This window comes from Myxine glutinosa, chromosome 8, assembly GCF_964187855.1.
Source record: "Myxine glutinosa chromosome 8, kmMyxGlut1.1, whole genome shotgun sequence".
Classification (NCBI taxonomy): Eukaryota; Metazoa; Chordata; class Myxini; order Myxiniformes; family Myxinidae; genus Myxine; species Myxine glutinosa.
The window spans coordinates 19,374,333-19,650,566 of NC_136268.1; the positions used below are offsets into that span (position 1 = coordinate 19,374,333).

At 45.8% G+C, this 276,234-nt stretch overlaps 1 protein-coding gene across 1 annotated transcript; it reads right to left on the reverse strand.

Moving 5' to 3' along the window:
* Positions 1-35,389: 35,389 nt before the first annotated feature.
* On the reverse strand, positions 35,390-172,266 carry LOC137415068 (uncharacterized). The gene is made up of 16 exons (XM_078783932.1): positions 172,057-172,266; positions 129,781-129,847; positions 129,390-129,482; positions 124,795-124,886; positions 111,390-111,658; positions 90,581-90,700; positions 82,751-82,754; positions 80,579-80,645; positions 80,188-80,280; positions 76,640-76,731; positions 58,854-58,937; positions 42,249-42,341; positions 40,240-40,323; positions 39,199-39,291; positions 38,848-38,886; positions 35,390-35,721 (listed from the first exon to the last, which is right to left on the reverse strand). Exons 1-16 carry the CDS (start codon positions 172,264-172,266, stop codon positions 35,536-35,538), a joined length of 1,686 nt encoding a protein of 561 aa, XP_078640058.1. The 3' UTR covers positions 35,390-35,535.
* Positions 172,267-276,234: the final 103,968 nt, after the last annotated feature.

The window sequence follows — 276,234 nt, forward strand, 5'->3', positions numbered from 1 at the left end:
CCCACCTTTCACTTCATGCCACGGAGGAAAACTGCAACAAAATTAGCTCACCTGGACTTCAGTCCTGAGTATGAGCAGTATTGCATTGTATTGTATTGAAGTATTGCATCCTTCAGTCCTGAGAAGAATACCTGCCCTTACCTGCAGAGGGCATTGCAGCCGCAGCAAAACTTGACGTCATTGACAGTTGCTGCTGATGTATGTGAGTTTCAGGACCCGTGGTCCTATTTTTAATGAGTGTTGTCCATAATCTCACAATAAAGGCTTTATGAAAATTTGATGACAAAAGCTCAACTTATGGTTTCAAAAAAGTCATAATCAGGAGGCACAAGCAAACCTGCACATACACGCAAAACCCATCTCCCGCTACCTGGAGGACGGGATAATTATGGCAGAGTCGTTCGGATGGACATCTCACCTCGTTTTCCTGACGCCGCCACTGGTACCATTTCATCGCTTTGGGATAGGTTGGAGGAAAAGATCAGGAAGTTAACTTTTGAACCACATTGTTTGCAATATCTTTGATGTACATCAGAACATCTAAGAGCCACGCTGTAAATATAAACGCCATGCTGAGCAAATATCCCACGGTGTCTTACAATGAAGAGTAGGTTTGCGTTATCATCGGCACCCTGAACAAATTACAAATGCCTGTCCCAACCTACAGGAATGATGTCACCCGCAGCAACGTGCTGCATATCAGAGAAGATACCCTTCTCCTCCACACTCTCCCCTACCTTATGTTCCCTTATGAACAGTGCATCTCCTATTTATTGTAACCTTATAATTCTCGCCCCACTCCACACGGATGTGGAAAATAGATGGCCTCAGCTGCTCTGCAAAAATTGCTCGTTCATGGATTGGTGGACGGTATACCAAAACTGCATGGTCTTAGCTGACTGAAGCTATAAACAGGATCTGCACGTATTATCGGAGAGGATAAAACAATGAAAACCAACAGTCTTTAAACTCAGATGTGACAGAAACTTTAAACATCAACGATTGTAATTGCATCGCAGTCTGCAAGTCGAACAGCGGCGAAGCCGGGCTTGTAAAATATTACAAACCACAAACACACATGATTAGCTTTCTAAACAGTCGCTTATGCTGTTTACAACATTAAACAAAGAAATTTGGAGGAATCCAGACATCCATAAGTAAAGTTTTACTTCCAGAACTGAGCGAAGATCTACTGTAATCTATAGACCCCACAAGAGTTGGAGGTGTGCTCCTTTACCAAGCAGCTCGCTAGCGCTTGCGTAGCCAGCCGTTCCTTAACGGTTTTGAATGGAGTGCATGCTCAAATGCTTAAACCTCTTCGCGATCTCTCCACAATAAACTTGGTAAATGAACACACACCCAATGTTCTTGAGGCCTGACCATTGATCTACTGTAATCGATGTACCCCAGAGAGGAATGACCTTTGCCTTTGACATGACTCAAGGTGAAAGAGAAAATTGTATTCAGAGCAGGAGCACATTTACCGTTATTTGCAGGTTTCTTGCCCAGGAGGGATGGATGACTCAGGGTTCCCTGAAACAAGAACGTTGAGGGCTGGAATCAGGATAATTCAAGGTTAAAGGCTCAAGATTCATTCCGATTCCGACAGAGCACTCCATAGTGGCAGCAATTGCAGTGTAATAAACCAGTATTAGGCGTCCACGACCATCCTTGACTATGTTGTGGATTGCCGGCTTTGGCCCTCACTTTTTGACCTTTTTTCCTCTGGATGTTATGGGAGGGAGATTATGTTTTCATCCATGTCTGTCTGTGAATAGTGTACCTCAAAAAGTTATGGACTGATTCACATGAAATTTGTTGGACAGGTTGTGTGTGTGACAAGTACGAAATTATTAGATTTTGGTGAAGATTTGAATCCGGATTCGGATCCGACAAGATTTTTAAGCGATTCTTCACCATTGAGAGATCGGGCCAAAAATGATATATATCACGTTATTTCAAAAAGTTATGGACAGAATCAAACGAAATTTGTCGGAGAGGTTTGCTGTGCGACAAGGACGAAATGATTTTCTGGTTCTTGTCTTGTACGTTCGTTGTCTCCGTAACCGCTTGAGCAATCGACACGAAAGCTTCAACGTAGGAGCGCCTACTCAGGGAGAATTATTGAACGTTCCCATGGTTCTTTTGAATTATTGAAGGCTTCAGGGAGCAAGCACTCTCCCTCCCACAGATCTCCCAATGTCCCTGCTCTCCGCTGTTGTACTTGCGTGCTTCCCTCTCTCTACCCATCTTGTCTCCCGCTCCCTTTTTATTGTATGTTTTGTGTGTCCGTTTTTTTTTGTGATTGATGTTAGCTCTTACACGAGCCTCGATCTTGTATGCAAAAAAAAGAAAAGAAAAAAGAAGGAAGTTACATGATTGGATGTAAAATGCGACCGGTGTTCCACAAAGTCTGTTTTCTGTTGGCATGGGTCGCAGGTGTTTCACGGAGCTGGAATAAACAGCCTCGCTCGGTCGAATAAATAAAGCTGAGGGTGTTCTTGTGGAACATACTTCGGAAGAGATGCACTGAGTGCTTTGCAATGAATGCCGAACGTGTTCTGTGTGAAGAGACCCGGACACGCATGCGCAGGGCGCGCACACAGGGCTGCGAATGCGTCACACGTCCCCACAGGGTGATTGGCGGTCTCCACGGTCTCCAGGCGGTCTCCACGAAAACATAAATAAATGGGGAGGGCCTGCACGAATGTTCCGCCGTCCCTTAAGTATCCCGTTTGCTCGTCCTCGTTGGTGGATGTTAAAGAGTCCATTGTGAAGGTGAGGAGACCTATCCCTGAGATCCAGATCAATTTCCAAATTTCTCCCAGCTTAAGTCGAACATCAGTGATGACCACCTCGTTCGTGAAAGACTTGGGACACAAACTGGTCCCAGGACCCAGGGTGATCAGAATTACCAGGTAAAGTTGTGAAATGTTTATCTTGCACATCGTGAAATTTAAATAAGGTGATTTTAACGTGCGTAATCTATCTATAATTCCAGTAATCTCTGTGTGTCTGTGTGTCTGTGTGTCTGTGTGTTTGTCTGTGACCGCTGTTTCTCGACAACCACGGGTCCGATATACTTTAAACTTGCCAGGTATATTGCTGGGGACCCGAGGATGTGCCTTTTCAAGGTTTCATATTAATCGGACAAGTACTTACCGAGCTATGTCCAAAAAACGATTCAACCAATCAGAGAGCAGCGAGCTATCACGTGTGCCGAACGTGGCGAACACACTCTGCCTCGGACGGCACGTTTGAGAGCGTATTCATTTATTTCACGTTTGCAAACTATGTTGGCGCTATGTTGGCGTTAAACTATGTTTTAAAACTAATAAAACTAATAAAAACTAATTTGCGATTCATCGTAATTCCGGAGCTCCTGTGAGAGCGTGCGCCATTACGGAAAGTAATTCAATTAAAAACATAAAAACATTGTCCCAATTCAGTCAGAGCGAAGGGCGTTGTTTTAAGCGAAGCGCGTTTTATTTTTCCCCTAAAATTCAGTCGCCGGACGGTGACAGCTTTTTTTGGGGGGCAGCTACAGGCCGCCACGTACGGCCAATCACAGGACACGTTGTTGTGTCGACGTGCCGTGTTGTTTTCCCTCGCGGTTTGGAACGTTTTTCCTTTTCATTTTTTTCCCTCTTCTCTTTCTACTTTTCCTTGCGATTAAATTGCAAAAAGCCAAAATACGTTGGCGATAATTGAATAATTGGGCATTAATAGATAGATAGATAGATATGCGATATGCGAACTTCCGGACAGTGAAGACTTCACTTCCGGCCTTACGAAAGTGCTCTATACTTACCGGCTATATACTTCCTGTCTATCTTATAGCTTCCGGACAGTGAAGACTTCACTTCCGGCCTTACGAAAGTGCTCTATACTTACCGGCTATATACTTACTATCTTATAGATAGATTGTAGATAAAGACAATGCCCCAATCGAGTCGTCGTTTACGGGCGGGGTAGAGCGTACGGGTAGCGTTTTTTTTTTTTTTGGCAAGGAACGGGCACCCACGTACGGGCAATGCCCTAGTCTATCTATAATTCCAGCAATCTCTGTGTGTATGTGTGTATGTCTGTATGTCTGTGTGTTTGTCTGTGACCGCTGTTTCTCGACAACTACCGGTCCGATATACTTGAAACTTGCCAGGTATATTGCTGGGGACCCGAGGATGTGCCTTTTCAAGGTTTGAAATTAATCGGACAAGTAGTTACCGAGCTATGGCGATTTCTTTACCAAACACCGCAAGCCGTTCGCTTTGGACCAAACCATTTCATGTAAATAGAGGGGGGGGTTCTGTGGTCGTTGCGAATGGACCAAACCATTCATGTAAATAGAGGGGGGGGGGTTCTGTGGTCGTTACTGCCACGTGGTTTCAAAGTTTTTTTTGTTGTTGTTGTTTGCACGCATGTTTTTTTGCACCCACTTACGGGCACGCCCTAGGATGTTTACACACACACACCCCTACACAAATTATTATTTTATTTTTTTTGGCAAGGAACGGGCACCCACGTACGGGCACGTCCTAGCTTATATATAGTACGGGCATGCCCTAGTCTATCTATAATTCCAGTAATCTCTGTGTGTATGTATGTATGTATGTATGTATGTATGTATGTATGTTTGTATGTTTGTCTGTGACCGCTGTTTCTCGACAACCACGGGTCCGATATACTTGAAACTTGCCAGGTATATTGCTGGGGACCCGAGGATGTGCCTTTTCAAGGTTTTAAATTAATCGCAGAAGTAGTTACCGAGCTATGTCCAAAAAACGATTCAACCAATCAGAGAGCAGCGAGCTATCACGTGTGCCGAACGTGGCGAACAGACTCTGCCTCGGACGGCACATTTGAGAGCGTATTCATTTATTTCCCGTCGGCAAACTATGTTGGCGCTATGTTGGCGTTAAACTATGTTTTAAAACTAATTAAAACTAATTTGCGATTCTTTCGCTTTGCGATGCGATTTGCGATTGCGTTAAACTCGCTCGGGCGTTAAACTATGTTTTAAAACTAATTAAAACTAATTTGCGATTCTTTCGCTTTCCTGCGCGTTTGTGCACGATATGGCGATTTCTTTACCAAACTCCGCAAGCCGTTCGCTTTGGACCAAACCATTTCATGTAAATAGAGGGGGGGGATTGTCACCGTACTCGCAAGCCGTTCGCTTTGGCTTTGCGAATGGACCAAACCATTTCATGGACCAAACCATTTCATGTAAATAGAGGGGGGGGGGGGATTGTCACCGTACTCGCACCCACGTACCCACGTACCCACGTACGGGCATTGCACCCACGTACGGGCATGCCCTAGTAATAATTAATGTTCGCAGAACATCGATTTGGATTGAGGTAAACAGGAGCGGATTCCCGCCTGGGGATTCTGCTCTGCTTTTAATATCCCATTCAGTGAAAATACTTGTCGCAGCAGAACCTGTCTGTCTGTGACGAATCCTTTATTTTCAATAAACTTTCATTAAACATAGAGTGCAAATAGACAGTAAACTGTTCATTTAAACTCAACGCTTTCTCAGAGCACATGACGCCATCTTCTTCTTCTTCGTTAGTAACTCGTCCAACATCCTCAGCCGGTCCTCGGTCCCTCGGGAGATCGGGATGTGCCCCCCTCAAGTCCCCGTTTCACCCCTCACTTGGCCACAAGCTTCATTTCTGATGCCTCATGAAAGTGTATTGACCGCATAAAAATCTGCGCTCATCAAGGGAAACTACAGGGGTGTTTTTGCCCACCCCAAGATAGGTATTTGCTCTCTTCTCCGAAACTATACAAACAATTCCAATGAAACTTGATCACAACCTTCATCGCCCATGATGTACCAAAGTGTGTTCACGGCATTAAAACATCAGGGTGTAAGGAGCTCTGTGGGGGGTTTGAGTGACTGTTGCTCCTGATCCAGCTGAGCTTCAGGACTTGCGGTCCAATTTTTTTTGGTGGGGTGGGGTTATATTTCTGTTTATTCTGGGCCCTTTTCCTTCGTAAATTACACATACTGCAGTTACCTTGCAATCCACAACAGACTGTAAATAATGGCAGTTTCCCAGTCTGCACATGCATGAATGGCATGCATCAGCGATGCAAATAACTGCTGATTTCCAAACATGTTTGATTTATTTGAAAAGGCTATGGTCTGAGTCAATGTTGTTGTTATTTCGTATGCAGCTTGTGGCTGCTGGTTGCATCATTTTTCTGGAAGCGCGTCAGTGCCACTGATGCAGTGCCCCAATTACCAGAGCTGGTACTCAATTTGCCGACCTCGGAAGGATGACAGGCTGAGTCAACCCCCCTGGCATTAATTGAACGATCGACCGGGATTCAAACTCAGGATCCTGGGATCCCAAGCCGGCACCCGAAACGCTAAGCCAACACCAGGCTTGTCTGAGTCAATGGCGGATTATAACGGGGGCAAATAGGGCATTTTTTTGCAATTGTTTTTATGTTTTGCTCTGCATTATGTTTTGCACTCTGTCAAAGCGTCTTTGGGTTTCCTGAAAAGCGCTATATAAAATAAATGCATTATTATTATTATTATTATTTGTTCCGACCCCAGATCTTGACCGGCCCAAAAATTGAGTGAATAAAATGTTTTTATGCAGTTTCTCATTTACAAATGAAAATAGCTGTCTGGACGTGGTCCAAATTTGGTGATCTATTCTGTTCTTACCAAAATATCGTGGTACGAGGGAGTGAGCAGGGAAAACTGTGGAGTGAATTGTGCGAGTGAGTGGTGTGTGAGCAATGTGATTTTCCGTGTGCGTTAACAGTATAAAGAAGGCTGTGAGATGTTCCGAGTGAGTGAACGGTGTAAGGAGGGCCGTGAGTTGTTCCGAGTGAGTGAGCGGCATGGACCATGGGGGGGGGGGGGTGGGGAGGGGACGAGGAGGGGAGGGGCGTGAGTTGTTCCGAGTGAGTGAGCAGCATGGAGCATGGGGGTGGGGGGGGGGGACGAGGAGGGGAGGGGCGTGAGTTCCCTGTATATATGTGTGTGGGTAATCAATTAAATGAGGGAAATAAAAAACGTATTTTATGAATATAATTCCTTCAACTCAGACTTAAACCACCTGAGGGGTTTCAGACTATTTAATGCTTCACCAAGTCTCTCTGCTCATTTATTTTTTGTTATTTTTTAAAATTGTGTTTCTGTGTAAATATGAAACACATCTCATAGGAAAAGATATGATGGTGAAGGAGCTGTGCTCCCACGTAGTCGGAAGAATGGACACGACAAAAAGCTGGAATTCGTCCGAGTTTCTTTATTGTCACAAAACAACTCGGGTACTCTGAAAAGCCCGTTTATCGGGCAGCAATATATATACACACATTATCCCGGAGCGTTTGCCTGGGAAAGGCGAGAGGGGGTGTGGCCGGGCGTCCCGGACGCGGCCTGGCAAGTCGAGCGGGCGTGGCCGGGCATGCCCGGGCATGCCCGGGCGTCCCGGCCGAGGCCTGGCAAGTTGAGCGCGGGCCTGCCCGGGCGTCCTGGACGAGCCCGGCATGGTGATCGCTCCGCGTCCTTGGTAGGTGCAAGGCGATTGTGTAAACCCAGCGGTAGCCGCTACAACTCATTCTATTATGCTTGTTGGTGTGTCTTGGACGACTGTGGGATTTCGTTTGTCGACTGTGGATATATCATTCGTTGATCTTTTATATTTTAGAACGTCCCACGTACTGCCCAAGTGCGCTGCAAATGCAGGTGAAATGAACGAAACAGCTTTGAATGCGAACCTGCATTGGAACAGCAAAACAGTGTTTCTCCAATTTGAGGATCTTACTAATCTGCTTAATGGTTTGTTTACTGTAAATGCTAATTACTGTCCTTTATTCACAATGTACCTTACTTGTTCTGTGGCATTTAATCGTGCTGTGTATGTTATCTTCACTGGGCTAGAGTTTGATGTGCATGACTGTCTTGGCCAGACTTTACCACGTTGCTGGTTCAGTTCACTCGCTCATCATTTCCCCAGAATATCTTTCTCGACATTATTTTTACTCTGCGCACGAAGCGAATAGCGAGGTTAAGCAATTGGTTCATACTGTCTACAGACGTCAGTCTATGATCTATTATGATCCTTAATTTCAATTGAATGTTAAATTTTGAACACTATAGAACATGAATCGGAACACGAACCTGCAGTTTAGCAGTAATTTCGCTCTGAATTTGGCAAAGTGTATGGAATCTTGTCCCAATCACACATGCGCAGTAAGGTAAAAAAAAAATTAAGTCTGCCTGTCTCTCTGGCAATCAAAAAAATCGAAAATCATTCCAAATGGGAGGAGGTGCCCCCATGTTGAAAATTTTGTGTCCATTAGATCAATAGTTGCAGAGAAAAACTACATGGTATTCATCGAACACTTACCCTGCGCAGTCAACTTGTTGCGAGGCAACTCTTCTGTTTTTGAACATTTTTTTATTTGATCCAATATGGCTGCCAGACCACATGAGCGATGACATCATAAATTTATATTTAGTGGGGCAGATATGTGAAAAAGATGTTCATTTCCGGCAGAAAGTGTGAAATTTCGCATACAGGGGTATTTTGGGGCGCTGATTTCAAAAATTGGCGGATCCAAGAGATCTAACCAATGGACCGGCCGCCATCTTGAATTCCAATATGGCCGCCAAGACGAAATGTTGAAATTCCCTATCTTGGGTTCTAAATGACCTGTGGCGCTGAAATTTGGTACACAAGGGTATGTTGACATGCTGAGTTCAATAATGCAATAATTTGAAATGTCTGACAAACGGTATGGCCGCCATTTTAAATTCCAATATGGCCGCCAAGACAAACATCGATGTTTTCATTGCTTTAATAGCACAGTGTACGGTAATGTCATAATGTTAAATCATTTGAGCATTATTATGATAACTGGAAAATTGTTGCATCTCAAATCTACTGATGGGTTTGTAATTTTGTCGAAGGCAGTAGAAATTTGGGAAATTCAGCGCCCCAAAATACCCCTGTATGTGAAATTTAACACTTTCTGCCGGAACTGAACATTCACATGACATTCCAATAATTTATTTTGTTAATGTTTTTTCTCTTTCAGATCCAATGTCGAAATCAAAGAAAACATCGTCAACAATTCCAATGCCAACAGACTGGAACATTTGCGCTCTTTGCCAGAAACGTTCTGAAAATGAACCACTAAGAGATGCACGTAAGGGCAGCAATCAGTCGTGTCTAGACGTCTACGAGAATCTTGCTCAAAATCTCAAGGCATTGAATGATTTAGGTGCCTTGCCTTGCGGGATAAACATTTCCCGACTAGATGATGGTTGCGGTATTGCAGAAACCCTAGCTGCGCATGCTGCCAAATGGCACAAAAACTGTTATGTGCAGTGCAGCAGCTCTCGTGTGGCCAGGGCTGAATCAAGGGAAAGAAAGCAAAGTTCAGACCTTAAACTTGGTGAAGAAACTTACTCGCCTGTTAAGAAAAGACTCAGAACAAGTTTCAAATCTCCATCCGTTGAACAGAGTACTGCTAGCACATGTTTCTTTTGTGATAGCATTATCAGTAACTAGGGCATGCCCGTACTATATATATATCTAAAATTATATCCCCCCCCCCCTCTATTTACATGAAATGGTTTGGTCCATTCGCAAAGCCAAAGCGAACGGCTTGCGAGTACGGTGACAATCCCCCCCTCTATTTACATGAAATGGTTTGGTCCAAAGCGAACGGCTTGCAAGTACGGTGACAATCCCCCCCCTCTATTTACATGAAATGGTTTGGTCCAAAGCGAACGGCTTGCGAGTACGGTGACAATCCCCCCCCCCCCCCCTCTATTTACATGAAATGGTTTGGTCCAAAGCGAACGGCTTGCGGAGTTTGGTAAAGAAATCGCCATAGCGTGCACAAATGCGCAGGAAAGCGAAAGAATCGCAAATTAGTTTTAATTAGTTTTAAAACATAGTTTAACGCCAACATAGCGGCAACATAGTTTGCCAACGTGAAATAAATGAATACGCTCTCAAATGTGCCGTCCGAGGCAGAGTCTGTTCGCCACGTTCGGCACACGTGATAGCTCGCTGCTCTCTGATTGGTTGAATCGTTTTTTGGACATAGCTCGGTAACTACTTCTCCGATTAATATGAAACCTTGAAAAGGCACATCCTCGGGTCCCCAGCAATATACCTGGCAAGTTTAAAGTATATCGGACCCGTGGTTGTCGAGAAACACAGACATACAGACATACATACACACAGAGATTACTGGAATTATAGATAGATGAAGAAATAGTCCACAGAGCGGCAACAAAAAATGTAGATTCCAATGTTCGATTGATGGCAACAGAATTGAGGGATACAAAACTCCTGGCTAGATTGTCTGTAGGTGATATGACAGCATCAGATGCTGTTTATCACAAGAAGTGCATGACTGTTCTCCACACTCGATACAGATCATTTGTAAGAAAGAATGAGGAAGCCAGTTCAAGTGAAAATATGCCACCAGAATCAGTAGCTTTGGCCGAATTGATAGCCTATTTGGAAGAAATGAAGTGTGTTACATATTTATGTGAAGGTATGTGGATTACCATTCAGGTTGCTTATCCGTGTGTAGTATATTAAGGGTTGTTGTGATTGAAGGGTCAGGAGCCCTTCTGAACAAGTGGCCGGAAACGGAAGTGGCCGGAAACGGAAGAAAAAAGACACGAGGAAAAGAAGGAGGTTTCTTCTTCCTCGCCCCGCTCCGACAACCGGTGGAATCGACCTTGCGCTGCGTGGAAAACGCGGGGTTTCGAAACCCGTCTGGCGAGAGGAGTTACCTGGACGTGTAACTACCTTTTGACACGTCAAGTCACTGTGAGTTCGTGCACGGAACCAAGCGTCCGGCACAGTTTGCCCCGTCTACAAGGACGCGTACGGGTCGCACGTGGGGCCTCGCGCGCGTTGCAAATCGCGCTTGGTTTTGCCCCGTCTACAAGGACGCGTACGGGTCGCACGTCGGGCCGCGTGCGTTGCAAACCGCGCTTGGTTTTGCCCCGTCTACAAGGACGCGTACGGGTCGCACTTGGGGCCTCGCGCACGTTGGAAGCCGCGCTGGGTTTTTGCCCCGTTGCTTGGCAAGGAGGTGTGCGCTGCAGCAGCTGTCCCCGGTACGAGACGGCACGTTTGGAGCACGTCCGCCCGGGGTTCGTTCAACCGCCCGAGTGCGGCGAGGGCGACCATCATCTTGGTCAGTAGGGGCCCAGAGACATTGTGCGGGACCGAGACCAAAAGGGTGTCGTGAGTACTCACCGGGACACACATGTATAAGATGGCCATCTTAATCATAGGGAATTAATTGTGAATTGGGAATTGGTGAGGGTTGTGTATTGTTGATTGCTCGGGGAAAATCTCCGTGGTTGTGTCTTTGAAATTGTTTGGTATCATTACCATTGGAAATATATCCTTGAACATCAGTTGTCTCCTGGGTGAAATTCCTATGGATTGCGTGGCGAACGCGCCTATATAATACAGCTTGCTGGCGGAGTTCCTCTCACGGTCCGGGGGTCACCGAGACCAGGTAGTCACCGAGGGGACCACGTAACAAGTGTACAGATGACAGTTACACTTTCAAGTTAGCCGATCTCACAAAGCTTTATACAGAACGTCTGGCACAACTGGGAGGTGATATCTCAAAGAGGATTAATTCAACTCACCTTAAGGACAAGCTGCTCAGACACCTTCCGCAACTTGAGGCACATAAGAGCAACCATGAAGTGGCACTGTCATTCAAAGAGGACATTGGTGAAGCTTTATTGCATGCTTGTAGACAAAGCTCTGACAACGACGCGGTCATTCTCATGAGAGCTGCCCAGATTGTGCGCAAAGATATTTTGCAAAAGCAATACCAATTCAATGGATCCCTAGTTAACGAATCATATAACAACTCACCACCATCATTGGCAGCGTTGATGGAAATGATTCTTGCTGGTACAAACATACAAAAACAAAACGCAAACAACAAGGGAGGCGTCTCTGTGCAATCCTTAACTCAACTTGTAACATTCAACACTATGAAACGAGGAAGGTTGGAAACTACAGCAGTACGTCACAATTTGAAACGTGAAACATCACTGCCACTTTACCTGGGTCTTCTCATTCATAGCAAAACAAGGAAACGGGATCTCGTTGACGTTCTTTTTCAACATGGTTTGTGTGTTTCCTATGATCGCATACTGGAGGTATCCACAGATGAGGCCAACAGAGTCATAGAAATATACAAACATGACGGCGTTGTGTGTCCAACAAAATTGTGAAGTGGAATATTCACAACAGGCAACCTAGACAACATAGATCACAACCCATCATCAGCATCAGCACAAAGTTCATTTCATGGAACCGCGTTATCACTGACACAACATGTTTCACATGACAAAAGTGGCAGCATTCGAAATCATGAGAATGTCACTGAGAATGAGAACAAACAGCGCTCCAAAACCATAGCCGCCCTTCCTGCATCTTACAGTGATGTGCCTCCTGAAACATTTCCAACTAATAATCCCATTCCAAGAAAACCAAAAGGTCCATCCACTCCAAGTGTGTCCTCCGGAATACAGGACAAAGAAAGTCAGTGGCTTTCGTTTGTACAAAGCCTGCAGGAGAAGGAAGGTCTTGAGAGTGAAGATAATATCTCCTGGTCAGCATACATGGCAAATCTGCAGGTTGAAGTTCCTCGGCCTCCTGCAATTACAGGACTGCTACCTCTGTTCCGCGAGAGTGCTCACACATTGGCAATGGTGAAGCATGGAATGAATTTAATCAAGCAGGCGACAGAACTAGTAAACCCCGGACAAGTTCCAGTTCTGACCGTTGATCAACCACTCTATGCAATTGCAAAGAAGATTCAATGGACTTGGCCAGGTATATATGGTGAAGACAAGTTTGTTGTGATGATGGGAGGACTTCATGTAGAGATGGCCTTGTTGAAAGCGATCGGCAGCTTCCTGGAGGGGAGTGGCTGGGCAAGTGTAATGACCAGTGCTGGTGTAACAACAGAGGGAAGAGCAGATAGTCTTCACAAAGGTTTGCAAATATCGAGGTCACAATGGGCACACCAAGTCACAGTAGCGGCGTTGTACGCTCTGCAGCGAAAGGCATACGATGACTACCGGAAAACATGTGAAACTGAAGATTTACAATCATTTGATCTTTGGAGCAAGAAGATGGCTACAAAGTACCCCCAGTTTTGCTACTGGAATAAAGTCCTGCAGTTGGAGTGTCTTCTCTTGGCATTCATAAGATCACAACGGGAAGCCAACTACACGCTCTATGTGGAGACTCTCACGGCGATCATTCCGTGGATGTTTGCCATGGACCATTACCATTACGCCAGATGGTTGACAGTGCATGTAACAGACCTTCAGGAACTTTCAAACGATTCCATGGATATCCATCGTGAATTTGTCAAGGGGAACTTTGTCACTCAGAAGTCATCACACAAGTTCTCTGCTATGGCACACGATCAGATACACGAACAGCAGAACGCTTATGTGAAAGGTGATGGTGGAGTCATTGGAATTACTGAGAATGAAGGGGCTCTTCGCCGGTGGATGGTAGCTGGTGCAGAAATAGCCAGAATCCTGAATGAGTTTGAGGACCAGTTTCAAAGACAGAGGCAAACTGATGTCCGCCACCACGAACAATTGCCTAGTGTCCAGAAATCCTTTGCATCAGATCTCAATAATGCAATCAGTTCCTTTGAAAAACTTGGAAACCCGTTTGCGGAAGACAGTAATGACTTGTATGTGCTTGACACAAAGGTCATCATGCCTGATGAAGTGATAGCCGCAGTGCGATCCATGGAGGACACTGGCAAAACACAATTTGACGGATTTGTGGGGCAGCGAATCAAGGATCCTTCTGACAATTTCTATGATAGCATTTCAAAGAACAATCTGCCACTGTTGAAATCGAAGCCCAAGAAAACACCTGGAAAGTCTGAGGCGAAGATTACACGTATGAAAAGTAATGTGGAGCTCTTCTCACGAATGTACATTTCTTGCCAAACTAGAGATGGTGATCTTAACACATTTTATGAATATGAGTGTCATGGGTGGCCACCTGCATTGGCTGAAGGTATCAATACAATGCGGCCACCAACCGGCAAGGCTGATCTTTTGCCCTGTTTGGAAGCTTTAGCACAACGTCCTCGTGATGCGCCCAAAGGAGAAGTTCGTATTTTCGATGGGGCTGCCTTAGTCCATCATTTGGAGCCTAAGAAGTGCAACAGTGTGATCAGGACATTTGGTGACTATGCACAGAAACAGGTCCTTCCGTACATTGCCCGAAAGTTAAATGAGGGGACTGTGATGCGTGTTGATGTGGTGTGGGACACCTACAGAACGTACAGTCTCAAAGAAGGCACCAGGCCTGGTCGTGGCACTGGCATACCACTCCATGTGACTGAACAGACATCCGTGCCACGAAACTGGAGCAGCTTCCTTCGTGTAGATTCCAACAAAAAGACATTATTCAGTTTCCTTGCTGATTCCCTGCAAACGATGCCTATTCCAGAGGGAAAAACACTTCTTACAACCTTAGAAGAAGAGGTTAAATCAAAGCCCCCTTCTGATGTTTCTCAAATTCAACCATGTACGCATGAAGAGGCTGATTCACGAATGATGCTACATGCTTGGCATGCATATCAGCAGGGGTACAGAAGTATCGTCATTCATGCAACAGACACGGATGTGGTTGTGTTGGCTATCGCAATGGCAAGGATTATGGACGGTTGTGCAATGTGGTTGGCATTTGGACATGGAAACTATTTCAGGCACATTGCTGCTCACACTATTGCGACTCACATTGGCCCTGAACGCTCATGGGGGCTTCTATTCCTGCATACTGTTTCCGGATGCGATACTGTTTCTGCCATATGTGGGATTGGCAAAAAGACTGTGTGGAGCATATGGAATTCCATGCCAAACTTGGGGGAGGTCTTCAATCATCTCTCACATGCACCAGCGGAAGTAACAGATGATGACATGGACAACATAGAGAGGTTCTTCGTTGTTCTGTACAGTAGAACTTCCCCTCTGAAGAAAGTGAACGAAGCACACAAGCAGCTGTTTGCTCAGGGAAATCGGAAAATATTCCACCGACAAAAGAGGCACTGCGTCAACATGTGAAGAGGGCAGTCTTTCAGGCCGGTCACATCTGGGGACAGTCCCAAATTGCTAACCCAGAGCTGCCTTCACCTGCAGATTGGGGATGGGCTAAAAATGCAGATGATGTCTGGCATCCATTTTGGACAGTAATGCCAGAGGCGTCAAAAGGGTGCCGAGAGCTGATCAAGTGCAAGTGTAAAAAACGGTGTGCTGGAAATTGCAAATGTCCTGCTGCTAATCTACCATGCACAGAACTATGTTTCTGCTCTGGACAATGCTTCCGAGATGAGCAGTAGTAGGAGAAGTAAAATGGATGGAAAAAAGCTTGCAGCATGTTACGGCTGCCAACTGGTACGAAATATACTTTGAAATGAGCTCTTTGACTTGTTATATGATTTGTCAACTAGGATCCATTGAATTGGTATTGCTTTTGCAAAGAACCCCGGATTTTCAACATTTCGTCTTGGCGGCCATATTAGAATTCAAAATGGCGGCCATACCATTTGTCAGACATTTCAAATTATTGCCTTATTGAACTCAGCATGTCAACATACCCTTGTGTACAAAATTTGAGCACCACAGGTCATTTAGAACCCAAGATAGGGATTATCAACATTTCGTCTTGGCAGCCATATTGGAATTCAAGATGGCGGCCTGTCCATTGGTCAGACCTCTTGGATCCGCCAATTTTTGAACTCAGCATGTCAAAATACCCCTGTATGCAAAATTTCAAACTTTCTGCCGGATGTGAACATCTCGTGCAATTTTTGTTACATATCTGCCCCACTAATTCTCTAATATAATTGTTGCAGACATCACGCTCAATACATTTTAAACTGATCAGACTAAGTGTTGTCCCTGTCGAATTATGACGTCACAATTATGGCACCAATGACGTCATCATTAACATATGTTATTCTCCATGGAGAGTTCTTTACAATGAGCTGTGTCTCAATTTTTTCCATTCATCGGTTTTGGAGATATAGAGGTGCAAAGGTTTTCGGTTTTTTCCAAGATGGCGCCTGTACCAAATGACATGACGTCATGATTATCATTAAAATATTCTAAAGGAAGAGCACTCCCATGGTGAAAATTTCATGTCAATCGGACCAACGGTTGCCGAGAAAATGAATTTTTAAAATGCAGACACATATGGCACACAGCACACGTACGTACCTGAATGCTTCACCCCGTTTTTCGCTTTGCGAGCGCAGGGTAATGAGATGTGGGGACCAACTACAGGCTAAATGTCGGACGAAGTTGAATGAAGAAATTGCCACAACTGAAACAAAGGGACCTCTTACACCGCATGAGTTACAAACGCTTGGGAGTTTCTGGATCAAAGAAGCCCAGAAGACCCTTCGACATAGCCTTGATAGAGGTGAATTCAAGACCCTGAGCCCCTTTTTGGATGACGAGGGAGCCATCAGAGTTGGCAGTAGGGCAGATGAATCTATGATGTCCTGTGAGTCAAAGCATCCAGCACTACTTCCACATCGCAATCGGATATCTTTCTTGTTTACACATCAGATGCACCAGTATGGGTACAATGGAGTGGCAACCATGGCAGCAAAGACCAGACGAACAGCTCACCAAGTCTATCAGGTTAAGATGTGTATTTTGCCGAGAAATGGAGCATCGAGAAGAATATCAGGTGATGGCCAACTTACCAAGGCATCACACGGCACCATTTACTCCACCTTCCCACTACACATCCTGTGATGACTTTGGTCCATACCTTGTGAAGGTTGGACATAATAAGATGACCAAACACGACGGGGTCATCTTCACCTGTAAATACGGGAGCAGTTAATGTCGAGCTAGCAGTGGACTGTTCAACCATGGAGTTCGTGCAAGTATTACACCAATTTTTTGTATTGGAGGACAACCAGCATACCTGCTGAGTGATAACGGGATACAAATGTTAGGTGCAGAGAGAGAACTACGAGATTTTTTTGGTAGATGACTAGCAGAAGTAGTGTTGGGGGGACAGGGGGGAAAGGGGTGATGGAAGGGGGGGGTAGGGGGGAGGGGGTGGAGGCAGGAGAGGAAGGGGAGGAAGGGGGTTCATCACCTTTTCGTTTAATATGTGCTGGTGAATGTCGCGTTCATCCCGTTTCTGCGTTAAGTGTGATGCTGTGGTGCTGTGCACACACGACTCGAGTCGAGTCGTGTGTGCACAGCCTCCGCCATCCGGGCATAGTCGATCGCGAGGTGGACCGCGTGCGCGACGGACCGGGAAAGGCAATCCGCCACCGGGTTGTCTTTACCCGCCACGTGACGGATGTCCGTCGTATACTCCGACACGGCAGAGAGGTGACGCTGCTGCTGTGCCGACCATGGCTCGGCGACCTTGGCCATCGCGAACACAAGGGGCTTGTGGTCGACGAAAGCCGTGAACGGGTTGCCCTCCAGCAGATGGCGGAAGTGTCGGACCACCAGGTGGAGCCCGAGCAGCTCACGGTCGAAGGTGCTGTAGCGGCGTTCGTGCGGGCAAAGCTGCCGGCTAAAAAACGCCAGCGGCTGCCAAGCACCACGCACCCACTGCTCGTGCACCCGCCCACCACGTAGTCCGACGCGTCGGTGGTGAGGGCGATCGGTGCATCGGGCGCTGGGTGCGCCAGCATGGTGGCGTTGGCCAGGGCCAGCTTCGCGCCCGCAAACGCCGCGGCCATCGGCTCCGATCAGGCGATGTCACCTTTGCCCGGCTTGCCCCGGAGGGCCTCGTGCAGGGGGCGGAGGAGCTGGGCGACATGGGGCACGAATCGGTGGCAAAAATTTACCATGCCCAGGAACTCCTGGAGCCCCTTGATCGTGCGGGGTCGCGGGAAATCCCTGACCCCCTCCACCTTGGCCGGTAAAGGGACGGCCCCGTGCCTGGTGATGCGGTGCCCCAAGTAGTCGATGGTGGCGACGCCAAAACGGCACTTTGCGGGGTTGATGATTAGGCCATGCTGGCCCAGGCGTTCGAAAAGCGTGCGGAGGTGGAGCAGGTGCTCCTCCCGGGACGCGCTCGCGACTAGGATGTCGTCCAGGTAGACATAGATGAAAGGTAAGTCGCGCAAGACGCTGTCCATAAGCCGTTGGAACGCCTGGGCCGCATTCTTCAACCCGAAAGGCATTCGCAGGAACTCGAAGAGGCCGAAATGGGTGATGACGGCCGTCTTCGGGACATCACCCGGTTGTACGGGGACGTGGTGGTAGCCTCGGATGAGGTCCACCTTGGAAAACACGGTCGTGTTCGCCAACCGGGCGGAAAAGTCCTGGATATGCGGGACCGGGTAGCGGTCTGGGGTGGTGGCATCATTGAGCCGGCGGTAGTCACCGCACGGCCGCCATCCTCCGCCGGGCTTCGGCACAATGTGCAGCGGAGAGGCCCAAGCGCTGTTTGAGCGCCGCACGATACCCAGCCGTTCCAGCGTGGCGAACTCCGCCTTCGCCACGGCGAGCTTCGTGGGTTCGAGTCGGCGTGCCCGGGCGTAGACCGGCGGCCCGACCGTGGGTATGTAGTGCTCCACCCCATGTTCAAACGGCCACCGCTGAGAAGGTGGGCCGCGTGAGGGCCGGGAAACTGGCTAGGAGGTGGGTAAAGTCGTCCGCTGCCGGAAGCGTGCAAACTAAACTCGCCGGGACGGAACCTTTCAGCAAGCCGCTTGGCAAGCCGCTCGGTGAGCCGCTCGGTGAGCCGCTCGGTGAGCCGCTCAACGGGCCGCTCAGCGAACAAGCGAGCGAGCTGAAGGTTTCGGCCTTGGCGAGACGTCTGCGCTTAACGTCGACCAACAAGCGCTGAATGCGCACATAGGAAGTCCGCACCGAGCAGGGCCATTGGCACGCTGGCGGTGACGAACGACCATTGAAAGCGCTGCCCTCCGAACCGCAGTGAGAGGCAACGCTTCCTGAATGTACGGATGGGTGTACCGTTGGCGGCAAGCAAAGCGGGGCCCCGGCCCGCGGCTTGCTTGTCGGACGCGTAAGCGGGGAGGACGCTTACCTGCGCTCCTGTGTCGCAAAGGAAACGGCGCCTGGACAAGGTGTCCGTGATGAACAGGAGGCTGCCGGAATGGCCAATGCTCATGGCCGCAAGTGAGCGCCGGTCGTTTCCCGACCCATCAAAAGAACACGGCGGGCGGCACGTTTTAGCCTGGCGGCCGAACCTGGCATGGTAGTAGCACCAGGTTTGCGGCGGTGGCCCCCGCGGCGGCCGTGCCGGCGGCGGTGGTGGTGGCCGCGGCGGTAGTGGATGGGGCGTAGCAGCGGCCACGAGGGAAGCGGGGGCGCTGGAGCCGCCGTGCCGGGATCCACTACGGCAGCACCGTACGCCGACCGCGTGCCGCAGGCCGCGAAATACTTGTCGGCCTCTCCAGCCAGGGCGCGGGGTTCCTTTATTTTGGAACCGGCCAGCGCGAGGCGTACCTGTACAGGTAGCTGGCGTAGGAAAAGCGCCCGGGATAAGAAATCCGGGGGCTGGTCTCCAAGCAGGGACAGCATGAAATCCATCCGGACAGATGGTCGTGTGTCGCCGAGGGCGGGAAGGTCCAGGAGGCGGTCGGCACGTTCGATCTCTGTGAGCCTGAATGTGGCGAGGAGGAGACGTTTGAGCGCCTCGTACTTGTGGTCGCCGAAGGATGGACACGACTCGGGCGGCAGTGCCGGGCCCGAGGGCAGCGACCACGTGGTAGTACCTGGTCTCGTCCGCCGTGATGCCCCGGAGTTCAAATTGAGCTTCGGCTTGCAAAAACCAAACGTCGGCTTGCGCTTCCCAAAGCTCCGGGAGTTTGAATGCGACGGCGTTGGTAGCCATGGCGCGTTCGGGGGTCAGCAACGGCTGAACCAATCGGCGTCACCAGTGTGGTGCTGTGCACACACGACTCGATTGCCAGAGAGGTAGGCCACAACGCGTTGGTACAAACAAAGAGTCTTTATTAAGAGCTCGCACTTCAGCACTGGGCGGGCTCGAGCTTAGAGCCCGCATATATGTCCCGAGGCCACGCCTTGCCCCCGGGCGTGGCCGGTCGGCCGATAGGCGGGGCATGCATTACAGTTCCCCGCCTGGACGCTCGCGCCACCTGCTGGTGTGCGGAATTCTTGTCCCTTGTGCCCGCCACAATGCCAGACAGGAAGAAGAAGAAGCCGTACTCCCAACTTCGTACACTTCCGGAATTCTTTGATTTATTTGTATTCAAATGTCTGGTGATTGTTTTGTATTTATTTATGCGAATGTGTACTTGTATATAACTGTCATTAAAGGGAGGGGAGGGGGAGTAGGAGGGGGGGACGAGGAGGGGGGGACGAGGCGGGGAGAGGGGGTAGGGGGAGGGGGAAAGGGAGGGGGAGGGAGGGGAGGAGGAGGAGGGGGAGGGGGGAAGGGGGAGAGGGGGGATGAGGATGGCTGGGGGGGAAGGAGGGGAGAAGGGAGAGGGGGGATGGGGACGGGAGGGTGGAAGGGGAGGGGAGGGGGGGAGGCAGGAGAGGAAGGGGGGTCATATATATGCTGGTGGGTGAATTAAGTGTGATGATTAATCTGAGTTAAGTGTGATGCCGATCAGGAAGACGAAGCCATACTACCAAATTCGTACACTTCCGGAATTGTTTGATTTATTTGTGTTCAAATGCCTGGTGATTGTTTTTTTTTGTTTTTTCGAATGTGTACTTGTATATAACTGACATTAATTTTAAAAAGCTTAGGCACTATCGAGCAAATTTTTTTTCTGACTCCAAAAAAAACGACCTTGTTATTGCTCAATGTTTTTTTTTTTGGTTTTTTTTTTTGGCCTAAACACTCCCAGTCACTCACTGATGAACCTCTGAAAGTTTGACCAAGATCCGTTCAGCCATCTCTGAGAAAAATGGCGACACAGACAGACAGACAGACAGACAGACAGACAGACAGACAGACAGACAACTCTCTTATATAGTAGACTAGCTGAAAGCACCCGGCGTTGCCCGGGTTATTTTTGAATGAATTTACTACTATAATTCAGCTTTTACTCGCGGCCATAGAAGATTGACCGCTATAATTCAGCTCAGCTTTTAATTGCAAAATGGGCCCAGCCCAGCCAATGCGGCCTTGACCGGCCTCGCCACCTAGCCAATAACCTTCCCGGAGCCTGTCCCGACATTTTGGTTCTTTTTGAATGAATTTACTGCCATAATTCAGCTTTTACTCGTGACCATAGAAGATTGACTACTACAATTCAGCTCAGCTTTTCATTGCGAAATGGGCCCAGCCCGGTCGAGGCCCAGCCACCGAGCCAATAACCTTCCCGGGGCCTGTCCCGACATTCTCAAACTTTTTTGGACGACCGCCCCCTTCTGCCCTCTTGGACCAGCCCAATGCCCCCCTTGTCCTATCGTTCATGGTCGGACACCCAGAATTTATGCAGATAGGAAGCAAAAATAACAGAAGCCAAATATTTTCTGAATAATATTTTACTTTATTTTACTTTACTTTTTATTTTATTTTGCACGACCGACAATGTTTCAGCAGAACAGGTCCAGGTGAGGCAAACTGGGACTCTGTTATCACAGGCCCAAATACCGTTAGTGTGAAGGGTGGGCCTGTTGACTCGCTGCGAGATTACGAACGTCTGGCTCCATCTCGGTGAGGAAGAGACGCAGATCGCCCCTGTTGGTAATGTCAAGGCGGTTTCGATACTTGGTCAGCAGCACCATCACGGCGCTGAACCCTCTTTCAACGAGGTATGATGTGGGGAACGCCATCAGCAGCAGTTCTGCCTCTGTCCACATTGCAGGTTATTCGCCCCGCTCCAGAATCCAGAATTTGCCGTATTCATGCTGCGAGAATCTTGCCTTCGCCTCATCATCATTGTGGAGGTTGATAATTTTGTCCTGTAATTCGCGCTTCACATCTTGAATGTCGCATTTGAATGGGTTGATCACCCATGCTGGCACCGACAGTTCTAGCATGTCTCGAAATGCTGCTCCATATCTCCACGAATCTTCTCACGGTGATTGCAATAAACGAGCAGCTCTTCATCAGAAACAGCAGGTTCCTTTGCCAACTGGGGAAAGTGGGACATATCTCTGCGGCCGAGGGTTTCCCTGTGCAGAGTCGCCTTGTAGTATAGGCATATTTGGAATTTCGTGTATTTTTTTTGTTAAAAGCAAAAACTCAATTGATTTTGTAAGAAGGTATCATAAGCTTTAAAAAAAATTAGGGTGGCATTTTTTCTGAACATTCTAAGACTATGAAATCCAAGATGGCGTCCAAAATGGCCGCCGAACACTAATAATGCGATATCTTCGCGAGTACATGTGATACAATTACAAATAAAGTGTCTAAATATATGTTTTCTGAGACCAGGAATCGAATGGAATCATCAAATTTATGTTATATGTATGATCTACATGCCAAATTCCAAAATGGCCACCGCGCACCCACAATGTAAACTATACCTTCTCCCTTCGCATGTAATTACAAACAAAGTATCTATTTAAAGACATGTATTTTTCACAAAGAATACATAATTAATCAAGCCAACAAACAGATCTAAATAAAATGAAATACTTGATTTACTGTTCAATCTCTTAAATCGTTTAAACAGGAAGATGCAAAAAGTCATACTGATTAAATGCCTGGCTTTCATTTAGTATTTTTAACAATGGATATCAAGTGAATTATAATTTTGTGAATGTCATCGAAAGTAACACCTCAATCTTCACAATCTTCATTTATCCCTGGTTGGACAGTTTTGTTGTTGCAGCTGAAAACCCAGCATCCACAAACTTCCGTACATGGGATATTGTTCTTGCGACAGCTGCACCTTCCTTCGCATCCACGTTTGCACCCGCACTTTATGAGGTGCAATACTGCTTCAGGAGCTGGTGGATTCAAACAGCGAACTGGAGAGAAGTGACTTGAAACTGCATCAAATGTCCAACCAAATGCAGGTGGTGCTGGGAGGCACGGGTGAGTTTCACAAGCTTTTCTCCAAATCATGGATATGTAATGTGCCCGACGAATGTGTAAGTCCAGTGAACCAGAAGTTGGTGGTAGGTTTTCTCCTTCGGCTGCACGATTTGAGTAGAGGAACCAACGGAGCTCATTCACTTTTGTGTAGATTTTGGATCGATACAAAATACAGACAAAGCGTTCCAACTGAGAGCATACATCAGCGGGCAGATCAATGTCATCATTCCCGAGCATTGCTAGTGCATCCAGGATCTCATCATCACAAGACATAAATGCCTTGAAGCACGAGTCTTTGGTTCTGCCAGCAAATATACCAGACATATCGGAACCTGTCAGAGCATGAAAACCTAACAGTGCAGAAGCGCGCTTTGGTCCTAAGTTGTTGTATATGCTCCGCACAGAAATGTTCCTCTTCAGCCTGCCCTTTCCCGTAAGGAAGGTTGTAGACGTTGGTAAGTTTGGATACATGTAGACAAGCAACAAAAAGACGTCTGTGTCTGGGGAACTGACAACAAGTTCTGCTTCATTGAGAACAGTTAGAGCATGCAGTACAAGCAAAGTGTCTGCCTCTTCTTGGCTGTGAGTGAGGAGCGAGTCTGGGATATCAACATTGCCCTTGGTTTGTGTTCCTGAGGTCACCATAAGTTGTTTCAGTCTGTTGTTGGAGCTCTTGCTGTGACATACAACTTTGTCAGCCAAATAGTCGGTCAGTTGTCCTTTGGCGCGGATATCTGATAAGAAGTCCTTCAGGGAAATATGTTGGATTAAAGTGTTGTCCTTCACGTGGTAATATGTTGACTTTCCCTTGGTCCTCTTTGTCCTCATCTGTTCCTTGAGCGATGTTTTGATGTACCGGTCGAACACCAATCTGACCTCATCATATTGTGCTGCCATGTTACAGATTATCTGGAGAAAGGCATCTGCAAAGTCTTGGCACGTTTTCATTTGTTACGTTTTGATAACTGAATTTACCACAGCCATCCCATCAATAATGATCACTCGGTGTGCTGACGATTCATCTGTTGGGTCAACATTTGTATGTTCCACTGCTGTGGCTGCCACCTGCAAGGGTACTTGGATTGCTTGGATTGCCTCATTTCTGTCAGCTTGAACATGTTGTGTGTTACTGTCCAGCTTCTCAAGATGATGAAGTATTGATGCCTTATCGTATGCCAGCAGGAGGGATCCATCTGAAGCAAATAGTGATCGAGGCACCACACCAAACTCATAAGTTCCGATGCATTCCTTGAGATTCAGCTCTGGTCGACTTCTTGAAATAACAATGAACCGTTGCAACAGTCCTCGCTCTTCTTTGATTTTGACCACCTTGTCTCCCATTCGGATTTCTGCCATTGCATTGGCACTTTTGAAGGTACCCAGTTTCTTTTTGGTCATTTTGTCCCACACAGAAAGTTTTCCTTCCGTTAGGCGTTCAGTGACGAAACCTTCAAACATCTGTTGCCCAATCTCATCACGCCGAAGGATGTCGTTGGTAGCAGTTTCATTCATAACTGCTTTGGTGAGCAGGTTGTCGATCTCATCCTCATCAGTGGATTCAAATGGGTTTCCATGCTCGTGAAATACTGCACTGAGTTTGACAAACCTTTTATGCGATTCTTTAATGTAGAGAATTCTGTTTCCCCATATAAACATCGAACATCAGTTGTTGTAATTACTTTCTCTACTGAAGGCAAAGAAGGACGAAGCACATAGTTTGTATAATCTGTTTGCTTGCTGCTCAACTGGCAAATAAAGCATAGTTCAAAATCCACCGTTTTTGACTTCTTGTTAGATGAAGACTCTGCCATTTTGGTTAATCTAAGGTCTCTAAGCTATGTTATCCTGGGTGATGGTTGCTGTGGGTACTTGCAACCTGCAAAAGAAGAAAAGAATATGTTAGTACACCATAAAATGGACAAGTGGAACCTTAACACTATAAAGCGAACAAACTGCTGCCGGTGACTGGATTCGAACGTCAATTTTCCGGCCGCCATGTTGAAATAAAAAAGGCAGCCTCTGTCTGAAATTGTGCAAAATAAAAAGATTAGTAGTCAAGTGGAAGTTATTGTTATTATAGTCACCTCTATATACAAGTTCCAAGCAGTTCATGCTGAAAACAAAAATATTTAAACCACATTAAGTTAATTTTAGCGTCAAATTTAGGGCGTTTTGCTACGGTGGCGGCCATCTTGGATTTCAGGCCATTAGAATGTTCAGAAAAAATGCCACCCTAAATTTTTTTTAAAGCTTATGATACCTTCTTACAAAATCAAGTGACTTTTTGCTTTTAACAAAAAAAACACACGAATTTTTTTTTCATGACAAATATGCCTACAGTATTGGTTAAGAACGTGCCGAATCACTTTCTTTGCTTTAATCAGCGTCATATGGTCACCCTGGAGTTGTTTGTTGACATCATTCAGGCTCCTGAATATGTCAGTAAGCCACATCATGCTCAATCGCATTCACTTTCTCCGATAGCTCCGTATCAATTTCCGACAGAAACTCGACCACTGTTGAGAAGAGGGCATGGAAACGGGTTTATCTTCCAGTCCTTTATCCACGAGCTTTTGGCTGGCTTCGAACATCGGCTTTACCGTGGATCGCTTCTCAAATTTCTCTTTCAGCGATTGGAAATAGCTGACCTCTGCGCGAGCCTTATCACTGTGCTTTTTACTCAGGTGCTCGCTCAGTCGAGATGGTTTCATTGCTTCATTGGACAGCTTGATACCACACAACAAACACATCGGTAACTGTTTGTACGTCGGAGATGGAATGAATCCATACTTGATGTATTCACCGGAATACTGACGACACTTTTTCTTTGAGGCCGACATCTTGAAGCCGACCGGACGTGAAGCTTTTTTGAATAACGACATCAACACGCCAAAATGTCGAAAGACTGACACCAGCGCTAACACTGACTGTTCATACCTTGCCCAATGTCTGTGCTGGCAAGGCCAGGCTGTAAAGTTGACCCAGGCACGTTGAATAGTCCAGCACGAATCGAGTGTATTGTTACGGATCTCAGACGTCGGCTCTCCCTTTAACAAGGGGGGGTTAATCCCCTTGTCTTTCTATCTGGCCGACCCGAGTCCTGGATGTTATACGCTCCTTCCGGTCGGTATTAGGTAGGGTTATTGGTCAATTTAGTCCCAAATACCTAATTACGAACACAGACCGCGAAGCAGGGAAATAACTCCCACTCGAACCATGGATATGATGGAAAATGCCGAGCGGATAGCAATCCGTGATCCGAGCCGTTAACAATGGGACTAAACCCGATTATAAGCGGTTCCTATCGTGCCACGTTTACCCAATGATAGAAAAGACGGATGCGATCGGATAAGAGGAAACCAAGAAAGAACAGGGCAATTTATTCACAATGTACAAGAAGGAGAACAACAACACACACAACAACATGCATTTTAAGGCCATTTTCCCTGCTAGAGCGGGGGTTAGCCTTGCGGTCCCCATGACAATCTTCTCCATTTTGCCCTATTTTCTGCATCTCTCCTTGTTAACCCCCTTGCCCGCATTTCTTCTTCCACCATCTTCAGCCAAGTCTTTCTCGGACTTCCCCGTCCTCTACTTCCTTCTACATTCATTTCCATCACTCTTCTCAACCAGTCATTTTCATCCTTCCTCAACACATGACCAAACCATCTCAACCTGTTCCTCTTCACAGCATCAATCACAGGCTCTATTCCCATCATCTTTCACAATTCATCATTTGTCTTCCTCTCTCTCAAAGATACTCCGCACATCCACCGAACCATTCGCATTTCCACCCTACCATTCGCATTTCCACCCTTTCCAGCCTTCGTTGCTGCTCTACGTTCATGACCCATGTCTCGCTCCCATAAATCATAACACTTCTCACACATGCAGCATACACCTTTCTGTTCAGCTTCAACGACACTCCCCTCCTCATCAGCACGCCACTCAGTTCCCAAAACTTCTTCCATGCACATCTCACTCTTGCAACCGTTGCCGAGTCTGTTCCACCTTCTACATTCAGCATATCTCCGAGGTGGTAAAATGTTTTCACACCTTCCAGCTTCACGCCGTCTCCAAGATCCAACTCAACATTTCCTCCATCTGCAGCTCCCTCTGTGCACACCTTACATTTGAATGTAGCTGCCACACTGGTGAATGACCCTCTCAGACCACTACATTTTTGATGACCCCACTCAGCGCACATTGTACATTGAATGGAGTTCACTCCGACACCCTTCCTGCACACAGCACATTGCCACTTCCCAGTTCTTTCCACCTCACCACATGCTTTACCACTTGCCATCACCTTCGTCTTTCCTATATTCACCTTCAGACCTTTTGTCTCCATACATTCCTTCCACTTGTTCATCTTTTCCTTCAGTCCATCCATACTTTCCGCAATCAACACCAGATCATCAGCATACAACAACTCCCACGGTAAACCCTCCTTTACGTTCTGAGCCAGCACCTCCATCACAGCTACAAATAGTAGTGGACCTAGTACCGACCCCTGATACACTCCCATCTTCACCTCAAACTCACCACTGTTCCTGTCCTTCGTCCTTACAGCTGTGCGTGCTCTTTTATACATTGCCATCACTACTCTGATCAACCATTCCTCCACTCCTAACTTCCTCAATGCCCATGTCAATACTTTGCGTGGAACCCTGTCGAATGCTTTCTCCAAATCAACAAACCCAAGAAACAACTTCTTCCTCTTCTCCATGTACTTCTCCTGCACATGGAGAAGAGGAAGAAGTTGTTTCTTGGGTTTGTTGATCAAGAAGAAGACAAGAAGGAGAAGAGGAAACGAAAGAATGTACAGGATAGGAAGAGGAAGAAGCAGTTACACAGGGCAGTCTTAAAACAGTCTTATTCTTAGTACCCAGGACAAACATACGCACTCACATGGGGATTGTAGATGGTTGGGTGGAAGGTCCGGCGATGCGGTCCAGGCTCCGGTCGGTTCCAGTCCAGGCTTCGGTCCAGTGGCGAAACCTGGCAGGCAGCCCGCGTATAGTGGAACGCGTCTGGACAGTTTATATAACGGGGGGAAGCTGGCACGCTGCGTACGTAATATGTGCACTCTCGTGCCAAACGCCCCCTCTCCAAAGTCCTCTTATTCAGCGCGCCGTATATCTCATCAAGTAAGCCAAAGGTGCGCTCTCTCGGTCAAGTCGCTTCGCAAAGCAATCAAGCGCATTCCGCCAGAAAGAGTCCTGTTACAACGTGCGCGCCTCCAACCAGTCCTTGAAAGGGCTTTGCGCTCGCTTATATATCTCGACCAGCAAAACGCTCAACGAGCCCAAAAGCCACGCCTGTCGGCGAAGTTCCTTCGGCCCTGGTTGGCTGGTGAGGGCTTACCGGCTCCGCCTTTGACGGCTGGATGATGTGGCCACACCCTCTTCTTGGCGTTGTGCCCCCTTTCTCGGGCCTCACCGCGTGTCTTATGGCAGCATTGAGTGAGCGCACGGGCAGCGAAGGCTGCCGCTGCTGGCAGAGGCGCCTATCAAATTGGGAGAGCCATAGGGCAGACTGGAGGGCGCGTAATGGCGTCGCTTGGAGAGGTGGGTTGCAAAATGAATGGATTGGGGACCTACTCTTATTTAATTGGCACAACGCAGATTCAACTATTGGAAACACGGCCTTATCTAAACACATACTAATTAAATAATTGAAGTCCTATGGTGGCCTACGTGTTGCTTGTGGCCTAAATATGGGGTGCAACCTTTAACCTTTTAATGAAGGGATATTTACAAGAAAGTGTGGGTTCTAAAACCGCAACATGGCACCCCCCCCTTTTTCCAGGCTCGTACCGAGCTGAAACAAAAGGGCTATCTTTTAAATTAATGTGACACTTACGTGTGATCACCCTCTACTTTTAACCTCACCCTGAGTGCGACAGTTTTAACACTAGATATGTCCCACCTGCTGCGTTGCGTCCTACCTAACTGACTCATGCCCACAATTAACCGAATTACGGATTGGTCTTCAAACTACACATCGAGCCGGTGGGGAGCATTATTTACATTACACTACGAATTATTTACACTGTAACCCAGGACCTTTCTTTTGTGGGAAAAGGGAAGATGTTTTTGAAAAGAGGAAAATGCCATTGCAATGCACTGCACCGATACACCATACCCATATGCACCAATATGCACCATAATAAAAAAATGCACCAAAAAGCACCATCATGAAAATGCACCAAAACATTTCAAAGTTATGAATGATGCCTTGTCTTGTGCTTATCTGCTGGGCCGATGTATCTTGGCTTGAACTTCTTGCTTGATGTTATTTAATAAAAGGGCACAAACCGCGTTCGCTTTTTTATTTGTGGCCAGCAGGGCCAACTCAGGTGGTCCACTGCTGGGCATAGATGCCACTTTAAACCGTGGTCCACAAGCCAGACACCGCTGGCAACAATGGTCGGTCCCAGCAGAGGTGCCAGGCCACAGAACGTGTGGTCCATAAGTGGTGCCAGACCACAGAACGTGTGGTCCATATGGTGCATCAGTGCAGGCAGTGCACTGACTTCCTCTACTCATAACCAATATGTAGCTCTCAACAGAATCCTTTCATCTTCTCTCCCTGTCAAGGCTGGAGTGCCCCAGGGGAGTGTTCTGGGCACAGTCTTATTACAAATCTTCATTAATGATCTCTCTCACTTTATGGAAAATCCCTTTTATCTATTTGTCGATAACTCCACCATCTGCCACTCCACATCCTTCAAATAGGCAGGCAGCAGCCATGACAAATTCACAAGCTGATCACACATGGAATATGTCTTTCAATCCAGACAAATGCCACTCTCATTCTCTCGCTCTAAAAGGACCGTGAGTGAAACCCTCCTATCTACTTTCTTAACAATCCTCTTGAGGAAGTTCAGTCATTCAACCTCCTTTGTTCTCACTATCAGCCACAATTTTTCTTAGGCAAACCACATTTAAAAGTTGGCCTCTAAAGCTCGTCGCCGGACTGGGCATCCTCCGTCGTACAAAGTCCTTCTTTGGTACACCTGAATTCCTATCCACCAACAAGGCCTTCATCCACAGCTTGATGGAGTACTGCTCTTCGCTATGGGCTGGTCCCTTGCCTCACACTTTGTTCAGCTTGACACAGTGGAAACTAATACCTTCAAGATCAATGGAACGGATGGAACAATGGATCAATGGAACACGATGAAGCTGAGTCGAAGAGATGAGCGTTTCACCTTCACAGACAGATCTGTGGTCTCTCTGTCTTCTACCATCTTCTTTCTGGTCTTGCACCCTCTGCTCTTTCTGTGCTTTGTCCTTCCCCCTCAGGTTTCTGCAGGGCACACACGGTCCACCATCAACCCCTTTCTGGTGAAACTCCCTAAATCCAGGATCATTTCTCACCTAAATTGGCGTTCTCACTGTCTTCTACCGACCTTGCTCCTCTCTGGCTTTGCTCCCCCAGCTCTCTCTGTGCTCTGTCCCCCAAATATTCCTGCAGGACACACAAGATCTGCCAGCAACCCTCTTCTGTTGAAACGACCAAAATCTAGGCTCTCTGCTCACCTTCACTCTTTCATTCCTCTTTTCTCCCGTCTCTGGAACAAACTCCCAAACTTTTTTCTATCCCACTCCTCCCTCCAGGTCTTCAAAACAGCTGTTCACCAATGTCTGATCATCCCCAATCCAAAACCATGATCTTTTCTATCCTCATTAACTCCTCTATCCTCTCCCCTCACCCCCAAGCCTTCTTTCTTACAAACTTACAGTTTCTGTATTCATTTTGTCCACCCCATGCATCCTTTCCTGTCCCCCATTCCTTCCCACACCGATTGTTTGTCCAAGTCTCCCTCTATCTTGTCCTTCAACTCCGCAGTTGGTGTCGTCCCCCGCTTTCCCCCTCTCTCTACTGTACTTTCGTCCGGTTACGTCCTGGTCTGTTCAGTGCATTATCTTTTCTATGAGCCTTGACTTTGTATACAAAACAATATTCCTTCATCAAGGCTGCGCAATGGTTTTTTTATGCTTGTCCAGGCTCTGCCCTTTTTTAAATGCTGACTGTTAGCAAATGATGGAAGGATTCAGTTGTGTTAAAGATCACATCAAGCACTGAACGCCATTTGCATCACGTGATCATTGTATTGAACCCCCATTTTGTACAGTGGTCCATATATCCTGTGTAGATAATCCAGTCTATGAAGCTGCTGCTGGTGATACAAATGTGTCCTTTTTATCCCAATGCCACCTCATCCATATATACACCTGGTCATACATTTCCCTTTTTAAAACCTCTTTGCGGCATGACATGTAGTAGTCTTTTTAGATTTGTGTCCCTACTCTTTTGTCTATTCTTCGTTTTAGTACTTGTGGTCATCAAGGGTATTGGTCCAATCAAGTAATACGTGCATGATGCAGTTGATGACCTTTTCCTTATACAGGGTGTGGTAAAAAAAATATGGGACAGATTTCAGGGTGGAATAATTCCATGATAATGCAAGGTAATTATTGTTTTCTTTCAGGTTGTATCAGATGAACTGCAGATTAAAAACAAACAACCAATGAATCCACAGGAATGGCAAATTGGACATTTGTGGTTGAGCAGTATTTCTCCTTAGATATTCTACGATCATGACACAAAGATAATTCAGAAGACATTTCCAAGTTTGTGATGCACCATCAAGAAAAGTAATAACTAGAACGGCACTCAGTAGAGAGCATTCCTCCGCCAGGTACGTTTTGTATCCCACTGAAAGGCCGGATTTGGATTCGGACCTGAACCAAAATCGAATCGGCTTTTTTGTCACCGAATCAACTCATCCCAAGTTTAGTCATAACTCGTCCATAACTTTTTCAAATATCACGTTGTTTGTCGCTTTTCACCCGATCTCTCAATGGTGAAGAATCACTTACAATCTATATAATAATAGCGTAAGGACTCGACTTTGTAATCCCTTTTACGCCGCACCCAGTGACCCGATGCCCACGGCACTAATGGATTTACGATCTACGAACCGCGCTCTTTGTTTATCACGTACAGCCATACTCGAAAAATCTGAATTAGCCGACGTTGGGGCCCAAAAGCATCCGATTAACTGCCGATACGACGCCATCTTATTGGCGTCTGCTGGGTAAAGGCGAAGCAAGCCGTCCGCTGATTGCACAGTCGAAGGCGACAGCAAGCCGTCCACTGAGTGGACAATCCTGAGCATGCATTTGTGCCGGTGTCATCGATCGTGGTGTACGCTAACCTCATCAGGTGGGTTTACCATAATTTCTTCCAACCGCGCTCTTTGTTTATCACGTACAGCCATACTCGAAAAATCTGTTCCAGTCGATTTACTAATCCGTTCATTTTTTTAAAGTCTATGGTTCTACTGCTGTTCCTTTCCATTGACACATACCACTGCGCCAGTGCTATGCGGATTCCTATTATGAATCCATTCATTTTTCAAAAGTATATCGTAGCGTTGTCATTTAAGTAGATTGCAATAAATACGTTGTTCATATACGCACTCTTCATTCTCATCTTTCTTCCTAACTCTTACTCGGACAAGCAAATCCCCTATGCCATCCATAGTGGTACACTCTATCCATACACCACATCCTCCCTTCCGTGGATGTTCCACGGGTTTCGGCTAGTTTTAAATAATTCTCGTATCCGAATCTAAATTCAGATCCTTTGAATTCTCCATTTGAATTTGAATTTGATTCAGATCCTTTTGATTTCTCCTTCGGTCTTTGTCACACACCCAACCTGTTAACCACGTTTCGTCCAAATCCGTCCATAACTTTTTGAGATATCCTGCTATGTATCGTTTTTGGCCCTATCTCCCATAAAGATCCGAATCCGGCCACAAGAGCTTTTTCATTTTTATTTGATTATTCACCATTGAGAGATGGGGCCAAAAACGATATACAGCATGATTTTTCAAAAATATATGGACAGATTATGATAACTTATTGGATGAGTTGGTTAGGTGACAAGAAAAAGGTGATTGGATTTTGGTTCAGATCGGGATCCAGATGCGGCCTGTCAATGGCATACAAAGTATAAACTGTTCCGCCTGGTAGAGGTATGTGCTCTTCCAAGTGCCGTTGTAGTTTATATAAAGTCAGGCCCCGACATTAGTGGTGGATACGTTCCTGGAAAATGCTGCAAATGTCGAATTCACAAATGTGGGGGCATTGTTTCAGTGGGAAAAGGGGGGTGGGTCACAGGTTCTCTGCAGATCCTGATTCGCGGAAAATCCCATGAATGTCGACACCGCAAATGTCGGGGCATTGTTTTAATGGGGGGAACGAGGGATAGGTAACTGCGGTTCCCGATTCATAGGGGAAAATCCCACGAATGTCGACACTGCAAATGTCAGGGCATTGTTTCAATGAGGAAGAGAGGGATTTGTTCCCGGCATTTCCTGATTCATAGGGGAAAATCCCACGAATGTCGACACCGCAAATGTCAGGGAATTGTTTCATTGAGGAAGAGAGGGATTTGTTCCCGGCATTTCCTGATGCATAGGGGAAAATTTTTAAAGTTAAAAAAAATGTCTGCGACCATGAATGCACATGGTTACAGTTTCATAAAATATGCTTAAATAATATTAAAAAACGATGACACCAGGTACTGTTTACAATGTTTATTGAAGGACAGTGATTACAGTTTATTAAAAGTCCTTAAACATACAGGGTTATTTACAATAGATTACAATTTCAATGATTGTGGATTACGATTGTGGAGGATTACAATGATTAAAGCAACGACAGGACGAGTGAACTCCAAGTGCTCATCTTCGAATGCCTGATCTTCACAAGTCCGAATTACTTGTCACTTGCGAAGCCAGCTGTTCCTTATCAACCGTTCCATTGGAGCACTTAAAATACCCTTCGGACAATCCCCGGGTCATACTTGGTATGTGGGCCAAATTTAATGACTGTGACATTTGTATGTACTAGGGCATGCCCGTACTATATCTATATCTAAAATTATATCCCCCCCCTCTATTTACATGAAATGGTTTGGTCCAAAGCGAACGGCTTGCGAGTGGTGACAATCCCCCCCCTCTATTTACATGCAATGGTTTGGTCCAAAGCGAACGGCTTCCGGAGTTTGGTAAAGAAATCGCCATCGCGTGCACAAACGCGCAGGAAAGCGAATGAATCGCAAATTCGTTTTTATTAGTTGTAAAACATAGTTTAACGCCAACATAGTTTGCAAACGTGAAATAAATGAATACGCTCTCAAATGTGCCATCCGAGGCAGAGTGTGCCCGCCACGTTCGGCACACGCGATCGTTCGCTGCTCTCTGATTGGTTGAATCGTTTTTTGGACATAGCTCGGTAAGTAATTGTCCGATTAATATGAAACCTTGAAAAGGCACATCCTCGGGTCCCCAGCAATATACCTGGCAAGTTAAAAGTATATCGGACCCGTGGTTGTCGAGAAACAGCGGTCACAGACAAACGTACAAACGTACAGACAGAGATTACTGGAATTATAGATAGATTACAGTTACATTTGTATGTATTACTGTTACATTTGTATGTATTAATGTCATAATAACCACACAAATTACTGCGATGATATTTATATATTACTGTTACATTTGTGTGTATTAGTTACATTTGTATGTATTCATCACATTTGTATGTATTAGTTACATTTGTATGTATTAGTTACATTTGTATGTATTAGTTACATTTGTATTATTACATTTGCGGATTGGCTACCATGGCTGCCTGGAACATTGCCGCAAGTTTCTGTGCAGCTCGTTGTAGGGAAGCATCACGTCATCCAACCCCTCTCAAGATTGAGGTAAAGCACCATGACTGGGTCAGCTCGTTGTAGGGGAGCATCATGTCATTGTTGTAGGGTGTGGGTGTCGTTGTCGTTGTAGGATTGCTCGTTGTAGGGGAGCATCATGGTAACGCTCCATGATTGGGTCAGCTTCTTGCCCACATATCCTGCAGCACCTTACCCCAGGAACTTGGCCATAGGGTTGGTCCTTTGCTTTCAAGCTTGCAAGTGCATCGCCTCTTCCTCTTTTTGTGGTGCATTTTATTGGTGTACATCTTTTTCAGCCTCTTTATCCACTTTGTAAAACAGAAAAGAATCCAGCGAATTGCCAAAGAATTGTACACAACTTGAAAGATGATTTCGTAGATGTTCATCTCCACCATCTCTTCTTCCTGATCTTCCCTTGAAATGAAGTCCAGACATTCTGAAGGGTTTGGGTTTGCAATGAGCAAAAGAAAGAGAAAATTTTACTTGGATGACTTTGAAATCAAATTAAGCAAAACAAACGCAGATCAGCCGTTCCTAATCAATAAATCATAATCAATTATGATTCCAACATTTCAGTGTGAAAATAAAACGAGGCCAAATATCATTTAAAATCACAAAAATCACAGTTATACAAGTAATTCTCAACCTGTTGTTATATCTGCAATGAAGAAATTATTACAAAAGGTAATGCAATGAAACAGTCCACCCAACTTACGAATCACTACTATTTTCTTGTTCTCTCAACATATTTTACATTCAGCATCAAAATCAACTTACGGTGAACATCCATATCATCCAGACATGTGGTTTCATTTCCAGGGATCTCAGTTGCTGGGGTCAACCAATGTGTTGGAGCGCACTTTGGGGAGCTCCATATGGAGGGCTCCCATGGGCAGGTGTCAGGTTCGATCTAAAAAAAAAAGTCAGAAAACTGAGTTTAGGAAAAATGTTTTAGTCCCACAACGCATTTAGACAAAGCATTATTAAATCCTTCATACATTTATAGCTATGGATCCCACTTACCCTTATACATGATACAAATACATGCACATTTACACACATCTATATATCTATATATCTATATATATCTGTATATATCTATATATATATCTATATATATATATCTGTATATATCTATATATATATCTGTGTATATCTATATATATATCTATATATATATCTGTATATATATATATATATATATATATATAAAAATGTAAGCAGTTTTTTTGTAAAGGTTATACTGGGTGGTTTGCCATTACCTTCCCAGCAATAGTTGTATAAGAAATTTGTAATTTGTTCATGGTGCCAGTGATAGGTTGCCAACTCTTCGCGAATGACACCATGGGATATTTAATGTCCATTAACTAATGCCGACAAACGGGATGACCAGGTTTACCGACATCCGAAGGACGACACATACATTGATGAAACAACCTGCCTGTGAAACACCAGAATGACAGTTTCAATTAACACAATGACAGAACACTGGAACCTAATTGTTTTTGTTAAGTTTATTAATATTTTTTATTCTCCCGTTTTTGCACGTTTATTTTCTTTTAAATTCATTTTCTCTGCAACCCGCTTGAGCGATTGCCACGGAATTTTCACCAAAGGAGCACCTAATGCAGTAGATTTTTTTTAAATGATAAGAATGATATAATAGGTCACGAGGTGCGGGTGCCATTTTGGAAAAAAATAAAATAAAAATAACTTTGCACCTCTGTATCTCTGAAAACGCTCCATGAAAAAAATTGAAAATTGACACATCGTCAAGAACTCCCCATGAGGAGTAAAATATATGTTGATCATGACATCGGTGCCTTCATATACAACACTTAATCCGGTCATAAGTACAATGCTTAATCCAATCAGTTTGAAATGTATTGAGCGTAATCTAGGCAAAAATTGTATGGGAGAATTATTACCCCCGCCACCAAAGGTGGATGGAGGTTATGTTTTCACCCCTGTCTGTTTGTCTGTCCTTTTGTCTGTGAACAAAATATCTCGAAAAGTTGTGGACGGATTCGGACGAAATATGTCAGAGATGTAGCGTATGTGACAAGGACGAAATGATTAGATTTTGGTGAAGATCCGGATTTGGATCCGGCTATTAGAATTTTTAAGTGATTATTCACCTTTGGGAGATAGGGCCCTAAACAATTCCTTAGTTGGATATCTCAAAAAGTTATGGACGGATTTGGACGAAACTTTGTGGATTGGTTGGGTGTCTGACAAGATCGATTCAATTGGATTTTGGTGAAGATCTGAATATGGATTCGGATATGATAATTATTTATTTTTTTCAAGTGATTCTTCACCATTGGGAGATAGGGCCAAAAACGATGCATAGCAGGATATCTCAAAAGTTTATGGATGGATTTGGACGAAACTTGTTGAACAGGTTGTTTGTGTGAGACAAAGAAGAATCGATTCAATTTTGGTGAAGATCCAGATCCGATCCAGCTTGCAGAATTTTTTAAGGGATTCTTCACCATTGATTGATATGGCCAACCAGGCGGAGGTATGCCCTCCACTGAGTGCCGTTCTCGTATTGATGATGTCATTGGTCGCATGATTCGGCAGCCATATTGGCTTGAAAATACAAACTTTCTCCAAAACGGCTCACTAGATCGATGTGAAACGCCACACATATGATCTAACAGCCTTGGGAAATATATGTTGAAAACGATCAAGTCATAGGTCACATTGTTTGTCAGCCATATTGGATAAAAAAAACGAACCTTATCCGATCAACACAAAACATCACACACATGAACTCCTTCCCAATGCTAGGCGGCGGACATTTTTTTTTATCTCAAAGGCCATGTGGTTGGGCAGCCATATTGGATCAAAGTAAAATAAATAAATAACTTTCCATGAAACGGCTTATGCTGTTGAAGTCAAACTTTACAAAATTTAAATGTGATAGATCACATGGTCTGGCAGCCAGAATATTATATATATGTGAAGAAGAAGAAACCTTTATGATGAAGAATAATAATTATTTTCACACTCCAGTACGGCTTAAAAGAATGATGTGAAACTTCACACACATTAGTAACGAGTATTTTGGAATACAGTTTGGTAATTTAAACATCGGCGGTTGCATTTCTGGCAGCCATTATTAAAAATTATTTTGAATCTGAGTATTGTTTGAATTCCTTTAAATTTCATTTTTTAAATCAAATTCTGAATCGAGTTTTTTTTTTTTTAAGAGGATTTCATTGGTCACGTGTCTGATCAAAGTGGGACGTCTTTGCACCGGACCATCACTGCCAACAGTTACAAAGTGGCAGTTCTAGTTATTATAATTAATAACACCTGTCAAAGTGATTTTAACCCAAACTAACCAATACTCGTAATCGTCATTTCAACCCAAACTAACCCATACTCGTCAAAGCGATTGACACAAACTGTCCATTTCCGTTCACACGACTTCAACCCAAACGAAGCAACACTGGTAACACCGGGAAAACATTTATTTTTCTACATTCGCTCAAGCTCTTTTTGAGCGGTGATACTTTTCCGAATTTGCCTTTTGATGTCCATTAGCCATCTTCATCACATCACCTGTATCTTTTACATTGTCCTCTGCACTCACAACCTCTGCTGCTTTACTTCTGTTTCGTTATAAGAGGTTGAGAATGCAGGTTTGACTCTAAATGGTACAAGTGATGATGAGGGACCACCCCGGTGACGAGTCTGGTCTTGGATCTAATAATCATCACCAAGATCTCCATAAATTTCGGGCAGATCAGATTGCTAAATTTAACCTCTGGGGGAACATTTTAATTTTAATTTACTTCAGAAATGAACAACTCATCCACTGAAATAAGTAAACCTGTTCTAGACATCACACAATCTCGCAAAACCCACACATGTAATTTCGGCCCATGAGTTGCTTGGTGGTTCTACTGCAGGAAACTAACCGTGCGTTCAACCCTCTTGAGCTAGGACGCCATGTTTGAGTGTGTTAAGTCAGGTCCCCTCTGGGATTAAAGCGTGTGTTTGAGTGATGTGTTTGCGATCATACCTTCAGAAAGGAGGTCGGAAGGATGTTAACTTCGGACTTCTGAGAGACATGAAAAGGGACATGAAAAAATGTGTGATGGACAGAAGAAAACAATAATTGAGAATTAATGAAATATTTCAACAAAGTGGCCACAGATGATCAGTTATCTCTCAACAGTCAGGGATATATTCTGCATGGTGTGTGTGGTTACAGATGTGGTTTTGCGAGTGGCTATGTCACTGCGTATGTGGTTGTCCTGGCCTGTTATGAAGTGTGTACATGTTCAGTTGGCTCTGCATGTATGTCATGGTGGTATTTATATCCTCTGGGATTAAAGTGTGTGTGTTTCTGGAATGATGTGTGTGACCATACCTTCAGAAAGGAGGTCGGAACGATGTTATGAATTCCATTGTACAAATACTTGAAAACCCCTATAATCTTCCGAGGAACAGATGGAACAGTTTCCTGTGTGATGGACACAAGAGAAGAATTGAGAATTAATCAGATATTTCACTGAAATCGTGATCAGTGTTGAGGGTGAGGGGGCACTCAGAGGAGCATTTTGTCGATATTCGTTTGGTATGAGATTAGTGGTGTTCTGGGTCGGATTGGACGAGTGATATGCTTATTGGAATCATCCACACGTGAGCACTGACAGGATGTATCAACAACACCAGGAAAGGTAAATTCATAATCCCTTCTGTGATGCATTTGTCAGGTTGAGAATGCAGGTCCGACCCAAAAGGCTACAAGTGCTGATAAGTCTGGTTCAGGGAGTGGGGTTTTGGATCGAAAAATCATCACCAAAATCTCAATTCGTGAAAATTAAGTTCCTGGCAGATCGGATCACTAAATGTAACCTTTATTTGAACATTTTATTGTAAATTTACTTCATAAATGAACAACTCATCCTCTGAGATATATAAATATGTTCTTAGCCGAGTAACGTCTTCACAACACCCAAACTCGGGATGGAGATGGAGTCCTCGCAACACCCAAATCGCAGGAGATTAATTATTGACTATTGAACCACCTTGAGATAAATAGAATGCCAAATTTAAGTGTGTTACATCAAAACGCCGTGATGTCCACAGGTAACAAATGCGCACAGTGAAAACTTTTAGGAAGTGTGCAATGAACACTGCACAAGATCGAAGTGGCCATTGGTGGCGCAGTCAAGAAGTAACGGATCAAACGGCCCCTCCGATTCCTTTAAACTGAAAAGCCTGAAAGTGTTTCATTTCCTCAACAGTCATAGATTTGTGCGGGTGGAAGCGTGGTTACATATGTGGCTGCCCTCGTCTTTTGGAAAGCGTGGAAACACTTTGTTGGACGAGCATGTCTGCCCTGGTATAAGTTATATTCCCCGGCATTAAAACGTGTGTTTCTGGAGTGACATATATGCGAACATACCTTCAGAAAGGAGGACGGAACGATGTTACAGATTGTTTCACACAAAGACCTGGAAATGTCTTGGGGCTCCACAGACACAACCTTCTGTGTGATGGACAGAAGAAAACAATAATTGAGAATTAACGAAAGATATTTCACCAAAGTGGCCACAAATGATCAGTGATCCCTCAACAGTCAGGGATAGGTTCTGGATGGTGTGAGGTTACAGCCGAAGCCAAAAATATTGGCACCCTTGCACTTTTTTTCAAAGAACTCACAATTTTCTCGAAAACTAAGTTCAAATGGACAAAAGTATTTGGCCTCCACAATTCTCTATTTCACTGTTAATTTTACAAAACCATTGTTTTTCATTCAGAACTTAATATATCCTTTGAAATCATAAAATAAAAAGAAATGCTGTTGATAAAATTATTGACACCCTCTACTTAATATTTGGTAGCACAGCCTTTGGACAAAATAACTGCAGTCAAGCACTTCCTATATCCATGAATGAGCTTCCTACACCTCTCTACTGGTAGTTTGGCCCACTCTTCTTGTGCAAACTGCTCCTGTTTTGCCAGATTTGAAAGGTGCCTTCTCCCAACTGCTGTTTTCAGATCTCCCCACAAGTGTTCAATGGGATTTAGATCTGGACTCATTGCTGGCCACTTCAGAACAGTCCAGCATTTTGTCTTGAACGATTCCAGGGTGCTTTTTGAAGTGTGTTTGGGGTCATTGTCCTGCTGGAAGACCAATGACCTTCGACGGAGACCCAGATTTCTGACACTGGGTTGAACATTGCGCTCCAAAATGCCTTGGTAATCTCTTGATTTCATGATGCCATGCACACATTCAAGTCACCCAGTGCCAGAGGCAGCACAGCAACCCCAAAACATCACTGAACCTCCTCCATGTTTGACTGTAGGGAAGGTGTTCCTTTATTTGAATGCTTCATTTTGTTTTCTGTAAACATAGAGATGACGTGCTTTACCAAAAAGCTCTTATTTGGTCTCATCTGTCCATAGGACATTCACCCAGAAGGATTTTGGCTTGTTCAGGTGTGTTTTGCCAAACTCCAGTCATGCTTTCTTCTGTCTCTCTCTCAGCAGTGAAGTCCTCAAGGGTCTTCGACCATAGAACCCCATTTCATTAAGTTGGCGACGGATGGTGCGAGTTGAAATTGTCATACTGTGTTGTGATTTAATTGACTCACTGTGTTGAAATTTATATCCTCTGTGTCTGAAGGTCAGCTTGAATCTGTTTGGCAGTTGATTGAGATGCTTTCTCCATAATTCGATCAATCGTTCGCTGTAATCTTCGATCAAGTTTTCTCTTGTGGCCACATCCAGAGAGGTTGGCTGCAGTGCCATGGGCCTCAAACTTCCTGATAACATTGCGTACGGTGGACACAGGAACATCAAGGTCTCTGGAGATGGACTTGTAGCCTTGAGATTGTCCATGCTTGGCTACAATATTGTGTCTGACCTCCTCAGACAATTCTCTGGTTTTCTTTCTTTTCTCCATTCAAACTGGTTGAATGCGTGATTCTTACATTGCAGGCACCTGCAACTCACCAAAGGTGAGTTCAATTCCAAAGTAAAGGAGAATCACCTGCTTGAAATCCAATTATTTCTAACAACTTCTAAAACGTGCCAAAAATATTGTCCAGGCCATTTTCGGATTTTTGTGTGGAATAAGCTAAGATTTCCGAATATCTTCAGCTTTTTTTTGTTTTGTTCCACTGCAAACCAAAGACATACATTTGTGGAAACCAATTTTTTTTTTAATTTCAACAATTTTCTGAAAGAAATGGTGCATTGTTTGAAAGCAGTGCAAGGGTGCCAATTATTTTTGGCCACAACAGTACATATGTGATTCTGCGAGTTGCTATGTTGTTGCGTATGTGGTTGTCCTGGCCTTTTATGAAGTGTCTACATGCTCAGGTGGGTGTGCATGTCTGTCCTGGTATAAATTATATCCTGTGGCATTAAAGTGTGCATGTTTCTGGAATGATGTGTGTGTGATCATACCTTCAGAAAGGAGGTTGGAACGATGTTATGAATTCCATTGTACAAATACCTGAAAACCCCTATAATCTTCTGAGGAACAGATGGAACAGTTTCCTGTGTGATGGACACAAGAGAAGAAGAAATGAGAATTAACGAAAGATATTTCACCAAAGTGGCCACAAATGATCAGTGATCCCTCAACAATCAGGGATATGTTCTGGATGGTGTGAGGTTACAGCCGAAGCCAAAAATTTTGGCACCCTCGCACCTTTTTCAAATAACTCACAATTTTCTCAAAAACTAAGTTCAAATGGACAAAAGTATTTGGCCTCCACAATTCTCTATTTCACTGTTAATTTTACAGAACCATTGTTTTTCATTCAGAACTTAATATATCCTTTGAAGTCATAAAATAAAAAGAAATGCTGTTGATAAAATTATTGACACCCTATCCTTAATATTTGGTAGCACAGCCTTTGGACAAAATAACTGCAGTCAAGCGCTTCCTATAGCCATTAATGAGTTTCTACACCTCGCTACTGGCAGTTTGACCCACTCTTCTTGTGCAAACTGCTCCGGTTTTGCCAGATTTGAAAGGTGCCTTCTCCCAACTGCTGTTTTCAGATCTCCCCACAGGTGTTCAATGGGATTTAGATCTGGACTCATTGCTGGCCACTTCAGAACTGTTCAGCATTTTGTCTTGAACCATTCCAGGGTGCTTTTTGAAGTGTGTTTGGGGTCATTGTCCTGCTGGAAGACCAATGACCTTCGACGGAGACCCAGATTTCTGACACTGGGTTGAACATTGCGCTCCAAAATGCCTTGGTAATCTCTTGATTTCATGATGCCATGCACACATTCAAGTCACCCAGTGCCAGAGGCAGCACAGCAACCCCAAAACATCACTGAACCTCCTCCATGTTTGACTGTAGGGAAGGTGTTCCTTTATTTGAATGCTTCATTTTGTTTTCTGTAAACATAGAGATGACGTGCTTTACCAAAAAGCTCTTATTTGGTCTCATCTGTCCAGAGGACATTCACCCAGAAGGATTTTGGCTTGTTCAGGTGTGTTTTGCCAAACTCCAGTCATGCTTTCTTCTGTCTCTCTCTCAGCAGTGAAGTCCTCAAGGGTCTCCGACCATAGAACCCCATTTCATTAAGTTGGCGACGGATGGTGCGAGTTGAAATTGTCATACTGTGTTGTGATTTAATTGACTCACTGTGTTGAAATTTATATCCTCTGTGTCTGAAGGTCAGCTTGAATCTGTTTGGCAGTTGATTGATATGCTTTCTCCATAATTCGATCAATCGTTCGCTGTAATCTTCGATCAAGTTTTCTCTTGTGGCCACGTCCAGAGAGGTTGGCTGCAGTGCCATGGGCCTCAAACTTCCTGATAACATTGCGTACGGTGGACACAGGAACATCAAGATCTCTGGAGATGGACTTGTAGCCTTGAGATTGTCCATGCTTGGCTACAATATTGTGTCTGACCTCCTCAGACAATTCTCTGGTTTTCTTTCTTTTCTCCATTCAAACTGGTTGAATGCGTGATTCTTACATTGCAGGCACCTGCAACTCACCAAAGGTGAGTTCAATTCCAAAGTAAAGGAGAATCACCTGCTTGAAATCCAATTATTTCTAACAACTTCTAAAACGTGCCAAAAATATTGTCCAGGCCATTTTAGGATTTTTGTGTGGAATAAGCTAAGATTTAGGAATATCTTTAGCTTTTTTTTGTTTTGTTCCATTGCAAACCAAAGACATACATTTGTGGAAACCAATTTTTTTTTAATTTCAACAATTTTCTGAAAGAAATGGTGCATTGTTTGAAAGCAGTGCAAGGGTGCCAATATTTTTGGCCACAACAGTACATATGTGATTCTGCGAGTTGCTATGTTGTTGCGTATGTGGTTGTCCTGGCCTTTTACGAAGTGTCTACATGCTCAGGTGGGTGTGCATGTCTGTCCTGGTATAAATTATATCCTGTGGCATTAAAGTGTGCATGTTTCTGGAATGATGTGTGTGTGATCATACCTTCAGAAAGGAGGTTGGAACGATGTTATGAATTCCATTGTACAAATACCTGAAAACCCCTATAATCTTCTGAGGAACAGATGGAACAGTTTCCTGTGTGATGGACACAAGAGAAGAAGAAATGAGAATTAACGAAAGATATTTCACCAAAGTGGCCACAAATGATCAGTGATCCCTCAACAATCAGGGATATGTTCTGGATGGTGTGAGGTTACAGCCGAAGCCAAAAATTTTGGCACCCTCGCACCTTTTTCAAATAACTCACAATTTTCTCAAAAACTAAGTTCAAATGGACAAAAGTATTTGGCCTCCACAATTCTCTATTTCACTGTTAATTTTACAGAACCATTGTTTTTCATTCAGAACTTAATATATCCTTTGAAGTCATAAAATAAAAAGAAATGCTGTTGATAAAATTATTGACACCCTATCCTTAATATTTGGTAGCACAGCCTTTGGACAAAATAACTGCAGTCAAGCGCTTCCTATAGCCATTAATGAGTTTCTACACCTCGCTACTGGCAGTTTGACCCACTCTTCTTGTGCAAACTGCTCCGGTTTTGCCAGATTTGAAAGGTGCCTTCTCCCAACTGCTGTTTTCAGATCTCCCCACAGGTGTTCAATGGGATTTAGATCTGGACTCATTGCTGGCCACTTCAGAACTGTTCAGCATTTTGTCTTGAACCATTCCAGGGTGCTTTTTGAAGTGTGTTTGGGGTCATTGTCCTGCTGGAAGACCAATGACCTTCGACGGAGACCCAGATTTCTGACACTGGGTTGAACATTGCGCTCCAAAATGCCTTGGTAATCTCTTGATTTCATGATGCCATGCACACATTCAAGTCACCCAGTGCCAGAGGCAGCACAGCAACCCCAAAACATCACTGAACCTCCTCCATGTTTGACTGTAGGGAAGGTGTTCCTTTATTTGAATGCTTCATTTTGTTTTCTGTAAACATAGAGATGACGTGCTTTACCAAAAAGCTCTTATTTGGTCTCATCTGTCCAGAGGACATTCACCCAGAAGGATTTTGGCTTGTTCAGGTGTGTTTTGCCAAACTCCAGTCATGCTTTCTTCTGTCTCTCTCTCAGCAGTGAAGTCCTCAAGGGTCTCCGACCATAGAACCCCATTTCATTAAGTTGGCGACGGATGGTGCGAGTTGAAATTGTCATACTGTGTTGTGATTTAATTGACTCACTGTGTTGAAATTTATATCCTCTGTGTCTGAAGGTCAGCTTGAATCTGTTTGGCAGTTGATTGATATGCTTTCTCCATAATTCGATCAATCGTTCGCTGTAATCTTCGATCAAGTTTTCTCTTGTGGCCACGTCCAGAGAGGTTGGCTGCAGTGCCATGGGCCTCAAACTTCCTGATAACATTGCGTACGGTGGACACAGGAACATCAAGATCTCTGGAGATGGACTTGTAGCCTTGAGATTGTCCATGCTTGGCTACAATATTGTGTCTGACCTCCTCAGACAATTCTCTGGTTTTCTTTCTTTTCTCCATTCAAACTGGTTGAATGCGTGATTCTTACATTGCAGGCACCTGCAACTCACCAAAGGTGAGTTCAATTCCAAAGTAAAGGAGAATCACCTGCTTGAAATCCAATTATTTCTAACAACTTCTAAAACGTGCCAAAAATATTGTCCAGGCCATTTTAGGATTTTTGTGTGGAATAAGCTAAGATTTAGGAATATCTTTAGCTTTTTTTTGTTTTGTTCCATTGCAAACCAAAGACATACATTTGTGGAAACCAATTTTTTTTTAATTTCAACAATTTTCTGAAAGAAATGGTGCATTGTTTGAAAGCAGTGCAAGGGTGCCAATATTTTTGGCCACAACAGTACATATGTGATTCTGCGAGTTGCTATGTTGTTGCGTATGTGGTTGTCCTGGCCTTTTACGAAGTGTCTACATGCTCAGGTGGGTGTGCATGTCTGTCCTGGTATAAATTATATCCTGTGGCATTAAAGTGTGCATGTTTCTGGAATGATGTGTGTGTGATCATACCTTCAGAAAGGAGGTTGGAACGATGTTATGAATTCCATTGTACAAATACCTGAAAACCCCTATAATCTTCTGAGGAACAGATGGAACAGTTTCCTGTGTGATGGACACAAGAGAAGAAGAAATGAGAATTAACGAAAGATATTTCACCAAAGTGGCCACAAATGATCAGTGATCCCTCAACAATCAGGGATATGTTCTGGATGGTGTGAGGTTACAGCCGAAGCCAAAAATTTTGGCACCCTCGCACCTTTTTCAAATAACTCACAATTTTCTCAAAAACTAAGTTCAAATGGACAAAAGTATTTGGCCTCCACAATTCTCTATTTCACTGTTAATTTTACAGAACCATTGTTTTTCATTCAGAACTTAATATATCCTTTGAAGTCATAAAATAAAAAGAAATGCTGTTGATAAAATTATTGACACCCTATCCTTAATATTTGGTAGCACAGCCTTTGGACAAAATAACTGCAGTCAAGCGCTTCCTATAGCCATTAATGAGTTTCTACACCTCGCTACTGGCAGTTTGACCCACTCTTCTTGTGCAAACTGCTCCGGTTTTGCCAGATTTGAAAGGTGCCTTCTCCCAACTGCTGTTTTCAGATCTCCCCACAGGTGTTCAATGGGATTTAGATCTGGACTCATTGCTGGCCACTTCAGAACTGTCCAGCATTTTGTCTTGAACCATTCCAGGGTGCTTTTTGAAGTGTGTTTGGGGTCATTGTCCGGCTGGAAGACCAATGACCTTCGACGGAGACCCAGATTTCTGACACTGGGTTGAACATTGCGCTCCAAAATGCCTTGGTAATCTCTTGATTTCATGATGCCATGCACACATTCAAGTCACCCAGTGCCAGAGGCAGCACAGCAACCCCAAAACATCACTGAACCTCCTCCATGTTTGACTGTAGGGAAGGTGTTCCTTTATTTGAATGCTTCATTTTGTTTTCTGTAAACATAGAGATGACGTGCTTTACCAAAAAGCTCTTATTTGGTCTCATCTGTCCATAGGACATTCACCCAGAAGGATTTTGGCTTGTTCAGGTGTGTTTTGCCAAACTCCAGTCATGCTTTCTTCTGTCTCTCTCTCAGCAGTGAAGTCCTCAAGGGTCTCCGACCATAGAACCCCATTTCATTAAGTTGGCGACGGATGGTGCGAGTTGAAATTGTCATACTGTGTTGTGATTTAATTGACTCACTGTGTTGAAATTTATATCCTCTGTGTCTGAAGGTCAGCTTGAATCTGTTTGGCAGTTGATTGAGATGCTTTCTCCATAATTCGATCAATCGTTCGCTGTAATCTTCGATCAAGTTTTCTCTTGTGGCCACGTCCAGAGAGGTTGGCTGCAGTGCCATGGGCCTCAAACTTCCTGATAACATTGCGTACGGTGGACACAGGAACATCAAGGTCTCTGGAGATGGACTTGTAGCCTTGAGATTGTCCATGCTTGGCTACAATATTGTGTCTGACCTCCTCAGACAATTCTCTGGTTTTCTTTCTTTTCTCCATTCAAACTGGTTGAATGCATGATTCTTACATTGCAGGCACCTGCAACTCACCAAAGGTGAGTTCAATTCCAAAGTAAAGGAGAATCACCTGCTCGAAATCCAAATATTTCTAACAACTTCTAAAACGTGCCAATAATATTGTCCAGGCCATTTTAGGATTTTTGTGTGGAATAAGCTAAGATTTAGGAATATCTTCAGCTTTTTATCTTGCCAAAACGAAGTTTTTGCAAGATGTATTAGTCAGCTTGTATGTTTGTTTTTTTGTTTGTTTTTTTGTTTTTTTGTTTTTTTGTTTTTTTGTTTGTGGTTAATCATTTTTTTTCCACGTTTAGATCACTCTGTAGACCACAGTTATTATTGGAAACTCCTGTAACTTCGCATATCAGAGTCCTATAGAGATACCCTTCAGCACACAAAATTTTGAAGGTCAAGGTCAAAGGTCAAGGTCACTTTGTGGTCAATCATGGAGGTCGACGAAACCCTTATTTTTTGAGTAACTTTGATCGGATCGTCTCCAAACTTCATGGGAATCTAGTATATGGTCCGGCGCTCAGCTGATTAGTTTTTGGTGGCGATCGGCCTTGACCTTCATGGTTAGCGCTGGAGGTCGAAAATTATTGACCCCAAGGTCAAATTACGAAACCCTTATTTTTTGAGTAACTTTGATCTTATGATCTCCAAACTTGGTGGGTATATAGGGTGTGGTATGGCGCTCAGTTGATTAGTTTTTGGTGTCGATCGGCCTTGACCTTCAAGGTCATTTTGAAGGTCATTCAATTTTGACCAAAAGGTAAAATTTTCAAGTTTCAGTTACCATATCGAGTAGTACCTCAAATTGAAGCCCTTGTTGAGTGCTTTCCAAACATATAATTGGCAAGATACGGTTCACCCTGTGGGTGACATATGTTTATTTTTGTTTTGTTCCATTGCAAACCAAAGACGTACATTTGTAGAAACCTTTTTTTTTTGAATTTCAACAATTTTCTGAAAGAAATGGTGCATTGTTTGAAAGAAGTGCACGGGTGCCAATATTTTTGGCCACAACAGTACATATGTGATTCTGCGAGTTGCTATGTTGTTGCATATGTGGTTGTCCTGGCCTTTTATGAAGTGTCTACATGCTCAGGTGGGTGTGCGTGTCTGTCCTGGTATAAATTATATCCTGTGGCATTAAAGTGTGCATGTTTCTGGAATGATGTGTGTGTGATGTGTGTGTGATCATACCTTCAGAAAGGAGGTTGGAACGATGTGATGAATTCCATTGTACAAATACCTGAAATCCCATATAATCTTCTGAGGAACAGCTGGAACAGTTTCCTGTGTGATGGACACAAGAGAACAAGAATTGAGAATTAATGAAAGATATTTTACTGAAATGGTGATAAATGTTGTTGAGGGTGAGGGGGCACTCAGAGGAGCATTTTATCAATAACCGTTTGGTATGAGATTCCTGGTGTTCTGGGTAGGATCGGACGAGTGGTATTCAAGTGGAATCATCCACACATGAGGACTGGCAGGATGTATCAACTACACCAGGAAAGGTGAACTCATAATCCCTTCTGTGATGCATTTGTCAGGTTGAGAATGCAGGTGTGACGCAAAAGGGTGCAAGTGCTGATCACAGTCTGATTCAGGGAGGAGTAGGGTGTTGGATCGAAAGAATATCACCAAGATGTCCATTGATGAACTTTAACTTTCTGGCAGATCAGTTCGCTAAATTTATCCTTTCCTGGAACACTTTATTTTAAATTTACTTCACAAATGAACAACTCATCCTCTGAAATAAATAATCCTGTTCTTAGCCTAAAAACGTCCTCATAACACCCATACGCGGAATGTCAGACATTGAGCTGCTCAAAGGTTCTACTGCAGGAGATTAATTGTTTGTTGCACCACCATGAGATCGGGCGCCAAGTTTGGGTGTGTTACGTCATAACGCAGTGACATCCACAGGTCGCAAATGCGCACAATGAAAACTTTCAGCAAGTATGCAACGACCACCGCACAGGATCTAAGTGGCCATTGGTGGTGCAACAAGGAAGTAACGGATCAAATGCACCCCACCGGTTCCTTTAAACTGGAGAGCCTGAAAAGTGTTTCGTTTCCTCAACAGTCATAGATTTGTGCGGGTGGAAGCATGGTTACATATGTGGTTGCCCTCGTCTGTTGAAAAGTGTGGACCCCTTTGTTGGTCGTGCATGTCTGCCCTGGTATCATGGACAGACATGCATGACCAACTGGTCGTGGTATCATTTATGTCCTCCAGGATTATCGTGTGTGTGTTTGTGGAGTGATGTGCGTGTGCGATCATACCTTCAGAAAGGAGGTTGAAACGATGTTCTGAATTCCTTTGTACAAATAGCTGAAAACTCCTTCATTCTTCTGCGGAACAGATGGAACAGCTTCCTGTGTGATGGATGCAAGAGAAGAAGAAGTGACGATTCGTGAAAGATATTTCACTGAAATGGTGATAAATTTGAGGGTAAGGGTCACTCAGAGGAACATTTTATCGATAATCGTTTGGTATGAGATTCCTGGTGTTGTTGGTAGGATTGGACGAGTGGTTGGATTCTTTTGGAATCGTCCACACGTGAGCACTGGCAGGATGTATCAACAACACCAGGAAAGGTAAACTCATAATCCCTTCTGTGATGTATTTGTCAGGTTGAGAATGCAGGTCCGACCCAAAAGAGTACAAGTGCTGATCACAGTCCGGTTCAGGGAGGAGTAGGGTCTCGGATCGAAAGATTATCACCAAGATCTCCAGTGATGAACTTCAACTTTCTGGCAGAACAGTTCGTGAAATTTATCCTTTCGTGGAATACTTCATGATACATTTACTTCACAAATGAACAACTCATCCTTTGAAATAAATAATTCTGTTATTATTATTATTATTACTATTATTTTTTTTTATTTTTTTATTTTTATTTTTTTTGTATACAAGATCGAGACTCGTGAAAGAGCGAACATTAATCACACAGAAAGACAAACAGACACACAAAACAAGTAACATCGGGAGCGGTAGACAAGATGGGGAGAGAGGGGGAAGGACACAAACACAACATTTGAGAGCAGGGACTGAGAGACATGGAGACCGAGAGAACTGTGGGAGGGAGAGGGCTTTGGGGGGAAGGCATGGGAAGGGGGGGGGGTGGGAGAGGTATAAAACATATGGACCCTGCCAAGACTTCCAGGAAAGAAGTTGGAATTTCAAACAAGGTGGATCTGGGGTGAATTAGTGGGGGTAGAAAAGATCAAGGTTTTGGATGGGGGAAGATAGGAGATGGTGGTGAACAGCTGTTTTGAAGACCTGGAGGGAGGAGTGTGATTGAAGTGAGTGTGGGAGTTTGTTCCAGAGGCGGGAGAAAAGAGGAATGAAAGAGTGAAGGTGAGCAGAGAGCCGAGATTTCGGCAGTTTAACCATCAGAGGGTGGCTGGCAGATCTTGTGCGACCTGTAGGAATATTTGGGGGACAGAGCACAGAGAGAGCTGGGGGAGCAAGGCCGGAGAGGAGTCGGTAGAAGACAGAAAGACCACCTACCTGCCTGCGGTGAGTGAGTGAAAGGCCCTCAGAGATAGCTTCATCGCGGGAGATTCCAATGATTCTGAAAGCTTTGGATTCAACAGCGTGAAGCCGAGCCAGGTGTGAGGCAGGAGCACCGGCCCATAGGGGAGAACAGTATTCCATTGAGCTGCGGATGAAAGCCTTGTGTGTGGTGAGGAGCTCAGGTGTGCCTAGGAAGGACTTCGCACGACGGAGGATGCCCAGTCGGCGACTGGCTTTGGAGGCCAGCTTGGAAATGTGGTTTTCCCAAGAAAGATCATGGCAGATGGTGAGACCCAAAAGCTTGAGCGACAGAACTTCTTGGAGAGGATTGTTGAGAAAGTAGATGGGAGGGTTGTCCAGTCGATCTTTTCGGAGAGACATAGTAAGAGTGTGAGATTTATCAGGATTGAAAGACATGTTCCACATGTTTGACCAGTCTGTGATTTTGTCCAGGTCTTCAGAGAGTGAGGAGGCTGCAGACTGCCGATCTGAGGGAAGAGGAATGGAGCGGCAGAGAGTGGAGTCATCAGCAAAGAGATACAGAGGATTTTCCAGAGAGTCGGAGAGATCATTGACAAAGACCAGAAAAAGCACAGGGCCCAGCACACTGCCTTGGGGAACTCCAGCCTGAACGGGAAGGGGAGATGAGAGAAATCCATTCAGGGCCACACGTTGACTACGACCAGAGAGGAAGTCCGCAAGCCATGCATGGAGATTTCCATGGATACCATAGGAGGAGAGTTTGGTGAGCAGAGCTGGGTGCCAGACCGTATCGAAGGCACGTGATATGTCAAGGGAGACAGCTCTGATTTCCTGTTTGGCATTGAGGACCTCCATCCATTGTTGAGACAGCAGAAGCAGCATGTCCAGAGTAGAGTGACCTGGTCTGAAACCAAATTGATGATCAGAGATCAAGCCATTGGAGAAGAGGAAAGATTTCATATCCGAAGCAATGATGGATTCCATGACTTTGCTGATAATTGGGAGCAGGCTGATTGGTCTGTAGTTGCAAGGATCTGTTTTTGCACCTTTTTTGTGTAAAGCGGTAATGTTTGCTGATTTCCAGGATGCTGGCAGATGACCTTGAGCAAAAGATAGGGTGAAAAGAACAGAGAGAGGGTGAGATAGAGTGGCAGAGCAGGATTTTAGGACCCGTGGGCTGATGCCATCTGGTCCAGTTGCAGAATCAGAGTCGAGGTTTGACAAAAACTCCTCCACCTTGTCAGGAGAGAAGGTCACAGAGTCCAGGAGCAGTTTGGTTCGACTGGGAAAGGTGGGAACAGAGAGAGTTGGGTTTGGGACTAAGGATTTTGAGGCAAACACAGAGTTGAGGCATTCGGCTTTGTCACGTGCGATGTCAACTGTGTGGCCATTTGAGGTAAGGGAGGGGATGGAGGGGGAACAAACACCAGAAACGGATTTGACCAGACGCCACCAGGATTTGGAGGAAGGAGACAGGTTTGAGAGTTCATTCTTGAGTGAGGAGAGATAGTGCTTCCTGGCACTCCTGAGGGTAGACACACACTTGTTCCGAGCTTGGTGGAAGGAACTGAGATTTCCTTCAGTTGGATTAGCCTTCCAAGAGGCAAAGGCAAGTTGTTTCAGGGCAACTGCCTCACCACAAGATTCAGTGTACCATGGACGGGAGGAAGGGTAAGACAACTGAAGGCGAGATGGGATAAATCTGTGCATGAGAGAGATCAGTTTGCCCTGGAAGAATTCCCAGGAAGAATTGATGTCAGAGGCAGTGGAGATGGGAGACCAATCCAGACGATTGATGGCTGCTTGAAGACCGTCCCAGTTGGCCTGAGTGAAATGCCAGACTCGTCGACGCTGAGGAGGCTCTCTGAGAATGGCCAGAGAGATGTCCACTTTGACAAGCACATGATCAGAAGAACCGATTGGAGCAGAAGAAGAGCAGCAGACATTAGCAGGGAAGTTAGTCATAACCAAGTCTAGAAGAGAAGATACTCCATTGGCTGAGATCCGGGTCGGGAAATTGACAGATTGTGTCAATCCCAGTGAGTCACAGAAGTCCTTTGCTGAGGGGCCTAGACTGGTGAGAGAGGAACCCACACCCAACCAGGTGGCATGATGACAATTGAAGTCACCACATATGAGGAAGAGAGAGTTGGGATGAGTGGATAGAAGTTGGTCCATGTTGTCAGACAGTGAAATGTAGATGGAGTCATCACTGTTTGGGGGACGGTACAGAACACATATGAACAAAAGGTGGGAGCGGAGAGGAAGCCGTAGCCAGAGGTACTCCTGGGGGTGAGGAGGAGAGAGGGCAGTGCAAGGAGAGTGAGGAAGAGAGTTTTTGATAAAGATAGCCACCCCACCACCAGGCCGAGGCTCAGGTCTATCATACCGGAGGAGGGAGTAACCAGGAAGAGATATTAAGGAATCAGAGACATCTTGAAGGAGGAAAGTCTCTGTTAAGCAGATCAAGTCTGGATTGTCAGAAGCAACCTGTATGGAGAGATCAGTCAGGTTTGAGCGAAGGCCCCGGATGTTTGAGGTCCATACCGTTAATGAAGAGAGAGGGGGAGCATCGGGTACAGGACAGGGGAGGGGAGGAGTAGGGTAAGATGAAGGATGAGAGGGGGAGGTAGGGAGAGCAGTTGTTAGTGTGTCAGCGATTGCAGAAGAGTTCCAAGAAAGGGAAGGATGAGGAGGATGAAAGGTTTGAAGGTGAAGGGATGAGGCACAGTGAGGTGTTGTTTGAGGGGGGGCAGAGGAAAGAAGAAGGTTGGGGGGGTGGAGGTATGAGATAGAAGGGAGACGAAGTGGGGAGGAGGCAGCTTTGAGGAGGAGGGAGAATTGGAGAGGAATGGTATGGGGGGAGATTTGAATGGGAGGGGTTGGGGGGGAGTTTTGAAGGGGAGGAGTGAGGGGGGAGTTTAGGAGGGGAAGGGCAAGGGGGGAGTTCAGGAGTGGAAGGGCAAGGGGGGAGTTCAGGAGTGGAGGGGTAGGGGGGGAGTTTAAGAGTGGCGGGGCAAGGGGGGAGTTTAGGAGTGTAGGTGCAAGCAAGGGGAGGGATTTGGATGGGAGGGGCAAGAGGGGAGTTTAGAAAGTGGATGATTAATGAAAGACGAACATTGAAAACAAATTGGGTTTGTTGTGATTTTCAAGTTAGCAATCCGGTTCAGAATGATGGAGGAGGGATGGAATTAATGTGAATTTAGACCATGTAGTGAGGGAGACGTATAAGATATTGAATTTCTTTTTTTTGAGGTGGAATGAGTTGGAGAGGAAATTGAGAAAAGCCTTTTAAATAGGAAGAAAAACAGCGTGTTGTAAAATACCACTGAGTAAAACACTGAAGGGGAAAGGTTATACATATTTAAATAATATTTAAACAGAACCGTGAACAACCTTATGTGCACAAAAATACCAACGGGGGGAGAGCCGAGAGGGACCACCACGAGTCACGTGAAGGGCAAACGGTGGATGGCAAGGAGTTAATGGGGGCGGGGCGAACAGCACACCTGGACAGAAAATACAGGATGAGTCAACAGTACACGTGGAGAAAGGAAAATAAATGTTTTTTTTTGTTTGTTTGTTTGTTTGGTTTTTGGGGGGGGAGGTGGGGATTTAGAACGTTAGACAGAGTATTATGTTCGGGGTAGAAGGGAAAAAAACTAAGAGCCAAGCAAAACACGATTAAGATAACAAACACCGACAGGGGTACAACTACAAGGCCACACACGAGGAGCAGAACACGATTAAATAATTACAAGTTACAGGAAATTCAAACCAAAAGTAACTATAATCAAAACAATAACGCATGGACGATAAAATAACGAGTTGAAATTTGACAATCTATCTGGGGAAAATGACAATCTATCTGTTCTTTGCCGAAAAACATCCTCACAACATCCAAACGCGGGATGTCAGACTGTGTACAAATGTCAAGGGGACCTTGAGTCAGACCTTGAGCTGCTCGAAGGTTCTACTGCAGGAGTTGAATTGTCTGTTGAAACACCGTGACATAGCACACCAAGTTTGAGTGTGTTACGTCATATCACCGTGACATCCACAGGTCACAAAAGCGCACAATGAAAACTTCCAGAAAGCGTGCAACGACCACTGTACAGGCCAAATGTGGCCGTTGTTGGTGCAGTCAAGAAGAAACAGATCAAACGGACCCCTCCGATTCCTTTAAACTGGAGACCCTGGAAAGTGTTTGTTTCCTCAACAGTCATATATTTGTTCTGGTGGGAGTGTGGTTGCATATGAGGTTTTCTGGATTGCTATGTTGATGCGTATGTGGTTGTCCTAGCCTGGTATGAAGTGTGTACATGTTCAGGTGGCTGTGGGTGTCTGCCCTGGTATCATTTTTATCCTCTGGGATTAAAGTGTGTGTGTTTCTGGAGTGATGTGTGTGCGATCATACCTTCAGAAAGGAGGTCGGAACGATGTTATAAATGCCATTGTACAAATAGCTGAAAACTCCTTTATTCTTCTGAGGAACAGATGGAACAGTTTCCTGTGTGATGGACACAAGAGAACAAGAATTGATTCATGAAAGATATTTCACTGAAATGGTGATAAATGTTTAGGGTAAGGAGGCACTCAGAGGAGCATTTTGTCAATAATCGTTTGGTTTGAGATTCCCGGTGTTCTGGGTAGGATTGGACGAGTGGTATTCTTTTGGAATAACCCACACGCGAGCACTGCAGGATGTATCAACAACACCAGGAAAGGTAAACTCATCATCCCTTCTGTGATGCATTTGTCAGGTTGAGAATGCAGGTCCGACCCAAAAGAGTACAAGTGCTGATCACAATTCGGTTCAGGGAGGAGTAGGGTCTTGGATCAAAAGAATTTCACCAAGATCTCCATTGATGAACTCTTACTTTCTGGCACAACAGTTCGCGAAATTTATCCTTTTGTGGGACACTTTATTATAAATTTACTTCACAAATTAACAACTCATCCTCTGAAATAAACTAGATGGTATTCATAGAATACTTACCCTGCGCAGTCAACTTGTTGCGAGCCAACTCTTCTGTTTTTGAACATTTTTTTTTGTTAGATCCAATAGGGCTGCCAGACCATGTGAGCGATTAAATCATAAGTTTATATTCTCCAATATAATTGTTGCATAGATCACGCTCAATACATTTCAAACTGATCAGACTAAGCGTTGTCCCTGTCGAATTATGATGTCATAATTATGGTACCAATGACGTCATCGTTAACACCTATTTCCCATATGGAGTTCTTTACAATGAGCCATGTTTCCATTTTTTCCATGCAGTGGTTTTGGAGATATAGAGGTGCAACATTTTTCGGTTTTTCCAAGATGGCGCCTGTACCACATGACCTATGATGTCATGATTATCATTATAATATTCTACAGGAGGAGGTGCTGCTGCGGTGAAAATTTGGTGCCCATCAGACCAACAGTTGCTGAGAAAAAAAATTCACAATGATTGGATAAGTGTTGTACTTGTCGAATTATGACATCATATCGAAGGCACTGATGACATCATCATTAACACATCTTATTCCCCAAGGGCAGTGCTTGACAATGAGCCATGTTTCAATTTTTCCCATGGAGCGGTTTCGGAGATAGAGGTGTAACTTTTTTCGATTTTTCCCAAGATGGCGTCTGTACCACGTGACCTATGACGTTACAATTATCATTTAAAAAATTCTACAGGAGCCGCCGCACATATTCTGAAAATTTCGTGTCCATCGGACTAACAGTTGCAGAGGAATTTTTGTTTTATTCATCTTGATCAGATCAAGCGTTGTACTTGTCGAATTACGACGTCATAATTAAGGCACCGATGACATCACCATCAACATATCTTATTCCCCATGGTGAGTACTTGACAATGAGCCATGTTTAAATTTTTTCCATTGAGCGGTTTGGGAGATTTCGAAGTGTAACCTTTTTCGAAGATGGCGTCCGTACCACGTGACCTATGACGTCATAATCATGAATAAAAAAATTATACAGGCGGGGGAGCTTCTGTGATAAAATTTCGTGTCAATCGGAACAGTTGCCGAGAAAATGAATTTTTTTTAATGCAGACACGTACGGCACACACATACGGCACACGGCACACACACGTATGGAAAACGGCACACACACACGTACAGCACACGGCACACGACACACGTACGCGTATGAATGCTTAACCCCGCATTTTGCTTCACGAGCGCAGGGTAATAATCCTGTTCTTAGCCTAAAAACGTCCTCACAACTACCAAACGCGGGATGTCAGATCTTGAGCTGCTCGAAGGTTCTACCGCAGGAGATGAATTGACTGTTGAACCACCATGACATAGGGTGCCAAGTTTGAGTGTATTACGTCATATCACAATGACATCCACAGGTCACAAAAGCACACAATGAAAACTTCCAGAAAGCGTGCAACGACCACTGTACAGGCCAAATGTGGCCGTTGTTGGTGCAGTCAAGAAGTGACAGATCAAACGGACCCCTCCGATTCCTTTAAACTGGAGACCCTGGAAAGTGTTTGTTTCCTCAACAGTCATAGATTTGTTCTGGTGGGAGTGTGGTTGCATATGAGGTTTTGTGGATTGCTATGTTGATGCGTATGTGGTTGTCCTAGCCTGGTATGAAGTGTGTACACGTTCAGGTGGCTGTGGGTGTCTGCCCTGGTATCATTTTTATCCTCTGGGATTAAAGTGTGTGTGTTTCTGGAGTGATGTGTGTGTGATCATACCTTCAGAAAGGAGGTCGGAACGATGTTATAAATGCCATTGTACAAATAGCTGAAAACTCCTTTATTCTTCTGAGGAACAGATGGAACAGTTTCCTGTGTGATGGACACAAGAGAACAAGAATTGATTCATGAAAGATATTTCACTGAAATGGTGATAAATGTTTAGGGTAAGGAGGCACTCAGAGGAGCATTTTGTCAATAATCGTTTGGTTTGAGATTCCCGGTGTTCTGGGTAGGATTGGACGAGTGGTATTCTTTTGGAATAATCCACATGTGAGGACTGGCAGGATGTAAATTTACTTCATCAATGAACAACTCATCCTGTGAGATATATAAATATGTTCTTAGCCTAAATAACGTCCTCACAACACCCAAACTTGGGATGGAGATTGAGTCCTCACAACACGCAAAGCGCAGGAGATGAATTGACTGTTGAACCACCATGAGATTTATAGAATGCCAAGTTTGAGTGCGTTACATCATAACGCCGTGACGTCCACAGGTCACAAATGCGCACACTGAAAACTTTTAGGAAGCGTGCAATGAACCCAAGTGGCCATTGGTGGTGCAGTCAAGAAGTAATGGTTCAAACGGACCCCTCCGATTCCTTTGAATTGGAGAGCCTGAAAGCGTTTCATTTCCTCAACAGTCATAGATTTATGCAGGTGGAAGTGTGGTCACATATGTGGTTGCTCTTGTCTGTTGAAAGTGTGGACACACTTTGTTGCTCGTGCATGTCTGCCTTTGTATCATTTACGTCCTCCAGGATTATCATGTGTGTGTTTCTGGAGTGATGTGTGTGCGATCATACCTTCAGAAAAGAGGGTAGAAGGATGTTACGGATGGTTTTACACAAAGACCAGGGAATGTCTTGGGGCTCCACAGACACAACCTTCTGTGTGATGGACACAGGAAAACAAAAATTGAGAATTAACGAAAGATATTTTACCAAAGTGGCCACAAATGATCAGCGTTTCCTCAACAGTCATAGATTTGTTCTGGTGGGAGTGTGGTTACATATGAGGTTTTGTGGATTGCTATGTTGTTGTGTAGGTGGTTGATCTGGCTTGTTATGAAGTATGTATATGTTCAGGTGGGTGTGCATGTCTGTCCTGGTATCATTTATATCCTCTGCGATCAAAGTGTGTGTGTTTGTGGAGTGATGTGTGTGCGATCATACCTTCAGACAGCAGGTCGGAACGATATTTCAGTTATTAAGAAAATAATAATTGATTATTAATGAAAGATATTTCACTGAATATGGTGGTGGAGAACTGAGCAACTCCTCATCCATAAAATATCCCATATTGTCTGCGTCTCAAATAGCCTCTCCTGATCAAACTCCTACCGCATGGCTTCTCGTGCCGACCCCTGTTTTAACTAAATGTGGAGGTGTGAAAGGCGGGTGTTTGGCATCTTAAAACCAAGCTTGCTCCGGGTAGGTGGAACTCGTTAGCCTTGGCCGGCAATCTGCCTAGAAGAAGGACAACTCTGATCCCAAACCCGGGTGGGTTGAGCTCGTTAGCCTTGGTTGGCAGTCTTCCAAAAATGGGGGTAGAGGCACTGTTGTCTCAAAGAAGACTAGTTTACCCGTCCCAGCCCTTTTTGTTCTGTGCATAGACAACAACAACAACATGCATTTTAAGGCAATTTTCCCTGCTAGAGCGGGGGTTAGCCTTGCGGTCCCCATGACAATCTTCTCCATTTTGCCCTATTTTCTGCATCTCTCCTTGTTAACCCCCTTGCCCGCATTTCTTCTTCCACCATCTTTAGCCAAGTCTTTCTCGGTCTTCCACGTCCTCTACTTCCTTCTACATTAACTCCCATCACTCTTCTCAACCAGTCACTTTCATCCTTCCTCAACACATGACCAAACCATCTCAACCTGTTCCTCTTCACAGCATCAATCACAGGCAATATTCCCATCATCTTTCGCAATTCATCATTTGTCCTCCTCTCTCTCAACGATACTCCGCACATCCATCGAACCATTCGCATTTCCACCCTTTCCAGCCTTCGTTGCTGCTCTACGTTCATTACCCATGTCTCGCTCCCATAAATCATAACACTTCTCACACATGTAGCATACACATTTTCCCTTCAGCTTCAGCGACACTCTCCTCCTCATCAGCACGCCACTCAGTTCCCGAAACTTCTTCCATGCACATCTCACTCGAGCAACCGTTGCCGAGTCTGATCCACCTTCTCCATTGAGCATGTCTCCGAGGTAGCAAAATGTTTTCACACCTTCCAGCTTCACGCCATCTCCAAGATCCAACTCAACATTTCCTCCATCTGCAGCTCCCTCTGCGCACACCTTACATTTGAATGTAGCTGCCACACTGGTTAATGACCCTCTCAGACCACTACATTTTTGATGAACCCACTCAGCGCACATTGTACACTGAATGGAGTTCACTCCGACACCCTTCCTGCACACAGCACACGGCCACTTCCCAGTTCTTTCCACCTCACCACATGCTTTACCACTTGCCATCACCTTTGTCTTTCCGATATTCACCTTCAGACCTTTTGTCTCCATACATTCCTTCCACTTGTTCATCTTTTCCTTCAGTCCATCCATACTTTCCGCAATCAACACCAGATCATCTGCATACAACAACTCCCACGGTAAACCCTCCTTTACGTTCTGAGCCAGCACCTCCATCACAGCTACAAATAGTAGTGGACTTAGTACCGACCCCTGATGCACTCCCACCTTCACCTCAAACTCACCACTGTTTCCGTCCTTCGTCCTTACAGCTGTGCGTGCTCTTTTGTACATTGCCATCACTACTCTGATCAACCATTCCTCCACTCCTAACTTCCTCAATGCCCATGTCAATACTTTGCGTGGAACCCTATCGAATGCTTTCTCCAGATCAACAAACCCAAAAAACAACTTCTTCCTCTTATCCATGTACTTCTCCTGCAACTGCCTCACAATGAAAAGCGCATCTGTCGTTCCTCTTCCTGGCATAAATCCAAACTGCATTTCGTCGATCTTCACTTTCTTCCTTATCCTCCTTTCCAACACCCTTTCCAATACCTTCATTCCATGCTCCAATAACTTTATCGCTCGGTACGAGCCACACTCCAGAGGGTCACCTTTCCCCTTGTATAGAGGGACGAGGGTACTCAGTTCCCAATCCACTGGAATGCGGCCTTCTTTCACCACCAGATTACAGATCTCTGTCATTCTCTTCACACCCCAACTTCCTGCTGCCTTCAACATATCTCCCACAACTCCCGTCGGCCCTCCCGCTTTTCCACTCTTCATTGCTTTTATCGCTTCCTCAACTTCCTTCTCAGTTATCTTCTCTGCCGGTCCTAAAACTGGGTTACTCTCTATGTTGTCATCCCATTCATTCTCTGTATTCAACAGCATTTCCATATATCTTTTCCATCTTCCTTTAATTCCATCTGGGTCGACAACGATTTGTCCCACTTCATCCTTCAAGCAACTCACCCCCATCACATCACACCTCTCTTTCGCTATGTGCTTTGCAATCCTGAATACTGCTTTCTGACCCTCTTCCGAATCCAAGCGTTCTCCGAACATTTTCCTACATGCCTCCTGCGCCTTTGCTACCTCTTTCTTTGCAGCCTTCCTGGCTGCCTTATAACTTTCATGCTCTGCTGTTTCTGCTCCCGTACCCTTCGCCTTCTGCCACTCTTTGAACTTCTTCCTCTTCTCGTCAATCCTCTTTCCAACTTCAACATCCCACCACCATGTTTCCGAGTGCCTCGGTGATCCTTTTGTCCATCCACATACCTCACCAACGGCTCCCAACAGACTAGCTTTCATTGACATCCAACCACTTTCAAGCTCAACCACATCATCCTCTACCCTACTCAGCCTCTCTTTTAATGCCTCCCTTACTGTCACCTCTTTCAACCTCCACACCTTCATTCTCGGTTGGTACTTCACCCGCCGAGCTCTCCTCGCACCTTTCACCCTTATGTCGCAGACAACCAAGTGGTGCTGTGAAACAGCCTCCTCCCCCGGGATCACCTTTGTGTCCCGGAGGTGCCCCCTATCTCGCCTACGCACCATCAGGTAGTCAACGGTTGTCGTCGACCCACCTGACGTGTATGTAACAAGCTTATTGTCCTCTTTCTGGAACTGAGTATTACAAATCAACAAATCAGCTCCATCAGCAAACTCCAAAATCCTTTCACCTTCTCCATTTCTCACACCATATCCGTAACCCCCATGAACTCCCTCAAAACCGTCCATACTCCTTCCCACATGTCCATTTAGGTCTCCTCCCACCACAACAACGTCCTCATCTTTCACGTTTTCCATCAGCTTCTCTATCGCACACCAGAACTTGTCCTTATCTTCATCGCTTCGACCAACCTGCGGAGCATATCCCGAGATGACGTTCACCAAGAGCTTTCCAATCATCATTTTCACCATCATCAACCTATCACTCACTCTAGTCACACTCACCACACTGTCTACAAACTCCTCAGAAAACAGGACACCAACACCATTCACGCCCTCCGGGCACCCTTGCCACACAAACTTGTATTTCTGTGCCTGCCTACCCTTCACCATTCTCACACCACTTCCCTTCCATCTCGTCTCTTGCACACAACATATGTCCACTCTTCTTCTGACCAATACTTCCACCACTTCTCCTGATCTCCCTGTCATTGTCCCTACATTCCATGTCCCAAACCTCAGAAACCGATCTCCACTTCGGGCTGTACCCTGCCCATATGTACTTGTGATTGTCATGGTTCTCTTTTTGAGGCAATGTTTTTATGGCCGGATGCCCTTCCTGACGCCAACCCTCTTAGTCGTCTCTTACGACACGCAGGGATACGGTGTACCTATTCTGACCAGGGTACACACTGGGAAACGTTTAAAACATGTTAATTCTGGGGGGGGGGGGGGGGCGTCAGCATCACGGCTGCGGTTTAAACATATTCCAACAATATCCAAACAGAACCATGAAAAAAAAAAAAAAAAAAATCTGGGAAAAGTCTCCAAGCAAGAACGTGGATTTGAGAAGGAAGGAGCAGAGGCGGAAGAAAACGAGATACAGGGGGCGGGGCACAAGCCGAGATGAGGAGGAGAGCGAACAAGCACGTGTCCGGGAGGAGAGAAAGAATCAATATATAATTCTTTGTCTCGGGAGGTGAGGTGAGGGGGAGAAAACAAAATAAAAGAAACAAGCAATACAGCGAAGGAAATAACCCAAACCGACAACCAATTCTTTTGGTTGCAACCAAAAAAAGCAACCAATTTTGGTTTAATAAAACCAAAAAGTTTCGACAGACAACTTTCTTCATTTGTCTTGTTTCAATCCAAGGGGCTGGTTGTTCTGCTTTTGTTTTCTTTGTGTAGCCCCCACCTCGAGTGGCCCTATAGGCTTTGTGGTGGGCCATATCCCATAAAAAAAACTCGAAGAATGCGACTGTCGCCAATAGTCCCACAAGGGGTAGATGCCCTGGTTCACTGTCCAAAAAATAGAGGTTTGATTTCAATCCCTTCAGCTGTTCTCAAGTATCACATGACAGGTTTCACATTGATCGGTGAAGCAGTTTCAGAGAAGGGATTTTGTTTAAATATCGGCTTTAAAGCTAATATGGCTGCCACACCATCACGTTTGTGAGGATTCGTGTTGATCGGATAAGGTTCGTTTTTCTATCCAAGATGGCTGCCCAAGCACGTGACCTACAACATCATCATTTTCAAACTATATGCAACAGTGCTGTTATGTGATATTTGTAAAATCCCGCATTGATAGGGTGAGCGGTTTCGGAGATATAATTATTTAATATTTTCCTTCAATCCAATATGGCTGTCAAACCATGTGACGTATGATGTCATAAATTTAATATTTCAATACAAATGGGTCATAGATCATAGGCATGCAATTTCAGATTTTTAGGACAAGGAATTCGATTGAAACATTTTTGGCTGGTATACCACTTCACCGATGATGTCATCATTGTCATGCTTTTGTTCTCCATTGGGAGTACGTGACAATGTGCCGTTTCAAATTTTTCCATTCAGCAGTTTCCGATAAATAATTTTTAAATTATTTGCTTTTAATCCAAGATGGTTGCCATACAACGTAACCTATGACGTCACAATTATCATGAAGACATTGTGCATGGGTGTCACTCCCACCCTGAAAGTTGTCTCAATCGGACATATGGTTGCTGAGAAAAACGCGGTTTATCCCGAATGGACGGACAACCCGAACACGTAATGCCTCCGGAGACTTTGTCGGCGGAAACATTAAAAACATAATCACCAAGGGATTTAAATTTACGTCAGATCGGATCACTAAATTTAACCTTTCAAAGAACATTTTATTATAAGTTTACTCCGTCAGTGAACAACTGATCCACTGAAATAAATAAACCTGTTCTTCACCTCACGACGTCCCCACAACACGAAAACGCGGGATGTCCGACTGCGAGCTGCTCGAAGGTTCCACAACAGGAGACGAACCGTCCGTTCAAACCTCTGCAGAAGGGCGCCAAGTACGGCATGACGTCGATACGTCGCAAACGCGGACAGAGAAAACATCCCGGAAACGCACAACGCCCACGCCCACCGCACGGGGTCGACATTATTGTGGAAAAGGGGCACGAACGTGTCGAACGAGCGAACCTTCTCGGTACTTGAACACATGAAGGACACGACAGGAACTTTGACGCAGGAGGAGGAGGAAGTCATTCGGCCCAGCAAGCCGCCGTTACATCAACACTATATTAATCTAATCTACAACATTGGACAGAGAACTCGGTCGATAAATGTCGGGAGAATTCCATAAAGAAACTCAGTTGAAAACTTACCTCTTTGATGACGTCACCGCGTCCATGGTGGAAAATGGGGTGAGAGATGGTAATGGTCGACAGTACAAACAAAAATATCACGATGATCAGAGATACACACTTCATGCTTCTCTTCTCACGAACAATGAGTGGAACAGCGTTTGTGGGTCAATTATACAACACCGAGAACCATTGTGACGGCGACAATGACGTCATTGGATGACGAAATCGGAACAGTTTAATGATAAATAACTAAACATTAAGAGAAGATAATTCAAAATTAAAACAATTAACATTTACTAGATGAACACTTTTAATAATAAACGGTCATTTAAATATTTTAATTTTCAAAGTATATCCTTCAATTGAACGAATGGAGCTAATTATTCATTCCGTCGTCCGTTCATCCCCATGGCAACAGATGTGCATTGATTCGAATTGCATTCCTGATGTTTTTCAACCATTAAATCTGTAAATAACCCCAGAACAAAAACAAATAAACAGGAGTGTGTTCCATTACCAAGCGGCTTGCTATCGCTTTCCAATGTTTGTACATCTCGACATCGTAATCTGTATATATCTACATATAGTAATCAACATACATCAACAACAACAACAACAACATGCATTTTAAGGCCATTTTCCCTGCTAGAGCGGGGGTTAGCCTTGCGGTCCCCATGACAATCTTCTCCATTTTGCCCTATTTTCTGCATCTCTCCTTGTTAACCCCCTTGCCCGCATTTCTTCTTCCACCATCTTTAGCCAAGTCTTTCTCGGTCTTCCCCGTCCTCTACTTCCTTCTACATTCATTTCCATCACTCTTCTCAACCAGTCACTTTCATCCTTCCTCAACACATGACCAAACCATCTCAACCTGTTCCTCTTCACAGCATCAGTCACAGGCTCTATTCCCATCATCTTTCGCAATTCATCATTTGTCTTCCTCTCTCTCAACGATACTCCTCACATCCATCGAACCATTCGCATTTCCACCCTTTCCAGCCTTCGTTGCTGCTCTACGTTCATTACCCATGTCTCGCTCCCATAAATCATAACACTTCTCACACATGCAGCATACACCTTTCCCTTCAGCTTCAATCAACATACATCAATCAATACATTTGTTCAATACATCAATACACCAATACATCAAAACATTTTGTTCTTCAATCAACATACATCAAATACAGTAATCTACCTACATCTACATATAGTAATCTACAAACATCTACATAGAGTAATCTTCAAACATCTAAATATAGCAATCTACATATATCTACATATCGTCATCTACATACATTTACATATAGTAATCTGTATGTAAGTACATACAGTAATCTAGATACAACTACATACAGTAATCTACATACAGCTACATATAGTAATCTACATACAGCTACATATAGTAATCTACATACATCTACATATAGCAATCTACATATATCTACATATCGTCATCTACATACATTTACATATAGTAATCTGTATATAAGTACATACAGTAATCTACATACAGCTACATACAGTAATCTACATACATCTACATATAGCAATCTACATACATCTACATATAGTAATCTATATACATGTACATATAGTAATATATATATATATATATATATATATATATATATATATATATATATATATATATATATATATTGTTACAGACACGACTCTGATGTTATGGTGGGCCGAGCGGAATGGCCGCCGTGTCCGCACAAGTTACCCGATTATACTCGAACGTTGACGAAGTCGCGCTACGCTAGCTCAATGAAGGAAAAGGACACAACGGCTGGGATTAAAATGACACGACACCAGGGGTTCAGTTCTCAAGACCTCCGGAGGAGGTTATATTAGGGCGGAAGGTTAGACTACAGAGACGAGAGGTACAGCATAGTAAGATAGGCACTTAGACACACTCTTATATTAACCCCGACAGACGACAGATAAACGGGACAAAGGCTGACTCACACGGGGATTGATGGCAAGGAAAGCGGGTATCGATGGCTCAAGGTGCACTCTTGGCTCAAGGACAGAATCGACCCGGTCCGGTCCAGAGATGCGGGAGGTCTCTCTCTCAGCGCTGGAAGGTGACGTTCTTTCTCCAAGCTGGGGGCGCATCTGACGTCACATCCGGTCAGTCGCTGCGTATATCCGGCGGGGAGTGACACGCCCTCGGCTCGTTAGCTCCGCCCCAGATGGAATCGGTCCGCCCTTCTTATTGGGTGCGGGGGGGTTACCAGGCTCCGCCCTTGACGAGGAGCTGACAGCCAGCCCCTTCGTGGTAACCCCGTGGAGCGCATGGGTAATGGCGGCTAACCGAGCCGGAGTGAGGACGCACACTCCCCGCGCGCGCCGTTGTTGTAGTTGTTGTAGTTGTTGTTGTAGTTGTTGTTGTAGTTGTTGTTTGGGAAAGAAGATGGGAGGAGGTATGGGAAGGTCCTAAACTCACTACTGGTGCCATATAATCACATTCTGGTGCAACGAAGAGTCAGAATTAATGGAAACGAGTCCTTAACTGACATAGACTAAGAATAACTAGCAAGATGTCCGAAAGTTGTCTACGTGAGATGCGGTGGACCTGGGCACGACATTTAATGGGGAAAAAGGGGAAGGTCGGTTCTACAGAGTGTTGTTTACAGGCAATGGGACTAGGGAATGGGGGATTGGGGATAGTTGGGGAGTATTGGGGAAATAGGGGAGTATTTACAAGCGGATATTGAAGCCAAGTCCCATATCCGCAACATTGCACCCTTCTCTACCCTCGGGGCGTCCCGACCCGATAAATTTTTACCTATTTTAGTGTGGCACTCAGATGTAGTTCCCTCTACTATTAACTCTACCCTGAGTGCGACAGTTTTACAGATATTCACAAATGAGTAAATATGTCCCCCTGCGACGTTGCACCCTTCTCCTCACAGAAACACACCCACAGGATAACCGAATTGCGGAAAGAATTCGCAAACTAAACATACAGCCGGTGGGGAGCATTATTTACAAGACTACGCTGCTATTTACACTACGATCCAGGACCTGTTTTTGGAGGAACACATGCAGATGTTATGCATAGAGAGAGCACGCATGCCAGCATCGATACACCAACCCACGAGTGCTCTGTGGCCTACGGCCTTTAATAATGTGCAGAGCACCCCTTCCCAGCACCAAAAGCACCACCCCAGCACCAATCGGTGCAGTCACCATTGTTCAATGAATAAAAATAAATTCAACAACCCCTAACCCTGCAGGTGTCTCTTGCTCTTCATGTGGTGCACTTGGCCTTCTGGCTTCTTTCAAAAATAAAGAAAGGCGCCAACCGCGTCCATTTCTTTATTGTGGCCTTCAGTGGTGTCAACTAAAAGTGGTTCACCTTGTATGGCATAGGTGCCACGTTGACCCATAGGTCCATTCACGGGTGGTGCTTGGCCGCAAAAGAACTGCGGTCCATTGTGGGTGGCCACAAAAATTGCGGTCCATATGGTGTATCGATCCCGGCAGCAAGCAGCGAAAGTGCAGGCCCACAACTGCGGAGCCAGCACCTCTCTCTCCTCTCTCTCTGCCCCAAAGCCAGATCCTCGGAGGTGGGAGACAAAAGAAGCAGACAAGTGAGTAAGTTGGTAAGGGCGCAAAAGTGCACGCAACATTAGGTAATGCACACTAGGGGCACATGGGAACCAGGTGAGACAGGTACGTTCCTACCGTACGCGCCCCCCCCCCCACCAGGTAACCTACATGGCCCCTCCCTTACCCCTTACTGTATCCACAAAACACAACACTACCCATAAACATCTACTTTACAAATCAACAAACATCCCTACTGTCTTCCCCGTTCCTCCCATATACCAAATTCGTCTTCTCTCCCTCCTAACCAATCAAATTTGCCATTTTCAACTCTCATCAAAATTTGCCATCTCCAACTGAACATCAAAATTTGCCATTACCAATTCATCATCAGTCCCTCCTAAGGAGGGAGAGATGGAATCACCCCAATGTCTCATCCACGTCGTGATGCGTCTCACAAATCCTCACAGCAATTCTCATTTCCTGCACACAGAACAAAGAAAACACAGGTGTGGAGTCATCATCATCACCACAGGTAAGTGGCTGCGTATGGTGCGACAGGTTCATCAATCCTAACTATTTCCTAAATGACTAACAACTTTACACTACCCGGGGTCTTTCTCCGGCCAAACCATTGGCCCTCTTGCACTATGGGTTCTAAAAACCAATTCCCATTGGCCAAACTGTGGTGCTTTTCAATTTGGGGTCTCACTCCCCCGATTCATCTCCCGGTGCCCTCGCACAATTTCTGGGCTGTGGCGTGTACCTCTCCCAGTGGGTCTACCCACCTGCACACCTCCACCACTGCAGTTGCCTCCGAGCTTACCTGCTCCCTGCCCTAACCTAACTACCTGGGGAAGGCCCTCTGGCACTCTCCCCACTCGGTGCCCTCTCTGGCACTGGGCTGCCCGATCCACACCCGGGATCCTCAGGCACCCACTCACAACTACCGGCTCCCAGAGCCCACCTGCGGCCTCACCTGGCCAACATCCTCACAGTGGCGGAGTGCTCAACCAACCATATGCACTAACAGGCCACACGCCCAGCCATTACACACACTAATGCACCCATCCAAGCAGTACTCTGCTACTTTCCGCACCACAGATATCAATATCCAACCAATTTTTCGTACTCCGTCTACCTAACGTTAAACTACCCTCCACCGGGTATTCGTGAAGGGGGTCCATCCTTCCCCCATCCACTCCTTCACACCATACACTCCATGCCACGTAACCCACACTACTCATTCCACACTCCACTCACTCCACACCATTTATTCCACCCACCTCTTTTCTGGCACACCTTTTGTGCTCACACACCTCAACCACAATTCCACTTGTCTCAACACTATTTCTCACACACACAGCATCATCTAGCTAACTGGTTTCCCCCTAAAACTCATGCTTCCCCGTCATCCCTTATACTACGCACATCCCTCATCATTATCAACCATCTAATCTACCTACGTCCCCACTACTCGTACAATGTCACGACTTAACTCTTGGTCACCTATAGTCATTTCTAGATCCTAAACATTATCATAACCCTCCCTGGCTAGTTCATACCGCCAAACCCCATAAAACTACAGCTCCTTTGCCCCAAGGATGTGAGGGATGGTAGAGCTACCCTCCCTCTACATCAACTATCGCCATTACTACTCGTCCACTACTCTGAGCCTCTTGGTGCGGGAGTACAATCTTACTGCTCGGCTTCGATAAACCGAGCAATGCGTGCGGATGCTCTGTCTCCTGTAGGTTGGGTCCGTCCGGCATTTTCGACTCTGGGGAGGAGGCATACTCGGGCCAAGGTTCCAAGGTCCATCCTGGCGCGGACCCTTTCGGTCTCCGGCCCGATGACCCAACCTCCCCCGGTCGGAACACCGCGCCCGCCAGGGGGCGAAGGTCCGACCTGGCCTTTCTCCCCCGGAATCGTGTCGGTCGCCGCTACGACGCGGCACCGACCATACAGGGCGCGACCCGGCCCGAATCGTGCACGGCGCTCCTTGCAGAAGCGCCGCGGCAACGATGCCCGCCGGCCCCCGCAGCACACAAAGAACACCATGCCCCGAGAGCTCGCGTCGGCTATACGTCGGCCTAAGCGCTGCCCCGGTCAGCGTCGATGCCTGACTCACATGCTCACACCACGCGTTCCTTTTCGCTCTCGCAAAACTCTGCGCTCTAACGCCTCTCGTACATCCCATACACTCCGTCATTGCACTCGCTCATGCATTCTCTTTCGCTCCACACTCAGGTGCACACCACCGAGGCACACTCATTCTATTCGCACACTCTGTTACACACCTCGCTCGCACACATCCTGGCGCACCCATACCACTTGCACACTCTCTGGTTACATCCTCTGTAACACCCCTGTGTGTGCACTCTTTTGCTGCACACCCACTCAGTGCACACCTACCCACGGGTGGGCAATCTCCTGTCACACACCTAATCACGTGCTCTGATGTGCATCCCCACACACTCTCCACAACCAACTCAGGTGTGCTTCCTCGCACACGCTCATCCATCCCAGGTGTGCATTCTCACACACTCTCTCCATCCATCTCACTCTCTGTATCACACTCACTCTCACACATACACTCCCTTGTGCATTCTCCCTCGCTCTCGGTTTCATACTCGCGCTCCGGCGCCATTCGCACACGCGTGCCATTTCCATTCCCACAGCGCACCACAGACCTTCTACGAGCGCCCGGGTTATGCCGGGATCCCAAGCGCGCGAAAAATCCTCTCGCGCCAAACCTCTTCGCGCCATACACCACCCTACTCACCTTGGCGCTTCCTCTTCTTCGCTCCTCCACCACCTGCAAACTTTCCATTTGGTTAAGAAGTACGGCATCATGATGCGAATCCAAACTTTGCGCGCATTCCATCTCCATCTCCGATAATGCCCCTATGCCTGCCGTCTCTCCAATCCCAATTTCAGTTATTTCTTTTTCAATTTGAATTAATTCTTTTTCTTTATTAAGCTCGACGACCGCTGGCGCTTATAAAATCAAATTTTCTAATTCTGCGGTCATCGGCTTCTCTATCCCCCGAGTCGTGATTTCTACCCCGGTCCACGTAACCATGCCTTGCTCAGCCTCGCTTTCCCCGCGCTTCTCAAGCCGCGCTACCCCGTCGCATACCCCCGCAACCTTTCCGCTTGATCTGCTGTCTCTGTCCTTCCCCCATCTGTTTTATCTCATATCTGGCTTTCTCCCTCGCTAACCCCTCATTTATTTCCTGGGCTTGGCCACCCACGACCTTCAAATGGCCCCCTAATTTGTTCTCGAATCCCCCCAATTTGCTTTCTAATCCCGCCAATTTGACTTCCCAATTGCTCCCCGATTCTGTTTTCCAAATTACTTAACCCCTCTTTCAATCCCCCAATTTGATTTCCCAATTGCTTACTATCGGCCCTCATTTCTCCCATCTCCTTACTCAATCCCCCAATTTGTTCCTGCGTCCTGTCCCCCGCCATTTGTATGGCTGCCTGAATCTGCGCTATGAGAGCTTGCATATCCGTCCATCCCACTTGCGCAGAGGGCGCGGCCCTCGTCGCCACGTGTGAGGCGCCGCCATTTTGTGCGCCTGCAACCCCCACTACCGCACCTTCTTCATTTTCCTCCTCCATCTCTCCCAATTGTTCTTCCCTGGGGTCCTGGGTTAATTCTAACCCTTCCTCTACCCCCTCATTTCCCCCCACATCCGATCGCCATGGTTATCCATGGCATGATTCAAAATTTAGATGTTATATAAAATTTCGGCCGCTCGTAATTGACCAAATTTTTTCAAAATATAAAAAATTTGGTTCGGGTCCAAATCCCACTCCCCGACACCAATTGTTGCGGCCAATAGCACAATTGGTGTCCAAAATTTTGTCAAACAAATTTAGTCCCAGGTTCAAAATCCCAACTCCTGACTACCAATTGTTACGGATCTCGGACATCAGCGCTCTCCCCTTATGAGGGGTGGGGGGGGGGGGGAGGGGGGGGAGTTAATCCCCTTGTCTTTCTATCTGGCCGACCCGAGTCCTGCCGACCCGAGTCCTGGAAGTTATACGCTCCTTCCGGTCGGTATTAGGTAGGGTTATTGGTCAAAGTAGTCACAAATACCTACTTACTAACCCGACCGTAAAGCAGGGAAATAACTCCCGCTCGAACCACGGATATGATGGAAAATGCCGAGCAGATAGCAATCCGCGATCCGAGCCGTTAACAATGGGACTAAACCCGATTATAAGCGGTAACTATCATGCCACATTTACCCAATGATAGAAAAGAAGGATGCGATCGGATAAGAGGAAACCAAGAAAGAACAGGGCAATTTATTCACAATGTACAAGAAGGAGAAGAGGAAACGAAAGAATGTACAGGATAGGAAGAGGAAGAAGCAGTTACACAGGGCAGTCTTAAAACAGTCTTATTCTTAGTACCCAGGACAAACATACACACTCACACGGGGATTGTAGATGGTTGGGTGGAAGGTCCGGCGATGGGGTCCAGGCTCCGGTCGGCTCCAGTCCAGGCTTTGGTCCAGCGGCGAAACCTGGCAGGCAGCTCCGCGTATAGTGGAACGCGTCCGGACAATGTATATAACGGGGGGAAGCTGGTACGCTGCATACGTAATATGTGCTCTCTCGTGCCAAACGCCCCCTCTCCAAAGTCCTCTTAATCAGCGCGCCGTATATCTCATGAAGTAAGCCAAAGGTGCGCTCTCCCGGTAAAGTCCCTTCGCAAAGCAATTAAAACGCATTCGTCCAGAAAGAGTCCTGTTACAACGCGCACGCCTCCAACCAGTCCTTGAAAGGGCTTTGCGCTCGCTTATATATCTCGACCAGCAAAACGCTCCACGAGCCCAAAAGCCAAGCCTGTCGGAGAAGTTCCTTCAGCCCTGGTTGGCTGGTGAGGGCTTACCGGCTCCGCCTTTGACGGCTGGATGATGTGGCCACACCCTCTTCTTGGCGTTCCGCTCCCTTTCTCGGGCCTCACCGCGTGTCTTATGGCGGCGTTGAGCGAGCGCACGGGCAGCGAAGGCTGCCGCTGCTGGCAGAGGCGCGTATCAAATTGGGCGAGCCATAGGGCAGACTGGAGGGCGTGTAATGGCGTCGCTTGGAGAGGGAGATTGCAAAATGAATGGATTGGGGACCTACTCTTATTTAATTGGCACAACGCAGATTCAACTATTGGAAACACGGCCTTATCTAAACACATACTAATGAAATAACTGAAGTCCTATGGTGGCCTATGTGTTGCTTGTGGCCTAACTCTGGGGTGCAACCTTTAACCTTTTAATGATGGGATATTTAAAAGAAAGTGTGGGTTCTAAAACTGCAACAGTATTATATCCTGCATAAAAAGATTCTTGCAAGCCGATTGGTTGAAATGGCACCACGTGATAAAAATTAGTGTTGTGGCAAGCAATAGTATTTCACTGGTGTCACACACTATCATGTTTGTTGCATGAGCATGTATGGACAAGAAAATACCGACACGACATCAGCGAATATGGGATCATAAAAACCATGCGAAGGGGGAAAGAATGTGGTCGTTGATTGGATGGCCAATTTGCCGAATGGCGCTGGGTAACCTGTTCAGACTGCAGGAAGCCCAATGAGTGCTCCAAATCACCGCTGCTCCTCTAAATCGCCAGTGCCCCCCAAATCATTGCCAGTGCCCCCCTACCACCCGTGGACTCTCGAGCGCCCCCCTGAAAGTTCCCAGTGCCCACTGGGGGGTAATAATGGTGGAAATAATGATGGATGGAGATCAGAGTTTGGATCACGTGTAGGGACCACTTTGAGAACCTATATATGAGAGGTTTCCTTCTATCTTTCACCGTTCAGGAGATTAGCTTGCGCAGACAAACAAACAAAAACTTTCTTTTATTAATGTAGAGAGATAAAGGGATGGAGTGATGATCAACTTTGAGAGTTTTGTGCAGAACGAGGTATGGATTGGAGGTTTATCACCCCAGCAGCGTCACACCAGAATGGCTCTGCGGAATCCCTGGTGAAAGGCTGTAAGTTTGCACTGAGAAAGGCCATCGGAGATCAGGTTTTAACGCCCTTTGAGCTATACACATGCCTGAATGTAGCAAACCTAGCCAACCAATGTGCCATTGGCCATGTTCCCAATTACCCAGATGGTGGAGTGTATCTGTGCCCAAACGATATGCTGCTCAGATGAGCATCGAGTGAAGTCCCTCAAGGACCCTTCAGAGAGACACGCAATCCGAGGCATCGAGTCGAGTGTGTGTAAAAGGTAGTCGATTCGCTTTGGAGACGCTGGACCAGAAACATGTTCCCATTGTTGGTGCCACAAAAATGTGGAATGTGGAGAGACTAAATGTTCATGAAGACGATGTGGTCATGGTTTTTGACGCAAATGCTGTCAGTAGAAAGTGGAATATGTGGAGTGTTGTCCAGGTGCATCCTGGTTCTGACGGAAAAAAATCAGGAATGTCAAAGTAAGGCACAGAATGGTCAACTGAGTATCGGCGACCAATCACGAAGATAGCTGTTATATATCCAGCAGAAGGTAACTAGCTGACTAGATGAGGTGTATTCCCCATCGGGGGGAAGATGTTTCATGGAGGAAATCAAAATGGATGATATTTGGGAATAATGTTTTTTTGTGACACACTGTTGTGAGGTCGATGCAAACAACGTCATGTGACCACGTGTACACGAGTGTGGAACAATCTCAAAGTCGTGATGTCTCTAACTCGGTGGGTAGACCAGAAAAATATGTCATCTGTGGAGACGGTGCTTGCAGAGTTTGAAGGAAATTGGACCATGTAGTTTAGAGAGTGTTCATCTTAAACTGCTTTTGTTTGCTAAACCGAGAGATAGGCCTACCAGCATCCTTCCAAAGAAGTGAGTTTATGAATGGAAAAGTGATGCTTTTATGGACAAATGGTGGACATTGTGCATCAATGTTGTTTCTTATAATGAACGTTGTACTGTGTTGGACATTGTATTATGAATACTAGTGGGGTCACACGTGGGAATCCCACGGGCATGGAGGTGTATCGTTGCGATCGGTTCAGCCGTTTTTGCGGTACCTGGGAGCGGACGGACAGACAGACAGACGGACGGACATTTGGTGAATTATAGTAAGATGGATGATCGATTTGTGCAATTAATGATTTGTCGAAGTCATGATGATCGTCAAGATATATGTTTCATGACCCAACGTCAAAAGAAGTTTCATCACCTAATGTTTCATGACCTAATGTAAAATGCCTTTTTTGTTTGGTATTTTTCAGATCGAATGAACGTGATGTATACAGTTTGAAGCAGGATTGCTTGTGTCATTATGTTTATGGTTTCAATCAGTTTCACCACAATGGCTGCCACAGGACAAATGTGCAATGGCCCAATAGCCAACAATATTCCCTCGGGATAAATTTAATATTCCTTACATCATGCCAAGTGGCTTGGTTTTATCATCAAAGGCACAATTTTGTCATCTATCTGCTGTACTCTTTATTGAAGTAATCCATGTACTGTATGCACATGCAAGAAGAGGCTTGCCATTGGAATTGTTGTTTGCAGATAACCTTATGATTACAGCTGCCAGTGCAGAGGAACTGTATGCCAGTTTGGTGAGGTATCAAAACAGTGTAGAGTCTACATTCCTCCAGAAATCATAGCAGTGATTATAATCTTTGAGTAATCCCAACCATCAATCATATCATCTTTCCCTATTTTACAATGAATGATAGAAGGGATGAGGAAAAGGTTGAGGTGATGTGGCCGTGTGGGCATGTGTGATGATGAAGGAGGAGAACCTAGTAAGTGTCACAGACCAAATAATGCAAGGAAAGTGGAGTAGAAGTCGGCGAAAGACATGATGTGATGTAGTTCTGCGGTCGGACGTCACAGTTGGTACAGAAACAGCCACGTTGGCAGCATCACTTGCTGTCGTGAGCGTTGGATCAGTGAATACCATGGGCTTCTAGGAAAGGTCAAAGATGATACGCGCAGCATGTAGATGGAGGATGGATGTGCCTTTAGAGGTTGTGGGGATCATGGTGGAAATAATGATGGATGGAGATCAGAGTTTGGATTAGTAAAAAAAAATCACCATCATGTACATCATAAATATAAGAATGCAGTGTATGTACGTAGAGCGGTCTGGTTTGCACAGTAATCGGTTTGCTTGGTTCCTTTGAGTCAGGCAGGTATGTAATGAGTGAAGGCAAAGTGGATGGCAAAGATGATGTAAGTACGTACAAAGTAATCCACCAACTTTAGTGGCACAGGCATGATGGACCCAGAGTCATCTTGCTGGATGTTTTTATTTGCTCTCATCGGATGACGACCACCTGTTTGCAGGGGTGAGTTGAGGTAAAATAACCACTTAAAAGAAGAGCAACAGCCAGCTATATCTTGTCTAGCAGACGGGCATGCACCGCATGACTAAACAACACATTTGTAATGCAAAAATCAGACAATGTTTTGCTTTAAGAAAAAAAACATTTATCTGCATTCCAGTGTTTTAAAGGTGAAATATTCTGTAAAGAATTGTGCAAATGTCCCTTATGAGGTCATCTACACACAGTCATGTGATCTAATTATGTATGTATGAGTGGAACAACTCAAAAAGCAGACAACCCTTTCAGCACACATTGTGACTTGCCGAATAGCATAATGTTCAAAATAATCCAGATAAACCGATGTGTGTGGTGTTCCCATCCAAGAACATCGCTCGTGATCCTTTGAGCGGGGGGCCAAATCCCAAATGCATTTTTTATTTTTCACACTCACCCCTGTAATGTCATCCAAGGCAAAAACACCGATCTCTCCATCCTCCCAGTGATCTTCGTTTGTATGCAACCCAAGGCTGCAGGGCAGCATCATTGCCTGAGGGTGCAATAGCTCGCCTACTCTTCGCGAAGGACACTGCGGGATCTTCAATGTCAACCAATAAATGGTGGCAGATGTGATGCCAGTTCAATGTCCATCCAAGGGCCGGCACACACATTGATGTATCGTCCTGCCCATGAAACGCCAAAATGCCATTTCATAGCTGGGTCGAAATTGGTGGTCTTTCTGTCTTCTACCGACTCCTATCTGGCCGAGCCCCCCCCCCCCACCCCAGCCCTGTCTGTGCTCTGTCCCCCAAAATACTCCTCCAGGTCGCACAAGATCTGCCAGCAACCCTCTTCTGGTGAAACTGCCAAAATCAAGACTCTCTGCTCAACTTCACTCTTTCATTGCTCTTTTCTCCCACCTCTGGAACAAACTCTCTCACTCTCTTCAATCCCACTCCTCCCTCCAGGTCTTCAAAACAGCTGTTCACCACCATCTCTTATCTTCCCCCATCCAAAACCTTGATCTTTTCTACCCCAGTTAATTCACCCCAGATCCACTTTAATGAAATACAAACTTCTTTCCTGCAAGTCCGAGCTCTGTCCATGTGTGTTTCACACTCCACCCCCTTCCCATGCCTCCTCTCTCCAAGCCCTCTCCCTCCCACAGATCTCCCGATGTCCCTGCTCTCAAATGTTGTACTTGTGTGCTTCCCCGTCTTTCCCCATCTTGTCTCCCACTCCCTTTATTTCGTCTTACAGTCACATAAAAAAGTAAGTAGACCCCATGTAAAGTTTTGACTTTTTCAACACATTTCAACATACAGCTATTTGATCTTCATTTCTACAATATTGATAGATAAAGGTGATATAATATAACAAATATCATGAAACATTTACATTTTGTAGTCCATTGTATGATTTAAATAAACATGAATGCAAATTTCGCATGTGGAAAAAGTAAGTACACCCCTACATTTATCACGACTTCAAATACCTAAAATTAGAATCAGGTGCACCAGCTCAGGTGCAAATGATTAGAACATCGTTAGAGAGGATCTTGGAGGAACCTGTCTTATTTAAACCTCAGACATTTAGTTTGGTTTGCTCTCTGTTGTTGAAGTGTGCGGCATCACCATGCCTAGATCAAAAGAGCTCTCTGAGGCCTTCAGAAAGAAGGTTATATATTCCTACGAGTCTGGGAAGGGATTTAAAAAGATCTCCAAACAATTTGAAATCAATCGTTCGACTGTCCGGAAGATCATCGACAAGTGGAGAAGATTCCAAACAACTGCCAACTTGTTCAGGCCAGGCCGCCCCAGCAAATTCAGCCCGAGAGCAGACCGCAAGATGCTGAAAGAAGTCTCTAAGAACCCCCAGAATGTCATCACGGGACCTACAGGTAGCTCTTGCCACTGTTGATGTCAAAGTGCACGAGTCTACCATTAGAAAGAGGCTGCACAAATTTGATCTACATGGGAGGTGTGCCAGGAGGAAACCTTTGCTGTCCAGAAAGAACATCAGGGCAAGACTAAAGTTTGCCAATGAACACCAAGGCAAAGACCAGCACTTCTGGAACAATGTGCTCTGGACAGATGAGTCAAAGGTAGAGCTATTTGGCCACAGTACCAGAAGACATGTTTGGCGAAAACCAAAGACAGCATTTGACCACAAGAACCTGATACCAACTGTAAAGCATGGTGGTGGAAATATTATGGTTTGGAGCAGCTTTGCTGCATCAGGGCCTGGGCAGCTCACCATAATAGAATCCACTATGAATTCTTCATTGTACCAGAGGGTGCCTGAGGATAATGTGAGGCCATCTGTTGGAGAGTTGAAGCTCAACCAAAGGTGGACCTTGCAACATGACAATGACCCTAAGCATACCAGTAAATCCACCAAGGAATGGCTGAAAAGAAAGAAATGGAGGGTTCTGGAATGGCCAAGTCAAAGCCCGGATCTAAATCCCATCGATATGTTGTGGGGGGATTTGAAACGAGCTGTGCATGCAAGAAACCCCTCAAACATCGCACAGCTGAAAGAATTGTGCATGGAGGAGTGGGCAAAAATTTATCCGAGTCGATGTCAGAGACTGGTAGACAGTTATAAGAAACGCCTACTTGAGGTTGTTTCTGCCAAAGGGGGCAATACCACCTATTAGAGCCAAGGGTGTACTTACTTTTTCCACATGCGAAATTTGCATTTATGTTTATTTAAATTATACAATGGACGACAAAATGGAAATGTTTCATGATATTTGTTATATTATATCACCTTTATCTATCAATATTGTTGAAATGAAGATCAAATAGCAGTGTGTTGAAATATGTTGAAAAAGCCAAAACTGTACATGGGGTGTACTTAATTTTTCAAGTGACTGTATGTGTCCGTTTGTTTTTTTTGTCATTAATGTTAGCTCTTACACGAGCCTCAATCTTGTATACCAAGAAAAAAAAAAATTCAAACCCAGGCTAGACAGCTTAAAATGAGTGTGCACACCAGTGAAATATGTGTAATACGAACTCCTCCATGTAAGCCTTAGATAAATTAACAATAAAAATTGTGATAACGTCATTCACGAAAGAAAGAATAGAAACCAATAGAGAGTGTACAAGTGGGTGTAAGAAATGAACGGTACCTCCAGAGGAACAGTTGTGGATCAGGGCTGCCGGTTTGAGTGTAAAGTTGGATTTTGCCGGAGTGGAGTGGTTTATAACACCGATGTTGCAGTCTTTGGGACGGGGTTGAACAAAAATGGAGAAAACTATGTCATCGACGGGAAATTGCACAGCGACCAGAGACACATTCTCTTAAAAAATGTGTTCGCCTTTGGAGCCAATGTTTCCTCATCCATCAACATATTTTCAATACAATCTTGTAAACAAAAAAAAGAAGAAAAAAAGTAATGCACGTAACAAAGAATAAAAACCAATAGAGAGTGTACGAGTGGGTGTCAGAAATGAACAGTACCTCCAGCTGAACTGTCGTGAATCAGGGCTGCTGCTTTGAGTTTCAAGTTGGATTTTGCCAGATTGGAGTGGTTCATGTCACCGATGTTGCAGTCTTTGGGACGGGGTTGAACAAAAATGGAGAAAACTATGTCATCGACGGGAAATTGCACAGCGACCAGAGACACATTCTCTTAAAAAATGTATTCGTCTTTGGATCCAATGTTTCCTCATCAACATATTTTCAATACGATCTTGAGAAAGCGTTGAAATGAGAAAACAGAGAAATTTTAGGCCTGCAAAAGAAAACTTCAAAAGAGTTTGAGATTATTTTTAAGGAATAAATGACACAAAGTGCAACCTGATGCCTGTTTTTTCCTTTTTTTCTGAATGCAAATAACTCGATACCATACCTGGTTGAGCTGAGATACTCAGCAGACAGGATGCATCCGTTTCCAAAGGTGGTGGGCTGTGCACCAACTGCAGAGACACGCACACAAATTACGACATTGCACACCCTTCTTGGCAACAGCTTTAAAAACAACTAGAGAGTTCATAGAATACTTTCGCCATGCTTTCTTGAGAAAAAAGGACATGGACATGGGCTGTAAGCGGCAAATTGGATTGGTCAAGATGATGTAAAATGCTGTAATATTTTGTCCAATTACTGCCAAAGGAAAGGTTTTTGAAAGTGGCAAAAAGGACGATTTGTATTCTCCAGTGTTCAAATATATATTTTCAATTGAAACAAAGTAAAAGTTTTCAAAAATGATGAAAAATATTTTAAAAGTTGAAGAATTTTTTGGGAAGTTTACCACCGTTGATGCAGCGTCTTTCACACCACATTAGTTAACACGTTAGTTATTTGTTATTAGTTATATGAGTTATTATATTATATATTATTATGAGTAATATTATTGTTATTAGTTATTATATTATATATTAATTATTATATTATATTAGTTATGTTCTTCCTTAATTAGTTATTTGTGCTTGTTTGTGTCCTTTCTGACATCCTCAAAAACAGTAAGTTTGATGATTCAATTCTTTTCAATTCTATTTGACTGCCAGACAGGCAGAGTGACAATATGATCTCACTCCACTCAGCACGTGAGCGATCAAGACAAATTCGGAGCCAAAGTCCTGTTAAATTACATGTTCAGTTTCTGATTCATGTTGCAACTCGTGTTCAAAATATAACGTTCGATTGGGATTAACTTGTTCCTCGATCATAAACTGACGTTGTGGACAGACAGACAAACTGAACAAATTGCTTAAGCCCACTTTTCACTTCATGCCACGGAATAAAAATGTAACATAATTAGCTCACCTGGACTTCAATCCAGTGAGCTTATGTGATTGAGCAGAGTCCATTGGTAAGTCAGTCAGCCAGAGAGTGAGTGAAAGCCAAAGTCAAAAGCCAAAGTCAGAGTCTGTAAACACTTCAGTCATTTTCGGTTGAACCAAACATATGATTTTGATGAAACTTGACCTCATCCTTCATATCTGATGCTTAACGAAGGTGCATTGACAGCATCAACATCTGCGCTCATTAACTGGTTGAAATCAGGCCGAAAACGCAAAAAAATACCTGCCCTTACCGACAGAGGGCATTGCATCAGCAGCAAAACTTGATGACGTCATTGGCGATTGCTGCTGACGTATGTGAGTTTCGGGACCCGTGCTCCTATTTTTAATGAGTGTTGTCCATAATCTCACAATAAAGGCTTTTTGAAAATTTGATGACAAATGCTCAATTTATGGTTTCAAAAAAGTTATAACCAGGAGGCACAAGCAAACCTGCACACACACGCAAAACCCATCTCCCGCTACCTGGAGGACGGGATAATTATGGCAGAGTCGTTCGGATGGATATCTCACCTCGTTTTCCTGACGACGCCACTGGTACCATTTCATCGCTTTGGGATAGGTTGGAGGAGAAGATCAGGAAGTTAACTTTTGAACCCCATTGTTTGCAATATCTTTGATGTACATCAGAACATCTAAGAGCCACGCTGTAAATATAAAAGCCATGCTGAGCAAATATCCCACAGTGTCTTACAATGAAGAGTAGGTTTGCGTTATCATCGGCATCCTGAACAAAATACAAATCCCTGTCCCAACCTACAGGAATGATGTAACCCGCAGCAACGTGCTGCATATCAGAGAAGATACCCTTCTCCTCTACCCTCTACCCTACCTTATGTTCCCTTATGAACAGTACATCTCCTATTTATTGCAACCTTATAATTCTAGCCCCACTCCATACATTCTCGCCCCAATCCATACGTATGTGTAAAATAGATGGCCTCAGTTGCTCTGCAAAAATTGCTCGTCAATGGATTGGTGGACGGTATACCAAAACTGCATGGTGTTAGCTGACTGAAGCTATAAACAAGATATGCACGTATTATCGGAGAGGATAAAACAATGAAAACCAACAGTCTTTAAACTCAGGATGATGCAAATGGGGAAATAAATGTTTTCCACTCCAAATATGAATCAATGATGTATTTTTTAAAAACTCGATAATCACACATCTGACACATCTGACCACATCTGACATCTGTCCATGTGTGGCTCACACATCTGACCATAAGATGTAACAGAAACTTTAAACATCAACGTATGTAATTGCATCGCAGTCTGCAGTTACTGTAAAACGAGACAAACTCTAACAGCAGCGTAGCCAGGCTTGTAAAATATTATAAACCACAAACACATGATTAGCTTTTTATCGTGTGAAGTTCTTCCTTGGCACACCTGAGCTCCTCACCACATACAAGGCTTTCATCCGCAGCTCAATGAAAAACTGTTCTCCCCTCTAGGCCGGTGCTCCTGCCTCACACCTAGCTCGGCTTCACGCTGTTGAAACCAAAGCTTTCAGAATCATTGGAATCTCCCGCGATGAAGCTGACTCCGAGGACCTTTCAGTCACTCACCGCAGGCAGGTTGGTGGTCTTTCTGTCTTCTGCCGACTCCTATCTGGCCTTGCTCCCCCAGCTCTCTCTGTGCTCTGTCCCCCAAATATTCCTGCAGGTCGCACAAGATCTGCCAGCAACCCTCTTATGGTTAAACTGCCAAAATCTAGACTCTCTTCTCACCTTCACTCCTTTATTCCTCGTTACTCCCATCCCTGGAACAAACTCCCTCACTCTCTTCAATCCCACTCCTCCCTCCAGGTCTTTAAAACAGCTGTTCACCACCCTCTCTTATCTTGCCCCATCCAAAACCTTGATCTCTTCTACCCCCGTCTATTCACCCCAGATCCACTTTTTTTTTGAAATACCGACTTCTTTCTTTCCTGGAAGTTCTAGCAGTGTCCATGTGTTTTATACCTTTACCACCCCCCCCCCCACCTTTCTATGCTTCCTCCCCCCCAAGCCCCCACCGTCCGACGGAGTTGATCTTCCGTTGTCCCTATTCTCTGCTGTTGTACTTCTGTGCTTCCCTCTTTCTGCCAATTTTGTCTCCCGCTCCCTTTATTGTATGTTTCTGTGTCAGTTTTTTTTTGTGATTTTTGTTGGATTCTTACCCGAGCCTCGATCTTGTATCCAAAAAAAAAACAAAGAAGGTTATTCACGTAACAAAGAATAAAAACCAATAGAGAGTGTACGAGTGGGTGTAAGAAATGAACGGTACCTTCAAATGAACAGTCGTGAATCAGGGCTGCCGGTTTTAGTTCAAAGTTGCGTTTTGCCAGAGTGGAGTGGTTCTTATCACCGATGCTGCAGTCTTTGGGACGGGGTTGAACAAAAATGGAGAAAACTATCTCATCGACGGGAAAATGCACAATGACCGGAGACACATTCTCTTAAAAAATGTATTCGTCTTTGGAGCCAATGTTTCCTCATCAACATATTTTCAACACGATCTTGAGAAAGCGCTGAAATAATAAAACAAAAAGAAATTTTATGCCTGCAAAAGAAAACGTCAAAAGGGTTTGAGATTATTTTTAAGGAATAAATGATAAAAAGTGCAACCTGATGGCTGTTTTTTCCTTTTTTTCTGAATGCAAATAACTCGATACGATACCTGGTTGAGCTGCGGTACTCAGCAGACAGGATGCATCCGTTTCCAAAGGTGGTGGGCTGTGCACCAACTGCAAAGACACGCACACAAATCACGACACTGCACACCTTTCTTGGCATGTTTTTTTTATAGCTCATCTGGAACGTAGTTCCGGTCAGCCTATGCGATGGCGCGTCGTCCATCCGTCAGTCCGTAAACACTTGCAACTTCTTCTCCAAAACTGCTGTTGTGATTGTGACGAAACTTGGCACAAATGATATTTCGGATGCTGCAACTCAAGTTTGTCGAGGTCTTCGGGGGACTACCGTGATCAAAGTGGATCCAAGTTTGACCCCTCCATCCCCTAAAATAGGAATTTGCTTTTTCCTCTGAAACTACACATACTATTTCGATGAAACTTGATCACAACCTTCATCACCCGTGATGTATCAAAGCTTGTTCACGGAATTAAAAAAAAAAATCAGGCCCTAAGGTAGTCATGGAGGGAAGGAGGGGAGGGAGGGTTAACCCCCTAAAATAGGTATTTTTTTTGTTTGCTTGTTTAAAGTCTTATGATTACTTTAGTATATGATTGTACATGCTGCCCTGTCTCCAAGCAACCATTGAAATTGGCTTAAAATACTGTGATACTGTTTAAAATACCTTTAGTCAGTGTAGAATACTGTCTTATTCTACCAGGTGAGTGCCATGGGGGTATTGCCCCTATTTTTAAAAAATCTACATTGATTATATTGTATATTGGTCCACAGACCATCATGCACTTGCAGAAAAGTATGTACAATTTTGTAGACAAACTGAATGTAACACAGCTAGAATGGGAAGGGGAAAAGCGGGGACTAAACAGGAAAGGAACAAACTAACCGGCAACTAACAGACAAAAAGAGGTGAGGGAGACGGGGAAATATTATTACCTCCGCGACCAAAGGTTGATGGAGGTTATGTTTTCACCTCTGTCTGTCTGTCTGTTTGTGAACAAGTATCTCAAAAAACGTTGTGGCCGGATTCGGACGAAACCTGGCAGAGAGGTAGCGTATGTGACAAGGATGAAATGATTAGATTTTGGTGAAGATCCAGATTCGGAAGATCCAGGCATTCCGTACTTTGAACAACGAGTCCACATAATATATCACACAAGGTTTTTATTCGGACAATTGCCCCCTCCCACCTCCAATCCCTCCAAACCACCCCTCTCCCACACCCCCCCCCCCATCCACTTCCAACCCCCTCTGGTTCCCCCCCCCATTTTATCCCCCCTAAAACCAACCTCCTTCCCGCATTCACCTTTACCGCATAGGGCCACATGTGATGATCTTGATAATGTGACAATTTTATTTTGTCTTAAAAATTTTTGGCTTTAATATATTTACAGTTTTAATTTAATTTACAATTTAATTGTTTGCAAGTTTAACTTTTGATTAAATGTAATGATTGTTCCGGATTTTCTCAACACTTGCGTTATAATCCAGCATTGCTTACAGGATTATTTTGAACTGTTAATATGCGGTTGATTTTTGAATTTGGTCGGTAACGTCTCTGTTCACGAGAGCGGTGTGATACGGTTTCATTGGCTGTCCAGCATTGCCCACCCCACTTTGCATATACCACGCCCACTGTGCATGTAAGGGGATGTTGAGATGATTTTATCACTCTTGAGGAAGATTAACGGAGGCGTGTGGCTTCACATGTTGTTAATCGAAACGTTGAGTCATTGTTTGTTCAATTAAAGGTTGGAGATCTTATCATGGAGTCATTTGGATATACTCCCAACCGCAAATCTTTGCTTATATATATATATATATATATATATATATACTGAAACGCAAAAGAAACTTACCACCTTTGAAACCTTTAAATATCAACAATAACACTGCGTGTAGTAAATGTGTGAACTTATTTGTGGACAATAGTGTCCTCACTGTCAGACAAAACGGTCATGGATGGTCACTTGAACCTTCAATGGTCACTTCATAGCACAGCTGTTGAACAGCCGTTTTGACTGTCAGTGATTAGCCACGGGGTACGGGATGATTTTAATGAGCTGCACGTGATGTCTTGATATTGGCTTTAAAAAGGCCAGTGCAAAATGGGCATTTTGACCAAAAAATTTGACCATTTTGACCAACTTCAAAAAGACCGAAAACGCAAAAGAAACATCACTTGTTTGAAATGTAATAAAATTGTAACAGTTCAAAATAAAACAAACCAACAATTGATAATTGAAACATTGGCATTTTATTGATGACATGTCAAGTTTTTGACCAAGATACACCATCTCATCAGTTTGTTCTACAGTACAGAACAGCACAGGGTGCAATGTCAGTCCCCTTTCAATAGCGTGTGTGGCCACCATTGTTTTGGATACAGGCAGTGCATCGTCGGCGTATACTGCCTACCAGTCTTTGGATGGATTGCTGCTGGATTCTGTCCCACTCAGTCCTCAATGTCTGAAGCAGCTCTGCCCATGTCCTGGCCCTGCCAACTACGCGTCTCCCAAGCTCATCCCACAGGTGCTCTATGGGATTCAGGTCAGGGGAGAACGCAGGCCACTGCATGGTGTTGATGTTCTCGCCTTGGAGAAATGCAGTGGTAAAGCGAGCAGCATGGGGACGAGCGTTGTCATGCTGAAGGGTTCTCAGTTCTGGGTGGTCTAGCAGGAATGGCAGCAGATGAGGTCGCAGGATGTTATCCACATACCGCTGGGTGTTGAGATTCCCATCCACAACCACCAGTGGCGTCCTGTACCGGCCTGATATGGCGGCCCACACCATCACACTTGGGCCACCCCACCTGTTGGCTTGAAGCACGCAACAATCGGCATATCGCTCGCCAGTTCTTCTCCAGACACGCTCACGCCCATCAGGACTGTCCACACAGAACCTTGACTCATCGCTGAAAGCGACCTCGTTCCACTGCGCCAAGGTCCACGGCTGATGCTGCTGGCACCATCTCTGTCGGTTGCGGCGATGGGCAGCCATCATCACGGGGCCTCTGTATGGTCTTCTGGCAGTCAGACCATAGTCATGCAGTCGTCTTTGTGCAGTATCATTGGAGATCCATGGTTTGCATGCCCCGGAGTTTCTGCCGCAGTGCGGAATGCTGGACGGAATCGATCCCGCAGGTGACTTCGGACCATCTGCCTGTCCTGCCTTGCAGTGGTGACTCTTGGCCTCCCTGATCGAGGTCTGTCATCTGCAGAGTTGTGGAGGGTGTCTCTGTCCACCAGGGCCGATATCGTCTGGTGTGAACAGCCAAGGCGACGTGCCACCTCACGGTAGCTCAGTTCGCAGGATGTTATCCACATACCGCTGGGTGTTGAGATTCCCATCCACAACCACCAGTGGCGTCCTGTACCGGCCTGATATGGCGGCCTCAGCTCAGTCCGCCTTGCAGCATGCCCAGGGCACGCTGCCGTTTATCCCTCGACAATCGTGGCATGTTGATTGAAATGCCCATTTTGCACTGGCCTTTTTAAAGCCAATATCAAGACATCACGTGCAGCTCATTAAAATCATCCCGTACCCCTTGGCTAATCACTGACAGTCAAAACGGCTGTTCAACAGCTGTGCTATGAAGTGACCATTGAAGGTTCAAGTGACCATCCGTGACCGTTTTGTCTGACAGTGAGGACACTATTGTCCACAAATAAGTTCACACATTTACTACACGCAGTGTTATTGTTGATATTTAAAGGTTTCAAAGGTGGTAAGTTTCTTTTGCGTTTCAGTATATATGTTGGAACCCATCTGTGGATCGGTCCCATCGGCCGATGGGTCTGCGCCATCTGCGGATGTGTTGTTCACCTTGAAGGTGAACCCATCTGTGTTTCCTATGCATCAATGGTGGATGAGTATGTTTATTTGAACCTAAAAATAAGCAATTGATGTCATAAATGTTTATAAAGCAGTCCCTGACATGTGGTTTAATCTGTTAAACATTTAAAAATCATCTCTGTTAAATTCCTACCACATGTAATTCCAATGACTGTGTACCTGATTGAAGAGCACCATTCTGTCAACACATTCCTTCAAGGTGAACAACACATCCGCAGATGGCGCAGACCCATCGGCCGATGGGTCTGCATTGTCATTTCTCGTGCATCCACAGATGGGTCAGACCCATCGGCCGATGGGACCGATCCACAGATGGGTTCCAACATATATATATATATATATATATATATATATATATATATATATATATATATATATATTGTTGCGGATATGGGATTTGGCCTCCATATCCGCTTGTAAATATTCCCCTATTTCCCCAATACTCCCCAACTATCCCCAATCCCCCATTCCCTAGTCCCATTGTCTGTAAACAACACTCTGTAGAACCGACCTTCCCCTTCTTCCCCCATTAAATGTCGTGCCCAGGTCCACCGCATCCCACGTAGACAACTTTCGGACATCTTGCGAGTTATTCTTAGTCTATGTCAGTTAAGGACTCGTTTCCATTAATTCTGACTCTTCGTTGCACCAGAATGTGATTGTATGGCACCAGTAGTGAGTTTAGGACCTCCCAATACCTCCCCCCAACCTCATCTCCGCATCCTCCCATCATCTCAAGGAACAACAACAACCTCAACCACAGCGGGGGCGGCGCGGCCGCGGTGCGGGGAGTGGGCGTCCTCACTCCGGCTCGGTTAGCCGCCATGGCCCATGTGCTCCAGGTTACGGGGTTACCACGAAGGGGCTGGCTGTCAGCTCCTCGTCAAGGGCGGAGCCCGGTAACCCCCCGCAGCCAATAAGAAGCGGCGGGCCGATTCCATCTGGGGCGGAGCTAACGAGCCGAGGGCGTGTCACTCCCCGCCGGATATACGCAGCGACTGACCGGACGTGACGTCAGATGCGCCCCCAGCTTGGAAAGACAAGTCGCGACCTCCGAGCGCTGAGCGACCTCCCCGCATCTTTGGACCGGACCGGGTCGATTTGCCCCTGAGCCAAGGTGCACCTTGAGCCATCGAATACCTGCCCCTCCTTGCCATCAATCCCCGTGTGAGTCAGTTTTGTCCCGTTTATCTGTGGTCTGTCGGGAATAAGATAAGTGTGTCTAAGTGCCTATCTTTCTATGCTGTCTCTCTCATCCTTGTAATCTAACCTTCCGCAATATTATAACCTCCTCCGGAGGTCTTGAGAACCGTACCCCTGGTGTCGTGTCATTTTAACCCAGCCGCTGTGTCCTTTCCTCAATTGATCTAGCGTAGCGCGACTCGGCCAACGTTCGAGTATAATCGGGTAACTTGTGCGAACACGGCGGCCATTCCGCTCGGCCCATCATAACATCTAAGTCGTGTCCGTAACAATATATATATATTTATATATACATATATATATATATATATATATATATATATATATATATATATATATATATATATACATATATATATATACATATATATATATATACATATATATATATACATATATATATATATACATATATATATATATACATATATATATATATACATATATATATATATACATATATATATATATATATATATATATATATATATATATATATATACATATATATATATACATATATATATACATATATATATATATATATATACATATATATATATATACATATATATATACATATATATATACATATATATATATATATATACATATATATATACATATATATATACATATATATATACATATATATATACATATATATATATATATATATATATATATATATATATATATATATATATACATATATATATATATATACATATATATATACATATATATATACATATATATATACATATATATATATATATATACATATATATATACATATATATATACATATATATATACATATATATATACATATATATATATATATATATATATATACATATATATATACATATATATATACATATATATATACATATATATATACATATATATATATATATATATATATATATATATATATATATATATATAAAATATCGTTTTTAGCCCTAAAGCTGAATCACTTTTAAAATTTATGTATCTGGATCCACATTCGGATCTTCACCAAAATCTAATCATTTTGTCCTCATCACCCACCCAACCGGCCCACCATATTTCATCCGAATCCATCTACAACTTTTTGAGATATCCTGCACACAAAGAGACAGACAGGGGTGAAAACATAATGTCCGTACATCAGATGGTGAAGGTAACAAGTGCTACACATGATTGTTGTTATTTATTTATTTATTTATTTCCCTCCATAAATAAAATACAAGTGACTAAATTAATTTTGGGTAAAAAATAATAATAAAGAAAGCATCTTTTTTTAGAATCAAGAAAGTATTTTTGGAATGTTGTGCTAATTTATCCTTTGTAGTTATTTACCGCCCTTCAAACCACTTATCTTCCTGCAATCGCAATGCAACATCAGCAGCTTTAAAAATTCCCTTTGCTCTCAATTCCTCTTGCACACGCTTCAGGTAATCTGGATCTGGATATCCGTAACTGCAAAACAGAGCCAATTCACATTGTAAGTTAAATACAGAATGAATTATATGCAATACAAGCAATTCTGTCAATCGGTTTAATCACACCACAAAGGTGTACTGTACATAAGAATGCCTACCTCCTTCCCCACCCTTCTACACTAGAGATCGTAGAATTGCTAGCAATCATCTTCAAAAGTGCAGGTAGTGGTGTCTGAAATACCAGTATGACATCTGCAATCTATTTCACTGACATCAGTAATAAGATGTCACCTTTTATCATTTCTGAACAAGTGAAACAGTAAGTTTTGGTACTTTGTTGGGAGGGTGTCCACAATCAACATCTATACCAGCTGTAAGAGTACAGGTAGTCTTGTGGCGAGATGCAAACTATTTTATGTAATCCAAAGAAAGGCCCAGCAATAGAAAGTAAACTCACCCAGATTATTATCACATCCTTCAAAGAAAAATGTCAAGAGCTGTTTTCCGGGAGTGAGATATCATCCTGTGACACTAAACTTTCTTCAGTGTCTGATAATCGTAAGAACCAATCAAACTTGGTGGCCCACACTCTCCACCATGCGCTGCCTTCATTAAGAAACTTCAAGCGTACAAGTCTTAAAGTAACATCATTCTACAACATCACCCTGTCGCTCTGCAGGAAATATTCAATTCTCACTTTGTTCCCCCACAAGGACTGGCATGCATATCTCCAAATTTATTTCTGTGTGTATAATCTCTGGAGCTACCGTGCCTCACTACCAGCTATAATCTATCTAATACAGGTCATATATTTAGGCATCGTTAAAAAAATAAAACTCGACAATGCATTCCAAAGATGCTGATTTGGAATCTTACAGCATTGGTCCACCGTGAATGCTGGTTTTGTGATGAACTAGGGCATTGCCCGTACGTGGGTGCCCGTTCCTTGCCAAAAAAAAAAAAAACGCTACCCGTACGCTCTACCCCGCCCGTACGCCCGTACGCCCGTAAACAAAAAAAACAACGCTCTTCGCTTCCGCCCTTCGCTCTGACTGAATTGGGAGAAATAATGCGCATAAGAAATCGAGAAATTATTATTTTCTCCGGAAGAAATCGAATTACGAACCGTAATGGCGCACGCGCTCGGCTCCGCTCGCTCACATCGGCCACGCCTACGCAACAAAGCGTTCTGTGATTGGCTGCCGGAAGTGAAGTCTTCACTGTCCGGAAGGTCGCAAATCGCAGTTACGATGAATCGCAAATTAGTTTTAATTAGTTTTAAAACATAGTTTAACGGCAACATAGTTTTCCAACGTGAAATAAATGAATACGCTCTCAAATGTGCCGTCCGAGGCAGAGTCTGTTCGCCACGTTCGGCACACGTGATAGCTCGCTGCTCTCTGATTGGTTGAATCGTTTTTTGGACATAGCTCGGTAACTACTTAACGGTAACATATGAAACCTTGAAAAGGCACATCCTCGGGTCCCCAGCAATATACCTGGCAAGTTTCAAGTATATCGGACCGGTAGTTGTCGAGAAACAGCGGTCACAGACAAACACACAGACATACACACATACACACACACACACACACACAGTCACACACACACACACACAGAGATTGCTGGAATTATAGATAGATGTCATTCCAAGTGACGACGTCGTCCATGCCGGTTGTACGGGAAGTACCAATGGTGAAAACGAGCCGCTGTTTAAAAGCCCTCTGAAGCAACCCCAGGACATGGCCTCCCTCAGGGTTGTCTGGTAGGAATGCTGTGCGGAATGTTCCATGATAAGGGTGCCCTGGATGGGGATGTTCTGCCTGTGGATGTGGAACATTGCCAACGAATCATACCAAAATACTCAATTTGGTGTCTAAGACTGCGATACATTCGATCGTTACTTATCCAATCGCAACCAAACTTGACAGGAGAACTAAAGGTCGCACGATGGAGGTTGTAGTGACTTCATTTCCCCTCCCTCCTCTCAAAGAGGATTTCCCACCTTCGGCGAAATCCGTGTTAAGTTGCCAAATTTTGGCATTTTTCCAAGGCCGCTTCTCATAACAAAGGTAATTTCTGTGTGTATAATGATAAGAACTCATTATAAGAACACAATATTAATGTTGTTGCAAACCAATATTAATACTAACAAAAGGGAGAAATGCTTTGCAATACATGTCCCCTACCGAGTAATCATGCCTTAATTTGGCCAGTGTATAATGCCGCTTTCTGTGCTGGCAATAATAAAAAATAACCTGATGGACATACGCATACCTGAAGCACAAACATGCATACAGCTTATGAGAATATATAAATACATCGTGGTTAAATACCTGGAATCATTCCAATTACACTGGGCCATGGACTGTCACCCAGGACTAAAGCCTAAGGCCTGCCAATCTGTGCTGCTTCATGGAATGGTGGCACATGATTTTAATTGGGGTGGAGTCAGACCAGCTGTCCAGCCAATGGGTGTAAAGCAGTGGGGTGGAGTCAGGGCAGCTGAAAACGAAAACTGACCCATGTATAATATGTGATGTTCTCTATGTCCATAAAGTACATAACTGTGGAAAATTGGGGAAACGTGCCAAAACCAAACTTGTTCTGTAACTTGTCAAAATAAAGCCATGCACCAAGTTTCAGTTGAATATGTTAAAGTTGAATATGTTCAATATGTTTCAGTTCAATATGGAAGGGTGGCAGGTCTGCAAAACCACAGCTGGGATGGACAGACAGACAGATGGAGAGCAAACCTATAACCCCTTCTGGTGAAACTGGTAGGGGACTCATAATATCCCCTCTCCATAAGGAGTTTTTCTTCTTTGGCCAACTGTTATGTTAACGTGTATAAAGAGATTATCTTGGCCTATCGTAGGTAAAGCCTAGCAGAAGTAAAAAATATTATAAACCACACACATGTATGATAACCTTTTTAAACCGTCGCTGCTGCTGTTTAACACAAAACTGAAAAATTTGGAGGAATCCCGACATCCTTGAGGAATTCTATGCTTATCACGTCCACCACAGACCAATGGACCAGAGCCTATAGATCTACTGTAATCTATATACCCCAGAGAGGATAATAACATGACCTTGCCTGTCGCTCCCATAGTAGTGGAGTGGCTTATGGAAATGATCGTGACACGCTGGCCCAAAGCACTAAATTTGGCACAGTTATACTTTAGGACCATACAAAACTTTTGAGAGGGGGCTGCCCGATTTTCGAGGCCCAGGTCAAGGTCAGGTCAAGGTCAAAGGTCAAATTATGTGTTTGTCATGTTTTTGCCATATCCAGCTCATAGCTGTCATAGAAACATTATCTCAGTGTCTAAACTCTAAATAATCATTTTTAAGGACAAGGAATCCATTTGTATTATGGAAAATATCCTCAGGTGCTGCCATATTGTATTTCAAGGTCAGGTGAAGGTCAAAGGTCAAATTATGTGTTGGTCATTTTTGCATCGGTGTTTTTGACGTACATCGATACGCTGAGGGAGGATACTGGATTGGCCAGTACAGAGGAGGTCGCGGCCTGCATGACTTATGCTTCACAATTTCCGCGACAGAGACACAGTCCTGTGCATGGCAGTCCTGCGTTCCTGCACATGCAATTCTTTGAACAAGTGGGTGTCGCCTTACATCCGCACTTGAGTAGTTCTCTACAACTAAGAGCAGCAGCTGACAGGGTTGTCCAGGTTGGACGCCACCCGGTATCTGCTTTGGTCCACCCAAAGCCATCTGGATTTGGTGCAGCTAGGATGGGCTTCAGACTCTCTCTCCAAATGCTGGCTTGGTACAGGCATCGATTTACATGCTGGAGCAGTGCGTTCTGAGTTGGAGGAAGCTTCTCCATCATCTTCACTCTCCTTGGGAATAGCTCCTGTCGAAGGTCATTCACATTGACATGTGGGGTTGTGTTGTCGTACATGATACAGGTAAACCGCTCGATCACATTGAATGCTGGAGATGTAATCACATGTGGAACAAACGCAGTCAGGGACGTAATGGTGAATCCTTCTGTGGCTGTCGGGTAAGCTTTCCATGCCTTCCAAGCTGACTTTTTGCCTTTACCACTGAATTGGGATGTTACATCAGAGCCAGAGAATGCATGGAAAAACGTCAGAGCACGAGCTTTGTCTTCCCCAAGTTCCTGGCAGATTGAGTTGACATGGTAATAGCGGAAGTGTTGACCAGTACCAAAGCCAACCCATAGTTGCATACCTGGATGGTGCTGCACAAGATCATGAAACACTCCCACCAGAATCACAATCACGTCTGTGTCTATGGTTCTGATGAGAACAGTAGTCGCCCCTTCCCTTAGGGCATCGTTTACATGAAGACATATTCTACTGTCTGTTTCTTCGTGATCACTCTCTCCCATTGTGATGTTAGCCTGATTCGATTGGACTCGTGGACCAGATGTAATGTAAACCTGTTTGGTAAGCGGATAGTCGCGTTTGACTACGTCCTCCGTCAGCAGTGCGAAAAGCTCCTCCTTGTTGGTAGGACCCTGTAGAAAGCCAGCGAAGTTACTTGGTAACTTCGTATTGCGGGATACCTTTCTACGTAATCCTTTCCCTCGTTTCTCTCGAGTTGTGGCTTTGAGCCTATATGGCCGTCACCTGGTGGAACTTCCCATAATAGTAATGGATTCATTGACTAAATATGTTGGTTATGTGACTAAGACCAAGTTTTTTAGGTTATCTATAAGCTGGATATTGCAAAAACATGACAGACACATAATTTGACATTTGACCCTGACCTGACCTTGACCTGGGGCTCGAAAATCGGGCAGCCCCCTCTCAAAAGTTTTGTATGGTCCTAAAGTAGAACTGTGCCAAATTTGGTCCTTTGGGCCAGTGTGTCACGATATCACTTAAATTTGGACTTTAGCCACCCCACTATAGGGAGTGGGTCTATTGTACATCAAATACATCATTTCATCCCAAAATATAATCAATAGCCGAAGCCAAACTCCTTACAAAGTTCCAGTTTTTCCTTTCTGAGAGCTTGCTTCTATATCGTGTCAAATTCCATGCAACCCCTCATTCCTCCCCACACCCATTATTTGTCCTTCCATGAGGCTTGACTTTGAATATAATATATATAATTATATATATATATACATGCACCCACGGACATACTTGGTATTTGGTTAATTACCCCATTTCACCTGTGGGAAGGGATCTCAAATTAATATCATTAGTATTGTCATGCGGCCGCCTCTGATGAAAATCAGGCGGTCACGGAAGCCGATTGCGAAGGCCTTAGCTCTCGAGGCGAAAACTCAATGGTGGACTCAAAGACAGAAAGCTATACAAAATTGCGCAGGGTGGAGTGGCGGCGCAAGACCCCTGCAGTCTTACCTGTTCTCGGGGCGTCTCCAATGCCGCTGCAAATTAAATAAACCACACGGAAAACTGCATTCAGGTATATACAGAAAATAATACAAGGATTTATTTACAAAGATAGCGGGACAGGAAAATACGCGCCGGTAATAAATGTCCAAATCGGGACGTCCCCACACACTGATTTCGGATACGAGACAAGGGAAAATGAATTAAGGAAAATAAAACGTTCGTTATGTATTTGTGAAATGTGGGGTGCGGCCCTATCTGTCAGTAGTGGTGCGTCCGTCGTCCAACGCGGCCCCCTCAGTCCGCCTCGCTCATGCGCTACGCCAGGCCTCGATGCGACTCGCTCTGCGGCACGCCACGAGGTCCCTCGCTCCAGTATCAATGCACCACCAGGAACCAAAAGCACCACGCGGAATCAAAAGCACCACGCGTCCAACGCAGGGCCAGCGATCCCCACACAAAGCCAATCTCCAACCCGAAGGGGCCGATCTCCAACACGAGGTCCAGCGCGAAGAGAGACAAAAAGACAAAGAGCAAAGAGAGACCGTGCAGCGCCAAGTGAGCCAATGTCAGCCAGCGCGTCCTTTTATAACTTTGCCTGTTCTTTTGTAGCCTCGCATGTGACGTCAGCCTTGGTGCGCCACCAACCGGAGCTTCGTAGCTTCCCGACCTCTCAAATCTTCTCCAATGTTCTCTTTCGCTGGTGCCCTGTCATTGGCCGAGTGCCTCCCGCACTGTGGTGTTGCTCGCCCCTCCCCCTGGCCAATCAACAGTCCTCCTGTGCGTGGCCTCCCAGCCTTGCTCGATGTCTGACGCCCATGCCGGTGTTGTACGTGGCCCTTGCCTGCTTGTCTTCCACAGTCTTTGTAAGGGAAGGGAATTTAATTACTGTTGCACTAAGGGCCTATATAAGTGTTTATATGAGTATGCATTGCCATAAGGGACAAAGGTTTGGTGACAGGGGACGACGACGAACAAAGGAATCTCATCCAATGGTCATCCATAATCCCTGCACAATTTAGCACGCCCTGCTCCCTCGTAGCTGGGACACCAATACAGCTTATCCCGACAAACCGGACTAACATATAACTTATTACGGGGTAGATTCCCTATCGCGACAGTCGAAGCATGTTACCCATACAGATCTACCTGGCTCGAGATATTCCTTTTCTCCCCCCGACATAACAGTATTTTCTGTTTAAGGAAAAAAGACTGGTTCACAGAGACAATCGCAAACTCTCCGCACAGGGAGGAAAGGAAGAGGGAAAAAGATTATAGATGGGATATGACGTGTGGAGTGGGGTTGCTTGATTTTTTACATAATTATTTTATCATTCATTTTTGATCAGGAACCGTCAGTGATTATTTCATGATATAATCTATTCTTTAGTTTTAAGTCTCGTGATTCCTTCAGTCTGCACATGATTAATGTCTAACTCTTTCCCCCTATGTAATATGGTATAAGTCTTGCACCGATCAGCAAAGCTGGTTCATGGAGCAGAAGTAAAAATGAACTTTTATTTTGAATCTAAATTAAAATTAAATATATATATACATTGTCGAGTGACTCCCCTCGGTTAATCCCGGGGAAATCACACACAGCGAAAGCCAGCTTTAACTCCAAAGGCGTTCAGTTCAAATAGCAGATTTTATGTATATGCACGGAGAAAGAAAGAGGAGGGGAGTAGGCTGAAGAGTTTACCTTCACGATCGCCGGCAGTTCCAAAGCCTGCAAAGAAAATAACTCACACAAACACAGATTTAGAAATATACAGAGAAAATAATGAGAAGATTTATTACAATGGAGGTCAGGACAAGAAGAGCGCGATGATAAAAAAATATTGTTCCCACATGGAGCGCTCCCATACCAGACTGATAACACAGACGAAGGGAAGATACATAAAAAAATAACCATGTGTTTGTGTGCACTTAGCTCTGAATAGCTCGAGGGCTTCGTCAGTGTCTCAACAGGGTCTGTGAATGGGTCCGGCCGGGGTGACCGCGCGAAACGCGCGCGTTGGCGGGAACTAGGCCTTGTTGCGCCCGTTCGCGCCGCAGCGCTCGCATCAGGCCTCGTCATGCTGCAGCAAGCCGCGCCCGTCCACACGTCGTACGCTCAGAGAACTGCAGTTCCCATTACCTCTCCTGGTTTCCCGGTGGCGTACTCGACATGGTCGGTCCAAGCACGAGAGCGCAAGGAAGGACAAAGGAACAAGAGAGAGGAAGGCGAAAGCAAAGGCAATAGATGAGGGCAAGCGAGCAAGGGCGGAGGGCAAGAAGAAGAGAGAAAATGTCAGTGCTTGAGTGCTTTTATCGGCCGTCTAGGGACGTCACCGGCGCTTCTCTTCCACTCAGCGCAGTCCAACACGACCATGTCCAGTTATCCACCTATCAGCATGCAGTCTGCCTCTGACATCAGCGGTGGTCTTCACCAATCGGCGCACTCCTTACTTCTCGGCCTTCCTTCCACCAATCCGCGGGAAGCTTCTTGCCCCGCCCTTGGCCAATCGTGAGTCCTTCCTTACTCAATCCTTCCCATTGGTCAACTCCCACCCAATAGCGAGTCGCTTCTTGCTCCGCCCCAGCCAATCACGAGTCTCAGGGGCGTGTCTTCGGCCTGCTTAACTGTGTGTGCTTGCCATGCCTGACTTCCGGTTGGGTTTTATTGTTTATTTGGTTTAATTAATGGGCATTTAAATGTGGGATTCTAACTAGTGTCTATGGTGTGGTGCCAAAAGGGACAACGGATAAATCACATAGGGTAAGACGAACAGGGATAATCTACCCTTATGCCTGAGGCTCGTTAACATGCCCCGCCTCCTCGTGGCAGGGACAAATATAACAACTTAATCCGAACACTGTTTACACAGGTCCTCTACTTATTGTACATCTAAATCAGGGGCGGGCCACCCCCGGCCCGCGGGCCACATCCGGCCCGCGAAGGCTTAGCGTCCGGCCCGCCACCCTGCTAGGCTTTATTATTGCAATCCGGCCCGCGGACCTCCCAGTAAAACTCATATCATTTGTAAATGTAAGAGTTTATATTTAGCCGGTCTGAATTCAAGAAAGGGACATTTTGTCTTCAGCACCGTCCTCTTCCGGAAGACATGCGCACGGGGAACTGTCTTGCCTAGACACCGCCTGCTTGCTGATAGGCGGTCTTTTCAAATCAGCCGGCATGTGATACGGACGTCCTTCCGATTCAGTCAGCTTGCGACAAACGTTGGTGTCTGGGACAAATAACTTGCAACAAAGAGGTAAGCGACACAGAGTTCTCTAAACCTATTTCAATTTTCACTTTCTTTCAATTTGCTTTGTTTTGTTTGTTAGAACATGTTATTATCTTTCATTTGCTGCGTTTAAATAATTTTATTCTCCCTTTTTATTTGTAAAAATAAAAATATAACGAACTTTCTATTTGTAAAGAAAAAAAATATATAACGAACTTTCTGTTTGTAAAAGAAAAAAGAAATTGACGAACTTTTGTTTAAAAGGAAAACGAAATTGACGAACTTTTGTTTAAAAGGAAAACGAACTCTTTAAAAAAAAAAGTATGCAGACTGATTCATTTCCTGTATTTCAGTTTTACGGTGAAACTGTGTCATATTCAGCGTTGGCCACGTGCGCGCAAAATAAATACATTCATCTGTACAATTCGTCTCCCGAGATTTTTTGTGCCCCAGATTGCTTGCTGTTACATCATTTATTCATTGCTGATATACCTAATTTTCTTCCTTTTCAGCTCATCATGTCTGCGACCCAGCGTGTTAAGAAGAGGAAAGTGGACCTCGAGCGTCGGATCTTCAACCCTGAGTGGGAGAAGTACTTCTTCATCGAGCGCTTTGGACAGGCCCAGTGCCTCATATGCTTGAAGACTTTGGCTGTCCTAAAAGAGTACAACGTGCGCCGCCACTGGGAGACAGAGCACCGCTCGTCAAACTTCGCGTCGGTGTCTGCCACCGAAAGGAAGGACGCCATGGTTAGACTATCAGGCAACTTGGAGAAACAAACTTCACTCTTCCGCAAGCAGAATACTGAGGCCGAAAAGGTGACGCGCGCCAGTTATGAAGTCTCCCGCATCCTTGCTCGCCGAATGAAGCCATTCGCGGATGGGGACTTCATCAAGGAATGCCTCCTCGCTGTAGTGGACTCCGTCTGTCCAGAGCAGCGTTCCGCCTTTGAGAACGTGAGCCTTTCGTCCCGCACCGTTCGTCGCCGCATCGAGGATATGTCGGAAAACGTGCACGACTCACTCAAAACACGCAGCTCAAATTTCGTCGCCTTTTCCCTCGCTCTGGATGAGAGCACCGACACAAAGGACACGGCCCAGCTGTCCGTTTTCATCCGTGGCGTCACCGCTGACTTTCAAGTGTGTGAGGAATTCCTCCAGCTTGTCCCGCTGCGCGACACCACCACTGGGAAAGACATCTGCGACGCCGTGCTTCTGTGTGTTGATCAGCACTCCCTGGACCTCTCCCGTCTTGTGTGTGTGACGACCGACGGTGCCCCGGCGATGGTTGGTGAGAAGAAGGGCGCCGCTTCGCTGCGTCACTGTGCAGCCGCCGGATACACTCAGCCCATTAACAAGATGCACTGCATCATCCACCAAGAGTCCCTGTGCGCTAAGTCTGCCAACCTCGTTGGTGTCATGTCTGTCGTGGTGAAGGTCGTCAACTCCATCCTCTCCCGCAGCCTTAACCATCGTCAGTTCCAGGCACTGATGGACGAGGTGAACGTGCACTACAACGACCTGCTCTACTTCTGTGAGGTACGCTGGCTGAGTCGTGGGGCCATGCTGTCTCGGGTGTGCGACCTACAGCAGGAGATTGCCACCTTTCTACGTCAGAAGAACCTTCCCCACGCTGATCAATTCTCTGATCCGCGGTGGCTAGCTCGCCTGGCCCTGCTCACGGACATCACGGCGCACCTGAACACCCTCAACATAAAGCTGCAAGGCAAAGACATTCTCGTGACAGACATGTACGCGCACATCACTGCCTTCGAGGTTAAACTGCGCTTGTGGGAGGCTCAATTGGCTTCTGGTCAGTTTGTGCATTTTCCTCGCCTTGCTGCATGTGCCCCTGACGATGTGGACCTGGGCACTTGCGTTAGTGTCGTCAACTCTCTACGTGAGGAATTTGCTTCCCGTTTTGCAGGAGTCAGGGTGCTGGCTGCGGATTTCAAGCTTTTCACTGCTCCCTTTGACTTCCCCGTGGAAGACGCCCCTGCCTCCTTACAGATGGAGTTGGTGGAGCTGCAGTGCAACGATGAAATGAAGGCGAAGTTCCGCACCTCTTCTCCATTGTCCTTCTTCCGCGACACCGTTCTCCCTTCTAACAATTTTCAAAAATACATTGCCCATGTCCAACGCATTGTGGCCATGTTCGGCAGCACCTACTGCTGTGAACAGCTCTTCTCGAAAATGAAGTACACGAAGTCTCACCTTCGCTCCCAACTCTCGGACCGCCACCTCAATGTCATTCTTCTGTTGTCTACCTCAACCATCGAGCCAGACATGGAAATACTTCTTCATGGCAAACAGCACCAGCAGTCTCATTGATTTGTAGAGTGTTCAATGCAATTTTTGTACAATCTATTCATGTAAACAAAATATAGTAATTCTGAGATTTCGTTTTTCACTCCGGCCCACGATCTCCTTCCAAAAGTCTCATCTGGCCCTCACTCTGAAAAGGTTGCCCGCCCCTGATCTAAATGGTTCTTCTACACAACAATCGGAGCATGATATCTACACAAAGCTACCTGACTCTACATATCACTACCCCCACAAACATAACACAGGCTCCCCTTCCCCTCCCCCAGCCCCCCCACCCCCCTGCAGGATAGGAAGAACGTATTTCACCCCACTGCAGGATCATGGCATAGATGTCATACACATGTGTGTGCGTTTTTACTAGGTAGCGGGGAGGTACCATACAAGCAAGATGGTGGGGGCGCTTCAGGCTGTGGTGCCGGCAGTCCTACAAACAAGTCGCCCGACTTACGACTTCCCCCCCCCCCCCACCTCCCCCCCCCCCCCCGTACACCTCTTGGCCTCGTGACAGCCAAACAGCTCCTTATGCTGTCGTCCCGCCGGAGGGGGTCTCCACACACCAGGTTCTGTCGCTTCAGGCTTCCATACAGCCTCACTGGTCGCCGGAAGTCCCATACCCCAGGGCGCCCAAACAGACCCCCACCACCGACGAGCTCCAATTTCCAGACACCACTGGCTGCCAGGGGTAATTACCGCAGAGGGGACCGCGGTCATCGCTCCTCCAGAGCTTGATCCATACCTGCGGACACGCACGCCCTCCCCACCCACAAAATCCACAAAAACATTTCCTCCCCACTGCCATTGAATTCTCAACCACATATTTCCAGAGAAGAAGTCACAAAAATGTTTCCAAACGTTGCTGCCATGGCCTGCCATTATGTGAAATCCCCGTTCACATTTTAAAACCACTTTTCTAAACACATTAATCACTCATTCTCAATTTCCAACCTCACGACCACATGAAAACACAAAACCTCGGCACATAAACAAATGCCACACACTAGACTCTGTGGCACACATTCGATCCCTCCCTCCCTCCCCCCCCACCACCCCCACCCCACCGGCCATGCAATCACTCTCACCCGCCTCCTATACCAAATTCCATGTCCTAATTTACATAAGCAAGTCCTGAAGCCTGGGACAGTACACATCAAGGCCTTACCTCTACCTTGATGTGCAGGTATTTGCCTTTTTTTTGCAACACCACACCTGCACACCACCAACAATGAACATCACGTGGCCTCATAACATTAACAGCAAAAGGGCGTCGGTGTTCTGTAGACTTTAAGAAAAAGGAAAAATAAACAAAAGAAAGGTCCTATTTGGTATTTGGCAAATCACAGCCGAACTGACATTGACATTGTCAATATTGTCATTGTCATTGATAGTCAGGCAGATAGGTGTATCCATCATAAGAATTGTGGGTTTAGACGTACAAGCATGAAATTTGGCACAGTCATAGATAATAATCTAATGAATAATTCCAGATATGGACCCACCGCGAAAACGTCCTATGGTAGCCATGGCGGCCATTTTACAAAATGGCCGTTTTTACCGCGATTATTTTTTACCGGACGACACAAATGCTTCTTTATGTTCTAATGAAATGACTCTAGATACACATATATGCCATAATTGTATTCTCCAAATGACCACAATTTGCATTTGTGTTGCCAGCAATGTCAATTAACCCACCAAGCACTGTAACGGTAACTTATATTACTAGATAGTTCCAGTTTGATCTTGTTTATACGTCACAATTTTCTCCACCACACTGGCACAAAGCGGTACATTTCAAACTAGCTTGTTTGCACTTGCATCGTCCCTTGCAACCCTTTTTGCATTTACAACAAATCAGCTCCCTTGATGAAATGCTGGCTTCAGGAAGCATGGACCACAGGGGTTTCCAGTTGTGGGGATCGATCCATCCCCAATCCCCAGGTGAGGGCAGATCCATAACAACCGTGAGCATGTTTCCCCAGCAGTGGCCACCCGTGTACACAGCCCTCTTGATTTGTTGTACCAGGGCTCCTCTGGTAGGGGGAATAGCTTGCATGGCTCGTCCTTTCTTCGTGAAGAGTGCCTGTCGAGCTTCGTCTATGTTGACGAGATTGCTGGTGCGATCGTAGAGAAGAATGGTGAACCGCTCGAGCACTGCCACAACGTCATCAGAGATGTCTGCTGTCCCCGTGGAGAGATGAACTAACGCTGGCGTCAATTCGTCAAATACTTTCCAGTTATCCCAGGCTGTATTCTTGCCCCGTGTATTAAATGACGAGACTGTGTCACACCCTGTGTATGCATGGAACATCGGGAGGGCCTGTGACTTATCTGGTCCGAGGAATGCTGCAATTTCATGTGCTGGAATATACCTGAAGTGCTGGCCTGTCCCAAAGGCCACCCAAAGCTCCTGGAATTTGAGTTTGGTTGTTGCTGCCACAGCCAATACCACTATATCTGTATCCACCGTACACAGAAGAATTTTCTGAAATCCATCACGGACTGCATCCGCGAGATGTATCATCATTCGTGTATCAGCCTGCCATTCCCGTCATCAAGGCGTCCTAATTCTAGTGGCATCGGTAATTCGTGAAGTTCATTGAAACGTCTGATGTTGAAGGCAATGGTAGAATAACCAACTCCAACATCGTGCCGTTTTGATTCTGCTGGGCATTGCAAACTTTCTCGTGTGATTTTTTGGCACAAAACGCACTTGTTCCAATCCGTCTGTACCTGCGCCTTTGATTGTCCAGGTTGCAGTGGATCCACTAGCTGATAACTCTTAGACATTTCGCTGTTCGAAACACCAACTGAAAAAAAAGATAAGATACGATAACAAGTTGCAATAAATAAATAAAAACTTTATTTCATTTGCACTTTATTTAATTTGCTAATTTGCACTAATTTGCATAAAAATGATACGTGGGACATTTTTTCAACTATTTAACATAGCAAATCATTTTCTACACATTTTTTCCTATCTATAGACACCAATGAGAAGTATATTTTGGGGGGTGCACGAGACCCGTATCTAGCCACTAGACTAAAAGCGGCCATTTTGTAAAATGGCCGCCACAGCTACCATAGGACGTTTTCGCGGTGGATCCATATCTGGAATTATTCATTAGACTATTATCTATGACTGTGCCAAATTTCATGCTTGTACGTATAAACCCACAATTGTTACACCTATCTGCCTGACTATGAGTATGACATTGACGAGGCGATGCAACACATTTCCCGAAATGACCGACTTTCGTTTGCCCACAAACGTGACATGTTCGACATCTTTTTTGCAATTCAGTGTATACTATACGAATCGTGGTAAGAAAGCAGATACTCTATTGTGCAATTGTACATTTATGTGACTGTGAGCTTCGACCCACTTACAGTTACAGTGTGCCCGAGGAGCCGGAGGGTGTTGCTTTATATTCTTCTTCTTCCTCGTAATCGTCGTCGTCGTCTTCGTCTGCTTCTTCTTCTTCTTCTTCTTGGCGTCAAGTTCCTGGAAAGGGAAGTTATATTTTCTTTTATTCTTTCATGATGTTACCCCGCGTCATGTCCATCGATTTTATATATATAATTATAAATCGAAAAGTTTTATATAAATATCCTTTAAAAAAAAGACAACATTTAGATTTACGATCGGTTGAATGTGACGTCACGACAACGAACGGTGGACGATTTCAAATGCATTAATTAGCTTTTCAGTGATTAGTTATTGATTAATTGGTTTAGATTCAGGGGGGTGGAGGCCCGGGTGGACCGGGGCGTCTGTCTAGACGTCTTTAGCTTGGGGCTCATTTTCCGCAGCGCAACACTTGCGGGGGCCCAGGCTCGAGGATTCGAGCCTTTGCAGTTTGCAGCTCTCGAGTCTCATCGTTGATACGTCATCGTGGCCCGCCTTAGCCCGGTGTATCACGACGCCTCCACCGATTGGAGCTCACTTGTAACATGCATTTAACCCCCATGTGATTGATCTAGTTAGGCAGCTTAGCAATAATTTCTGGGGGAACGACTTTACAAAAGTACCATTTTTATTTTCGTGCTTCATTGGACCATATGCAATAGTATTACTATTAGGACCGGAGCCAAGACATATACAGCGTTTGACTTTTGCACAAACACGACTCGCACAGCATAATATTAATATTGAAGGAGCCCGTGCTCCTGCATGAGACGGACGAAGTGACGTCCGTCTGTCTGTCCGTCCATCTGTCCGTCCGTTCGAAGGTACCGCATAAATGGCTGAACCGATCGCAACAATATTTTGGGTGGGTAATCCTGGGATCTCCTGGAGTAAAATAGGCTATTGAAGGAGCTCGGGCTCCCACGTCGATCGGAAGAATGGACGCGACAAAAGCTGGAATTCGTCCGAGTTGCTTTATTCAAACAAAACACTCAGGTACTCTGAAAAGCCCGTTTATCGGGCAGCAATATATATACACACATTATCCCGGAGCGTTTGCCCAGGAAATGCGAGAGGGGGCGTGGCCGAGCGTCCTGGCTGCGGCCTGGCAAGTTGAGGGCGAGCCTGCCCGGGCATGCTCGGGCGTCCCGACCGAGGCCTGGCAAGTTGAGCGCGGGCCTGCCCGGGCGTCCTGGACGAGCCCGGCATGGTGATCGCTCCACGTCCTTGATAGGTGCAAGGCGATTGTGAAAACCCAGCGGTAGCTGCTACACACGTCCCCCCAGAATCGACTTGCACCGGCAGGGTCAATTTGAGGGGGGTCCTGATGACCCGGCCGAAGCGACCCCTGGCGGGTCGTGGGGGGGGGGGGGTCCAGTGTGGTGGTGGGCCGTCGAGTGGGGGGCACCGTGGACGGGGGGCGGCCTCGCCGCGGCGGAAGGGCCACCCGTGGTGGTTGGTCGACGTCCACGTGCGTCGGCTTGAGGCGGTCCACCGCAATCCGGTCCGACCTGCCGCCGATGTCGATGACGAACGACTTGTCGTCCCGTCGCAGGACCCGGAAGGGCCCGTCGTACGGCGGCCGGAGTGGCCCCCGATGTGCGTCGTGACACACAAAAACATACTCCGCTGTGCGAAGTGCTGGGGGGATGTAGGACTGGGGGTCACCGTGGTGGGATGTTGGCACGGGGGCAAACCGTCGGGCGGCCTCCTGGAGGTCCGAGCGCTGGTGAGCTGCGGACCAGGGACTGGTAGCGTCGGGCACGAATTCGCCCGGGACGCGTAGCGCCTGGCCGTAGACAAGCTCGGCGGTGGATGCCTGGAGGTCCTCCTTGAGGGCCGTTCGGAGGCCCAAAAGGACCCACGGCAGCCGGTCGGCCCAACCGCTGTCTTGAAGGCCGGCCATGAGCGCGGCCTTCATGGAGCGGAGGAATCGCTCGCACAACCCGTTTGCTTGGGGGTGGTAGTACGGTGGAGCTTGACCCCCAGGTTGCGGGCGACTGCGCCCCACAGCTCGGAGGTGAACTGTGGTCCGCGGTCTGACGAGATGTCCGCCGGTGCGCCGAAGCGGGCGACCCAGGTGGCGATGAAAGCCTGCGCCATGTCGGCGGTGGTGATGGAGACGAGGGGAACGGCCTCCGGCCACCTGGTGGTCCTGTCCACCATGGTGAGCAGGTGTGTGAACCCCCGTGACGGGGGGAGGGGGCCCACCAGATCCACGTTGACGTGGTCGAAACGTCGTTCGGGCACGGTGAAAGGTGCCAGCGGAGCCTGGGTGTGTCGTTGGAGGTACTGACTTCTATAGGGAGGCCCCATCACCCTCCCCCATCACCCTCCCCCATCACCCTGCCATCACCTTGCCATCACCCTCCCATCACCCTCCCATCACCCTCCCATCACCCTTTATTGGACCATTTGACTTCTATAGGGTTGGTTTTCTAAGGATTATATCAAGATATTAACTTATATCAAATAAGTCTTTTAAGGTGAAAGCGCGATGACGTCACCACGTCACGCGGCACGAATGCGCGCCTGTATCGTTGGAGGTATTGACTTATTTAGGGTTGGTTTTCTAAGGCTGTAGGCCGCACCTCATTTTGTCAAATAAAGTGGTATTCGGGTGGTTCCGGTATTTGGGACCGCAGGGACGGAAAGTGCAGGTACGGGGTGCTTGGCACTCCCCAGCTGGCCCGCTCTGAAGGTTCGGATCGGGACACCGGGATTCATTCCGGTCACCCGGTCGGCCCGGAGGTGGGGGTGCGGGGCCTGTCACGGAACGTCAAAACAAACGGCCTGCCGGGGCCGCCCAAAAGTCGGGCGTGAGGGGCGCGTCCACTAATGGAACGCCTCTCGCTTCCCAGATCGAGGGCCACGTGGTCAGGAGAACCTCGTCCCTTCTGGTTGCCCTGCCGTCCCACCGGGAGCGCTGGCAGGGTGTACTTCAAACTAAGCTTAAGTGTCAAGTGTTAAGTTCCTCCTTGCCCTCGCAAGGGAAAGGCTAGGGTCAAGCTCTTCCAAATTTCCAAACACTAGAAATCGGACGTCTCAAATTAATTAACTAATTTGTTAATACATCTCAGTCGCCCGCGACCTCTCTAGCGCGGGCGTCGAACCAGTTCATTTCCGGGCGACCGGGCCGAGTATCGGCTCGGCCGTGGCCGAAGCCGTTGATTCCGCCGTAGCACGCTAACGCGTAGGCTCGCGCGTCCCCGGTCCGCCGGGGCTCCGCGGGTGTCCTACCGTGCCCACGTCGCCATGCTCCCTGAATAAGAGAGTCAGACGTGGTGCCCGGGGACGGAGGTCGCTGTCTAAACATGGTAGCGCTAGGCCAGTGGGACCGCCGGGACCCACGTGCACTCACAAGTTGTTATGCGCGTGGGCGGCAGTATCAGACCGGGGCGCCCAAACGCTCCCCGGCTAAAGTTCATCCTGAAAGCGCCCACATTGTGCGGACAAACCAAGTCAAGGGCCACGTGGTCAGGAGAACCTCGTCCCTTCCGGTCACACCGTGCCTATCGGCCGGCCTCGAAGACCGAAATTGTGACGGTGTCACCCGAAAAAAATTTTGACATTTTTTTGTTTTGTGCTAATGGGTCAGGAATAGCATCCTCTAAAGCAGGGGCGGGCAACCCCCGGCCCGCGGGCCACATCCGGCCCGCGAAGGCTTAGCGTCCGGCCCGCCACCCTGCTAGGCTTTATTATTGCAATCCGGCCCGCGGACCTCCCAGTAAAGCTCATATCATTTGTAAATGTAAGAGTTTATATTTAGCCGGTCTGAATTCAAGAAAGGGACATTTTGTCTTCAGCACCGTCCTCTTCCGGAAGACATGCGCACGGGGAACTGTCTTGCCTAGACACCGCCTGCTTGCTGATAGGCGGTCTTTTCAAATCAGCCGGCATGTGATACGGACGTCCTTCCGATTCAGTCAGCTTGCGACAAACGTTGGTGTCTGGGACAAATAACTTGCAACAAAGAGGTAAGCGACGCAGAGTTCTCTAAACCTATTTCAATTTTCACTTTCTTCAGTGCTGCAGTGCTGCAGCTGCAGTGCAACGATGAAATGAAGGCGAAGTTCCGCACCTCTTCTCCATTGTCCTTCTTCCGCGACACCGTTCTCCCTTCTAACAATTTTCAAAAATACATTGCCCATGTCCAACGCATTGTGGCCATGTTCGGCAGCACCTACTGCTCTGAACAGCTCTTCTCGAAAATGAAGTACACGAAGTCTCACCTTCGCTCCCAACTCTCGGACCGCCACCTCAATGACATTCTTCTGTTGTCTACCTCAACCATCGAGCCAGACATGGAAATACTTCTTCATGGCAAACAGCACCAGCAGTCTCATTGATTTGTAGTGTTCAATGCAATTTTTGTACAATCTATTCATGTAAACAAAATATAGTAATTCTGTGATTTCGTTTTTCACTCCGGCCCGCGATCTCCTTCCAAAAGTCTCATCTGGCCCTCACTCTGAAAAGGTTGCCCGCCCCTGCTCTAAAGCATATATCTTCAAAAAAAGTTCATGATCGTGTCCCTTTAAGCTTAAGGGCAATTCCCCTTTCTAAACAAAGTTCATTTTCAGTAATCCCCCTCGAAGTTTTTCTTGGTCTCTTCCTCCTCCTTTCCCCCATTGGTGTCCAAAACATGGCTTCTTTAGTCAAATGTCCCTCTTGCTTTCTAATATGTCTTACCCATCACCATCTTTGTTTTTTGCCCTTGCCACAATATCTTTCTCTTGGCCTCCTCCACATGTACTAATTTCTTACCTTCTTTGGCCAGAAAAATCTTTAAAATCCTTCTAAAACATCCATCGTGAAAAAAAAAAAAATAGCCTAACTTTAATTTGATGGAAGCGTTGATGCCGGTGTGATATTTTTCTTATTCATGACTGGCAAAACAAACATCTTTATGCAGCAACAACAACAAAATTGGAAACGAGCAATATGTAAACCACATTATGTCGCAGACCCACTTAATGTTGGCACGGAGCAGGTGCGACGGCACGCCGACCATATGGATACACTCCTGCACATTGTCATAATAAGTGCGATATACAGGCTCTTGATGGTCAGCAAGTCGATTTCCACTATGTGCTTATGGGCATATTATTCATGTCGTTTGCTGCAGGATAGTAATGTTGTAAAAGCTGTGGTAAATTTGTCCAGATGTATTGATGTGCATCAAATTTAGTGACCTTGCATAGGTTCATTCAAAATTCATCGACTTCCACCAGCAAAGAAAAGTGAAAAGGAAGGGCTCCATTTTTCTCGTCTTCATTGGTGAAATTAATGGAGGAAAAAGTTTTATTTATGGTCTCATGGATGATGCCCACCTCATCAGAATGACAGATGACAAATGTGTCATCCACGTGCCGGAACCAAACACGTGGTTGCACTAACAGGGCTGGAATGGTGCGTTCCTCCAAATCCTCCATCACCATGTTGGCAATCACAGCCGATACCGGGGAACCCATGGCTGTGCCATAAACCTGCTTGTAATATACCTCATTAAATACAAAGTAGGTGGAAGAGAGGCAGGTAGAAAGCATGTCACAGACGTCCATCGGGCTTAAAGCTCCCGCAGTCTCTTTCCATCGATCATCCTCCATCAAACGCCGGTCTGCCACCTCAATCGCCAGGGCTATGGGCACGTTGGTAAATAAAGACACAACATCAAACGAAACCATGGTCTCGTGTGCCTCGATGGTGAGCTGCTTCACTCTTTCAGCAAATGCTGTGTGTGCTATTGTGTACGGTTCGCTCTGTCGTCCCCACCAAATGCTTCAAAATGTTTGCCAAAAACTTGGATAGCGCATATGATGGACCATTAATACAGGAAACGATTAACCGCAGCGGAAATCCCTCTTTGTGCACTTTCGGTAGCCCGTAGGCCCTGGGAGCCACGCCCTTACTGCTGTACAGACGTTTGTATGCCGCAGCTGATAATCTCCCAGTCGCTTTTAATCTGGCAAGCATTGAGTTTAACCTTCGTTCCTCCTTCTTCGTTGGATCTGCGGTTAACCGTTCATAAGTACTTTGGTCCGCCAACATATCCTGCATTTTGTTCGTGTATACAAGACGATCCATGAGCACCGTTGCCCGTCCTTTGTCCGCTGGTAAGAACACCACATCGTCCATGTTGCGTAACTCTCGTAAAGCTTGTTGTTCTTTCGGGTCCAAATTGAAATTGTTGCGTGAAAATTGCGGAGGGCGAAGTAAAACAGCAGCCACACGTGATCTGATTTCGTTCTTGGTGGTGTTATCAAGATTCATCATCGCAGATTCCACCCGTGATACAATGGTGTCTTTCGGAACAAATCGGGGAGTGATGGCAAAATTAAGGCCCTTCTGCAATAAGCTGGTTTGTGCCTCCGAGAGCTGCGTACTCGACCGGTTAACCACCCACCGGTTCCGAAGAATGTTCACGTCAACGACGGGAGTCATGCGATGTGTGGTTTCATCAACCAATGCTGTGAACTTTCGTTGATGTCGTTTCCCCATCGATGTCCGAGTGTGCTCCGCGAAAGTGTGAGCTCTCCGTTGTATTCGGTCCCATAACTCGACAGGTAGTCTTGGCGCAATAGTACGAGCCAACCGTTGCACCTGGTCATACCGTTTAGCGAGGCGATGGTGGCAGTTTGAAATGCGCAAACGAAGAAACCTCCGTCCTGTTGCCTGCGGACAAAGGACGGGCAACGGTGCTCATGGATCGTCTTGTATACACGAACAAAATGCAGGATATGTTGGCGGACCAAAGTACTTATGAACGGTTAACCGCAGATCCAACGAAGAAGGAGGAACGAAGGTTAAACTCAATGCTTGCCAGATTAAAAGCGACTGGGAGATTATCAGCTGCGGCATACAAACGTCTGTACAGCAGTAAGGGCGTGGCTCCCAGGGCCTACGGGCTACCGAAAGTGCACAAAGAGGGATTTCCGCTCCGGTTAATCGTTTCCTGTATTAATGGTCCATCATATGCGCTATCCAAGTTTTTGGCAAACATTTTGAAGCATTTGGTGGGGACGACAGAGCGAACCGTACACAATAGCACAGCATTTGCTGAAAGAGTGAAGCAGCTCACCATCGAGGCACACGAGACCATGGTTTCGTTTGATGTTGTGTCTTTATTTACCAACGTGCCCATAGCCCTGGCGATTGAGGTGGCAGACCGGCGTTTGATGGAGGATGATCGATGGAAAGAGACTGCGGGAGCTTTAAGCCCGATGGACGTCTGTGACATGCTTTCTACCTGCCTCTCTTCCACCTACTTTGTATTTAATGAGGTATATTACAAGCAGGTTTATGGCACAGCCATGGGTTCCCCGGTATCGGCTGTGATTGCCAACATGGTGATGGAGGATTTGGAGGAACGCACCATTCCAGCCCTGTTAGTGCAACCACGTGTTTGGTTCCGGTACGTGGATGACACATTTGTCATCTGTCATTCTGATGAGGTGGGCATCATCCATGAGACCATAAATAAAACTTTTTCCTCCATTAATTTCACCATTGAAGAGGAGAAAAATGGAGCCCTTCCCTTCCTGGATACACTCGTAGCAAGGGATCCCAAAGGAGCCTTAAAGGTAACGGTGTACAGAAAACCTACACACACTGATCGCTACCTTGATTTCAAGTCTTGCCATCCAATGGAACACAAAAGATCGGTGGTGCACACCCTCTCAAAAAGAGCACGTGATTTACCATCTACCTTTGAAGACAAGATGAGTGAGGTGGACCATCTTCAAAATGTGTTAAGGGCAAATGGCTATCCTGACAGCTTGCTACCCAACAGGAAAACGATAAGGGCTTCCCCACACAACAGGTTGAGACCGCGAGAACAACCAAAGGGTTGGTGTGTTCTCCCTTTTGTACCGGGGGTTTCACAGAGGGTCGGCAGAATTTTGAAATCGGCAGGAGTGAGGGTGAGTTTCACACCGGTTTTCACCCTTCGCCAAGCCCTTATGAGGGTCAAGGACAAGCTTCCGAGGAAGGATAGGTCAGGGGTGGTATACGTGGTGCCCTGTGGTTGTGGAGCTGAGTATGTGGGTGAAACCGGGAGGACCTTAGGTCAATGTATTACTGAACACCAAAAAGCATTTGAATGTAATTATCCTAGCAGATCTGCTATTGCCAAACATGGCCTTAAGGAAGGCCACACACCTTTATGGGACAGGGTTGATATTTTGGGCTCCACACCCAACAGAAACAGAAGACTTGTTTTGGAGGCTTGGCACACAGAAGAAACTGTTACCTCGATCACACAAGAGGTCGTTGACTTACCGGGAGCTTTTGACCCACTCTTGTGTAAACGAAGCAGGCATTCCGTACTTTGAACAACGAGTCCACATAATATATCACACAAGGTTTTTATTCGGACAATTGCCCCCTCCCACCTCCAATCCCTCCAAACCACCCCTCTCCCACACCCCCCCCATCCACTTCCAACCCCCTCTGGTTCCCCCCCCCCCCATTTTATCCCCCCTAAAACCAACCTCCTTCCCGCATTCACCTTTACCGCATAGGGCCACATGTGATGATCTTGATAATGTGACAATTTTATTTTGTCTTAAAAATTTTTGGCTTTAATATATTTACAGTTTTAATTTAATTTACAATTTAATTGTTTGCAAGTTTAACTTTTGATTAAATGTAATGATTGTTCCGGATTTTCTCAACACTTGCGTTATAATCCAGCATTGCTTACAGGATTATTTTGAACTGTTAATATGCGGTTGATTTTTGAATTTGGTCGGTAACGTCTCTGTTCACGAGAGCGGTGTGATACGGTTTCATTGGCTGTCCAGCATTGCCCACCCCACTTTGCATATACCACGCCCACTGTGCATGTAAGGGGATGTTGAGATGATTTTATCACTCTTGAGGAAGATTAACGGAGGCGTGTGGCTTCACATGTTGTTAATCGAAACGTTGAGTCATTGTTTGTTCAATTAAAGGTTGGAGATCTTACCATGGAGTCATTTGGATATACTCCCAACCGCAAATCTTTGCTTATATATATATATATATATATAAATATATATATATATATATATATATATATATATATTTATATATATATATATATATATATATATATATGTATATATATATATATATATATATATATATATATATATATATATATATATATATATATATATATATATATATATATATATATATACTGAAACGCAAAAGAAACTTACCACCTTTGAAACCTTTAAATATCAACAATAACACTGCGTGTAGTAAATGTGTGAACTTATTTGTGGACAATAGTGTCCTCACTGTCAGACAAAACGGTCATGGATGGTCACTTGAACCTTCAATGGTCACTTCATAGCACAGCTGTTGAACAGCCGTTTTGACTGTCAGTGATTAGCCAAGGGGTACGGGATGATTTTAATGAGCTGCACGTGATGTCTTGATATTGGCTTTAAAAAGGCCAGTGCAAAATGGGCATTTTGACCAAAAAATTTGACCATTTTGACCAACTTCAAAAAGACCGAAAACGCAAAAGAAACATCACTTGTTTGAAATGTAATAAAATTGTAACAGTTCAAAATAAAACAAACCAACAATTGATAATTGAAACATTGGCATTTTATTGATGACATGTCAAGTTTTTGACCAAGATACACCATCTCATCAGTTTGTTCTACAGTACAGAACAGCACAGGGTGCAATGTCAGTCCCCTTTCAATAGCGTGTGTGGCCACCATTGTTTTGGATACAGGCAGTGCATCGTCGGCGTATACTGCCTACCAGTCTTTGGATGGATTGCTGCTGGATTCTGTCCCACTCAGTCCTCAATGTCTGAAGCAGCTCTGCCCATGTCCTGGCCCTGCCAACTACGCGTCTCCCAAGCTCATCCCACAGGTGCTCTATGGGATTCAGGTCAGGGGAGAACGCAGGCCACTGCATGGTGTTGATGTTCTCGCCTTGGAGAAATGCAGTGGTAAAGCGAGCAGCATGGGGACGAGCGTTGTCATGCTGAAGGGTTCTCAGTTCTGGGTGGTCTAGCAGGAATGGCAGCAGATGAGGTCGCAGGATGTTATCCACATACCGCTGGGTGTTGAGATTCCCATCCACAACCACCAGTGGCGTCCTGTACCGGCCTGATATGGCGGCCCACACCATCACACTTGGGCCACCCCACCTGTTGGCTTGAAGCACGCAACAATCGGCATATCGCTCGCCAGTTCTTCTCCAGACACGCTCACGCCCATCAGGACTGTCCACACAGAACCTTGACTCATCGCTGAAAGCGACCTCGTTCCACTGCGCCAAGGTCCACGGCTGATGCTGCTGGCACCATCTCTGTCGGTTGCGGCGATGGGCAGCCATCATCACGGGGCCTCTGTATGGTCTTCTGGCAGTCAGACCATAGTCATGCAGTCGTCTTCGTGCAGTATCATTGGAGATCCATGGTTTGCATGCCCCGGAGTTTCTGCCGCAGTGCGGGATGCTGGACGGAATCGATCCCGCAGGTGACTTCGGACCATCTGCCTGTCCTGCCTTGCAGTGGTGACTCTTGGCCTCCCTGATCGAGGTCTGTCATCTGCAGAGTTGTGGAGGGTGTCTCTGTCCACCAGGGCCGATATCGTCTGGTGTGAACAGCCAAGGCGACGTGCCACCTCACGGTAGCTCAGTCCGCCTTGCAGCATGCCCAGGGCACGCTGCCGTTTATCCCTTGACAATCGTGGCATGTTGATTGAAATGCCCATTTTGCACTGGCCTTTTTAAAGCCAATATCAAGACATCACGTGCAGCTCATTAAAATCATCCCGTACCCCTTGGCTAATCACTGACAGTCAAAACGGCTGTTCAACAGCTGTGCTATGAAGTGACCATTGAAGGTTCAAGTGACCATCCGTGACCGTTTTGTCTGACAGTGAGGACACTATTGTCCACAAATAAGTTCACACATTTACTACACGCAGTGTTATTGTTGATATTTAAAGGTTTCAAAGGTGGTAAGTTTCTTTTGCGTTTCAGTATATATGTTGGAACCCATCTGTGGATCGGTCCCATCGGCCGATGGGTCTGACCCATCTGTGGATGCACGAGAAATGACAATGCAGACCCATCGGCCGATGGGTCTGCGCCATCTGCGGATGTGTTGTTCACCTTGAAGGTGAACCCATCTGTGTTTCCTATGCATCAATGGTGGATGAGTATGTTTATTTGAACCTAAAAATAAGCAATTGATGTCATAAATGTTTATAAAGCAGTCCCTGACATGTGGTTTAATCTGTTAAACATTTAAAAATCATCTCTGTTAAATTCCTACCACATGTAATTCCAATGACTGTGTACCTGATTGAAGAGCACCATTCTGTCAACACATTCCTTCAAGGTGAACAACACATCCGCAGATGGCGCAGACCCATCGGCCGATGGGTCTGCATTGTCATTTCTCGTGCATCCACAGATGGGTCAGACCCATCGGCCGATGGGACCGATCCACAGATGGGTTCCAACATATATATATATATATATATTGTTGCGGATATGGGATTTGGCCTCCATATCCACTTGTAAATATTCCCCTATTTCCCCAATACTCCCCAACTATCCCCAATCCCCCATTCCCTAGTCCCATTGTCTGTAAACAACACTCTGTAGAACCGACCTTCCCCTTCTTCCCCCATTAAATGTCGTGCCCAGGTCCACCGCATCCCACGTAGACAACTTTCGGACATCTTGCTAGTTATTCTTAGTCTATGTCAGTTAACGACGACTCGTTTCCATTAATTCTGACTCTTCGTTGCACCAGAATGTGATTGTATGGCACCAGTAGTGAGTTTAGGACCTCCCAATACCTCCCCCCAACCTCATCTCCGCATCCTCCCATCATCTCAAGGAACAACAACAACTACAACCACAGCGGGGGCGGCGCGGCCGCGGTGCGGGGAGTGGGCGTCCTCACTCCGGCTCGGTTAGCCGCCATGGCCCATGTGCTCCAGGTTACGGGGTTACCACGAAGGGGCTGGCTGTCAGCTCCTCGTCAAGGGCGGAGCCCGGTAACCCCCCGCAGCCAATAAGAAGCGGCGGGCCGATTCCATCTGGGGCGGAGCTAACGAGCCGAGGGCGTGTCACTCCCCGCCGGATATACGCAGCGACTGACCGGACGTGAAGTCAGATGCGCCCCCAGCTTGGAAAGACAAGTCGCGACCTCCGAGCGCTGAGCGACCTCCCCGCATCTTTGGACTGGACCGGGTCGATTTGCCCCTGAGCCAAGGTGCACCTTGAGCCATCGAATACCTGCCCCTCCTTGCCATCAATCCCCGTGTGAGTCAGTTTTGTCCCGTTTATCTGTGGTCTGTCGAGAATAAGATAAGTGTGTCTAAGTGCCTATCTTTCTATGCTGTCTCTCTCATCCTTGTAATCTAACCTTCCGCAATATTATAACCTCCTCCGGAGGTCTTGAGAACCGTACCCCTGGTGTCGTGTCATTTTAACCCAGCCGCTGTGTCCTTTCCTCAATTGATCTAGCGTAGCGCGACTCGGCCAACGTTCGAGTATAATCGGGTAACTTGTGCGAACACGGCGGCCATTCCGCTCGGCCCATCATAACATCTAAGTCGTGTCCGTAACAATTGGTGTCAGGAGTGTCGGATTCGGACCTGGGACTAAATTCATTTAGCCCAAATTTTGGAACACCAATTGTACCATTAGGGTAACAATTGGTGTCGAGGAGTGAGATTCGATCCGGAGCGCGTTTTACGCGCTCGAAATTATAACGGCGAAATTTGATTGTGTTTTACAAAATATAAAAACCCGAATTTTGAAAGTCGCGCTATGGCAGACCAAGTCGGCTGGGGTCCGGTAGAGGAGAGTGAGGCAGGGTCGATCCAGGACCAAAATGAGGGACAAGAGGAGAGCGAAGCAGTGAGGGTAGCAGACGCACAAAATAGCGTCGTTGCGCCCGACGTTGCGGGCGCGCAAAATGGCGCCTCGCAAGAGCGCGCGGTAGCCGAGCCCGCTGTATCAACGGGCTTTAACATGCAGCCGATTGACATGCAGGCCCTCATTGCGCAGCTACAGGCAGCTGTACAGATGAGTATGGGGAGCCAAATTGAGCGATTGAGTGAGCGATTGGAGGGCCAAATGGGGGTAATGGGAAACCAAATGGGGGTAATGGGGAACCGGATGGATGCTCAGGGTGAGCGATTGGAGGGCCAAATGGGGGCAATGAGGGACGAAGCGAGGGGTACCGGTGAGGGGTTAGACAACGGAATAAAAGAGGTGAAAAATGGGTTAATGGGGGTAGAAAACAGAATGGCCGCTCAAGAGAATCAAATGGAAGGGATGCAAAAGGGGTTAGAGGGGTTAGAAAACAGGATGGAAGGCAAATTGAGGGACATGAGGGACCAAGCGGAAAGGGAAGTTAAACAAATGGGGCAGCAGATAGAGGGGGTCAGAATGGGGGTAGAAACCAAACTGGATGCTCACAGGGAGGAAATGGAGCAGATGAGGGTGGCATCTGGGCAGGAGATGCAAGTGATGGGAGAGGAGATCAGAAGAGGTGTGAGTGAGGAGGTCGGAGGAGTGCGCGAGGAGGTGAGGCACTGTAAGGAGCGCATGGAGAAGGAGGTGAGAAAGGGGACTGTAAAATTGCAAGGGGGTATAGAGGAGTTGACGCTGGGAGTAGAACAACTGACAGTGGGACAAAAGGAGTTGGGGGACCAGGTAAAGAAGAACACAGCGGTAATAGAGGGTTTAAAATCGACACAGAAGGAGATGAAAAAGGACGTAGGGGTAATTAAAAAAGAGTGTCAGACGGTACATGAGGACCTGACGAGGAAAATGGACAAGGTGGTAGAGGTGATGGAGGTTAAAGAGCGGGAGGTGCGGGAGCACATCGAAAAAAATAAAAATGGAGTTAGAGGAAGAACTTAAAGGGGCGCACGAGGAGATGAAGGAGGTGAAGCAGAAATTAGAAGAAGTGGAAGAAGGGGTGAGCGAAATTAAAAAGCGACGGAGAGAGGATAAGAAAGAGATAAAGGAGGAAGTAAAAGAATTGGTCCAAAGTCTGTGTTCGGATCGTGATGATGTGCTCATTAACCGGATGAGGGATTCGCAGGTGATGGAGGAGAAGCGAAGAGAAAGAGGACCCGGTGTAAGTGGTGACCAATATGGTCGTGCGTATGATGCGCCAGGTGATTTAATAAGCTTGGGGGTCGAGATAGACCCGGATGTTCGTGAGAGGCCAAGAGTGAGGTGTATGGCTGGTCCGGAGGGTATGGAACGAGAGGTGCGAGGTGTGGGTGAGCAAGGTTGTGGTGGTATGGAATGGGTAGCGGGTTGCGGAGGTGTGACCCATGCATCGACACCAACAGGGGTAGTTGTTGGAGGGACCGGGGAGGCATGAGAGCCCCTTGGGGGTAATGTACTGTGGGGGCCCGGCCGGTTCGGCCCCGCGCTGACCCCGCAAGGTCGCTCCCCGCGCTCCAAACTTTGCGCGCATTCCATCTCCATCTCCGATAATGCCCCTATGCCTGCCGTCTCTCCAATCCCAATTTCGGTTATTTCTTTTTCAATTTGAATTAATTCTTTTTCTTTATTAAGCTCGACGACCGCTGGCGCTTATAAAATCAAATTTTCTAATTCTGCGGTCATCGGCTTCTCTATCCCCCGAGTCGTGATTTCTACCCCGGTCCACGTAACCATGCCTTGCTCAGCCTCGCTTTCCCCGCGCTTCTCAAGCCGCGCTACCCCATCGCATACCCCCGCAACCTTTCCGCTTGATCTGCTGTCTCTGTCCTTCCCCATCTGTTTTATCTCATATCTGGCTTTCTCCCTCGCTAACCCCTCATTTATTTCCTGGGCTTGGCCACCCACGACCTTCAAATGGCCCCCTAATTTGTTCTCGAATCCCCCCAATTTGCTTTCTAATCCCGCCAATTTGACTTCCCAATTGCTCCCCCATTCTGTTTTCCAAATTACTTAACCCCTCTTTCAATCCCCCAATTTGATTTCCCAATTGCTTACTATCGGCCCTCATTTCTCCCATCTCCTTACTCAATCCCCCAATTTGTTCCTGCGTCCTGTCCCCCGCCATTTGTATGGCTGCCTGAATCTGCGCCATGAGAGCTTGCATATCCGTCCATCCCACTTGCGCAGAGGGCACGGCCCTCGTCGCCACGTGCGAGGCGCCGCCATTTTGTGCGCCTGCAACCCCCACTACCGCACCTTCTTCATTTTCCTCCTCCATCTCTCCCAATTGTTCTTCCCTGGGGTCCTGGGTTAATTCTAACCCTTCCTCTACCCCCTCATTTCCCCCCACATCCGATCGCAATGGTTATCCATGGCATGATTCAAAATTTAGATGTTATATAAAATTTCGGCCGCTCGTAATTGACCAAATTTTTTCAAAATATAAAAAATTTGGTTCGGGTCCAAATCCCACTCCCCGACACCAATTGTTGCGGCCAATAGCACAATTGGTGTCCAAAATTTTGTCAAGCAAATTTAGTCCCAGGTTCAAAATCCCAACTCCTGACTACCAATTGTTACGGATCTCGGACATCAGCGCTCTCCCCTTATGAGGGGTGGGGGGGGGGGGGGGAGTTAATCCCCTTGTCTTTCTATCTGGCCGACCCGAGTCCTGCCGACCCGAGTCCTGGAAGTTATACGCTCCTTCCGGTCGGTATTAGGTAGGGTTATTGGTCAAAGTAGTCACAAATACCTACTTACTAACCCGACCGTAAAGCAGGGAAATAACTCCCGCTCGAACCACGGATATGATGGAAAATGCCGAGCAGATAGCAATCCGCGATCCGAGCCGTTAACAATGGGACTAAACCCGATTATAAGCGGTTACTATCATGCCACATTTACCCAATGATAGAAAAGAAGGATGCGATCGGATAAGAGGAAACCAAGAAAGAACAGGGCAATTTATTCACAATGTACAAGAAGGAGAAGAGGAAACGAAAGAATGTACAGGATAGGAAGAGGAAGAAGCAGTTACACAGGGCAGTCTTAAAACAGTCTTATTCTTAGTACCCAGGACAAACATACACACTCACACGGGGATTGTAGATGGTTGGGTGGAAGGTCCGGCGATTGGGTCCAGGCTCCGGTCGGCCCCAGTCCAGGCTTTGGTCCAGCGGCGAAACCTGGCAGGCAGCTCCGCGTATAGTGGAACGCGTCCGGACAATGTATATAACGGGGGGAAGCTGGTACGCTGCATACGTAATATGTGCTCTCGTGCCAAACGCCCCCTCTCCAAAGTCCTCTTAATCAGCGCGCCGTATATCTCATGAAGTAAGCCAAAGGTGCGCTCTCCCGGTAAAGTCCCTTCGCAAAGCAATTAAAACGCATTCGTCCAGAAAGAGTCCTGTTACAACGCGCACGCCTCCAACCAGTCCTTGAAAGGGCTTTGCGCTCGCTTATATATCTCGACCAGCAAAACGCTCCACGAGCCCAAAAGCCAAGCCTGTCGGAGAAGTTCCTTCAGCCCTGGTTGGCTGGTGAGGGCTTACCGGCTCCGCCTTTGACGGCTGGATGATGTGGCCACACCCTCTTCTTGGCGTTCCGCTCCCTTTCTCGGGCCTCACCGCGTGTCTTATGGCGGCGTTGAGCGAGCGCACAGGCAGCGAAGGCTGCCGCTGCTGGCAGAGGCGCGTATCAAATTGGGCGAACCATAGGGCAGACTGGAGGGCGTGTAATGGCGTCGCTTGGAGAGGGAGATTGCAAAATGAATGGATTGGGGACCTACTCTTATTTAATTGGCACAACGCAGATTCAACTATTGGAAACACGGCCTTATCTAAACACATACTAATGAAATAACTGAAGTCCTATGGTGGCCTATGTGTTGCTTGTGGCCTAACTCTGGGGTGCAACCTTTAACCTTTTAATGATGGGATATTTAAAAGAAAGTGTGGGTTCTAAAACTGCAACAGTATTATATCCTGCATAAAAAGATTCTTGCAAGCCGATTGGTTGAAATGGCACCACGTGACAAAAATTAGTGTTGTGGCAAGCAATAGTATTTCGCTGGTGTCACACACTATCATGTTTGTTGCATGAGCATGTATGGACAAGAAAATACCGACACGACATCAGCGAATATGGGATCATAAAAACCATGCGAAGGGGGAAAGAATGTGGTCGTTGATTGGATGGCCAATTTGCCGAATGGCGCTGGGTAACCTGTTCAGACTGCAGGAAGCCCAATGAGTGCTCCAAATCACCGCTGCTCCTCTAAATCGCCAGTGCCCCCCAAATCATTGCCAGTGCCCCCCTACCACCCGTGGACTCTCGAGCGCCCCCCTGAAAGTTCCCAGTGCCCACTGGGGGGTAATAATGGTGGAAATAATGATGGATGGAGATCAGAGTTTGGATCACGTGTAGGGACCACTTTGAGAACCTATATATGAGAGGTTTCCTTCCATCTTTCACCGTTCAGGAGATTAGCTTGCGCAGACAAACAAACAAAAACTTTCTTTTATAATGTAGAGAGATAAAGGGATGGAGTGATGATCAACTTTGAGAGTTTTGTGCAGAACGAGGTATGGATTGGAGGTTTATCACCCCAGCAGCGTCACACCAGAATGGCTCTGCGGAATCCCTGGTGAAAGGCTGTAAGTTTGCACTGAGAAAGGCCATCGGAGATCAGGTTTTAACGCCCTTTGAGCTATACACATGCCTGAATGTAGCAAACCTAGCCAACCAATGTGCCATTGGCCATGTTCCCAATTACCCAGATGGTGGAGTGTATCTGTGCCCAAACGATATGCTGCTCAGATGAGCATCGAGTGAAGTCCCTCAAGGACCCTTCAGAGAGACACGCAATCCGAGGCATCGAGTCGAGTGTGTGTAAAAGGTAGTCGATTCGCTTTGGAGACGCTGGACCAGAAACATGTTCCCATTGTTGGTGCCACAAAAATGAGGAATGTGGAGAGACTAAATGTTCATGAAGAGGATGTGGTCATGCTTTTTGACGCAAATGCTGTCAGAAGAAAGTGGAATATGTGGAGTGTTGTCCAGGTGTATCCTGGTTCTGACGGAAAAAAATCAGGAATGTCAAAGTAAGGCACAGAATGGTCAACTGAGTATCGGCGACCAATCACGAAGATTGCTGTTATATATCCAGCAGAAAGTAACTAGCTGACTAGATGAGGTGTATTCCCCATCGGGGGGAAGATGTTTCATGGAGGAAATCAAAATGGATGATATTTGGGAATAATGTTTTTTTGTGACACACTTTGTGAGGTCGATGCAAACAACGTCATGTGACCACGTGTACACGAGTGTGGAACAATCTCAAAGTCGTGATGTCTCTAACTCGGTGGGTAGACCAGAAAAATATGTCATCTGTGGAGACAGTGCTTGCAGAGTTTGAAGGAAATTGGACCATGTAGTTTAGAGAGTGTTCATCTTAAACTGCTTTTGTTTGCTAAACCGAGAGATAGGCCTACCAGCATCCTTCCAAAGAAGTGAGTTTATGAATGGAAAAGTGATGCTTTTATGGACAAATGGTGGACATTGTGCATCAATGTTGTTTCTTATAATGAACGTTGTACTGTGTTGGACATTGTATTATGAATACTAGTGGGGTCACACGTGGGAATCCCACGGGCATGGAGGTGTATCGTTGCGATCGGTTCAGCCGTTTTTGCGGTACCTGGGAGCGGACGGACAGACAGACAGACGGACGGACATTTGGTGAATTATAGTAAGATGGATGATCGATTTGTGCAATTAATGATTTGTCGAAGTCATGATGATCGTCAAGATATATGTTTCATGACCCAACGTCAATAGAAGTTTCATCACCTAATGTTTCATGACCTAATGTAAAATGCCTTTTTTGTTTGGTATTTTTCAGATCGAATGAACGTGATGTATACAGTTTGAAGCAGGATTGCTTGTGTCATTATGTTTATGGTTTCAATCAGTTTCACCGCAATGGCTGCCACAGGACAAATGTGCAATGGCCCAATAGCCAACAATATTCCCTCGGGATATATTTAATATTCCTTACATCATGCCAAGTGGCTTGGTTTTATCATCAAAGGCACAATTTTGTCATCTATCTGCTGTACTCTTTATTGAAGTAATCCATGTACTGTATGCACATGCAAGAAGAGGCTTGCCATTGGAATTGTTGTTTGCAGATAACCTTATGATTACAGCTGCCAGTGCAGAGGAACTGTATGCCAGTTTGGTGAGGTATCAAAAAAGTGTAGAGTCTACATTCCTCCAGAAATCATAGCAGTGATTATCTTTGAGTAATCCCAACCATCAATCATATCATCTTTCCCTATTTTACAATGAATGATAGAAGGGATGAGGAAAAGGTTGAGGTGATGTGGCCGTGTGGGCATGTGTGATGATGAAGGAGGAGAACCTAGTAAGTGTCACAGACCAAATAATGCAAGGAAAGTGGAGTAGAAGTCGGCGAAAGACATGATGTGATGTAGTTCTGCGGTCGGACGTCACAGTTGGTACAGAAACAGCCACGTTGGCAGCATCACTTGCTGTCGTGAGCGTTGGATCAGTGAATACCATGGGCTTCTAGGAAAGGTCAAAGATGATACGCGCAGCATGTAGATGGAGGATGGATGTGCCTTTAGAGGTTGTGGGGATCATGGTGGAAATAATGATGGATGGAGATCAGAGTTTGGATTAGTAAAAAAAAATCACCATCATGTACATCATAAATATAAGAATGCAGTGTATGTACGTAGAGCGGTCTGGTTTGCACAGTAATCGGTTTGCTTGGTTCCTTTGAGTCAGGCAGGTATGTAATGAGTGAAGGCAAAGTGGATGGCAAAGATGATGTAAGTACGTACAAAGTAATCCACCAACTTTAGTGGCACAGGCATGATGTACCCAGAGTCATCTTGCTGGATGTTTTTATTTGCTCTCATCGGATGACGACCACCTGTTTGCAGGGGTGAGTTGAGGTAAAATAACCACTTAAAAGAAGAGCAACAGCCAGCTATATCTTGTCTAGCAGACGGGCATGCACCGCATGACTAAACAACACATTTGTAATGCAAAAATCAGACAATGTTTTGCTTTAAGAAAAAAAACATTTATCTGCATTCCAGTGTTTTAAAGGTGAAATATTCTGTAAAGAATTGTGCAAATGTCCCTTATGAGGTCATCTACACACAGTCATGTGATCTAATTATGTATGTATGAGTGGAACAACTCAAAAAGCAGACAACCCTTTCAGCACACATTGTGACTTGCCGAATAGCATAATGTTCAAAATAATCCAGATAAACCGATGTGTGTGGTGTTCCCATCCAAGAACATCGCTCGTGATCCTTTGAGCGGGGGGCCAAATCCCAAATGCATTTTTTATTTTTCACACTCACCCCTGTAATGTCATCCAAGGCAAAAACACCGATCTCTCCATCCTCCCAGTGATCTTCGTTTGTATGCAACCCAAGGCTGCAGGGCAGCATCATTGCCTGAGGGTGCAATAGCTCGCCTACTCTTCGCGAAGGACACTGCGGGATCTTCAATGTCAACCAATAAATGGTGGCAGATGTGATGCCAGTTCAATGTCCATCCAAGGGCCGGCACACACATTGATGTATCGTCCTGCCCATGAAACGCCAAAATGCCATTTCATAGCTGGGTCGAAATTGGTGGTCTTTCTGTCTTCTACCGACTTCTATCTGGCCGAGCCCCCCCCCCCCCCACCCCAGCCCTGTCTGTGCTCTGTCCCCCAAAATACTCCTCCAGGTCGCACAAGATCTGCCAGCAACCCTCTTCTGGTGAAACTGCCAAAATCAAGACTCTCTGCTCAACTTCACTCTTTCATTGCTCTTTTCTCCCACCTCTGGAACAAACTCTCTCACTCTCTTCAATCCCACTCCTCCCTCCAGGTCTTCAAAACAGCTGTTCACCACCATCTCTTATCTTCCCCCATCCAAAACCTTGATCTTTTCTACCCCAGTTAATTCACCCCAGATCCACTTTAATGAAATACAAACTTCTTTCCTGCAAGTCCGAGCTCTGTCCATGTGTGTTTCACACTCCACCCCCTTCCCATGCCTCCTCTCTCCAAGCCCTCTCCCTCCCACAGATCTCCCGATGTCCCTGCTCTCAAATGTTGTACTTGTGTGCTTCCCCGTCTTTCCCCATCTTGTCTCCCACTCCCTTTATTTCGTCTTACAGTCACATAAAAAAGTAAGTAGACCCCATGTAAAGTTTTGACTTTTTCAACACATTTCAACATACAGCTATTTGATCTTCATCTATCTTTCATTCCAGTAATCTCTGTCTGTACGTTTGTACGTTTGTACGTTTGTCTGTGACCGCTGTTTCTCGACAACCACGGGTCCGATATACTTTTAACTTGCCAGGTATATTGCTGGGGACCCGAGGATGTGCCTTTTCAAGGTTTCATATTAATCGGACAATTACTTACCGAGCTATGTCCAAAAAACGATTCAACCAATCAGAGAGCAGCGAACGATCGCGTGTGCCGAACGTGGCGGGCACACTCTGCCTCGGATGGCACATTTGAGAGCGTATTCATTTATTTCACGTTTGCAAACTATGTTGGCGTTAAACTATGTTTTACAACTAATAAAAACGAATTTGCGATTCATTCGCTTTCCTGCGCGTTTGTGCACGCGATGGCGATTTCTTTACCAAACTCCGGAAGCCGTTCGCTTTGGACCAAACCATTGCATGTAAATAGAGGGGGGGGATTGTCACCACTCGCAAGCCGTTCGCTTTGGACCAAACCATTTCATGTAAATAGAGGGGGGGGATATAATTTTAGATATAGATATAGTACGGGCATGCCCTAGTCTATCTATAATTCCAGTAATCTCTGTCTGTACGTTTGTCTGTGACCGCTGTTTCTCGACAACCACGGGTCCGATATACTTTTAACTTGCCAGGTATATTGCTGGGGACCCGAGGATGTGCCTTTTCAAGGTTTCATATTAATCGGACAATTACTTACCGAGCTATGTCCAAAAAACGATTCAACCAATCAGAGAGCAGCGAACGATCGCGTGTGCCGAACGTGGCGGGCACACTCTGCCTCGGATGGCACATTTGAGAGCGTATTCATTTATTTCACGTTTGCAAACTATGTTGGCGTTAAACTATGTTTTACAACTAATAAAAACGAATTTGCGATTCATTCGCTTTCCTGCGCGTTTGTGCACGCGATGGCGATTTCTTTACCAAACTCCGGAAGCCGTTCGCTTTGGACCAAACCATTTCATGTAAATAGAGGGGGGGGATATAATTTTAGATATAGATATAGTACGGGCATGCCCTAGTTTCTACAATATTGATAGATAAAGGTGATATAATATAACAAATATCATGAAACATTTACATTTTGTAGTCCATTGTATGATTTAAATAAACATGAATGCAAATTTCGCATGTGGAAAAAGTAAGTACACCCCTACATTTATCACGACTTCAAATACCTAAAATTAGAATCAGGTGCACCAGCTCAGGTGCAAATGATTAGAACATCGTTAGAGAGGATCTTGGAGGAACCTGTCTTATTTAAACCTCAGACATTTAGTTTGGTTTGCTCTTTGTTGTTGAAGTGTGCGGCATCACCATGCCTAGATCAAAAGAGCTCTCTGAGGCCTTCAGAAAGAAGGTTATATATTCCTACGAGTCTGGGAAGGGATTTAAAAAGATCTCCAAACAATTTGAAATCAATCGTTCGACTGTCCGGAAGATCATCGACAAGTGGAGAAGATTCCAAACAACTGCCAACTTGTTCAGGCCAGGCCGCCCCAGCAAATTCAGCCCGAGAGCAGACCGCAAGATGCTGAAAGAAGTCTCTAAGAACCCCCAGAATGTCATCACGGGACCTACAGGTAGCTCTAGCCACTGTTGATGTCAAAGTGCACGAGTCTACCATTAGAAAGAGGCTGCACAAATTTGATCTACATGGGAGGTGTGCCAGGAGGAAACCTTTGCTGTCCAGAAAGAACATCAGGGCAAGACTAAAGTTTGCCAATGAACACCTAGGCAAAGACCAGCACTTCTGGAACAATGTGCTCTGGACAGATGAGTCAAAGGTAGAGCTATTTGGCCACAGTACCAGAAGACATGTTTGGCGAAAACCAAAGACAGCATTTGACCACAAGAACCTGATACCAACTGTAAAGCATGGTGGTGGAAATATTATGGTTTGGAGCAGCTTTGCTGCATCAGGGCCTGGGCAGCTCACCATAATAGAATCCACTATGAATTCTTCATTGTACCAGAGGGTGCCTGAGGATAATGTGAGGCCATCTGTTGGAGAGTTGAAGCTCAACCAAAGGTGGACCTTGCAACATGACAATGACCCTAAGCATACCAGTAAATCCACCAAGGAATGGCTGAAAAGAAAGAAATGGAGGGTTCTGGAATGGCCAAGTCAAAGCCCGGATCTAAATCCCATCGATATGTTGTGGGGGGATTTGAAACGAGCTGTGCATGCAAGAAACCCCTCAAACATCGCACAGCTGAAAGAATTGTGCATGGAGGAGTGGGCAAAAATTTATCCGAGTCGATGTCAGAGACTGGTAGACAGTTATAAGAAACGCCTACTTGAGGTTGTTTCTGCCAAAGGGGGCAATACCACCTATTAGAGCCAAGGGTGTACTTACTTTTTCCACATGCGAAATTTGCATTTATGTTTATTTAAATTATACAATGGACGACAAAATGGAAATGTTTCATGATATTTGTTATATTATATCACCTTTATCTATCAATATTGTTGAAATGAAGATCAAATAGCAGTGTGTTGAAATATGTTGAAAAAGCCAAAACTGTACATGGGGTGTACTTAATTTTTCAAGTGACTGTATGTGTCCGTTTGTTTTTTTTGTCATTAATGTTAGCTCTTACACGAGCCTCAATCTTGTATACCAAGAAAGAAAAAAATTCAAACCCAGGCTAGACAGCTTAAAATGAGTGTGCACACCAGTGAAATATGTGTAATACGAACTCCTCCATGTAAGCCTTAGATAAATTAACAATAAAAATTGTGATAATGTCATTCACGAAAGAAAGAATAGAAACCAATAGAGAGTGTACAAGTGGGTGTAAGAAATGAACGGTACCTCCAGAGGAACAGTTGTGGATCAGGGCTGCCGGTTTGAGTGTAAAGTTGGATTTTGCCGGAGTGGAGTGGTTTATAACACCGATGTTGCAGTCTTTGGGACGGGGTTGAACAAAAATGGAGAAAACTATGTCATCGACGGGAAATTGCACAGTGACCAGAGACACATTCTCTTAAAAAATGTGTTCGTCTTTGGAGCCAATGTTTCCTCATCCATCAACATATTTTCAATACAATCTTGTAAACAAAAAAAAGAAGAAAAAAAGTAATGCACGTAACAAAGAATAAAAACCAATAGAGAGTGTACGAGTGGGTGTCAGAAATGAACAGTACCTCCAGCTGAACTGTCGTGAATCAGGGCTGCTGCTTTGAGTTTCAAGTTGGATTTTGCCAGATTGGAGTGGTTCATGTCACCGATGTTGCAGTCTTTGGGACGGGGTTGAACAAAAATGGAGAAAACTATGTCATCGACGGGAAATTGCACAGCGACCAGAGACACATTCTCTTAAAAAATGTATTCGTCTTTGGAGCCAATGTTTCCTCATCAACATATTTTCAATACGATCTTGAGAAAGCGTTGAAATGAGAAAACAGAGAAATTTTAGGCCTGCAAAAGAAAACTTCAAAAGAGTTTGAGATTATTTTTAAGGAATAAATGACACAAAGTGCAACCTGATGCCTGTTTTTTCCTTTTTTTCTGAATGCAAATAACTCGATACCATACCTGGTTGAGCTGGGGTACTCAGCAGACAGGATGCATCCGTTTCCAAAGGTGGTGGGCTGTGCACCAACTGCAGAGACACGCACACAAATTACGACATTGCACACCCTTCTTGGCAACAGCTTTAAAAACAACTAGAGAGTTCATAGAATACTTTCGCCATGCTTTCTTGAGAAAAAAGGACATGGACATGGGCTGTAAGCGGCAAATTGGATTGGTCAAGATGATGTAAAATGCTGTAATATTTTGTCCAATTACTGCCAAAGGAAAGGTTTTTGAAAGTGGCAAAAAGGACGATTTGTATTCTCCAGTGTTCAAATATATATTTTCAATTGAAACAAAGTAAAAGTTTTCAAAAATGATGAAAAATATTTTAAAAGTTGAAGAATTTTTTGGGAAGTTTACCACCGTTGATGCAGCGTCTTTCACACCACATTAGTTAACACGTTAGTTATTTGTTATTAGTTATATGAGTTATTATATTATATATTATTATGAGTAATATTATTGTTATTAGTTATTATATTATATATTAATTATTATATTATATTAGTTATGTTCTTCCTTAATTAGTTATTTGTGCTTGTTTGTGTCCTTTCTGACATCCTCAAAAACAGTAAGTTTGATGATTCAATTCTTTTCAATTCTATTTGACTGCCAGACAGGCAGAGTGACAATATGATCTCACTCCACTCAGCACATGAGCGATCAAGACAAATTCGGAGCCAAAGTCCTGTTAAATTACATGTTCAGTTTCTGATTCATGTTGCAACTCGTGTTCAAAATATAACGTTCGATTGGGATTAACTTGTTCCTCGATCATAAACTGACGTTGTGGACAGACAGACAAACTGAACAAATTGCTTAAGCCCACTTTTCACTTCATGCCACGGAATAAAAATGTAACATAATTAGCTCACCTGGACTTCAATCCAGTGAGCTTATGTGATTGAGCAGAGTCCATTGGTAAGTCAGTCAGCCAGAGAGTGAGTGAAAGCTAAAGTCAAGAGCCAAAGTCAGAGTCTGTAAACACTTCAGTCATTTTCGGTTGAACCATGATGAAACTTGACCTCATCCTTCATATCTGATGCTTAACGAAGGTGCATTGACAGCATCAACATCTGCGCTCATTAACTGGTTGAAATCAGGCCGAAAACGCAAAAAAATACCTGCCCTTACCGACAGAGGGCATTGCATCAGCAGCAAAACTTGATGACGTCATTGGCGATTGCTGCTGACGTATGTGAGTTTCGGGACCCGTGCTCCTATTTTTAATGAGTGTTGTCCATAATCTCACAATAAAGGCTTTTTGAAAATTTGATGACAAATGCTCAATTTATGGTTTCAAAAAAGTTATAACCAGGAGGCACAAGCAAACCTGCACACACACGCAAAACCCATCTCCCGCTACCTGGAGGACGGGATAATTATGGCAGAGTCGTTCGGATGGACATCTCACCTCGTTTTCCTGACGACGCCACTGGTACCATTTCATCGCTTTGGGATAGGTTGGAGGAGAAGATCAGGAAGTTAACTTTTGAACCCCATTGTTTGCAATATCTTTGATGTACATCAGAACATCTAAGAGCCACGCTGTAAATATAAAAGCCATGCTGAGCAAATATCCCACAGTGTCTTACAATGAAGAGTAGGTTTGCGTTATCATCGGCATCCTGAACAAAATACAAATCCCTGTCCCAACCTACAGGAATGATGTAACCCGCAGCAACGTGCTGCATATCAGAGAAGATACCCTTCTCCTCTACCCTCTACCCTACCTTATGTTCCCTTATGAACAGTACATCTCCTATTTATTGCAACCTTATAATTCTAGCCCCACTCCATACATTCTCGCCCCAATCCATACGTATGTGTAAAATAGATGGCCTCAGTTGCTCTGCAAAAATTGCTCGTCAATGGATTGGTGGACGGTATACCAAAACTGCATGGTGTTAGCTGACTGAAGCTATAAACAAGATATGCACGTATTATCGGAGAGGATAAAACAATGAAAACCAACAGTCTTTAAACTCAGGATGATGCAAATGGGGAAATAAATGTTTTCCACTCCAAATATGAATCAATGATGTATTTTTTAAAAACTCGATAATCATACATCTGACACATCTGACCACATCTGACATCTGTCCATGTGTGGCTCACACATCTGACCATAAGATGTAACAGAAACTTTAAACATCAACGTATGTAATTGCATCGCAGTCTGCAGTTACTGTAAAACGAGACAAACTCTAACAGCAGCGTAGCCAGGCTTGTAAAATATTATAAACCACAAACACATGATTAGCTTTTTATCGTGTGAAGTTCTTCCTTGGCACACCTGAGCTCCTCACCACATACAAGGCTTTCATCCGCAGCTCAATGAAAAACTGTTCTCCCCTCTAGGCCGGTGCTCCTGCCTCACACCTAGCTCGGGTTCACGCTGTTGAAACCAAAGCTTTCAGAATCATTGGAATCTCCCGCGATGAAGCTGACTCCGAGGACCTTTCATTCACTCACCGCAGGCAGGTTGGTGGTCTTTCTGTCTTCTGCCGACTCCTATCTGGCCTTGCTCCCCCAGCTCTCTCTGTGCTCTGTCCCCCAAATATTCCTGCAGGTCGCACAAGATCTGCCAGCAACCCTCTTATGGTTAAACTGCCAAAATCTAGACTCTCTTCTCACCTTCACTCCTTTATTCCTCGTTACTCCCATCCCTGGAACAAACTCCCTCACTCTCTTCAATCCCACTCCTCCCTCCAGGTCTTTAAAACAGCTGTTCACCACCCTCTCTTATCTTGCCCCATCCAAAACCTTGATCTCTTCTACCCCCGTCTATTCACCCCAGATCCACTTTTTTTTTGAAATACCGACTTCTTTCTTTCCTGGAAGTTCTAGCAGTGTCCATGTGTTTTATACCTTTACCACCCCCCCCCCCCACCTTTCTATGCTTCCTCCCCCCCAAGCCCCCACCGTCCGACGGAGTTGATCTTCCGTTGTCCCTATTCTCTGCTGTTGTACTTCTGTGCTTCCCTCTTTCTGCCAATTTTGTCTCCCGCTCCCTTTATTGTATGTTTTCTGTGTCAGTTTTTTTTTGTGATTTTTGTTGGATTCTTACCCGAGCCTCGATCTTGTATACAAAAAAAAAACAAAGAAGGTTATTCACGTAACAAAGAATAAAAACCAATAGAGAGTGTACGAGTGGGTGTAAGAAATGAACGGTACCTTCAAATGAACAGTCGTGAATCAGGGCTGCCGGTTTTAGTTCAAAGTTGCGTTTTGCCAGAGGGGAGTGGTTCTTATCACCGATGTTGCAGTCTTTGGGACGGGGTTGAACAAAAATGGAGAAAACTATCTCATCGACGGGAAAATGCACAATGACCGGAGACACATTCTCTTAAAAAATGTATTCGTCTTTGGAGCCAATGTTTCCTCATCAACATATTTTCAACACGATCTTGAGAAAGCGCTGAAATAATAAAACAAAAAGAAATTTTATGCCTGCAAAAGAAAACGTCAAAAGGGTTTGAGATTATTTTTAAGGAATAAATGATAAAAAAGTGCAACCTGATGGCTGTTTTTTCCTTTTTTTCTGAATGCAAATAACTCGATACGATACCTGGTTGAGCTGCGGTACTCAGCAGACAGGATGCATCCGTTTCCAAAGGTGGTGGGCTGTGCACCAACTGCAAAGACACGCACACAAATCACGACACTGCACACCTTTCTTGGCATGTTTTTTTTATAGCTCATCTGGAACGTAGTTCCGGTCAGCCTATGCGATGGCGCGTCGTCCATCCGTCAGTCCGTAAACACTTGCAACTTCTTCTCCAAAACTGCTGTTGTGATTGTGACGAAACTTGGCACAAATGATATTTCGGATGCTGCAACTCAAGTTTGTCGAGGTCTTCGGGGGACTACCGTGATCAAAGTGGATCCAAGTTTGACCCCTCCATCCCCTAAAATAGGAATTTGCTTTTTCCTCTGAAACTACACATACTATTTCGATGAAACTTGATCACAACCTTCATCACCCGTGATGTATCAAAGCTTGTTCACGGAATTAAAAAAAAAATCAGGCCCTAAGGTAGTCATGGAGGGAAGGAGGGGAGGGAGGGTTAACCCCCTAAAATAGGTATTTTTTTTGTTTGCTTGTTTAAAGTCTTATGATTACTTTAGTATATGATTGTACATGCTGCCCTGTCTCCAAGCAACCATTGAAATTGGCTTAAAATACTGTGATACTGTTTAAAATACCTTTAGTCAGTGTAGAATACTGTCTTATTCTACCAGGTGAGTGCCATGGGGGTATTGCCCCTATTTTTAAAAAATCTACATTGATTATATTGTATATTGGTCCACAGACCATCATGCACTTGCAGAAAAGTATGTACAATTTTGTAGACAAACTGAATGTAACACAGCTAGAATGGGAAGGGGAAAAGCGGGGACGAAACAGGAAAGGAACAAACTAACCGGCAACTAACAGACAAAAAGAGGTGAGGGAGACGGGGAAATATTATTACCTCCGCGACCAAAGGTTGATGGAGGTTATGTTTTCACCTCTGTCTGTCTGTCTGTTTGTGAACAAGTATCTCAAAAAACGTTGTGGCCGGATTCGGACGAAACCTGGCAGAGAGGTAGCGTATGTGACAAGGATGAAATGATTAGATTTTGGTGAAGATCCAGATTCGGATCCGGCTACTACAATTTTTTATGTGATTCTTCACCATTGGGAGATTGGGCCAAAAATGATACATAGCAGGATATCTCAAAAAGTTATCGACGGATTTGGATGAACCTTGGTAGACAGGTTGTGTGTGTGACAAGGACTAATGGATTCGATTTTGGTGAATATCTGAAAATGGATTCGGATATGAGAATTATTTAATTTTTCTAAGTGATGCTTCACCATTGATAGATCGGGTTAAAACTGATATATAACCTGATATTTAAAAAAGTTATGGACGAGTTATGAATAAACATGGAGGAACGAGTTGGTTAGGTGACAAGAACAAGCCGACTAGATTTTGGTTCAGGTCCGAATCCAGATCCGGCCTATCAGTGGGATACAAAACGTAAACTGTTCACCAGGCGGAGGTATGCTCGCTACCAGGTGCTGTGCTAGTTATATCATATAATCATAGATAATTGAATGAAATATGAATGAATGATCGTTTTGACGCCATTTTTCCCCACGAGAGCGGGGGTTAGCCTTGCGGGCCCCATGACCTCATGGTTCCCTGTTTGAGGCAATGTTTTTATGGCAGGATGCCCTTCCTGACGCCAACCCTTAGTCGCCTCTTATGATGCGCAGGTATATGGTGTACCTATTCTAAATCGGGGTACACACCGTGATCATTCATCCCAGCAAGCTGGTACTCAATTTGCCGACCTCGGAAGGATGACAGGCTGAGTCAACCCCCCTGACGTTAATTCAGCGATAGATCGGGATTCGAATCCAGGATCCTATGATCCCAAGCCTGCACCCGAACCGCTAAGGCAACACCAGGCTTATAGATAATTATGCGATAGATAATTCTATCGACACGATATCGATAATATACGATATCATAATATACGATAGATAACACCAACCACTAGATAATTATACGATATAATTAATTATTATTTCAAAAGTAAATCTCTGTACGAAGTTACACTCACTGACTGACAGATAGACGACAATAGACTCTCTCATCCCTTCAGGAACGGCTGAGAGTAAACGATCTATATCAAGGTAGATCTGTGCGTGGACACACTCACTGACGTCCAGATCGATTACAATAGTCCTTTCGGTGAAAAGGTGTGAAGATCAATAGAAATGAACATGAAACATTCTGAAACAAACAAGACGAACTGGCTAACAGGACGAACTTAATTTTGTTACAGCTCAAGCAATAAAAGTGAAAAAAACTAAAAATGTATCTTAAAATGAAAAGCCCATCCGCATCTGATTTGTACTCGAACGAAACTATATGAAAACAACAGCTTAAAAAACAACTGGAGAGTTCATAGAATACTTTCGCCATGCTTTCTTGAGAAAAAAGGACGTGGACATGGGCTGGAAGCGGCAAATTGGATTGGTCAAGATGATGTAAAATGCTGTAATATTTTGTCCAATTACTGCTAAAGGAAAGGTTTTTGAAAGTGGCCAAAAGGGCGATTTGTGTTCTCCAGTGTTCAAATATATATTTTCAATTGAAACAAAGTAAAAGTTTTTAAAAAGATAAAAAAGATTTTAAAAGTTGTAGATTTTTTTGGAAGTTTACCACCGTTGATGCAGCGTCTTTCACACCACCTTAGTTAACACGTTAGTTATTTGTTATTAGTTATATTAGTTATTATATTATATATTATTATGAGTAATATTATGATCATTAGTTATTACATTATATATTAGTTATTATATTATATTAGTTATGTCATGAGTTAATAAGTTATTTGTGCTTGTTTGTGTCCTTTCTGACATCCTCAAAAACAGTAAGTTTGATGATTAAATTGTTTTCAATTCTATTTGACTGCCAGACAGGCAGAGTGACAATATGATCTCACTCCACTCAGCACATGAGCGATCAAGACAAATTCGGAGCCAAAGTCCTGTTAAATTACATGTTCAGTTTCTTATTCATGTTGCAACTCGTGTTCAAAATATAACGTTCGATTGGGATTAACTTGTTCCTCGATCATAAACTGACGTTGTGGACAGACAGACAAACTGAACAAATTGCTTAACCCCACTTTTCACTTCATGCCACGGAGGAAAACTGCAACATAATTAGCTCACCTGGACTTCAGTCCGGTGAGCTTATGTGATTGAGCAGAGTCCATTGGTAAGTCAGTCAGCCAGAGAGTGAGTGAAAGCCAAAGTCAAAAGCCAAAGTCAGAGAGTCTGTAAACACTTCAGTCATTTTCGGGGAACCAAAGATATGATTTTGATGAAACATGGCAACATGCTTCATATCTGATGCTTAGCGAAGGTGCATTGACAGCATCAACTTCTGCGCTCATTAACTGGTTGAAATCAGGCCTAAAACGCAAAGAATACCTGCCCTTACCTTCAGAGGGCATTGCATCAGCAGCAAAACTTGATGACGTCATTGACAGTTGCTGCTGATGGATGTGAGTTTCAGGACCCGTGCTCCTATTTTTAATGAGTGTTGTCCATAATCTCACAATAAAGGCTTTTTGAAAATTTGATGACAAAAGCTCAATTTATGGTTTCAAAAAAGTTATAACCAGGAGGCACAAGCAAACCTGCACACACACGCAAAACCCATCTCCCGCTACCTGGAGGACGGGATAATTATGGCAGAGTCGTTCGGATGGACATCTCACCTCGTTTTCCTGACGCCGCCACTGGTACCATTTCATCGCTTTGGGATAGGTTGGAGGAAAAGATCAGGAAGTTAACTTTTGAACCCCATTGTTTGCAATATCTTTGATGTACATCAGAACATCTAAGAGCCATGCTGTAAATATAAAAGCCATGCTGAGCAAATATCCCACGGTGTCTTACAATGAAGAGTAGGTTTGCGTTATCATCGGCACCCTGAACAAATTACAAATGCCTGTCCCAACCTACAGGAATGATGTAACCCGCAGCAACGTGCTGCATATCAGAGAAGATACCCATCTCCTCTACACTCTCCCCTACCTTATGTTCCCTTATGAACAGTACATCTCCTATTTATTGCAACCTCATAATTCTAGCCCCACTCCACACGGATGTGGAAAATAGATGGCCTCAGCTGCTCTGCAAAAATTGCTCGTCAATGGATTGGTGGACGGTATACCAAAACTGCATGGTGTTAGCTGACTGAAGCTATAAACAAGATATGCACGTATTATCGCAGAGGATAAAACAATGAAAACCAACAGGCTTTAAACTCAGGATGATGCAAATGGGGAAATAAATGTTTTCCACTCTAAATATGAATCAATGATGTATTTTTAAAAAGCTCGTTAATCACACATCTAACATCATCTGACACATCTGACATTTGACATCTGCCATCTGTCCATGTGTGGCTCACACATCTGACCATAAGATGTAACAGAAACTTTAAACATCAACGTATGTAATTGCATCGCAGTCTGCAGTTACTGTGAAACGAGACAAAGTCTAACAGTGGCAGAGCCATGCTGGTAAAATATTAAAAACCACAAACACACATGATTAGCTTTTTATCGTGTGAAGTCCTTCCTTGGCACACCTGAGCTCCTCACCACATACAACGCTTTCATCCGCAGCTCAATGGAATACTGTTCTCCCCTCTGGGCTGGTGCCCCTGCCTCACATTCAGCGCGGCTTCACGCTGTTGAAACCAAACCTTTCAGAATCATTGGAATCTCCCGCGATGAAGCTGACTCCGAGGACCTTTCATTCACTCACCGCAGGCAGGTTGGTGGTCTTTCTGTCTTCTGCCGACTCCTATCTGGCCTTGCTCCCCCAGCTCTCTCTGTGCTCTGTCCCCCAAATATTCCTGCAGGTCGCACAAGATCTGCCAGCAACCCTCTTATGGTTAAACTGCCAAAATCTAGACTCTCTTCTCACGTTCACTCCTTTATTCCTCTTTACTCCCACATCTGGAACAAACTCCCTCACTCTCTTCAATTCCACTCCTCCCTCCATGTCTTTAAAACAGCTGTTCACCACCCTCTCTTATCTTCCCCCATCCAAAACCTTGATCTCTTCTACCCCCGTCAAGTCACCCCAGATCCACTTTTTTTTGAAATACCGACTTCTTTCTTTCCTGGAAGTTCTAGCAGTGTCCATGTGTTTTATATCTTTCCCACCCCCCACCCCCACCTTTCCATGCTTCCTCCCCCCCAAGCCCCCACCCTCCGACGGAGTTGATCTTCCGTTGTCGCTTTTCTCTGCTGTTGTACTTCTGTGCTTCCCTCTTTCTGCCAATTTTGTCTCCCGCTCCCTTTATTGTATGTTTTGTGTGTCAGTTTTTTTTGTGATTTTTGTTGGTTTCCTACCCGAGCCTCGATCTTGTATACAAAAAAAAAAAAAAAGGTAATTCCCGTAACAACAACAACAACAACATGCATTTTAAAGGCCATTTTCCCTGCTAGAGCGGGGGTTAGCCTTGCGGTCCCCATGACAATCTTCTCCATTTTGCCCTATTTTCTGCATCTCTCCTTGTTAACCCCCTTGCCCGCATTTCTTCTTCCACCATCTTTAGCCAAGTCTTTTTCGGTCTTCCCCGTCCTCTGCTTCCTTCTACATTCATTTCCATCACTCTTCTCAACCAGTCACTTTCATCCTTCCTCAACACATGACCAAACCATCTCAACCTGTTCCTCTTCACAGCATCAATCACAGGCTCTATTCCCATCATCTTTCGCAATTCATCATTTGTCTTCCTCTCTCTCAACGATACTCCACACATCCACCGAACCATTCGCATTTCCACCCTTTCCAACCTTCGTTGCTGCTCTACGTTCATTACCCATGTCTCGCTCCCATAAATCATAACACTTCTCACACATGCAGCATACACCTTTCCCTTCAGCTTCAACGACACTCCCCTCATCATCAGCACGCCACCCAGTTCCCGAAACTTCTTCCATGCACATCTCACTCGAGCAACCGTTGCCGAGTCTGATCCACCTTCTCCATTCAGCATGTCTCCGAGGTAGCAAAATGTTTTCACACCTTCCAGCTTCACGCCGTCTCCAAGATCCAACTCAACATTTCCGCCATCTGCAGCTCCCGCTGTGCACACCTTACATTTGAATGTAGCTGCCACACTGGTTAATGACCCTCTCAGACCACTACATTTTTGATGAACCAACTCAGCGCACATTGTACATTGAATGGAGTTCAATCCGACACCCTTCCTACACACAGCACAGGGCCACTTCCCAGTTCTTTCCACATCACCACATGCTTTACCACTTGCCATCACCTTCGTCTTTCCGATATTCACCTTCAGACCTTTTGTCTCCATACATTCCTTACACGTGTTCATCTTTTCCTTCAGTCCATCCATACTTTCCGCAATCAACACCAGATCATCTGCATACAACAACTCCCAAGGTAAACCTTCCTTTACGTTCTGAGCCAGCACCTCCATCACAGCTACAAATAGTAGTGGACTTAGTACCGACCCCTGATGCACTCCCACCTTCACCTCAAACTCACCACTGTTCCCGTCCTTCGTCCTTACAGCTGTGCGCGCTCTTTTGTACATTGCCATCACTACTCTGATCAACCATTCCTCCACTCCTAACTTCCTCAATGCCCATGTCAATACTTTGCGTGGTACCCTATCGAATGCTTTCTCCAGATCAACAAACCCAAGAAACAACTTCTTCCTCTTCTCCATGTACTTCTCCTGCAACTGCCTCCCAATGAAAAGCGCGTCTGTCGTTCCTCTTCCTGGCATGAATCCAAACTGCATTTCGTCGATCTTCACTTTCTTCCTTATCCTCCTCTCCAACACCCTTTCCAATACCTTCATTCCATGCTCCAATAACTTTATCGCTCGGTACGAGCCACACTCCAGAGGGTCACCTTTCCCCTTGTATAGAGGAATGAGGGTACTCAGTTCCCAATCCACTGGAATGCGGCCTTCTTTCACCACCAGATTACAGATCTCTGTCATTCTCTTCACACCCCAACTTCCTGCTGCCTTCAACATATCTCCCACAACTCCCGTCGGCCCTCCCGCTTTTCTACCCTTCATTGCTTTTATCGCTTCCTCAACTTCCTTCTCAGTTATCTTCTCTGCCGGTCCTAAAACAGGGTTACTCTCTATGTTGCCATCCCATTCATTCTCTGTATTCAACAGCATTTCCATATATCTTTTCCATCTTCCTTTAATTACATCTGGGTCGACAACGATTTGTCCCACTTCATCCTTCAAGCAACTCACCCCCATCACATCACACCTCTCTTTCGCTATCTGCTTTGCAATCCTGAATACTGCTTTCTGACCCTCTTCCGAATCCAAGCGTTCTCCGAACATTTTCCTACATGCCTCCTGCGCCTTTGCTACCTCTTTCTTTGCAGCCTTCCTGGCTGCCTTATAACTTTCATGCTCTGCTGTTTCTGCTCCCGTACCCTTCGCCTTCTGCCACTCCTTGAACTTCTTCCTCTTCTCGTCAATCCTCTTTCCAACTTCATCATCCCACCACCATGTTTCCGAGTGCCTCGGTGGTCCTTTTGTCCATCCACATACCTCACCAACGGCTCCCAACAGACAAGCTTTCATTGACATCCAACCACTTTCAAGCTCAACCACATCATCCTCGACCCTACTCAGCCTCTCTTTTAATGCCTCCCTTACTGTCACCTCTTTCAATCTCCACACCTTCATTCTCGGTTGGTACTTCACCCGCCGAGCTCTCCTCGCACCTTTCACCCTTACGTCGCAGACAACCAAGTGGTGCTGTGAAACAGCCTCCTCCCCCGGGATCACCTTTGTGTCCCGGAGGTGCCCCCTATCTCGCCTACGCACCATCAGGTAGTCAACGGTTGTCGTCGACCCACCTGACGTGTATGTAACAAGCTTATTATCCTCTTTCTGGAACTGAGTATTACAAATCAACAATTCAGCTCCATCAGCAAACTCCAAAATCCTTTCACCTTCTCCATTTCTCACACCATATCCGTAACCCCCATGAACTCCGTCAAAACCATCCATACTCCTTCCCACATGTCCATTTAGGTCTCCTCCTACCACAACAACTTCCTCATCTTTCACGTTTTCCATCAGCTTCTCTATCGCACACCAGAACTTGTCCTTTTCTTCATCGCTTCGACCAACCTGCGGAGCATATCCCGAGATGACGTCACTCTAGTCACACTCACCACACTGTCTACAAACTCCTCAGAAAACAGGACACCAACACCATTCACGCCCTCCGGGCAGCCTTGCCACACAAACTTGTATTTCTGTCCCTGCCTACCCTTCACCATTCTCACACCACTTCCCTTCCATCTCGTCTCTTGCACACAACATATGTCCACTCTTCTTCTGACCAATACTTCCACCACTTCTCCTGATCTCCCTGTCATTGTCCCTACATTCCATGTCCCAAACCTCAGAAACCGATCTCCACTTCGGGCTGTACCCTGCCCATATGTAGTTGTAATTGTCATGGTTCCCTTTTTGAGGCAATGTTTTTATGGCCGGATGCCCTTCCTGACGCCAACCCTCTTATTCGTCTCTTACGACACGCAGGGATACGGTGTACCTATTCTTATCCAGGGTACACACCGGTATCAGTTTTTTTTGTGATTTTTGTTGGTTTCTTACCCAAGCCTCGATCTTGTATACAAAAAAAGAAAAAAAAGAAGTTATTCCCGTAACAAAGAATAAAAACCAATAGAGAGTGTATGAGTGGGTGCAAGAAATGAACGGTACCTTCAAATGAACAGTCGTGAATCAGGGCTGCCGGTTTAAGTTCAAAGTTGGGTTTTGCCAGAGTGGAGTGGTTCTTATCACTGATGCTGCAGTCTTTGGGACGGGGTTGAACAAAAATGGAGAAAACTATCTCATCGACGGGAAATTGCACAGTGACCAGAGACACGTTCTCTTAAAAAATGCATTCGTCTTTGGAGCCAATGTTTCCTCATCAACATATTTTCAATACGATCTTGAGAAAGCGTTGAAATGAGAAAACAAAGAGAATTTTAGGCCTGCAAAAGAAAACTTCAAAAGTGTTTGAGATTATTTTAAAGGAATAAATGACTCAAAGTACAACCTGATGGCTGTTTTTTTCCTTTTTTCTGAATGCAAATAACCCGATACGATACCTGGTTGAGCTGGGGTACTCAGCAGACAGGATGCATTTGTTTCCAATGGTGGTGGGCTGTGCACCAACTGCAGAGACACGCACACAAATTACGACATTGCACACCCTTCTTGGCAACAGCTTAAAAAACAACTGGAGAGTTCATAGAATACTGTTACGGTTCTCCGCCGCCCTTCTTACCCTTACCGAGGGGGGATTAAGCCCCTTGTTCTTTCTGGGCTTGGCGGAACCGAGAGACTTGAAATGCCTCTTCCGGGCGAACGCAAGGTAGGGTTTTGGGACCAAGTCTCGCTCGTACCTAAATCCCTGCACTGCCACGGAAGCGGGGAAGCAAGCCTCGCACGTGCCACGTGTGATTTTGGTACAATGAGCGGATTGAGTACCACGTGGTCCGTGCATTTACCGTTACATTTTGGACCCCGATTAAAGCGGTTCTACTCGTACCACGCTTAGCCAATGAGGAAATCACAAGAACGATCGAATGGAAGGAAGAACACAGGTTTAATTATTATTCCCACACGTATGTACAATGATCGGTATGCAGAGACACAGAGAAGCACTTAATCAGTCTTATCCTGAACCCCCAGACTCGGGCCCATCACACCCACACAGGGAATTGCAGGCAGTTTGATGTTCCAGCCAAACACGCCGACTTAGTCGTCCAGGAACAGCCATGTCCGGCTCTCCACGGTCCCAGCACGTCCCGCGAAGAAGGCACGCAGGCGATGGAAGGATCCTCGTAGAGCGTCTCCCGAACAAAAGGCAGCCGATGAGGTAGGAAGGAAAATACGCGTCTCTCAGCGCGGCTGGCGGTTACACAGCACATTATCACTCGCGTAACTCAATGCACTGTACGTGGCTCAGCTTCAAGCTCAACAGAGCGTTGCTTTCATGTGAGCGTGTATCCTGGTTCATGTGCGTCTTTCTCCACTCAATGCCAACCCAGTCCTCTTACTGCTCTCTTCAATGCAGGTGCTCGCGAGTCCTCCTCATCAGTCCTCTTGGGAGCTTTGCGCAACCGCTTATATTGACACGTCCCGAACCTTCCCGAACCTTCTCGAACCTTCCAACCACGCCCTGTGACGCAGTGCTGCCGCCACACCCTCTGAGCCCTGATTGGCGGCTCGCGCTTACCGTCAGCTCTTCTGCCGCCCTCATTCGGTCCCGCCCCGACCCCCCTAGGCCTGCCTCATGTTAATTCGCGCCAAAAGAATTGAAGGCCGCACAAAGAGGCGTGAGGCCAGGGAGGCGGGATCAGGCAATGGAAGTAGGAGTAGGACCTATTCTCCTTACTCTACTCAACGCAGAACTAACATAGGAAAAGGACTAAGCTCACAAATACTAAGAGATAACTATACTATCGCGAGGCTACATGTTGTTTGTGTGACTAACTATGAGAGGGAAATTTAACCTTTATTATACTGACTGTTACCAAAACTCAAAACCGCAACAATACTTTCGCCATGCTTTCTTGAGAAAAATGGACATGGACATGGGCTGCAAACGGTAAATTGGATTGGTGAAGATGATGTAAAATGCTGTAATATTTTGTCCAATTCATGCTAAAGGAAAGGTTTTTGAAAGTGGCCAAAAGGGCGATTTGTGTTCTCCAGTGTTCAAGTATATATTTTTAATTGAAACAAAGTAAAAGTTTTTAAAAAGATAAAAACGATTTTAAAAGTTGTAGAATTTTTTTGAAAGTTTACCACCGTTGATGCAGCATCTTTCACACTACCTTAGTTCACACGTTAGTTATTTGTTATTAGTTATTAGTTATATTAGTTATTATATTATATGTTATTATTAGTAATATTATGATCATTAGTTATTATATTATATATTAGTTATTATATTATATTAGTTATGTTCTTCGTTAATTAGTTATTTGTGCTTGTTTGTGTCCTTTCTGACATCCTCAAAAACAGTAAGTTTGATGATTAAATTGTTTTCAATTTTATTTGACTGCCAGACAGGCAGAGTGACAATATGATCTCACTCCACTCAGCACATGAGCGATCAAGACAAATTCGGGGCCAAAGTACTGTTAAATTACATGTTCAGTCTCTGATTCATGTTGCAACTCGTGTTCAAAACATAACGTTCGATTGGGATTAACTTGTTCCTCGATCATAAACTGACGTTGTGGACAGACAGACAAACTGACCAAATTGCTTAACCCCACCTTTCACTTCATGCCACGGAATAAAACTGCAACAAAATTAGCTCACCTGGACTTCAGTCCGGTGAGCTTATGTGATTGACCAGTGTCCATTGGTAAGTCAGTCAGCCAGAGAGTGAGTGAAAGCCAAAGTCAGCGAGTCTGTAAACACTTCAGTCATTTTCGGTTGAACCAAACATATGATTTTGAAGATACATGGCAACATGCTTCATATCTGATGCTTAACGAAGGTGCATTGACGGCATCAACTTCTGCGCTCATTAACTGGTTGAAATCAGGCCTAAAACGCAAAGAATACCTGCCCTTACCTGCAGAGTGCATTGCAGCCGCAGCAAAACTTGACGTCATTGACAGTTGCTGCTGATGTATGTGAGTTTCAGGACCCGTGGTCCTATTTTTAATGAGTGTTGTCCATAATCTCACAATAAAGGCTTTATGAAAATTTGATGACAAAAGCTCAATTTATGGTTTCAAAAAAGTCATAACCAGGAGGCACAAGCAAACCTGCACACACACGCAAAACCCATCTCCCGCTACCTGGAGGACGGGATAATTATGGCAGAGTCGTTCGGATGGACATCTCACCTCGTTTTCCTGACGCCGCCACTGGTACCATTTCATCGCTTTGGGATAGGTTGGAGGAGAAGATCAGGAAGTTAACTTTTGAACCACATTGTTTGCAATATCTTTGATGTACATCAGAACATCTAAGAGCCACGCTGTAAATATAAAAGCCATGCTGAGCAAATATCCCACGGTGTCTTACAATGAAGAGTAGGTTTGCGTTATCATCGGCACCCTGAACAAATTACAAATGCCTGTCCCAACCTACAGGAATGATGTAACCCGCAGCAACGTGCTGCATATCAGAGAAGATACCCTTCTCCTCCACATTCTCCCCTACCTTATGTTCCCTTATGAACAGTACATCTCCTATTTATTGTAACCTTATAATTCTCGCCCCACTCCACACGGATGTGGAAAATAGATGGCCTCAGCTGCTCTGCAAAAATTGCTCGTTCATGGATTGGTGGACGGTATACCAAAACTGCATGGTCTTAGCTGACTGAAGCTATAAACAGGATCTGCACGTATTATCGGAGAGGATAAAACAATGAAAACCAACAGTCTTTAAACTCAGATGTGACAGAAACTTTAAACATCAACGATTGTAATTGCATCGCAGTCTGCAAGTCGAACAGCGGCGAAGCCGGGCTTGTAAAATATTACAAACCACAAACACACATGATTAGCTTTCTAAACAGTCGCTTATGCTGTTTACAACATTAAACAAAGAAATTTGGAGGAATCCAGACATCCATAAGTAAAGTTTTACTTCCAGAACTGAGCGAAGATCTACTGTAATCTATAGACCCCACAAGAGTTGGAGGTGTGCTCCTTTACCAAGCAGCTCGCTAGCGCTTGCCTAGCCAGCCGTTCCTTAACGGTTTTGAATGGAGTGCATGCTCAAATGCTTAAACCTCTTCGCGATCTCTCCACAATAAACTTGGTAAATGAACACACACCCAATGTTCTTGAGGCCTGACCATTGATCTACTGTAATCGATGTACCCCAGAGAGGAATGACCTTTGCCTTTGACATGACTCAAGGTGAAAGAGAAAATTGTATTCAGAGCAGGAACACATTTACCGTTATTTGCAGGTTTCTTGCCCAGGAGGGATGGATGACTCAGGGTTCCCTGAAACAAGAACGTTGAGGGCTGGAATCAGGATAATTCAAGGTTAAAGGCTCAAGATTCATTCCGATTCCGACAGAGCACTCCATAGTGGCAGCAATTGCAGTGTAATAAACCAGTATTAGGCGTCCACGACCATCCTTGACTATGTTGTGGATTGCCGGCTTTGGCCCTCACTTTTTGACCTTTTTTCCTCTGGATGTTATGGGAGGGAGATTATGTTTTCATCCATGTCTGTCTGTGAATAGTGTACCTCAAAAAGTTATGGACTGATTCACATGAAATTTGTTGGACAGGTTGTGTGTGTGACAAGTACGAAATTATTAGATTTTGGTGAAGATTTGAATCCGGATTCGGATCCGACAAGATTTTTAAGCGATTCTTCACCATTGAGAGATCGGGCCAAAAATGATATATATCACGTTATTTCAAAAAGTTATGGACAGAATCAAACGAAATTTGTCGGAGAGATTTGCTGTGCGACAAGGACGAAATGATTTTCTGGTTCTTGTCTTGTACGTTCGTTGTCTCCGTAACCGCTTGAGCAATCGACACGAAAGCTTCAACGTAGGAGCGCCTACTCAGGGAGAATTATTGAACGTTCCCATGGTTCTTTTGAATTATTGAAGGCTTCAGGGAGCAAGCACTCTCCCTCCCACAGATCTCCCAATGTCCCTGCTCTCCGCTGTTGTACTTGTGTGCTTCCCTCTCTCTACCCATCTTGTCTCCCGCTCCCTTTTTGTTTTGTGTGTCCGTTTTTTTTTGTGATTGATGTTAGCTCTTACACGAGCCTCGATCTTGTATGCAAAAAAAAGAAAAGAAAAAAGAAGGAAGTTACATGATTGGATGTAAAATGCGACCGGTGTTCCACAAAGTCTGTTTTCTGTTGGCATGGGTCGCAGGTGTTTCACGGAGCTGGAATAAACAGCCTCGCTCGGTCGAATAAATAAAGCTGAGGGTGTTCTTGTGGAACATACTTCGGAAGAGATGCACTGAGTGCTTTGCAATCAATGCCGAACGTGTTCTGTGTGAAGAGACCCGGACACGCATGCGCAAGGCACGCACACAGGGCTGCGAATGCGTCACACGTCCCCACAACAAAAGTGTCGGATTCTGACCGGGATAACGGCACGTGATGCTGACATACTGTGATCGACCATTCATACTAAATGAAGAAACAACCGCACATGGAACATTCAGCAGCTCTTTGGTCTGCACAGTATTTGATGTCGATGTGGAACTCACCATCCTCTCCCGTTCGAGCCTTTTCAGGATCTCCGTCAAAAACATTTCGATCTATTAAGAATGTTTCTTAACTCTCCTCGAAATCAAACGTCTTCTCACCGTTTGCTCAGATTGCCTAAGCGACGTGACGTCACAATAACAGATAACTGTAACAGTTTTGTTGCGACCCTGTTGCCAATGCAATGCATGACGTCACTCTTGCCGTTTACGTCAAACTTAACGGGGAAGTCGGGACTTATACAAGGCGCTCACCTCTGGAGATTATCTTCAGTTTCATTTCCTTCACTCGACATTCCTTGAGATGATGTTTCCTGAAGAACGTTGTCGGAATTCGGAAACATCCACACAAGAACACCACAGCATGCACACCTGAGCAGGTGTGTTCAGTTACCAAGCGGCAACTAACGCTCAAACAACATTTATTTGAAATTTAAAACCGCTCAAACAACATTTATTTGAAATTTAAAACCGCCCATGCAACGGAACGGAGTGCTCGGCACCGCTTAAATAACATGGCGGGCTCCACGAAAACATAAATAAATGGGGAGGGCCTGCACCAATGTTCCGCCGTCCCTTAGGTATCCCGTTTGCTCGTCCTCGTTGGTGGATGTTAAAGAGTCCATTGTGAAGGTGAGGAGACCTATCCCTGAGATCCAGATCAATTTCCAAGTTTCTACCAGCTTCAGTCGAACATCAGTCATGACCACCTAGTTCGTGAAAGACTTGGGGCACAAACTGGTCCCAGGACCCAGGGTGATCAGAATTACCAGGTAAATTGTGAAATGTTTATCTTGCACATCGTGAAATTTAAATAAGGTGATTTTAACGTGCGTAATCTATATAATAATACCGTAAGGACTCGACTTTGTTATCCCTTTTACGCCGCACCCAGTGACCCCATGCCCACGGCACTAATGCATTTTCCATCTACGAACCGCGCTCTTTGTTTATCACGTACAGCCATACTCGAAAAATCTGAATTCGCCGACTTTGGGACCCAAAAGCATCCGATTATCGGCCGATACGACGCCATCTTACGACACCATCGTATTGGCGTCTGCTGGGCGAAGGCGATGGTCAAATGGTCTTTATCGTCATTTTAATAAAGTTAAATGGAGTGACGTTTTGGGAACGTTTTTTGAAGTTTGAAGTTTTTTCGAATCGAAGTGAAGAAGTTTTTGAAGTTTTGATTTTGGAAACGTTAAATGGAGAAACAGTTTCACAGGAAGAGAATGCGATGCGATGAAGAAGAATCCATATTTATTTTATTTTTTTGAACCACAAAAGATTGAAGCTCCACGAAGTCAAGAATGTGAAACTACGTGAATGTAATAAAATAAAAATGTACATAAACGACACAGTTCTATGAAACAGTTTCACAGGAAGAGAATGCGATGCGATGAAGAAGAATCCATCTTTATTTTATTTTTTTGAACCACATTGAAGCTCCACGAAGTCGAGAATGTGAAACGACGTGAATGTAATAAAATAAAAATGTACATAAACGACACAGTTCTATGAAACAGTTTCACAGGAAGAGAATGCGATGCAATGCGATGAAGAAGAATCCATCTGTTCCGCCATTTGTGCCGGTGTCATCGATGGCGGTGCACGCTAACCTCATCAGGTGGGTTTACCATAATTTCTTCCATATATAACAACGAAGTGAAACCGATCAGCAGCCCATCAGTAGCTGCTCTATTCACGGTGCTTAAGTTAATCCTTCAAATCATTTTAAAACAACCCAACGTTGACGAAGCATGGCATACGAGGCCCGTTCAAAAAGTTCACGGAACGACGTACTCTCAAAGGTCTGAGACCAAAATGTTTGTTTTTTTCCCCCCTTACACAACGGAAACAACAACTGGATAGGTAGGGCGGAGGCCTACGCTTACGTTTCGCTCCTGCATCTGCCACCGTTCATGATTATCAAAGTAGGCTTTACCCTGTTCACGATAAGGTAGAAATCAGTGAGGTGTATACGAAGAGATAAAAGGATGGCATTGACTTCGAGACGGTACGTGATAGTTGGCTGCGGCTGGCTGATGCCACGTTTTTTTTTTTCCTAAGTGCCATGGATGCTGATGGACATAATAAAGGTATCGGCTGATCTCTCATCGTAATATTACCCGATGGAAATGAACTGTTTCTTTGTTTGTCATTTCCTGTGCAATAATGTCAAATTGATAAGTCAGACAGCCTTTTCTATTGACAGCTGCTCTCCTTTTCAATGGCATCGTCTATTGATATGCATGTTCTTCTTTCATATAATTTTACACATTCACAATCAGTATTTCAATTCTTGCAGACATTGGAAAGGAAGTTGACTCACAGGCCAACTCTCTGGCTCAATCACAGGCCGACGCACAGGCGATGTAATTGTGAGTAGCATTTTTGCACAAGTGAAAATTGAAAATACACGTTTTTGGTATGTGGCTATGTTATTTAGTGTTTGTTTTGTCTCTAACAATATAAAATACAAAGTCAGGAGGTGACACTTTATACACAGTGTAAGTTGGATTCTACAAAGTTTTCTACAAAGGATTCTACAAAGTGTCGCCTTTTTCTTGATTTTGTTCACACAAATCCAACCCACACCATATAGTCTCATAAAAAATGGCCAGAGTGGTGCTATGCCGATTCCTATTACGAATCCATTCATTTTTCAAAAGTATATCGTAGCGTTGTCATTTAAGTAGATTGCAATAAATACGTTGTTCATATACGCACTCTTCATTCTCATCTTTCTTCCTAACTCTTACTCGGACAAGCAAATCCCCTATGCCATCCATATTGGTACACTCTATCCATACACCACATCCTCCCTTCCGTGGATGTTCCACGGGTTTCGGCTAGTAGTAATAATAATAATAATTAATGTTCGCAGAACATCGATTTGGATTGAGGTAAACAGGAGCGGATTCCCGCCTGCGGATTCTGCTCTGCTTTTAATATCCCATTCAGTGAAAATACTTGTCGCAGCAGAACCTGTCAGTCTGTGACGAATCCTTTATTTTCAATAAACTTTCATCAAACATGGAGTGCAAATAGACACGAAACTGTTCATTTAAACTCAACGCTTTCTCAGAGCACACGACGCCATTCTTCTTCTTCGTCAGTAACTCGTCCAACATCCTCAGCCGGTCCTCGGTCCATCGGGAGATCGGGATGTGCCCCCCCTCAAGTCCCCTTTTCACCCCTCACTTGGCCACAAGCTTCATTTCTGATGCCTCATGAAAGTGTATTGACCGCATAAAAATCTGCGCTCATCAAGGGGAACTACAGGGGTGTTTTTGCCCACCCCAAGATAGGTATTTGCTCTCTTCTCCGAAACTATACAAACAATTCCAATGAAACTTGATCACAACCTTCATCGCCCATGATGTACCAAAGTGTGTTCACGGCATTAAAACATCAGGGTGTAAGGAGCTCTGTGGGGGGTTTGAGTGACTGTTGCTCCTGATCCAGCTGAGCTTCAGGACCTGCGGTCCAATTTTTTTTGGTGGGGTGGGGTTATATTTCTGTTTATTCTGGGCCCTTTTCCTTCGTAAATTACACATACTGCAGTTACCTTGAAATCCACAACAGACTGTAAATAATGGCAGTTTCCCAGTCTGCACATGCATGAATGGCATGCATCAGCGATGCAAATAACTGCTGATTTCCAAACATGTTTGATCTATTTGAAAAGGCTATGGTCTGAGTCAATGTTGTTGTTATTTCGTATGCAGCTTGTGGCTGCTGATTGCATCATTTTTCTGGAAGCGCGTCAGTGCCACTGATGCAGTGCCCCAATTACCAGAGCTGGTACTCAATTTGCCGACCTCGGAAGGATGACAGGCTGAGTCAACCCCCCTGGCATTAATTGAACGATCGACCGGGATTCAAACTCAGGATCCTGGGATCCCAAGCCGGCACCCTAAACGCTAAGCCAACACCAGGCTTGTCTGACTCAATGGCGGATTATAACGGGGGCAAATAGGGCATTTGTTCCGACCCCAGATCTTGACCGGCCCAAAAATTGAGTGAATAAAATGTTTTTATGCAGTTTCTCATTTACAAATGAAAATAGCTGTCTGGACGTGGTCCAAATTTGGTGATCTATTCTGTTCTTACCAAAATATCGTGGTATGAGGGAGTGAGCAGGGAAAACTGTGGAGTGAATTGTGCGAGTGAGTGGTGTGTGAACAATGTGATTTTCCGTGTGCATTAACAGTATAAAGAAGGCTGTGCGATGTTCCGAGTGAGTGAACGGTGTAAGGAGGGCCGTGAGTTGTTCCGAGTGAGTGAGCGGCATGGACCATGGGGGGGGGGGGGAGTGGTGGGGGGGAGGCGAGGAGGGGAGGGGCGTGAGTTGTTCCGAGTGAGTGAGCGGCATGGAGCATGGGGGTGGGGGGGGGGGGACGAGGAGGGGAGGGGCGTGAGTTCCCTGTATATATGTGTGTGGGTAATCAATTAAATGAGGGAAATAAAAAACGTATTTTATGAATATAATTCCTTCAACTCAGACTTAAACCACCTGAGGGGTTTCAGACTATTTAATGCTTCACCAAGTCTCTCTGCTCATTTATTTTTTGTTATTTTTTAAAATTGTGTTTCTGTGTAAATATGAAACACATCTCATAGGAAAAGATATGATGGTGAAGGAGCTGTGCTCCCACGTAGTCGGAAGAATGGACACGACAAAAAGCTGGAATTCGTCCGAGTTTCTTTATTGTCACAAAACAACTCGGGTACTCTGAAAAGCCCGTTTATCGGGCAGCAATATATATACACACATTATCCCGGAGCGTTTGCCTGGGAAAGGCGAGAGGGGGTGTGGCCGGGGGTCCTGGCCGCGGCCTGGCAAGTCGAGGGCGGGTATGCCTGGGCATGCCCGGGCGTCCAGGACGCGGCCTGGCAAGTCGAGCGGGCGTGGCCGGGCATGCCCGGGCATGCCCGGGCGTCCCGGCCGAGGCCTGGCAAGTTGAGCGCGGGCCTGCCCGGGCGTCCTGGACGAGCCCGGCATGGTGATCGCTCCGCGTCCTTGGTAGGTGCAAGGCGATTGTGTAAACCCAGCGGTAGCCGCTACAACTCATTCTATTATGCTTGTTGGTGTGTCTTGGACGACTGTGGGATTTCGTTTGTCGACTGTGGATATATCATTCGTTGATCTTTTATATTTTAGAACGTCCCACGTACTGCCCAAGTGCGCTGCAAATGCAGGTGAAATGAACGAAACAGCTTTGAATGCGAACCTGCATTGGAACAGCAAAACAGTGTTTCTCCAATTTGAGGATCTTACTAATCTGCTTAATGGTTTGTTTACTGTAAATGCTAATTACTGTCCTTTATTCACAATGTACCTTACTTGTTCTGTGGCATTTAATCGTGCTGTGTATGTTATCTTCACTGGGCTAGAGTTTGATGTGCATGACTGTCTTGGCCAGACTTTACCACGTTGCTGGTTCAGTTCACTCGCTCATCATTTCCCCAGAATATCTTTCTCGACATTATTTTTACTCTGCGCACGAAGCGAATAGCGAGGTTAAGCAATTGGTTCATACTGTCTACAGACGTCAGTCTATGATCTATTATGATCCTTAATTTCAATTGAATGTTAAATTTTGAACACTATAGAACATGAATCGGAACACGAACCTGCAGTTTAGCAGTAATTTCGCTCTGAATTTGGCAAAGTGTATGGAATCTTGTCCCAATCACACATGCGCAGTAAGGTAAAAAAAAAAATTAAGTCTGCCTGTCTCTCTGGCAATCAAAAAAATCGAAAATCATTCCAAATGGGAGGAGATGCCCCCATGTTGAAAATTTTGTGTCCATTAGATCAATAGTTGCAGAGAAAAACTACATGGTATTCATCGAACACTTACCCTGCGCAGTCAACTTGTTGCGAGGCAACTCTTCTGTTTTTGAACATTTTTTTATTTGATCCAATATGGCTGCCAGACCACATGAGCGATGACATCATAAATTTATATTTAGTGGGGCAGATATGTGAAAAAGATGTTCATTTCCGGCAGAAAGTGTGAAATTTCGCATACAGGGGTATTTTGGGGCGCTGATTTCAAAAATTGGCGGATCCAAGAGATCTAACCAATGGACCGGCCGCCATCTTGAATTCCAATATGGCCGCCAAGACGAAATGTTGAAATTCCCTATCTTGGGTTCTAAATGACCTGTGGCGCTGAAATTTGGTACACAAGGGTATGTTGACATGCTGAGTTCAATAATGCAATAATTTGAAATGTCTGACAAACGGTATGGCCGCCATTTTAAATTCCAATATGGCCGCCAAGACAAACATCGATGTTTTCATTGCTTTAATAGCACAGTGTACGGTAATGTCATAATGTTAAATCATTTGAGCATTATTATGATAACTGGAAAATTGTTGCATCTCAAATCTACTGATGGGTTTGTAATTTTGTCGAAGGCAGTAGAAATTTGGGAAATTCAGCGCCCCAAAATACCCCTGTATGTGAAATTTAACACTTTCTGCCGGAACTGAACATTCACATGACATTCCAATAATTTATTTTGTTAATGTTTTTTGTCTTTCAGATCCAATGTCGAAATCAAAGAAAACATCGTCAACAATTCCAATGCCAACAGACTGGAACATTTGCGCTCTTTGCCAGAAACGTTCTGAAAATGAACCACTAAGAGATGCACGTAAGGGCAGCAATCAGTCGTGTCTAGACGTCTACGAGAATCTTGCTCAAAATCTCAAGGCATTGAATGATTTAGGTGCCTTGCCTTGCGGGATAAACATTTCCCGACTAGATGATGGTTGCGGTATTGCAGAAACCCTAGCTGCGCATGCTGCCAAATGGCACAAAAACTGTTATGTGCAGTGCAGCAGCTCTCGTGTGGCCAGGGCTGAATCAAGGGAAAGAAAGCAAAGTTCAGACCTTAAACTTGGTGAAGAAACTTACTCGCCTGTTAAGAAAAGACTCAGAACAAGTTTCAAATCTCCATCCGTTGAACAGAGTACTGCTAGCACATGTTTCTTTTGTGATAGCATTATCAGTAACTAGGGCATGCCCGTACTATATATATATCTAAAATTATATCCCCCCCCCCCCCCCTCTATTTACATGAAATGGTTTGGGTGATTCGCAAAGCCAAAGCGAACGGCTTGCGAGTACGGTGACAATCCCCCCCCCTCTATTTACATGAAATGGTTTGGTCCAAAGCGAACGGCTTGCAAGTACGGTGACAATCCCCCCCCCCCCTCTATTTACATGAAATGGTTTGGTCCAAAGCGAACGGCTTGCGAGTACGGTAACAATCCCCCCCCTCTATTTACATGAAATGGTTTGGTCCAAAGCGAACGGCTTGCGGAGTTTGGTAAAGAAATCGCCATAGCGTGCACAAATGCGCAGGAAAGCGAAAGAATCGCAAATTAGTTTTAATTAGTTTTAAAACATAGTTTAACGCCAACATAGCGGCAACATAGTTTGCCAACGTGAAATAAATGAATACGCTCTCAAATGTGCCGTCCGAGGCAGAGTCTGTTCGCCACGTTCGGCACACGTGATAGCTCGCTGCTCTCTGATTGGTTGAATCGTTTTTTGGACATAGCTCGGTAACTACTTCTCCGATTAATATGAAACCTTGAAAAGGCACATCCTCGGGTCCCCAGCAATATACCTGGCAAGTTTAAAGTATATCGGACCCGTGGTTGTCGAGAAACACAGACATACAGACATACATACACACAGAGATTACTGGAATTATAGATAGATGAAGAAATAGTCCACAGAGCGGCAACAAAAAATGTAGATTCCAATGTTCGATTGATGGCAACAGAATTGAGGGATACAAAACTCCTGGCTAGATTGTCTGTAGGTGATATGACAGCATCAGATGCTGTTTATCACAAGAAGTGCATGACTGTTCTCCACACTCGATACAGATCATTTGTAAGAAAGAATGAGGAAGCCAGTTCAAGTGAAAATATGCCACCAGAATCAGTAGCTTTGGCCGAATTGATAGCCTATTTGGAAGAAATGAAGTGTACAGATGACAGTTACACTTTCAAGTTAGCCGATCTCACAAAGCTTTATACAGAACGTCTGGCACAACTGGGAGGTGATATCTCAAAGAGGATTAATTCAACTCACCTTAAGGACAAGCTGCTCAGACACCTTCCGCAACTTGAGGCACATAAGAGCAACCATGAAGTGGCACTGTCATTCAAAGAGGACATTGGTGAAGCTTTATTGCATGCTTGTAGACAAAGCTCTGACAACGACGCGGTCATTCTCATGAGAGCTGCCCAGATTGTGCGCAAAGATATTTTGCAAAAGCAATACCAATTCAATGGATCCCTAGTTAACGAATCATATAACAACTCACCACCATCATTGGCAGCGTTGATGGAAATGATTCTTGCTGGTACAAACATACAAAAACAAAACGCAAACAACAAGGGAGGCGTCTCTGTGCAATCCTTAACTCAACTTGTAACATTCAACACTATGAAACGAGGAAGGTTGGAAACTACAGCAGTACGTCACAATTTGAAACGTGAAACATCACTGCCACTTTACCTGGGTCTTCTCATTCATAGCAAAACAAGGAAACGGGATCTCGTTGACGTTCTTTTTCAACATGGTTTGTGTGTTTCCTATGATCGCATACTGGAGGTATCCACAGATGAGGCCAACAGAGTCATAGAAATATACAAACATGACGGCGTTGTGTGTCCAACAAAATTGTGAAGTGGAATATTCACAACAGGCAACCTAGACAACATAGATCACAACCCATCATCAGCATCAGCACAAAGTTCATTTCATGGAACCGCGTTATCACTGACACAACATGTTTCACATGACAAAAGTGGCAGCATTCGAAATCATGAGAATGTCACTGAGAATGAGAACAAACAGCGCTCCAAAACCATAGCCGCCCTTCCTGCATCTTACAGTGATGTGCCTCCTGAAACATTTCCAACTAATAATCCCATTCCAAGAAAACCAAAAGGTCCATCCACTCCAAGTGTGTCCTCCGGAATACAGGACAAAGAAAGTCAGTGGCTTTCGTTTGTACAAAGCCTGCAGGAGAAGGAAGGTCTTGAGAGTGAAGATAATATCTCCTGGTCAGCATACATGGCAAATCTGCAGGTTGAAGTTCCTCGGCCTCCTGCAATTACAGGACTGCTACCTCTGTTCCGCGAGAGTGCTCACACATTGGCAATGGTGAAGCATGGAATGAATTTAATCAAGCAGGCGACAGAACTAGTAAACCCCGGACAAGTTCCAGTTCTGACCGTTGATCAACCACTCTATGCAATTGCAAAGAAGATTCAATGGACTTGGCCAGGTATATATGGTGAAGACAAGTTTGTTGTGATGATGGGAGGACTTCATGTAGAGATGGCCTTGTTGAAAGCGATCGGCAGCTTCCTGGAGGGGAGTGGCTGGGCAAGTGTAATGACCAGTGCTGGTGTAACAACAGAGGGAAGAGCAGATAGTCTTCACAAAGGTTTGCAAATATCGAGGTCACAATGGGCACACCAAGTCACAGTAGCGGCGTTGTACGCTCTGCAGCGAAAGGCATACGATGACTACCGGAAAACATGTGAAACTGAAGATTTACAATCATTTGATCTTTGGAGCAAGAAGATGGCTACAAAGTACCCCCAGTTTTGCTACTGGAATAAAGTCCTGCAGTTGGAGTGTCTTCTCTTGGCATTCATAAGATCACAACGGGAAGCCAACTACACGCTCTATGTGGAGACTCTCACGGCGATCATTCTGTGGATGTTTGCCATGGACCATTACCATTACGCCAGATGGTTGACAGTGCATGTAACAGACCTTCAGGAACTTTCAAACGATTCCATGGATATCCATCGTGAATTTGTCAAGGGGAACTTTGTCACTCAGAAGTCATCACACAAGTTCTCTGCTATGGCACACGATCAGATACACGAACAGCAGAACGCTTATGTGAAAGGTGATGGTGGAGTCATTGGAATTACTGAGAATGAAGGGGCTCTTCGCCGGTGGATGGTAGCTGGTGCAGAAATAGCCAGAATCCTGAATGAGTTTGAGGACCAGTTTCAAAGACAGAGGCAAACTGATGTCCGCCACCACGAACAATTGCCTAGTGTCCAGAAATCCTTTGCATCAGATCTCAATAATGCAATCAGTTCCTTTGAAAAACTTGGAAACCCGTTTGCGGAAGACAGTAATGACTTGTATGTGCTTGACACAAAGGTCATCATGCCTGATGAAGTGATAGCCGCAGTGCGATCCATGGAGGACACTGGCAAAACACAATTTGACGGATTTGTGGGGCAGCGAATCAAGGATCCTTCTGACAATTTCTATGATAGCATTTCAAAGAACAATCTGCCACTGTTGAAATCGAAGCCCAAGAAAACACCTGGAAAGTCTGAGGCGAAGATTACACGTATGAAAAGTAATGTGGAGCTCTTCTCACGAATGTACATTTCTTGCCAAACTAGAGATGGTGATCTTAACACATTTTATGAATATGAGTGTCATGGGTGGCCACCTGCATTGGCTGAAGGTATCAATACAATGCGGCCACCAACCGGCAAGGCTGATCTTTTGCCCTGTTTGGAAGCTTTAGCACAACGTCCTCGTGATGCGCCCAAAGGAGAAGTTCGTATTTTCGATGGGGCTGCCTTAGTCCATCATTTGGAGCCTAAGAAGTGCAACAGTGTGATCAGGACATTTGGTGACTATGCACAGAAACAGGTCCTTCCGTACATTGCCCGAAAGTTAAATGAGGGGACTGTGATGCGTGTTGATGTGGTGTGGGACACCTACAGAACGTACAGTCTCAAAGAAGGCACCAGGCTTGGTCGTGGCACTGGCATACCACTCCATGTGACTGAACAGACATCCGTGCCACGAAACTGGAGCAGCTTCCTTCGTGTAGATTCCAACAAAAAGACATTATTCAGTTTCCTTGCTGATTCCCTGCAAACGATGCCTATTCCAGAGGGAAAAACACTTCTTACAACCTTAGAAGAAGAGGTTAAATCAAAGCCCCCTTCTGATGTTTCTCAAATTCAACCATGTACGCATGAAGAGGCTGATTCACGAATGATGCTACATGCTTGGCATGCATATCAGCAGGGGTACAGAAGTATCGTCATTCATGCAACAGACACGGATGTGGTTGTGTTGGCTATCGCAATGGCAAGGATTATGGACGGTTGTGCAATGTGGTTGGCATTTGGACATGGAAACTATTTCAGGCACATTGCTGCTCACACTATTGCGACTCACATTGGCCCTGAACGCTCATGGGGGCTTCTATTCCTGCATACTGTTTCCGGATGCGATACTGTTTCTGCCATATGTGGGATTGGCAAAATGACTGTGTGGAGCATATGGAATTCCATGCCAAACTTGGGGGAGGTCTTCAATCATCTCTCACATGCACCAGCGGAAGTAACAGATGATGACATGGACAACATAGAGAGGTTCTTCGTTGTTCTGTACAGTAGAACTTCCCCTCTGAAGAAAGTGAACGAAGCACACAAGCAGCTGTTTGCTCAGGGAAATCGGAAAATATTCCACCGACAAAAGAGGCACTGCGTCAACATGTGAAGAGGGCAGTCTTTCAGGCCGGTCACATCTGGGGACAGTCCCAAATTGCTAACCCAGAGCTGCCTTCACCTGCAGATTGGGGATGGGCTAAAAATGCAGATGATGTCTGGCATCCATTTTGGACAGTAATGCCAGAGGCGTCAAAAGGTTTTCCGGTCCGGTCGTGAGAGGACGCTGGCGTCGTTTGCTCGCCGCTTCTCTGACTGGACCATTGTCCGTGTCTTGCTTTCCTGGTGGTCGTGGCGGATTTATGGCCATTGAGTCTTCCTCTGCGCGGTCCCGGCTCTGCTCTGCTGCTCCGGGCTTCACCTGCTCGGCTCCATCGCTGTTTCCTCGGGCCCACTCCCGTTGGTTGTGTCGATTGTTTCGCCTCCTCACCCTTGGCCGCGTGCTCGCTTTGCCTTCGCTCCTGCTGGCATGGCTCTGCGGTACTCTGCCGCAAGGCTTCTCCTGCTTAAAACCCGCTCCACCCCATCATGCATCTCTGCAATCAGATCGAATGGACTCCTGCGTCGACCCAGGTACATTCACCGTGGCTCCGGTCGTAAGTTTGTTTATTTACAATCAGGTCACTCCATCCCCATCCTCTGGTCGGCTCAGCGCACTCCCACTCATCGTCCCAACACACCTGGTCACAACAACGCACAAAATCGCACCTCCTGTCTGCGAACCCTGGCCAAATCACCTGGATTCATACCCGCCGTACAAAACAACATCAAGCTCACCCTGTTCAATACCCGGTCCCTCAACAACAAATGCCTCATCCTGAACGACTACATCCTGGAAAATAAACTGGACTTTCTCTGTCTCACTGAGACCTGGCAACAACCACTGGACTACTACACGCTCAACCTCACCACACCCAATGGATATTCTTACATCAATAAACCACGCTCGGAGGGCCGAGGTGGTGGAATTGCCGTTATTCACCGACAAGACATCAAGACCAACCTCATCTCCATCTCATCTGCTCCATCATTTGAACACCTGGCTTTTAAACTCTCTGGTCACACACAGTCAGTCATGGCTGTTGTCTACCGCCCTCCCAAACCACACCCATCATTCCTGTCTGACTTCTCCTACTTTCTGACCCAGCTATGTTCCCTCTCCCCCTCAATCCTCCTCCTTGGTGATTTCAATATCCACATGGACTCCACTGACTCCACGCTAACCACTGACTTCACTGATTTACTCACCTGCTTTAACCTCACTCAACATGTCAACTTTCCTACCCATAACCGTGGTCACATTTTGGACCTTGTCTGCTCTACTGGACTAATTTTGCACCATCTCTCTGGCTCCGACCTCACTCTCTCTGACCACCTAGCCATCACTCTGACCATCAACATCCCCACCCCAGCACCAAGGCATTATCGCACTATCAACTTCCGTAAGCTAAACACTTTTTCACCTGCCTCATTCTCATCGACCCTCTCTGAAAAAATGTCCACTTCTCCCTTCGTTGACCTCCACACCCCTTCTGACCTCACTGACTACTACAACCACACTCTCTCTTCCTGCCTTGACCAAATTGCGCCTATAAAAACCAAAACAGTTTCTTTCACCCATTCTGCTCCCTGGTTTACCCCTGAGCTCCGCCTAATGAAAACTCGTGCTCGCCAACTTGAAAGACTCCGCAATAAAACAGGTCTCACAGTTCACTCCCAGGCCTACAAGGACCACATACAACACTATAAAGATGCCCTCTCCCGCGCCCGCTCCGCCTACTACTCTCAAATTATCCACTCTGGCTCCGGAAACCCAAAAGCACTCTTCTCTACAATAAACAAACTCCTCAGCCCCCTGAACACCACCACCCAGTCATTCACAATAGACAACTGCATCTCCTTCCTTTCATTCTTCCAACGCAAAATTGAAAACATCTACAACAGCTTGACCACCGCCGCACCCGCTCCCCCTCAAACCACCTGCCCCCCCTTATCCTGCCATCCCCTGTCTCAATTCTCCCCAGTCTCCCCTACTGACCTCTCTGAACTCCTCATCGGAATGAAAACTGCCACCTGCACTCTTGACCCCATCCCCTCCAGCTTTGTCAAGGCCTCCCTTCCTGCTCTTTCTCCACTTATCATTGCAACAATAAACTCCTCCCTGTCTACAGGCATCGTCCCACCATCCCTCAAAATTGCTGCTGTTACCCCCATTCTGAAAAAACCTGGACTAAACCCTGACACCCTAAATAACTTCAGACCCATCTCCAACCTACCCTTTCTGTCAAAGGTTTTGGAACGCGCTGTAGCCACTCAACTCAAGCATCACCTCTCTGCCAATAACCTGTATGAAACATTCCAATCCGGATTCCGGTCCAACCACAGTACTGAAACTGCTCTCCTCAAAATCACCAACGACCTTCTCCTCTCCTCTGATGCTGGCAACCTCAACATTCTCATCCTCCTCGACCTCAGCGCTGCCTTTGACACCATCGATCACACCATCCTCCTCACCCGACTTGAAACCACCTTTAACATTACCGGCACTGCCCTCTCTTGGATTAAATCATACCTCTCTGACAGACGTCAGTTCATCTCCATCAATAACTGCAAATCCCCCACTGCTCCCCTCCCCCAAGGTGTCCCCCAAGGTTCAGTTCTTGGCCCCCTCCTCTTTATCCTTTACCTGTCCCCCCTCGGTCACTTAATCCGCCGTCATGGTCTCCAATTCCACTGCTTCGCCGATGACATCCAGCTTTTCATCTCCACCAAGTCCATCTCCACCGCCACCCACTCTATCCTGACAAACTGCATCACTGAAATAAAATCCTGGCTTCAAATCAACTTCCTCAAACTTAACTGTGATAAATCTGAAATAATCATCATTGGCCCAAAAACGCTCACCAAGTCCACCCATAACTTTGCCCTCAACATCGACGGTTTCCCAGTGTCCACCTCCCCTCACATCCGGAATCTTGGCATCATCTTTGACCAAACCCTCTCCTTCGACAAATACACTAAACAGATCACAAAGACAGCCTTCTTCCACCTGAAAAACATCGCCCGTCTCCGTCCATCCCTCTCCTCTGTGGCTGCAGAAACCCTCATCCACGCCTTCATCACTTCCCGTCTGGACTACTGCAATAGCCTCCTTTATGGTTCACCCTCAACAATCACCAATAAACTCCAATACATTCAGAACTCCGCTGCCCGTCTACTCACCCATTCCCGGACCCGTGACCACATCACCCCCGTCCTTTACAAGCTTCACTGGCTCCCCATCTCCCAGAGAATCCAGTACAAAATCCTCCTCTTGACCTACAAAGCCCTCCATAACCTGGCCCCATCCTACCTGGCTGACCTCCTCTCCAGACACACTCCCACCCGCAACCTCCGCTCTGCTGGTACCAACCTCCTGACCCCCCCCATCCGGACCAAATTTAGATCCTGGGGGGACAGGGCCTTCTCCATCGCTGCTCCCACCCTCTGGAACTCGCTACCTCACACCATCAGAGACTCCTCCTCACTCACCACATTCAAAACATCACTCAAGACCCACCTGTTCAACACTGCATTCAACATTTAACCCACAGCATCTAACCCCTGACTATCTCCTCTCCTTCTCCCTCCTTTGTGCTTTGAATATTTCCCTATTGATTCTTCTTTTTTTGCAATTGTCTTTATGTTTTGCTATGCGTTATGTTTTGCACTCTGTCAAAGCGTCTTTGGGCTTCCTGAAAAGCGCTATATAAAATAAATGCATTATTATTATTATTATTAAAAGGGTGCCGAGAGCTGATCAAGTGCAAGTGTAAAAAACGGTGTGCTGGAAATTGCAAATGTCCTGCTGCTAATCTACCATGCACAGAACTATGTTTCTGCTCTGGACAATGCTTCCGAGATGAGCAGTAGTAGGAGAAGTAAAATGGATGGAAAAAAGCTTGCAGCATGTTACGGCTGCCAACTGGTACGAAATATACTTTGAAATGAGCTCTTTGACTTGTTATATGATTTGTCAACTAGGATCCATTGAATTGGTATTGCTTTTGCAAAGAACCCCGGATTTTCAACATTTCGTCTTGGCGGCCATATTGGAATTCAAAATGGCGGCCATACCATTTGTCAGACATTTCAAATTATTGCCTTATTGAACTCAGCATGTCAACATACCCTTGTGTACAAAATTTGAGCACCACAGGTCATTTAGAACCCAAGATAGGGATTATCAACATTTCGTCTTGGCAGCCATATTGGAATTCAAGATGGCGGCCTGTCCATTGGTCAGACCTCTTGGATCCGCCAATTTTTGAACTCAGCATGTCAAAATACCCCTGTATGCAAAATTTCAAACTTTCTGCCGGATGTGAACATCTCGTGCAATTTTTGTTACATATCTGCCCCACTAATTCTCTAATATAATTGTTGCAGACATCACGCTCAATACATTTTAAACTGATCAGACTAAGTGTTGTCCCTGTCGAATTATGACGTCACAATTATGGCACCAATGACGTCATCATTAACATATGTTATTCTCCATGGAGAGTTCTTTACAATGAGCTGTGTCTCAATTTTTTCCATTCATCGGTTTTGGAGATATAGAGGTGCAAAGGTTTTCGGTTTTTCCCAAGATGGCGCCTGTACCAAATGACATGACGTCATGATTATCATTAAAATATTCTAAAGGAAGAGCACTCCCATGGTGAAAATTTCATGTCAATCGGACCAACGGTTGCCGAGAAAATGAATTTTTAAAATGCAGACACATATGGCACACAGCACACGTACGTACCTGAATGCTTCACCCCGTTTTTCGCTTTGCGAGCGCAGGGTAATGAGATGTGGGGACCAACTACAGGCTAAATGTCGGACGAAGTTGAATGAAGAAATTGCCACAACTGAAACAAAGGGACCTCTTACACCGCATGAGTTACAAACGCTTGGGAGTTTCTGGATCAAAGAAACCCAGAAGACCCTTCGACATAGCCTTGATAGAGGTGAATTCAAGACCCTGAGCCCCTTTTTGGATGACGAGGGAGCCATCAGAGTTGGCAGTAGGGCAGATGAATCTATGATGTCCTGTAAGTCAAAGCATCCAGCACTACTTCCACATCGCAATCGGATATCTTTCTTGTTTACACATCAGATGCACCAGTATGGGTACAATGGAGTGGCAACCATGGCAGCAAAGACCAGACGAACAGCTCACCAAGTCTATCAGGTTAAGATGTGTATTTTGCCGAGAAATGGAGCATCGAGAAGAATATCAGGTGATGGCCAACTTACCAAGGCATCACACGGCACCATTTACTCCACCTTCCCACTACACATCCTGTGATGACTTTGGTCCATACCTTGTGAAGGTTGGACATAATAAGATGACCAAACACGACGGGGTCATCTTCACCTGTAAATACGGGAGCAGTTAATGTCGAGCTAGCAGTGGACTGTTCAACCATGGAGTTCGTGCAAGTATTACACCAATTTTTTGTATTGGAGGACAACCAGCATACCTGCTGAGTGATAACGGGATACAAATGTTAGGTGCAGAGAGAGAACTACGAGATTTTTTTGGTAGATGACTAGCAGAAGTAGTGTTGGGGGGACAGGGGGGAAAGGGGTGATGGAAGGGGGGGTAGGGAGGAGGGGGTGGAGGCAGGAGAGGAAGGGGAGGAAGGGGGTTCATCACCTTTTCGTTTAATATGTGCTGGTGAATGTCGCGTTCATCCCGTTTCTGCGTTAAGTGTGATGCTGTGGTGCTGTGCACACACGACTCGAGTCGAGTCGTGTGTGCACAGCCTCCGCCATCCGGGCATAGTCGATCGCGAGGTGGACCGCGTGCGCGACGGACCGGGAAAGGCAATCCGCCACCGGGTTGTCTTTACCCGCCACGTGACGGATGTCCGTCGTATACTCCGACACGGCAGAGAGGTGACGCTGCTGCCGTGCCGACCATGGCTCGGCGACCTTGGCCATCGCGAACACAAGGGGCTTGTGGTCGACGAAAGCCGTGAACGGGTTGCCCTCCAGCAGATGGCGGAAGTGTCGGACCACCAGGTGGAGCCCGAGCAGCTCACGGTCGAAGGTGCTGTAGCGGCGTTCGTGCGGGCAAAGCTGCCGGCTAAAAAACGCCAGCGGCTGCCAAGCACCACGCACCCACTGCTCGTGCACCCGCCCACCACGTAGTCCGACGCGTCGGTGGTGAGGGCGATCGGTGCATCGGGCGCTGGGTGCGCCAGCATGGTGGCGTTGGCCAGGGCCAGCTTCGCGCCCGCAAACGCCGCGGCCATCGGCTCCGATCAGGCGATGTCACCTTTGCCCGGCTTGCCCCGGAGGGCCTCGTGCAGGGGGCGGAGGAGCTGGGCGACATGGGGCACGAATCGGTGGTAAAAATTTACCATGCCCAGGAACTCCTGGAGCCCCTTGATCGTGCGGGGTCGCGGGAAATCCCTGACCCCCTCCACCTTGGCCGGTAAAGGGACGGCCCCGTGCCTGGTGATGCGGTGCCCCAAGTAGTCGATGGTGGCGACGCCAAAACGGCACTTTGCGGGGTTGATGATTAGGCCATGCTGGCCCAGGCGTTCGAAAAGCGTGCGGAGGTGGAGCAGGTGCTCCTCCCGGGACGCGCTCGCGACTAGGATGTCGTCCAGGTAGACATAGATGAAAGGTAAGTCGCGCAAGACGCTGTCCATAAGCCGTTGGAACGCCTGGGCCGCATTCTTCAACCCGAAAGGCATTCACAGGAACTCGAAGAGGCCGAAATGGGTGATGACGGCCGTCTTCGGGACATCGCCCGGTTGTACGGGGACGTGGTGGTAGCCCCGGATGAGGTCCACCTTGGAAAACACGGTCGTGTTCGCCAACCGGGCGGAAAAGTCCTGGATATGCGGGACCGGGTAGCGGTCGGGGGTGGTGGCATCATTGAGCCGGCGGTAGTCACCGCACGGCCGCCATCCTCCGCCGGGCTTCGGCACAATGTGCAGCGGAGAGGCCCAAGCGCTGTTTGAGCGCCGCACGATACCCAGCCGTTCCAGCGTGGCGAACTCCGCCTTCGCCACGGCGAGCTTCGTGGGTTCGAGTCGGCGTGCCCGGGCGTAGACCGGCGGCCCGACCGTGGGTATGTAGTGCTCCACCCCATGTTCAAACGGCCACCGCTGAGAAGGTGGGCCGCGTGAGGGCCGGGAAACTGGCTAGGAGGTGGGTAAAGTCGTCCGCTGCCGGAAGCGTGCAAACTAAACTCGCCGGGACGGAACCTTTCAGCAAGCCGCTTGGCAAGCCGCTCGGTGAGCCGCTCGGTGAGCCGCTCAGTGAGCCGCTCAACGGGCCGCTCAGCGAACAAGCGAGCGAGCTGAAGGTTTCGGCCTTGGCGAGACGTCTGCGCTTAACGTCGACCAACAAGCGCTGAATGCGCACATAGGAAGTCCGCACCGAGCAAGGCCATTGGCACGCTGGCGGTGACGAACGACCATTGAAAGCGCTGCCCTCCGAACCGCAGTGAGAGGCAACGCTTCCTGAATGTACGGATGGGTGTACCGTTGGTGGCAAGCAAAGCGGGGCCCCGGCCCGCGGCTTGCTTGTCGGACGCGTAAGCGGGGAGGACGCTTACCTGCGCTCCTGTGTCGCAAAGGAAACGGCGCCTGGACAAGGTGTCCGTGATGAACAGGAGGCTGCCGGAATGGCCAATGCTCATGGCCGCAAGTGAGCGCCGGTCGTTTCCCGACCCATCAAAAGAACACGGCGGGCGGCACGTTTTAGCCTGGCGGCCGAACCTGGCATGGTAGTAGCACCAGGTTTGCGGCGGTGGCCCCCGCGGCGGCCGTGCCGGCGGCGGTGGTGGTGGCCGCGGCGGTAGTGGATGGGGCGTAGCAGCGGCCACGAGGGAAGCGGGGGCGCTGGAGCCGCCGTGCCGGGATCCACTACGGCAGCACCGTACGCCGACCGCGTGCCGCAGGCCGCGAAATACTTGTCGGCCTCTCCAGCCAGGGCGCGGGGTTCCTTTATTTTGGAACCGGCCAGCGCGAGGCGTACCTGTACAGGTAGCTGGCGTAGGAAAAGCGCCCGGAATAAGAAATCCGGGGGCTGGTCTCCAAGCAGGGACAGCATGAAATCCATCCGGACAGATGGTCGTGTGTCGCCGAGGGCGGGAAGGTCGAGGAGGCGGTCGGCACGTTCGATCTCTGTGAGCCTGAATGTGGCGAGGAGGAGACGTTTGAGCGCCTCGTACTTGTGGTCGCCGAAGGATGGACACGACTCGGGCGGCAGTGCCGGGCCCGAGGGCAGCGACCATGTGGTAGTACCTGGTCTCGTCCGCCGTGATGCCCCGGAGTTCAAATTGAGCTTCGGCTTGCAAAAACCAAACGTCGGCTTGCGCTTCCCAAAGCTCCGGGAGTTTGAATGTGACGGCGTTGGTAGCCATGGCGCGTTCGGGGGTCAGCAACGGCTGAACCAATCGGGGTCACCAGTGTGGTGCTGTGCACACACGACTCGATTGCCAGAGAGGTAGGCCACAACGCGTTGGTACAAACAAAGAGTCTTTATTAAGAGCTCGCACTTCAGCACTGGGCGGGCTCGAGCTTAGAGCCCGCATATATGTCCCGAGGCCACGCCTTGCCCCCGGGCGTGGCCGGTCGGCCGATAGGCGGGGCATGCATTACAGTTCCCCGCCTGGACGCTCGCGCCACCTGCTGGTGTGCGGAATTCTTGTCCCTTGTGCCCGCCACAATGCCAGACAGGAAGAAGAAGAAGCCGTACTCCCAACTTCGTACACTTCCGGAATTCTTTGATTTATTTGTATTCAAATGTCTGGTGATTGTTTTGTATTTATTTATGTGAATGTGTACTTGTATATAACTGTCATTAAAGGGAGGGGAGGGGGAGTAGGAGGGGGGGACGAGGAGGGGGGGACGAGGCGGGGAGAGGGGGTAGGGGGAGGGGGAAAGGGAGGGGGAGGGGGAGGGAGAGGGAGGGGAGGAGGAGGAGGGGGAGGGGGGAAGGGGGAGAGGGGGGATGAGGATGGCTGGGGGGGAAGGAGGGGAGAAGGGAGAGGGGGGATGGGGACGGGAGGGTGGAAGGGGAGGGGAGGGGGGGAGGCAGGAGAGGAAGGGGGGTCATATATATGCTGGTGGGTGAATTAAGTGTGATGATTAATCTGAGTTAAGTGTGATGCCGATCAGGAAGACGAAGCCATACTACCAAATTCGTACACTTCCGGAATTGTTTGATTTATTTGTGTTCAAATGCCTGGTGATTGTTTTTTTTTGTTTTTTCGAATGTGTACTTGTATATAACTGACATTAATTTTAAAAAGCTTAGGCACTATCGAGCAAATTTTTTTTCTGACTCCAAAAAAACCGACCTTGTTATTGCTCAATGTTTTTTTTTTGGTTTTTTTTTTTGGCCTAAACACTCCCAGTCACTCACTGATGAACCTCTGAAAGTTTGACCAAGATCCGTTCAGCCATCTCTGAGAAAAATGGCGACACAGACAGACAGACAGACAGACAGACAGACAACTCTCTTATATAGTAGCCTAGCTGAAAGCACCCGGCGTTGCCCGGGTTATTTTTGAATGAATTTACTACTACTAGGGCATTGCCCGTACGTGGGTGCCCGTTCCTTGCCAATGCCCGTACTATATATATATCTAAAATTATATCCCCCCCCCCCCCCCCTCTATTTACATGAAATGGTTTGGTTCATGAAATGTTTTGGTCCATTCGCAACGCCAAAGCGAACGGCGAACGCTTTACATGAAATGGTTTGGTCCATGAAATGTTTTGGTTCATTCGCAACGCCAAAGCGAACGGCGAACGGCTTGCGAGTACAGTGACAATCCACCCCAAATCCCAAATGGTTTTCATTAGTTTTAAAACATAGTTTAACGCCAACATAGCGGCAACATAGTTTTCCAACGTGAAATAAATGAATACGCTGTCAAATGTGCCGTCCGAGGCAGAGTGTGTTCGCCACGTTCGGCACACGCGATAGCTCGCTGCTCTCTGATTGGTTGAAGCGTTTTTTGGACATAGCTCGGTAAGTACTTCTCCGATTAATTTAAAACCTTGAAAAGGCACATCCTCGGGTCCCTAGCAATATACCTGGCAAGTTTCAAGTATATCGGACCGGTAGTTGTCGAGAAACAGCGGTCACAGACAAACAAACAGACAAACACACAGAGATTACTGGCATTATAGATAGATAATTCAGCTTTTACTCGCGGCCATAGAAGATTGACCGCTATAATTCAGCTCAGCTTTTAATTGCAAAATGGACCCAGCCCAGCCAATGCGGCCTTGACCGGCCTCGCCACCTAGCCAATAACCTTCCCGGAGCCTGTCCCGACATTTTGGTTCTTTTTGAATGAATTTACTGCCATAATTCAGCTTTTACTCGTGACCATAGAAGATTGACTACTACAATTCAGCTCAGCTTTTCATTGCGAAATGGGCCCAGCCCGGTCGAGGCCCAGCCACCGAGCCAATAACCTTCCCGGGGCCTGTCCCGACATTCTCAAACTTTTTTGGACGACCGCCCCCTTCTGCCCTCTTGGACCAGCCCAATGCCCCCCTTGTCCTATCGTTCATGGTCGGACACCCAGAATTTATGCAGATAGGAAGCAAAAATAACAGAAGCCAAATATTTTCTGAATAATATTTTACTTTATTTTACTTTACTTTTTATTTTATTTTGCACGACCGACAATGTTTCAGCAGAACAGGTCCAGGTGAGGCAAACTGGGACTCTGTTATCACAGGCCCAAATACCGTTAGTGTGAAGGGTGGGCCTGTTGACTCGCTGCGAGATTACGAACGTCTGGCTCCATCTCGGTGAGGAAGAGACGCAGATCGCCCCTCTTGGTAATGTCAAGGCGGTTTCGATACTTGGTCAGCAGCACCATCACGGCGCTGAACCCTCTTTCAACGAGGTATGATGTGGGGAACGCCATCAGCAGCAGTTCTGCCTCTGTCCACATTGCAGGTTATTCGCCCCGCTCCAGAATCCAGAATTTGCCGTATTCATGCTGCGAGAATCTTGCCTTCGCCTCATCATCATTGTGGAGGTTGATAATTTTGTCCTGTAATTCGCGCTTCACATCTTGAATGTCGCATTTGAATGGGTTGATCACCCATGCTGGCACCGACAGTTCTAGCATGTCTCGAAATGCTGCTCCATATCTCCACGAATCTTCTCACGGTGATTGCAATAAACGAGCAGCTCTTCATCAGAAACAGCAGGTTCCTTTGCCAACTGGGGAAAGTGGGACATATCTCTGCGGCCGAGGGTTTCCCTGTGCAGAGTCGCCTTGTAGTATAGGCATATTTGGAATTTCGTGTATTTTTTTTGTTAAAAGCAAAAACTCAATTGATTTTGTAAGAAGGTATCATAAGCTTTAAAAAAAATTAGGGTGGCATTTTTTCTGAACATTCTAAGACTATGAAATCCAAGATGGCGTCCAAAATGGCCGCCGAACACTAATAATGCGATATCTTCGCGAGTACATGTGATACAATTACAAATAAAGTGTCTAAATATATGTTTTCTGAGACCAGGAATCGAATGGAATCATCAAATTTATGTTATATGTATGATCTACATGCCAAATTCCAAAATGGCCACCGCGCACCCACAATGTAAACTATACCTTCTCCCTTCGCATGTAATTACAAACAAAGTATCTATTTAAAGACATGTATTTTTCACAAAGAATACATAATTAATCAAGCCAACAAACAGATCTAAATAAAATGAAATACTTGATTTACTGTTCAATCTCTTAAATCGTTTAAACAGGAAGATGCAAAAAGTCATACTGATTAAATGCCTGGCTTTCATTTAGTATTTTTAACAATGGATATCAAGTGAATTATAATTTTGTGAATGTCATCGAAAGTAACACCTCAATCTTCACAATCTTCATTTATCCCTGGTTGGACAGTTTTGTTGTTGCAGCTGAAAACCCAGCATCCACAAACTTCCGTACATGGGATATTGTTCTTGCGACAGCTGCACCTTCCTTCGCATCCACGTTTGCACCCGCACTTTATGAGGTGCAATACTGCTTCAGGAGCTGGTGGATTCAAACAGCGAACTGGAGAGAAGTGACTTGAAACTGCATCAAATGTCCAACCAAATGCAGGTGGTGCTGGGAGGCACGGGTGAGTTTCACAAGCTTTTCTCCAAATCATGGATATGTAATGTGCCCGACGAATGTGTAAGTCCAGTGAACCAGAAGTTGGTGGTAGGTTTTCTCCTTCGGCTGCACGATTTGAGTAGAGGAACCAACGGAGCTCATTCACTTTTGTGTAGATTTTGGATCGATACAAAATACAGACAAAGCGTTCCAACTGAGAGCATACATCAGCGGGCAGATCAATGTCATCATTCCCGAGCATTGCTAGTGCATCCAGGATCTCATCATCACAAGACATAAATGCCTTGAAGCACGAGTCTTTGGTTCTGCCAGCAAATATACCAGACATATCGGAACCTGTCAGAGCATGAAAACCTAACAGTGCAGAAGCGCGCTTTGGTCCTAAGTTGTTGTATATGCTCCGCACAGAAATGTTCCTCTTCAGCCTGCCCTTTCCCGTAAGGAAGGTTGTAGACGTTGGTAAGTTTGGATACATGTAGACAAGCAACAAAAAGACGTCTGTGTCTGGGGAACTGACAACAAGTTCTGCTTCATTGAGAACAGTTAGAGCATGCAGTACAAGCAAAGTGTCTGCCTCTTCTTGGCTGTGAGTGAGGAGCGAGTCTGGGATATCAACATTGCCCTTGGTTTGTGTTCCTGAGGTCACCATAAGTTGTTTCAGTCTGTTGTTGGAGCTCTTGCTGTGACATACAACTTTGTCAGCCAAATAGTCGGTCAGTTGTCCTTTGGCGCGGATATCTGATAAGAAGTCCTTCAGGGAAATATGTTGGATTAAAGTGTTGTCCTTCACGTGGTAATATGTTGACTTTCCCTTGGTCCTCTTTGTCCTCATCTGTTCCTTGAGCGATGTTTTGATGTACCGGTCGAACACCAATCTGACCTCATCATATTGTGCTGCCATGTTACAGATTATCTGGAGAAAGGCATCTGCAAAGTCTTGGCACGTTTTCATTTGTTACGTTTTGATAACTGAATTTACCACAGCCATCCCATCAATAATGATCACTCGGTGTGCTGACGATTCATCTGTTGGGTCAACATTTGTATGTTCCACTGCTGTGTCTGCCACCTGCAAGGGTACTTGGATTGCTTGGATTGCCTCATTTCTGTCAGCTTGAACATGTTGTGTGTTACTGTCCAGCTTCTCAAGATGATGAAGTATTGATGCCTTATCGTATGCCAGCAGGAGGGATCCATCTGAAGCAAATAGTGATCGAGGCACCACACCAAACTCATAAGTTCCGATGCATTCCTTGAGATTCAGCTCTGGTCGACTTCTTGAAATAACAATGAACCGTTGCAACAGTCCTCGCTCTTCTTTGATTTTGACCACCTTGTCTCCCATTCGGATTTCTGCCATTGCATTGGCACTTTTGAAGGTACCCAGTTTCTTTTTGGTCATTTTGTCCCACACAGAAAGTTTTCCTTCCGTTAGGCGTTCAGTGACGAAACCTTCAAACATCTGTTGCCCAATCTCATCACGCCGAAGGATGTCGTTGGTAGCAGTTTCATTCATAACTGCTTTGGTGAGCAGGTTGTCGATCTCATCCTCATCAGTGGATTCAAATGGGTTTCCATGCTCGTGAAATACTGCACTGAGTTTGACAAACCTTTTATGCGATTCTTTAATGTAGAGAATTCTGTTTCCCCATATAAACATCGAACATCAGTTGTTGTAATTACTTTCTCTACTGAAGGCAAAGAAGGACGAAGCACATAGTTTGTATAATCTGTTTGCTTGCTGCTCAACTGGCAAATAAAGCATAGTTCAAAATCCACCGTTTTTGACTTCTTGTTAGATGAAGACTCTGCCATTTTGGTTAATCTAAGGTCTCTAAGCTATGTTATCCTGGGTGATGGTTGCTGTGGGTACTTGCAACCTGCAAAAGAAGAAAAGAATATGTTAGTACACCATAAAATGGACAAGTGGAACCTTAACACTATAAAGCGAACAAACTGCTGCCGGTGACTGGATTCGAACGTCAATTTTCCGGCCGCCATGTTGAAATAAAAAAGGCAGCCTCTGTCTGAAATTGTGCAAAATAAAAAGATTAGTAGTCAAGTGGAAGTTATTGTTATTATAGTCACCTCTATATACAAGTTCCAAGCAGTTCATGCTGAAAACAAAAATATTTAAACCACATTAAGTTAATTTTAGCGTCAAATTTAGGGCGTTTTGCTACGGTGGCGGCCATCTTGGATTTCAGGCCATTAGAATGTTCAGAAAAAATGCCACCCTAAATTTTTTTTAAAGCTTATGATACCTTCTTACAAAATCAAGTGACTTTTTGCTTTTAACAAAAAAAACACACGAATTTTTTTTTCATGACAAATATGCCTACAGTATTGGTTAAGAACGTGCCAAATCACTTTCTTTGCTTTAATCAGCGTCATATGGTCACCCTGGAGTTGTTTGTTGACATCATTCAGGCTCCTGAATATGTCAGTAAGCCACATCATGCTCAATCGCATTCACTTTCTCCGATAGCTCCGTATCAATTTCCGACAGAAACTCGACCACTGTTGAGAAGAGGGCATGGAAACGGGTTTATCTTCCAGTCCTTTATCCACGAGCTTTTGGCTGGCTTCGAACATCGGCTTTACCGTGGATCGCTTCTCAAATTTCTCTTTCAGCGATTGGAAATAGCTGACCTCTGCGCGAGCCTTATCACTGTGCTTTTTACTCAGGTGCTCGCTCAGTCGAGATGGTTTCATTGCTTCATTGGACAGCTTGATACCACACAACAAACACATCGGTAACTGTTTGTACGTCGGAGATGGAATGAATCCATACTTGATGTATTCACCGGAATACTGACGACACTTTTTCTTTGAGGCCGACATCTTGAAGCCGACCGGACGTGAAGCTTTTTTGAATAACGACATCAACACGCCAAAATGTCGAAAGACTGACACCAGCGCTAACACTGACTGTTCATACCTTGCCCAATGTCTGTGCTGGCAAGGCCAGGCTGTAAAGTTGACCCAGGCACGTTGAATAGTCCAGCACGAATCGAGTGTATTGTTACGGATCTCAGACGTCGGCTCTCCCCTTAACAAGGGGGGGTTAATCCCCTTGTCTTTCTATCTGGCCGACCCGAGTCCTGGATGTTATACGCTCCTTCCGGTCGGTATTAGGCAGGGTTATTGGTCAATTTAGTCCCAAATACCTAATTACGAACACAGACCGCGAAGCAGGGAAATAACTCCCACTCGAACCATGGATATGATGGAAAATGCCGAGCGGATAGCAATCCGTGATCCGAGCCGTTAACAATGGGACTAAACCCGATTATAAGCGGTTCCTATCGTGCCACGTTTACCCAATGATAGAAAAGACGGATGCGATCGGATAAGAGGAAACCAAGAAAGAACAGGGCAATTTATTCACAATGTACAAGAAGGAGAACAACAACACACACAACAACATGCATTTTAAGGCCATTTTCCCTGCTAGAGCAGGGGTTAGCCTTGCGGTCCCCATGACAATCTTCTCCATTTTGCCCTATTTTCTGCATCTCTCCTTGTTAACCCCCTTGCCCGCATTTCTTCTTCCACCATCTTCAGCCAAGTCTTTCTCGGACTTCCCCGTCCTCTACTTCCTTCTACATTCATTTCCATCACTCTTCTCAACCAGTCATTTTCATCCTTCCTCAACACATGACCAAACCATCTCAACCTGTTCCTCTTCACAGCATCAATCACAGGCTCTATTCCCATCATCTTTCACAATTCATCATTTGTCTTCCTCTCTCTCAAAGATACTCCGCACATCCACCGAACCATTCGCATTTCCACCCTACCATTCGCATTTCCACCCTTTCCAGCCTTCGTTGCTGCTCTACGTTCATGACCCATGTCTCGCTCCCATAAATCATAACACTTCTCACACATGCAGCATACACCTTTCTGTTCAGCTTCAACGACACTCCCCTCCTCATCAGCACGCCACTCAGTTCCCAAAACTTCTTCCATGCACATCTCACTCTTGCAACCGTTGCCGAGTCTGTTCCACCTTCTACATTCAGCATATCTCCGAGGTGGTAAAATGTTTTCACACCTTCCAGCTTCACGCCGTCTCCAAGATCCAACTCAACATTTCCTCCATCTGCAGCTCCCTCTGTGCACACCTTACATTTGAATGTAGCTGCCACACTGGTGAATGACCCTCTCAGACCACTACATTTTTGATGACCCCACTCAGCGCACATTGTACATTGAATGGAGTTCACTCCGACACCCTTCCTGCACACAGCACATTGCCACTTCCCAGTTCTTTCCACCTCACCACATGCTTTACCACTTGCCATCACCTTCGTCTTTCCTATATTCACCTTCAGACCTTTTGTCTCCATACATTCCTTCCACTTGTTCATCTTTTCCTTCAGTCCATCCATACTTTCCGCAATCAACACCAGATCATCAGCATACAACAACTCCCACGGTAAACCCTCCTTTACGTTCTGAGCCAGCACCTCCATCACAGCTACAAATAGTAGTGGACCTAGTACCGACCCCTGATACACTCCCATCTTCACCTCAAACTCACCACTGTTCCTGTCCTTCGTCCTTACAGCTGTGCGTGCTCTTTTATACATTGCCATCACTACTCTGATCAACCATTCCTCCACTCCTAACTTCCTCAATGCCCATGTCAATACTTTGCGTGGAACCCTGTCGAATGCTTTCTCCAAATCAACAAACCCAAGAAACAACTTCTTCCTCTTCTCCATGTACTTCTCCTGCACATGGAGAAGAGGAAGAAGTTGTTTCTTGGGTTTGTTGATCAAGAAGAAGACAAGAAGGAGAAGAGGAAACGAAAGAATGTACAGGATAGGAAGAGGAAGAAGCAGTTACACAGGGCAGTCTTAAAACAGTCTTATTCTTAGTACCCAGGACAAACATACGCACTCACATGGGGATTGTAGATGGTTGGGTGGAAGGTCCGGCGATGCGGTCCAGGCTCCGGTCGGCTCCAGTCCAGGCTTCGGTCCAGTGGCGAAACCTGGCAGGCAGCCCGCGTATAGTGGAACGCGTCTGGACAGTTTATATAACGGGGGGAAGCTGGCACGCTGCGTACGTAATATGTGCACTCTCGTGCCAAACGCCCCCTCTCCAAAGTCCTCTTATTCAGCGCGCCGTATATCTCATCAAGTAAGCCAAAGGTGCGCTCTCTCGGTCAAGTCGCTTCGCAAAGCAATCAAGCGCATTCCGCCAGAAAGAGTCCTGTTACAACGTGCGCGCCTCCAACCAGTCCTTGAAAGGGCTTTGCGCTCGCTTATTTATCTCGACCAGCAAAACGCTCAACGAGCCCAAAAGCCACGCCTGTCGGCGAAGTTCCTTCGGCCCTGGTTGGCTGGTGAGGGCTTACCGGCTCCGCCTTTGACGGCTGGATGATGTGGCCACACCCTCTTCTTGGCGTTGTGCCCCCTTTCTCGGGCCTCACCGCGTGTCTTCTGGCAGCATTGAGTGAGCGCACGGGCAGCGAAGGCTGCCGCTGCTGGCAGAGGCGCCTATCAAATTGGGAGAGCCATAGGGCAGACTGGAGGGCGCGTAATGGCGTCGCTTGGAGAGGTGGGTTGCAAAATGAATGGATTGGGGACCTACTCTTATTTAATTGGCACAACGCAGATTCAACTATTGGAAACACGGCCTTATCTAAACACATACTAATTAAATAATTGAAGTCCTATGGTGGCCTACGTGTTGCTTGTGGCCTAAATATGGGGTGCAACCTTTAACCTTTTAATGAAGGGATATTTACAAGAAAGTGTGGGTTCTAAAACCGCAACATGGCACCCCCCCTTTTTCCAGGCTCGTACCGAGCTGAAACAAAAGGGCTATCTTTTAAATTAATGTGACACTTACGTGTGATCACCCTCTACTTTTAACCTCACCCTGAGTGCGACAGTTTTAACACTAGATATGTCCCACCTGCTGCGTTGCGTCCTACCTAACTGACTCATGCCCACAATTAACCGAATTACGGATTGGTCTTCAAACTACACATCGAGCCGGTGGGGAGCATTATTTACATTACACTACGAATTATTTACACTGTAACCCAGGACCTTTCTTTTGTGGGAAAAGGGAAGATGTTTTTGAAAAGAGGAAAATGCCATTGCAATGCACTGCACCGATACACCATACCCATATGCACCAATATGCACCATAATAAAAAAATGCACCAAAAAGCACCATCATGAAAATGCACCAAAACATTTCAAAGTTATGAATGATGCCTTGTCTTGTGCTTATCTGCTGGGCCGATGTATCTTGGCTTGAACTTCTTGCTTGATGTTATTTAATAAAAGGGCACAAACCGCGTTCGCTTTTTTATTTGTGGCCAGCAGGGCCAACTCAGGTGGTCCACTGCTGGGCATAGATGCCACTTTAAACCGTGGTCCACAAGCCAGACACCGCTGGCAACAATGGTCGGTCCCAGCAGAGGTGCCAGGCCACAGAACGTGTGGTCCATAAGTGGTGCCAGACCACAGAACGTGTGGTCCATATGGTGCATCAGTGCAGGCAGTGCACTGACTTCCTCTACTCATAACCAATATGTAGCTCTCAACAGAATCCTTTCATCTTCTCTCCCTGTCAAGGCTGGAGTGCCCCAGGGGAGTGTTCTGGGCACAGTCTTATTACAAATCTTCATTAATGATCTCTCTCACTTTATGGAAAATCCCTTTTATCTATTTGTCGATAACTCCACCATCTGCCACTCCACATCCTTCAAATAGGCAGGCAGCAGCCATGACAAATTCACAAGCTGATCACACATGGAATATGTCTTTCAATCCAGACAAATGCCACTCTCATTCTCTCGCTCTAAAAGGACCGTGAGTGAAACCCTCCTATCTACTTTCTTAACAATCCTCTTGAGGAAGTTCAGTCATTCAACCTCCTTTGTTCTCACTATCAGCCACAATTTTTCTTAGGCAAACCACATTTAAAAGTTGGCCTCTAAAGCTCGTCGCCGGACTGGGCATCCTCCGTCGTACAAAGTCCTTCTTTGGTACACCTGAATTCCTATCCACCAACAAGGCCTTCATCCACAGCTTGATGGAGTACTGCTCTTCGCTATGGGCTGGTCCCTTGCCTCACACTTTGTTCAGCTTGACACAGTGGAAACTAATACCTTCAAGATCAATGGAATCTCACACGATGAAGCTGAGTCGAAGAGATGAGCGTTTCACCTTCACAGACAGATCTGTGGTCTCTCTGTCTTCTACCATCTTCTTTCTGGTCTTGCACCCTCTGCTCTTTCTGTGCTTTGTCCTTCCCCCTCAGGTTTCTGCAGGGCACACACGGTCCACCATCAACCCCTTTCTGGTGAAACTCCCTAAATCCAGGATCATTTCTCACCTAAATTGGCGTTCTCACTGTCTTCTACCGACCTTGCTCCTCTCTGGCTTTGCTCCCCCAGCTCTCTCTGTGCTCTGTCCCCCAAATATTCCTGCAGGACACACAAGATCTGCCAGCAACCCTCTTCTGTTGAAACGACCAAAATCTAGGCACTCTGCTCACCTTCACTCTTTCATTCCTCTTTTCTCCCGTCTCTGGAACAAACTCCCAAACTTTTTTCTATCCCACTCCTCCCTCCAGGTCTTCAAAACAGCTGTTCACCAATGTCTGATCATCCCCAATCCAAAACCATGATCTTTTCTATCCTCATTAACTCCTCTATCCTCTCCCCTCACCCCCAAGCCTTCTTTCTTACAAACTTACAGTTTCTGTATTCATTTTGTCCACCCATGGATCCATTCCTTCCTGAGAGTTTCCTTCTGTGTTCATCTTGTCCACCCCATGCATCCTTTCCTGTCCCCCATTCCTTCCCACACCGATTGTTTGTCCAAGTCTCCCTCTATCTTGTCCTTCAACTCCGCAGTTGGTGTCGTCCCCCGCTTTCCCCCTCTCTCTACTGTACTTTCGTCCGGTTACGTCCTGGTCTGTTCAGTGCATTATCTTTTCTATGAGCCTTGACTTTGTATACAAAACAATATTCCTTCATCAAGGCTGCGCAATGGTTTTTTTATGCTTGTCCAGGCTCTGCCCTTTTTTAAATGCTGACTGTTAGCAAATGATGGAAGGATTCAGTTGTGTTAAAGATCACATCAAGCACTGAACGCCATTTGCATCACGTGATCATTGTATTGAACCCCCATTTTGTACAGTGGTCCATATATCCTGTGTAGATAATCCAGTCTATGAAGCTGCTGCTGGTGATACAAATGTGTCCTTTTTATCCCAATGCCACCTCATCCATATATACACCTGGTCATACGTTTCCCTTTTTAAAACCTCTTTGCGGCATGACATGTAGTAGTCTTTTTAGATTTGTGTCCCTACTCTTTTGTCTATTCTTCGTTTTAGTACTTGTGGTCATCAAGGGTATTGGTCCAATCAAGTAATACGTGCATGATGCAGTTGATGACCTTTTCCTTATACAGGGTGTGGTAAAAAAAATATGGGACAGATTTCAGGGTGGAATAATTCCATGATAATGCAAGGTAATTATTGTTTTCTTTCAGGTTGTATCAGATGAACTGCAGATTAAAAACAAACAACCAATGAATCCACAGGAATGGCAAATTGGACATTTGTGGTTGAGCAGTATTTCTCCTTAGATATTCTACGATCATGACACAAAGATAATTCAGAAGACATTTCCAAGTTTGTGATGCACCATCAAGAAAAGTAATAACTAGAACGGCACTCAGTAGAGAGCATTCCTCCGCCAGGTACGTTTTGTATCCCACTGAAAGGCCGGATTTGGATTCGGACCTGAACCAAAATCGAATCGGCTTTTTTGTCACCGAATCAACTCATCCCAAGTTTAGTCATAACTCGTCCATAACTTTTTCAAATATCACGTTGTTTGTCGCTTTTCACCCGATCTCTCAATGGTGAAGAATCACTTACAATCTATATAATAATAGCGTAAGGACTCGACTTTGTAATCCCTTTTACGCCGCACCCAGTGACCCGATGCCCACGGCACTAATGGATTTACGATCTACGAACCGCGCTCTTTGTTTATCACGTACAGCCATACTCGAAAAATCTGAATTAGCCGACGTTGGGGCCCAAAAGCATCCGATTAACTGCCGATACGACGCCATCTTATTGGCGTCTGCTGGGTAAAGGCGAAGCAAGCCGTCCGCTGATTGCACAGTCGAAGGCGACAGCAAGCCGTCCACTGAGTGGACAATCCTGAGCATGCATTTGTGCCGGTGTCATCGATCGTGGTGTACGCTAACCTCATCAGGTGGGTTTACCATAATTTCTTCCAACCGCGCTCTTTGTTTATCACGTACAGCCATACTCGAAAAATCTGTTCCAGTCGATTTACTAATCCGTTCATTTTTTTAAAGTCTATGGTTCTACTGCTGTTCCTTTCCATTGACACATACCACTGCGCCAGTGCTATGCGGATTCCTATTATGAATCCATTCATTTTTCAAAAGTATATCGTAGCGTTGTCATTTAAGTAGATTGCAATAAATACGTTGTTCATATACGCACTCTTCATTCTCATCTTTCTTCCTAACTCTTACTCGGACAAGCAAATCCCCTATGCCATCCATAGTGGTACACTCTATCCATACACCACATCCTCCCTTCCGTGGATGTTCCACGGGTTTCGGCTAGTTTTAAATAATTCTCGTATCCGAATCTAAATTCAGATCCTTTGAATTCTCCATTTGAATTTGAATTTGATTCAGATCCTTTTGATTTCTCCTTCGGTCTTTGTCACACACCCAACCTGTTAACCACGTTTCGTCCAAATCCGTCCATAACTTTTTGAGATATCCTGCTATGTATCGTTTTTGGCCCTATCTCCCATAAAGATCCGAATCCGGCCACAAGAGCTTTTTCATTTTTATTTGATTATTCACCATTGAGAGATGGGGCCAAAAACGATATACAGCATGATTTTTCAAAAATATATGGACAGATTATGATAACTTATTGGATGAGTTGGTTAGGTGACAAGAAAAAGGTGATTGGATTTTGGTTCAGATCGGGATCCAGATGCGGCCTGTCAATGGCATACAAAGTATAAACTGTTCCGCCTGGTAGAGGTATGTGCTCTTCCAAGTGCCGTTGTAGTTTATATAAAGTCAGGCCCCGACATTAGTGGTGGATACGTTCCTGGAAAATGCTGCAAATGTCGAATTCACAAATGTGGGGGCATTGTTTCAGTGGGAAAAGGGGGGTGGGTCACAGGTTCTCTGCAGATCCTGATTCGCGGAAAATCCCATGAATGTCGACACCGCAAATGTCGGGGCATTGTTTTAATGGGGGGAACGAGGGATAGGTAACTGCGGTTCCCGATTCATAGGGGAAAATCCCACGAATGTCGACACCGCAAATGTCAGGGCATTGTTTCAATGAGGAAGAGAGGGATTTGTTCCCGGCGTTTCCTGATTCATAGGGGAAAATCCCACGAATGTCGACACCGCAAATGTCAGGGAATTGTTTCAATGAGGAAGAGAGGGATTTGTTCCCAGCATTTCCTGATGCATAGGGGAAAATTTTTAAAGTTAAAAAAAATGTCTGCGACCATGAATGCACATGGTTACAGTTTCATAAAATATGCTTAAATAATATTAAAAAACGATGACACCAGGTACTGTTTACAATGTTTATTGAAGGACAGTGATTACAGTTTATTAAAAGTCCTTAAACATACAGGGTTATTTACAATAGATTACAATTTCAATGATTGTGGATTACGATTGTGGAGGATTACAATGATTAAAGCAACGACAGGACGAGTGAACTCCAAGTGCTCATCTTCGAATGCCTGATCTTCACAAGTCCGAATTACTTGTCACTTGCGAAGCCAGCTGTTCCTTATCAACCGTTCCATTGGAGCACTTAAAATACCCTTCGGACAATCCCCGGGTCATACTTGGTATGTGGGCCAAATTTAATGACTGTGACATTTGTATGTATTACAGTTACATTTGTATGTATTACTGTTACATTTGTATGTATTAATGTCATAATAACCACACAAATTACTGCGATGATATTTATATATTACTGTTACATTTGTGTGTATTAGTTACATTTGTATGTATTCATCACATTTGTATGTATTAGTTACATTTGTATGTATTAGTTACATTTGTATGTATTAGTTACATTTGTATTATTACATTTGCGGATTGGCTACCATGGCTGCCTGGAACATTGCCGCAAGTTTCTGTGCAGCTCGTTGTAGGGAAGCATCACGTCATCCAACCCCTCTCAAGATTGAGGTAAAGCACCATGACTGGGTCAGCTCGTTGTAGGGGAGCATCATGTCATTGTTGTAGGGTGTGGGTGTCGTTGTCGTTGTAGGATTGCTCGTTGTAGGGGAGCATCATGGTAACGCTCCATGATTGGGTCAGCTTCTTGCCCACATATCCTGCAGCACCTTACCCCAGGAACTTGGCCATAGGGTTGGTCCTTTGCTTTCAAGCTTGCAAGTGCATCGCCTCTTCCTCTTTTTGTGGTGCATTTTATTGGTGTACATCTTTTTCAGCCTCTTTATCCACTTTGTAAAACAGAAAAGAATCCAGCGAATTGCCAAAGAATTGTACACAACTTGAAAGATGATTTCGTAGATGTTCATCTCCACCATCTCTTCTTCCTGATCTTCCCTTGAAATGAAGTCCAGACATTCTGAAGGGTTTGGGTTTGCAATGAGCAAAAGAAAGAGAAAATTTTACTTGGATGACTTTGAAATCAAATTAAGCAAAACAAACGCAGATCAGCCGTTCCTAATCAATAAATCATAATCAATTATGATTCCAACATTTCAGTGTGAAAATAAAACGAGGCCAAATATCATTTAAAATCACAAAAATCACAGTTATACAAGTAATTCTCAACCTGTTGTTATATCTGCAATGAAGAAATTATTACAAAAGGTAATGCAATGAAACAGTCCACCCAACTTACGAATCACTACTATTTTCTTGTTCTCTCAACATATTTTACATTCAGCATCAAAATCAACTTACGGTGAACATCCATATCATCCAGACATGTGGTTTCATTTCCAGGGATCTCAGTTGCTGGGGTCAACCAATGTGTTGGAGCGCACTTTGGGGAGCTCCATATGGAGGGCTCCCATGGGCAGGTGTCAGGTTCGATCTAAAAAAAAAAGTCAGAAAACTGAGTTTAGGAAAAATGTTTTAGTCCCACAACGCATTTAGACAAAGCATTATTAAATCCTTCATACATTATAGCTATGGATCCCACTTACCCTTATACATGATACAAATACATGCACATTTACACACATCTATATATCTATATATCTGTATATATCTATATATATCTATATATATATATATCTGTATATATCTATATATATATCTGTGTATATCTATATATATATCTATATATATATCTGTATATATATATATATATATATATATATATATATATATATATATATATATATATATATATATATATATATATATATATACACAAAGAATTAAGTTAAGCACCCCCCCCCGTTTCTTTACAACCTCGCACATTACAAGTTTGTTGTCGTCAAAACAGTGTAATATACCCATGATATTGCTATATTTTCTGGAGAAGTGATATTATGGTCACATAAAAACATAACAATCATGCCGTTTTCAATATTTTATTCTGAATAATTTAAGGTGAAATTTTTTGGGAATTTTAGGCATATTTTCACCTCAATTTAAGTATGGAGCTATAGGTCCATCACGGACAGTGTGGATGACGTTTATGTTTTCTAACGTACAGTCATTGTTCTGAGAAGACCTCTAGCGATCTTTGCGTCAATCACGACCACGTGGATGATAACACGTGCTGCACGAGCGATGGGCGTCACAGATGAGTGCACTCATCTGCATTTCATCAATGGATAATTGCTAATGTCATACCAATCATTATTTGATCTCACATACCTTAGAATATATGCCAATGTATACATATACACAAAGAATATATATTAGGGGGTGCTTAACTTAATTATTTGTGTAGGGGGTGCTTAACTTAATTCTTTGTGTATATATATATATATATATATAAAAATAAAAATGTAAGCAGTTTTTTTGTAAAGGTTATACTGGGTGGTTTGCCATTACCTTCCCAGCAATAGTTGTATAAGAAATTTGTAATTTGTTCATGGTGCCAGTGATAGGTTGCCAACTCTTCGCGAATGACACCATGGGATATTTAATGTCCATTAACTAATGCCGACAAACGGGATGACCAGGTTTACCGACATCCGAAGGACGACACATACATTGATGAAACAACCTGCCTGTGAAACACCAGAATGACAGTTTCAATTAACACAATGACAGAACACTGGAACCTAATTGTTTTTGTTAAGTTTATTAATATTTTTTATTCTCCCGTTTTTGCACGTTTATTTTCTTTTAAATTCATTTTCTCTGCAACCCGCTTGAGCGATTGCCATGGAATTTTCACCAAAGGAGCACCTAATGCAGTAGATTTTTTTTAAATGATAAGAATGATATAATAGGTCACGAGGTGCGGGTGCCATTTTGGAAAAAAAAAAAAAAAAAAAAAACTTTGCACCTCTGTATCTCTGAAAACGCTCCATGAAAAAAATTGAAAATTGACACATCGTCAAGAACTCCCCATGAGGAGTAAAATATATGTTGATCATGACATCGGTGCCTTCATATACAACACTTAATCCGGTCATAAGTACAATGCTTAATCCAATCAGTTTGAAATGTATTGAGCGTAATCTAGGCAAAAATTGTATGGGAGAATTATTACCCCCGCCACCAAAGGTGGATGGAGGTTATGTTTTCACCCCTGTCTGTTTGTCTGTCCTTTTGTCTGTGAACAAAATATCTCGAAAAGTTGTGGACGGATTCGGACGAAATATGTCAGAGATGTAGCGTATGTGACAAGGACGAAATGATTAGATTTTGGTGAAGATCCGGATTTGGATCCGGCTATTAGAATTTTTAAGTGATTCTTCACCTTTGGGAGATAGGGCCCTAAACAATTCCTTAGTTGGATATCTCAAAAAGTTATGGACGGATTTGGACGAAACTTTGTGGATTGGTTGGGTGTCTGACAAGATCGATTCAATTGGATTTTGGTGAAGATCTGAATATGGATTCGGATATGATAATTATTTATTTTTTTCAAGTGATTCTTCACCATTGGGAGATAGGGCCAAAAACGATGCATAGCAGGATATCTCAAAAGTTTATGGATGGATTTGGACGAAACTTGTTGAACAGGTTGTTTGTGTGAGACAAAGAAGAATCGATTCAATTTTGGTGAAGATCCAGATCCGATCCAGCTTGCAGAATTTTTTAAGGGATTCTTCACCATTGATTGATATGGCCAACCAGGCGGAGGTATGCCCTCCACTGAGTGCCGTTCTCGTATTGATGATGTCATTGGTCGCATGATTCGGCAGCCATATTGGCTTGAAAATACAAACTTTCTCCAAAACGGCTCACTAGATCGATGTGAAACGCCACACACATGATCTAACAGCCTTGGGAAATATATGTTGAAAACGATCAAGTCATAGGTCACATTGTTTGTCAGCCATATTGGATAAAAAAAACGAACCTTATCCGATCAACACAAAACATCACACACATGAACTCCTTCCCAATGCTAGGCGGCGGACATTTTTTTTTTATCTCAAAGGCCATGTGGTTGGGCAGCCATATTGGATCAAAGTAAAATAAATAAATAACTTTCCATGAAACGGCTTATGCTGTTGAAGTCAAACTTTACAAAATTTAAATGTGATAGATCACATGGTCTGGCAGCCAGAATATTATATATATGTGAAGAAGAAGAAACCTTTATGATGAAGAATAATAATTATTTTCACACTCCAGTACGGCTTAAAAGAATGATGTGAAACTTCACACACATTAGTAACGAGTATTTTGGAATACAGTTTGGTAATTTAAACATCGGCGGTTGCATTTCTGGCAGCCATTATTAAAAATTATTTTGAATCTGAGTATTGTTTGAATTCCTTTAAATTTCATTTTTTAAATCAAATTCTGAATCGAGTTTTTTTTTTTTTAAAGAGGATTTCATTGGTCACGTGTCTGATCAAAGTGGGACGTCTTTGCACCGGACCATCACTGCCAACAGTTACAAAGTGGCAGTTCTAGTTATTATAATTAATAACACCTGTCAAAGTGATTTTAACCCAAACTAACCAATACTCGTAATCGTCATTTCAACCCAAACTAACCCATACTCGTCAAAGTGATTGACACAAACTGTCCATTTCCGTTCACACGACTTCAACCCAAACGAAGCAACACTGGTAACACCGGGAAAACATTTATTTTTCTACATTCGCTCAAGCTCTTTTTGAGCGGTGATACTTTTCCGAATTTGCCTTTTGATGTCCATTAGCCATCTTCATCACATCACCTGTATCTTTTACATTGTCCTCTGCACTCACAACCTCTGCTGCTTTACTTCTGTTTCGTTATAAGAGGTTGAGAATGCAGGTTTGACTCTAAATGGTACAAGTGATGATGAGGGACCACCCCGGTGACAAGTCTGGTCTTGGATCTAATAATCATCACCAAGATCTCCATAAATTTCGGGCAGATCAGATCGCTAAATTTAACCTCTGGAGGAACATTTTAATTTTAATTTACTTCAGAAATGAACAACTCATCCACTGAAATAAGTAAACCTGTTCTAGACATCACACAATCTCGCAAAACCCACACATGTAATTTCGGCCCATGAGTTGCTTGGTGGTTCTACTGCAGGAAACTAACCGTGCGTTCAACCCTCTTGAGCTAGGACGCCATGTTTGAGTGTGTTAAGTCAGGTCCCCTCTGGGATTAAAGCGTGTGTTTGAGTGATGTGTTTGCGATCATACCTTCAGAAAGGAGGTCGGAAGGATGTTAACTTCGGACTTCTGAGAGACATGAAAAGGGACATGAAAAAATGTGTGATGGACAGAAGAAAACAATAATTGAGAATTAATGAAATATTTCAACAAAGTGGCCACAGATGATCAGTTATCTCTCAACAGTCAGGGATATATTCTGCATGGTGTGTGTGGTTACAGATGTGGTTTTGCGAGTGGCTATGTCACTGCGTATGTGGTTGTCCTGGCCTGTTATGAAGTGTGTACATGTTCAGTTGGCTCTGCATGTATGTCATGGTGGTATTTATATCCTCTGGGATTAAAGTGTGTGTGTTTCTGGAATGATGTGTGTGACCATACCTTCAGAAAGGAGGTCGGAACGATGTTATGAATTCCATTGTACAAATACTTGAAAACCCCTATAATCTTCCGAGGAACAGATGGAACAGTTTCCTGTGTGATGGACACAAGAGAAGAAGAATTGAGAATTAATCAAAGATATTTCACTGAAATCGTGATCAGTGTTGAGGGTGAGGGGGCACTCAGAGGAGCATTTTGTCGATATTCGTTTGGTATGAGATTAGTGGTGTTCTGGGTCGGATTGGACGAGTGATATGCTTATTGGAATCATCCACACGTGAGCACTGACAGGATGTATCAACAACACCAGGAAAGGTAAATTCATAATCCCTTCTGTGATGCATTTGTCAGGTTGAGAATGCAGGTCCGACCCAAAAGGCTACAAGTGCTGATAAGTCTGGTTCAGGGAGTGGGGTTTTGGATCGAAAAATCATCACCAAAATCTCAATTCGTGAAAATTAAGTTCCTGGCAGATCGGATCACTAAATGTAACCTTTATTTGAACATTTTATTGTAAATTTACTTCATAAATGAACAACTCATCCTCTGAGATATATAAATATGTTCTTAGCCGAGTAACGTCTTCACAACACCCAAACTCGGGATGGAGATGGAGTCCTCGCAACACCCAAATCGCAGGAGATTAATTATTGACTATTGAACCACCTTGAGATAAATAGAATGCCAAATTTAAGTGTGTTACATCAAAACGCCGTGATGTCCACAGGTAACAAATGCGCACAGTGAAAACTTTTAGGAAGTGTGCAATGAACACCGCACAAGATCGAAGTGGCCATTGGTGGCGCAGTCAAGAAGTAACGGATCAAACGGCCCCTCCGATTCCTTTAAACTGAAAAGCCTGAAAGTGTTTCATTTCCTCAACAGTCATAGATTTGTGCGGGTGGAAGCATGGTTACATATGTGGCTGCCCTCGTCTTTTGGAAAGCGTGGAAACACTTTGTTGGACGAGCATGTCTGCCCTGGTATAAGTTATATTCCCCGGCATTAAAACGTGTGTTTCTGGAGTGACATATATGCGAACATACCTTCAGAAAGGAGGACGGAACGATGTTACAGATTGTTTCACACAAAGACCTGGAAATGTCTTGGGGCTCCACAGACACAACCTTCTGTGTGATGGACAGAAGAAAACAATAATTGAGAATTAACGAAAGATATTTCACCAAAGTGGCCACAAATGATCAGTGATCCCTCAACAGTCAGGGATAGGTTCTGGATGGTGTGAGGTTACAGCCGAAGCCAAAAATATTGGCACCCTTGCACTTTTTTTCAAAGAACTCACAATTTTCTCGAAAACTAAGTTCAAATGGACAAAAGTATTTGGCCTCCACAATTCTCTATTTCACTGTTAATTTTACAAAACCATTGTTTTTCATTCAGAACTTAATATATCCTTTGAAATCATAAAATAAAAAGAAATGCTGTTGATAAAATTATTGACACCCTCTACTTAATATTTGGTAGCACAGCCTTTGGACAAAATAACTGCAGTCAAGCACTTCCTATATCCATGAATGAGCTTCCTACACCTCTCTACTGGTAGTTTGGCCCACTCTTCTTGTGCAAACTGCTCCTGTTTTGCCAGATTTGAAAGGTGCCTTCTCCCAACTGCTGTTTTCAGATCTCCCCACAAGTGTTCAATGGGATTTAGATCTGGACTCATTGCTGGCCACTGCAGAACAGTCCAGCATTTTGTCTTGAACCATTCCAGGGTGCTTTTTGAAGTGTGTTTGGGGTCATTGTCCTGCTGGAAGACCAATGACCTTCGACGGAGACCCAGATTTCTGACACTGGGTTGAACATTGCGCTCCAAAATGCCTTGGTAATCTCTTGATTTCATGATGCCATGCACACATTCAAGTCACCCAGTGCCAGAGGCAGCACAGCAACCCCAAAACATCACTGAACCTCCTCCATGTTTGACTGTAGGGAAGGTGTTCCTTTATTTGAATGCTTCATTTTGTTTTCTGTAAACATAGAGATGACGTGCTTTACGAAAAAGCTCTTATTTGGTCTCATCTGTCCATAGGACATTCACCCAGAAGGATTTTGGCTTGTTCAGGTGTGTTTTGCCAAACTCCAGTCATGCTTTCTTCTGTCTCTCTCTCAGCAGTGAAGTCCTCAAGGGTCTTCGACCATAGAACCCCATTTCATTAAGTTGGCTACGGATGGTGCGAGTTGAAATTGTAGTACTGTGTTGTGATTTAATTGACTCACTGTGTTGAAATTTATATCCTCTGTGTCTGAAGGTCAGCTTGAATCTGTTTGGCAGTTGATTGAGATGCTTTCTCCATAATTCGATCAATCGTTCGCTGTAATCTTCGATCAAGTTTTCTCTTGTGGCCACGTCCAGAGAGGTTGGCTGCAGTGCCATGGGCCTCAAACTTCCTGATAACATTGCGTACGGTGGACACAGGAACATCAAGGTCTCTGGAGATGGACTTGTAGCCTTGAGATTGTCCATGCTTGGCTACAATATTGTGTCTGACCTCCTCAGACAATTCTCTGGTTTTCTTTCTTTTCTCCATTCAAACTGGTTGAATGCGTGATTCTTACATTGCAGGCACCTGCAACTCACCAAAGGTGAGTTCAATTCCAAAGTAAAGGAGAATCACCTGCTTGAAATCCAATTATTTCTAACAACTTCTAAAATGTGCCAAAAATATTGTCCAGGCCATTTTAGGATTTTTGTGTGGAATAAGCTAAGATTTCCGAATATCTTCAGCTTTTTTTTGTTTTGTTCCACTGCAAACCAAAGACATACATTTGTGGAAACCAATTTTTTTTTTAATTTCAACAATTTTCTGAAAGAAATGGTGCATTGTTTGAAAGCAGTGCAAGGGTGCCAATTATTTTTGGCCACAACAGTACATATGTGATTCTGCGAGTTGCTATGTTGTTGCGTATGTGGTTGTCCTGGCCTTTTATGAAGTGTCTACATGCTCAGGTGGGTGTGCATGTCTGTCCTGGTATAAATTATATCCTGTGGCATTAAAGTGTGCATGTTTCTGGAATGATGTGTGTGTGATCATACCTTCAGAAAGGAGGTTGGAACGATGTTATGAATTCCATTGTACAAATACCTGAAAACCCCTATAATCTTCTGAGGAACAGATGGAACAGTTTCCTGTGTGATGGACACAAGAGAAGAAGAAATGAGAATTAACGAAAGATATTTCACCAAAGTGACCACAAATGATCAGTGATCCCTCAACAATCAGGGATATGTTCTGGATGGTGTGAGGTTACAGCCGAAGCCAAAAATTTTGGCACCCTCGCACCTTTTTCAAATAACTCACAATTTTCTCAAAAACTAAGTTCAAATGGACAAAAGTATTTGGCCTCCACAATTCTCTATTTCACTGTTAATTTTACAGAACCATTGTTTTTCATTCAGAACTTAATATATCCTTTGAAGTCATAAAATAAAAAGAAATGCTGTTGATAAAATTATTGACACCCTATCCTTAATATTTGGTAGCACAGCCTTTGGACAAAATAACTGCAGTCAAGCGCTTCCTATAGCCATTAATGAGTTTCTACACCTCGCTACTGGCAGTTTGACCCACTCTTCTTGTGCAAACTGCTCCGGTTTTGCCAGATTTGAAAGGTGCCTTCTCCCAACTGCTGTTTTCAGATCTCCCCACAGGTGTTCAATGGGATTTAGATCTGGACTCATTGCTGGCCACTTCAGAACTGTTCAGCATTTTGTCTTGAACCATTCCAGGGTGCTTTTTGAAGTGTGTTTGGGGTCATTGTCCTGCTGGAAGACCAATGACCTTCGACGGAGACCCAGATTTCTGACACTGGGTTGAACATTGCGCTCCAAAATGCCTTGGTAATCTCTTGATTTCATGATGCCATGCACACATTCAAGTCACCCAGTGCCAGAGGCAGCACAGCAACCCCAAAACATCACTGAACCTCCTCCATGTTTGACTGTAGGGAAGGTGTTCCTTTATTTGAATGCTTCATTTTGTTTTCTGTAAACATAGAGATGACGTGCTTTACCAAAAAGCTCTTATTTGGTCTCATCTGTCCAGAGGACATTCACCCAGAAGGATTTTGGCTTGTTCAGGTGTGTTTTGCCAAACTCCAGTCATGCTTTCTTCTGTCTCTCTCTCAGCAGTGAAGTCCTCAAGGGTCTCCGACCATAGAACCCCATTTCATTAAGTTGGCGACGGATGGTGCGAGTTGAAATTGTCATACTGTGTTGTGATTTAATTGACTCACTGTGTTGAAATTTATATCCTCTGTGTCTGAAGGTCAGCTTGAATCTGTTTGGCAGTTGATTGATATGCTTTCTCCATAATTCGATCAATCGTTCGCTGTAATCTTCGATCAAGTTTTCTCTTGTGGCCACGTCCAGAGAGGTTGGCTGCAGTGCCATGGGCCTCAAACTTCCTGATAACATTGCGTACGGTGGACACAGGAACATCAAGGTCTCTGGAGATGGACTTGTAGCCTTGAGATTGTCCATGCTTGGCTACAATATTGTGTCTGACCTCCTCAGACAATTCTCTGGTTTTCTTTCTTTTCTCCATTCAAACTGGTTGAATGCGTGATTCTTACATTGCAGGCACCTGCAACTCACCAAAGGTGAGTTCAATTCCAAAGTAAAGGAGAATCACCTGCTTGAAATCCAATTATTTCTAACAACTTCTAAAACGTGCCAAAAATATTGTCCAGGCCATTTTAGGATTTTTGTGTGGAATAAGCTAAGATTTCCGAATATCTTCAGCTTTTTTTTGTTTTGTTCCACTGCAAACCAAAGACATACATTTGTGGAAACCAATTTTTTTTTAATTTCAACAATTTTCTGAAAGAAATGGTGCATTGTTTGAAAGCAGTGCAAGGGTGCCAATATTTTTGGCCACAACAGTACATATGTGATTCTGCGAGTTGCTATGTTGTTGCGTATGTGTTTGTCCTGGCCTTTTACGAAGTGTCTACATGCTCAGGTGGGTGTGCATGTCTGTCCTGGTATAAATTATATCCTGTGGCATTAAAGTGTGCATGTTTCTGGAATGATGTGTGTGTGATCATACCTTCAGAAAGAAGGTTGGAACGATGTTATGAATTCCATTGTACAAATACCTGAAAACCCCTATAATCTTCTGAGGAACAGATGGAACAGTTTCCTGTGTGATGGACACAAGAGAAGAAGAAATGAGAATTAACGAAAGATATTTCACCAAAGTGGCCACAAATGATCAGTGATCCCTCAACAATCAGGGATATGTTCTGGATGGTGTGAGGTTACAGCCGAAGCCAAAAATTTTGGCACCCTCGCACCTTTTTCAAATAACTCACAATTTTCTCAAAAACTAAGTTCAAATGGACAAAAGTATTTGGCCTCCACAATTCTCTATTTCACTGTTAATTTTACAGAACCATTGTTTTTCATTCAGAACTTAATATATCCTTTGAAGTCATAAAATAAAAAGAAATGCTGTTGATAAAATTATTGACACCCTATCCTTAATATTTGGTAGCACAGCCTTTGGACAAAATAACTGCAGTCAAGCGCTTCCTATAGCCATTAATGAGTTTCTACACCTCGCTACTGGCAGTTTGACCCACTCTTCTTGTGCAAACTGCTCCGGTTTTGCCAGATTTGAAAGGTGCCTTCTCCCAACTGCTGTTTTCAGATCTCCCCACAGGTGTTCAATGGGATTTAGATCTGGACTCATTGCTGGCCACTTCAGAACTGTCCAGCATTTTGTCTTGAACCATTCCAGGGTGCTTTTTGAAGTGTGTTTGGGGTCATTGTCCGGCTGGAAGACCAATGACCTTCGACGGAGACCCAGATTTCTGACACTGGGTTGAACATTGCGCTCCAAAATGCCTTGGTAATCTCTTGATTTCATGATGCCATGCACACATTCAAGTCACCCAGTGCCAGAGGCAGCACAGCAACCCCAAAACATCACTGAACCTCCTCCATGTTTGACTGTAGGGAAGGTGTTCCTTTATTTGAATGCTTCATTTTGTTTTCTGTAAACATAGAGATGACGTGCTTTACCAAAAAGCTCTTATTTGGTCTCATCTGTCCATAGGACATTCACCCAGAAGGATTTTGGCTTGTTCAGGTGTGTTTTGCCAAACTCCAGTCATGCTTTCTTCTGTCTCTCTCTCAGCAGTGAAGTCCTCAAGGGTCTCCGACCATAGAACCCCATTTCATTAAGTTGGCGACGGATGGTGCGAGTTGAAATTGTCATGCTGTGTTGTGATTTAATTGACTCACTGTGTTGAAATTTATATCCTCTGTGTCTGAAGGTCAGCTTGAATCTGTTTGGCAGTTGATTGAGATGCTTTCTCCATAATTCGATCAATCGTTCGCTGTAATCTTCGATCAAGTTTTCTCTTGTGGCCACGTCCAGAGAGGTTGGCTGCAGTGCCATGGGCCTCAAACTTCCTGATAACATTGCGTACGGTGGACACAGGAACATCAAGGTCTCTGGAGATGGACTTGTAGCCTTGAGATTGTCCATGCTTGGCTACAATATTGTGTCTGACCTCCTCAGACAATTCTCTGGTTTTCTTTCTTTTCTCCATTCAAACTGGTTGAATGCATGATTCTTACATTGCAGGCACCTGCAACTCACCAAAGATGAGTTCAATTCCAAAGTAAAGGAGAACCACCTGCTCGAAATCCAAATATTTCTAACAACTTCTAAAACGTGCCAATAATATTGTCCAGGCCATTTTAGGATTTTTGTGTGGAATAAGCTAAGATTTAGGAATATCTTCAGCTTTTTTTTGTTTTGTTCCATTGCAAACCAAAGACGTACATTTGTACAAACCAATTTTTTTTGAATTTCAACAATTTTCTGAAAGAAATGGTGCATTGTTTGAAAGAAGTGCACGGGTGCCAATATTTTTGGCCACAACAGTACATATGTGATTCTGCGAGTTGCTATGTTGTTGCATATGTGGTTGTCCTGGCCTTTTATGAAGTGTCTACATGCTCAGGTGGGTGTGCGTGTCTGTCCTGGTATAAATTATATCCTGTGGCATTAAAGTGTGCATGTTTCTGGAATGATGTGTGTGTGATGTGTGTGTGATCATACCTTCAGAAAGGAGGTTGGAACGATGTGATGAATTCCATTGTACAAATACCTGAAAACCCCTATAATCTTCTGAGGAACAGATGGAACAGTTTCCTGTGTGATGGACACAAGAGAAGAAGAAATGAGAATTAACGAAAGATATTTCACCAAAGTGGCCACAAATGATCAGTGATCCCTCAACAATCAGGGATATGTTCTGGATGGTGTGAGGTTACAGCCGAAGCCAAAAATTTTGGCACCCTCGCACCTTTTTCAAATAACTCACAATTTTCTCAAAAACTAAGTTCAAATGGACAAAAGTATTTGGCCTCCACAATTCTCTATTTCACTGTTAATTTTACAGAACCATTGTTTTTCATTCAGAACTTAATATATCCTTTGAAGTCATAAAATAAAAAGAAATGCTGTTGATAAAATTATTGACACCCTATCCTTAATATTTGGTAGCACAGCCTTTGGACAAAATAACTGCAGTCAAGCGCTTCCTATAGCCATTAATGAGTTTCTACACCTCGCTACTGGCAGTTTGACCCACTCTTCTTGTGCAAACTGCTCCGGTTTTGCCAGATTTGAAAGGTGCCTTCTCCCAACTGCTGTTTTCAGATCTCCCCACAGGTGTTCAATGGGATTTAGATCTGGACTCATTGCTGGCCACTTCAGGACTGTCCAGCATTTTGTCTTGAACCATTCCAGGGTGCTTTTTGAAGTGTGTTTGGGGTCATTGTCCGGCTGGAAGACCAATGACCTTCGACGGAGACCCAGATTTCTGACACTGGGTTGAACATTGCGCTCCAAAATGCCTTGGTAATCTCTTGATTTCATGATGCCATGCACACATTCAAGTCACCCAGTGCCAGAGGCAGCACAGCAACCCCAAAACATCACTGAACCTCCTCCATGTTTGACTGTAGGGAAGGTGTTCCTTTATTTGAATGCTTCATTTTGTTTTCTGTAAACATAGAGATGACGTGCTTTACCAAAAAGCTCTTATTTGGTCTCATCTGTCCATAGGACATTCACCCAGAAGGATTTTGGCTTGTTCAGGTGTGTTTTGCCAAACTCCAGTCATGCTTTCTTCTGTCTCTCTCTCAGCAGTGAAGTCCTCAAGGGTCTCCGACCATAGAACCCCATTTCATTAAGTTGGCGACGGATGGTGCGAGTTGAAATTGTCATACTGTGTTGTGATTTAATTGACTCACTGTGTTGAAATTTATATCCTCTGTGTCTGAAGGTCAGCTTGAATCTGTTTGGCAGTTGATTGAGATGCTTTCTCCATAATTCGATCAATCGTTCGCTGTAATCTTCGATCAAGTTTTCTCTTGTGGCCACGTCCAGAGAGGTTGGCTGCAGTGCCATGGGCCTCAAACTTCCTGATAACATTGCGTACGGTGGACACAGGAACATCAAGGTCTCTGGAGATGGACTTGTAGCCTTGAGATTGTCCATGCTTGGCTACAATATTGTGTCTGACCTCCTCAGACAATTCTCTGGTTTTCTTTCTTTTCTCCATTCAAACTGGTTGAATGCATGATTCTTACATTGCAGGCACCTGCAACTCACCAAAGGTGAGTTCAATTCCAAAGTAAAGGAGAATCACCTGCTCGAAATCCAAATATTTCTAACAACTTCTAAAACGTGCCAATAATATTGTCCAGGCCATTTTAGGATTTTTGTGTGGAATAAGCTAAGATTTAGGAATATCTTCAGCTTTTTTTTGTTTTGTTCCATTGCAAACCAAAGACGTACATTTGTAGAAACCATTTTTTTTTGAATTTCAACAATTTTCTGAAAGAAATGGTGCATTGTTTGAAAGAAGTGCACGGGTGCCAATATTTTTGGCCACAACAGTACATATGTGATTCTGCGAGTTGCCATGTTGTTGCATATGTGGTTGTCCTGGCCTTTTATGAAGTGTCTACATGCTCAGGTGGGTGTGCGTGTCTGTCCTGGTATAAATTATATCCTGTGGCATTAAAGTGTGCATGTTTCTGGAATGATGTGTGTGTGTGATCATACCTTCAGAAAGGAGGTTGGAACGATGTGATGAATTCCATTGTACAAATACCTGAAATCCCATATAATCTTCTGAGGAACAGCTGGAACAGTTTCCTGTGTGATGGACACAAGAGAACAAGAATTGAGAATTAATGAAAGATATTTTACTGAAATGGTGATAAATGTTGTTGAGGGTGAGGGGGCACTCAGAGGAGCATTTTATCAATAACCGTTTGGTATGAGATTCCTGGTGTTCTGGGTAGGATCGGACGAGTGGTATTCAAGTGGAATCATCCACACATGAGGACTGGCAGGATGTATCAACTACACCAGGAAAGGTGAACTCATAATCCCTTCTGTGATGCATTTGTCAGGTTGAGAATGCAGGTGTGACGCAAAAGGGTGCAAGTGCTGATCACAGTCTGATTCAGGGAGGAGTAGGGTGTTGGATCGAAAGAATATCACCAAGATGTCCATTGATGAACTTTAACTTTCTGGCAGATCAGTTCGCTAAATTTATCCTTTCCTGGAACACTTTATTTTAAATTTACTTCACAAATGAACAACTCATCCTCTGAAATAAATAATCCTGTTCTTAGCCTAAAAACGTCCTCATAACACCCATACGCGGAATGTCAGACATTGAGCTGCTCAAAGGTTCTACTGCAGGAGATTAATTGTTTGTTGCACCACCATGAGATCGGGCGCCAAGTTTGGGTGTGTTACGTCATAACGCAGTGACATCCACAGGTCGCAAATGCGCACAATGAAAACTTTCAGCAAGTATGCAACGACCACCGCACAGGATCTAAGTGGCCATTGGTGGTGCAACAAGGAAGTAACGGATCAAATGCACCCCACCGGTTCCTTTAAACTGGAGAGCCTGAAAAGTGTTTCGTTTCCTCAACAGTCATAGATTTGTGCGGGTGGAAGCATGGTTACATATGTGGTTGCCCTCGTCTGTTGAAAAGTGTGGACCCCTTTGTTGGTCGTGCATGTCTGCCCTGGTATCATGGACAGACATGCATGACCAACTGGTCGTGGTATCATTTATGTCCTCCAGGATTATCGTGTGTGTGTTTGTGGAGTGATGTGCGTGTGCGATCATACCTTCAGAAAGGAGGTTGAAACGATGTTCTGAATTCCTTTGTACAAATAGCTGAAAACTCCTTCATTCTTCTGAGGAACAGATGGAACAGCTTCCTGTGTGATGGATGCAAGAGAAGAAGAAGTGACGATTCGTGAAAGATATTTCACTGAAATGGTGATAAATTTGAGGGTAAGGGTCACTCAGAGGAACATTTTATCGATAATCGTTTGGTATGAGATTCCTGGTGTTGTTGGTAGGATTGGACGAGTGGTTGGATTCTTTTGGAATCGTCCACACGTGAGCACTGGCAGGATGTATCAACAACACCAGGAAAGGTAAACTCATAATCCCTTCTGTGATGTATTTGTCAGGTTGAGAATGCAGGTCCGACCCAAAAGAGTACAAGTGCTGATCACAGTCCGGTTCAGGGAGGAGTAGGGTCTCGGATCGAAAGATTATCACCAAGATCTCCAGTGATGAACTTCAACTTTCTGGCAGAACAGTTCGTGAAATTTATCCTTTCGTGGAATACTTCATGATACATTTACTTCACAAATGAACAACTCATCCTTTGAAATAAATAATTCTGTTATTATTATTATTATTATTACTAGGGCATGCCTGTACGTGGGTGCAATGCCCGTACGTGGGTACGTGGGTGCGAGTACGGTGACAATCCCCCCCCCCCTCTATTTACATGAAATGGTTTGGTCCATGAAATGTTTTGGTCCATTCGCAACGCCAAAGCGAACGGCGAACGCTTTACATGAAATGGTTTGGTTCATGAAATGTTTTGGTCCATTCGCAACGCCAAAGCGAACGGCGAACGCTTTACTTGAAATGGTTTGGTCCATGAAATGTTTTGGTCCATTCGCAACGCCAAAGCGAACGGCGAACGGCTTGCGAGTACAGTGACAATCCCCCCCCCCCCTCTATTTACATGAAATGGTTTTCATTAGTTTTAAAACATAGTTTAACGCCAACATAGCGGCAACATAGTTTGCCAACGTGAAATAGAGTCTGATCGCCACGTTCGGCACACGTGATAGCTCGCTGCTCTCTGATTGGTTGAAGCGTTTTTTGGACATAGCTCGCTCGGTAAGTACTTCTCCGATTAATTTAAAACCTTGAAAAGGCACATCCTCGGGTCCCCAGCAATATACCTGGCAAGTTTCAAGTATATCGGACCGGTAGTTGTCGAGAAACAGCGGTCACAGACAAACACACAGACACACAGACACACAGACACACAGACACACAGAGATTACTGGAATTATAGATAGATTATTATTTTTTTATTTTTTATTTTTTTTGTATACAAGATCGAGGCTCGTGAAAGAGCGAACATTAATCACACAGAAAGACAAACAGACACACAAAACAAGTAACATCGGGAGCGGTAGACAAGATGGGGAGAGAGGGGGAAGGACACAAACACAACATTTGAGAGCAGGGACTGAGAGACATGGAGACATCGAGAGAACTGTGGGAGGGAGAGGGCTTTGGGGGGAAGGCATGGGAAGGGGGGGGGGGAGGTGGGAGAGGTATAAAACATATGGACCCTGCCAAGACTTCCAGGAAAGAAGTTGGAATTTCAAACAAGGTGGATCTGGGGTGAATTAGTGGGGGTAGAAAAGATCAAGGTTTTGGATGGGGGAAGATAAGAGATGGTGGTGAACAGCTGTTTTGAAGACCTGGAGGGAGGAGTGTGATTGAAGTGAGTGTGGGAGTTTGTTCCAGAGGCGGGAGAAAAGAGGAATGAAAGAGTGAAGGTGAGCAGAGAGCCGAGATTTCGGCAGTTTAACCATCAGAGGGTGGCTGGCAGATCTTGTGCGACCTGTAGGAATATTTGGGGGACAGAGCACAGAGAGAGCTGGGGGAGCAAGGCCGGAGAGGAGTCGGTAGAAGACAGAAAGACCACCTACCTGCCTGCGGTGAGTGAGTGAAAGGCCCTCAGAGATAGCTTCATCGCGGGAGATTCCAATGATTCTGAAAGCTTTGGATTCAACAGCGTGAAGCCGAGCCAGGTGTGAGGCAGGAGCACCGGCCCATAGGGGAGAACAGTATTCCATTGAGCTGCGGATGAAAGCCTTGTGTGTGGTGAGGAGCTCAGGTGTGCCTAGGAAGGACTTCGCACGACGGAGGATGCCCAGTCGGCGACTGGCTTTGGAGGCCAGCTTGGAAATGTGGTTTTCCCAAGAAAGATCATGGCAGATGGTGAGACCCAAAAGCTTGAGCGACAGAACTTCTTGGAGAGGATTGTTGAGAAAGTAGATGGGAGGGTTGTCCAGTCGATCTTTTCGGAGAGACATAGTAAGAGTGTGAGATTTGTCAGGATTGAAAGACATGTTCCACATGTTTGACCAGTCTGTGATTTTGTCCAGGTCTTCAGAGAGTGAGGAGGCTGCAGACTGCCGATCTGAGGGAAGAGGAATGGAGCGGCAGAGAGTGGAGTCATCAGCAAAGAGATACAGAGGATTTTCCAGAGAGTCGGAGAGATCATTGACAAAGACCAGAAAAAGCACAGGGCCCAGCACACTGCCTTGGGGAACTCCAGCCTGAACGGGAAGGGGAGATGAGAGAAATCCATTCAGGGCCACACGTTGACTACGACCAGAGAGGAAGTCCGCAAGCCATGCATGGAGATTTCCATGGATACCATAGGAGGAGAGTTTGGTGAGCAGAGCTGGGTGCCAGACCGTATCGAAGGCACGTGATATGTCAAGGGAGACAGCTCTGATTTCCTGTTTGGCATTGAGGACCTCCATCCATTGTTGAGACAGCAGAAGCAGCATGTCCAGAGTAGAGTGACCTGGTCTGAAACCAAATTGATGATCAGAGATCAAGCCATTGGAGAAGAGGAAAGATTTCATATCCGAAGCAATGATGGATTCCATGACTTTGCTGATAATTGGGAGCAGGCTGATTGGTCTGTAGTTGCAAGGATCTGTTTTTGCACCTTTTTTGTGTAAAGCGGTAATGTTTGCTGATTTCCAGGATGCTGGCAGATGACCTTGAGCAAAAGATAGGGTGAAAAGAACAGAGAGAGGGTGAGATAGAGTGGCAGAGCAGGATTTTAGGACCCGTGGGCTGATGCCATCTGGTCCAGTTGCAGAATCAGAGTCGAGGTTTGACAAAAACTCCTCCACCTTGTCAGGAGAGAAGGTCACAGAGTCCAGGAGCAGTTTGGTTCGACTGGGAAAGGTGGGAACAGAGAGAGTTGGGTTTGGGACTAAGGATTTTGAGGCAAACACAGAGTTGAGGCATTCGGCTTTGTCACGTGCGATGTCAACTGTGTGGCCATTTGAGGTAAGGGAGGGGATGGAGGGGGAACAAACACCAGAAACGGATTTGACCAGACGCCACCAGGATTTGGAGGAAGGAGACAGGTTTGAGAGTTCATTCTTGAGTGAGGAGAGATAGTGCTTCCTGGCACTCCTGAGGGTAGACACACACTTGTTCCGAGCTTGGTGGAAGGAACTGAGATTTCCTTCAGTTGGATTAGCCTTCCAAGAGGCAAAGGCAAGTTGTTTCAGGGCAACTGCCTCACCACAAGATTCAGTGTACCATGGACAGGAGGAAGGGTAAGACAACTGAAGGCGAGATGGGATAAATCTGTGCATGAGAGAGATCAGTTTGCCCTGGAAGAATTCCCAGGAAGAATTGATGTCAGAGGCAGTGGAGATGGGAGACCAATCCAGACGATTGATGGCTGCTTGAAGACCGTCCCAGTTGGCCTGAGTGAAATGCCAGACTCGTCGACGCTGAGGAGGCTCTCTGAGAATGGCCAGAGAGATGTCCACTTTGACAAGCACATGATCAGAAGAACCGATTGGAGCAGAAGAAGAGCAGCAGACATTAGCAGGGAAGTTAGTCATAACCAAGTCTAGAAGAGAAGATACTCCATTGGCTGAGATCCGGGTCGGGAAATTGACAGATTGTGTCAATCCCAGTGAGTCACAGAAGTCCTTTGCTGAGGGGCCTAGACTGGTGAGAGAGGAACCCACACCCAACCAGGTGGCATGATGACAATTGAAGTCACCACATATGAGGAAGAGAGAGTTGGGATGAGTGGATAGAAGTTGGTCCATGTTGTCAGACAGTGAAATGTAGATGGAGTCATCACTGTTTGGGGGACGGTACAGAACACATATGAACAAAAGGTGGGAGCGGAGAGGAAGCCGTAGCCAGAGGTACTCCTGGGGGTGAGGAGGAGAGAGGGCAGTGCAAGGAGAGTGAGGAAGAGAGTTTTTGATAAAGATAGCCACCCCACCACCAGGCCGAGGCTCAGGTCTATCATACCGGAGGAGGGAGTAACCAGGAAGAGATATTAAGGAATCAGAGACATCTTGAAGGAGGAAAGTCTCTGTTAAGCAGATCAAGTCTGGATTGTCAGAAGCAACCTGTATGGAGAGATCAGTCAGGTTTGAGCGAAGGCCCCGGATGTTTGAGGTCCATACCGTTAATGAAGAGAGAGGGGGAGCATCGGGTACAGGACAGGGGAGGGGAGGAGTAGGGTAAGATGAAGGATGAGAGGGGGAGGTAGGGAGAGCAGTTGTTAGTGTGTCAGCGATTGCAGAAGAGTTCCAAGAAAGGGAAGGATGAGGAGGATGAAAGATTTGAAGGTGAAGGGATGAGGCACAGTGAGGTGTTGTTTGAGGGGGGGCAGAGGAAAGAAGAAGGTTGGGGGGGTGGAGGTATGAGATAGAAGGGAGACGAAGTGGGGAGGAGGCAGCTTTGAGGAGGAGGGAGAATTGGAGAGGAATGGTATGGGGGGAGATTTGAATGGGAGGGGTTGGGGGGGAGTTTTGAAGGGGAGGAGTGAGGGGGGAGTTTAGGAGGGGAAGGGCAAGGGGGGAGTTCAGGAGTGGAAGGGCAAGGGGGGAGTTCAGGAGTGGAGGGGTAGGGGGGGAGTTTAAGAGTGGCGGGGCAAGGGGGGAGTTTAGGAGTGTAGGTGCAAGGGGAGGGATTTGGATGGGAGGGGCAAGAGGGGAGTTTAGAAAGTGGATGATTAATGAAAGACGAACATTGAAAACAAATTGGGTTTGTTGTGATTTTCAAGTTAGCAATCCGGTTCAGAATGATGGAGGAGGGATGGAATTAATGTGAATTTAGACCATGTAGTGAGGGAGACGTATAAGATATTGAATTTCTTTTTTTTGAGGTGGAATGAGTTGGAGAGGAAATTGAGAAAAGCCTTTTAAATAGGAAGAAAAACAGCGTGTTGTAAAATACCACTGAGTAAAACACTGAAGGGGAAAGGTTATACATATTTAAATAATATTTAAACAGAACCGTGAACAACCTTATGTGCACAAAAATACCAACGGGGGGAGAGCCGAGAGGGACCACCACGAGTCACGTGAAGGGCAAACGGTGGATGGCAAGGAGTTAATGGGGGCGGGGCGAACAGCACACCTGGACAGAAAATACAGGATGAGTCAACAGTACAAGTGGAGAAAGGAAAATAAATGTTTTTTTTTGTTTGTTTGTTTGTTTGGTTTTTGGGGGTGGGGGGGGGGGAGGTGGGGATTTAGAACGTGAGACAGAGTATTATGTTCGGGGTAGAAGGGAAAAAAACTAAAAGCCAAGCAAAACACGATTAAGATAACAAACACCGACAGGGGTACAACTACAAGGCCACACACGAGGAGCAGAACACGATTAAATAATTACAAGTTACAGGAAATTCAAACCAAAAGTAACTATAATCAAAACAATAACGCATGGACGATAAAATAACGAGTTGAAATTTGACAATCTATCTGGGGAAAATGACAATCTATCTGTTCTTTGCCGAAAAACATCCTCACAACATCCAAACGCGGGATGTCAGACTGTGTACAAATGTCAAGGGGACCTTGAGTCAGACCTTGAGCTGCTCGAAGGTTCTACTGCAGGAGTTGAATTGTCTGTTGAAACACCGTGACATAGCACACCAAGTTTGAGTGTGTTACGTCATATCACCGTGACATCCACAGGTCACAAAAGCGCACAATGAAAACTTCCAGAAAGCGTGCAACGACCACTGTACAGGCCAAATGTGGCCGTTGTTGGTGCAGTCAAGAAGAAACAGATCAAACGGACCCCTCCGATTCCTTTAAACTGGAGACCCTGGAAAGTGTTTGTTTCCTCAACAGTCATAGATTTGTTCTGGTGGGAGTGTGGTTGCATATGAGGTTTTCTGGATTGCTATGTTGATGCGTATGTGGTTGTCCTAGCCTGGTATGAAGTGTGTACATGTTCAGGTGGCTGTGGGTGTCTGCCCTGGTATCATTTTTATCCTCTGGGATTAAAGTGTGTGTGTTTCTGGAGTGATGTGTGTGCGATCATACCTTCAGAAAGGAGGTCGGAACGATGTTATAAATGCCATTGTACAAATAGCTGAAAACTCCTTTATTCTTCTGAGGAACAGATGGAACAGTTTCCTGTGTGATGGACACAAGAGAACAAGAATTGATTCATGAAAGATATTTCACTGAAATGGTGATAAATGTTTAGGGTAAGGAGGCACTCAGAGGAGCATTTTGTCAAAAATCGTTTGGTTTGAGATTCCCGGTGTTCTGGGTAGGATTGGACGAGTGGTATTCTTTTGGAATAACCCACACGCGAGCACTGCAGGATGTATCAACAACACCAGGAAAGGTAAACTCATCATCCCTTCTGTGATGCATTTGTCAGGTTGAGAATGCAGGTCCGACCCAAAAGAGTACAAGTGCTGATCACAATTCGGTTCAGGGAGGAGTAGGGTCTTGGATCAAAAGAATTTCACCAAGATCTCCATTGATGAACTCTTACTTTCTGGCACAACAGTTCGCGAAATTTATCCTTTTGTGGGACACTTTATTATAAATTTACTTCACAAATTAACAACTCATCCTCTGAAATAAACTAGATGGTATTCATAGAATACTTACCCTGCGCAGTCAACTTGTTGCGAGCCAACTCTTCTGTTTTTGAACATTTTTTTTTGTTAGATCCAATAGGGCTGCCAGACCATGTGAGCGATTAAATCATAAGTTTATATTCTCCAATATAATTGTTGCATAGATCACGCTCAATACATTTCAAACTGATCAGACTAAGCGTTGTCCCTGTCGAATTATGATGTCATAATTATGGTACCAATGACGTCATCGTTAACACCTATTTCCCATATGGAGTTCTTTACAATGAGCCATGTTTCCATTTTTTCCATGCAGTGGTTTTGGAGATATAGAGGTGCAACATTTTTCGGTTTTTCCAAGATGGCGCCTGTACCACATGACCTATGATGTCATGATTATCATTATAATATTCTACAGGAGGAGGTGCTGCTGTGGTGAAAATTTGGTGCCCATCAGACCAACAGTTGCTGAGAAAAAAAATTCACAATGATTGGATAAGTGTTGTACTTGTCGAATTATGACATCATATCGAAGGCACTGATGACATCATCATTAACACATCTTATTCCCCAAGGGCAGTGCTTGACAATGAGCCATGTTTCAATTTTTCCCATGGAGCGGTTTCGGAGATAGAGGTGTAACTTTTTTCGATTTTTTCCAAGATGGCGTCTGTACCACGTGACCTATGACGTTACAATTATCATTTTTAAAATTCTACAGGAGCCGCCGCACATATTCTGAAAATTTCGTGTCCATCGGACTAACAGTTGCAGAGGAATTTTTGTTTTATTCATCTTGATCAGATCAAGCGTTGTACTTGTCGAATTACGACGTCATAATTAAGGCACCGATGACATCACCATCAACATATCTTATTCCCCATGGTGAGTACTTGACAATGAGCCATGTTTAAATTTTTTCCATTGAGCGGTTTGGGAGATTTCGAAGTGTAACCTTTTTCGAAGATGGCGTCCGTACCACGTGACCTATGACGTCATAATCATGAATAAAAAAATTATACAGGCGGGGGAGCTTCTGTGATAAAATTTCGTGTCAATCGGAACAGTTGCCAAGAAAATGAATTTTTTTTAATGCAGACACGTACGGCACACACACATACGGCACACGTACGGCACACACATACGGCACACACATACGGCACACGGCACACACACGTATGGAAAACGGCACACACACACGTACAGCACACGGCACACGACACACGTACGCGTATGAATGCTTAACCCCGCATTTTGCTTCACGAGCGCAGGGTAATAATCCTGTTCTTAGCCTAAAAACGTCCTCACAACTACCAAACGCGGGATGTCAGATCTTGAGCTGCTCGAAGGTTCTACCGCAGGAGATGAATTGACTGTTGAACCACCATGACATAGGGTGCCAAGTTTGAGTGTATTATGTCATATCACAATGACATCCACAGGTCACAAAAGCACACAATGAAAACTTCCAGAAAGCGTGCAACGACCACTGTACAGGCCAAATGTGGCCGTTGTTGGTGCAGTCAAGAAGTGACAGATCAAACGGACCCCTCCGATTCCTTTAAACTGGAGACCCTGGAAAGTGTTTGTTTCCTCAACAGTCATAGATTTGTTCTGGTGGGAGTGTGGTTGCATATGAGGTTTTGTGGATTGCTATGTTGATGCGTATGTGGTTGTCCTAGCCTGGTATGAAGTGTGTACATGTTCAGGTGGCTGTGGGTGTCTGCCCTGGTATCATTTTTATCCTCTGGGATTATAGTGTGTGTGTTTCTGGAGTGATGTGTGTGTGATCATACCTTCAGAAAGGAGGTCGGAACGATGTTATAAATGCCATTGTACAAATAGCTGAAAACTCCTTTATTCTTCTGAGGAACAGATGGAACAGTTTCCTGTGTGATGGACACAAGAGAACAAGAATTGATTCATGAAAGATATTTCACTGAAATGGTGATAAATGTTTAGGGTAAGGAGGCACTCAGAGGAGCATTTTGTCAATAATCGTTTGGTTTGAGATTCCCGGTGTTCTGGGTAGGATTGGACGAGTGGTATTCTTTTGGAATAATCCACATGTGAGGACTGGCAGGATGTAAATTTACTTCATCAATGAACAACTCATCCTGTGAGATATATAAATATGTTCTTAGCCTAAATAACGTCCTCACAACACCTAAACTCGGGATGGAGATTGAGTCCTCACAACACGCAAAGCGCAGGAGATGAATTGACTGTTGAACCACCATGAGATTTATAGAATGCCAAGTTTGAGTGCGTTACATCATAACGCCGTGACGTCCACAGGTCACAAATGCGCACACTGAAAACTTTTAGGAAGCGTGCAATGAACCCAAGTGGCCATTGGTGGTGCAGTCAAGAAGTAATGGTTCAAACGGACCCCTCCGATTCCTTTGAATTGGAGAGCCTGAAAGCGTTTCATTTCCTCAACAGTCATAGATTTATGCAGGTGGAAGTGTGGTCACATATGTGGTTGCTCTTGTCTGTTGAAAGTGTGGACACACTTTGTTGCTCGTGCATGTCTGCCTTGGTATCATTTACGTCCTCCAGGATTATCATGTGTGTGTTTCTGGAGTGATGTGTGTGCGATCATACCTTCAGAAAAGAGGGTAGAAGGATGTTACGGATGGTTTTACACAAAGACCAGGGAATGTCTTGGGGCTCCACAGACACAACCTTCTGTGTGATGGACACAGGAAAACAAAAATTGAGAATTAACGAAAGATATTTTACCAAAGTGGCCACAAATGATCAGCGTTTCCTCAACAGTCATAGATTTGTTCTGGTGGGAGTGTGGTTACATATGAGGTTTTGTGGATTGCTATGTTGTTGTGTAGGTGGTTGATCTGGCTTGTTATGAAGTATGTATATGTTCAGGTGGGTGTGCATGTCTGTCCTGGTATCATTTATATCCTCTGCGATCAAAGTGTGTGTTTGTGGAGTGATGTGTGTGCGATCATACCTTCAGACAGCAGGTCGGAACGATATTTCAGTTATTAAGAAAATAATAATTGATTATTAATGAAAGATATTTCACTGAATATGGTGGTGGAGAACTGAGCAACTCCTCATCCATAAAATATCCCATATTGTCTGCGTCTCAAATAGCCTCTCCTGATCAAACTCCTACCGCATGGCTTCTCGTGCCGACCCCCGTTTTAACTAAATGTGGAGGTGTGAAAGGCGGGTGTTTGGCATCTTAAAACCAAGCTTGCTCCGGGTAGGTGGAACTCGTTAGCCTTGGCCGGCAATCTGCCTAGAAGAAGGACAACTCTGATCCCAAACCCGGGTGGGTTGAGCTCGTTAGCCTTGGTTGGCAGTCTTCCAAAAATTGGGGTAGAGGCACTGTTGTCTCAAAGAAGACTAGTTTACCCGTCCCAGCCCTTTTTGTTCTGTGCATAGACAACTTTCTTCATTTGTCTTGTTTCAATCCAAGGGGCTGGTTGTTCTGCTTTTGTTTTCTTTGTGTAGCCCCCACCTCGAGTGGCCCTATAGGCTTTGTGGTGGGCCATATCCCATAAAAAAAACTCGAAGAATGCGACTGTCGCCAATAGTCCCACAAGGGGTAGATGCCCTGGTTCACTGTCCAAAAAATAGAGGTTTGATTTCAATCCCTTCAGCTGTTCTCAAGTATCACATGTCAGGTTTCACATTGATCGGTGAAGCAGTTTCAGAGAAGGGATTTTGTTTAAATATCGGCTTTAAAGCTAATATGGCTGCCACACCATCACGTTTGTGAGGATTCGTGTTGATCGGATAAGGTTCGTTTTTCTATCCAAGATGGCTGCCCAAGCACGTGACCTACAACATCATCATTTTCAAACTATATGCAACAGTGCTGTTATGTGATATTTGTAAAATCCCGCATTGATAGGGTGAGCGGTTTCGGAGATATAATTATTTAATATTTTCCTTCAATCCAATATGGCTGTCAAACCATGTGAACTATGATGTCATAAATTTAATATTTCAATACAAATGGGTCATAGATCATAGGCATGCAATTTCAGATTTTTAGGACAAGGAATTCGATTGAAACATTTTTGGCTGGTATACCACTTCACCGATGATGTCATCATTGTCATGCTTTTGTTCTCCATTGGGAGTACGTGACAATGTGCCGTTTCAAATTTTTCCATTCAGCAGTTTCCGATAAATAATTTTTAAATTATTTGCTTTTAATCCAAGATGGTTGCCATACAACGTAACCTATGACGTCACAATTATCATGAAGACATTGTGCATGGGTGTCACTCCCACCCTGAAAGTTGTCTCAATCGGACATATGGTTGCTGAGAAAAACGCGGTTTATCCCGAATGGACGGACAACCCGAACACGTAATGCCTCCGGAGACTTTGTCGGCGGAAACATTAAAAACATAATCACCAAGGGATTTAAATTTACGTCAGATCGGATCACTAAATTTAACCTTTCAAAGAACATTTTATTATAAGTTTACTCCGTCAGTGAACAACTGATCCACTGAAATAAATAAACCTGTTCTTCACCTCACGACGTCCCCACAACACGAAAACGCGGGATGTCCGACTGCGAGCTGCTCGAAGGTTCCACAACATGAGACGAACCGTCCGTTCAAACCTCCGCAGAAGGGCGCCAAGTACGGCATGACGTCGACACGTCGCAAACGCGGACAGAGAAAACATCCCGGAAACGCACAACGCCCACGCCCACCGCACGGGGTCGACATTATTGTGGAAAAGGGGCACGAACGTGTCGAACGAGCGAACCTTCTCGGTACTTGAACACATGAAGGACACGACAGGAACTTTGACGCAGGAGGAGGAGGAAGTCATTCGGCCCAGCAAGCCGCCGTTACATCAACACTATATTAATCTAATCTACAACATTGGACAGAGAACTCGGTCGATAAATGTCGGGAGAATTCCATAAAGAAACTCAGTTGAAAACTTACCTCTTTGATGACGTCACCGCGTCCATGGTGGAAAATGGGGTGAGAGATGGTAATGGTCGACAGTACAAACAAAAATAGCACAATGATCAGAGATACACACTTCATGCTTCTCTTCTCACGAACAATGAGTGGAACAGCGTTTGTGGGTCAATTATACAACACCGAGAACCATTGTGACGGCGACAATGACGTCATTGGATGACGAAATCGGAACAGTTTAATGATAAATAACTAAACATTAAGAGAAGATAATTCAAAATTAAAACAATTAACATTTACTAGATGAACACTTTTAATAATAAACGGTCATTTAAATATTTTAATTTTCAAAGTATATCCTTCAATTGAACGAATGGAGCTAATTATTCATTCCGTCGTCCGTTCATCCCCATGGCAACAGATGTGCATTGATTCGAATTGCATTCCTGATGTTTTTCAACCATTAAATCTGTAAATAACCCCAGAACAAAAACAAATAAACAGGAGTGTGTTCCATTACCAAGCGGCTTGCTATCGCTTTCCAATGTTTGTACATCTCGACATCGTAATCTGTATATATCTACATATAGTAATCAACATACATCAACAACAACAACAACAACATGCATTTTAAGGCCATTTTCCCTGCTAGAGCGGGGGTTAGCCTTGCGGTCCCCATGACAATCTTCTCCATTTTGCCCTATTTTCTGCATCTCTCCTTGTTAACCCCCTTGCCCGCATTTCTTCTTCCACCATCTTTAGCCAAGTCTTTCTCGGTCTTCCCCGTCCTCTACTTCCTTCTACATTCATTTCCATCACTCTTCTCAACCAGTCACTTTCATCCTTCCTCAACACATGACCAAACCATCTCAACCTGTTCCTCTTCACAGCATCAGTCACAGGCTCTATTCCCATCATCTTTCGCAATTCATCATTTGTCTTCCTCTCTCTCAACGATACTCCTCACATCCATCGAACCATTCGCATTTCCACCCTTTCCAGCCTTCGTTGCTGCTCTACGTTCATTACCCATGTCTCGCTCCCATAAATCATAACACTTCTCACACATGCAGCATACACCTTTCCCTTCAGCTTCAATCAACATACATCAATCAATACATTTGTTCAATACATCAATACACCAATACATCAAAACATTTTGTTCTTCAATCAACATACATCAAATACAGTAATCTACCTACATCTACATATAGTAATCTACAAACATCTACATAGAGTAATCTTCAAACATCTAAATATAGCAATCTACATATATCTACATATCGTCATCTACATACATTTACATATAGTAATCTGTATATAAGTACATACAGTAATCTAGATACAACTACATACAGTAATCTACATACAGCTACATATAGTAATCTACATACAGCTACATATAGTAATCTACATACATCTACATATAGCAATCTACATATATCTACATATCGTCATCTACATACATTCACATATAGTAATCTGTATATAAGTACATACAGTAATCTACATACAGCTACATACAGTAATCTACATACATCTACATATAGCAATCTACATACATCTACATATAGTAATCTATATACATGTACATATAGTAATATATATATATATATATATATATATATTGTTACAGACACGACTCTGATGTTATGGTGGGCCGAGCGGAATGGCCGCCGTGTCCGCACAAGTTACCCGATTATACTCGAACGTTGACGAAGTCGCGCTACGCTAGCTCAATGAAGGAAAAGGACACAACGGCTGGGATTAAAATGACACGACACCAGGGGTTCAGTTCTCAAGACCTCCGGAGGAGGTTATATTAGGGCGGAAGGTTAGACTACAGAGACGAGAGGTACAGCATAGTAAGATAGGCACTTAGACACACTCTTATATTAACCCCGACAGACGACAGATAAACGGGACAAAGGCTGACTCACACGGGGATTGATGGCAAGGAAAGCGGGTATCGATGGCTCAAGGTGCACTCTTGGCTCAAGGACAGAATCGACCCGGTCCGGTCCAGAGATGCGGGAGGTCTCTCTCTCAGCGCTGGAAGGTGACGTTCTTTCTCCAAGCTGGGGGCGCATCTGACGTCACATCCGGTCAGTCGCTGCGTATATCCGGCGGGGAGTGACACGCCCTCGGCTCGTTAGCTCCGCCCCAGATGGAATCGGTCCGCCCTTCTTATTGGGTGCGGGGGGGTTACCAGGCTCCGCCCTTGACGAGGAGCTGACAGCCAGCCCCTTCGTGGTAACCCCGTGGAGCGCATGGGTAATGGCGGCTAACCGAGCCGGAGTGAGGACGCACACTCCCCGCGCGCGCCGTTGTTGTAGTTGTTGTAGTTGTTGTTGTTGTTGTTGTAGTTGTTGTTGTAGTTGTTGTTTGGGAAAGAAGATGGGAGGAGGTATGGGAAGGTCCTAAACTCACTACTGGTGCCATATAATCACATTCTGGTGCAACGAAGAGTCAGAATTAATGGAAACGAGTCCTTAACTGACATAGACTAAGAATAACTAGCAAGATGTCCGAAAGTTGTCTACGTGAGATGCGGTGGACCTGGGCACGACATTTAATGGGGAAAAAGGGGAAGGTCGGTTCTACAGAGTGTTGTTTACAGGCAATGGGACTAGGGAATGGGGGATTGGGGATAGTTGGGGAGTATTGGGGAAATAGGGGAGTATTTACAAGCGGATATTGAAGCCAAGTCCCATATCCGCAACATTGCACCCTTCTCTACCCTCGGGGCGTCCCGACCCGATAAATTTTTACCTATTTTAGTGTGGCACTCAGATGTAGTTCCCTCTACTATTAACTCTACCCTGAGTGCGACAGTTTTACAGATATTCACAAATGAGTAAATATGTCCCCCTGCGACGTTGCACCCTTCTCCTCACAGAAACACACCCACAGGATAACCGAATTGCGGAAAGAATTCGCAAACTAAACATACAGCCGGTGGGGAGCATTATTTACAAGACTACGCTGCTATTTACACTACGATCCAGGACCTGTTTTTGGAGGAACACATGCAGATGTTATGCATAGAGAGAGCACGCATGCCAGCATCGATACACCAACCCACGAGTGCTCTGTGGCCTACGGCCTTTAATAATGTGCAGAGCACCCCTTCCCAGCACCAAAAGCACCACCCCAGCACCAATCGGTGCAGTCACCATTGTTCAATGAATAAAAATAAATTCAACAACCCCTAACCCTGCAGGTGTCTCTTGCTCTTCATGTGGTGCACTTGGCCTTCTGGCTTCTTTCAAAAATAAAGAAAGGCGCCAACCGCGTCCATTTCTTTATTGTGGCCTTCAGTGGTGTCAACTAAAAGTGGTTCACCTTGTATGGCATAGGTGCCACGTTGACCCATAGGTCCATTCACGGGTGGTGCTTGGCCGCAAAAGAACTGCGGTCCATTGTGGGTGGCCACAAAAATTGCGGTCCATATGGTGTATCGATCCCGGCAGCAAGCAGCGAAAGTGCAGGCCCACAACTACGGAGCCAGCAACTCTCTCTCCTCTCTCTCTGCCCCAAAGCCAGATCCTCGGAGGTGGGAGACAAAAGAAGCAGACAAGTGAGTAAGTTGGTAAGGGCGCAAAAGTGCACGCAACATTAGGTAATGCACACTAGGGGCACATGGGAACCAGGTGAGACAGGTACGTTCCTACCGTACGCCCCCCCCCCCCACCAGGTAACCTACATGGCCCCTCCCTTACCCCTTACTGTATCCACAAAACACAACACTACCCATAAACATCTACTTTACAAATCAACAAACATCCCTACTGTCTTCCCCGTTCCTCCCATATACCAAATTCGTCTTCTCTCCCTCCTAACCAATCAAATTTGCCATTTTCAACTCTCATCAAAATTTGCCATCTCCAACTGAACATCAAAATTTGCCATTACCAATTCATCATCAGTCCCTCCTAAGGAGGGAGAGATGGAATCACCCCAATGTCTCATCCACGTCGTGATGCGTCTCACAAATCCTCACAGCAATTCTCATTTCCTGCACACAGAACAAAGAAAACACAGGTGTGGAGTCATCATCATCACCACAGGTAAGTGGCTGCGTATGGTGCGACAGGTTCATCAATCCTAACTATTTCCTAAATGACTAACAACTTTACACTACCCGGGGTCTTTCTCCGGCCAAACCATTGGCCCTCTTACACTATGGGTTCTAAAAACCAATTCCCATTGGCCAAACTGTGGTGCTTTTCAATTTGGGGTCTCACTCCCCCGATTCATCTCCCGGTGCCCTCGCACAATTTCTGGGCTGTGGCGTGTACCTCTCCCAGTGGGTCTACCCACCTGCACACCTCCACCACTGCAGTTGCCTCCGAGCTTACCTGCTCCCTGCCCTAACCTAACTACCTGGGGAAGGCCCTCTGGCGCTCTCCCCACTCGGTGCCCTCTCTGGCACTGGGCTGCCCGATCCACACCCGGGATCCTCAGGCACCCACTCACAACTACCGGCTCCCAGAGCCCACCTGCGGCCTCACCTGGCCGACATCCTCACAGTGGCGGAGTGCTCAACCAACCATATGCACTAACAGGCCACACGCCCAGCCATTACACACACTAATGCACCCATCCAAGCAGTACTCTGCTACTTTCCGCACCACAGATATCAATATCCAACCAATTTTTCGTACTCCGTCTACCTAACGTTAAACTACCCTCCACCGGGTATTCGTGAAGGGGGTCCATCCTTCCCCCATCCACTCCTTCGCACCATACACTTCATGCCACGTAACCCACACTACTCATTCCACACTCCACTCACTCCACACCATTTATTCCACCCACCTCTTTTCTGGCACACCTTTTGTGCTCACACACCTCAACCACAATTCCACTTGTCTCAACACTATTTCTCACACACACAGCATCATCTAGCTAACTGGTTTCCCCCTAAAACTCATGCTTCCCCGTCATCCCTTATACTACGCACATCCCTCATCATTATCAACCATCTAATCTACCTACGTCCCCACTACTCGTACAATGTCACGACTTAACTCTTGGTCACCTATAGTCATTTCTAGATCCTAAACATTATCATAACCCTCCCTGGCTAGTTCATACCGCCAAACCCCATAAAACTACAGCTCCTTTGCCCCAAGGATGTGAGGGATGGTAGAGCTACCCTCCCTCTACATCACTATCGCCATTACTACTCGTCCACTACTCTGAGCCTCTTGGTGCGGGAGTACAATCTTACTGCTCGGCTTCGATAAACCGAGCAATGCGTGCGGATGCTCTGTCTCCTGTAGGTTGGGTCCGTCCGGCATTTTCGACTCTGGGGAGGAGGCATACTCGGGCCAAGGTTCCAAGGTCCATCCTGGCACGGACCCTTTCGGTCTCCGGCCCGATGACCCAACCTCCCCCGGTCGGAACACCGCGCCCGCCAGGGGGCGAAGGTCCGACCTGGCCTTTCTCCCCCGGAATCGTGTCGGTCGCCGCTACGACGCGGCACCGACCATACAGGGCGCGACCCGGCCCGAATCGTGCATGGTGCTCCTTGCAGAAGCGCCGCGGCAACGATGCCCGCCGGCCCCCACAGCACACAAAGAACACCATGCCCCGAGAGCTCGCGTCGGCTATACGTCGGCCTAAGCGCTGCCCCGGTCAGCGTCGATGCTCGACTCACATGCTCACACCACGCGTTCCTTTTCTCTCTCGCAAAACTCTGCGCTCTAACGCCTCTCGTACATCCCATACACTCCGTCATTGCACTCGCTCGTGCATTCTCTTTCGCTCCACACTCAGGTGCACACCACCGAGGCACACTCATTCTATTCGCACACTCTGTTACACACCTCTCTCGCACACATCCTGGCGCACCCATACCACTTGCACACTCTCTGGTTACATCCTCTGTAACACCCCTGTGTGTGCACTCTTTTGCTGCACACCCACTCAGTGCACACCTACCCACGGGTGGGCAATCTCCTGTCACACACCTAATCACGTGCTCTGATGTGCATCCCCACACACTCTCCACAACCAACTCAGGTGTGCTTCCTCGCACACGCTCCTCATCCATCCCAGGTGTGCATTCTCGCACACTCTCTCCATCCATCTCACTCTCACACATACACTCCCTTGTGCATTCTCCCTCGCTCTCGGTTTCATACTCGCGCTCCGGCGCCATTCGCACACGCGTGCCATTTCCATTCCCACAGCGCACCACAGACCTTCTACGAGCGCCCGGGTTATGCCGGGATCCCAAGCGCGCGAAAAATCCTCTCGCGCCAAACCTCTTCGCGCCATACACCACCCTACTCACCTTGGCGCTTCCTCTTCTTCGCTCCTCCACCACCCGCAAACTTTCCATTTGGTTAAGAAGTACGGCATCATGATGCGAATCCAAACTTTGCGCGCATTCCATCTCCATCTCCGATAATGCCCCTATGCCTGCCGTCTCTCCAATCCCAATTTCAGTTATTTCTTTTTCAATTTGAATTAATTCTTTTTCTTTATTAAGCTCGACGACCGCTGGCGCTTATAAAATCAATTTTTCTAATTCTGCGGTCATCGGCTTCTCTATCCCCCGAGTCGTGATTTCTACCCCGGTCCACGTAACCATGCCTTGCTCAGCCTCGCTTTCCCCGCGCTTCTCAAGCCGCGCTACCCCGTCGCATACCCCCGCAACCTTTCCGCTTGATCTGCTGTCTCTGTCCTTCCCCCATCTGTTTTATCTCATATCTGGCTTTCTCCCTCGCTAACCCCTCATTTATTTCCTGGGCTTGGCCACCCACGACCTTCAAATGGCCCCCTAATTTGTTCTCGAATCCCCCCAATTTGCTTTCTAATCCCGCCAATTTGACTTCCCAATTGCTCCCCCATTCTGTTTTCCAAATTACTTAACCCCTCTTTCAATCCCCCAATTTGATTTACCAATTGCTTACTATCGGCCCTCATTTCTCCCATCTCCTTACTCAATCCCCCAATTTGTTCCTGCGTCCTGTCCCCCGCCATTTGTATGGCTGCCTGAATCTGCGCCATGAGAGCTTGCATATCCGTCCATCCCACTTGCGCAGAGGGCGCGGCCCTCGTCGCCACGTGCGAGGCGCCGCCATTTTGTGCGCCTGCAACCCCCACTACCGCACCTTCTTCATTTTCCTCCTCCATCTCTCCCAATTGTTCTTCCCTGGGGTCCTGGGTTAATTCTAACCCTTCCTCTACCCCCTCATTTCCCCCCACATCCGATCGCCATGGTTATCCATGGCATGATTCAAAATTTAGATGTTATATAAAATTTCGGCCGCTCGTAATTGACCAAATTTTTTCAAAATATAAAAAATTTGGTTCGGGTCCAAATCCCACTCCCCGACACCAATTGTTGCGGCCAATAGCACAATTGGTGTCCAAAATTTTGTCAAACAAATTTAGTCCCAGGTTCAAAATCCCAACTCCTGACTACCAATTGTTACGGATCTCGGACATCAGCGCTCTCCCCTTATGAGGGGTGGGGGGGGGGGGGGGGAGTTAATTCCCTTGTCTTTCTATCTGGCCGACCCGAGTCCTGCCGACCCGAGTCCTGGAAGTTATACGCTCCTTCCGGTCGGTATTAGGTAGGGTTATTGGTCAAAGTAGTCACAAATACCTACTTACTAACCCGACCGTAAAGCAGGGAAATAACTCCCGCTCGAACCACGGATATGATGGAAAATGCCGAGCAGATAGCAATCCGCGATCCGAGCCGTTAACAATGGGACTAAACCCGATTATAAGCGGTAACTATCATGCCACATTTACCCAATGATAGAAAAGAAGGATGCGATCGGATAAGAGGAAACCAAGAAAGAACAGGGCAATTTATTCACAATGTACAAGAAGGAGAAGAGGAAACGAAAGAATGTACAGGATAGGAAGAGGAAGAAGCAGTTACACAGGGCAGTCTTAAAACAGTCTTATTCTTAGTACCCAGGACAAACATACACACTCACACGGGGATTGTAGATGGTTGGGTGGAAGGTCCGGCGATGGGGTCCAGGCTCCGGTCGGCTCCAGTCCAGGCTTTGGTCCAGCGGCGAAACCTGGCAGGCAGCTCCGCGTATAGTGGAACGCGTCCGGACAATGTATATAACGGGGGGAAGCTGGTACGCTGCATACGTAATATGTGCTCTCTCGTGCCAAACGCCCCCTCTCCAAAGTCCTCTTAATCAGCGCGCCGTATATCTCATGAAGTAAGCCAAAGGTGCGCTCTCCCGGTAAAGTCCCTTCGCAAAGCAATTAAAACGCATTCGTCCAGAAAGAGTCCTGTTACAACGCGCACGCCTTCAACCAGTCCTTGAAAGGGCTTTGCGCTCGCTTATATATCTCGACCAGCAAAACGCTCCACGAGCCCAAAAGCCAAGCCTGTCGGAGAAGTTCCTTCAGCCCTGGTTGGCTGGTGAGGGCTTACCGGCTCCGCCTTTGACGGCTGGATGATGTGGCCACACCCTCTTCTTGGCGTTCCGCTCCCTTTCTCGGGCCTCACCGCGTGTCTTATGGCGGCGTTGAGCGAGCGCACGGGCAGCGAAGGCTGCCGCTGCTGGCAGAGGCGCGTATCAAATTGGGCGAGCCATAGGGCAGACTGGAGGGCGTGTAATGGCGTCGCTTGGAGAGGGAGATTGCAAAATGAATGGATTGGGGACCTACTCTTATTTAATTGGCACAACGCAGATTCAACTATTGGAAACACGGCCTTATCTAAACACATACTAATGAAATAACTGAAGTCCTATGGTGGCCTATGTGTTGCTTGTGGCCTAACTCTGGGGTGCAACCTTTAACCTTTTAATGATGGGATATTTAAAAGAAAGTGTGGGTTCTAAAACTGCAACAGTATTATATCCTGCATAAAAAGATTCTTGCAAGCCGATTGGTTGAAATGGCACCACGTGATAAAAATTAGTGTTGTGGCAAGCAATAGTATTTCACTGGTGTCACACACTATCATGTTTGTTGCATGAGCATGTATGGACAAGAAAATACCGACACGACATCAGCGAATATGGGATCATAAAAACCATGCGAAGGGGGAAAGAACGTGGTCGTTGATTGGATGGCCAATTTGCCGAATGGCGCTGGGTAACCTGTTCAGACTGCAGGAAGCCCAATGAGTGCTCCAAATCACCGCTGCTCCTCTAAATCGCCAGTGCCCCCCAAATCATTGCCAGTGCCCCCCTACCACCCGTGGACTCGCGAGCGCCCCCCTGAAAGTTCCCAGTGCCCACTGGGGGGTAATAATGGTGGAAATAATGATGGATGGAGATCAGAGTTTGGATCACGTGTAGGGACCACTTTGAGAACCTATATATGAGAGGTTTCCTTCTATCTTTCACCGTTCAGGAGATTAGCTTGCGCAGACAAACAAACAAAAACTTTCTTTTATAATGTAGAGAGATAAAGGGATGGAGTGATGATCAACTTTGAGAGTTTTGTGCAGAACGAGGTATGGATTGGAGGTTTATCACCCCAGCAGCGTCACACCAGAATGGCTCTGCGGAATCCCTGGTGAAAGGCTGTAAGTTTGCACTGAGAAAGGCCATCGGAGATCAGGTTTTAACGCCCTTTGAACGATACACATGCCTGAATGTAGCAAACCTAGCCAACCAATGTGCCATTGGCCATGTTCCCAATTACCCAGATGGTGGAGTGTATCTGTGCCCAAACGATATGCTGCTCAGATGAGCATCGAGTGAAGTCCCTCAAGGACCCTTCAGAGAGACACGCAATCCGAGGCATCGAGTCGAGTGTGTGTAAAAGGTAGTCGATTCGCTTTGGAGACGCTGGACCAGAAACATGTTCCCATTGTTGGTGCCACAAAAATGAGGAATGTGGAGAGACTAAATGTTCATGAAGAGGATGTGGTCATGCTTTTTGACGCAAATGCTGTCAGTAGAAAGTGGAATATGTGGAGTGTTGTCCAGGTGTATCCTGGTTCTGACGGAAAAAAATCAGGAATGTCAAAGTAAGGCACAGAATGGTCAACTGAGTATCGGCGACCAATCACGAAGATTGCTGTTATATATCCAGCAGAAGGTAACTAGCTGACTAGATGAGGTGTATTCCCCATCGGGGGGAAGATGTTTCATGGAGGAAATCAAAATGGATGATATTTGGGAATAATGTTTTTTTGTGACACACTGTTGTGAGGTCGATGCAAACAACGTCATGTGACCACGTGTACACGAGTGTGGAACAATCTCAAAGTCGTGATGTCTCTAACTCGGTGGGTAGACCAGAAAAATATGTCATCTGTGGAGACAGTGCTTGCAGAGTTTGAAGGAAATTGGACCATGTAGTTTAGAGAGTGTTCATCTTAAACTGCTTTTGTTTGCTAAACCGAGAGATAGGCCTACCAGCATCCTTCCAAAGAAGTGAGTTTATGAATGGAAAAGTGATGCTTTTATGGACAAATGGTGGACATTGTGCATCAATGTTGTTTCTTATATAATGAACGTTGTACTGTGTTGGACATTGTATTATGAATACTAGTGGGGTCACACGTGGGAATCCCACGGGCATGGAGGTGTATCGTTGCGATCGGTTCAGCCGTTTTTGCGGTACCTGGGAGCGGACGGGCAGACAGACAGACGGACGGACATTTGGTGAATTATAGTAAGATGGATGATCGATTTGTGCAATTAATGATTTGTCGAAGTCATGATGATCGTCAAGATATATGTTTCATGACCTAACGTCAATAGAAGTTTCATCACCTAATGTTTCATGACGTAATGTAAAATGCCTTTTTTGTTTGGTATTTTTCAGATCGAATAAACGTGATGTATACAGTTTGAAGCAGGATTGCTTATGTCATTATGTTTATGGTTTCAATCAGTTTCACCACAATGGCTGCCACAGGACAAATGTGCAATGGCCCAATAGCCAACAATATTCCCTCGGGATATATTTAATATTCCTTACATCATGCCAAGTGGCTTGGTTTTATCATCAAAGGCACAATTTTGTCATCTATCTGCTGTACTCTTTATTGAAGTAATCCATGTACTGTATGCACATGCAAGAAGAGGCTTGCCATTGGAATTGTTGTTTGCAGATAACCTTATGATTACAGCTGCCAGTGCAGAGGAACTGTATGCCAGTTTGGTGAGGTATCAAAAAAGTGTAGAGTCTACATTCCTCCAGAAATCATAGCAGTGATTATCTTTGAGTAATCCCAACCATCAATCATATCATCTTTCCCTATTTTACAATGAATGATAGAAGGGATGAGGAAAAGGTTGAGGTGATGTGGCCGTGTGGGCATGTGTGATGATGAAGGAGGAGAACCTAGTAAGTGTCACAGACCAAATAATGTAAGGAAAGTGGAGTAGAAGTCGGCGAAAGACAAGATGATGTGATGTAGTTCTGCGGTCGGACGTCACAGTTGGTACAGAAACAGCCACGTTGGCAGCATCACTTGTTGTCGTGAGCGTTGGATCAGTGAATACCATGGGCTTCTAGGAAAGGTCAAAGATGATACGCGCTGCATGTAGATGGAGGATGGATGTGCCTTTAGAGGTTGTGGGGATCATGGTGGAAATAATGATGGATGGAGATCAGAGTTTGGATTAGTAAAAAAAAATCACCATCATGTACATCATAAATATAAGAATGCAGTGTATGTACGTAGAGCGGTCTGGTTTGCACAGTAATCGGTTTGCTTGGTCGCTTTGAGTCAGGCAGGTATGTAATGAGTGAAGGCAAAGTGGATGGCAAAGATGATGTAAGTACGTACAAAGTAATCCACCAACTTTAGTGGCACAGGCATGATGTACCCAGAGTCATCTTGCTGGATGTTTTTATTTGCTCTCATCGGATGACGACCACCTGTTTGCAGGGGTGAGTTGAGGTAAAATAACCACTTAAAAGAAGAGCAACAGCCAGCTATATCTTGTCTAGCAGACGGGCATGCACCGCATGACTAAACAACACATTTGTAATGCAAAAATCAGACAATGTTTTGCTTTAAGAAAAAAAACATTTATCTGCATTCCAGTGTTTTAAAGGTGAAATATTCTGTAAAGAATTGTGCAAATGTCCCTTATGAGGTCATCTACACACAGTCATGTGATCTAATTATGTATGTATGAGTGGAACAACTCAAAAAGCAAAGACAACCCTTTCAGCATACATTGTGACTTGCCGAATAGCATAATGTTCAAAATAATCCAGATAAACCGATGTGTGTGGTGTTCCCATCCAAGAACATCGCTCGTGATCCTTTGAGCGGGGGGCCAAATCCCAAATGCATTTTTTATTTTTCACACTCACCCCTGAAATGTCATCCAAGGCAAAAACACCGATCTCTCCATCCTCCCAGTGATCTTCGTTTGTATGCAACCCAAGGCTGCAGGGCAGCATCATTGCCTGAGGGTGCAATAGCTCGCCTACTCTTCGCGAAAGACACTGCGGGATCTTCAATGTCAACCAATAAATGGTGGCAGATGTGATGTCAGTTCAACGTCCATCCAAGGGCCGGCACACACATTGATGTATCGTCCTGCCTATGAAACGCCAAAATGCCATTTCATAGCTGGGTCGAAATTTGGTGGTCTTTCTGTCTTCTACCGACTCCTATCTGGCCGAGCTCCCCCCCCCCCCCCCCCCTCCCAGCCCTGTCTGTGCTCTGTCCCCCAAAATACTCCTCCAGGTCGCACAAGATCTGCCAGCAACCCTCTTCTGGTGAAACTGCCAAAATCAAGACTCTCTGCTCAACTTCACTCTTTCATTGCTCTTTTCTCCCACCTCTGGAACAAACTCCCTCAATCTCTTCAATCCCACTCCTCCCTCCAGGTCTTCAAAACAGCTGTTCACCACCATCTCTTATCTTCCCCCATCCAAAACCTTGATCTTTTCTACCCCAGTTAATTCACCCCAGATCCACTTTAATGAAATACAAACTTCTTTCCTGCAAGTCCGAGCTCTGTCCATGTGTGTTTCACCCTCCACCCCCTTCCCACGCCTCCTCTCCCCAAGCCCTCTCCTTCCCACAGATCTCCCGATGTCCCTGCTCTCAAATGTTGTACTTGTGTGCTTCCCCGTCTTGTCTCCCACTCCCTTTATTTCGTCTTACAGTCACATGAAAAAGTAAGTACACCCCATGTAAAGTTTTGACTTTTTCAACACATTTCAACATACAGCTATTTGATCTTCATTTCTACAATATTGATAGATAAAGGTGATATAATATAACAAATATCATGAAACATTTACATTTTGTAGTCCATTGTATAATTTAAATAAACATGAATGCAAATTTCGCATGTGGAAAAAGTAAGTACACCCCTACATTTATCACGACTTCAAATACCTAAAATTAGAATCAGGTGCACCAGCTCAGGTGCAAATGATTAGAACATCGTTAGAGAGGATCTTGGAGGAACCTGTCTTATTTAAACCTCAGACATTTAGTTTGGTTTGCTCTTTGTTGTTGAAGTGTGCGGCATCACCATGCCTAGATCAAAAGAGCTCTCTGAGGCCTTCAGAAAGAAGGTTATATATGCCTACGAGTCTGGGAAGGGATTTAAAAAGATATCCAAACAATTTGAAATCAATCGTTCGACTGTCCGGAAGATCATCTACAAGTGGAGAAGATTCCAAACAACTGCCAACTTATTCAGGCCAGGCCACCCCAGCAAATTCAGCCCGAGAGCAGACTGCAAGATGCTGAAAGAAGTCTCGAAGAACCCCAGAATGTCATCACGGGACCTACAGGTAGCTCTTGCCACTGTTGATGTCAAAGTGCACGAGTCTACCATTAGAAAGAGGCTGCACAAATTTGATCTACATGGGAGGTGTGCCAGGAGGAAACCTTTGCTGTCCAGAAAGAACATCAGGGCAAGACTAGAGTTTGCCAATGAACACCGAGGCAAAGACCAGCACTTCTGGAACAATGTGCTCTGGACAGATGAGTCAAAGGTAGAGCTATTTGGCCACAGTACCAGAAGACATGTTTGGCGAAAACCAAAGACAGCATTTGACCACAAGAACCTGATACCAACTGTAAAGCATGGTGGTGGAAATATTATGGTTCGGAGCAGCTTTGCTGCATCAGGGCCTGGGCAGCTCACCATCATAGAATCCACTATGAATTCTTCATTGTACCAGAGGGCGCCTGAGGATAATGTGAGGCCATCTGTTGGAGAGTTGAAGCTCAACCGAAGGTGGACCTTGCAACATGACAATGACCCTAAGCATACCAGTAAATCCACCAAGGAATGGCTGAAAAGAAAGAAATGGAGGGTTCTGGAATGGCCAAGTCAAAGCCCGGATCTAAATCCCATCGATATGTTGTGGGGGGATTTGAAACGAGCTGTGCATGCAAGAAACCCCTCAAACATCGCACAGCTGAAAGAATTGTGCATGGAGGAGTGGGCAAAAATTTATCCGAGTCGATGTCAGAGACTGGTAGACAGTTATAAGAAACGCCTACTTGAGGTTGTTTCTGCCAAAGGGGGCAATACCACCTATTAGAGCCAAGGGGGTAATGACTTTTTCCACATGCGAAATTTGCATTTATGTTTATTTAAATTATACAATGGACGACAAAATGTAAACGTTTCATGATATTTGTTATATTATATCACCTTTATCTCTCAATATTGTTGAAATGAAGATCAAATAGCAGTATGTTGAAATATGTTGAAAAAGCCAAAACTGTACATGGGGTGTACTTACTTTTTCACGTGACTGTATGTGTCCGTTTGTTTTTTTTGTCATTAATGCTAGCTCTTACACGAGCCTCAATCTTGTATACCAAGAAAAAAAAAATTCAAACCCAGGCTAGACAGCTTAAAATGAGTGTGCACACCAGTGAAATATGTGTCATACGAACTCCTCCATGTAAGCCTTAGATAAATTAAGAATAAAAATTGTGATAATGTCATTCACGAAAGAAAGAATAGAAACCAATAGAGAGTGTACAAGTGGGTGTAAGAAATGAACGGTACCTCCAGAGGAACAGTTGTGGATCAGGGCTGCCGGTTTGAGTGTAAAGTTGGATTTTGCCGGAGTGGAGTGGTTTATAACACCGATGTTGCAGTCTTTGGGACGGGGTTGAACAAAAATGGAGAAAACTATCTCATCGACGGGAAATTGCACAGTGACCAGAGACACATTCTCTTAAAAAATGTGTTCGTCTTTGGAGCCAATGTTTCCTCATCCATCAACATATTTTCAATACAATCTTGTATACAAAAAAAAGAAGAAAAAAAGTAATGCACGTAACAAAGAATAAAAACCAAGAGAGAGTGTACGAGTGGGTGTCAGAAATGAACAGTACCTCCAGATGCACTGTCGTGAATCAGGGCTGCTGCTTTGAGTTTCAAGTTGCGTTTTGCCAGAGTGGAGTGGTTCATGTCACCGATGTTGCAGTCTTTGGGACGGGGTTGAACAAAAATGGAGAAAACTATGTCATCGACGGGAAATTGCACAGCGACCAGAGACACATTCTCTTAAAAAATGTATTCGTCTTTGGAGCCAATGTTTCCTCATCAACATATTTTCAATACGATCTTGAGAAAGCGTTGAAATGAGAAAACAAAGAGAAATTTTAGGCCTGCAAAAGAAAACTTCAAAAGAGTTTGAGATTATTTTTAAGGAATAAATGATACAAAGTGCAACCTGATGCCTGTTTTTTCCTTTTTTTCTGAATGCAAATAACTCGATATCATACCTGGTTGAGCTGGGGTACTCAGCAGACAGGATGCATCTGTTTCCAAAGGTGGTGGGCTGTGCACCAACTGCAGAGACACGCACACAAATTACGACATTGCACACCCTTCTTGGCAACAGCTTAAAAAACAACTAGAGAGTTCATAGAATACTTTCCCCATGCTTTCTTGAGAAAAAAGGACATGGACATGGGCTGTAAGCGGCAAATTGGATTGGTCAAGATGATGTAAAATGCTGTAATATTTTGTCCAATTACTGCTAAAGGAAAGGTTTTTGAAAGTGGCCAAAAGGGCGATTTGTATTCTCCAGTGTTCAAATATATATTTTCAATTGAAACAAAGTAAAAGTTTTTAAAAAGATGAAAAAGATTTTAAAAGTTGTAGAATTTTTTGGGAAGTTTACCACCGTTGATGCAGCGTCTTTCACACCACCTTAGTTAACACGTTAGTTATTTGTTATTAGTTATATTAGTAATTATATTATATATTATTATGAGTAATATTATTGTTATTAGTTATTACTAGGGCATTGCCCGTACGTGGGTGCCCGTTCCTTGCCAATGCCCGTACTATATATATATCTAAAATTATATCCCCCCCCCCCCCTCTATTTACATGAAATGGTTTGGTTCACGAAATGTTTTGGTCCATTCGCAACGCGAAAGCGAACGGCGAACGCTTTACATGAAATGGTTTGGTCCATGAAATGTTTTGGTTCATTCGCAACGCCAAAGCGAACGGCGAACGGCTTGCGAGTACAGTACAATTTTCATTAGTTATAAAACATAGTTTAACGCCAACATAGCGGCAACATAGTTTTCCAACGTGAAATAAATGAATACGCTGTCAAATGTGCCGTCCGAGGCAGAGTGTGTTCGCCACGTTCGGCACACGCGATAGCTCGCTGCTCTCTGATTGGTTGAAGCGTTTTTTGGACATAGCTCGGTAAGTACTTCTCCGATTAATTTAAAACCTTGAAAAGGCACATCCTCGGGTCCCTAGCAATATACCTGGCAAGTTTAAAGTATATCGGACCGGTAGTTGTCGAGAAACAGCGGTCACAGACAAACAAACGTACAAACACACAGAGATTACTGGCATTATAGATAGATACTAGCCGAAACCCGTGGAACATCCACGGAAGGGAGGATGTGGTGTATGGATAGAGTGTACCAATATGGATGGCATAGGGGATTTGCTTGCCCGAGTAAGAGTTAGGAAGAAAGATGAGAATGAAGAGTGCGTATATGCACAACGATCGCCGACACCAGCACAAATGCATGCTCTGGATTGTCCACTCAGTGGTGGCACTCAGTAGAGCGCATACCTCCACCAGGTGGACATTTTATGATTCGTATCCACTGATAGGCTGGATCTGGATCCGACTTGAACCAAAATCGAATCAGCTTGTTCTTGTCATCGAAACAACTCATTTAACCAACTCGTACACAACTTTTTGAAATATGCTATATATCGTTTTAGGGCCCCATCTCTCAATGGTCATGAATCGCTTAATAAATTAAAAATTCCCGTATCCGGATCCGGATTCGAATCCTCACCAAAATTGAATCAATTCATCCTCGTCATATACCTAACCTGGTCACCACGTTTCGTCCGAATCCATCCACAACTTTTTGAGATATCCTGTTCATAGACAAACAGACCGGCGGCGGTGAAAACACAACCTCCATCCACCTTTGGTGGTGGAGGGAAAGAAAGCGCCCCAAATGGTAAACCTTTTATAGAACTCCTTTTTGTGGCTCTCTAATGATCGATCCCCTCCGAACCCCCACCCTTACCCTACTCTGTTTCCTTCTCACCCCTTTGATCCTCCGTCACAGTTTATTTCGGTGTTCGTATACACCTCACTGATTTCTACCTTATCGTGAACAGGGTAAAGCCTACTTTGATAATCATGAACGGTGGCAGATGCAGGAACGAAACGTAGGCGTAGGCCTCGGCCCTGTTTCCGTTGTGTAGGGGGGGGGGGGGCCGGGGGGGGGGAAACAAACATTTTGGCCTCAGACCTTTGAGAGTACGTCGTTCCGTGGACTTTTTGAACGGGCCTCGTATGCCATGCTTCGTCAACGTTGGGTTGTTTTTAAATGATTTGAAGGATTAACTTAAGCACCGTGAATAAAGCAGATACTGATGGGCTGCTGATCGGTACCCACGTACGGGCAATGCCCTAGTATGGAAGAAATTATGGTAAACCCACCTGATGAGGTTAGCGTACACCGCCATCGATGACACCGCCACAAATGGCGGAACAGATGGATTCTTCTTCATCGCATTGCATCGCATTCTCTTCCTGTGAAACTGTTTCATAGAACTGTGTCGTTTATGTACATTTTTATTTTATTACATTCACGTAGTTTCACATTCTTGACTTCGTGGAGCTTCAATGTGGTTCAAAAAAATAAAATAAGGTTTTGGATTCTTCTTCATCGCATCGCATTCTCTTCCTGTGAAACTGTTTCTCCATTTAACGTTTCCAAAATCAAAACTTCAAAAACTTCTTCACTTCGATTCGAAAAAACTTCAAACTTCAAAAAACGTTTCCAAAACGTCACTCCATTTAACTTTATTAAAATGACGATAAAGACCATTTGGTTCACACCACCCATCACACCACGCATCGTCTTCGCCCAGCAGACGCCAATACGATGGTGTCGTAAGATGGCGTCGTATCGGCCGATAATCGGATGCTTTTGGGTCCCAAAGTCGGCGAATTCAGATTTTTCGAGTATGGCTGTACGTGATAAACAAAGAGCGCGGTTCGTAGATGGAAAATGCATTAGTGCCGTGGGCATGGGGTCACTGGGTGCGGCGTAAAAGGGATAACAAAGTCGAGTCCTTACGGTATTATCATATAGATTATATTGAAGGAGCTGGGGCTCCCACGTCGATCGGAAGAATGGACGCGACAAAAAGCTAGAATTCATCCGAGTTGCTTTAATGAAATCAAACACTCAGGCACTCTGAAAACCCGTTTATCTATCAGCAATATATATCTATTCCGCCAGGGGGTTTGCCCAGGCCCGGCGCCAGGGGGCGTGGCCCAGCGTCCCGACCGAGGCCTGGCAAGTTGAGCGCGGGCCTGCCCGGGCGTCCTGGACGAGCCCGGCATGGTGATCGCTCCGCGTCCTTGATAGGTGCAAGGCGATTGTGAAAACTCAGCGGCAGCCGCTACACACGTCCCCCCAGAATCGACTTGCACCGGCAGGGTCAATTTGAGGGGGGTCCTGATGACCCGGCCGAAGCGACCCCTGGCGGGTCGTGGGAGGGGGTCCGGTGAGGTGGTGGGCGGTTGAGTGGGGGGCACCGTGGACGGGGGGCGGCCTCGCCGCGGCGGAAGGGCCACCCGTGGTGGGTGGTCGACGTCCACGTGCGCCGGCTTGAGGCGGTCCACTGCAATCCGGTCCGACCTGCCGCCGATGTCGATGACGAACGACTTGTCGTCCCGTCGCAGCACCCGGAAGGGCCCGTCGTACGGCGGCTGGAGTGGCCACCGATGTGCGTCGTGACGCACAAAAACATACTCCGCTGTGCGGAGTGCTGGGGGGACGTAGGACTGGGGGTCACCGTGGTGGGATGTTGGCACGGGGGCAAACCGTCGGGCGGCCTCCTGGAGGTCCGAGCGCTGGTGAGCTGCGGACCAGGGACTGGTAGCGTCGGGCACAAATTCGCCCGGGACGCGTAGCACCTGGCCATAGACAAGCTCGGCGGTGGATGCCTGGAGGTCCTCCTTGGGGGCCGTGCGAAGGCCCAAAAGGACCCACGGCAGCCGGTCGGCCCACCCGACGTCTTGAAGGCCGGCCATGAGCGCGGCCTTCATGGAGCGGTGGAATCGCTCGCACAACCCGTTTGCTTGGGGGTGGTAGGCCGTAGTACGGTGGAGCTTGACCCCCAGGTTGCGGGCGACCGCGCCCCACAGCTCGGAGGTGAACTGTGGTCCGCGGTCTGACGAGATGTGCGCCGAAGCGGGCGATCCAGGTGGCGATGAAAGCCTGCGCCACGTCGGCGGTGGTGGTGGAGACGAGGGGAACGGCCTCCGGCCACCTGGTGGTCCTGTCCACCATGGTGAGCAGGTGTGTGAACCCCCGTGACGGGGGGAGGGGGCCCACCAGATCCACGTTGACGTGGTCGAAACGTCGTTCGGGCACGGTGAAAGGTGCCAGCGGGGCCTGGGTGTGTCGGTGGACCTTGGCCCGTTGGCAGGCCGTGCAGGTGCTGGTCTAATCGCGGACGTCCCGACGAAGGCCGCGCCAGACGAAACGCGCCGACACCAGCTTCTGGGAAGCTTTCCGGCCCGGGTGGGAAAGGCCGTGGAGGGAGGCGAAGATGCGGCGTTGCCAGGCGACGGGCACGATGGGGCGAGGCTGGCCTTGGGAGACGTCGCAGAGCAGGACAGTGTCCGCGCAGGGGATGTCGGCCAGGCGGAGGCCCGTGTCCGCCGCCCGGAGGGCTTGCACCGTGGTGTCGGTGGTTTGGTCCGCCGCCATAAGCGCAAAATCCACGCCCAGGTGGACCGCGTTCGCGCTGCGCTGGCCCGGGAAAGACAGTCGGCCACGGCGTTGTTTTTGCCGGCGACGTGCCGGATGTCCGTGGTAAACTCCGACACAGCGGAGAGGTGGCGCTGTTGGCGGGCCGACCATGGCTCCGTGACCTTGGCCATGGCGTAAACCAACGGCTTGTGGTCAACGAACGCCGTGAAAGGTCGGCCCTCCAGGAGGTGGCGGAAATGGCGGGTATGTAATGAGTCAGGCAGGTATGTAATGAGTGAAGGCAAAGTGGATGGCAAAGATGATGTAAGTACGTACAAAGTAATCCACCAACTTTAGTGGCACAGGCATGATGTACCCAGAGTCATCTTGCTGGATGTTTTTATTTGCTCTCATCGGATGACGACCACCTGTTTGCAGGGGTGAGTTGAGGTAAAATAACCACTTAAAAGAAGAGCAACAGCCAGCTATATCTTGTCTAGCAGACGGGCATGCACCGCATGACTAAACAACACATTTGTAATGCAAAAATCAGACAATGTTTTGCTTTAAGAAAAAAAACATTTATCTGCATTCCAGTGTTTTAAAGGTGAAATATTCTGTAAAGAATTGTGCAAATGTCCCTTATGAGGTCATCTACACACAGTCATGTGATCTAATTATGTATGTATGAGTGGAACAACTCAAAAAGCAAAGACAACCCTTTCAGCATACATTGTGACTTGCCGAATAGCATAATGTTCAAAATAATCCAGATAAACCGATGTGTGTGGTGTTCCCATCCAAGAACATCGCTCGTGATCCTTTGAGCGGGGGGCCAAATCCCAAATGCATTTTTTATTTTTCACACTCACCCCTGAAATGTCATCCAAGGCAAAAACACCGATCTCTCCATCCTCCCAGTGATCTTCGTTTGTATGCAACCCAAGGCTGCAGGGCAGCATCATTGCCTGAGGGTGCAATAGCTCGCCTACTCTTCGCGAAAGACACTGCGGGATCTTCAATGTCAACCAATAAATGGTGGCAGATGTGATGTCAGTTCAACGTCCATCCAAGGGCCGGCACACACATTGATGTATCGTCCTGCCTATGAAACGCCAAAATGCCATTTCATAGCTGGGTCGAAATTTGGTGGTCTTTCTGTCTTCTACCGACTCCTATCTGGCCGAGCTCCCCCCCCCCCCCCCCCTCCCAGCCCTGTCTGTGCTCTGTCCCCCAAAATACTCCTCCAGGTCGCACAAGATCTGCCAGCAACCCTCTTCTGGTGAAACTGCCAAAATCAAGACTCTCTGCTCAACTTCACTCTTTCATTGCTCTTTTCTCCCACCTCTGGAACAAACTCCCTCAATCTCTTCAATCCCACTCCTCCCTCCAGGTCTTCAAAACAGCTGTTCACCACCATCTCTTATCTTCCCCCATCCAAAACCTTGATCTTTTCTACCCCAGTTAATTCACCCCAGATCCACTTTAATGAAATACAAACTTCTTTCCTGCAAGTCCGAGCTCTGTCCATGTGTGTTTCACCCTCCACCCCCTTCCCACGCCTCCTCTCCCCAAGCCCTCTCCTTCCCACAGATCTCCCGATGTCCCTGCTCTCAAATGTTGTACTTGTGTGCTTCCCCGTCTTGTCTCCCACTCCCTTTATTTCGTCTTACAGTCACATGAAAAAGTAAGTACACCCCATGTAAAGTTTTGACTTTTTCAACACATTTCAACATACAGCTATTTGATCTTCATTTCTACAATATTGATAGATAAAGGTGATATAATATAACAAATATCATGAAACATTTACATTTTGTAGTCCATTGTATAATTTAAATAAACATGAATGCAAATTTCGCATGTGGAAAAAGTAAGTACACCCCTACATTTATCACGACTTCAAATACCTAAAATTAGAATCAGGTGCACCAGCTCAGGTGCAAATGATTAGAACATCGTTAGAGAGGATCTTGGAGGAACCTGTCTTATTTAAACCTCAGACATTTAGTTTGGTTTGCTCTTTGTTGTTGAAGTGTGCGGCATCACCATGCCTAGATCAAAAGAGCTCTCTGAGGCCTTCAGAAAGAAGGTTATATATGCCTACGAGTCTGGGAAGGGATTTAAAAAGATATCCAAACAATTTGAAATCAATCGTTCGACTGTCCGGAAGATCATCTACAAGTGGAGAAGATTCCAAACAACTGCCAACTTATTCAGGCCAGGCCACCCCAGCAAATTCAGCCCGAGAGCAGACTGCAAGATGCTGAAAGAAGTCTCGAAGAACCCCAGAATGTCATCACGGGACCTACAGGTAGCTCTTGCCACTGTTGATGTCAAAGTGCACGAGTCTACCATTAGAAAGAGGCTGCACAAATTTGATCTACATGGGAGGTGTGCCAGGAGGAAACCTTTGCTGTCCAGAAAGAACATCAGGGCAAGACTAGAGTTTGCCAATGAACACCGAGGCAAAGACCAGCACTTCTGGAACAATGTGCTCTGGACAGATGAGTCAAAGGTAGAGCTATTTGGCCACAGTACCAGAAGACATGTTTGGCGAAAACCAAAGACAGCATTTGACCACAAGAACCTGATACCAACTGTAAAGCATGGTGGTGGAAATATTATGGTTCGGAGCAGCTTTGCTGCATCAGGGCCTGGGCAGCTCACCATCATAGAATCCACTATGAATTCTTCATTGTACCAGAGGGCGCCTGAGGATAATGTGAGGCCATCTGTTGGAGAGTTGAAGCTCAACCGAAGGTGGACCTTGCAACATGACAATGACCCTAAGCATACCAGTAAATCCACCAAGGAATGGCTGAAAAGAAAGAAATGGAGGGTTCTGGAATGGCCAAGTCAAAGCCCGGATCTAAATCCCATCGATATGTTGTGGGGGGATTTGAAACGAGCTGTGCATGCAAGAAACCCCTCAAACATCGCACAGCTGAAAGAATTGTGCATGGAGGAGTGGGCAAAAATTTATCCGAGTCGATGTCAGAGACTGGTAGACAGTTATAAGAAACGCCTACTTGAGGTTGTTTCTGCCAAAGGGGGCAATACCACCTATTAGAGCCAAGGGGGTAATGACTTTTTCCACATGCGAAATTTGCATTTATGTTTATTTAAATTATACAATGGACGACAAAATGTAAACGTTTCATGATATTTGTTATATTATATCACCTTTATCTCTCAATATTGTTGAAATGAAGATCAAATAGCAGTATGTTGAAATATGTTGAAAAAGCCAAAACTGTACATGGGGTGTACTTACTTTTTCACGTGACTGTATGTGTCCGTTTGTTTTTTTTGTCATTAATGCTAGCTCTTACACGAGCCTCAATCTTGTATACCAAGAAAAAAAAAATTCAAACCCAGGCTAGACAGCTTAAAATGAGTGTGCACACCAGTGAAATATGTGTCATACGAACTCCTCCATGTAAGCCTTAGATAAATTAAGAATAAAAATTGTGATAATGTCATTCACGAAAGAAAGAATAGAAACCAATAGAGAGTGTACAAGTGGGTGTAAGAAATGAACGGTACCTCCAGAGGAACAGTTGTGGATCAGGGCTGCCGGTTTGAGTGTAAAGTTGGATTTTGCCGGAGTGGAGTGGTTTATAACACCGATGTTGCAGTCTTTGGGACGGGGTTGAACAAAAATGGAGAAAACTATCTCATCGACGGGAAATTGCACAGTGACCAGAGACACATTCTCTTAAAAAATGTGTTCGTCTTTGGAGCCAATGTTTCCTCATCCATCAACATATTTTCAATACAATCTTGTATACAAAAAAAAGAAGAAAAAAAGTAATGCACGTAACAAAGAATAAAAACCAAGAGAGAGTGTACGAGTGGGTGTCAGAAATGAACAGTACCTCCAGATGCACTGTCGTGAATCAGGGCTGCTGCTTTGAGTTTCAAGTTGCGTTTTGCCAGAGTGGAGTGGTTCATGTCACCGATGTTGCAGTCTTTGGGACGGGGTTGAACAAAAATGGAGAAAACTATGTCATCGACGGGAAATTGCACAGCGACCAGAGACACATTCTCTTAAAAAATGTATTCGTCTTTGGAGCCAATGTTTCCTCATCAACATATTTTCAATACGATCTTGAGAAAGCGTTGAAATGAGAAAACAAAGAGAAATTTTAGGCCTGCAAAAGAAAACTTCAAAAGAGTTTGAGATTATTTTTAAGGAATAAATGATACAAAGTGCAACCTGATGCCTGTTTTTTCCTTTTTTTCTGAATGCAAATAACTCGATATCATACCTGGTTGAGCTGGGGTACTCAGCAGACAGGATGCATCTGTTTCCAAAGGTGGTGGGCTGTGCACCAACTGCAGAGACACGCACACAAATTACGACATTGCACACCCTTCTTGGCAACAGCTTAAAAAACAACTAGAGAGTTCATAGAATACTTTCCCCATGCTTTCTTGAGAAAAAAGGACATGGACATGGGCTGTAAGCGGCAAATTGGATTGGTCAAGATGATGTAAAATGCTGTAATATTTTGTCCAATTACTGCTAAAGGAAAGGTTTTTGAAAGTGGCCAAAAGGGCGATTTGTATTCTCCAGTGTTCAAATATATATTTTCAATTGAAACAAAGTAAAAGTTTTTAAAAAGATGAAAAAGATTTTAAAAGTTGTAGAATTTTTTGGGAAGTTTACCACCGTTGATGCAGCGTCTTTCACACCACCTTAGTTAACACGTTAGTTATTTGTTATTAGTTATATTAGTAATTATATTATATATTATTATGAGTAATATTATTGTTATTAGTTATTACTAGGGCATTGCCCGTACGTGGGTGCCCGTTCCTTGCCAATGCCCGTACTATATATATATCTAAAATTATATCCCCCCCCCCCCCTCTATTTACATGAAATGGTTTGGTTCACGAAATGTTTTGGTCCATTCGCAACGCGAAAGCGAACGGCGAACGCTTTACATGAAATGGTTTGGTCCATGAAATGTTTTGGTTCATTCGCAACGCCAAAGCGAACGGCGAACGGCTTGCGAGTACAGTACAATTTTCATTAGTTATAAAACATAGTTTAACGCCAACATAGCGGCAACATAGTTTTCCAACGTGAAATAAATGAATACGCTGTCAAATGTGCCGTCCGAGGCAGAGTGTGTTCGCCACGTTCGGCACACGCGATAGCTCGCTGCTCTCTGATTGGTTGAAGCGTTTTTTGGACATAGCTCGGTAAGTACTTCTCCGATTAATTTAAAACCTTGAAAAGGCACATCCTCGGGTCCCTAGCAATATACCTGGCAAGTTTAAAGTATATCGGACCGGTAGTTGTCGAGAAACAGCGGTCACAGACAAACAAACGTACAAACACACAGAGATTACTGGCATTATAGATAGATACTAGCCGAAACCCGTGGAACATCCACGGAAGGGAGGATGTGGTGTATGGATAGAGTGTACCAATATGGATGGCATAGGGGATTTGCTTGCCCGAGTAAGAGTTAGGAAGAAAGATGAGAATGAAGAGTGCGTATATGCACAACGATCGCCGACACCAGCACAAATGCATGCTCTGGATTGTCCACTCAGTGGTGGCACTCAGTAGAGCGCATACCTCCACCAGGTGGACATTTTATGATTCGTATCCACTGATAGGCTGGATCTGGATCCGACTTGAACCAAAATCGAATCAGCTTGTTCTTGTCATCGAAACAACTCATTTAACCAACTCGTACACAACTTTTTGAAATATGCTATATATCGTTTTAGGGCCCCATCTCTCAATGGTCATGAATCGCTTAATAAATTAAAAATTCCCGTATCCGGATCCGGATTCGAATCCTCACCAAAATTGAATCAATTCATCCTCGTCATATACCTAACCTGGTCACCACGTTTCGTCCGAATCCATCCACAACTTTTTGAGATATCCTGTTCATAGACAAACAGACCGGCGGCGGTGAAAACACAACCTCCATCCACCTTTGGTGGTGGAGGGAAAGAAAGCGCCCCAAATGGTAAACCTTTTATAGAACTCCTTTTTGTGGCTCTCTAATGATCGATCCCCTCCGAACCCCCACCCTTACCCTACTCTGTTTCCTTCTCACCCCTTTGATCCTCCGTCACAGTTTATTTCGGTGTTCGTATACACCTCACTGATTTCTACCTTATCGTGAACAGGGTAAAGCCTACTTTGATAATCATGAACGGTGGCAGATGCAGGAACGAAACGTAGGCGTAGGCCTCGGCCCTGTTTCCGTTGTGTAGGGGGGGGGGGGGCCGGGGGGGGGGAAACAAACATTTTGGCCTCAGACCTTTGAGAGTACGTCGTTCCGTGGACTTTTTGAACGGGCCTCGTATGCCATGCTTCGTCAACGTTGGGTTGTTTTTAAATGATTTGAAGGATTAACTTAAGCACCGTGAATAAAGCAGATACTGATGGGCTGCTGATCGGTACCCACGTACGGGCAATGCCCTAGTATGGAAGAAATTATGGTAAACCCACCTGATGAGGTTAGCGTACACCGCCATCGATGACACCGCCACAAATGGCGGAACAGATGGATTCTTCTTCATCGCATTGCATCGCATTCTCTTCCTGTGAAACTGTTTCATAGAACTGTGTCGTTTATGTACATTTTTATTTTATTACATTCACGTAGTTTCACATTCTTGACTTCGTGGAGCTTCAATGTGGTTCAAAAAAATAAAATAAGGTTTTGGATTCTTCTTCATCGCATCGCATTCTCTTCCTGTGAAACTGTTTCTCCATTTAACGTTTCCAAAATCAAAACTTCAAAAACTTCTTCACTTCGATTCGAAAAAACTTCAAACTTCAAAAAACGTTTCCAAAACGTCACTCCATTTAACTTTATTAAAATGACGATAAAGACCATTTGGTTCACACCACCCATCACACCACGCATCGTCTTCGCCCAGCAGACGCCAATACGATGGTGTCGTAAGATGGCGTCGTAAGATGGCGTCGTATCGGCCGATAATCGGATGCTTTTGGGTCCCAAAGTCGGCGAATTCAGATTTTTCGAGTATGGCTGTACGTGATAAACAAAGAGCGCGGTTCGTAGATGGAAAATGCATTAGTGCCGTGGGCATGGGGTCACTGGGTGCGGCGTAAAAGGGATAACAAAGTCGAGTCCTTACGGTATTATCATATAGATTATATTGAAGGAGCTGGGGCTCCCACGTCGATCGGAAGAATGGACGCGACAAAAAGCTAGAATTCATCCGAGTTGCTTTAATGAAATCAAACACTCAGGCACTCTGAAAACCCGTTTATCTATCAGCAATATATATCTATTCCGCCAGGGGGTTTGCCCAGGCCCGGCGCCAGGGGGCGTGGCCCAGCGTCCCGACCGAGGCCTGGCAAGTTGAGCGCGGGCCTGCCCGGGCGTCCTGGACGAGCCCGGCATGGTGATCGCTCCGCGTCCTTGATAGGTGCAAGGCGATTGTGAAAACTCAGCGGCAGCCGCTACACACGTCCCCCCAGAATCGACTTGCACCGGCAGGGTCAATTTGAGGGGGGTCCTGATGACCCGGCCGAAGCGACCCCTGGCGGGTCGTGGGAGGGGGTCCGGTGAGGTGGTGGGCGGTTGAGTGGGGGGCACCGTGGACGGGGGGCGGCCTCGCCGCGGCGGAAGGGCCACCCGTGGTGGGTGGTCGACGTCCACGTGCGCCGGCTTGAGGCGGTCCACTGCAATCCGGTCCGACCTGCCGCCGATGTCGATGACGAACGACTTGTCGTCCCGTCGCAGCACCCGGAAGGGCCCGTCGTACGGCGGCTGGAGTGGCCACCGATGTGCGTCGTGACGCACAAAAACATACTCCGCTGTGCGGAGTGCTGGGGGGACGTAGGACTGGGGGTCACCGTGGTGGGATGTTGGCACGGGGGCAAACCGTCGGGCGGCCTCCTGGAGGTCCGAGCGCTGGTGAGCTGCGGACCAGGGACTGGTAGCGTCGGGCACAAATTCGCCCGGGACGCGTAGCACCTGGCCATAGACAAGCTCGGCGGTGGATGCCTGGAGGTCCTCCTTGGGGGCCGTGCGAAGGCCCAAAAGGACCCACGGCAGCCGGTCGGCCCACCCGACGTCTTGAAGGCCGGCCATGAGCGCGGCCTTCATGGAGCGGTGGAATCGCTCGCACAACCCGTTTGCTTGGGGGTGGTAGGCCGTAGTACGGTGGAGCTTGACCCCCAGGTTGCGGGCGACCGCGCCCCACAGCTCGGAGGTGAACTGTGGTCCGCGGTCTGACGAGATGTGCGCCGAAGCGGGCGATCCAGGTGGCGATGAAAGCCTGCGCCACGTCGGCGGTGGTGGTGGAGACGAGGGGAACGGCCTCCGGCCACCTGGTGGTCCTGTCCACCATGGTGAGCAGGTGTGTGAACCCCCGTGACGGGGGGAGGGGGCCCACCAGATCCACGTTGACGTGGTCGAAACGTCGTTCGGGCACGGTGAAAGGTGCCAGCGGGGCCTGGGTGTGTCGGTGGACCTTGGCCCGTTGGCAGGCCGTGCAGGTGCTGGTCTAATCGCGGACGTCCCGACGAAGGCCGCGCCAGACGAAACGCGCCGACACCAGCTTCTGGGAAGCTTTCCGGCCCGGGTGGGAAAGGCCGTGGAGGGAGGCGAAGATGCGGCGTTGCCAGGCGACGGGCACGATGGGGCGAGGCTGGCCTTGGGAGACGTCGCAGAGCAGGACAGTGTCCGCGCAGGGGATGTCGGCCAGGCGGAGGCCCGTGTCCGCCGCCCGGAGGGCTTGCACCGTGGTGTCGGTGGTTTGGTCCGCCGCCATAAGCGCAAAATCCACGCCCAGGTGGACCGCGTTCGCGCTGCGCTGGCCCGGGAAAGACAGTCGGCCACGGCGTTGTTTTTGCCGGCGACGTGCCGGATGTCCGTGGTAAACTCCGACACAGCGGAGAGGTGGCGCTGTTGGCGGGCCGACCATGGCTCCGTGACCTTGGCCATGGCGTAAACCAACGGCTTGTGGTCAACGAACGCCGTGAAAGGTCGGCCCTCCAGGAGGTGGCGGAAATGGCGGACGGCCAGGTGTAGACCGAGGAGCTCCCGGTCAAACGTGCTGTATTTGAGCTCGTTCGGCCGGAGCTGCCGGCTGAAAAAAGCGAGTGGCTGCCAAACCCAGTTCACCCATTGCTCATGTACAGCGCCCACCGCGTAGTCGGAGGCATCCGTGGTGAGGGCGATGGGAGCGTTGAGCACCGGGTGAGCGAGCAGTGTTGCGTCGGCGAGGGCCCGCTTTGAGCGTTGGAAGGCCGCATCCATTGCTGCGGACCAGGCGATGTCGTGCTTGGCCGGCTTGCCCCGGAGGGCTTCGTAGAGGGGCCGCATGAGTTGAGCAGCGCGGGGCACGAAGCGGTGATAAAAATTCACCATTCCCAGGAATTCCTGCAGGGCCTTTATGGTGCGGGGACGCGGGAACGTGGTGATGGCCTCGACCTTGGTTGGCAGCGGCACGGCCCCGTTCTTGGTGATGTGGTGGCCCAAAAAATCAACGGCCGTCGTGCCGAAGTGGCATTTGGCCGGGTTGACGATGAGGCCGTGCTCGCTGAGGCGCTCGAACAGTGTTCGGAGGTGGAGGAGGTGCTCGGCCCGGGACGTGCTGGCGACGAGGATGTCGTCCAGGTAAACGAAAAGGAACGGCAGGTCACGCAGCACGCCGTCCATCAAGCGCTGGAACGCCTGAGCCGCGTTCTTGAGACCAAACGGCATCCGCAAGAATTCGAATAAGCCGAACGGCGTGATGACTGCCGTTTTAGGGACGTCGGCCGCCCTGACAGGTACCTGGTGATATCCCCGTATGAGGTCAATTTTTGAAAAAATGACCCGTCCCGCCAGACGGGCGGAGAAGTCTTGGATATGCGGGATCGGGTACCTGTCGGGGCTGGTAGCGTCATTGAGATGGCGGTAGTCGCCACACGGGCGCCATCCACCCCCCGGCTTTGGCACGATGTGCAGTGGCGAGGCCCACGCGCTATCGGAGCGCCGCACGATGCCGAGGTGCTCCAACGCGTCGAATTCGGCCTTCGCTACGGCGAGCTTGGCTGAGTCGAGGCGGCGGGCCCTGGCGTAGACCGGCAGGCCCGTGGTTGGTATGTGGTGCTCGATCCCATGCCGTACTGCGACGGCCGAAAACGTCGGCCGCGTGAGGGCCGGGAACTCCGTGAGCAGGCGAGCAAACTCGTTCGCCGCCGGGACGCTGCATGCCAGCTCGGACGGCGCGGAGCTGCTCAATGTGCATACCAGGGAGCTGAAGGTTTCAGCGTTGATTAAACGATGCCGTTGGACGTCCACCAGCAGTCCGTGTGCGCAGAGGAAGTCGGCGCCTAGCAGAGCCATGGGCACGTTGGCGGTTACAAACGTCCAAGCAAAGCGTTGGCCGCCGAAGCAGAGGGTGACGTTGCGCGGGCCGAAGGTGCGGATAGTCGATCCGTTGGCCGCAACTAAGGAGGGGCCGCAAACCGCGGATTGCCTGTCCTGGTCAGAGGCGGGTATGACGCTCAGTTGGGCGCCGGTGTCGCACAGGAAGCGCCGTCCGGACGCTTTGTCCATGATGAACAGTAAGTTGCCCGTGTGGCCGGCGCTCATGGCTGGTAATGAACGCCGGCCCGGCCGTTTCCCGGCCTGCCGAAGGTGCACGGGGGTCGGCATGTCCGGGCCTTCTGTCCGAACCTGGCATGATAGTAACACCACGCTTGGTCAGGTGGAGGCCTCGGTCGTCGTGCCGGAGGTGGTCGGCTCGGTAGAGCGGCCGCCAATGGCGTCGGCAGTTCGGCCGCCGACCGTGCCGGGTGCTCGGGCGCCCTGGGTGTTGCGTCGGACGGCAGTGGGTCCCATGTCGCCGCTGCGATGCGCTGTCCTGCGGCGGAGATCTTGTCGGCTTCTCTGGCAAGGGCCCGGGGATCTGTGATCGTCGTGCTTGCCAGGGCGAGGCGTACCGGGTTAGGCAGCTGACGGAGGAACAGCTCCCGGAACAGGAATGCCGGAGAGTGCTCGCCGAGCAGTGAAAGCATGTAGTCCATTCGCTCGGAAGGGCGCGTGTCGCCGAGCTCAGGCAGATCGAGCAGGCGCCGTGCGCGTTCCGCCGATGGGAGGGCGAAAGCATCGAGGAGAAGCTTCTTAATCGCGCCGTATTTGTCAGCGGCTGGCGGGCTTTCGAGGAGGCTCAGGGCGCGGGCCGCGGTAGCTGAACCGAGCGCAGCTACCACATGGTGGAAGCGGGTGTCGTCGGCCGTGATGCCTCGCAGGGCGAACAGGGACTCCGCCTGTGCGAACCAAACCGCCGCGTGAGCCTCCCAGAAGGTAGGCAGTTTAAGGGCGACTGCCGTGTCCATGTCGATAGGTCACCAATGAAGGAGCTGGGGCTCCCACGTCGATCGGAAGAATGGACGCGACAAAAAGCTAGAATTCATCCGAGTTGCTTTCATGAAATCAAACACTCAGGCACTCTGAAAACCCGTTTATCTGTCAGCAATATATATCTATTCCGCCAGGGGGTTTGCCCAGGCCCGGCGCCAGGGGGCGTGGCCCAGCGTCCCGACCGAGGCCTGGCAAGTTGAGCGCGGGCCTGCCCGGGCGTCCTGGACGAGCCCGGCATGGTGATCGCTCCGCGTCCTTGATAGGTGCAAGGCGATTGTGAAAACTCAGCGGCAGCCGCTACAATATATTAGTTATTATATTATATTAGTTATGTCATGAGTTAATTAGTTATTTGTGCTTGTTTGTGTCCTTTCTGACATCCTCAAAAACAGTAAGTTTGATGATTCAATTATTTTCAATTTTATTTGACTGCCAGACAGGCAGAGTGACAATATGATCTCACTCCACTCAGCACATGAGCGATCAAGACAAATTCGGAGCCAAAGTCCTGTTAAATTACATGTTCAGTTTCTTATTCATGTTGCAACTCGTGTTCAAAATATAACGTTCGATTGGGATTAACTTGTTCCTCGATCATAAACTGACGTTGTGGACAGACAGACAAATTGAACAAATTGCTTAACCCCACCTTTCACTTCATGCCACGGAGGAAAACTGCAACAAAATTAGCTCACCTGGACTTCAGTCCTGAGTATGAGCAGTATTGCATTGTATTGTATTGAAGTATTGCATCCTTCAGTCCTGAGAAGAATACCTGCCCTTACCTGCAGAGGGCATTGCAGCCGCAGCAAAACTTGACGTCATTGACAGTTGCTGCTGATGTATGTGAGTTTCAGGACCCGTGGTCCTATTTTTAATGAGTGTTGTCCATAATCTCACAATAAAGGCTTTATGAAAATTTGATGACAAAAGCTCAACTTATGGTTTCAAAAAAGTCATAATCAGGAGGCACAAGCAAACCTGCACACACACGCAAAACCCATCTCCCGCTACCTGGAGGACGGGATAATTATGGCAGAGTCGTTCGGATGGACATCTCACCTCGTTTTCCTGACGCCGCCACTGGTACCATTTCATCGCTTTGGGATAGGTTGGAGGAAAAGATCAGGAAGTTAACTTTTGAACCACATTGTTTGCAATATCTTTGATGTACATCAGAACATCTAAGAGCCACGCTGTAAATATAAACGCCATGCTGAGCAAATATCCCACGGTGTCTTACAATGAAGAGTAGGTTTGCGTTATCATCGGCACCCTGAACAAATTACAAATGCCTGTCCCAACCTACAGGAATGATGTCACCCGCAGCAACGTGCTGCATATCAGAGAAGATACCCTTCTCCTCCACACTCTCCCCTACCTTATGTTCCCTTATGAACAGTGCATCTCCTATTTATTGTAACCTTATAATTCTCGCCCCACTCCACACGGATGTGGAAAATAGATGGCCTCAGCTGCTCTGCAAAAATTGCTCGTTCATGGATTGGTGGACGGTATACCAAAACTGCATGGTCTTAGCTGACTGAAGCTATAAACAAGATATGCACGTATTATCGGAGAGGATAAAACAATGAAAACCAACAGTCTTTAAACTCAGATGTGACAGAAACTTTAAACATCAACGATTGTAATTGCATCGCAGTCTGCAAGTCGAACAGCGGCGAAGCCGGGCTTGTAAAATATTACAAACCACAAACACACATGATTAGCTTTCTAAACAGTCGCTTATGCTGTTTACAACATTAAACAAAGAAATTTGGAGGAATCCAGACATCCATAAGTAAAGTTTTACTTCCAGAACTGAGCGAAGATCTACTGTAATCTATAGACCCCACAAGAGTTGGAGGTGTGCTCCTTTACCAAGCAGCTCGCTAGCGCTTGCGTAGCCAGCCGTTCCTTAACGGTTTTGAATGGAGTGCATGCTCAAATGCTTAAACCTCTTCGCGATCTCTCCACAATAAACTTGGTAAATGAACACACACCCAATGTTCTTGAGGCCTGACCATTGATCTACTGTAATCGATGTACCCCAGAGAGGAATGACCTTTGCCTTTGACATGACTCAAGGTGAAAGAGAAAATTGTATTCAGAGCAGGAGCACATTTACCGTTATTTGCAGGTTTCTTGCCCAGGAGGGATGGATGACTCAGGGTTCCCTGAAACAAGAACGTTGAGGGCTGGAATCAGGATAATTCAAGGTTAAAGGCTCAAGATTCATTCCGATTCCGACAGAGCACTCCATAGTGGCAGCAATTGCAGTGTAATAAACCAGTATTAGGCGTCCACGACCATCCTTGACTATGTTGTGGATTGCCGGCTTTGGCCCTCACTTTTTGACCTTTTTTCCTCTGGATGTTATGGGAGGGAGATTATGTTTTCATCCATGTCTGTCTGTGAATAGTGTACCTCAAAAAGTTATGGACTGATTCAGATGAAATTTGTTGGACAGGTTGTGTGTGTGACAAGTACGAAATTATTAGATTTTGGTGAAGATTTGAATCCGGATTCGGATCCGACAAGATTTTTAAGCGATTCTTCACCATTGAGAGATCGGGCCAAAAATGATATATATCACGTTATTTCAAAAAGTTATGGACAGAATCAAACGAAATTTGTCGGAGAGGTTTGCTGTGCGACAAGGACGAAATGATTTTCTGGTTCTTGTCTTGTACGTTCGTTGTCTCCGTAACCGCTTGAGCAATCGACACGAAAGCTTCAACGTAGGAGCGCCTACTCAGGGAGAATTATTGAACGTTCCCATGGTTCTTTTGAATTATTGAAGGCTTCAGGGAGCAAGCACTCTCCCTCCCACAGATCTCCCAATGTCCCTGCTCTCCGCTGTTGTACTTGCGTGCTTCCCTCTCTCTACCCATCTTGTCTCCCGCTCCCTTTTTATTGTATGTTTTGTGTGTCCGTTTTTTTTTGTGATTGATGTTAGCTCTTACACGAGCCTCGATCTTGTATGCAAAAAAAAGAAAAGAAAAAAGAAGGAAGTTACATGATTGGATGTAAAATGCGACCGGTGTTCCACAAAGTCTGTTTTCTGTTGGCATGGGTCGCAGGTGTTTCACGGAGCTGGAATAAACAGCCTCGCTCGCTCGAATAAATAAAGCTGAGGGTGTTCTTGTGGAACATACTTCGGAAGAGATGCACTGAGTGCTTTGCAATGAATGCCGAACGTGTTCTGTGTGAAGAGACCCGGACACGCATGCGCAGGGCGCGCACACAGGGCTGCGAATGCGTCACACGTCCCCACAGGGTGATTGGCGGTCTCCACGGTCTCCAGGCGGTCTCCACGAAAACATAAATAAATGGGGAGGGCCTGCACGAATGTTCCGCCGTCCCTTAAGTATCCCGTTTGCTCGTCCTCGTTGGTGGATGTTAAAGAGTCCATTGTGAAGGTGAGGAGACCTATCCCTGAGATCCAGATCAATTTCCAAATTTCTCCCAGCTTAAGTCGAACATCAGTGATGACCACCTAGTTCGTGAAAGACTTGGGACACAAACTGGTCCCAGGACCCAGGGTGATCAGAATTACCAGGTAAAGTTGTGAAATGTTTATCTTGCACATCGTGAAATTTAAATAAGGTGATTTTAACGTGCGTAATCTATCTATAATTCCAGTAATCTCTGTGTGTCTGTGTGTCTGTGTGTCTGTGTGTTTGTCTGTGACCGCTGTTTCTCGACAACCACGGGTCCGATATACTTTAAACTTGCCAGGTATATTGCTGGGGACCCGAGGATGTGCCTTTTCAAGGTTTCATATTAATCGGACAAGTACTTACCGAGCTATGTCCAAAAAACGATTCAACCAATCAGAGAGCAGCGAGCTATCACGTGTGCCGAACGTGGCGAACACACTCTGCCTCGGACGGCACGTTTGAGAGCGTATTCATTTATTTCACGTTTGCAAACTATGTTGGCGCTATGTTGGCGTTAAACTATGTTTTAAAACTAATAAAACTAATAAAAACTAATTTGCGATTCATCGTAATTCCGGAGCTCCTGTGAGAGCGTGCGCCATTACGGAAAGTAATTCAATTAAAAACATAAAAACATTGTCCCAATTCAGTCAGAGCGAAGGGCGTTGTTTTAAGCGAAGCGCGTTTTATTTTTCCCCTAAAATTCAGTCGCCGGACGGTGACAGCTTTTTTTGGGGGGCAGCTACAGGCCGCCACGTACGGCCAATCACAGGACACGTTGTTGTGTCGACGTGCCGTGTTGTTTTCCCTCGCGGTTTGGAACGTTTTTCCTTTTCATTTTTTTCCCTCTTCTCTTTCTACTTTTCCTTGCGATTAAATTGCAAAAAGCCAAAATACGTTGGCGATAATTGAATAATTGGGCATTAATAGATAGATAGATAGATATGCGATATGCGAACTTCCGGACAGTGAAGACTTCACTTCCGGCCTTACGAAAGTGCTCTATACTTACCGGCTATATACTTCCTGTCTATCTTATAGCTTCCGGACAGTGAAGACTTCACTTCCGGCCTTACGAAAGTGCTCTATACTTACCGGCTATATACTTACTATCTTATAGATAGATTGTAGATAAAGACAATGCCCCAATCGAGTCGTCGTTTACGGGCGGGGTAGAGCGTACGGGTAGCGTTTTTTTTTTTTTTGGCAAGGAACGGGCACCCACGTACGGGCAATGCCCTAGTCTATCTATAATTCCAGCAATCTCTGTGTGTATGTGTGTATGTCTGTATGTCTGTGTGTTTGTCTGTGACCGCTGTTTCTCGACAACTACCGGTCCGATATACTTGAAACTTGCCAGGTATATTGCTGGGGACCCGAGGATGTGCCTTTTCAAGGTTTGAAATTAATCGGACAAGTAGTTACCGAGCTATGGCGATTTCTTTACCAAACACCGCAAGCCGTTCGCTTTGGACCAAACCATTTCATGTAAATAGAGGGGGGGGTTCTGTGGTCGTTGCGAATGGACCAAACCATTTCATGTAAATAGAGGGGGGGGATTGTCACCGTACTCGCAAGCCGTTCGCTTTGGCTTTGCGAATGGACCAAACCATTTCATGGACCAAACCATTTCATGTAAATAGAGGGGGGGGGGGGGGATTGTCACCGTACTCGCACCCACGTACCCACGTACCCACGTACGGGCATTGCACCCACGTACGGGCATGCCCTAGTAATAATTAATGTTCGCAGAACATCGATTTGGATTGAGGTAAACAGGAGCGGATTCCCGCCTGGGGATTCTGCTCTGCTTTTAATATCCCATTCAGTGAAAATACTTGTCGCAGCAGAACCTGTCTGTCTGTGACGAATCCTTTATTTTCAATAAACTTTCATTAAACATAGAGTGCAAATAGACAGTAAACTGTTCATTTAAACTCAACGCTTTCTCAGAGCACATGACGCCATCTTCTTCTTCTTCGTTAGTAACTCGTCCAACATCCTCAGCCGGTCCTCGGTCCCTCGGGAGATCGGGATGTGCCCCCCTCAAGTCCCCGTTGCACCCCTCACTTGGCCACAAGCTTCATTTCTGATGCCTCATGAAAGTGTATTGACCGCATAAAAATCTGCGCTCATCAAGGGAAACTACAGGGGTGTTTTTGCCCACCCCAAGATAGGTATTTGCTCTCTTCTCCGAAACTATACAAACAATTCCAATGAAACTTGATCACAACCTTCATCGCCCATGATGTACCAAAGTGTGTTCACGGCATTAAAACATCAGGGTGTAAGGAGCTCTGTGGGGGGTTTGAGTGACTGTTGCTCCTGATCCAGCTGAGCTTCAGGACTTGCGGTCCAATTTTTTTTGGTGGGGTGGGGTTATATTTCTGTTTATTCTGGGCCCTTTTCCTTCGTAAATTACACATACTGCAGTTACCTTGCAATCCACAACAGACTGTAAATAATGGCAGTTTCCCAGTCTGCACATGCATGAATGGCATGCATCAGCGATGCAAATAACTGCTGATTTCCAAACATGTTTGATTTATTTGAAAAGGCTATGGTCTGAGTCAATGTTGTTGTTATTTCGTATGCAGCTTGTGGCTGCTGGTTGCATCATTTTTCTGGAAGCGCGTCAGTGCCACTGATGCAGTGCCCCAATTACCAGAGCTGGTACTCAATTTGCCGACCTCGGAAGGATGACAGGCTGAGTCAACCCCCCTGGCATTAATTGAACGATCGACCGGGATTCAAACTCAGGATCCTGGGATCCCAAGCCGGCACCCGAAACGCTAAGCCAACACCAGGCTTGTCTGAGTCAATGGCGGATTATAACGGGGGCAAATAGGGCATTTTTTTGCAATTGTTTTTATGTTTTGCTCTGCATTATGTTTTGCACTCTGTCAAAGCGTCTTTGGGCTTCCTGAAAAGCGCTATATAAAATAAATGCATTATTATTATTATTATTATTTGTTCCGACCCCAGATCTTGACCGGCCCAAAAATTGAGTGAATAAAATGTTTTTATGCAGTTTCTCATTTACAAATGAAAATAGCTGTCTGGACGTGGTCCAAATTTGGTGATCTATTCTGTTCTTACCAAAATATCGTGGTACGAGGGAGTGAGCAGGGAAAACTGTGGAGTGAATTGTGCGAGTGAGTGGTGTGTGAGCAATGTGATTTTCCGTGTGCGTTAACAGTATAAAGAAGGCTGTGAGATGTTCCGAGTGAGTGAACGGTGTAAGGAGGGCCGTGAGTTGTTCCGAGTGAGTGAGCGGCATGGACCATGGGGGGGGGGGGGGTGGGGAGGGGACGAGGAGGGGAGGGGCGTGAGTTGTTCCGAGTGAGTGAGCAGCATGGAGCATGGGGGTGGGGGGGGGGGGGACGAGGAGGGGAGGGGCGTGAGTTCCCTGTATATATGTGTGTGGGTAATCAATTAAATGAGGGAAATAAAAAACGTATTTTATGAATATAATTCCTTCAACTCAGACTTAAACCACCTGAGGGGTTTCAGACTATTTAATGCTTCACCAAGTCTCTCTGCTCATTTATTTTTTGTTATTTTTTAAAATTGTGTTTCTGTGTAAATATGAAACACATCTCATAGGAAAAGATATGATGGTGAAGGAGCTGTGCTCCCACGTAGTCGGAAGAATGGACACGACAAAAAGCTGGAATTCGTCCGAGTTTCTTTATTGTCACAAAACAACTCGGGTACTCTGAAAAGCCCGTTTATCGGGCAGCAATATATATACACACATTATCCCGGAGCGTTTGCCTGGGAAAGGCGAGAGGGGGTGTGGCCGGGCGTCCCGGACGCGGCCTGGCAAGTCGAGCGGGCGTGGCCGGGCATGCCCGGGCATGCCCGGGCGTCCCGGCCGAGGCCTGGCAAGTTGAGCGCGGGCCTGCCCGGGCGTCCTGGACGAGCCCGGCATGGTGATCGCTCCGCGTCCTTGGTAGGTGCAAGGCGATTGTGTAAACCCAGCGGTAGCCGCTACAACTCATTCTATTATGCTTGTTGGTGTGTCTTGGACGACTGTGGGATTTCGTTTTTCGACTGTGGATATATCATTCGTTGATCTTTTATATTTTAGAACGTCCCACGTACTGCCCAAGTGCGCTGCAAATGCAGGTGAAATGAACGAAACAGCTTTGAATGCGAACCTGCATTGGAACAGCAAAACAGTGTTTCTCCAATTTGAGGATCTTACTAATCTGCTTAATGGTTTGTTTACTGTAAATGCTAATTACTGTCCTTTATTCACAATGTACCTTACTTGTTCTGTGGCATTTAATCGTGCTGTGTATGTTATCTTCACTGGGCTAGAGTTTGATGTGCATGACTGTCTTGGCCAGACTTTACCACGTTGCTGGTTCAGTTCACTCGCTCATCATTTCCCCAGAATATCTTTCTCGACATTATTTTTACTCTGCGCACGAAGCGAATAGCGAGTTAAGCAATTGGTTCATACTGTCTACAGACGTCAGTCTATGATCTATTATGATCCTTAATTTCAATTGAATGTTAAATTTTGAACACTATAGAACATGAATCGGAACACGAACCTGCAGTTTAGCAGTAATTTCGCTCTGAATTTGGCAAAGTGTATGGAATCTTGTCCCAATCACACATGCGCAGTAAGGTAAAAAAAAAAATTAAGTCTGCCTGTCTCTCTGGCAATCAAAAAAATCGAAAATCATTCCAAATGGGAGGAGGTGCCCCCATGTTGAAAATTTTGTGTCCATTAGATCAATAGTTGCAGAGAAAAACTACATGGTATTCATCGAACACTTACCCTGCGCAGTCAACTTGTTGCGAGGCAACTCTTCTGTTTTTGAACATTTTTTTATTTGATCCAATATGGCTGCCAGACCACATGAGCGATGACATCATAAATTTATATTTAGTGGGGCAGATATGTGAAAAAGATGTTCATTTCCGGCAGAAAGTGTGAAATTTCGCATACAGGGGTATTTTGGGGCGCTGATTTCAAAAATTGGCGGATCCAAGAGATCTAACCAATGGACCGGCCGCCATCTTGAATTCCAATATGGCCGCCAAGACGAAATGTTGAAATTCCCTATCTTGGGTTCTAAATGACCTGTGGCGCTGAAATTTGGTACACAAGGGTATGTTGACATGCTGAGTTCAATAATGCAATAATTTGAAATGTCTGACAAACGGTATGGCCGCCATTTTAAATTCCAATATGGCCGCCAAGACAAACATCGATGTTTTCATTGCTTTAATAGCACAGTGTACGGTAATGTCATAATGTTAAATCATTTGAGCATTATTATGATAACTGGAAAATTGTTGCATCTCAAATCTACTGATGGGTTTGTAATTTTGTCGAAGGCAGTAGAAATTTGGGAAATTCAGCGCCCCAAAATACCCCTGTATGTGAAATTTAACACTTTCTGCCGGAACTGAACATTCACATGACATTCCAATAATTTATTTTGTTAATGTTTTTTCTCTTTCAGATCCAATGTCGAAATCAAAGAAAACATCGTCAACAATTCCAATGCCAACAGACTGGAACATTTGCGCTCTTTGCCAGAAACGTTCTGAAAATGAACCACTAAGAGATGCACGTAAGGGCAGCAATCAGTCGTGTCTAGACGTCTACGAGAATCTTGCTCAAAATCTCAAGGCATTGAATGATTTAGGTGCCTTGCCTTGCGGGATAAACATTTCCCGACTAGATGATGGTTGCGGTATTGCAGAAACCCTAGCTGCGCATGCTGCCAAATGGCACAAAAACTGTTATGTGCAGTGCAGCAGCTCTCGTGTGGCCAGGGCTGAATCAAGGGAAAGAAAGCAAAGTTCAGACCTTAAACTTGGTGAAGAAACTTACTCGCCTGTTAAGAAAAGACTCAGAACAAGTTTCAAATCTCCATCCGTTGAACAGAGTACTGCTAGCACATGTTTCTTTTGTGATAGCATTATCAGTAACTAGGGCATGCCCGTACTATATATATATCTAAAATTATATCCCCCCCCCCCCCTCTATTTACATGAAATGGTTTGGTCCATTCGCAAAGCCAAAGCGAACGGCTTGCGAGTACGGTGACAATCCCCCCCTCTATTTACATGAAATGGTTTGGTCCAAAGCGAACGGCTTGCAAGTACGGTGACAATCCCCCCCCTCTATTTACATGAAATGGTTTGGTCCAAAGCGAACGGCTTGCGAGTACGGTGACAATCCCCCCCCCCCCCTCTATTTACATGAAATGGTTTGGTCCAAAGCGAACGGCTTGCGGAGTTTGGTAAAGAAATCGCCATAGCGTGCACAAATGCGCAGGAAAGCGAAAGAATCGCAAATTAGTTTTAATTAGTTTTAAAACATAGTTTAACGCCAACATAGCGGCAACATAGTTTGCCAACGTGAAATAAATGAATACGCTCTCAAATGTGCCGTCCGAGGCAGAGTCTGTTCGCCACGTTCGGCACACGTGATAGCTCGCTGCTCTCTGATTGGTTGAATCGTTTTTTGGACATAGCTCGGTAACTACTTCTCCGATTAATATGAAACCTTGAAAAGGCACATCCTCGGGTCCCCAGCAATATACCTGGCAAGTTTAAAGTATATCGGACCCGTGGTTGTCGAGAAACACAGACATACAGACATACATACACACAGAGATTACTGGAATTATAGATAGATGAAGAAATAGTCCACAGAGCGGCAACAAAAAATGTAGATTCCAATGTTCGATTGATGGCAACAGAATTGAGGGATACAAAACTCCTGGCTAGATTGTCTGTAGGTGATATGACAGCATCAGATGCTGTTTATCACAAGAAGTGCATGACTGTTCTCCACACTCGATACAGATCATTTGTAAGAAAGAATGAGGAAGCCAGTTCAAGTGAAAATATGCCACCAGAATCAGTAGCTTTGGCCGAATTGATAGCCTATTTGGAAGAAATGAAGTGTGTTACATATTTATGTGAAGGTATGTGGATTACCATTCAGGTTGCTTATCCGTGTGTAGTATATTAAGGGTTGTTGTGATTGAAGGGTCAGGAGCCCTTCTGAACAAGTGGCCGGAAACGGAAGTGGCCGGAAACGGAAGAAAAAAGACACGAGGAAAAGAAGGAGGTTTCTTCTTCCTCGCCCCGCTCCGACAACCGGTGGAATCGACCTTGCGCTGCGTGGAAAACGCGGGGTTTCGAAACCCGTCTGGCGAGAGGAGTTACCTGGACGTGTAACTACCTTTTGACACGTCAAGTCACCGTGAGTTCGTGCACGGAACCAAGCGTCCGGCACAGTTTGCCCCGTCTACAAGGACGCGTACGGGTCGCACGTGGGGCCTCGCGCGCGTTGCAAATCGCGCTTGGTTTTGCCCCGTCTACAAGGACGCGTACGGGTCGCACGTCGGGCCGCGTGCGTTGCAAACCGCGCTTGGTTTTGCCCCGTCTACAAGGACGCGTACGGGTCGCACTTGGGGCCTCGCGCACGTTGGAAGCCGCGCTGGGTTTTTGCCCCGTTGCTTGGCAAGGAGGTGTGCGCTGCAGCAGCTGTCCCCGGTACGAGACGGCACGTTTGGAGCACGTCCGCCCGGGGTTCGTTCAACCGCCCGAGTGCGGCGAGGGCGACCATCATCTTGGTCAGTAGGGGCCCAGAGACATTGTGCGGGACCGAGACCAAAAGGGTGTCGTGAGTACTCACCGGGACACACATGTATAAGATGGCCATCTTAATCATAGGGAATTAATTGTGAATTGGGAATTGGTGAGGGTTGTGTATTGTTGATTGCTCGGGGAAAATCTCCGTGGTTGTGTCTTTGAAATTGTTTGGTATCATTACCATTGGAAATATATCCTTGAACATCAGTTGTCTCCTGGGTGAAATTCCTATGGATTGCGTGGCGAACGCGCCTATATAATACAGCTTGCTGGCGGAGTTCCTCTCACGGTCCGGGGGTCACCGAGACCAGGTAGTCACCGAGGGGACCACGTAACAAGTGTACAGATGACAGTTACACTTTCAAGTTAGCCGATCTTACAAAGCTTTATACAGAACGTCTGGCACAACTGGGAGGTGATATCTCAAAGAGGATTAATTCAACTCACCTTAAGGACAAGCTGCTCAGACACCTTCCGCAACTTGAGGCACATAAGAGCAACCATGAAGTGGCACTGTCATTCAAAGAGGACATTGGTGAAGCTTTATTGCATGCTTGTAGACAAAGCTCTGACAACGACGCGGTCATTCTCATGAGAGCTGCCCAGATTGTGCGCAAAGATATTTTGCAAAAGCAATACCAATTCAATGGATCCCTAGTTAACGAATCATATAACAACTCACCACCATCATTGGCAGCGTTGATGGAAATGATTCTTGCTGGTACAAACATACAAAAACAAAACGCAAACAACAAGGGAGGCGTCTCTGTGCAATCCTTAACTCAACTTGTAACATTCAACACTATGAAACGAGGAAGGTTGGAAACTACAGCAGTACGTCACAATTTGAAACGTGAAACATCACTGCCACTTTACCTGGGTCTTCTCATTCATAGCAAAACAAGGAAACGGGATCTCGTTGACGTTCTTTTTCAACATGGTTTGTGTGTTTCCTATGATCGCATACTGGAGGTATCCACAGATGAGGCCAACAGAGTCATAGAAATATACAAACATGACGGCGTTGTGTGTCCAACAAAATTGTGAAGTGGAATATTCACAACAGGCAACCTAGACAACATAGATCACAACCCATCATCAGCATCAGCACAAAGTTCATTTCATGGAACCGCGTTATCACTGACACAACATGTTTCACATGACAAAAGTGGCAGCATTCGAAATCATGAGAATGTCACTGAGAATGAGAACAAACAGCGCTCCAAAACCATAGCCGCCCTTCCTGCATCTTACAGTGATGTGCCTCCTGAAACATTTCCAACTAATAATCCCATTCCAAGAAAACCAAAAGGTCCATCCACTCCAAGTGTGTCCTCCGGAATACAGGACAAAGAAAGTCAGTGGCTTTCGTTTGTACAAAGCCTGCAGGAGAAGGAAGGTCTTGAGAGTGAAGATAATATCTCCTGGTCAGCATACATGGCAAATCTGCAGGTTGAAGTTCCTCGGCCTCCTGCAATTACAGGACTGCTACCTCTGTTCCGCGAGAGTGCTCACACATTGGCAATGGTGAAGCATGGAATGAATTTAATCAAGCAGGCGACAGAACTAGTAAACCCCGGACAAGTTCCAGTTCTGACCGTTGATCAACCACTCTATGCAATTGCAAAGAAGATTCAATGGACTTGGCCAGGTATATATGGTGAAGACAAGTTTGTTGTGATGATGGGAGGACTTCATGTAGAGATGGCCTTGTTGAAAGCGATCGGCAGCTTCCTGGAGGGGAGTGGCTGGGCAAGTGTAATGACCAGTGCTGGTGTAACAACAGAGGGAAGAGCAGATAGTCTTCACAAAGGTTTGCAAATATCGAGGTCACAATGGGCACACCAAGTCACAGTAGCGGCGTTGTACGCTCTGCAGCGAAAGGCATACGATGACTACCGGAAAACATGTGAAACTGAAGATTTACAATCATTTGATCTTTGGAGCAAGAAGATGGCTACAAAGTACCCCCAGTTTTGCTACTGGAATAAAGTCCTGCAGTTGGAGTGTCTTCTCTTGGCATTCATAAGATCACAACGGGAAGCCAACTACACGCTCTATGTGGAGACTCTCACGGCGATCATTCCGTGGATGTTTGCCATGGACCATTACCATTACGCCAGATGGTTGACAGTGCATGTAACAGACCTTCAGGAACTTTCAAACGATTCCATGGATATCCATCGTGAATTTGTCAAGGGGAACTTTGTCACTCAGAAGTCATCACACAAGTTCTCTGCTATGGCACACGATCAGATACACGAACAGCAGAACGCTTATGTGAAAGGTGATGGTGGAGTCATTGGAATTACTGAGAATGAAGGGGCTCTTCGCCGGTGGATGGTAGCTGGTGCAGAAATAGCCAGAATCCTGAATGAGTTTGAGGACCAGTTTCAAAGACAGAGGCAAACTGATGTCCGCCACCACGAACAATTGCCTAGTGTCCAGAAATCCTTTGCATCAGATCTCAATAATGCAATCAGTTCCTTTGAAAAACTTGGAAACCCGTTTGCGGAAGACAGTAATGACTTGTATGTGCTTGACACAAAGGTCATCATGCCTGATGAAGTGATAGCCGCAGTGCGATCCATGGAGGACACTGGCAAAACACAATTTGACGGATTTGTGGGGCAGCGAATCAAGGATCCTTCTGACAATTTCTATGATAGCATTTCAAAGAACAATCTGCCACTGTTGAAATCGAAGCCCAAGAAAACACCTGGAAAGTCTGAGGCGAAGATTACACGTATGAAAAGTAATGTGGAGCTCTTCTCACGAATGTACATTTCTTGCCAAACTAGAGATGGTGATCTTAACACATTTTATGAATATGAGTGTCATGGGTGGCCACCTGCATTGGCTGAAGGTATCAATACAATGCGGCCACCAACCGGCAAGGCTGATCTTTTGCCCTGTTTGGAAGCTTTAGCACAACGTCCTCGTGATGCGCCCAAAGGAGAAGTTCGTATTTTCGATGGGGCTGCCTTAGTCCATCATTTGGAGCCTAAGAAGTGCAACAGTGTGATCAGGACATTTGGTGACTATGCACAGAAACAGGTCCTTCCGTACATTGCCCGAAAGTTAAATGAGGGGACTGTGATGCGTGTTGATGTGGTGTGGGACACCTACAGAACGTACAGTCTCAAAGAAGGCACCAGGCCTGGTCGTGGCACTGGCATACCACTCCATGTGACTGAACAGACATCCGTGCCACGAAACTGGAGCAGCTTCCTTCGTGTAGATTCCAACAAAAAGACATTATTCAGTTTCCTTGCTGATTCCCTGCAAACGATGCCTATTCCAGAGGGAAAAACACTTCTTACAACCTTAGAAGAAGAGGTTAAATCAAAGCCCCCTTCTGATGTTTCTCAAATTCAACCATGTACGCATGAAGAGGCTGATTCACGAATGATGCTACATGCTTGGCATGCATATCAGCAGGGGTACAGAAGTATCGTCATTCATGCAACAGACACGGATGTGGTTGTGTTGGCTATCGCAATGGCAAGGATTATGGACGGTTGTGCAATGTGGTTGGCATTTGGACATGGAAACTAATTCAGGCACATTGCTGCTCACACTATTGCGACTCACATTGGCCCTGAACGCTCATGGGGGCTTCTATTCCTGCATACTGTTTCCGGATGCGATACTGTTTCTGCCATATGTGGGATTGGCAAAAAGACTGTGTGGAGCATATGGAATTCCATGCCAAACTTGGGGGAGGTCTTCAATCATCTCTCACATGCACCAGCGGAAGTAACAGATGATGACATGGACAACATAGAGAGGTTCTTCGTTGTTCTGTACAGTAGAACTTCCCCTCTGAAGAAAGTGAACGAAGCACACAAGCAGCTGTTTGCTCAGGGAAATCGGAAAATATTCCACCGACAAAAGAGGCACTGCGTCAACATGTGAAGAGGGCAGTCTTTCAGGCCGGTCACATCTGGGGACAGTCCCAAATTGCTAACCCAGAGCTGCCTTCACCTGCAGATTGGGGATGGGCTAAAAATGCAGATGATGTCTGGCATCCATTTTGGACAGTAATGCCAGAGGCGTCAAAAGGGTGCCGAGAGCTGATCAAGTGCAAGTGTAAAAAACGGTGTGCTGGAAATTGCAAATGTCCTGCTGCTAATCTACCATGCACAGAACTATGTTTCTGCTCTGGACAATGCTTCCGAGATGAGCAGTAGTAGGAGAAGTAAAATGGATGGAAAAAAGCTTGCAGCATGTTACGGCTGCCAACTGGTACGAAATATACTTTGAAATGAGCTCTTTGACTTGTTATATGATTTGTCAACTAGGATCCATTGAATTGGTATTGCTTTTGCAAAGAACCCCGGATTTTCAACATTTCGTCTTGGCGGCCATATTGGAATTCAAAATGGCGGCCATACCATTTGTCAGACATTTCAAATTATTGCCTTATTGAACTCAGCATGTCAACATACCCTTGTGTACAAAATTTGAGCACCACAGGTCATTTAGAACCCAAGATAGGGATTATCAACATTTCGTCTTGGCAGCCATATTGGAATTCAAGATGGCGGCCTGTCCATTGGTCAGACCTCTTGGATCCGCCAATTTTTGAACTCAGCATGTCAAAATACCCCTGTATGCAAAATTTCAAACTTTCTGCCGGATGTGAACATCTCGTGCAATTTTTGTTACATATCTGCCCCACTAATTCTCTAATATAATTGTTGCAGACATCACGCTCAATACATTTTAAACTGATCAGACTAAGTGTTGTCCCTGTCGAATTATGACGTCACAATTATGGCACCAATGACGTCATCATTAACATATGTTATTCTCCATGGAGAGTTCTTTACAATGAGCTGTGTCTCAATTTTTTCCATTCATCGGTTTTGGAGATATAGAGGTGCAAAGGTTTTCGGTTTTTTCCAAGATGGCGCCTGTACCAAATGACATGACGTCATGATTATCATTAAAATATTCTAAAGGAAGAGCACTCCCATGGTGAAAATTTCATGTCAATCGGACCAACGGTTGCCGAGAAAATGAATTTTTAAAATGCAGACACATATGGCACACAGCACACGTACGTACCTGAATGCTTCACCCCGTTTTTCGCTTTGCGAGCGCAGGGTAATGAGATGTGGGGACCAACTACAGGCTAAATGTCGGACGAAGTTGAATGAAGAAATTGCCACAACTGAAACAAAGGGACCTCTTACACCGCATGAGTTACAAACGCTTGGGAGTTTCTGGATCAAAGAAGCCCAGAAGACCCTTCGACATAGCCTTGATAGAGGTGAATTCAAGACCCTGAGCCCCTTTTTGGATGACGAGGGAGCCATCAGAGTTGGCAGTAGGGCAGATGAATCTATGATGTCCTGTGAGTCAAAGCATCCAGCACTACTTCCACATCGCAATCGGATATCTTTCTTGTTTACACATCAGATGCACCAGTATGGGTACAATGGAGTGGCAACCATGGCAGCAAAGACCAGACGAACAGCTCACCAAGTCTATCAGGTTAAGATGTGTATTTTGCCGAGAAATGGAGCATCGAGAAGAATATCAGGTGATGGCCAACTTACCAAGGCATCACACGGCACCATTTACTCCACCTTCCCACTACACATCCTGTGATGACTTTGGTCCATACCTTGTGAAGGTTGGACATAATAAGATGACCAAACACGACGGGGTCATCTTCACCTGTAAATACGGGAGCAGTTAATGTCGAGCTAGCAGTGGACTGTTCAACCATGGAGTTCGTGCAAGTATTACACCAATTTTTTGTATTGGAGGACAACCAGCATACCTGCTGAGTGATAACGGGATACAAATGTTAGGTGCAGAGAGAGAACTACGAGATTTTTTTGGTAGATGACTAGCAGAAGTAGTGTTGGGGGGACAGGGGGGAAAGGGGTGATGGAAGGGGGGGTAGGGGGGAGGGGGTGGAGGCAGGAGAGGAAGGGGAGGAAGGGGGTTCATCACCTTTTCGTTTAATATGTGCTGGTGAATGTCGCGTTCATCCCGTTTCTGCGTTAAGTGTGATGCTGTGGTGCTGTGCACACACGACTCGAGTCGAGTCGTGTGTGCACAGCCTCCGCCATCCGGGCATAGTCGATCGCGAGGTGGACCGCGTGCGCGACGGACCGGGAAAGGCAATCCGCCACCGGGTTGTCTTTACCCGCCACGTGACGGATGTCCGTCGTATACTCCGACACGGCAGAGAGGTGACGCTGCTGCTGTGCCGACCATGGCTCGGCGACCTTGGCCATCGCGAACACAAGGGGCTTGTGGTCGACGAAAGCCGTGAACGGGTTGCCCTCCAGCAGATGGCGGAAGTGTCGGACCACCAGGTGGAGCCCGAGCAGCTCACGGTCGAAGGTGCTGTAGCGGCGTTCGTGCGGGCAAAGCTGCCGGCTAAAAAACGCCAGCGGCTGCCAAGCACCACGCACCCACTGCTCGTGCACCCGCCCACCACGTAGTCCGACGCGTCGGTGGTGAGGGCGATCGGTGCATCGGGCGCTGGGTGCGCCAGCATGGTGGCGTTGGCCAGGGCCAGCTTCGCGCCCGCAAACGCCGCGGCCATCGGCTCCGATCAGGCGATGTCACCTTTGCCCGGCTTGCCCCGGAGGGCCTCGTGCAGGGGGCGGAGGAGCTGGGCGACATGGGGCACGAATCGGTGGCAAAAATTTACCATGCCCAGGAACTCCTGGAGCCCCTTGATCGTGCGGGGTCGCGGGAAATCCCTGACCCCCTCCACCTTGGCCGGTAAAGGGACGGCCCCGTGCCTGGTGATGCGGTGCCCCAAGTAGTCGATGGTGGCGACGCCAAAACGGCACTTTGCGGGGTTGATGATTAGGCCATGCTGGCCCAGGCGTTCGAAAAGCGTGCGGAGGTGGAGCAGGTGCTCCTCCCGGGACGCGCTCACGACTAGGATGTCGTCCAGGTAGACATAGATGAAAGGTAAGTCGCGCAAGACGCTGTCCATAAGCCGTTGGAACGCCTGGGCCGCATTCTTCAACCCGAAAGGCATTCGCAGGAACTCGAAGAGGCCGAAATGGGTGATGACGGCCGTCTTCGGGACATCGCCCGGTTGTACGGGGACGTGGTGGTAGCCCCGGATGAGGTCCACCTTGGAAAACACGGTCGTGTTCGCCAACCGGGCGGAAAAGTCCTGGATATGCGGGACCGGGTAGCGGTCTGGGGTGGTGGCATCATTGAGCCGGCGGTAGTCACCGCACGGCCGCCATCCTCCGCCGGGCTTCGGCACAATGTGCAGCGGAGAGGCCCAAGCGCTGTTTGAGCGCCGCACGATACCCAGCCGTTCCAGCGTGGCGAACTCCGCCTTCGCCACGGCGAGCTTCGTGGGTTCGAGTCGGCGTGCCCGGGCGTAGACCGGCGGCCCGACCGTGGGTATGTAGTGCTCCACCCCATGTTCAAACGGCCACCGCTGAGAAGGTGGGCCGCGTGAGGGCCGGGAAACTGGCTAGGAGGTGGGTAAAGTCGTCCGCTGCCGGAAGCGTGCAAACTAAACTCGCCGGGACGGAACCTTTCAGCAAGCCGCTTGGCAAGCCGCTCGGTGAGCCGCTCGGTGAGCCGCTCGGTGAGCCGCTCAACGGGCCGCTCAGCGAACAAGCGAGCGAGCTGAAGGTTTCGGCCTTGGCGAGACGTCTGCGCTTAACGTCGACCAACAAGCGCTGAATGCGCACATAGGAAGTCCGCACCGAGCAGGGCCATTGGCACGCTGGCGGTGACGAACGACCATTGAAAGCGCTGCCCTCCGAACCGCAGTGAGAGGCAACGCTTCCTGAATGTACGGATGGGTGTACCGTTGGCGGCAAGCAAAGCGGGGCCCCGGCCCGCGGCTTGCTTGTCGGACGCGTAAGCGGGGAGGACGCTTACCTGCGCTCCTGTGTCGCAAAGGAAACGGCGCCTGGACAAGGTGTCCGTGATGAACAGGAGGCTGCCGGAATGGCCAATGCTCATGGCCGCAAGTGAGCGCCGGTCGTTTCCCGACCCATCAAAAGAACACGGCGGGCGGCACGTTTTAGCCTGGCGGCCGAACCTGGCATGGTAGTAGCACCAGGTTTGCGGCGGTGGCCCCCGCGGCGGCCGTGCCGGCGGCGGTGGTGGTGGCCGCGGCGGTAGTGGATGGGGCGTAGCAGCGGCCACGAGGGAAGCGGGGGCGCTGGAGCCGCCGTGCCGGGATCCACTACGGCAGCACCGTACGCCGACCGCGTGCCGCAGGCCGCGAAATACTTGTCGGCCTCTCCAGCCAGGGCGCGGGGTTCCTTTATTTTGGAACCGGCCAGCGCGAGGCGTACCTGTACAGGTAGCTGGCGTAGGAAAAGCGCCCGGGATAAGAAATCCGGGGGCTGGTCTCCAAGCAGGGACAGCATGAAATCCATCCGGACAGATGGTCGTGTGTCGCCGAGGGCGGGAAGGTCCAGGAGGCGGTCGGCACGTTCGATCTCTGTGAGCCTGAATGTGGCGAGGAGGAGACGTTTGAGCGCCTTGTACTTGTGGTCGCCGAAGGATGGACACGACTCGGGCGGCAGTGCCGGGCCCGAGGGCAGCGACCACGTGGTAGTACCTGGTCTCGTCCGCCGTGATGCCCCGGAGTTCAAATTGAGCTTCGGCTTGCAAAAACCAAACGTCGGCTTGCGCTTCCCAAAGCTCCGGGAGTTTGAATGCGACGGCGTTGGTAGCCATGGCGCGTTCGGGGGTCAGCAACGGCTGAACCAATCGGCGTCACCAGTGTGGTGCTGTGCACACACGACTCGATTGCCAGAGAGGTAGGCCACAACGCGTTGGTACAAACAAAGAGTCTTTATTAAGAGCTCGCACTTCAGCACTGGGCGGGCTCGAGCTTAGAGCCCGCATATATGTCCCGAGGCCACGCCTTGCCCCCGGGCGTGGCCGGTCGGCCGATAGGCGGGGCATGCATTACAGTTCCCCGCCTGGACGCTCGCGCCACCTGCTGGTGTGCGGAATTCTTGTCCCTTGTGCCCGCCACAATGCCAGACAGGAAGAAGAAGAAGCCGTACTCCCAACTTCGTACACTTCCGGAATTCTTTGATTTATTTGTATTCAAATGTCTGGTGATTGTTTTGTATTTATTTATGCGAATGTGTACTTGTATATAACTGTCATTAAAGGGAGGGGAGGGGGAGTAGGAGGGGGGGACGAGGAGGGGGGGACGAGGCGGGGAGAGGGGGTAGGGGGAGGGGGAAAGGGAGGGGGAGGGAGGGGAGGAGGAGGAGGGGGAGGGGGGAAGGGGGAGAGGGGGGATGAGGATGGCTGGGGGGGAAGGAGGGGAGAAGGGAGAGGGGGGATGGGGACGGGAGGGTGGAAGGGGAGGGGAGGGGGGGAGGCAGGAGAGGAAGGGGGGTCATATATATGCTGGTGGGTGAATTAAGTGTGATGATTAATCTGAGTTAAGTGTGATGCCGATCAGGAAGACGAAGCCATACTACCAAATTCGTACACTTCCGGAATTGTTTGATTTATTTGTGTTCAAATGCCTGGTGATTGTTTTTTTTTGTTTTTTCGAATGTGTACTTGTATATAACTGACATTAATTTTAAAAAGCTTAGGCACTATCGAGCAAATTTTTTTTCTGACTCCAAAAAAAACGACCTTGTTATTGCTCAATGTTTTTTTTTTTGGTTTTTTTTTTTGGCCTAAACACTCCCAGTCACTCACTGATGAACCTCTGAAAGTTTGACCAAGATCCGTTCAGCCATCTCTGAGAAAAATCGGCGACACAGACAGACAGACAGACAGACAGACAGACAGACAGACAGACAGACAGACAACTCTCTTATATAGTAGACTAGCTGAAAGCACCCGGCGTTGCCCGGGTTATTTTTGAATGAATTTACTACTATAATTCAGCTTTTACTCGCGGCCATAGAAGATTGACCGCTATAATTCAGCTCAGCTTTTAATTGCAAAATGGGCCCAGCCCAGCCAATGCGGCCTTGACCGGCCTCGCCACCTAGCCAATAACCTTCCCGGAGCCTGTCCCGACATTTTGGTTCTTTTTGAATGAATTTACTGCCATAATTCAGCTTTTACTCGTGACCATAGAAGATTGACTACTACAATTCAGCTCAGCTTTTCATTGTGAAATGGGCCCAGCCCGGTCGAGGCCCAGCCACCGAGCCAATAACCTTCCCGGGGCCTGTCCCGACATTCTCAAACTTTTTTGGACGACCGCCCCCTTCTGCCCTCTTGGACCAGCCCAATGCCCCCCTTGTCCTATCGTTCATGGTCGGACACCCAGAATTTATGCAGATAGGAAGCAAAAATAACAGAAGCCAAATATTTTCTGAATAATATTTTACTTTATTTTACTTTACTTTTTATTTTATTTTGCACGACCGACAATGTTTCAGCAGAACAGGTCCAGGTGAGGCAAACTGGGACTCTGTTATCACAGGCCCAAATACCGTTAGTGTGAAGGGTGGGCCTGTTGACTCGCTGCGAGATTACGAACGTCTGGCTCCATCTCGGTGAGGAAGAGACGCAGATCGCCCCTGTTGGTAATGTCAAGGCGGTTTCGATACTTGGTCAGCAGCACCATCACGGCGCTGAACCCTCTTTCAACGAGGTATGATGTGGGGAACGCCATCAGCAGCAGTTCTGCGTCTGTCCACATTGCAGGTTATTCGCCCCGCTCCAGAATCCAGAATTTGCCGTATTCATGCTGCGAGAATCTTGCCTTCGCCTCATCATCATTGTGGAGGTTGATAATTTTGTCCTGTAATTCGCGCTTCACATCTTGAATGTCGCATTTGAATGGGTTGATCACCCATGCTGGCACCGACAGTTCTAGCATGTCTCGAAATGCTGCTCCATATCTCCACGAATCTTCTCAAGGTGATTGCAATAAACGAGCAGCTCTTCATCAGAAACAGCAGGTTCCTTTGCCAACTGGGGAAAGTGGGACATATCTCTGCGGCCGAGGGTTTCCCTGTGCAGAGTCGCCTTGTAGTATAGGCATATTTGGAATTTCGTGTATTTTTTTTGTTAAAAGCAAAAACTCAATTGATTTTGTAAGAAGGTATCATAAGCTTTAAAAAAAATTAGGGTGGCATTTGTTCTGAACATTCTAAGACTATGAAATACAAGATGGCGTCCAAAATGGCCGCCGAACACTAATAATGCGATATCTTCGCGAGTACATGTGATTCAATTACAAATAAAGTGTCTAAATATATGTTTTCTGAGACCAGGAATCGAATGGAATCATCAAATTTATGTTATATGTATGATCTACATGCCAAATTCCAAAATGGCCACCGCGCACCCACAATGTAAACTATACCTTCTCCCTTCGCATGTAATTACAAACAAAGTATCTATTTAAAGACATGTATTTTTCACAAAGAATACATAATTAACAAGCCAACAAACAGATCTAAATAAAATGAAATACTTGATTTACTGTTCAATCTCTTAAATCGTTTAAACAGGAAGATGCAAAAAGTCATACTGATTAAATGCCTGGCTTTCATTTAGTATTTTTAACAATGGATATCAAGTGAATTATAATTTTGTGAATGTCATCGAAAGTAACACCTCAATCTTCACAATCTTCATTTATCCCTGGTTGGACAGTTTTGTTGTTGCAGCTGAAAACCCAGCATCCACAAACTTCCGTACATGGGATATTGTTCTTGCGACAGCTGCACCTTCCTTCGCATCCACGTTTGCACCCGCACTTTATGAGGTGCAATACTGCTTCAGGAGCTGGTGGATTCAAACAGCGAACTGGAGAGAAGTGACTTGAAACTGCATCAAATGTCCAACCAAATGCAGGTGGTGCTGGGAGGCACGGGTGAGTTTCACAAGCTTTTCTCCAAATCATGGATATGTAATGTGCCCGACGAATGTGTAAGTCCAGTGAACCAGAAGTTGGTGGTAGGTTTTCTCCTTCGGCTGCACGATTTGAGTAGAGGAACCAACGGAGCTCATTCACTTTTGTGTAGATTTTGGATCGATACAAAATACAGACAAAGCGTTCCAACTGAGAGCATACATCAGCGGGCAGATCAATGTCATCATTCCCGAGCATTGCTAGTGCATCCAGGATCTCATCATCACAAGACATAAATGCCTTGAAGCACGAGTCTTTGGTTCTGCCAGCAAATATACCAGACATATCGGAACCTGTCAGAGCATGAAAACCTAACAGTGCAGAAGCGCGCTTTGGTCCTAAGTTGTTGTATATGCTCCGCACAGAAATGTTCCTCTTCAGCCTGCCCTTTCCCGTAAGGAAGGTTGTAGACGTTGGTAAGTTTGGATACATGTAGACAAGCAACAAAAAGACGTCTGTGTCTGGGGAACTGACAACAAGTTCTGCTTCATTGAGAACAGTTAGAGCATGCAGTACAAGCAAAGTGTCTGCCTCTTCTTGGCTGTGAGTGAGGAGCGAGTCTGGGATATCAACATTGCCCTTGGTTTGTGTTCCTGAGGTCACCATAAGTTGTTTCAGTCTGTTGTTGGAGCTCTTGCTGTGACATACAACTTTGTCAGCCAAATAGTCGGTCAGTTGTCCTTTGGCGCGGATATCTGATAAGAAGTCCTTCAGGGAAATATGTTGGATTAAAGTGTTGTCCTTCACGTGGTAATATGTTGACTTTCCCTTGGTCCTCTTTGTCCTCATCTGTTCCTTGAGCGATGTTTTGATGTACCGGTCGAACACTAATCTGACCTCATCATATTGTGCTGCCATGTTACAGATTATCTGGAGAAAGGCATCTGCAAAGTCTTGGCACGTTTTCATTTGTTACGTTTTGATAACTGAATTTACCACAGCCATCCCATCAATAATGATCACTCGGTGTGCTGACGATTCATCTGTTGGGTCAACATTTGTATGTTCCACTGCTGTGTCTGCCACCTGCAAGGGTACTTGGATTGCTTGGATTGCCTCATTTCTGTCAGCTTGAACATGTTGTGTGTTACTGTCCAGCTTCTCAAGATGATGAAGTATTGATGCCTTATCGTATGCCAGCAGGAGGGATCCATCTGAAGCAAATAGTGATCGAGGCACCACACCAAACTCATAAGTTCCGATGCATTCCTTGAGATTCAGCTCTGGTCGACTTCTTGAAATAACAATGAACCGTTGCAACAGTCCTCGCTCTTCTTTGATTTTGACCACCTTGTCTCCCATTCGGATTTCTGCCATTGCATTGGCACTTTTGAAGGTACCCAGTTTCTTTTTGGTCATTTTGTCCCACACAGAAAGTTTTCCTTCCGTTAGGCGTTCAGTGACGAAACCTTCAAACATCTGTTGCCCAATCTCATCACGCCGAAGGATGTCGTTGGTAGCAGTTTCATTCATAACTGCTTTGGTGAGCAGGTTGTCGATCTCATCCTCATCAGTGGATTCAAATGGGTTTCCATGCTCGTGAAATACTGCACTGAGTTTGACAAACCTTTTATGCGATTCTTTAATGTAGAGAATTCTGTTTCCCCATATAAACATCGAACATCAGTTGTTGTAATTACTTTCTCTACTGAAGGCAAAGAAGGACGAAGCACATAGTTTGTATAATCTGTTTGCTTGCTGCTCAACTGGCAAATAAAGCATAGTTCAAAATCCACCGTTTTTGACTTCTTGTTAGATGAAGACTCTGCCATTTTGGTTAATCTAAGGTCTCTAAGCTATGTTATCCTGGGTGATGGTTGCTGTGGGTACTTGCAACCTGCAAAAGAAGAAAAGAATATGTTAGTACACCATAAAATGGACAAGTGGAACCTTAACACTATAAAGCGAACAAACTGCTGCCGGTGACTGGATTCGAACGTCAATTTTCCGGCCGCCATGTTGAAATAAAAAAGGCAGCCTCTGTCTGAAATTGTGCAAAATAAAAAGATTAGTAGTCAAGTGGAAGTTATTGTTATTATAGTCACCTCTATATACAAGTTCCAAGCAGTTCATGCTGAAAACAAAAATATTTAAACCACATTAAGTTAATTTTAGCGTCAAATTTAGGGCGTTTTGCTACGGTGGCGGCCATCTTGGATTTCAGGCCATTAGAATGTTCAGAAAAAATGCCACCCTAAATTTTTTTTAAAGCTTATGATACCTTCTTACAAAATCAAGTGACTTTTTGCTTTTAACAAAAAAAACACACGAATTTTTTTTTCATGACAAATATGCCTACAGTATTGGTTAAGAACGTGCCGAATCACTTTCTTTGCTTTAATCAGCGTCATATGGTCACCCTGGAGTTGTTTGTTGACATCATTCAGGCTCCTGAATATGTCAGTAAGCCACATCATGCTCAATCGCATTCACTTTCTCCGATAGCTCCGTATCAATTTCCGACAGAAACTCGACCACTGTTGAGAAGAGGGCATGGAAACGGGTTTATCTTCCAGTCCTTTATCCACGAGCTTTTGGCTGGCTTCGAACATCGGCTTTACCGTGGATCGCTTCTCAAATTTCTCTTTCAGCGATTGGAAATAGCTGACCTCTGCGCGAGCCTTATCACTATAAAGCGAACAAACTGCTGCCGGTGACTGGATTCGAACGTCAATTTTCCGGCCGCCATGTTGAAATAAAAAAGGCAGCTTTACTCAGGTGCTCGCTCAGTCGAGATGGTTTCATTGCTTCATTGGACAGCTTGATACCACACAACAAACACATCGGTAACTGTTTGTACGTCGGAGATGGAATGAATCCATACTTGATGTATTCACCGGAATACTGACGACACTTTTTCTTTGAGGCCGACATCTTGAAGCCGACCGGACGTGAAGCTTTTTTGAATAACGACATCAACACGCCAAAATGTCGAAAGACTGACACCAGCGCTAACACTGACTGTTCATACCTTGCCCAATGTCTGTGCTGGCAAGGCCAGGCTGTAAAGTTGACCCAGGCACGTTGAATAGTCCAGCACGAATCGAGTGTATTGTTACGGATCTCAGACGTCGGCTCTCCCTTTAACAAGGGGGGGTTAATCCCCTTGTCTTTCTATCTGGCCGACCCGAGTCCTGGATGTTATACGCTCCTTCCGGTCGGTATTAGGTAGGGTTATTGGTCAATTTAGTCCCAAATACCTAATTACGAACACAGACCGCGAAGCAGGGAAATAACTCCCACTCGAACCATGGATATGATGGAAAATGCCGAGCGGATAGCAATCCGTGATCCGAGCCGTTAACAATGGGACTAAACCCGATTATAAGCGGTTCCTATCGTGCCACGTTTACCCAATGATAGAAAAGACGGATGCGATCGGATAAGAGGAAACCAAGAAAGAACAGGGCAATTTATTCACAATGTACAAGAAGGAGAACAACAACACACACAACAACATGCATTTTAAGGCCATTTTCCCTGCTAGAGCGGGGGTTAGCCTTGCGGTCCCCATGACAATCTTCTCCATTTTGCCCTATTTTCTGCATCTCTCCTTGTTAACCCCCTTGCCCGCATTTCTTCTTCCACCATCTTCAGCCAAGTCTTTCTCGGACTTCCCCGTCCTCTACTTCCTTCTACATTCATTTCCATCACTCTTCTCAACCAGTCATTTTCATCCTTCCTCAACACATGACCAAACCATCTCAACCTGTTCCTCTTCACAGCATCAATCACAGGCTCTATTCCCATCATCTTTCACAATTCATCATTTGTCTTCCTCTCTCTCAAAGATACTCCGCACATCCACCGAACCATTCGCATTTCCACCCTACCATTCGCATTTCCACCCTTTCCAGCCTTCGTTGCTGCTCTACGTTCATGACCCATGTCTCGCTCCCATAAATCATAACACTTCTCACACATGCAGCATACACCTTTCTGTTCAGCTTCAACGACACTCCCCTCCTCATCAGCACGCCACTCAGTTCCCAAAACTTCTTCCATGCACATCTCACTCTTGCAACCGTTGCCGAGTCTGTTCCACCTTCTACATTCAGCATATCTCCGAGGTGGTAAAATGTTTTCACACCTTCCAGCTTCACGCCGTCTCCAAGATCCAACTCAACATTTCCTCCATCTGCAGCTCCCTCTGTGCACACCTTACATTTGAATGTAGCTGCCACACTGGTGAATGACCCTCTCAGACCACTACATTTTTGATGACCCCACTCAGCGCACATTGTACATTGAATGGAGTTCACTCCGACACCCTTCCTGCACACAGCACATTGCCACTTCCCAGTTCTTTCCACCTCACCACATGCTTTACCACTTGCCATCACCTTCGTCTTTCCTATATTCACCTTCAGACCTTTTGTCTCCATACATTCCTTCCACTTGTTCATCTTTTCCTTCAGTCCATCCATACTTTCCGCAATCAACACCAGATCATCAGCATACAACAACTCCCACGGTAAACCCTCCTTTACGTTCTGAGCCAGCACCTCCATCACAGCTACAAATAGTAGTGGACCTAGTACCGACCCCTGATACACTCCCATCTTCACCTCAAACTCACCACTGTTCCTGTCCTTCGTCCTTACAGCTGTGCGTGCTCTTTTATACATTGCCATCACTACTCTGATCAACCATTCCTCCACTCCTAACTTCCTCAATGCCCATGTCAATACTTTGCGTGGAACCCTGTCGAATGCTTTCTCCAAATCAACAAACCCAAGAAACAACTTCTTCCTCTTCTCCATGTACTTCTCCTGCACATGGAGAAGAGGAAGAAGTTGTTTCTTGGGTTTGTTGATCAAGAAGAAGACAAGAAGGAGAAGAGGAAACGAAAGAATGTACAGGATAGGAAGAGGAAGAAGCAGTTACACAGGGCAGTCTTAAAACAGTCTTATTCTTAGTACCCAGGACAAACATACGCACTCACATGGGGATTGCAGATGGTTGGGTGGAAGGTCCGGCGATGCGGTCCAGGCTCCGGTCGGCTCCAGTCCAGGCTTCGGTCCAGTGGCGAAACCTGGCAGGCAGCCCGCGTATAGTGGAACGCGTCTGGACAGTTTATATAACGGGGGGAAGCTGGCACGCTGCGTACGTAATATGTGCACTCTCGTGCCAAACGCCCCCTCTCCAAAGTCCTCTTATTCAGCGCGCCGTATATCTCATCAAGTAAGCCAAAGGTGCGCTCTCTCGGTCAAGTCGCTTCGCAAAGCAATCAAGCGCATTCCGCCAGAAAGAGTCCTGTTACAACGTGCGCGCCTCCAACCAGTCCTTGAAAGGGCTTTGCGCTCGCTTATATATCTCGACCAGCAAAACGCTCAACGAGCCCAAAAGCCACGCCTGTCGGCGAAGTTCCTTCGGCCCTGGTTGGCTGGTGAGGGCTTACCGGCTCCGCCTTTGACGGCTGGATGATGTGGCCACACCCTCTTCTTGGCGTTGTGCCCCCTTTCTCGGGCCTCACCGCGTGTCTTATGGCAGCATTGAGTGAGCGCACGGGCAGCGAAGGCTGCCGCTGCTGGCAGAGGCGCCTATCAAATTGGGAGAGCCATAGCGCAGACTGGAGGGCGCGTAATGGCGTCGCTTGGAGAGGTGGGTTGCAAAATGAATGGATTGGGGACCTACTCTTATTTAATTGGCACAACGCAGATTCAACTATTGGAAACACGGCCTTATCTAAACACATACTAATTAAATAATTGAAGTCCTATGGTGGCCTACGTGTTGCTTGTGGCCTAAATATGGGGTGCAACCTTTAACCTTTTAATGAAGGGATATTTACAAGAAAGTGTGGGTTCTAAAACCGCAACATGGCACCCCCCCCTTTTTCCAGGCTCGTACCGAGCTGAAACAAAAGGGCTATCTTTTAAATTAATGTGACACTTACGTGTGATCACCCTCTACTTTTAACCTCACCCTGAGTGCGACAGTTTTAACACTAGATATGTCCCACCTGCTGCGTTGCGTCCTACCTAACTGACTCATGCCCACAATTAACCGAATTACGGATTGGTCTTCAAACTACACATCGAGCCGGTGGGGAGCATTATTTACATTACACTACGAATTATTTACACTGTAACCCAGGACCTTTCTTTTGTGGGAAAAGGGAAGATGTTTTTGAAAAGAGGAAAATGCCATTGCAATGCACTGCACCGATACACCATACCCATATGCACCAATATGCACCATAATAAAAAAATGCACCAAAAAGCACCATCATGAAAATGCACCAAAACATTTCAAAGTTATGAATGATGCCTTGTCTTGTGCTTATCTGCTGGGCCGATGTATCTTGGCTTGAACTTCTTGCTTGATGTTATTTAATAAAAGGGCACAAACCGCGTTCGCTTTTTTATTTGTGGCCAGCAGGGCCAACTCAGGTGGTCCACTGCTGGGCATAGATGCCACTTTAAACCGTGGTCCACAAGCCAGACACCGCTGGCAACAATGGTCGGTCCCAGCAGAGGTGCCAGGCCACAGAACGTGTGGTCCATAAGTGGTGCCAGACCACAGAACGTGTGGTCCATATGGTGCATCAGTGCAGGCAGTGCACTGACTTCCTCTACTCATAACCAATATGTAGCTCTCAACAGAATCCTTTCATCTTCTCTCCCTGTCAAGGCTGGAGTGCCCCAGGGGAGTGTTCTGGGCACAGTCTTATTACAAATCTTCATTAATGATCTCTCTCACTTTATGGAAAATCCCTTTTATCTATTTGTCGATAACTCCACCATCTGCCACTCCACATCCTTCAAATAGGCAGGCAGCAGCCATGACAAATTCACAAGCTGATCACACATGGAATATGTCTTTCAATCCAGACAAATGCCACTCTCATTCTCTCGCTCTAAAAGGACCGTGAGTGAAACCCTCCTATCTACTTTCTTAACAATCCTCTTGAGGAAGTTCAGTCATTCAACCTCCTTTGTTCTCACTATCAGCCACAATTTTTCTTAGGCAAACCACATTTAAAAGTTGGCCTCTAAAGCTCGTCGCCGGACTGGGCATCCTCCGTCGTACAAAGTCCTTCTTTGGTACACCTGAATTCCTATCCACCAACAAGGCCTTCATCCACAGCTTGATGGAGTACTGCTCTTCGCTATGGGCTGGTCCCTTGCCTCACACTTTGTTCAGCTTGACACAGTGGAAACTAATACCTTCAAGATCAATGGAACGGATGGAACAATGGATCAATGGAACACGATGAAGCTGAGTCGAAGAGATGAGCGTTTCACCTTCACAGACAGATCTGTGGTCTCTCTGTCTTCTACCATCTTCTTTCTGGTCTTGCACCCTCTGCTCTTTCTGTGCTTTGTCCTTCCCCCTCAGGTTTCTGCAGGGCACACACGGTCCACCATCAACCCCTTTCTGGTGAAACTCCCTAAATCCAGGATCATTTCTCACCTAAATTGGCGTTCTCACTGTCTTCTACCGACCTTGCTCCTCTCTGGCTTTGCTCCCCCAGCTCTCTCTGTGCTCTGTCCCCCAAATATTCCTGCAGGACACACAAGATCTGCCAGCAACCCTCTTCTGTTGAAACGACCAAAATCTAGGCTCTCTGCTCACCTTCACTCTTTCATTCCTCTTTTCTCCCGTCTCTGGAACAAACTCCCAAACTTTTTTCTATCCCACTCCTCCCTCCAGGTCTTCAAAACAGCTGTTCACCAATGTCTGATCATCCCCAATCCAAAACCATGATCTTTTCTATCCTCATTAACTCCTCTATCCTCTCCCCTCACCCCCAAGCCTTCTTTCTTACAAACTTACAGTTTCTGTATTCATTTTGTCCACCCCATGCATCCTTTCCTGTCCCCCATTCCTTCCCACACCGATTGTTTGTCCAAGTCTCCCTCTATCTTGTCCTTCAACTCCGCAGTTGGTGTCGTCCCCCGCTTTCCCCCTCTCTCTACTGTACTTTCGTCCGGTTACGTCCTGGTCTGTTCAGTGCATTATCTTTTCTATGAGCCTTGACTTTGTATACAAAACAATATTCCTTCATCAAGGCTGCGCAATGGTTTTTTTATGCTTGTCCAGGCTCTGCCCTTTTTTAAATGCTGACTGTTAGCAAATGATGGAAGGATTCAGTTGTGTTAAAGATCACATCAAGCACTGAACGCCATTTGCATCACGTGATCATTGTATTGAACCCCCATTTTGTACAGTGGTCCATATATCCTGTGTAGATAATCCAGTCTATGAAGCTGCTGCTGGTGATACAAATGTGTCCTTTTTATCCCAATGCCACCTCATCCATATATACACCTGGTCATACATTTCCCTTTTTAAAACCTCTTTGCGGCATGACATGTAGTAGTCTTTTTAGATTTGTGTCCCTACTCTTTTGTCTATTCTTCGTTTTAGTACTTGTGGTCATCAAGGGTATTGGTCCAATCAAGTAATACGTGCATGATGCAGTTGATGACCTTTTCCTTATACAGGGTGTGGTAAAAAAAATATGGGACAGATTTCAGGGTGGAATAATTCCATGATAATGCAAGGTAATTATTGTTTTCTTTCAGGTTGTATCAGATGAACTGCAGATTAAAAACAAACAACCAATGAATCCACAGGAATGGCAAATTGGACATTTGTGGTTGAGCAGTATTTCTCCTTAGATATTCTACGATCATGACACAAAGATAATTCAGAAGACATTTCCAAGTTTGTGATGCACCATCAAGAAAAGTAATAACTAGAACGGCACTCAGTAGAGAGCATTCCTCCGCCAGGTACGTTTTGTATCCCACTGAAAGGCCGGATTTGGATTCGGACCTGAACCAAAATCGAATCGGCTTTTTTGTCACCGAATCAACTCATCCCAAGTTTAGTCATAACTCGTCCATAACTTTTTCAAATATCACGTTGTTTGTCGCTTTTCACCCGATCTCTCAATGGTGAAGAATCACTTACAATCTATATAATAATAGCGTAAGGACTCGACTTTGTAATCCCTTTTACGCCGCACCCAGTGACCCGATGCCCACGGCACTAATGGATTTACGATCTACGAACCGCGCTCTTTGTTTATCACGTACAGCCATACTCGAAAAATCTGAATTAGCCGACGTTGGGGCCCAAAAGCATCCGATTAACTGCCGATACGACGCCATCTTATTGGCGTCTGCTGGGTAAAGGCGAAGCAAGCCGTCCGCTGATTGCACAGTCGAAGGCGACAGCAAGCCGTCCACTGAGTGGACAATCCTGAGCATGCATTTGTGCCGGTGTCATCGATCGTGGTGTACGCTAACCTCATCAGGTGGGTTTACCATAATTTCTTCCAACCGCGCTCTTTGTTTATCACGTACAGCCATACTCGAAAAATCTGTTCCAGTCGATTTACTAATCCGTTCATTTTTTAAAAGTCTATGGTTCTACTGCTGTTCCTTTCCATTGACACATACCACTGCGCCAGTGCTATGCGGATTCCTATTATGAATCCATTCATTTTTCAAAAGTATATCGTAGCGTTGTCATTTAAGTAGATTGCAATAAATACGTTGTTCATATACGCACTCTTCATTCTCATCTTTCTTCCTAACTCTTACTCGGACAAGCAAATCCCCTATGCCATCCATAGTGGTACACTCTATCCATACACCACATCCTCCCTTCCGTGGATGTTCCACGGGTTTCGGCTAGTTTTAAATAATTCTCGTATCCGAATCTAAATTCAGATCCTTTGAATTCTCCATTTGAATTTGAATTTGATTCAGATCCTTTTGATTTCTCCTTCGGTCTTTGTCACACACCCAACCTGTTAACCACGTTTCGTCCAAATCCGTCCATAACTTTTTGAGATATCCTGCTATGTATCGTTTTTGGCCCTATCTCCCATAAAGATCCGAATCCGGCCACAAGAGCTTTTTCATTTTTATTTGATTATTCACCATTGAGAGATGGGGCCAAAAACGATATACAGCATGATTTTTCAAAAATATATGGACAGATTATGATAACTTATTGGATGAGTTGGTTAGGTGACAAGAAAAAGGTGATTGGATTTTGGTTCAGATCGGGATCCAGATGCGGCCTGTCAATGGCATACAAAGTATAAACTGTTCCGCCTGGTAGAGGTATGTGCTCTTCCAAGTGCCGTTGTAGTTTATATAAAGTCAGGCCCCGACATTAGTGGTGGATACGTTCCTGGAAAATGCTGCAAATGTCGAATTCACAAATGTGGGGGCATTGTTTCAGTGGGAAAAGGGGGGTGGGTCACAGGTTCTCTGCAGATCCTGATTCGCGGAAAATCCCATGAATGTCGACACCGCAAATGTCGGGGCATTGTTTTAATGGGGGGAACGAGGGATAGGTAACTGCGGTTCCCGATTCATAGGGGAAAATCCCACGAATGTCGACACTGCAAATGTCAGGGCATTGTTTCAATGAGGAAGAGAGGGATTTGTTCCCGGCATTTCCTGATTCATAGGGGAAAATCCCACGAATGTCGACACCGCAAATGTCAGGGAATTGTTTCATTGAGGAAGAGAGGGATTTGTTCCCGGCATTTCCTGATGCATAGGGGAAAATTTTTAAAGTTAAAAAAAATGTCTGCGACCATGAATGCACATGGTTACAGTTTCATAAAATATGCTTAAATAATATTAAAAAACGATGACACCAGGTACTGTTTACAATGTTTATTGAAGGACAGTGATTACAGTTTATTAAAAGTCCTTAAACATACAGGGTTATTTACAATAGATTACAATTTCAATGATTGTGGATTACGATTGTGGAGGATTACAATGATTAAAGCAACGACAGGACGAGTGAACTCCAAGTGCTCATCTTCGAATGCCTGATCTTCACAAGTCCGAATTACTTGTCACTTGCGAAGCCAGCTGTTCCTTATCAACCGTTCCATTGGAGCACTTAAAATACCCTTCGGACAATCCCCGGGTCATACTTGGTATGTGGGCCAAATTTAATGACTGTGACATTTGTATGTACTAGGGCATGCCCGTACTATATCTATATCTAAAATTATATCCCCCCCCTCTATTTACATGAAATGGTTTGGTCCAAAGCGAACGGCTTGCGAGTGGTGACAATCCCCCCCCTCTATTTACATGCAATGGTTTGGTCCAAAGCGAACGGCTTCCGGAGTTTGGTAAAGAAATCGCCATCGCGTGCACAAACGCGCAGGAAAGCGAATGAATCGCAAATTCGTTTTTATTAGTTGTAAAACATAGTTTAACGCCAACATAGTTTGCAAACGTGAAATAAATGAATACGCTCTCAAATGTGCCATCCGAGGCAGAGTGTGCCCGCCACGTTCGGCACACGCGATCGTTCGCTGCTCTCTGATTGGTTGAATCGTTTTTTGGACATAGCTCGGTAAGTAATTGTCCGATTAATATGAAACCTTGAAAAGGCACATCCTCGGGTCCCCAGCAATATACCTGGCAAGTTAAAAGTATATCGGACCCGTGGTTGTCGAGAAACAGCGGTCACAGACAAACGTACAAACGTACAGACAGAGATTACTGGAATTATAGATAGATTACAGTTACATTTGTATGTATTACTGTTACATTTGTATGTATTAATGTCATAATAACCACACAAATTACTGCGATGATATTTATATATTACTGTTACATTTGTGTGTATTAGTTACATTTGTATGTATTCATCACATTTGTATGTATTAGTTACATTTGTATGTATTAGTTACATTTGTATGTATTAGTTACATTTGTATTATTACATTTGCGGATTGGCTACCATGGCTGCCTGGAACATTGCCGCAAGTTTCTGTGCAGCTCGTTGTAGGGAAGCATCACGTCATCCAACCCCTCTCAAGATTGAGGTAAAGCACCATGACTGGGTCAGCTCGTTGTAGGGGAGCATCATGTCATTGTTGTAGGGTGTGGGTGTCGTTGTCGTTGTAGGATTGCTCGTTGTAGGGGAGCATCATGGTAACGCTCCATGATTGGGTCAGCTTCTTGCCCACATATCCTGCAGCACCTTACCCCAGGAACTTGGCCATAGGGTTGGTCCTTTGCTTTCAAGCTTGCAAGTGCATCGCCTCTTCCTCTTTTTGTGGTGCATTTTATTGGTGTACATCTTTTTCAGCCTCTTTATCCACTTTGTAAAACAGAAAAGAATCCAGCG

Bases quoted from the DNA above. Each gene is read 5' to 3' on its own strand.
- LOC137415068 (XM_078783932.1), bottom strand. From the start codon at position 172,266: ATGGCAGCACAATATGATGAGGTCAGATTGGTGTTCGACCGGTACATC. The intron at 129,848-172,056 runs GTATGTCACAGC...GTGTCTCTGCAG, and splicing joins ACTATTTGGCTGACAAAGTT to TTGGTGCACAGCCCACCACC. The intron at 90,701-111,389 runs GTGGGTGGTTAA...TCTGTTTTGCAG, and splicing joins GTGAACATTCTTCGGAACCG to TTACGGATATCCAGATCCAG.